The sequence below is a fragment of the Triturus cristatus genome, chromosome 2_1 (assembly GCF_964204655.1).
Source record: "Triturus cristatus chromosome 2_1, aTriCri1.1, whole genome shotgun sequence".
In the NCBI taxonomy this organism is placed as follows: domain Eukaryota; kingdom Metazoa; phylum Chordata; class Amphibia; order Caudata; family Salamandridae; genus Triturus; species Triturus cristatus.
Window position 1 is genome coordinate 1,159,759,251 of NC_140581.1, and position 288,358 is coordinate 1,160,047,608.

A 288,358-nucleotide genomic window follows, 5' to 3' on the forward strand; every position below is an offset into this window, starting at 1 on the left:
TGTACAGTGCAGCGCACATGCACAAACTGAAAGGTTTGAAGCATTTCTTCAAGTTAACTCTACTGTCAAAAAGGCATTATTTGTTGGTGCAAAACTATGTTACTATTGTTAGTAGATGGGGCTTTATGTAAAGATTGCATGGGAGCACCATGTACCATCCATGGAACACCACCTTAATGCAAAGTAATATAAAGCAGCACATTATGTTGACTTAACTTAAAAACTTGAAAGTAAAATTCGAATGTAAAAGTAAATTAAAAATCAACCTTTTGTGCTGTTTTCCGTCATTTTTGTGAAACAATCCTTGTGCAAAATGTTAGTAAATCTGCCCCCAAGTGTGAGATCTATTGATGTGGGAAATAGATAACAGCAAAACAGATCACAATACTTGGGTGAAGAGGGGGGCTAGGGGGCTGATGACTGGAAGGGTACAGGGAATGAGGGAAAACGTTAGAAAGAGACATCACAGCATTCAGCAACTCCATGAGCGTGACACATCTGTCATTGAGGGAAAATGATAGTTAAGCTAACCTTTTCAAACAACCTTTAGCAGTCAACAGACTACCAAGTTAGTTACAATTATCTAGTATAGAATCAAAAATGGCAAGGAGCACATTCACAATTGAAAAATATTTATAATAAAAAAGAAAAATTATACTGTATACAAAGGGTGCAACTGCATTCTTTTGACATTGTTCAGGAGCAAAGATGAACCACAGAGTAGGACTGCCATGGACATTCTTTGGAGAAGAGAAGGTCTGAGGAAAGACTGGATGTGGTGTTGGTAAAGGCAATGGAGATTGTGGTAATGATAGGGGTAAATGATGATGATGGCATTAGTGATAATAGGGGGATTGGTGGTAAGGGTGATGGTTGTTGGTGGAGGTAGTAAAAGAGCTGGTCCTGATAAACATGGTGGTATAAAAGATGGTGGTTGTAGTAACGGTAGTGGTGCTGAAGGTAATGTTAGTGATAGTGTTGGTGGTAATGGTGGAGGTGGTGATAGTAATGGTAAAGGTGCTGTTTGTGGAACATGGTCACATGTTAATGGTGGTGGTTTTGTAACTGGTTGTGGTTAGGGTGGAAAGGCTGATAGTAAGGTCAATTGTGGTGGTAAGGGTGGTTGTGGTAATGAAGGTATTAGTAATGCTGGTGGCCATGGTAATGGGCAGGGATGAAAGTGGTGGAAATCATGGTGGTCAATGTTGGAGGTAATCATGGTGCCAATAATGGCTCTCCCCAGTGGTTTACGATCCCATCAAGTAACTGTTTTTAACAATTAGCTTGATGTTCACAAACAATTAAGATAAATGTACCATGTTGACTGGTGAGGTGATTTTAAAACACCCCCCCAATCTCCACACTCAGTTTATATTAATCTCTCTCTATGGCAGGTGTCGCCGGCACAGGTAACAGCGGTGGGGCGGTGAGATGGGGCGGGATGGGCGGTGGGGGGGAAAGTGGACAGACAACATGATAGGATTGCAAAATAAAAAAATTTAAAAAAACACTTATCTTGGACTCACTGTATCGCTGACTCGGCGATATGGCGAGCACAAGGTAAGTGTTTTTTTAATTTATTTGACTTTCCCTATCCCATCGTCTGTCCACTTCTCCTCCACCGCCCCACCCCGCCCCACCTCATCACCCCACTACTGTTACCTGTGCCAGCTGAGCCTGCCCTATGCTCGCCTACATGGGTGGGAGACCTGAAAATGCTATAATTTAATTTGTGGGTTTTTACATTAACCTTCGGGGGCGGGCATTACAGTCCACAAACCCTTCCCCATGGCGGGGGGTATAAATGAACTACTTTGCCTTGCCTTGTGCTTTCCCTGCCCTTGCAACATTTAGGACCCTCCTGGAGCTGCTTGGCTGATGAGTCTTGGGATGCTCATGCGTGCTTGATGTGGTACTTTACCTGAGAACATATGTGTAGCATTTCAATGTCTAATAAACAATGGGGCAGATTTATGAGCCCCTTGCGCCACTTTTGCGTCACTTTTAACATGGGGAAAAGTGACGCAAAAGTGGCGCAAGGGGCTCATAAATCTGCCCCAATGTGTCTAGACAAGCAATCACTGACTGCCCTAACACTGATGGCAAAGACTCTCTACATGTGAGCATTTGAACTTCTATAAAAAACGTCAACAACCAAAATGCATGCTTTGTTCTGCCTCCAATTGTTCTGACCCGGCAGACGTTTCTTCAATCCAAGCAATCAAAACGGCCGCATCGGTGTGGGTTCGTTAAACTGTCACAGCATGGCATGGCCAGCTTCAGAGAAGCCTCATGCCTCGCGCTGCTGCGTCAGCCCGCGCTGGCATCTCCCGAGCGGAGCGTGCAGTTCAGTGATGACATTCCGTAGCCGAACTGTTATGACAAGGAGCCCACTTGAGTCAACACTTCTCTGCTTAAAGGCTCTGCAGAGCTCAGCCTGTCAGACTGGAGCAGTGAAGTGCAACGCTGGCTGCCCATGGACAATACCATCTCAAAGAGTTAATGCACTGTGTTGATGCCAAGTGGGCCAGTCTGCCTCAGTGTTTTCACAGAGGAGGGTTTGAAAGGGTATCTGCAGACGAAATGAAATAAGTCCATTAGTCACAAGTTTAAGGGATAACATATTCGGACTAAGTCAGACATGCATTCGTAAGAATCTGAAAATGAATTTAAATGTAATTATTTTTAAATATGACATCTATTACCGACACTTCATATGTAATAAGAATCATCATAAAACATCAGTTGGTCTAAAACATGATGGTTTTGAAAAGGAATATACTTAAAAAAATAGTTTTGGATTTTACAGCCTTTTCTGTGTTTTTGAACCGCAAAAAATAATGGTACTTGAAGATTTGCAATCTCACAGATCACCTCAGCCCGAGAGAGCCATCAGTACAGCCAACTTACTTGAATAGACCTTAATCGTTTTTCAGGTTTTCAGGTGAATTTTGGCTTTAGGCTAGGGTCATGAAATGTCACAATTGTTTTCCTTCTCTCTAGTAACAGTAATTGAGAAGCATGAGGTGAATGTCTAAGAGACCGTAGCATACAATTTAATGACCTACATAACTAAGCATTAAACTGGGTGTGGAGAAAAGTTTACCCTAATAGCATATTCAGTGCTTCCCAAACTGTGGTCACGATCCCATTTTTGGTGAGTCGCGAACGTCCAAGCGATATATAAAGATGCCTTGCAATCCAGCATTTAACTTGTCACTTTTGTTGGGCTTCAGAGACATAAGTCAAATGTTAGGTCATAACTTCTGTGAAAGTGCTATTTTTTTAACATGGGAATTAGTGTTTATAAACTCCTCTCACTTTGCATTCAGAGAAAGAAAAGTAACGTTTGATTATGTGACAATCTTGCTGGGGTGCATGTAGGCTGATGGTGAAAGGAAAGGCTATAGGATGTTTTTGTAGCACACAACAAAATGTAAATACGTGTAAATGAAGTGTACACAGTCAGTAGTTAGGAAAGCAAAAATGAAGCACATTGTTTTGTAATTCTGAAGTGTGATGGAAACAAAGATTGTAATAGGATCAAAACAAATCAATACACTTCACTTGGTAATGCACACATGATAAATATTCACCTATACCCGATTTCCACTCATTATTATTTGGGCCCAATATGGTTTTATCAGTAAAACTGTAGGCCTGTGCAAATTTAGAGTGCATTTCAATGGAAAATTTACATTGTAAATGACAGTATGCTATTATATGATGCTTAAGTTACATTGGAAAAAAAATAGCCTGCCTCATGTCCATCAAAGGTAGGTGGGTCACAGTTCTATAAGCTGAGTCGTGTTTCTTAAAAGTTTGGGAAGTACTGGTTTATATGTATATGAAGACCCGGAGGGCGCTTAGGTGTCAGCCATGCCTTCTAAGAGGTATACCTACATTATCATGTGTGCGCGGAAAACATTTCATGTTATTTTTATCCGGGATCCCATAGACTTCTTCTTACCTTTTGCAGCAAGAAGAGTCTACTCCAGTAGCATAGCAATGTCACAATGGACCCTGGTGCAAGTAAGGAAGATGCCACTTTTAAATGCTGTTATCTGGGATCAGTGTGGCCCTCAGGACTCTGGCCCACGGGCCACTGCACCTTCTGTACCAATGGTAGCTATATCTCTGGTCTGCTCCTCTTCTAAACTTTGTGTTCCTTATATTTTCCTCATTTGTGGGAGGCAACAGGGGGCATACTCACCATTCCTCTTTTTTCTCTCTTATATTTGCCCCATTTCATATGATCCAGTCAGGTTCTCCCCCTTCTTCCTGAACTACATTTTCCCTTACCTCTGTCCTCCACCCCTAGCTAGACCATGCCACGACACTCTACACCACTCCACTGTACACTATTCCACTCTACACCACTCCACTCAACATCACTCCACTGTGCGTTATGAACAATATGCCACTACACTGTACCTCAATTCACTGTACACCACTCCACTCTACATCACTGCACTCCACGCCACTCCACTCTATGCTATTATACTCTATACCACTCCACTGTATGCCACTTCAGTATACAACACCACACTGTATGTCACTTCATTCTATGCCACTACACTTTACGACACTCCACTCTCGCTAAATTACTCTACCCTACTACACTCTATGCTATTCCACTGCACAACACTCTATTCAACCCCACTCTATGCTATTCCATTATATGCCACTCCATTCTACGTCACTACACTGTATGCCAGTGACACTCATCTTTATTCCCTTCTACATCACTCCACTGTATGCAACTCAAGCAGTAATTCACCCCATTTTCCTCCTCATTGTGAAACTGCTTATCAGCGCTGGGACACCTCTATTGGAGGTAGCCGTGCACTCCATAAATCTCACTTATGCAAATCCACAATATTAGACTCCACTCTATGGCACTTCACTGTACCCTACTGAAATCTATGCTATTCCCCTTTACTCCACTCCACTCTACAAAACTCTACTCTATGTCACTCCACAGTATGCTATTACCCTGTATTCCACTACAATCTACCCCACTACACTCTACCATGCTCCACTTACAATGTTCCACTTTAGGGTATTGCACTCTACAGCACTCCACTTTACGCCACTACACTGCACAACACTCCACTCTATGCCACTCCAGTCAATGCTATTCCATTATGTGCCACCACACTGTAGCTCAATCCACTCATTGCAACTCTACTGTATGGTACTCCGCTATACGCCTCTCCACTGTATGCTATTCCACTCTATGCCACTGCACTCTACCCCACTCCAGTGTACACTATTCTACTGTATGTCACTCGAGTGTACGTCGCCCCACTCTACACTGTTCCACTGTATCACCCATACTATCCCAGTAAATTCTACAACACTCCACTATGCATGATTCCACTCAAGCACACTCCGCTATTTGCCACTTGTGAGAAACTGGGTTCGTGTCGCAATATCCCCCCACCCTTTTTGCTTGGTTTTTGATGCAACTTTGACTGAGGTTTACTGGGTCCCTACTAACCAGTTTCCCAGTATCAGTGTTCTTTACCTAAAAATATACCACAATTGGCACAACTTTAACAACCCCTATAATTCCCCAGTAAATGGTACATATGGTACCTAGGCCATTGGGAATGAAGAGGGTCCACTGGTGCTGCAGCACCAATTGTGCCACCCCAGAGACCCCTCACCAAGGTCATCCAAACAGCCATTGCAGTCTGCGTGTTTTCATGTAGAGAAAACTGAAGAATCTGCATGGCATACAGCTCTGTGTGCCATGGCCCCATACACAACATGAGGTATAGGTAAGTCACCCTTACTGCAACCTTACAACCTTAAGACAGGATGCTCTATATACATTTTGTGGACATAGCTGCATGAGCAGATATGACCGTACAATATCAAGTCCATTCATAGATATTATAAGTGGACAGGAAGCCATAGGGATTACATGGGCTGGATACTTGTCATTACCAGTTTCCTAGCTCCATGATGTATTCAGGGTACCCTAAGATGTTTGGTAACCAACATCTTGTCTTAATAAATCCTCACTGATGCCAATGTTGGATTGATTAATAAAGGCCCATAGGAGACCCTTTGGAGTGTCCACTGAAAACCTACCAAGCACTCGTGTGGTCTCTGACTAGCCTTAGCTAGCCTGCCACCACCGGAAATGCTCTGGGCAGAGGTGCCTCACACCTCCCCCAGTAGAGGATGGTCTGCCAAAGTGGGAAGCTTCAAAGGCTTTGAAGTGTGACCCAGGGAGTTCTAGATAGTGGAGGATACCAACCCCCCTCTCCTGCCCCACATTTGGCGAGAGGACAGGCGGGAAAATTAGGTAAATTAGGAAGTGGGTCCCCATTTAGCCAGCACCACCCCTAAGGTAGGGGCAGGTGATGTTGGCCCCACTTTTCATTTCCCTCCATCTTGGTTTGAGGAAGAATTAGCCAATTAGGGACAGTGTAGTGCCCCTTTCCACAGGAAGTGGTCACTTAGAGGATGTAGACACCCTAAAGGTAGGTTCTCTATTGGCTACTTCCTGTCTCCTTCTTTTAACGCCCCTATATTTAGTATTTAGGTGGCATCGCTGGACCCTGAACTCAGATTTGATGGACACAGAGATGAGAAGAACAAAGAAGAGCTGGACTGAAGCTCTCCTGCAGAACATTGGCATCAAACCCTGACTGCTGCCTTAAGAACTCGGCAGTCATGGTGGGCTGTCTCATCCTGCAACTGCGAGGCCTCCAAGAACCCTGGAGCTCCTCCAGCCTTCTAAAACTCACCAAAGAACTTGCAGTGGCGGTACCGCTCCCCTGCAGCCTGCAGTCACTGAACTGCAGAATATGGTATTAACAACTTGCCACATTCCCAGTAACTCCAATGTAGCACCTAAACCAAAAGTGATACACTAGCTCCAGAGGGTCAGATTTGTCGCCCCACCAAGTTTGTAGACACCAGGATCTACCAGAGCAGTGCCACACCAATACCTGGGGTACAGGACCCTCTGTAGCATTCACTGAGACGATGTGTCCAATCTGGACTCCAACTACAGAAGAAGTAAGAAATTGACAAGGGACATCGAGGCCCCTGAGACCCACTTGATGAGTGGCCTGGCTGTCCAGAAATCGCCTCTCCAATCTACCTGCTCCTGAGCGTGTGTACATCTTGAAGAGCAGCTCCCGGCTGACCTATCTGCTCTGCACCCATCCCACCCGGCCTTGTTACCGATAAACCAGCTGTGCTCCCATGGTCCTAAAGCCCTGATGACATGCTCCCTCGAGTGGGACCCCTCTGACTTACCTTTAACTCCCCTTGTGCAGTGTGTTTTCAGGTGTCCCCCTTCTTCGTAGTTAACCAGCTACCAACGACATCAGCACCCTGCTCCTGGCCACATCCAGGACGCTCCTGGGAATGTGCTGGTGGAACATTTCATCTGGCCTTGCTACTTACATAAATCCTGAAAATCCAACTGTATGATTTTATAAGCATACTTTTGTTTCTTTCCCTTAATTGCTCAAAAAAGTAATGCATTTTGCAAACTTTGAAAATTCACATCCTAAAATGTACTTACTGTAGAACAAAGTTCTTGGTCTGAAAAATTACATAACAATTGGAGTTATTTCTATAAATTGATCTCTGATTTATTATTGAGTGTGTGTCTCATTTATTGCCTCTGTGAGTATGACAAAGGTTTAGCAATACACTCTGATAAGCCTAACTGCTTGCCCACACTACCACAAATAGAGCGTTAGTGTTATCTACTTTTGCTTCTCTATACCAATCTGGCTCACTGGACTCTCTGCACAGTGTACTTCATTTTAGTGCACTATATAGAGAGCCACTGTACTACATCACTGCACTGTACACCAGTCCACTGTAAGACACTCCACTGTATGCTGATTAACTGTACGACACTCCAGTGTACTCTACTCCACTGTATGCCACTACACTATATGACAAACCACTCTACAAGATTCCACTGTACACAACTCCACTGTACGACACTCCACTCTATGGTATTCCATTATATGCCACTCCACTCTACGCCACTCTACACTACCCCACTCCTTTCTACGTCACTTCACTCTAAGCCACTCCATTCTATGCCACTCCACTCTATGCCAGTCCACTCTATGCCAGTTCAATCTATGCCACTGAACTCTACGCTACTCCACTCTATGCTACACCACTCTACACAATACATCACTCCACTGAATGCCCCTCCACTCTATGCCACTTCAATGGCCACTTTTCTAAATCTACACCCCTCCACATAATGGCATTGCAGTATACACCACTCCACTGTATGCCACTCCATTCTATGCTATTTCACTGTACGCTATTTCAGTGTATGCTACTACACTATATTCTATTCCACTGACTGCCACTGCACTCTACCCCACTCCATTGTTTGCTATTCCCAATATACGCCACTTCACTCTATGCTTTACACTTTACGCCACTCTACTCTACCCCACTCCAGTGTACACCATTCTATTGTATTCCAGTCCAGTGTACGCGATCCCACTCTACACTATTCCACTGTATGACACTACACTGCACCTCACTCCCCTCTACGCCAGCTGACTCTCCAACACCCCAGTGTATGCCACTCCACTGTAACACACGCCACTGTATGGCACTGCACTGTACGCAACTCCAATGTATGACACTTCACTCTATACTGTTCCTCTCTATGCCATGTCACTGTCCGTCACTCTAATATAGGCTATTCCACTGTCTGCCACTTACCTTTACGCCACTCTACTTTACCCCACTCCTTTCTATGTCACTTCACTCTATGCCACTCCAGTCTATGCCAAACCAATCTATGCCAGTGCATCTATGATACTGAACTTTGCACTACTCCACTGTATGCTATTCCACTGTACACAACTCCACTCTCAGCTCACCACTGTATGCCACTTCACTGTACACTATTCCACGCCATTGTATGCTATTGTACTGTATGCCACTACACTGTACCTCGCTTCACTGTATGCCACTCCAGTGTATGCTGTTCCACTATATGCTTCCCCAATATACTCCACTTCATATGTCACTCCACTCTATGCTACTTCACTGTATTCTATTTTAAATCTACGCCAGTCCACATTATGGCACTGCAGTGTGCGCCACTCCATTGTACGTCACTCCACTCTATGCTATTCCATTGTACGCTATTTCAGTGTATGATACCACACTATATGCTATTCCACTGAACACCACTCCACTCTATTCCAAATATATGTCACTCCACTGTACACCATTCCACTATACACTATTCCAAATCTACGCTTCTCTACTGTACACCACTCCACTACATGCCACCCCACTGTACGCCACTTCACTCTATGGCAATCCAATCTATCCAACTGCACTCTACGCTACTCCACTCTATGCTATTTCAATGCACGCAGTCCACTCTTGCCATTCCACTCTATGCTTTTCAACTCTACATCACTCCATTCTACGCCACTCAACTGTATGCTATTCCACTCAATGCCACTCCACTGTACACCACTCCACTGTATAATACTCCAGTCTACAACAGTCCACTATATGCTTTTCCACTGTACACCACTCCACTCTACGCCACTCCTCTGTACCCCAAACCATTCTATGACACTCCACTTTATGCTATTCCACTGTATGCAACTACACTCTATGCCACTCAACTCTATGCTGCTCAACTCTATACCAATCCACTCTACTACACTCCACTGTATGCCACTCCACTCTACACCCCTTCACTGCATGCTATTCCAAATCTACGCCACTCCACTTTACCCCACTCTTGTGTATGCCACTAGACTGCACTTTATGCTACTCCACTGTATGCTATCACACTCTCCCACACTACACTCTACAACACTTCAATCTTCGCAACTCCACTGTATCCCATTCTAATGTATGCCACTCCACTCTACAATAATCCACTCTACACTATTCCACTTGACACCTCTCCACTGTACTCATTTCCAACCTAAGCCACTCCACGGTACCCCACTCCACTTTAAGCTACTCCACTATACGCTTTTCCACTGTATGCAACTACACTCTATGCTACTCAGTTCTACGCTATTCAACTCTATGCTAGTCCACTCCACCACATTCCACTGAACACCACTCCAATGAACGCTATTCCACTATTCTTTACTCCACTATACCCCAGTGCACTCTACACAACTCCACTGTACGCTATTCTCATCTATAGCACGCCATTCTGCGGTACTCCAGTGTTCGCCACTCCAGTCTACGCTACTCTACTGTTTGCAAATGCTAGTATACTGTGCACTATTTCACTGTATGCCACTAACTCAATGCCACTCCACTCTAAACCACTCCACTGTACGATATTCCTCTGTATTTCACTCCACTCTACCACACTCCACTCTACACCACTCCATCCTATGCCACTCTACTCTATACCACTCCACTCTATGCCCCTCCCCTGTACACCACTCTACTTTGACCCACTCCACTATCCACCACCTCACTCTACCCCACTTCACTCTATGCCACTTTTCTCTACTCTACACCACTCCATTCTATGCTATTCCACTTCATGCCACTCCCTTCTACGCTATGCCACTGCATGCCACTCCACACTACCCTACTCCACTCTATGCCACTCCACTCTATGCCACTCCACGCTATGCCACTCCCCTGTACGCCACTCTACTTTACCCTACTCCAGTACACGCCACCTCACTCTACCCAACTCTACTCTACAGCACTCCACTGTATGCTTTTCCACTGTATGCCACTCCACTCTATGCCACTGCAGTCACTGCCAATCCACTCTACGCTACTACACTCTACGACACTGTACATTACGCCATTCCACTGTATGTAACACCACTCGACCCCACTCCACTCTATGCTATTCCACTGTATGCCACTCCACTGTACAGTATTCCACTGAACGCCACTTCACTCTATCCCACTCCACCCAACTCTATGCTATTCCACTTAATGCCACTCCAGTCTATACCACTGCCCTGTACGCCACTCTAATTTATGCTATTCCACTATACATCACTCCACTCTACCCAACTCCACTGTATACCACTCCTCTCTACAGGACTCACAGTATATTATTCCACTGTACACTACTCCACTCTAAGCCACTTCAGTCAACGTCACTCCACTTTATGCCACTACTCTCTATGACACTTTATGCTATTCCACTGTAAGTCATTCCACTCTACCCCACTCCACTCCACTCTCTGCTTCTGCTCTCCTGTCTCCGACTCTAGGAACAGGAAGCAGGCAGCCAGGCTCCCTCTGCTAGACCAATCACAACACTGCAATGCAGCGTTGTGATTGGTCAGCGCTCAGCCAGGGGGCTGGAGGGGTGGGCATGTTCTCTGGAGAAGTGGAAAGATTGGTTTGGGCTGCCCAAGAGGGCTGACCAAACAGTCATTGGGCACTTAGGAGTTGGCAAACCACTCCTCCCCTGCTCCGTTAGCAGAGCAGCCCTGCCCACCCGCCCACACACAAAGGAATCATAAAATGGTAATAACTGAAAGTTATAATCATTTTATGTTTTTGCTTCTCCGACTGCGAGAAAACAGTCATGCGACGCTCCTCTGAGGAGTCACTAGTTACCACTCTGATGACTTATTAAGTATGTTGTCTAGGACCAGAACAAACACATTAACATAAACAAGAAAACAGAAAGACTTTGCTGTAGATAAATACCACACCTCAATAAAGCACATACGCCAACGAAGGCAGAGCACAAAACAAGAGTCCAGTGGATTTATATTCATAATATTCTAAAGATAACTTTGTAATCCAATTGCAAAATTCAGCCGAAGAAAGCATTAACAATGCCAATAGGTCTGGCTTTACATTAATGTTCTATGGTAATATGAAGCATCACCAGTAGATAGCATTGGAATGAAAATTTTCCTAGCTAACGTAACGGAAAGTTTCAATTCTATTAAGGACTCGGAGGCGAGGATTATGCCTTCTTCCTTCACTTTATTTCACAGCAGCCTGAAGGTAAACAAAAGACTACATTTCCCATGAACCATAGGGAAAGAGTAGTCAAAAAAGACAACATGGTAACAACCAATGAACACAGAGTATGAACGTCCAATCCACAATGAGAGCGTCCCACATAGTCCTTTGCTAGTGTCCTCTCTTCCTCTTTCGGAGCGCGACGACAGCTGACCCGAACTCCTCAAACATCTTGCTTTTGAGTGTCTGAACCTGCAAACAACAGAAACGTATTACTCCAGGAAACACAAAGGAACCCTGTTACGGAGTAAGACAGGTTACAAACACCAGAAAACTGTCCATCAACATTGAAAACATCTACTTACTGTCATACGGGGAGGGATCTCCTCCAGGAGTGACAGGCGGGATAATCCTCGCCTCCAAGTCCTTTATAGAATTGAAACTTTCCGTTACGTTAGCTATGAAAATTTTCATTCTATGTCAGGACTGGAGGCGAGGATTATGCTTGTTCAAAGCTTGCCCACAACCAGCTGAGCCATATTCAGAACTGGTTTGAAATAGAACCTCTTAAACGTAGAGTCCGAAGACCAATCAGCAGCATTGAGGATATCCTCAAGGTGAGCACCCAGGCCAAACGCCTTCGACGCCATTGCACCGCGAGCAGAGTATGCTCCAAAGTCCCGAAGGCTTATCCCAGCCTCCTGCATCACCCACCGGACCCACCTGGCAATGGTGGGTGAGGAAACCGCCTTAAAGGGTTTCCGGAGTGCGATGAGCAACTGGCGTTCTCCCGGGGGACGGAATTCTTCCGTCATCTCCTCATATGCTTTTAGGCACCGAACCACGCATAACTTCGGCGAGTCCGGGAAGGCCGGGTACGAGATTACCCTAGTATGGCACTTCGTACGCCGTAAAAGGGTGAAGGTTACCCCGTTAGGGTAAACATTCTTCCAGAGATATCCAGGGCTCGCACATCTGAAACTCTCCTGCAAGAGATCAAGCAAAGGAGCATTGCCAATTTTGCTGAAAGCTCCTTCCGAGAAAGAAACCGGTTAGGCTGCCAAGAGAGAAAGAGATTAAGGACTAGATTCACGTCCCACAAAGCGGAGTAACGAGGCTCTGGGGGTAACGAGAGCCTCACTCCACGAAGCAACCTGCACACCAAGGGGTGTTCTCCTATAGGTTTACCATTAATCGGGGGGTGACCCGACGAAATAGCTGACCGAAAGGTATTAATGGATCGGTAGGCCAAACCCTCAGAGGCCAGGTGGGCCAAGAAATTCACCACCTGAACCACGTCTGCGCCCAAGGGATCGTAACCCCGTCGCACACACCAACTGACCCATCTGTTCCATGCGGACTTGTATCGTTTAACTGTGCCGTCCGCCCAGGCCTTTGAGATGAGACTCTCAGCTGCGCGCGAAAGTCCTGGGGCCTCCCATCTACCCCGGAAATCCGCCACACCATGAGAAACAGCGACCCTGCTGACACTAGCGGGTGGAGACCCCCGTCGGGATTCGTGAGAAGAGTGGGAAAGTGGGGGAGTAGGATTGGAAAATCCCAGGAAAGTTCCAGTAGAACCGGAAACCATACTTGCGACCTCCACAGGGGACTGACCATCACCAGGTCTGCTTTCTGCCTGCGAACCTGCGCCGAAGAGCGCGTGATCATTGCAAAGGGAGGAAACGCGTACCCCCGCTCTAAGCTCCAATCCTGCAGGAATGCGTCCGTGGCCGCCGCCAGCGGGTCCGGTCTCCAACTGAAGAACCGAGGTATCTGGTGGTCCAGCCTGGACGCAAACAGATCCGCCGAAAAAGGACCCCACCGTTCGTTCAGGGCCACAAAAATGCTCGCGTCCAACCTCCACATGCTGGAGTCTCGGAAATGACGAGATTGGAAATCCGCCTCTACATTGTCCCGACCGGGAAGGTACTCCGCTGTGACGGAGATCTGGCTGTCCAGACAATACTGCCAAAAGCTGGCCGCTAGGTCCGAGAGAGCCTTGGATCTGGTGCCGCCCAGATGGTTCACGTAGCGGACCGCTGAAATGTTGTCCATTTTCAGCAGAACACACGACCGCACCAAGTCTTTCGTCCAGCACCGTACGGCAAACGAACCTGCCAAAAGTTCCAGACAATTTATGTGTAATTTCTGTTCGTCTGGAGACCACAAGCCCCCTGTGGATAGCTCCCCGCAGCGCGCACCCCAGCCCAACCGGCTGGCGTCTGACTCGATCACCAAATCCGGGGCGGACCCAAAAATCGCTCGGCCGTTCCAGGCCTCCATATGATCCAGCCACCACTGGATCTCGGCATTCACCTCTGGGGTGAGAGTCACCGTGTGCGAATAAGGGAAACCCTTCCGTAGGAAGTAAGCCTTGAGGCGCTGCAAAGCCCGATAATGAAGCGGGCCCGGAAATATGGCCTGAATGGAGGCTGACAGGAGGCCGACCACACGGGCGAGCTGACGGAGGGAGATCCTCTGTCTGGTCAGGACACGACGCAACTCGTGTCTGATCTTGGCGATCTTTTTGGCCGGGAGGCTGAGAGTGGAAGAGGGAGAGTCGATCATGAACCCCAGAAAGGTAAGCGATTGGGTCGGATGTAAGAGAGACTTGCTCTGGTTGATAACAAACCCGAGATCTTGAAGGAGGTTCACCGTCATCTGAAGTTGACCTTCCAGCTGACGCGGGCAAGACGCCATCAAAAGGAGGTCGTCCAAGTATACGATCATTCTGACCCCTCTTGCCCTCAAAAACTCCACCACCGGTTTGAGAACCTTGGTGAAGCACCACGGCGCCGACGAGAGGCCAAACGGGAGGGCAGCAAACTCGTAAATCCAGTCGCGCCAGGAGAACTGAAGAAACCGCCTGTGCGGAGGAAAGATCGGGATCACCAGGTAGGCGTCCTTGAGATCTAGGCGAACCATATAGTCGTAGGGTCGTAAAACATCTCTCAGGAGGTGAATCCCCTCCATTTTGAAATGGCGATAAACCAGCCATTCGTTGAACTCGCTTAGATTGATGACTGGCCTCTTGCCACCGTCTGTTTTGTCCACTAAGAAGATATTGCTCAAAAAACCTCTGGAATGGCGGGTGGCGGGAAGGACGGCGCCCTTGTGAAGGAGGGATGCGATCTCCTCGTCCACGAGGGCGGCGTCTGGAGTCGAAAACTGAATGGGGCGGGGACTTGACCGCTGAAACGGGGACCCTGTGAATTCTATATGGAACCCCCTCACTGTTTGGAGAACCCAAGCATCGTGTGTTAGGGACAACCAAGCCTGAAAACAACCTTGTAACCGTCCCCCTATCTGCGATGGGGAAAAAATTAGAAGACTCACCGGAGTTGGAGGCGGTGGAGCCACCGCGGAATCCTCATCCTTTGCCTCTGCGGCCTCTGGTGGGGTAGAAGTTCCCAAATCGCGACTGGTCCTGCGACTGACCGGAGCCTTTCTGGTTACCCTGCTGGTGACCTCGACCGGCCGAGCGGCCCCTGCCTTGACCGGCCCCGTGAAAAACACGGGGAAAACTTTCTTGATGGTGGATTGTGCCCTGTCGAGAGATGTGAAGGTATTCACGAACTTGCCCAGTTCTTTCACAAAAGGCTCGCCAAACAGGCCACCCTGAGCCACGGCGCCAGCCTCGGAATCCGCTAGGTCTCCCAATTTTGGATCTATCTTTATGAGCAGGGACCTGCGGCGCTCGGTTGAAAGAGCGCAATTGGCATTGCCCAGGAATATGATCACTCGTTGAGCCCAGTTGGAGAGGTTTTCCGGGGAAATAACAGAGCCTGACTCCTTGGCCTCTTCAGCCATATCCAAAATCTTGGTGGCCGGCCCTAAGGCGTCCAGAAGCTTGTCCTGGCAGGCCCTCCAGGACCGATCAATCCCTTTTTTGGGATCGCGAATAAATTTTTGTAAAAAGGTGAACATCCTGGAGTCAATCTCGGGGGTGAGAGCTACCTTACCCTCCAGCGAGGGCCGAGGGCACTCCGCCCGCAAGCAATTGCGGGCCTCCTTTTCTAAAGGACGACGGATGTGCTCCGCCACATAAGCCGCCACTTTGTCCCCTGGGACCCACTCCGAAGAGCGGGGGTGAACGATTTCATTCGGATCCAACATGTCTGAGGTAATCGAGGGGGGAACAGTAGGGCGAGAGGGAAGCCACGGCCTGGAAGGGCCGGGGTCGTAGTCCGGATCACCAGACGCGCCCTGATCCATATCCCTAGGGGTAGGAGGAGGTGGGGTGGGGGGAACGACCCTTGGCTGTACTGTCTGAGTGTCGAGAAAAGCTTGCCGCAACCGCTCAAAAAAGTCGCCATCCACTCCAGGCACCGGAGGGCGCTTACTCGGAGGGGAACCTGTGGGAAGGGGGGCTGGGGGAATAGGCAGGGCAGCATGGGAACCCATGCGGTGTTTCAGACGAGAAAATGCCTCATTAATCTGGCGCGACAGCCTGTCTTCCAGGGGGGAAATAACTTGACCCACGGCCTGGTAAATGGAGGAATCTACCGCCTCATAAAATGCATCCCCCCAGGGCATCTCCGCAAGAGGGTCCTCCTCTTCCGGGTATTGATCGTAGTACTCCATGAGCCAGGCTCTGGAGGACTGTGGGATATTTAAGGTTCTTTTAGTCATTATTGATCTATTTTTGTTTATTTTCTCCCTCAATATTTTGTTCGCAACTATTTTTCCTGTTTAAAAAACAAAAAGATTTCAGCACCAGAATTTTTTTTTTTGTTTTTTTTTACTGTTAACAATTAACTTTGTGCATCTTCTGCCCCACAAGCGGCACTATTCCCTGACACTGAGCTTCTAAGGTGTCAAGAGCTCTTCAGAGAGCCTTTGGCTCATCCAAGCTGACGGTATTGTGACAGCTGTAGTTAATAAAGTACACATGCCGTCTTTACTATTCCTAGGCCTGTCACAGCTTCTTATCTCCCTTCAGAAATACGTTAATTTCGGACCCAATTCTGTTTTTCGCAGTTTATATAAGTCCTTCAAACAGCATCGCCGCACCCGGAGTTAATTTTACATCCCATGCAATTAGATTCTGGGAGATGCTGGTACATGTGCTACACCTACGAATCTGTTGCATGTTTTTGTCTTGACATGTGCACAATTGACCTCTGATTCGGGAAAACAATATCGGATATCGTATCTGGAATTCGGTCACACATTAAGTCAAGGGGCTCAAGGGCGGTGACGCAACTCCCCAGTGGTTGCGTGGCGAATCAGTGATGGGGTGCTAATGAATTCAGGGTGCGTTCATTTGGTGTGGTTAAGATCATATTTTCAGAATGTATTCAAGGTTTTCATTAATAATAGAGTAATGCACTGTGACAAATGCGAGAAGATAATCCCTTAGCCCTGCAGACTAAACAAGCTTGCCAAGAACCAAGTTAAGTACAACTATGAAAAAGTAAGCTGAAAGTGAAGGTAGTCACACCACACTGTGGCACACGAAGATGTTACAACTTTACCATGTGAGAGAACAAGGTTCATGAGCAGTAGCAAAACAAGTATAGTTCACGAGTATCTTCTTTGCCAGCAACTTACTTGTTCATCAAAGAAACAGAAGTTGTGGGGCCAAGAGCAGGAAGCAGTTCTCTCTCTTGCATGGTGGTCAGAGCTCAAAGGAGCTCTGGAGGTTATTCAGAGAAGGGAAGCCGGCTGACCAGCACGCCACTTTGGTAGAGGCCGCAGAGGTCCCCTCCACCCCTTCCCAGCTGAGGACCCACCACCCCCACGTTTACATATTCCCGCCAGGATGGCAGGGATCTCTTTTTTTTAATCTAAAGTGTTTCTGCCGCAATGGTGGCAGTCCTGAAAGGCCAACAAGTTGCCCTGTCTTGGGCTGATAGTATGTTTTGGATTGCAGAAACAAACTCTGAAAATCAATGGCCTTGAAGTGCTGGACGTGTTCACGCTGCACAAGTGGACCAATGAGGATTTTCCCTGCTCAGGTGTGTTGGATCCAGGCTAGGAAACTCAGCATCAGTAGACCATTATGGCAGGCCTTCTGACGCGGCTAAGGTGGCGCTAGCAATGATGTTACCCTAGCAAAACCAGCTGAGGATCCACCTGTGACAATCAGTGGCTCCCTCGGCTACAAATGTGGTAGGGGAACTGCAATGTTTGACAGAGCAAGTTGATGGTGGGTCTCTAACTTCACCAAACTCTCAATGATCCCATATCTATTTATCTGCTAAAGGCTGCAAGCCTCACTAGTTTTCTTACCTACCAACCTTTTTTCTCAGCTTTTCCCAATTTATTTCATTGTTTCTTTCATTCTCCTTCTCTGCAAGTGTCTGTTTCTTCATCGCTGTCCCACTTCTGGTTTCCTTACAAGATCTACAGCCCAAAGAGGCCATTCACACATCTTTGAAGTCTTTACTCACCTCACATCATAGAAGCCTTACAACTAAGGCTTGAGAGGAAAGTCTGCAGAGCCCCTTATGCCGTTTATCACAGCACAACTTTGCAGATGGGTAGCACTGAAAATAACAAGCATAAGTCAGGTGAATTTATAAGTAACCCAGGGCGTAGTTCGCGAAGTAGCACTACGCGAAGCTATACAAAGTGCACTTCGCACTACGCGAGCTACGCGTAGCACTTTGCGAACTGCGTAGTACCCTGTTCGCACTGTGCAAGATGTCGTTTTCAATGATTGCACAGTGCGGACAAGCAACCGGCACTGTGCAATCATTGAAAACGGCATCTTGCACAGAGCGAGCTGTAGTTTTTTGCCGCTCGAGTAGATTTTTACTCGAGCGGCAGCTTTCTCAACGCGGACTGGTAGTTTTCTCATCGCGAGCGGTCGCGAGCATACGCAACCACTCGTAATGAGAAACCTGACCTCCTCGCGTTGAGAATCTCGCCGGGAGGTTTATTGTCCACGCTCGCGATCGCCAACTTGATGTTGCTGATCACGTGATGTTGCTGTGCTACGTGCAATTCGCGTAGTGCGAAGTAGCGCAAACTTCGCAAACTACGCGAGCGTAGCGTAGTGCTTTGCCCAGGCTTATTTATAAGGGAAATTTCTTCTTCATTAACTGGCAAGTTTGTAGATGCCGAGTGAGTGAGAGAGTATGTCAATGGATGGAAGGATGAATGAACAAGTCACTGATGAGTGCATGGATATTAAAAGGGGGGGTTGAATAAATGAATGGACAGTTGAATGAGTGTGTACAAGCATGAGTATGTGAGTTTATGGGTGGGGGCTCGAGGAACTGGCGAGTATATGAATTAATGGTTAGATGCAGACATGTTACACCATCCTACAAGCTGAAACATCAGTTAGCAAAAATGATGTCACACAAATGACAACAAATAACAATATTATGCGAGGCTAAGCATCATCAGTACAGCAATGCTCAAAACATATGTTACCAACATTATGCCAGAGCAAACAGTATGCAAAAGTCTGCAACATCTTGCCAAGAATGCTAAGAACAATGTAAAGAATTTGCACCATCGAGCATGTTCAGATTTTGAAGCGCATAGACTGCCACTGGGAGAACAGCAAAGATAATCAGTAGCAGGTGAGAGCAAAGGAAGGAGCAAAGATGGCATAGTGCCAGATTTCTCAGGTCCATGCATGATCACTTAGGCCAGTCTCATTTTTATCAGAGAATTCTGGGATTTGTAGTCTTATTTAACCCAGTACAAAACCAGTATTCAAATTCCGACAATTTTAAGAAAACAAATGGACTGATCCACACTTGGTCCTGGGAAGATGGCAGGTTGCAGGAGAGTGAAGGAGCAGACAGCAAGTGGGAGGGGCGTAAAGTGGAAGGCAAGGTAAAGGAGCAGAGACAGCAGTCAGAAAAAGAAGCATTACAGAGCGTATGGGCGGAGGAAGAAGCAGCCAGACAGTTGAAGCCGCACAAACAGTGGGAGGAGAGTGAAGGAGCATCAAGAAGCATGTGTTTGGGAACAGAGTTATGGTGAGATAACAAGGGCTGCACTCTACTGAGAATTCTGTAAGGATGCATAGGGTCTGCAGGTTGTACTGCCCTGTCGCCAGGTGACAGAACACACTTGATGAAGGCGCAACTAAAATTTACTGGCATAGTGGGTGTAGAGGTGGGCTATATCCTCTTTAGGCCTCACTTGTCAAGTGCAGAGGACACACATGTACCGGAGACACTGCACTGGTTACATGCTGGATCCAGAGCGATCTATGCACCTTTATTTATCCCCTCGGTACCGTGCCCGGCCCTGGGTGTGTGTGCTTATACAATGTATTGTAGTGGCCGGCTGGTTCACTACTGTGAGGATAAGACTCCCATGCCAAGGTGAGCTTGCTACTGCGCATTGCAGCTGTCACCGTAACCTGCCCACTGATGCCGCTGTGCCACTCAGGAAATGGGTGTCCTTCACCCCACCTCTGCACTCAGCAGTAATTTCACCTCATACACAGTCTTCCTCCCTGGGTCATGCACATGCCAGTATGAAGTTGATGACATTGTGGGCAGAAGTGAGTCAACTGTTATGTCAGCTCTAGGGCATTGACTGCTTGTGTCACTGCTCCTTAATGTGGCAGTCAACTTGAAGTGGTTTACCACAGCGTGATTCAAAAGCTACAATAATACAAGCCCAAAAATGAGTACATTTAATAGCAGAAAGCCTAGATACAGAAGGCGAATAACAAAATACTGAAATAAGCCCCCAGAGGGGAATACACCAAAGAAAGGCAAATGGTGTCATAAAATAAAATTAAACATAATTATAATGAGCCCTAAGGGGAAAACAGAAAAAATCATAACAGTAATGAGCTAGGAAGAACTGATCATAACGTAGTAATGATGGTGATTAAGCAAAATAAACATTTCTTCAGGAACATACTAGTGAAGGCAAAAACAGATAGATAACATTCCATCATCAGCAAAAGGATTGCCCATAATCATACTAAAGACACTGTTCGAAGAGCTCGAGTCAATTAATCAATGAGAATTAATGGAAGCAGCTTTTAGGATGGAAATGAGATAAAAAACCTTAGGATCAGACACGAAGCATATCTCAAGACAGGGTGATAACATTGAACACTGAAGAAACACTGTACCGTAACAAAGACAAATAGTGGGCTTCACCCAAAAAAAAACTAGAGCTAACATTATCAATTAGAGAATTTAAATACATAAGCATCTGTAAAGCGCAGTATATTTCGGAATACTGCAAAACACGGAGAAGAGAGGCCAGGCAGTATTAGAAAAGGAAATCTGAACCTCACAAAAAACTTTAAAATCTCCACTAGATTTTAAAAGCGAAACAGAGACGACACAAAACTCCACAATGTGTACTTCCTCAACCCTTAAAGACAGGAATCTAAAACATTAAAATATTTGTGGCAAGATATCACAACATATGCATGTCTATAGGTTTCTCAATAAGATAAAGCAAATTCTAGACACAAACCTGGTGTTTGGAAAGTTAAATGAAAGATAAGAAATGGGTCAATCCAGAATCAAAGAGGACGTTGGAAACAATGCCACGTAAAACGAAGGGCTTTCTCGAGTCTCTCTAGCTTTTTAGATTATATTAATACTTTTAAATCGAATTGAAAGAAACTGTTAATAGTGTTAGTCATTATTTTCTGTCTAAGACCTGGCTGCTTCCAAAGCCTAACCTGTCTTCTCGCTTCTAGAAATCGAAGTTATCCCTCTATATGAATTGTACTTTATAGTATCTAGAGGCCATATTGGTGGAAAGTTAGTCTAACATTATTTGTAATGAATGCAAAAATGTTACAGAGATTCAGAATAAGAAATCTATCTTTCTGTCCCTCTGTCTGTCCGTCCATCCATCCGCTCATCCGACTGACCGTCCATCCATCCATCCGTTATCTATCTATCTATCTATCTATCTATCTATCTATCTATCTATCTATCTATCTATCTATCTATCTATCTATCTATCTATCTATCTATCTATCTATATCTATCTATCTATCTATCTATCTATCTATCTATCATCTATCTATCTATCTATCTATCTATCTATCTATCTATCTATCTATCTATCTATCTATCTATCTATCTATCTATCTATCTATCTATCTATCTATCTATCTAGCCATCTATCTATATTCACTGAAAAAGCCAAAGGTTAAATGGCAGTAAAAAATTAGGTTTTTAAACTTACAAAGTCATTGAAATTCAGCAGTTATAGTCCTCTCAAGTAACTATAACTTATGCCCTAAGGTAACAATAACTAACGACCCTGCCATGCACAGTTTGTCTTAAATATTAAATTGTAAATGTTGCAGTGATAATATCAATAATGTCTTAGAAGATGTCACAAATGATGTAATGTGTGGGGTAATTAGCAGTGCATGGCGAGGATGTGACAGTACCATACAGTGCAGTAGTATGGATGGCAGTGGTGCAGAGTTGAGTATAGTGATGGAGAGTGAAGCAGTGCAGAGTAGAGTGGAGTGGCGTAAATTGGAGTAGCGTAGAATCGACTGGTGTGGCGTAGAGTAAAGTTGTGTACAGTAGAGTGGCTTACAGTAGACTGCAATACGATAGAGTGCAGTGGAGTAGCGTTCAGTGCCATGATTTGCAGTGCAACGGCATAGAATGCAGCGCCATGGCGTGAAGTGGCATAGAGTGATGCTAAGTAGAGTGGCGCAGAGTGCAGGAGCATAGAGTGCAGTGGCGTAGAGGACAGTGGTGCAGAGTGGAGTGGGGCAGACTCCAGTAGTGTAGAATGCAGTGGCGTACACTCCAGTGGTGTTGACTTTATTATAGTAGTGTAGAGTGCATATGTGTAGTAGAATGCAGTGGTATACAGTGGAGTGGTGTGGAATAGAGTGGCATGACATAGAGTAGATTGGTGTAAAGTAGAGCAATGGAGAGTAGAGTAGAGTGGCATAGAGCACAGTGACATACAGTGCAGTTGTGTGCAGTGGTGCAGAGTGCAGATGCATAGAGTACAGTGGTGAAGAGTAGAATGGCATAGAGTGAAATAGTTTACAGTGCAGTGGCGTACAATGGAGTGTATGGAATTAAGTGGCATGGCATAGAGTAGAGAGATGGAGAGTAGAGTAGAGTATCATAGAGTAGTGTAGAATGCAGTGGCACATAGTGCAGTGACATACAATGTAGTGACGTACAGTTCAGTGGTGTACAGTTCAGTGGCATACAGTGCAGATATGTAGAGTGCAGTGGTGTTGAGTACAGTGGTACAGAGTAGAGTTGTGCAGAGTGCAGGAGCGTAGCGTGCAGTGGTGTAGAGTGCAGTGGGATAGAATGCAGTGGCATGGAGTACAGTGGTGCAGAGTGGAGTGGCTCTGACTACAGTAACATACAGTGCAGTGGCGTAGACTGCAGTGGTGCTGAGTTGAGTATAGTGGCATAGGGTGCAGTGGTACAGAGTAGAATGCAGTGAGGTTCAGTAGAGTGTCATGGAATAGAGTGGTATGGCGTAGAGAAGAGTAAATCTGCGTACAGTAGACTGTTGAAGAGTACAGTGGCATATTGTTCAGCGTGTAGAGTGCAGTGGCGTACAGTGCAGTGACAAACAATGCAGTGGCGTAGACTGCACTGGCATAGCGTAGAGTGGTGTATAGTAGACTGGTGCAGAGTGCATTCGCATACAGTACAGTGCCGTAGAGTATGGTGGTGCACAGTAGAGTGGCGCAGACTTCAGTAGCATAGATTGCCGGGGCATACGATGGAGTGGTGCAGAGTGGAGGGATGTAGGCTTCAATAGCGTAGAGTGCAGTGGAGAGGATGTGGCCGTATGGCTAGAGCGATCGACCTCAAGTCTGGGAAACCAGGTTCGACACTCGAAAGGGACGCTCAACGTCCTGTGATTCTGGGCAAATCACTTAATCTCCACGTGCCTCACAAAAAAATTAATGTGTCCATCTGTAGCATAACTGGTGCTTATATAAAGTGCTCCAGTACCTACAGGTCAAGTTTGCACTATATAAAACTCTGGGGGGAAAAAGTGGTGTAACGTGCAGTGGGGTAGAGTGCAGTGACATATAGTGTAGTGCCATAGCATGAACTGGAGTGTTGAAGAGGGGATTGCCATGCCACAGAGTAGAGTGAAGTGGTGTATCACTAAGTGTCTGTTATAATTTTTTTTAAATACATAGGTATTGCAGGACCTCCTAGGTAGTACCGCGGTACTCCATAAACATGTTTTATTTCTAAATATAAACAACATAAAAAAATAGGTATATCCCTACCTGTACAAAGTTTAATACAGTGCCTCATGTCTTTCTATACATTTAAAACACACTACTAATGTAGATATTACATTCAACCCTAGAACAAATAAAAAGTATGGTTTAAACTAAATGGCTGCCTTTAATCTTTAAAAAGGCTAGCAGTAGCCAATTCTGCTGTGGCCGGTCCAAAACCCAGTTGTAAAAGATGGTGGGTTATGCTTGAGGCTACTTACCCCACCATGTAAAAAATCCTAGCTATAGAAATGTCAACCAAAAGACATCCTGGCCTTGGTGAGAGAGGAATCTCCTTCAAGGAGAGCTATGACACCATGTGGTGAAAGCCAGAGATCACTGGAAGCCACAAAGCAGATCAACTTGCCTTCGACCAAGACCATCACCATCGAGACATGAAAAGTGAGAACCATGCAATAGACAGGCAAGGCTGCCCAAGTGGCAGTGGAGATGAAAAATAAAACCTTGCCCTGCTTGGCATCAGCGAGACCAGATGGACACAGTCCGGATAGAAAAGACTAGCTTCAGGAGGAATTCTCATGTATTCTGGACGTGAGGAAGAAAACACCCCACATGCTCTGGGAGTAGCACTGATGCTCACACCAGCAGCCAACAGTTCTGATTAGAGGGAAAGCCCACAGTTCCAGAATCATCTCAGCGCCCTTCTGCTCAAAGAAAAAGAATATCAATATGAATGTTTTCCAGTGGTATGAGGCTACAAATGACAGCAAAGATGAGGAAAAAGAACAGTTGGTTGCCACAATATTGGGTGCGAATAAGTCATGGGCAATCATGGCTTTGGTGACATCAACGAGAATGGTGAAAGGCTCACAGATCTCTGTGTCCTCAACAGTCTGGTGCTAGGCGGTAGTGTATTCCCACACGGATGTATGACGTTACAACGCATGCTGTTACAACGCATGCTGTTACAACGAAAGTTTTACAACGCGAGTGCATTGACAACGCAGGACATTACAACGCAAGTCTTTACATCGAGTTGCACTAGATGGCGTGCTAACATTAAAAAAGTGTAATTTACTATTCCAACTCCAGTCCACGTAACAGTAGGGAAGGTGTTGGGATAGTAAACAACACTATTTTTAATGTTAGCACGCCATCTAGTGCAAGTCGATGTAAAGACTTGCGTTGTAATGTCCTGCGTTGTCAATGCACTCGCGTTGTAACAGTTTCGTTGTAATGGTAGTGCGTTGTAAAAGTTGCGTTGAAAAGGTTGTTCCCCTTCCCACACAAAAGAATATACACAAGGCAACATGGGTGTCACCAGACCATTTAACCGAGAATCAGAATGTCCATGTATGCATTGGCAAGAAGTTCCGGAGGTCCCTGCAGGATGTGAGAGTGATCGGAGGAGTGGACGTGGCATCAGACCATCACCTTATCATGACCAGGCTAAAGCTGAAGAAAGCATGGATGGAACCGACAAATCAATGCCAGGGATATAACACCACCCTCCTCCAAGATGCACAGAAATGGAGTGAATACTCAGTTGCCCTCTGTAAAAAGTTTAAAGTCCTGCAAGAACTAGAGGACGTCAGAGACCCTTTCTAGGTTTACTAGCTAGTGCCGTGGCCTCCACCAGACATACAGCCAGCTGACAAGGATTTCCCAATCGACTGCAGCAGATTAACTAAACAATAAATATGGCAAGCCATCAAACATCTGATCAATGGGAAGGCACCAGGACCTGACAACATTCCTGTGGAGGCACTGAAGGCAGACATTGAAACATCAGTAGATATGCTCTACCCCATGTTTGGGAGGATTTGAGAATTAGAAAAGGCGCCATCTGACTTGAAGGAGGAATATCTCATTAAAATACCCACTAAAGGTGATCTGAGTAACTTCACAAACTACAGAGGGATAACTCTTTTATCAACCCCAGGCAAAGTTTTCAACAAAGTCATCCTGAACAGAATGAAGGAACAAGTTGAAACTCAGTTATGATTTGAACAAGCTAGCTTCCACAAAGAGAGACCCTGCGCAGACTACTTTCAACACTAGCCATCGTCATTGATCAGTCGATGGAATGGAACTCTCCCCTGTCTGTCAACTTCATTGCCTATGAAGAAGGCATTCAAAAATGTGCACAGAGAGACCCTTTGGAAACTTCTCCAATGTTACGGTGTAAAAGATAAACTCGTAAAAATCATTAGGAACTCTTATGAGTGAATGACCTACATTATAGATCATGGAGGACAACTCATGGAAGCCTTCCAAGCGAGGACCGGAGTCTGCCAGGGATGTTTGCTCTAGCCTTTTATCTTCCTACTGGCCATGGACTGGATCATGGACACATCCACAGCATGGAGATGAAATGGTAGCCACTGGACACCCTGGATGCAGCTCGACAACCTAAACATTTCTGACAACTTTGCCCTACTCTCCCATAACCATCTGCAAATGCAAGAGAATGCTGACAATGTGGCAGCCACATCAACATAACTTGGCCTCAACAACCACAAGGCAAAAACTAAGATCCTGAAGGCTAACACGGCCAACACGATTTTAGTCACGCTCGCAGGCAAAGCACTGGAAGAGGTTGAGGCCTTCACCTATCTGGGCAGTGTCATAGGCAAGCAGGATGGCACAGATGCTGACACAAGGCAAGAATCAGCAAAGCAAGGGCCACATTAATTCTGCAAAGAAGATCAGGAGCTCCAAGGACCTAATGCTGCAAACCAAAATCAGGGTTTTTAACACCACCTAAAATCGGTCTTTCTGTATGGAGCAGAAACTTGGAGACAACAGTGACTGCCCCCAACAAAGTCCAGACCTTCATCAACACCTGTCTGAGGAAAATCCTCCGAAACCGTTGGCAAAACACCAACAGCAACAACGACCTACAGCAGCAGACTTTCCAACTCCCTGCTCATGAAAAAAACATGAAAAGATGCTGGGGATGGATAGGTCACACCCTCCACAAGCCTGCATCAAACATCACAAGGCAAGCCCTCACCAGGAACTCCAAGGGAAAAGAAACACCTGCCGCTGAGGCCTCAAGGTTGATTGCAGGGATATGGGTTACACCTGGAGTCAGATTGAAAGAAAAACCCAGGGCAGAGATGGTTTGAGATTCCTGATTGATGGCCTGCACCCAGGAGAGGTAGTAAGCACAAGTAAATAAGCTGCAGTATCCAAATAATATGTGGTTTTGTAATTTTTGTCGTTGCTATGTACCGAGATATTCAGCGAAATTACCATGATATACCGCAAACCAATACATCACTATGGTTTTATACCATAGATCTTTAAAAATACTGAACCAATTTTCCTTGAATAACTGAAAGGACCATTTGCACACCATCGTCTACATGCCAAATTTCATATAAATCCATTTAGCCATTTTTGCAGCTACGTTCCCTGCAAAAGTCTATAAATAATGCATTGATGAAGAAGATATTTTGAGATTCCCACTTTTTTATTTGCACCCCCTTAACAAGTTCACGAACCTTGCATTGTCAGCAAATGTAGAAAAAGCAAAAGGATTTAAAAGATTTGTGGCGATTCATCAAACAGTGGCAAAGTTATTAACAAACAAATATTTCAGGAACTATAACTACAGAGTATCTACTGCACTTGGTATTCCAACTATACATATTACATAACTTATAGCATGTGAAATCATACCATTTAAAACAATACTTATGACATTTGAAACTAGTGAGGTGAAAAGACTGTGTGCCCAGGCCCACAACTTATAGTACATTAAAGGTAGTGAATTAAAGATAAATTTAGGTATAATTATAACTTTAGATTTTCTAATGTTTGTGTAGTTTAAGTTTGATTTGTATAGACATAATAAATAAAGTTTTCCTAACTATAAATAAGTTTTAACCATTGATTTTTTTATTGAATTTCAGTGTTTTTTATCTTTTGAATAAAAAGGTGCTTCATATAGAAGAGTTGAGTATCGTTGAGTGGAGTGTCATTAAGTGGAGGGTCGTGATGTATAGTTGAAGAGTGTTGTGGACTGTAGTGTTGTACAGTGGAGTGCCATAGAGAGGCATAGAGTGGAGTGGCATAGAGTGGAATAGTGTAGAGTGGCATACAGTCGAATGGCGTAACAGAAGTTACCAGCAATCCCATGGTTACATGCCAATGGAATTGTAGTGGTTCCTTTAGGCTTATTTTATGGGCCTAATTGTGGGGGTGAAATGGGGCATTCGGCATTGCAGTTTGTTGAGGGAATGGCTAATGGTAATTTGCAGTGCCCATCCATAACTGGTTTACCCCTCTGAATACCCTGAGGGTTCAGAATTGGCAGATAACACTGATTAAGGAGGCTCAAGAAGTAAATAGAAAGGCAAACACTAATAAAGATGGTAGTGGGGATGAAAGTATGGAAGATGGCATAATATTTTGTAATAGTGAGCCTTTAGGGGAGGATGACAGCATTTAATACTAGGTTGAACGTGGCAGGAGTAAGGAACAAATTAGGTAATCCTGAAAGGGTTAAATTTATAAAATAGTATTCTCTTATATGTCTTCAAGTACCCTGGGTGACTGACCTGTTTTACATTGATGGTTTTTCTTTACTTTGCTCCCTGGCCATTAGACTAATGTATGGAGAGCTAGGGGAGGCCTGGCAATTTTTATTTCTATAACTCTTTCAGGGAAGGTTTGAAAGAATGTATTGGATTCTCCATATTATCATCTCCTTAGGTATGATCTTAAGGAGAAGCCAAGGCTCTTGTGATCATTCATTATATTAATGACAGTTTTACTTCTGCTAGTATTAGTGTTGTACTGGTGCATGAGAAGTATTTTAAAGAATTCCTGGAGATTCAGGATGAGGAGATTTATATAATAAGGCTTGGAGATTTTAACATTTGTTCTTGTGTACTTGATGCTAAGGGGATTTGTGGTATGACCAACAATGGAGGTAAGGGGTTGAAACACTTTTTTTCATAGTACTTATGGGGAAGCTCTGAAAAGACTCCTTATGAAGGAAAACCTACTTTTTGTAAGGGTTGCTTATCCCCTGCCGCTATCGACACCCCCGATGTTTATACGGAATGGACATAGCAGTACTAGAGATTTTATATTAATATCTGAGAACCTTATCACTTGCATACTTTCATCCTTCATGAGTGACCATAACCCCTTGGCTGTGACTCTGAACCAGCTATATGTAGAGAAGAAATCTGTAAGGCATTGTCAGGAGATAAGTGTGGAGAGGAGAAATGGGATTACTTTAAAATGGGAAGCTGTGGAAGCTAACAGGCTGTTTATGGACATAGTTAAGACCCATTGCCACAGCAGAGGGTGAAGCAGCATAGACAGGCTTTGGGGAGCTAACGGATTATATTAAAATGCTTTGACAAGACAACCAAGTGTATCTCAAATCAAAGAGTAAAAGTTGGTTTGACACATCATGTAGTAAGGCCAGCACAGCTCTAAAGAGGGCAACTAGTTGCTTGTCAAGGCGTAGAGAGCTGATTAGGAATGTAGACGGGAATTGCATCAATACAGGAGTAATATCTGTGTTGGCCATGTTCTGGTGTGAACCTGGGCTTCTATTGGAATTCTCAAGGGCATATTATCAAGCCCATTATCGCCGCTTTAGGGGGAGATTCCTGCAGCTAAAGTGGCAATAATTTTAACGCCGTTCTTGATAATATGCCCCCACATATCTTTGCTTTGACTGGTAAATTAGGACACCTGTGCTTGCCTTAGGAGATTGATACATAAAGTCAATGAAACTTACCATGAATGTCTTTGTAAGCAGTCCAAGGTAGTTCTGCAATGCTCAGTGCCACTTCCTGTACTCTGAACCCAATGTTTGTGGATCGGGCATGTGACGTGGCAGAAGGTATGAACACCTCAGGATCCAGGAACAGATGACCACTTTGCCAGACATCAATGTGTGTGTGTTCGGTGAAGGGGCATGGAGCCTGTCGCACTGAACATTGATGCACCACTGTTAAGATGACAAGGTCCAGTAAAAGGTAAATCCAAATGTTTATTTAGTATACATATGGAGAGAGACACAGCACGTCTTAATGCAAGGAAATCCAAAAGCAACTGCCCGCCTGGAACATGGAACCACAGTTGTACAACGCAGGTACAGCGTTCCATGTTCCAGTGAGGAAAACAACATGAAAAAAAACAAAAAATAGAATGTAACACACCCCACCCCTATAAAAATAAATATAATTAAGTCAAATACCTTACAGGTATTTTCTTTTGACAAATATTACTCTTAACTCTAGATGCTATCGAGCGTGTAGAATGAGAAACATCACCAGAAATAACAGTAGGTTTCTGTGACATAAAAGAATTATCGTCATGTAAGGTTTTACACTTTGCAACTCTTCTAACATTCCAAACCCTGCCATCCTGGGTGATGACACTGTTCTTGCAAACTTTCACAATCTTAATAGGATGGTAAAACTTGGAATAACCTTTAGCCAAAAAACCAGGTTTCTTGATCCTGACCCACTCTCCCACCATAAAGTCAGGAATTTTGACATTCATTTTAGTGTTAAACATCTTTTCCATTTTGTTTTGTTTATCTTCGACCTGTTTGGCCACCAGCTTGATATCAACCATGTCATTGGTTTTATAGATTTTTTTAATCCACCACGGACAAATTTCCGATGAAGGTTCCCTTCCCTTCAATAATCTAAAGGGACTTACACCGAATGTGGAGTAATACGATACATCCACAGCTTCTTTCTTACAACATCCATCCAAGGTTCATTGGACATGCACGCTGACTGAACACCATCCTTAAGAACACGATTAAAGCGTTCTTCTTGGCCATTCTCTCTTGGCTCATATAAAGAAGTAGTCAAATGTTTGATATTGCACATGCAAAAGAAATCTTCCATTTCATGTGATGTGAGCTGTATTCCATTATCAGTTACGATTACTTCAGGGGAACCCTCACGTGCAAAAATCTCCTTAAAAAAAGTGGTAATCACTTGGGATGAGGCATTAGCCACAAACTTGACTTCTGGCCATTTGGAGTGGTAGTCTATAATAACTAGAGCAAAACGTGCATTCAAAGGAAGATTTTTAAAGGGGCCAGAAACATCAAAAGCCACCTTTTGCCAAGGAAAATCTGGCCAAGGCACCGGTTTAAGGGGGGCAGATGAAACATGAAGCATCTTGTCACTGTTTATACACTCTGGACACTCTCTGACCGTCTTATCTATCATCTTGTCAAGACCTGGCCACCAAAAATTGGCCCTGATAAAACGCTTCATAGAGGACATACCTAAATGTCCTTGATGAGAGAGCAATAACATTTTGTTCTATATAGAGATAGGAGGAATAACCTTACCCCCTTTGAAAAGCAAACCATTACTTTCTTCTATGTCATCAGATATGTGACAGAAAGGAGCAAGGTCAGCAGAAGCATGTTTCTCTTTAGGCCATCCATTTTTCACACATTCATAAATCTGCTGACACATAGGGTCACTACTCATTTCAGTTGTCCAGTCACTTTCAGATAAATTCAAAAATTCATGAGACACAAGTGCGGTGATATCTTCGTCCGGACCTGCCTTCGGTGGACCTGCCTTCACTCCTTCAATTCCAGAAACGGTGACGGCGACCTCCGTGTTGCGGACTTCAAGCTGTCGATTTCTGAGAAAATCCGGATGATCTTCATTCTTTCCGTCACAGGTTATCTATTTTAACCTTTTTCGTACTTAGCGTACTGCGATCCGGACGTGCCATGTAAAATCTATAATTTACCACTGATTGCACATGCATAAAATTAAGGCGGGTGCTTCGTTGCGTCAGATGTGACCGTTACTTTCCAACATACTATTAAACTGTCATACTTAAGCAGTCTCAGGCGACTAGGCCTATCTCTTAAATGCCAACCAATAATTTCAGATATCTTTGGCTTGAACCTGGAGACCAAAACTAAAAATACTAGACACCTAAATCAATAGATCGTCTCTTCTTGTTCTGTGTTGGGTCTGCTGCAAAAATGCAAGCTGTAATATGTTGTAGTATTGCATCTGACCTAAACATCTCAAGCTTGAACCTGAAGGGAGTGTGCTGAAATTACCCCTTGTCATTTGCTTGATATAGCCTGGGACAGCAAGTGCACATGCCACAATTTACTGCTGAGTACAGCAGCCAAGAACCAACCATTCCAAACCGCTAATTACATTACCTGCAATGTTTCAGGTATCCGGTTTACTTTCTGTGCAGACTTGTTACAGCAAATATTAATTTCCTTTCATCAAACCTTTGTTACAAAAGGGTGTTTTTGAAAAAAAAGGACTTCTCAGAAGTAAACAATCTCAGCACTTCAGTCCAAAATATTGTTACATTCCATTAACACCCATATTTTACTATCGTAGTCCAGAAATGTGTGGTGGTCTCATGTACATGTCTGCGTGCAACCATGGTTCATAACATGAAAAATACTGTGGCCCTCATTTGTTCTGACCTGGTAATTCTACTATAGGCGCGAGCAGGGTTTTGTGCACTCTTAGGCGTTACAAGCAGGAAAGCTCAGAACTGGGAGGTACAAGCACTGTGGCAAAATAATGCAAAAATGCTCAGCATCCATATCGGTATGCTCAGATTAAAAACCTATTGATTTTAAGTATGCATCTTTTGTCACTTTATTGATAAAAACACATCAGGGATGTTTGTAAGATGAACATTTACGATAAACAAGAAATATCAGAAAGTGGAGAAGAAAGCTAGAGAAAAAATCATAACAGAGTGAGACAGAGAGCAGCTTTCAAGACTGCAAGAAGACTATTTTGCTGATTTAGTGGTGTACCTCTGCATGTGATCAGTACCCTGCCTCACTGCCCCACAACTTCATAGGCTGGCTCCCTCAGTAGATGGACAATACAATAATGCATTAATGCTTTACCCGGATGACTTAATACAGAGGTCAGTGCTTAATTTGAACTGGTGGTTTCTGGTGCTTACCACCGTCACTTAATTGTGGTTGTATGATGGAACTTCGCATGCGTGTATCACGCAGGCAGAAAAACGAAATTCTTAACCACAAATATACCTTTACCGCACATGCCTTTACAACAAATCATGGGTTGTTAAGGCATATATGGTAAACACATATCTGAGGTTAAGACTTCATAGGTAAGTCTTAACCCCCCGACCCCTGCCCCTGACCTGAGTTCCTAAATTTCTCCACTCCCCCCCAGCCCTAGTAACTTTTTCACCCCGCCCCCCCCATATCCCTAAAAACTACCACTAAGCCCTAAAAACTACCCTGCCCCCAAAGTCCTAAGAAGTATTACGATCCCTTTCCCCCGCCCTGAGCCCTAAAACCACCCCAAGCCCTGAAAACTACCCCAAACTCTCCCAGCCCTGAATACTACGCTGCAGCCCCTCAGCCCTGAAAACTATCCCAAACCCCCAGCCCTAAAAATTACACGAACTCCTCCCAAGCCCTGAAAACGTCCTCGACTTGCCCCAGCCCAGAAAACTACTCCCGACTCACCCCCAGCCCATAAAATCACCCCAACCCACCCCTAGCCCTCAAAACATTCCCGACACACCCGCAAGCCCACAAAACAACCCCTGACTCCCCAACTTTAAATAATCCTGACACACCCTCCAGCCCAACTTAAACAACCTGGCCCACCCCCAACCCACAAAAGTACCCCAACCCAGCCCAACTTTAAATAACCCAACCCACCTCCCCTCCCCACTTAAAACAACCCCGACTCACCCTCAGCCCCAGTTAAAATAACCATGACCCCACTTACCTCACCGAGATCTCTTCCTGCTTACATCCGTCTGCAAGCCTTACCGCGCATATGCCTTAACCATGCATATGTGCAGTAGCGCTTGGGTAGTTCAGCCTTCATTGTAAAGGCTGTTCGTTGTTCAGCCTTCGTGGTTATGGAGCAGGATTTAGCAAAAAGAAACCTGCTCGAATTACCCCCCCCCGTAATACATACGAACAGTGTGCAGTGAAAAATTAACATGCAAAATCACAAGAAACATGGGGAAACTGCTTTGCGCATGTGTGCACTAATGTGAACTAATGCATGAAAGAACTATGCCACATTTTTACATTTGTGTTTCGAAAGAACCAAAATTAGTGCATGTCTATGCCGCATTTTGCATCTTGAAAATTACTTTACAAATAATAATGAATAATGCCGCTTTTGATCTAAGCTTATGCTAGGAAATATCTTAACAGGGGATAGTGCAAAGGTGGGAGGTAAACAGTGAAAAGTATATCAAGAAAATTCAGATGAGGTGACTCCAAGTGCACAACAAATAGGAACTCCATTTAACTCCACAGATTACTGAAATAGCTAGAGCTAGAGTAGTACGAGAAAAGGAAATAAGGCAAGAGTAGAGCAGATCCAGAAAATAAATCAGTTAAGTCTAAATGCAGAAGCATTGACGGTACCGGTAACAATTGGTCCCGTTGTCCCATTGTATGGAGAAAAACAGAATATATCAAAAGTACATATGTTGGCAGTCCCAAGGACTAGCGTCAGGAGTGGAATGGTGACAGTAGTAGATGAGGATGGACAGGCTGACATGAATACTATATTGTTAGATCTTCCAGTTTGTGAGATGATAACAGAAACCCCTAGAAGGAGTATACAAATAGATCCAAGGAGAATAGGGCTGAACGTCATTCCAATGATAGGGAGTTCAGCAGGTCCTTCACCAGAGGAATTAAATGATTGGATAAAGGGAAAGGAAAAGCGAAAACCGTAATCACAGAGTATAAATGTGAGCCAATTTCAAATAGATTTGGAGGAGATGATTATTGGTACAATAAGTCCAGGCAGAATAGGGACTTACCGAGATGAAGAGCTGTTGTTTTTGTGTAAAAGTATTACTTGGAGAGTGAGGAATCTTCATGAGAAAATAGCAGAGGCTGCTAATGAATATGGAATAGACATAGAGAAGTCAAAGGTGTTGCAGAAATCATACAGATTGGCTTTTACTGAAAAGGATTTGGAGAGTTTGAATTCATCTGGAAAAAGATTACAAATAAAGGAGTTGATGAATATTTTGAAAAAATGGGGAGACGTAGAATGGTGGAAAGGTAGATGGACGAAAAAGAAAGAAGAGACAACTGGAAGAGGAGCATCGATTTTTCGTTGAGAGAGACAGAACAAGTTGAAAGGGCATGCCCGATGTGAGAAGTTCTAGGTGGTGGATATGTTCACGTTCCCTGGACAAGACAGGATATATTATCCTTTACGAAGGATTTTCCCAGGTTAAGAGAAAAACTAGTTGAGTGGTATAAACAGGTAGAGAGGTTTGTGAAAGTTTCAAAGGTTTTGTTAAAGGATTTAGATGGTTTGTTTGAGATTGTCGTCCCAGCTGATTTATGGACAGAGTGTAAGATTACCGTTGATTGGCCAAAAGAGGAATATCCTAGAGATTCTAACCATCTGACGAGGTAATGAAAAAGGATAATCAGGTAATCACCTTTTTGAAAGGGAAAATTTCCCCCAAGGAAACAGATTGGGTTAAAATAGACAGGACCACCCAAGAACCAAAAGAGTCAGTACATGCTTACTATGAAAGATTGCTGCAGGTATTTAAACAGTACAGCGGGTTTGAGAATATTGGAGACAAAGATAAGGGACATTTTTTGTATCGTTTTGTGTTTGGTTTAAAACCCGAAATTAGTAATATGATTCAGCAGCATTTGATTTGTTGGTAGAGCAAAACAATCAATGAGATTTTGAGGTATGCAATGTATAGTAGTGACAATATTGAATCGAGACATAAAAAGTTAAAAGAGAAAACGATGTGGGCAAAAGTGAAGGTAGCAGAACAGCAGGAAGTAAACAGTGGTTCTCAAACAAGTTGTCAGATGAATGGGCAGAATCAAAATGAACAGGTACTCAGTGGAGGTAGAGGTAAAATGAGTAAAGAGGAGGCTAAGAAGAAATTTCCTTGTCATGCGTGCAGAAAGTATGGACATTAGAAGAACAAGTGTAGATCTGCTCAAAAGAATAATGGGGTAAATCAAAATTTAAATCCACAGATGCAGAATGAGGTGGTTGTGAATCAACAGCAGCAGCAGCAGCAGGTAGTTGCTCCACAGTTACAGGTGCCACAAGCTCCTATGCCAAATAATGTGAATGTTCAAGTGCAGAGGTACAGTGCGAAAACTGGATTTCACGGAGGTGATCAAGTTGGTAAGAATCAAAATGTGCAAATGATTCTGCAATACTGGTTGCACTGCAATGAAAGTGATTCAGACTCATCTCAATGACGGTGCCTGAGGGGGGAGGAAGAGTGTGTACTTGGCGGATCTTTAGCGGTAGATCATTCAGGTACATTTGTTGACGGAAAAGTCGAAGGTAATGATATTATATTCCTAGTGGACACTGGTGCTACCCGTTCTACTGTGAGAGCAGCAGAAATTCTGAACCAACCCCTCTCATGAGAAACTCTCCAAGTTTGTAGGAGTCTCAAATAAGCATATTAGAACACCAGTCACAAATCCAATAGAAGTTCCTATTGGGAGTTTCAGAGACATGCATCGTTTTGTGGTATGTGACTCGAGTCCAGTAAATCTCTTGGGAAGAGATTTAGTGTGCAAAATGAATTGTATCATCTATTGTACACCAGATGGTATTGCGTTACTGACACCTGATGAGGATGTCGCATTTAAAATGATGTAAGCAAAGCAAGGGACAGAAGTGGATGAGTTGTTTTCATTTCTCACAGAAGAGATTTAGCCTGAAGAATTAAAAAGTACAGTATGGTCAGATTTATGGGATTTTACAGGAAAGAAAATTAAATTGGCCTAATGACAAATGTAGATCAGAGGGTGCCATATATCCAAACACACCTCAGTACAAAATGAGTCCAGAATTAATTGCAGGAGTCACTCCTGTGATTGACCAAATGATTAAACAAGGAATCCTGAAAGAAATCTTGAGTAGTCCTTGTAATTCGCCTATGATAGGTATTAAGAAGCCGAGTAGAAAATACCGAACAGTGCAGGATTTGAGGCAAATAAATAAAATTGTCGTACCCTGTTGTCCAGTAGTGCCATATCCAGCAGTGAACCTGTACCAGATTCCCTGTGATGCTGAATGGTACACAGTGATTGATTTGTGCCAAGCATTTTTCTCGATTCCTTTACATCCAGAAAGCCAGTATCGTTTTGCTTTCCGGTTCGTAGACCGTGTTTTGGTATGGTTCCTCAGGGGTCCACAGAGAGTCCCTTAATTTTTAATCAGATTCTGAAAAGGTGTCTGGAGACTTTAGTCATGCCAGAAAATTCAGTTTTGGTTTAGTACATTGATGACCTTTTAGTGGCATCAAAAACATGGGAGGCATGTGTAACAGAGACCATTGCCTTTCTGAACCATTTGGCAGAAGGAGGACACAAAGTGTCACCAACAAAATTGCAATTTTGTAAACAGGAAGTCCAGTACCTAGGACACAAAATAGAAAAAGGAGCCAGAAAGGTGACACCAGAAATAATTAGTGTAATTAAACAAATATGGCCACCTACCACTCAGAAAGAAGTCCAAATGGTTTTCGGAATGGTTGGATACTGTAGGCAGTGGATCAGTGGTTTCTCACTGATTGCAAAACCTCTAGAGAGGTTGACACAAAAATATGTGAAAGATCCGATTGTGTTGGATGATGAAAGTATGGAAGCTTTTACAAAACTGTGAAACAGTCTTTTTCGAGCACCTGCGTTGGGAATGCCAGATTATGCAAAGGATTTTGCATTATACTGCTGTGAAAAAGATGGGTGTGCTCTTCCAGTTTTAACTCAAAAACATGGAATGGCATGACATCCAGTAGCATATTTTTCTGCTACTTTGGATTTCATAGCCACAGCATTGCCAGGCTGTTTGAAAGCAGTAGCTGCTACTTGCCTGAGTCTGGAACAGAGTGAAGCGATTGTGATGGGACATCCAGTCAAGGTATATGTGCAACATTCAGTTGAGATCCTTTTGACCCGCACCAGGACACAGTATATGACGTATAGTCGGCAGACTAGGTACGAAAGAGTAATTTTGGGTGCTGAAAATGTGACCGTGGTGAGGTGCACAACAGCAAATCCGGCAACCCTATTGTGATATTATGAGGAAGTAAGAGGGTAAGCGGATCATGAATGTTTGAACTATAGGCCCGAGCAGGGTTTTGCGCACTCTTAGGCATTACAAGCAGGAAAGCTCAGAACTGGGAGGTACAAGCACTGTGGCAAAATAATGCAAAAATGCTCAGCATCCATATCGGTATGCTCAGATTAAAAACCTATTGATTTTAAGTATGCATCTTTTGTCACTTTATTGATAAAAACACATCAGGGATGTTTGTAAGATGAACATTTACGATAAACAAGAAATATCAGAAAGTGGAGAAGAAAGCTAGAGAAAAAATCATAACAGAGTGAGACAGAGAGCAGCTTTCAAGACTGCAAGAAGACTATTCTGCTGATTTAGTGATGTACCCCTGCATGTGATCAGTACCCTGCCTCACTGCCCCACAACTGCATAGGCTGGCTCCCTCAGTAGATGAACAATACAATAATGCATTAATGCTTTACCCGGATGACTTAATACAGAGGTCAGTGCTTAATTTGAACTGGTGGTTTCTGGTGCTCACCACCGTCACTTAATTGTGGTTGTATGATGGAACTTCGCATGCGTGTACCACGCAGGCAGAACAACGATATTCTTAACCACGAATATACCTTTACCGCACATGCCTTTACAACAAATCATGGGTTGTTAAGGCATATATGGTAAACACATATCTGAGGTTAAGACTTCATAGGTAAGTCTTAACCCCCCGACCCCTGCCCCTGACCTGAGTTCCTAAACTTCACCACTCCCCCCCAGCCCTAGTAACTTTTTCACCCCGCCCTCCCCATATCCCTAAAAACTACCACTAAGCCCTAAAAACGACCCTGCCCCCAAAGTCCTAAGAAGTATTACGATCCCTTTCCCCCGCCCTGAGCCCTAAAACCACCCCAAGCCCTGAAAACTACCCCAAACTCTCCCAGCCCTGAATACTACGCTGCAGCCCCTCAGCCCTGAAAACTATCCCAAACCCCCAGCCCTAAAAACTGCACCGAACTCCTCCCAAGCCCTGAAAACGTCCTCGACTGGCCCCAGCCCAGAAAACTACTCCCGACTCACCCCCAGCCCATAAAATCACCCCAACCCACCCCTAGCCCTCAAAACATTCCCGACACACCCCCAAGCCCACAAAACAACCCCTGACTCCCCAACTTTAAATAATCCTGACACACCCTCCAGCCCAACTTAAACAACCTGGCCCACCCCCCAACCCACAAAAGTACCCCAACCCAGCCCAACTTTAAATAACCCAACCCACCTCCCCTCCCCACTTAAAACAACCCCGACTCACCCTCAGCCCCAGTTAAAATAACCATGACCCCACTTACCTCACCAAGATCTCTTCCTGCTTACATCCGTCTGCAAGCCTTACCGCGCATATGCCTGAACCAAGCATATGTGCAGTAGCGCTTGGGTAGTTCAGCCTTCATTGTAAAGGCTGTTCGTTGTTCAGCCTTCGTGGTAATGGAGCAGGATTTAGCAAAAAGAAACCTGCTCAAATTACCCCCCCCCCCGTAATACATACGAACAGTGTGCAGTGAAAAATTAACATGCAAAATCACAAGAAACATTGGGAAACTGCTTTGCGCATGTGTGCACTAATGTGAACTAATGCATGAAAGAACTATGCCACATTTTTACATTTGTGTTGCGAAAGAACCAAAATTAGTGCATGTCTATGCCGCATTTTGCATCTTGAAAATTACTTTACAAATAATAATGAATAATGCCGCTTTTGATCTAAGCTTATGCTAGGAAATATCTTAACAGGGGATAGTGCAAAGGTGGGAGGTAAACAGTGAAAAGTATATCAAGAAAATTCAGATGAGGTGACTCCAAGTGCACAACAAATAGGAACTCCATTTAACTCCACAGATTACTGAAATAGCTAGAGCTAGAGTAGTACGAGAAAAGGAAATAAGGCAAGAGTAGAGCAGATCCAGAAAATAAATCAGTTAAGTCTAAATGCAGAAGCATTGACGGTACCGGTAACAATTGGTCCCGTTGTCCCATTGTATGGAGAAAAACAGAATATATCAAAAGTACATATGTTGGCAGTCCCAAGGACTAGCGTCAGGAGTGGAATGGTGACAGTAGTAGATGAGGATGGACAGGCTGACATGAATACTATATTGTTAGATCTTCCAGTTTGTGAGATGATAACAGAAACCCCTAGAAGGAGTATACAAATAGATCCAAGGAGAATAGGGCTGAACGTCATTCCAACTGTAGGGAGTTCAGCAGGTCCTTCACCAGAGGAATTAAATGATTGGATAAAGGGAAAGGAAAAGCGAAAACCGTAATCACAGAGTATAAATATGAGCCAATTTCAAATAGATTTGGAGGAGATGATTATTGGTACAATAAGTCCAGGCAGAATAGGGACTTACCGAGATGAAGAGCTGTTGTTTTTGTGTAAAAGTATTACTTGGAGAGTGAGGAATCTTCATGAGAAAATAGCAGAGGCTGCTAATGAATATGGAATAGACATAGAGAAGTCAAAGGTGTTGCAGAAATCATACAGATTGGCTTTTACTGAAAAGGATTTGGAGAGTTTGAATTCATCTGGAAAAAGATTACAAATAAAGGAGTTGATGAATATTTTGAAAAAATGGGGAGACGTAGAATGGTGGAAAGGTAGATGGACGAAAAAGAAAGAAGAGACAACTGGAAGAGGAGCATCGATTTTTCGTTGAGAGAGACAGAACAAGTTGAAAGGGCATGCCCGATGTGAGAAGTTCCAGGTGGTGGATATGTTCACGTTCCCTGGACAAGACAGGATATATTATCCTTTACGAAGGATTTTCCCAGGTTAAGAGAAAAACCAGTTGAGTGGTATAAACAGGTAGAGAGGTTTGTGAAAGTTTCAAAGGTTTTGTTAAAGGATTTAGATGGTTTGTTTGGGATTGTCGTCCCAGCTGATTTATGGACTGAGTGTAAGATTACCGTTGATTGGCCAAAAGAGGAATATCCTAGAGATTCTAAAACAGGTGCACCATCCGACGAGGTAATGAAAAAGGATAATCAGGTAATCACCTTTTTGAAAGGGAAAATTTCCCCTAAGGAAACAGATTGGGTTAAGATAGACAGGACCACCCAAGAACCAAAAGAGTCAGTACATGCTTACTTGGAAAGATTGCTGCAGGTATTTAAACATTACAGCGGGTTCGAGAATATTGGAGACAAAGATAAGGGACATTTTTTGTATCGTTTTGTGTTAGGTATAAAACCCGAAATTAGTAATATGATTCAGCAGCATTTGATTTGTTGGTAGAGCAAAACAATCAATGAGATTTTGAGGTATGCAATGTATTGTAGTGACAATATTGAATCGAGACATAAAAAGTTAAAAGAGAAAACGATGTGGGCAAAAGTGAAGGTAGCAGAACAGCAGGAAGTAAACAGTGGTTCTCAAACAAGTTGTCAGATGAATGGGCAGAATCAAAATTAACAGATACTCAGTGGAGGTAGAGGTAAAATGAGTAAAGAGGAGGCTAAGAAGAAATTTCTTTGTCATGCGTGCAGAAAGTATGGACATTAGAAGAACAAGTGTAGATCTGCTCAAAAGAATAATGGGGTAAATCAAAATTTAAATCCACAGATGCAGAATGAGGTGGTTGTGAATCAACAGCAGCAGCAGGTAGTTGCTCCACAGTAACAGGTGCCACAAGCTCCTATGCCAAATAATGTGAATGTTCAAGTGCAGAGGTACAGTGCGAACACTGGATTTCACGGAGGTGATCAAGTTGGTAAGAATCAAAATATGCAAATGATTCTGCAATACTGGTTGCATTGCAATGAAAGTGATTCAGACTCATCTCAATGACGGTGCCTGAGGGGGGGAGGAAGAGTGTGTACTTGGCGGATCTTTAGCGGTAGATCATTCAGGTACATTTGTTGACGGAAAAGTCGAAGGTAATGATATTACATTCCTAGTGGACACTGGTGCTACCCGTTCTACTGTGAGAGCAGCAGAAATTCTGAACCAACCCCTCTCGTGAGAAACTATCCAAGTTTGTAGGAGTCTCAAATAAGCATATTAGAACACCAGTCAAAAATCCAATAGAAGTTCATATTGGGAGTTTCAGAGACATGCATCGTTTTGTGGTATGTGACTCGAGTCCAGTAAATCTCCTGGGAAGAGATTTAGTGTGCAAAATGAATTGTATCATCTATTGTACACCAGATGGTATCGCGTTACTGACACCTGATGAGGATGTCGCATTTAAAATGATGTTAGCAAAGCAAGGGACAGAAGTGGATGAGTTGTTTTCATTTCTCACAGAAGAGATTTAGCCTGAAGAATTAAAAAGTACAGTATGGTCAGATTTATGGGATTTTACAGGAAAGAAAAGTAAATTGGCCTAATGACAAATGTAGATCAGAGGGTGCCATATATCCAAACACACCTCAGTACAAAATGAGTCCAGAAGTAATTGCAGGAGTCACTCCTGTGATTGACCAAATGATTAAACAAGGAATCCTGAAAGAAATCTTGAGTAGTCCTTGTAATTCGCCTATTATAGGTATTAAGAAGCCGAGTAGAAAATATAGAACAGTGCAGGATTTGAGAAAAATAAATAAAATTGTCGTACCCTGTTGTCCAGTAGTGCCATATCCAGCAGTGAACCTGTACCAGATTCCCTGTGATGCTGAATGGTACACAGTGATTGATTTGTGCCAAGCATTTTTCTCGATTCCTTTACATCCAGAAAGCCAGTATCGTTTTGCTTTCCGGTTCGGAAACCGTGTTTTGGTATGGTTCCTCAGGGGTCCACAGAGAGTCCCTTAATTTTTAATCAGATTCTGGAAAGGTGTCTGGAGACTTTAGTCATGCCAGAAAATTCAGTTTTGGTTTAGTACATTGATGACCTTTTAGTGGCATCAAAAACATGGGAGGCATGTGTAACAGAGACCATTGCCTTTCTGAACCATTTGGCAGAAGGAGGACACAAAGTGTCACCAGCAAAATTGCAAATTTGTAAACAGGAAATCCAGTACCTAGGACACAAAATAGACAAGCATTTGCAATGCAATAGGTCTCGCATTTACGTGCGTTTAAGCTATTGGCATTGTAAACGACAATGCCTTTTATTTATGTTTTAAAAACAAAAACAAAAATAAAAGGCATTGTTATTTGCAATGTGAAGAGCTCAAACTCGTGTAAATGCGAGACCTATTGCATTGCAAATGCTTGTTTTTTCCTCTTGCCTAACATTTGATTGGTTTCTGTTTACTTTTGAAGGAAGTTTTAAATGCTGCGTTTGCTAGTAAAGTATTTGTCTGTTTTCATTGTATGTCGAGAAATATACCATCTTTGCTGATGTCTCAGTAAAGTGCGTGATGATCAAGTGAAAAAATAAATGTGATAATGATGTGATGTGCGAAATATGGATCGTTGGATGTGAGATAATAGGAGCGTTTGTCGATTCTGTTATGCAAGAATACGTCGAGGTTGAGTTGAACGTAGGTCAGTAAGAATAACATTGAAAACGATGATGGAAACTTTTGGAATCTTAAAAGGATTAGCCAGTGTCTGATGCAGCGTTATGGAGTAAGGTGTAACAATCACGCATACTGGTGGCGTAGGGGTTGGTCGGCGCTGCTGACTTTGGTGCAGGAAACCAGGGATCGAGCCTCGGGGTCGCATCCACATCCTGTGATGGTGGGCAAATCACTGAATCTCCCCGTGCCTAAATATGTAATGTAAATACGGTGCTCATGTAAAGCGCTCCAATACCTTCGGGTTGAGTTTGCGCTATATAAAAGATGCATATGAAAAAAAAGTAGACCTGATCCTGGTGGATTTCTCTTCGTCAAGTGCAGAGTTCTGCGTTCCGTAATGACTTGCATGGGTTTATCTACGCCTAAAACACTAGACCGCGTGTTTGTTTTAGCCCCAGTGGCCATTTTAGATGTATATTATCGCGCTTAGTACAGTACAGCCTAGTGTTGGACGAGCTCATGCCATGGCAGGCTAGCCAGCTCGCGAACATTGACGACGTCTGGGCGGTCTCCAATCTGCGGTGCAGCCCAGTGTGGGAGGGGAAGCAGGTAAGGAATGGTGCGAGGGGTCTAAAACAATGTGCCTGATTTGGAGTTTTTTTTTGTTTGTTACTGAACAGCACTTTATGAGCTATTTACAGTATGGGGTTACTATTCGTAGTTCTCTCACCATGCCTGGCACTGCTTCCCTCTCTGGTCGAAATGCCAACTGAGGAAGTCAAGTGCTGTCACGGACGTCTAGGGCAAGCTGCACGAGTGTTGAGATGCACTGCAGAATCTGAAAATGGGTAAATGTTAAGAAGGTTCAGTAGGGAGTGTTGAAATTTGTTGAGAGTGGGTCGGAAGGTACGTGTGCTGAGCAAAGCCCGATTTGTATGGTTAAGTGACCTCATTACACAAATGACTTGGGGGCATCCGGTAAACTTTTGAGGGAATTTGGAACTATCAAGCCTGTGGAGAAAGTTCCGGGATAAAGGACACTGCTGCTCGGGAGGAAAACGTTCGGGATGGTCAGGGCCTGTGGGTGAGGTTGGGTTTGTGTGTGCGCGTGCGTCATCGCGATCGCTCTGAAAGCGAAAGGGATCGCGATGACGCACACGAGTTTTCAAAGTGCTGCTGGCGGACGGCTGCGTGCGTGCACGATCGCGTGAACGCAAGCGTTAGGCCAGCCAGCAGCACTTTAAAAATCCCACATACAAAATGTCTCTTCGCAAGCGCTGGGGCTCAGCGAGACCTAAAAAAGGAGCCAGAAAGGTGACACCAGAAAGAATTAGTGTAATTAAACAAATATGTCCACCTACCACTCAGAAAGAAGTCCAAATGGTTTTGGGAATGGTTGGATACTGTAGGCAGTGGATCAGTGGTTTCTCACTGATTGCAAAACCTCTACAGAGGTTGACACAAAAATATGTGAAAGATCTGATTGTGTTGAATGATGAAAGTATGGAAGCTTTTACAAAACTGTGAAACAGTCTTTTTCGAGCACCTGCATTGGGAATGCCAGATTATGCAAAGGATTTTGCATTATACTGCTGTGAAAAAGATGGGTGTGCTCTTCCAGTTTTAACTCAAAAACATGGAATGGCATGACATCTAGTAGCATATTTTTCTGCTACTTTGGATTTCATAGCCACAGCATTGCCAGGCTGTTTGAAAGCAGTAGCTGCTACTTGCCTGAGTCTGGAACGATTGTGATGGAACATCCGGTCAAGGTATATGTGCTACATTCAGTTGAGATCCTTTTGACCCGCACCAGGACACAGTATATGACGTATAGTCGGCAGACTAGGTACGAAAGAGTAATTTTGGGTGCTGAAAATGTGACCGTGGTGAGGTGCACAACAGTAAATCCGGCAACCCTATTGTCATATTATGAGGAAGTAAGAGAGTAAGCGGATCATGAATGTTTGAATGTGACAGAGCTGTGCACAAAACCTAGGTCTGATATTGAGGACATCACTTTAGATGAATCGGACTGTGTGATGTTTGTTGATGGATTATTTTTAAGGAATGAGAAAGGTGAACTGTGTACTGTCTATACTGTTTGCACCATAGCGGGAGTTTGAGAAGCGTCCTGTCTAAAAGGGGTAAACTCTGGCCAAATTGCTGAATTGATAGCTCTGATTAGAGTGTGCAAAATTGCCAAAAGCCTGGGGGTAACCATATTTACTGATAGCCAATATAGTTTCGGAGTTCTCCACAATTTTGGTCAGCTATGGATGCAAAGTGGTTTTCTGACTTCTTCAGGTTCCCCTATAAGGAACAGCAACACTGTAAAAGATTTACTGGATGCTTTACAATTGCCCAAAAAGATTGCAGAGGTAAAATGTTCCGCATATAAATCAGAAGATGATTATACGACAAAGGGCAACAAATATGCAGATCAAGTAGCGCGTTTCTGTGCACGAAATTTAATAGCCCTAAACGGAGGGATGGAAAGAGAAAATACCAATAGCCATCTTATGTTTTCTTCTTCATTTGAAACTTGGGGTGAAATTAGGTAGATACAGGAAGAAGCAAGTGATGAGGAAAAAGAGATCTGGAAATATTCAGGCTGCAGGAAGAGAGCAGAGGACGATGTGTGGGTCTATTTAGACGAAAGAGACTAGTCATGCCAGATAGTTTACTATCCCATAAGGCAAGGGAATACCATGGAATTGTACATGTTGGAAGAGATGCAATGATCAGGCTATTCAAGCAGTCATGGTATAACCCAAAGTTCAGGGTCATTGCAGAGAGTCTTTGCCAGAGGTGTGTCACCTGTCAGCAGCAGAATCCAGGCAGGAAGACAGTTGTTAGTTGGGGACGAACTGGGAAAGCAGCAGGACCATTCACCTGACTCCCGTTGGATTTCATAGAGCTCCCCCTGTGCAATGGGCTGAAATATGTCTTGGTTGTTGTCTGCTTATTCTCTCGCTGGGTGGAAGCCTATCCAACGAAAAGGAATGACAGTCTAACTGTCGCAAAGCTGCTTCTAAAAGAACTGATACCTAGATTCAGATTTTCAGTCACTTTAGAAACAGATACAGGAACCCATTTCAATAATGAGATAATTCAGATGATTTGTGCAGCATTGCAAATTGAACAGAAGCTGCATTGTGCCTATCAACCCGAAGCATCTGGAGTGGGTGAGCAGATCAATGGCACAATAGAACGGCGGGGCCAGCATCGGCCACGCCAAAGGTATGGCGGTCGAGCCAGCCCCCTCCGCTACAACAGGGGGCGTGCCTCTCGCGCACCTCTGTGATGCGGCAGGCGCGCCCCTACCCCCATAGGTCCCGGTCTTGATGCGCGACCAGGAAGTGATTCGAATCACTTCCGGGTCGCGCCGATTGTCAAACGTCCGGCCAGTAGCTCTGGCCGGGCCATCGAGGGTATAAAGGGCTGGGGAGCCCAGGAATCTGCCTCTTTGTTCCTGGCTCCCCAGCTTGCCCCCAAGCCTCGCTAGGAGGCGTTAACTTTTGCTTTTATTTTTTTTCTGCAGATCGCTGAACATTGGTGTCCGTGGTGCTACTTGAAGACTCGACGTCGGCGTCATCGCATCGTGGAAGTTGGCGTCCTGGTCCACGGATCACCGGTCGACCTACGCTCCGCCTGGGTTGCAACTGACGAGGATCTGCGCGATTGCCGGGTTTTCCGGGGCGAGACGGTGAAAGGGCAGTTTCAGGTATCGGGAGGCGGTGGCGCGTGAGGCTCGTGGGAGCGCGCACCCCTCCGGCGGCTAAATTCACGGTGTCTGCAATTGTATATACGCGCTCTGTAGCTGCATCTTGTCTTCGCCTTACGAAAGGCGCGAGGCACACGCGTTTGCCCTTGGGAAGCTAGCGGGGGTGGTCTGCAGCGCCATCGGTTAGAGCGTCGGGGCCTATTTGTTTAATCTGAAAAAATCACGGATTTTGAATTTGAAATGCGCGCATTGGGGCACACTCTTAGGAACGTGGTTGAGGAGGTTTTTTATATTGCAAGTTAAGAGTCAAGAGCTCCACTTGAGGCTGTGCCTGCCTTTTGGGGGGATTAATTTAATTGGGCTTCTCAAAGGGCGAAATGCTGAATATGAAATGTTAAGAAATGTGCAGGTCTGAGGTTTATGTCTTTTGAGCAAGGACAAAGTTTTAGTAGGGCTGTTTACTTCTTTTGTACTTAGCCTGTGTAAGGGCAACATTCTTGTTGTATGCCGAAATTTCTTTAACTCATACATAACATCTGAGGGCTGCAAATTCCCATTCCCTCCAGGCACACCATAACTACCGCTATAGGTCAACGTTTGTAGCAAGTCGAAACATTATCTGAATTGTAGTGTGTTTTGTGGGGTGTTTGACGTTCTACTATCTAATGGCGGGAAAAGCTAAGAGGGGGGAGCTAATGGAGGAAATGATGAGGAAAGTGACTGAGATGGGGCAGGATCTCGCTAACCTTAGGGAGAAGGTTGAGGGGCAGGGAGAGAAGCCTAGGCGCCCCAATGTGCCCCCTAAGGCTGCTTTTCCACCAATCTCTAAAAGGGTTAGAACGAAGAAACGCGTGGGGAAGGGACTAATTCCACCCATTCCCCAGGTTCCCAATGGTAACGACCCTGTGTCACCTACCCCAGTCCCGGTACCAGGTCCAGAGACCCCTGTGGCACCAGTCCCATCAACAGCACCCCCGGTAGCACCAGTGCTTGCACCACCTGTGGCACCACAGACCCCACCTCTGATTCCAGTGCCGCCAGCGATCCCAGTGCCAATACTGGCTCCCCTTACACTGCCAGCTCTCCCTGTGGTCCCAGTGCCCCAACCCGCCCCCCCGGGGGTGCCAGTCACGGGCATCCCGGTCGCATTTCCTGTGACAACGCCCACTGGTGAGACTCCGCTGGGGGGGGGTGTGCCCTCAAGAGATAGTGTCACATTTGGTGGCAATCTTGCCATGGTTGGGGAAGGCAGGCATTCTCGCTCCGGCGTGGGGGTAAAAGAGTTGGGTACCGATGCTTTAGCAGAAGCAACGTAAATTGTGTCTCAGTTTAATTCGGGGCCCAAGGAACAAATCAATGCTGGGCCAGTTGCATCGTTACCTATCATTTCAGGGGGTGGTACCGGCACTCTGGAGAACAAGGGGTTGTCAGTCCCCAGTGCGGCAGCCGGGATTCCGCAGGAGACACCTGGGACCACGACAACAGGTAAACTGCCAACATTACCAATGTTGGGCGTGGGCGAGTCCAGCTCTTAGCGGGAGTTTTTAGGCAGGCATGTGTCTCTGGAGTTAAAAAACAGAATATGGGCTGGTGAATATATTAACATGTTTTCATTACTGATCTGCGAAAGGGAGAGGGAGGAGGCAAGGAAGAAGTAAGATTATATGCTTCCCAGGGAATGGGCTAATGAGATGTTGAAGTACAGGGTGGAGGAAAACTTACTCAACTGGATCAGAGCCTTTTCCATATTCATGGCAGTCACAGCGGAGCATTTCCCAAATTTGCAGGCGCAGATGGCTTGCAACCAGAACAGGATAGTGCTGGCCCATGATAAATTTGCAGGCGGAGGGTGGTTAGAGTATGACAGGAATTTTAGGGTGGCGAAGGCATCCGACCCATCGCTGTCATGGGACCCAATTTACACGATATCTTGGTTGGATCTTTTTGGGGGCGAGGGGCATGGTAACACAAAAAGTCAGTCCCCGCAGTCAGCTCAGCCCTTTCAGCCCTTTTGGTCACAGGGTAATACAAGTTACACCAATAGTACAAACGGTAATGGCGGGAGGAAAGGGACATGCTGGGACTTCAACAGGCGGACTTGCACCAGACCACGTGGTCAGTGCAGATTCAAGCATGCGTGTTCCATTTACGCCAACCCATCCCACCCCGCATCCAAATGCCTCAAAAGATCAAACGATAAGGGTAGGAAAAAACAGGAGTGAGGTGGTGTCCCCGCTCAAAGCGCGGTCCCCCATTGATGTGACGGCTCTGACACCATGGCTCAACAAATACCCATGCCACCTTACGGCAAGAACTCTGTTGGAGGGTTTCATGGACGGTTTTAGGATACCAGCTCCAAACTATGTGGGGTCATCTGAGTGCCAGAACCAACTCTCTGCCCGGACCAATCCAGGTAAAGTCTCCACAAAGATTGCCAAGGAGTTGCGCCTGGGTAGGGTGGCGGGCCCATTCGAGTCTGTGCTGCTTGAGAATTTTGTCTGCTCCCCGTTGGGTGTGGTCCCCAAAAAGGTAGAAGGGGAATTCAGACTATACACAACTTGTCAGCTCCCAAAGGTAATTCTCTGAATGATGCAATTGATGATGAGTTCTGCAGTGTAAAATACGCGTCCTTTGACCAAGCGGTGGAGATCCTCAGGTGTTTGGGCCCTGGAGCATTGATGGCAACATCTGACATAGAATCAGCCTTTCAGTTACTCCCAGTACATCCGGACAATTATCATCTGCTTGGTTTTAAATTTCAAGGAAGTTTTTATATGGATATGTGTATGCCAATTGGCTGCTGTTTCATGCGCATATTTTGAAAAATTCAGTTCATTCTTGGAATGGGTTTTCAGACAGAAGACAGGGCACCAGTGGGTCATGCATTACCTGGATGACTTTCTTATCCTGGGGACACGGGGCTCCCCGGAATGTGGGTGGGCGCTGCAGGAATTTTGCGCGCTCATGCAAGCTTTGGGGGTTCATTTGGCTCTGGGAAAGACAGTTGGGCCCGCATCTAGGATAGAGTTCCTGGGCATTGAGTTGGATTCTATTCAGAGGTGTTTTAGGTTACCTATGGACAAAGTCAACAAATTTAGAGCTGCTTTACAGCTATGCTTGGGCAAACAGAAGGTCACACTACACCAGCTGCAGCAGACAGTAGGGCAACTGAACTTTGCTTTAAGGGTTATTCCAATGGCTAGACCTTTCTCCAGATCCATCTCCCAAGCCATGGCTGGGCTCAAGGAGAAACATCACCACACAAGGCTGTCAGCTGAGGTTCGGCAGGACATGCAGGTTTGGATGACATTCCTGCAGGATTTCAATGGCAGAATAGTGTGGCCCGGTCCGCCCACTGCTTCCGCGGAGTTGGGTTTAATGACTGACGCCACAGGCAGTAAGGGATTTGGTGCCATACTCGGTACCGAGTGGGTGGCACAATGGTGGCCCGCATGGTGGGTAGAGAACGGCCTAACAGGTAACTTTAGGTTCCTTGAGCTCTTCCCCATCTGGGTGGCATTGACTATATGGCCAGAACAATTGCGTAATCAGTCAGTAGTTTTCTGGTCAGACAACATGACCGTTGTTGAATGCATCAACCAGCAAGCAGCCCGGTGTGAGATGATTCTCCGCCTCTTGAAGGAGATTGTTCTCACATGCATGAAATTGAATGTACAATTTAGGGCTAAGCACGTGCCTCGTGTCCTTAATCATGCTGCTGATGCACTTTCTCGCTTTAAGATGCAGGTTTTCAGGGCTCACCTCCCAGCAGCGGCAGAGTATGCCACCCTCTTCCCAGAACGACTCTGGCAGATTGGTGCCCCCACCTACCGGACCTCGTGGCAGCTAGCCTAGCACCCAGGACCAGGAAAGCATACGAAGGGGCGTTCTGGCAATGTTGTTCATTCTTGGGTATGGGGTGGGCTGAGAGGTGGCACGACACTGGGGCACTCATTCAGTACCTGGGTTGTTTAAAGAGCAATTGGCGTTCGGCTGCAGCAGCTAAGCGGCATGTGGCAGCGATCTCCTTCTTCGCTCGGGTCAGCGACAAGGGGGATCCCACTAATAGTTTTACAGTGAGGAAGGCTCTAAAAGGTTGGCAACACCTCCAAGGGTTGGCCCCAGACACAAGGCAGCCAATTGGGGTTGAGCTCCTGACGTAATTACTAGCAGCCCTCCCCGCCATTTGTAGCACGTCAGGGAAAGTACGGTTATTCACGGCGGCATTTTCATTGGCCTTCTATGGCGCGTTTAGAATTGGGGAACTAGTGGCACAAAACAAACTGGTTATACAGGGCGGCCTACAAATTGAATGCATTAAGGTCAAGGCCGACACCTTACTAATATCAATCAAGAAGTCCAAGACCGATCAGGAGGCCCGGGGTAATGGCATACATACACCCACTAATTCTTCAATACACCTTTGCATATATATTTATAATACTTATTTAAACTTTACAGAAACACATTTACTGACTGATGTCATCAGTGATGTCATTTGAGATATCATCAGTGATGTCACTGACCATGTCATGAATGATGTAATATGTGACGTCATCAGCAGTGCTTTGCTGGGGCACAAATTATAGTTAGCTGAACTAACTATAACGGCCGAATTTCACTGGTTTTGTACAAGTGAAACGTCCAACTAACTATAATGTCCCTGAAACCTATGGTTTTTTCAGTGAATTTCAAAGGTTTTTTAAATGCTAATTTCTAACTATACTGTGCCTGAAACCTATGTTTTTTCAGTGAAAAAAAATACTAAAAAAGCAATAAAATATATCTATATATATATATATAAATATATATTATCTACTGGCGGTCGCCAGTAGATAGTTATAGTTACAACCTAGTTTCCATAGGAAATCTCAAAATTCTATTTTGAATAACTTTGGCGCCAGTTGACGAATCCTCGCGAAATTTTCAAAACTAATGGGGCGTTCCGTTCAGCTCCTACCCTGAAAGTCTCGGGGTGATTCGTCAAGCAGGGGCCGAGAAAAAAGGGGGGTCCCAAAATGCGTTTTCCCCATGCATTTTTCCAGAGGACCTTTAGACACAGCTACAGCCCGAACGGCTGAACAGAATTACTTGAAATTTGGCAGAGAGGTAGCCATAAGGTCAAGGAAGTGCCTTTTGCAGGTCTGGTGTAAATCTGTTCAGTATTTCCTGAGAAAATAGCATTTAAAAGCATATATATATGTGGGCGGAGCCTAACCACACATCTCATCCTGAGATCTGATTGGCTGTCAGCACTTCATCCAAGAAGTGTTGGCAGCCATCTTGGGACCAATATACATGATAGCACCTCATTAAAAAGCATTGCAGTTAATAGAAGGTTTTAAGACTTTAGTTACATTATAAATCATTTGTTGATGGTACCATACTCATTTTAGGAATTGTGGTATGTTCTAAGGTGATTTCACCATGTGAAAAAGCCTTCTGCTGGGATATCATGATTGAGAGAAAAATATTTTTTCATGCTTTTACCACAGAGGTTTGGAAGGTGATAAGCTAAACTGAGAGCTTATTTTCTGTAAATTCACATTATCTTTCTCAGTCATGTGAGAATGAAGTCTGACATTCTCAGTAAAACATGTACATCCAACAAGGGCAGAGACTGTCAGTTGATTCCTTTGTGTTCTACTGCAGCTTCCCAGAGTGTTCCAAAGAACTACTAGAGCGCTAACAGTCCTACTTATGATAAACGTATGGCACACCTGAAGCCATCTTGCTTGGATTAAAGTGGTAACTCTTAAAACATTTAATTTAAAAAGGAACAAAATGAGGGGGTTTATTTTTCCATAAAAAGTATGATTAGTGCTGCAGAAAGAAAAATTAGGGCACATTTTGAGTGACTTCTCAAATCCTCTTCTATTTCATTAAAAAATTCTGACATGCAGACTGAAACATGCACTTTCAATACCAGCAGCAGTTCTCCCTGGTGAGCAGTAGCTTTACTACAGTGATCTAATGAGCAAAAAGAGTGCTAACATTCTGAATTGATGGCAAATGTGTGACACATCTGAATGCCTTCTTGATGGAATCAAAGTAAAAAACTGAAAGTATTTCCTACTGAGGAGACTGCAGTAAATGAGGAAATTAGGAAACTTCATAACAAATAAGTCTCCCAAGATGGCCACCAGAGACAAAAGAGCCCAAATGTAGCCCAAATATCACCCAGATGTAGCCCAAGTATAGCCCAATGACAGAATGTCCCAGAATGTTCTTAAAAACAACTAGAGCGCTTACTGTCTTCATTACGACAAAAGTATGGCACACCTGAAGCCATCTTGATTGGAATAAACTGGTAACACTTAAAACATTTAATTTAAAAAGGAACACAATGAGGGGGTTCATTTTGCCATAGAAATTATGATTAATGCTGAAGAAAGAAAATGAGGGCACATTTTTAGTGACTTCTCAAATCCTCTTCTATTTCATTAAAAAATTCTGACATGCAGACTGAAACATGCACTTTTAATACCAGGAGCAGACTTCCATGGTGAACAGTAGTTTTACTACAGTGATCTAATGAGCAACTAGAGTGCTAACATTCAGAATTTATGGCAAATGTGTGACATATCTGAATACCTTCATGATGGAATCAAAGTAAAAAACTGAAAGCATTTCCTACTGAGGAGACTGCAGTACATGAGGAAATTAGGAAACTTCATAACAAATAAATCTCCCAAGATGGCCACCGGAGACAAAAGAGCCCAAATGTAGCCCAAAATCACCCAGATGTAGCCCAAATATAGCCCAATGACAGAAGTGTGCAAAACACTTATTATTTTGTGTTTTTGCAGTGTTATATAGTGCAGACTTGTCAGGTATTGGAGTGCTTTACATGAGCATTGGTTACATCTCACAAGAACAAATTCATTTTGGTTGTAGACATGGGGAGACTAAGTGATTTGACCAGAATCACAGAATGTCGAGCTGAAGCAGAAACTTCAACCTGGTTCCCCAGTTGCAAAGTCTGCAGTTCTGGAAGTAACACCACATCCTCTCCCCTAAGTGCAACATTTAATCAAGTGGTCAACTGGATAAAAAAACATAAAGATAACAAATAATTTAAAAGTGCTTTGTCGCTATTTGAAAACTCAGAAAATATGTCCTTATTTTAGTCTTTTAGAGCACTAACCATAATTTTGATGCCAATAAGACCCTCTCATATATGTAATTTCTAAAGGAAATGCTCTAGGTATTACAGTTTTGATTACATCAAGATGACGTCAGGCGTTCCACACTTTTGTAATAAATATAGAATGTTAGCAATCTAGATGTTCATTAGGATACTGTTGAGAGGCAGAGGCCAGGGGCACGGACTCTGAAAATTGAAGGCAGGTAGGAGGGTGCAAAGGCAACAATTTAACCACACTGAGCAGGCAGGAAGGGCCGTGGAAGCACAACAGACTATGGAGGGCAGTGGAAAGGGGGGCAGGGGCAACAAACCAACAATACAGGACTTGCAAGAGAGGCTGTGGCAATGTAATAGACCATTGTGGGCAGAAGGAAGAAGCAATGGTAGTACAACCATACATGCCAACAGACCCGATTCAGCCAGGAAACGTCCAATGTTTTTAAGCTCAAATGGGCTTTATTTGATCTGTCTCCTGTCTACAATCTCCTCTTTTTCAATGTAACTCAAAGGGGAAAATCAATACCCCAGTTTTTTTTCAAAATCTCCCTCTTACCAAGTTCAAAATGTTCGCAAGTATGGTACATTGGATCATGGAAGGAAATGGGATAGGGACATGGACTTGGATAACAGAGGACAGGAGGGACATGGAGAGGTGCACCAAACTGACCCTGCAGGGCAGGCATCAGGGTTTGCAGCAGCACAATACACCACACAGGGCATGCAGGACGGGAGTGCAGCACAACAATCCATAGAAAGCAAGAGGGAGAAGACAGGACCATGCACATGGACAACAGAGAACAGAGGGGCAAGAGGCAATGCTAGATAGCTGACCATAATGGACAGACATGAGAGAAAGCTGCAGCATAACAGACCATAAAGGGCAGGAGGGACGGATCAGGGGCATTACAATGGAACAGACAAGCCAGAAGGGAGGGAGTAGGGGTCTGCACATGTAAACAGAGGGCTGGGGGCAAGGGGGCAGGGCAGGAGCAGCAAGATAGCCATGGAGGTCAGGCAGGATGGGCACTAGAAGCAAGACACACCATGAAGAGCAACAGTGAGACTGTGATGGCATACACACAGGCCATGGAGGGAAGGTGGGAGGGGGTCAGGGGCAGCTAACTGACCACACAGGGAAGGTGGGAGGGGCCATGGCAGCACAGAAGACCATGCATGGCAAGTGGGAGGGTTAGTGGCAGCACAATGGCTATGATGGGCAAGAAGGAGGGTGCAGGGGCATGCACAAAGGACGATGGAGGATAGAAGGGAGGGTCAGGACCTGTGCACAGACAAGAAAGTTCAGGGGAAGGGGCCTCACAACAGACCACACGGGGCAGGCAGGAGGAGCAGTTGCAGCACAACAGACCAGGGAGGGCAGAAGGGTGTGGCAGTACAATGGACCATGTAGGGCAGGAGGAAGAGGATAGGGGCATGGCATGTGGACAGGCAGGGTGGAGGTGGCAGGGACAGCTTACAGTCATCTGACAATGCTAGGCAGGTGGGAGGGGAGTGGCAGCTCAACAGAACACTCAGAGTAGATAGGAGTGGCAGGTCCATGGGACATGGTGGGCAAAAAGGATGGAGCAGGGGCATGCACAAAGACAACGGAGGGCAGAGGGAAGGAGAATAGGGGCAGCAAGCTAAGCACAGAGTTTAAACAGGAGGTCAATGATGGGGCATAGAATTGGGCAATGGAGGGCAGGAGGAGTGGACTGGTACATCATACTAAATTGAGGGCAGTGGCAGCACATCAGACCATGCATGGCAGGAGGGAGGAGGCTAGTCCATGGATTCACACAACAGAGGATAGGGAGGAGGGGGATGGGGCAGCAAGCTAACTGTTCAGAGAAGGCGGGTATTTGGAACTTTATTGTTTTTAAAACATTGTGTCTGTGCGAACTACTTAAAATATGAACTAGTATGCAGCATAATCTCACTTTTATTCAGGAAGAAGAGAACGTTTGTGACTGTGACTCCGGGCTCACTTGGCAGAAACACCCCCTGACCCTCCACCCCCTATCGCAAAATGTAATGCCCGTGAAAAGGGTAGGTGAACACAGTGTTATATAGAACATAGTCCTGCGAGCACGATTGAAAATGAAATCTAGATATAGTGTATGGTATAAACTATACACCAAAAAGTGTGATATAAGATGAACCGGGCGTGAAATATAATATGCAATACATTGTGCGCAATGACAGATTCATTGGAGAGCACGAGATAGCACAGGCACTAGCACGTGCTATGCGATATGCGCCTTGGAGTGTAATATGCACAGGGCAGTGTTGTGTAACCTAACTAGTCTCTAAAGTTGTAATATAAAATATGTGCTGGGGAGTGTAACGTTGCATATGCACTGTGACAAAGATATGGATCCCAGATTGTAATATGTATGGCATAGCACTGTGCGTTATAACATAGGCATCGAGGAAGGCACGTTAGATGGGGCAATATAACCCGTGCGAAGACAAGTGTGGCATGACATATTCACGGGGTGGTGTTACAGTGCACATGGGCTAGAGAGTGTCATAGCATATGCACTAGCTAGTGGAATACAACACAGAGGTGTGTGGCACTCGGCAGGCAATGGTGGGTGTAACACAGCATTGGGCTCTGTCAGGAGTGCGCTGTGACTCTCAAGTGATGTTCGTCCCCTTTCCAGAGAGTAAAATAAAAAGTATTACACATCCGGCAGTGGATGTGTGTTTTATTAACCGTGAGGGGGGTTTCTTGCATAGTTTTGGTCGAATTTTTGTCGAATCCCCTTTGAATGGCTTGGTGTGCATGTGTATTAAATGTGCCCGTCAATAGCTACCCATGTTTGTATAAATAAACGACAAGGGTGTCTACCGGGATTAGGCACGGTAGGGCATCAGACATGTCAGAGCTTCACTAGTGGTGTAAATACATTCCACGTGGATTCATTGCATGCATAGTCGACTTTTAATGAATATCACGCAAATCGTCATGGTGATAGGTACGTACGGTTTGTCCAGCATGTCCTAGGTGTGTCTATAAATATATATTTTTTAAAAATAATAAAAAACAGTGGCCGGCCCTGGGGATTGGGGTCAAAAAAATATAATTAGGAGACAGGCCCTGGGGGATGGGGTCATCAGGGCCAATAAATTAGAATAAGAAGGGGAACCACACAGCCCCCCTTCCTAAAAAATTAAAATAAATAAAAGACTGGCATCGTGCCGGAGGCCATGCCCCCTCCGTGCAGCACTCTGCAAACGCGCCCCCAACAGGCATCTCCAGTATGCGCCAGGGAGCTGCGCTGCAGACAGGTGTTCTGAGGCCAAGCCCCTTTTTACACCTCTCTGCAACGCAGCTCTGTGGCGCTTACTGGAGGTACCTAGTGGTCTAGTTTGACCCTAGGGACCCTTAGGATTCAAGGGGACTTAATCTCTCAACTTAGAACAGCCACAGGGCGCGTTTACACAGTGGTGAAGGGAGGGGACGGGGCCTGAGGTGACGTGTGCAAACACGCACTATGGCACGTTTTAAATTGGGGATATAATTTCCCTTCAATACTGAGGGCCCCTGGGGGCTAACTAGCCCACCAAGTGCTTTCAGTAAGCACCACTGAGCTGCATTGCAGAGAGGTGGTCCGGGCCATGCCACTTTTTACACCTCTCTGCAACGCAGCTCTGTGGCACTTACTGGAGGTACCTAGTGGGCTAGTTGGACCCTAGGGACCCTCAGGATTCAAATGAACTTAATCTCCCAACTAAAAACGGACACAGGGCGTATTTACACAGTGGTGAAGGGAGGGGACGGGGCCTGAGTTAACGTGTGCAAAAACGCCCTGTGGCCTGTTTTAAGAGGTAGTTTTAATCCCCATGCCCTATTATATACTAGGGGCTTACAGAGGAGGTCATGCTAATCAAAGGGGGACCCCAACGCATAATGTTCCCTAGTGTATGTAGGTGTTTTCACTGTATTCTAAGTGTCTTTTAACATAGCACTGGCTCTAGGACTGGTTAGTCAGACTCAGTTACCACCAGTATCCGTCTGAAAAAGGTGAGGGTACAGGATGATTTTGCAACAAGGCTTCTTTCTGCTCTTCTTTTTGTTCTTTCTGCACGTTATCCTTCTTCCTGCACTTATCTTCGTATTTGAGGACTTCTCTTGCTTCTTTCTGCACTTCTTTTGTTTCTTTCTGTGCAGTTTTTCTTCTTTCTTCACATGTCCTATCTCTGTAGGCATAGTTAGAAATTAGCATTTAAAACTTTGAAATTCACAGAAAAAACCATAGGTTTCAGGCACGTTATAGTTAGGAATTAGCATTTAAAAAACCTCAGAAATTCACTGAAAAAACCATAGGTTTCAGGGGTGTTATAGTTAGCTGGACTTTTCACTTGTACAAAACCATTGAAATTCCCCCGTTATAGTTAGTTCAGCTAACTATAACTCGCGCGCCCGCAATGCACTGCTGATGACGTCACATATTACATCACTCATGACATGGTCAGTGACATCACTGATGACATCACTGATGCCATCTCAAATGACATCAGTGATGACATCACTGATGACATCATCCTTGTGATAGAGTGGCAGACCTCCTCTCACCCTAATATAACCTTTGATACACACATTCAAAAATAGAGACTAAAATTTTCAAAACAATGGACATACCAATACCAGTTACAACAACCTCTTCAGTAATTCTAAGATCCACATACACATCCACTCATTCACCAACAGTCCTATACAGTCACTCATACATGTACTCACTCATCATATGTACTCATACACCTATACATCCTGTTACACAATGCCACTCATCCATAGAGTTACTCACACACATAGTCACTCATGCTAATAAAGAATCAAACATACATTTACTTGCGTATACAGTTATACACACACCACCACACTTACTTCTATGGAAACTTACACATACTTAGTCTTTTAAACAATCACTTATAGAATCACATACTTATTCATACATGAACTCTTTCAATCTCTCACTCTCACATATACTCACATATATACACCAATAGTCACATATACTAGTTTAAAACATATGTAGTTACTCATAAAGACACTATTGAGACAGTCATTCACTCACTAACACACCCATACACACACTCATCCACCCATACAGTCCTGCACACATGCTGTCTTCAACACATACAAACAGTGAGTCACTCATTCATGCACCTATGCACTACGTAATACCCCCCACCGAACCATGCAGACACTCAGACTGATACTCAAAAAACCAACTAATAACCTATATAGACACCCATGTAGCTACTCACCAACCCATGCAGCCACTTATACACAAAGTGAGAGACTGATACAGATATTTACATATTTAAACATTACTCACTAAGCCATGTATTCACTATGATACACTTAATCAGTCAGTTACACAATCAATTTTTCAAAAACAAATCATCCATTTAGGCACTTATATACCCATTTATTCTTCCATCGACCTTGAGATATACATATATAAAACATATTTAATTTTCAGAAAAACACATATTCACTGGATGATGTCATCAGTGATGTCATTTGAGATGTCATCAGTGATGTCATGAGTGATGTCACTGACCATGTCATGAGTGATGTAATATGTGACGTCATCAGCAGTGCATTGCGGGCGCGCGAGTTATAGTTAGCTGAACTAACTATAACGGGGGAATTTCAATGGTTTTGTACAAGTGAAAAGTCCAGCTAACTATAAAACCCCTGAAACCTATGGTTTTTTCAGTGAATATATATATATATATATATATATATATATATTCAATGAAAAAACCAAAGGTTTCACACATGTTATAGTTAGCTGGACATTTCACTCGTAAAAAACCAATGAAATTCCCCCGTTATAGTTAGTTCAGCTAACTATAACTCGCGCGCCCGCAATGCACTACTGATGACGTCACATATTACATCACTCATGACATGGTCACTGACATCACTCATGACATCACTGATGACATCTCAAATGACATCAAATGTTTTCTCATACCGACTGTGGTGATAATTTGTATTTATTTCCTTGTATTGACGTAATGTGCTAGCGTTTGGAAGTATATAAGCATTTACCTGTATACATGGCATAACACGCAGTCCTATGTTTATGTTAACTCGTAAACTGTGTAGGCAATTATCTAAGCGGCAAATTTATTGGTTACCTTATATAAAGTGAATCATTGGTCCTGCGCGTCATGTGATCAAGACTGCCGTGGGCAGTCGAAACGCGTCAGGCTGAGCACTTGCGTGAGACTTTTATGCACTTTGCACTTTAATCTGCTGAAATAAAAGGAATTATTCTCCACATCGTGGTCCGTACCTGTTTGTTGGATCTTATTATGGATTGTTCCAGGATTTTGGCTCTCATATATATATATATATATATTCAATGAAAAAACCAAAGGTTTCACACATGTTATAGTTAGCTGGACATTTCACTCGTAAAAAACCAATGAAATTCCCCCGTTATAGTTAGTTCAGCTAACTATAACTCGCGCGCCCGCAATGCACTACTGATGACGTCACATATTACATCACTCATGACATGGTCACTGACATCACTCATGACATCACTCATGACATCTCAAATGACATCACTGATGACATCACTGATGACATCATCCAGTGAATGTGTGTTTTTCTGAAAATTAAATATGTTTTATATATGTATATCTCAAGGTCAATGGAAGAATAAATGGGTATATAAGTGTCTAAATGGATGCTTTGTTTTTGAAAAATTTATTGTGTAACTGACTGATTAAGCATAGTGAATACATGGCTTACTGAGTAATGTTTAAATATGAAAATATCTGTATCAGTCTCTCACTTTGTGTATAAGTGGCTGCATGGGTTGGTGATTAGCTTCATGGGTGTCTATATAGGTTATTAGTTGTTTTTTTGAGTATCAGTCTGAGTGTCTGTATGGTTCGGTGGGGGGTATTACGTAGTGCATAGGTGCATGAATGAGTGATTCACTCTTTGTATGTGTTGAAGACAGCATGTGTGCAGGACTGTATGGGTGGATGAGTGTGTGTATGGGTGTGTTAGTGAGTGAATGACTGTCTCAATAGTGTCTTTATGAGTAACTACATATCTATTAAACTAGTATATGTGACTATTGGTGTATATAAGTGAGTATATGTGAGAGTGAGAGATTGAAAGAGTTCCTGTATGAATAAGTATGTGTTTCTATAAGTGATTGTTTTAAAGACTAAGTATGTGTAAGTTTCTGTAGAAGTAAGTGTGGTGGTGTGTGTATAACTGTATATGCAAGTAAATGTATGTTTGATTCTTTATTAGCATGAGTGACTATGTGTGTGAGTAACTCTATGGATGAGTGGCATTGTGTAACAGGATATATAGGTGTATGAGTACATATGATGAGTGAGTACATGTATGAGTGACTGTATAGGACTGTTGGTGAATGAGTGGATGTGTATGTGGATCTTAGAATTACTGAAGAGGTTGTTGTAACTGGTATTGGTATGTCCATTGTTTTGAAAATTTTAGTCTCTATTTTTGAATGTGTGTATCAAAGGTTATATTAGGGGAAGAGGAGGTCTGCCACTCTGTCACAAGGATGATGTCATCAGTGATGTCATCAGTGATGTCATTTGAGATGTCATCAGTGATGTCATGAGTGATGTCAGTGACCATGTCATGAGTGATGTAATATGTGACGTCATCAGTAGTGCATTGCGGGCGCGCGAGTTATAGTTAGCTGAACTAACTATAACGGGGGAATTTCATTGGTTTTTTATGAGTGAAATGTCCAGCTAACTATAACATGTGTGAAACCTTTGGTTTTTTCATTGAATTTCTAAGGTTTTTTAAATGCTAATTCCTAACTATAACGTGTGTGAAACCCATGGTTTTTCCAGTGAATATATATATATATATTCACTTAAAAAACCATAGGTTTCACACACGTTATAGTTAGGAATTAGAATTTAAAAAACCTTGCAAATTCACTTAAAAAACCATAGGTTTCACACATGTTATAGTTAGCTGGACATTTCCCTCGTAAAAAACCATTGAAATTCCCCCCTTATAGTTAGCGCAGGCAACTATAACTCACGCGACCGCAATCCTCTGCTGATGACGTCAGATATTACATCACTGTATTTAGACACCTATTTACCCATTTCTTCTTCCATTAGTCTTTAGCTATACATATATCACAAATATTTATTTTTCAGAAAGACACATATGTAATCAGTGATGTAATATCTGACGTCATCAGCAGAGGATTGCGGTCGCGTGAGTTATAGTTACCTGTGCTAACTATAAGGGGGGAATTTCAATGGTTTTTTACGAGGGAAATGTCCAGCTAACTATAACATGTGTGAAACCTATGGTTTTTTAAGTGAATTTGCAAGGTTTTTTAAATGCTAATTCCTAACTATAACGTGTGTGAAACCTATGGTTCTTTAAGTGAATTTGTACGGTTTTTTAAATGCTAAGTTATGTATTTATTAATATTTTTATTTTTTCAGGTTTTTCACCGTGCGTGCACCGTACGCGCACGGTGCACTTCGCGCACCGTGCGCACGCTGTGGGCACTTGGTGCGCTTCGCGCACCAAGCGCCCACGATGCGTTGTACGTGCCGTGCGTGTACGGTGCGCGCACCCCGCGATTTTTCGCAAAAAAAATTATTTCTTTTTTTACCCTTGGGGGTCATTCAGTGACCCCCTGAGAAAGGCTAGGGGGTCAGGACCTGTCCATACTGCCCCCTTCTTACGTTTTCCCCCTTTGTTTTTCATTGCCTCAGACTGCGAGAGACAAAATGGCGGCCGACACTTCCTGATTTCGACCGATTCGAATGTTTACTGACATCTAACAACCAATCAGAATTGCGCTCGTGCACGTCACCGTGCGCGTACGGTATGCTTACCGTACGCGCACGGTGCGCGCTTATAGATATATATATGCTTTTAACTGCAATTTTCTCAGGAACTAATGAACAGATTTACACCAGACCTGCAAAAGGCACATCCCTGAACTGAGGACTACCTCTAGGCCAAATTTCAAGTAATTCTGTACAGCCGTTCGGGCTGTACCTTGGACTAAAGGTCCTATGGAAAATTGTTTTGGGACCCCCCTTTTTTCTCAGCCCCCGCTTCACGAATCCCCCTGAGACTTTCTGGATAGGAGCTGAGAGGAGCGCCCCACCTATTTTGAAAAATTTGCGAGGATTCGTCAACCGGCGCCAAAGTTATTCAAAATAGAATTTTCAGATTTCCTATGGGAACACGGTCCTAACTATAACTATCTACTGGCGACTGCCAGTAGATAATATATATATATATATATATATATATATTGGGCTGATACTAACCAAATTATTTTGGAGGTGCAATACGGATTCCGCTGTGGAAAATCAATGACAGAACAGTGTCTAAACCTTTATCTTTTAATTTCCAAATATATGGTCGCCCAACCTGGAGCCCTTCTCTTGGGCTTCATGGATCTTACCTCTCCCTGGTGGTTGAGCCAGATATTGTAAATTTATTAATGACCCTCCATGCCCATTACCCAGCTGCAGTCAGATACTCTCATGGAGCGGGTCCTACAGACCACTTTAATTGCATTAGGGAGGTTCGCCGAGGGTGTATTTTAGCCCCTTTTTTATTCACGATATACATCAATGGCCTAGAATCTGCCCTGACAACACCACAGACTGACAGCCCAGAGTGGGTAGGAAAGAAGTACAGTCCTATAATATGAATGACGCAGTACTGATGGCACGCACACTGATTGGCTTGGCCCTACAGGCTTTGATTGATGGTTTTGTTTCTTTAATGAATGAGTTGGACTTGTCGGCCAACTTCAAAAAATCATATGTTATGGAAGTTAGCACTTGGGTGACTCGATCTAAGACTTTTAAGGCAGAAGCCCACACTCTAGCTAAAGTCCCCATCTTTTCTTATTTGTGAATGTTATTCGATGCAAAACTAAACTGGAAACATCTGATGGAGGGGAAGCTATGAGACATGAATAAATCAATGGGAGCTATTCCTAACTATACTCGTAGATTAGGCACTTGGTCTCCGGGGGTGATTTTAAAGCTTTACAAGTCCTTCTGTACCTCCAAGGTTTTTACAGAAGCGAGGTCTGGGGATACATGGCGGTAAACTACAGACCACACAAAATAAGTATTTGAGACGAATCCTGGAAGTCCCCCAGGGGACCCCATCATTTTCCGTACATGAAGAACTAGGAGTTAAGTATATAATTGACTTGGTGGCAGTAAAGCCTTTGTTGTGTTGAGTGAAGATTTGCTTGAATGATGACACAGAATGTATTCTTTGGTCATCTCTGACCATCTATCACTTGATCATGCACTCAAAATCCCCTGGTTATGGTACATTAAAGAGTCCCTCACGGCCCTAAGAAGAGCAGATATTTTTCTTAAATATGACACCATGAAGTCCTGGGATCTAACATTAGTAAAAGAGCTGGTTTTTAAATATGCCACGGCTCTCCACAAAGACAATGAGCTTAGGAAACCAGCGGTGAGAGGGCACGCTCTTTTAAAACCAGTACAGGGTGTGGAGAAATATCTCTCTATATTAACAAGTGCCTCTGACAGATTTTTAATTACTTGATTTAGATTTAATCAGCTTTATCTTATTTTGGCTTCTCCGGCTGGCTTTGTTTTACATGTAGAGGAGAAAGGTCCCTGTGGCTGCGACAATAGGTCTCCACAGGATACCCTACATTCTGTCCTTTTATGTAAATATTTTAGTCACGCAAGGAGATTGTTTCTTAAGCCCCGTTTAAAAGATATGAGTTTTAGACAAGCCAGTGTTGCTCTAATGTAAGTGCAGCTTCTGCCTAATGATTACATGCTTTTTGCAGTAATGAATTTCTTGAGAGTGTCACTCAGATCCAGAAATTGCAGGTGAGTCCAATGGTTGCCGGTAATTTTAATTGTATTGCTGCTGTGTTTTATATTTGGTTTTATCTTTTATGGTTGTGATCACTTCCGAATAAAGATTAGTCAAGATTATTCAAGATATGACCGCTAAGAACAAATAATATTTGCACTTGCACTTTAAAAAAATTCTCTGAAGTTTATAGAAATATATGGACATATTCGACCATAATTGACTATTAAGAATATATGCAAGGAAAGGTTTTCCTACTGTATATAGAATAGTTTAAAGTATAGGGTCGCTGAAAAATATCCCTTCTCTCTTCTCTTCCTCTTTTTTTAAATATATAGAGAAGTAATACACTCTAACATGATTTTGGAGAAAATATCAAGGGAGGAGAGAAGAATATATACAATGTCCAATAAAAAAACATGTGAAAGAAATGAGAACTAACATGTTAAGAAATGGCGGCCAAAATGCAAAAAGCAGAGCCTTTGATGTAATATGTTGAGTCCCTCTTTGATGTCGCTCACCAAGTGATGGGTATTTTATTGACAAAAAAATGGTGCACAAATATCGTGAACAAGGCAGCGTGAGTCTGCTGAAACGCGTAGATGTTACACCTTGTTCATCAAAATAAAGACCGAGTGCCCAGATTTGACCTTGGAGTGCTGGATGTTTATTTCATAGAAGAAATGTACCTATAATTGGATATTTGCAAGACGCGGCGAGAAAACGTCTTTGAACCAGCACCACCGGCGGTTAGGAAGCACGCCAGTACAAATCGCCACAGCAAGAGAGGAAAGGAGACAGGCGTGCCCCCCGTGCAAGCTGCAATCGAAAAAACTCCCGGAAGTTGTTTGGAGTGAAGGAGCCGCAAACTCGTAGCGGAAAGCCGGAGATCGGAGGATCAAGGAAACCGCGGTGAGTAAGTGCGACCGAACTCTTGAATAAAGGGAGGGAGCAGAGGCAGCAATGGGAGTCGGACTGGGGGAATAGAAAGACTATACACGTATGTCACGACTACCACTCACCTGTACTCCTGATTCTTCTCTTGAGAGATGAACGAACCCTAATCCCCTCAGGAACCGATCCAACAACCGAACTCAAATAATTCGGTTGAGTGAAAAACGGTTCCCAAAGGGAAAGGGGGAGTGGGATAACAAAGAGACAAGAAAATCTTGATTGCACGTTGCTGCCTTGTTCTTGTTTTCTTAACTGTTAATGGTGCTTCTTTGTCTGACAACATATATGCATGCGAATCTACAAAAACAATCAAATAGCATTGATTAGACTGTTATAATGACATCAACACACAATAGTTGTAACAACTACCCTAGTAGCAGTTTTACCTAGTGCAATATAAATCCGCAGCTCTATCACAGATATACTAGTATTCACTGTCTCTGCGCAAGTTCTTCTTGTCCTGCAAAGAATACACACAATAACCTTAAACACAGCTTCTTGATAGCTAGGGAAGATGTTTCTTCACTTTTAAAATGTGTCCCGACGATTACCTTTGTTTATGGTAATTGTTTTCTTACCACTAGTCTTTATTAACATGTAGTTCTGCAACACTTCGTTGCTATGTCTTTTTAAATTATACTCGTATGGCTCCAAATAGCTTAATAGTCGTTTTCACGATTTCCTAGGTTCTTTTGTAATTTTTAACCAACTTGAAATATTAATCCAAAACAATGTGACTCACCGGTGCGTCTTTAAAAGAATTCTGTGTTTGCTTTCACTTATCTGAATTTCTTCGTTTTCAATGTTTCAGGGTTCAAAGGCGTGGAGCGCGCTCATCCGGAAGTCTGCAAGCGTTGCTACGAGGGTTCAGAACTCAGAGGATGACGGAAGCCAAAACGGAAGCCAAAACCCGACGTGAAGATTTCCTGGAAGTCATCTGGGGGAAGACGCGATCAGCAGGAGTTCAGGTAAGGAGTTTTCCGACGAGACTAAGCATTGGAATGCTTGTGCGAACGCTTTAAATACACTTTGTGAGCCACGTGAGGAAGATTCCAGCTTGGGCACATGCAAAGTGTAAGTCAGGTTGAGTGTTCGCGTGAGCCGCGTGAGGACGATTTAAACGTGGGCAGGTGTAATGTTCTTGCTGCCGTTTTTCCTTTCCTGTGCATGTAAAGGGACTCGTGATTAATCAGTTACAAGAATCAACACCTGTTCTCCTGGGGGCAAATGTACAGTTCCTTTTTGGTGTAACTATGTGTATGCATACAGCGTGATACAAAACAATTTTACAAATAAGCAGAGCAAAAGCATTTATCATTAAACATTACCATAAAATCATAAACCCAAGAAACGGGGCACGGTTTGGCATGACTTTCTATCAGCATGACACTATAAACATGGCAGGATTTATTTTATGTTTCTGTGGCATGATTAAGAACATTTGGCATGATTATGTTTCTGTGCAACCGTGACAAAGTAAACCCGAAGCTGTGAATTCAGCCTCGGGGGGAGAAGTAAGGAAAACGCCCCAGCGGGAAAAATAGGCACCGGTAATCGAAATGAGTGACGAGGAATGTGCATTAAGGGAGCAAGAAGCTCTGAAAATCTTTGAGGAAAATGCTCTACCGACACAGAATGCGAGGGGAGCAACGGCACCCAAAGTGAGCAGCGATATAGCTAGACAATTACAGGAATATGAAAAACTGATGAAAAGGAAAATCTCACGGTGGTGGGAAGTGGCATCCCTGCGACAGTATCTACAAGTGGGACGGGTACCCCACGGACTGCGCATAATGATAATGATCACCCCGACGTATGAAAATCCTCAGGTAGAAATGCTCAGTGAATGGGCGGACAACAGTGCAGCCAGCTCGAGCAATATGATTCGTATTTTAGTGAAACATGCGGAAAAGGAGCGTCTGGAAGTGGTCACCACATTAAAGGAATTCAACGATATCTTGGAGAAAAACGATGATAAGGCCAAAGTGAGTAAGTTCAAAAGTGATTTAAAAAACAGGCTGGAAAAATATGAAAGGCGCATCAAAGAAAGGAAAGCCACGAAATTCTTGAGAGACCGTTTAGATTACGAATCAGGACGGATCTATACATTCGCCAGAAAATTCGACTTGGAGAGGCGACAGAAGATCCACAGTGGCCAAGTAGACCACCAGGATAATGTGCAAAGTGAAGTCAGCTCAGACACTGGCTCTGAACAAGAACCAGAGGAGCAGAGCAATAGAGGGGTGAGAGATGTGAGATTGGCTGTAACTGAGGAATTCCGTTTTATGCTTCTGGAACAACAGACAGACCATCGCATGGGAAGAGGACGCGGGAGAGGAAAAGGCCAAGGAAGAGGAAACAAAGAAGAGGAGGCGCGGGATATAGGAGGAGTACAAGATTGGCAAGCAAAAAGGTCGCTGCATTCCAATACGAGGAAACAAAACAAGAATTAATGGACACTACAACGGTTATCAATTTGATTAACATGAAGCTAACAGAAGACGAAGAATTGATTCTAAAACTAGGTATGTCCTTCTGTAGTAGTAATGAATACAATTACCCCAATAGCAGAATGGACTTATATCGCTTCATGAGAAAGCTCAAATTGTCTAAAATGCATCTGAACCAACGCAATGCCAATTGGGTACCACAGGAGAGAGAGCACTAGAACCCTCTAATGATGAAGCCTCCCTGAATATAAATGACATACCCACCTTGACGGATATAATCTCATTGGCAAGTGAGGATAACCCACCAGGGAATGAGGAACAATCAATGCTGTTTACTGGAGGGATGAATAAAGAGGATCATACCCCATTTCGACCACCATCCAGGTTTTTGCCCCAATCTATAAGAGACAACCTCGATATTTTGGGGGAAAATGTAACCAAGGACATGAAACAAATATATGTTGCGGTAAACCAAAAGAAAAAGAAAATGTGATATACAATGGGATGCAGAAACCATGTTGTTATTAACACTTGACATTGCAACATTGTACACCAGTATAAGACACACAGATGGTTTGAAGGCAACTGAATATTTTTTAAATAGAAGACCAATTTGACTCTTGGAACATAACAAAATGATTTTAGAATTAATGGAATGGTGTTTAACAAAGAATATTTTTTTGTTTAATGAGGAACTCTTTCAGCAGGAACAAGGAACTGCGATGGGCACCTGTTTCGCCCCCAGTTATGCGAATTTACATCTTGGCTGGTGGGAGGAACAGGTGCTCAGAGGCAGTCCACTGGAACACTGGTCGGAACACATACTACTGTGGGTTAGATTTATCGATGACGTCTTCGTGCTGTGGCAGGGCACGGAGACAGATATAGAATTATTCATCAAAGACCTGAACCAAAATTCAATCAATTTAGAGTTTGTAGGTCACCACAGCAAAGTTTTTACAGACTTTTTGGATATGCCGGTCAAACCGGTAGGAGGTAAGGTGGAGACCTCAGTGTTCCGCAAGGCTACTGCCAGAAATACAGTGCTCCATGCGGGAAGCGCCCATCCATCTGCATTAATTAGGAGCATCCCCTTTGGGGAGTTCTTTAGAACAAGGAGAGCATGCAGTAATCAGGAGGAGTATGACAAAATTGAAAATGAGATGACCTGCAGGTTCATCCAAAGAGGATACTCCCCGGCTGTAATAAAGGGGGCCTCACTCAAGGCAAGGAACCTAGACAGACGGAAAATTTAGTTTGGACCATCGAGAACTAAACAAAGGAAAAGACTTAGAGAGGAGAATAAAAATCAAGTCAATTCTAGATTCATAACAACGTTTAATGAAAAACATAAAGAAATAAGATCTATTTTAAATAAACATTGGCATCTAGTGAGAAATGATTCTGTGTTAGGTCCCAAAATGAAGAAACATCCTGACATTACCTATAAAAGATCCAAATCATTGAAAGACTTAGTTGTAAGGAGCGAATACCAGGAAATGAAAGGGAGAGCTCCTACCTGGTTACATCAGAAACCAGGTTTTAAAAAATGCCCAAAATGCAAGGCGTGCCAGCATGGCGTAAATTGCACTGAGTTGAAAACATTTTTTAATAAAACCATAGTTATTAAGAGTTTTTTGACCTGTAAATCTAGCTTTGTTGTTTACTTGTTACGATGCCCCTGTCCGAAAATGTATATAGGGAGTACAACCCTTCCTGTGTATAAACAAATTTTACAGCATAGGAGGGCAATTGTAAACCAAGACAGGACATATCCCATAGCACGACACTTTGAGACCCATCATCAGAGTAACCCGGTTTCTTATAATATTCCTGTATAGCTGAAGTCCCGAAGAAAAAGAGGGGATTGGACAGGGAAAAGGAATTAAGGAAATTGGAAACATATTTTATCCTAGAATTTAATTGTAAAGAACCACAGGGGTTAAATGTGGATGAGGATCTCTACACATGTCTGTCTTGAAATACCCAAAGAGGAATAGAGAGTAGGAAACTGCACACATGGTAAACCATTGATGATATGGTTCTTCTTGCCCTTTTTGTTTTTAATGGTGAATATGTATCAATGTAGAGGTGAATTCGACACAATCAATCGCTCTGCTGAAAAATAGTACCTAATCTTTTGGTCTTAGTATTTGTAAATATGTATGTGCATGTGGTAATAGTCCATATTTTGTTTTATTTAATTGTGCCGGGTTGAAGGAAGTAAATAGGCATTTTATCTAATAACTGCCTAAGTTTACATAAGCACTTGCACTTTAAATCTGTTATGATATTTATCAATAGGAGAAATTGTTTTGTTTATTTAATTTTTCTACGGAATGCATTAAAACAAATTTTTTTGTTTTGTCTTAATAGTAGAAAACCATAATATGCTATATATATCAATTATTTGTACATAGTAGAATGGGGATCTCTTGCTTAATTTGCACAATAAGCACTAGCACTTTAAACTGCCAATTTCTATACCGAAATGAAAAAGGCACTTGCCGAATATGACCGCTAGGAACAAATAACATTTGCACTTGCACTTTAAAAAAATTCTCTGAAGTTTATAGAAATATATGGACATATTCGACCAGAATTGACTATTAAGAATATATGCAAGGAAAGGTATTCCTACTGTATATAGAATAGTTTAAAGTATAGGGTCGCTGAAAAATATCCCTTCTCTCTTCTCTTCCTCTTTTTTTAAATATATAGAGAAGTAATACACTCTAACATGATTTTGGAGAAAATATCAAGGGAGGAGAGAAGAATATATACAATGTCCAATAAAAAAACATGTGAAAGAAATGAGAACTAACATGTTAAGAAATGGCGGCCAAAATGCAAAAAGCAGAGCCTGTGATGTAATATGTTGAGTCCCTCTTTGATGTCATTCACCAAGTGATGTGTATTTTATTGACAAAAAAATGGTGCACAAATATCGTGAACAAGGCAGCGTGAGTCTGCTGAAACGCGTAGATGTTATACCTCGTTCATCAAAATAAAGACCGAGTGCCCAGATTTGACCTTGGAGTGCTGGATGTTTATTTCATAGAAGAAATGTACCTATAATTGGATATTTCACACATGTTATAGTTAGCTGGACATTTCCCTCGTAAAAAACCAATGAAATTCCCCCGTTATAGTTAGTGCAGGCAACTATAACTCACACGACCGCAATCCTCTGCTGATGACGTCAGATATTACATCACTGTATTTAGACACCAATTTACCCATGTCTTTTTCCATTAACTTTTAGCTATACATATATTACAAATATTTATTTTTCAGAAAGACACATATGTAATCAGTGATGTAATATTTGACGTCATCAGCAGAGGATTACGGTCGCGTGAGTTATAGTTGCCTGCACTAACTATAACGGGGGAATTTCATTGGTTTTTTACGAGGGAAATGTCCAGCTAACTATAACATGTGTGAAACCTATGGTTCTTTAAGTGAATTTGCAAGGTTTTTTAAATGCTAATTCCTAACTATAAGGTGTGTGAAACCTATGGTTTTTTAAGTGAATTTGTACGTTTTTTTAAATGCTAAGTTATGTATTTATTAATATTATTTTTTTTCAGGTTTTTCACCGTTCGCGCTCGGTGCGCTTCGTGCACCGAGCGCCCACGAGGCATTGTGCGTGCCGTGCGCGCACGGTGCGCGCATGGTGCGCGCACCCCGCGCTTTTTCGAAAAAAAAATAAAATGTTTTTTTCACCCTTGGGGGTCCTTCAATGACCCCCTGACAAAGGCTAGGGGGTCAGGAACTGTCCACCCTGCCCCCTTTTCACGTTCTCCACCTTTGTTTTTCACTGCCTCAGACTGCGAGAGACAAAATGGCAGCCAACACTTCCTGATTTCGACCGATTGGAATGTTTACTGACATCTAACAACCAATCAGAATTGCGTTCACGCACAGTGCGAGGCTATAGATATGTATATGCTTTTAACTGCAATTTTCTCAGGAACTAATGAACAGATTGACTCCAGATATGCAAAAGGCACATCCCTGACCTGAGGACTACCTCTTTGCCAAATTTAAAGTAATTCTGTTCAGCCATTTGGGCTGTACCTTGGACTAAAGGTCCCTATGGAAAATTGCATGGGAAAAACGCGTTTTGGGACCCCCCTTTTTTCTCAGCCCCTGCTTGACGAATCCCCCCGAGACTTTCAGGGTAGGAGCGGAGCGCCCCACCTATTTTGAAAATTTCGCGAGGATTCGTCAATCGGCGCCAAAGTTATTCCAAATAGAATGTTGCGGATTTCCTATGGAAACACGGTCCTAACTATAACTATCTACTGGCGACCGACAGTAGATATATATATATATATATATATATATATATAGGGTCCTCACCCACAGGTACCACCTGTGGCTTGCTTCATCATCGAACATTCGCCCAGACACTGAACGTGAATGAGTGGGCTTGACGTGTTTGTAAGTGGTACTCTTTGGATGGTAGAAGTAAGTGAAGGCAGGGATGAATGAGTGTGTTGAAATAGCCTCTAAATCCTAAGTGGTAAATTTATTATTCAAGAATTTAGGGCTAAGTTAAAAAAAGAAGATTTGTGTGATGCTTTTTAGGAATAAATGTTCCCAGGCATCTTATAGGTCAAGATGTTTCAGCCTTTGTGTAGCTCGTGAATGGTCAATCGGCTTTCTTCAGGATCTCATTGTCACCCTGATTTTGGCGATTGTTTTATCTATTTGTTGTGCAATTACATTTTAATAAACATGCGCAGATCTATACAGACAATATTTGTAGGACCTTTTCCCTGTAGGATCATAACTGATAAGAGAAAAAAGGGGGGGGGGTTAGGTATCAGTAGGTGCTCACATTTTTTAGGAGCACCCCCAGTTGTGTGATCATACAGTGCAAGAATCTACATGCATAAAGGCAAACACTGTCTGTTTCCTTAGTGTTGTTGTCACCACAAATAGAGGCTCAACAAGACGATTACTGGTAAATTTTCAATTCAAATCAAAGTAAATTTAAAGAAAAATAAGATTAAAACCAAGGCAGACTTGACAGGCTACATACATGACTTGTTTTTTCAACATACATCATAGGAGCCAGGGGAGGACGGACTCTGTAGTCAAACACTAAGAGGAAAGATAGATTTTTAGTCATCTTGTTGTGTGAGCTACTTACTGTATGTTCAAAATGCTTCATTAAATAAGCTTGGGATAAAAGCAGAGAAAAGACCTTACTTCATCAAGAGTACGTGTCCACTCGCGCTCAAAGTGTCTTCCTGTGTCCCTGAATCTAAGAGGTCTGTTTGTTCTCCTGTTTATGATTGGAGAGTGGCTGTCCTAGTCATGTGATTGACTATCACGTGACTGGGACGGTTGTGCTTCCTCTATTGAGAGGAAATCTTTTGATGTATCTCTGTGTTTGCGATTACAAACGTCGGCACGCAGCATAAACTGCTGTGTTACTGGTGGCTGAATGCAGGTATGATGAATCCGAATAATAGCCGAAAACATGCAGCTCTCGTGTGGGCATGGCTCCTCACTTTGGACGCATCAGGAGTGAAGGGGTTATGCTGCATTGAGTGTTAATACAAGGTTACCAAGTAGCGTGCCTTGTTTGTGAATAGACATAGAGAGGCAATTGTCTTCATTTTGATATTTCTTAGATAGACAAATAAGTTTACATTTTAATCCTATTTAGTTTCTGTAAATGTAATGGTTCTTGGTCATTTTCTTCTGAGCAATCTAAATTGTACGATTATCGAAGGTAGCATCTAGATGGCTTGAGCCCTATGTATGCCTGTGTGTATTACACAGGAGGGATAAGCTATTAGTTCTTTAGTAGAGCTGGAGGGTAAAGGGTGTTGGGCTATAGGTGACATGATGCCCTTTCTTCTTATTGAATTGTCATACCAAAAAGGAAAGAACCTGCAGAGGGGTGCCTTGGATGTCATCATGGGCCGGTTCAGGATTGCCATTTCTACTCATTTTAGATGATTTACAGAATATTGCCCCATGGAATATTGTCATTTAGTCCCCTGGTAAGTGTCGACAATTTGTAAATCCATCTTTGTTCCTTTTAAAGAGGATTTTTTCAAGATTTCTAGTTTCAGCGATGACTTGTTCTAAAACTGTCCGTCTCATATCATGGTGGTGTTACGTCCACATTGTATTCTATTTCTATGTTCTATGATACGTGTGTTTACTTTTATTGTTGTCCTTCCCATGTATTTAAGGTTGCATGGGAATACAATGAGGTAAACCACTTGCTTTGTGTTGCTGTATTTATGTTTTCTCACCTCCCACGGGATGTTTAATACTAGATATATTGTTTTTGTGGCTGATGTCAGATGACATAACGCTACACTGTCCACAGCTGTAGTGTCATGTGACTGGTGGGAGCCCCAGTATTGTGTGCATTGTCTGTGCAGGTGTTTGATGTTGTTTAGATGTTGTGTGTATTAGACTTTCACATATGATTAGTGCTCTCTTATGAGAAAATAGGGGCTTGTCCCATTGTCTGCCTCCTATGTTCAGTGTTCTCCAGTTGCGCTAAATTATCTTTTTGTCCTGGTTGGACGCTATGTTGTATGTGGTTACACATATAAGGGGAGGATCATTCTTGTTGCATGTCAGGCTTTCAAGAAGCGCCTCTCTGTTTTGATTTCCAACTCTTTTTCTGTATTAGTTGTTCTGGATAGTTCCTGGTTTTTAACTTGTTTGTCAGTATCTCTGTCTGTTTTTTTAAATCCTTTGTTTGGTTACAGTTGCGTCGAAAATGGAGAAACTGGCCATAAGGCATATTGTCTAGCAAGGGACAAGGACGAAAACTGTAGAATCTTAAGAGGTTATATTTTGCTGTAGGTTTGTGGTAGGTGTTTGTATGCAACGTGCCTGCTTCATAAAAGATGGTAACATCTAAGAATGTAAGACTGTTTTGGGCTATGGTATTAGTGAATTTGAGGTTTCTGTCTTGTTCATTTAGCCAGTCAACAAAGGCCATGGCTGAGCTCCTGTCTCTTTTCCATAGTACGAAGGTTTCGTCTATGTACCTCTTCCACATGGAGATATGTTTTTGATAAGGATTTTGAAGTAAGTGGCTGACAAATAACTCTTTAATAATTCTGACAGCAGTACCCCCGACCGCTTCAGGCAAACAGACTGAAGCAAACCGCCGTTCTCTGGAACACAAGATCTCTGTGTTCTAAGCGAGAATGAACACATTTAAAGCGATACAAACATAAGCCATGAACACAGGAGTAAGACATTACTACATTGAGTTTTCCCTTTTTAGAAAGAACCTTGTCTTAATACATCCAAAGAAAAAACAAAGAAAACAAGTGAGAAAAATAACCTTAGTGTGCAATAACATAAATCAATAAAACCCAGCATAACCTAAACAAGACATACTCTAAAAATACATTATATAAATAATACTTATTCTTTTATGCTTTTTTCTTCAAAAGAAGCATGCTTTTCCCCAGTAGAAGCGGGAAAAAACAGACAATAAAAAAACATGAGAACAATGAAGATAAATGATTAAAGATAATAACTGTACCTGCTAGGAATCTTTCAAATTGTAAAGCTCCTCTGTGGAGATTCAACAGGAGTCAAAGCACATTCATTGTGTCCTGGACAAACACCACAAGACGTGTTTGGAATCGTCAGGGGTTGCCTCAAACTCGTACGTGAATTGGCAGATTTTTCATGACCACCCTCAACAGACTGAGAAGCCAAATCATAACTTTTTGGTACTTTAACAATTCTAGTAGAGTTCCACCAATTTCGACCTTGGACCCTTACAGCATTCCCACACACTTTGTCAATCATCAAAGGGTCAGAACATTTGGGCTCACCTTTCTTCACGAAACTAGGAGTTTTAGTCTGCACCTACACTAAATGGGCAGACTTTGACATGCTTCCTAACATCATAATATAATTCCTGTTAATGCTGAGCACATTCCACATTGCGTAGAAGCTGATCATTACGACAATGATAAGATAAACTTGTTTTTAAAAACCTACTCATCCAAGCTGGTCTAAATTGAAAAGCAGGTTTCCTTCCTTTGAGAGCCTCAAATGGAGAGAAACCAGTTATGGAATGCGGAGTGGTTCTATAAAACCTTATTTGCAAAAGCCCACCTTACACATTCACCAAGCACTCTATTAAAACGTTCCACAAGGCCATTTGTTTGCGGGTTGTAAAGAGAACTCTTAAGATGACGAATGGAACTTTCACATAAAAATTTCTCAACCTCACCAGAGACAAGTTGCACACCATTGTCTGAGATGATCTCTTCAGGTACACCTTCACTCATAAAAACATCTTTGAGAATTAGAATCAGTGCTTTGGAATCCGGCTCTCCAACAAATTTCATAACGGCCATTTGAAATAGTAGTCCATGAGGACCAAAGCAAAGCGAGAATTATGCGAAAGAATGTTGAAAGGCCCCACTAAATCAATACCTAATTTTTTCCAAGGCCCGAAGCACAATCAATGGGTGTCAACGGTGGAGTAGAAATTTGGAAAGATTTATCGGAAGCTGAACACACACAACAACTTTTGACCAACTCATCAATTTCACCATCCATTTGTGGCCACCAGAATGACTCATTTCTCTCCTGCAGAATGCATTCTGTTTCCAGGTTGAAGACAAAGCCCTGCTATGCTTGGAGCAAAAGTGCTCCCCATCGATGTTCCGTGTGGGATGAAACACAACTGATCTGAGTCTATAAGGTATGGCAAGTGTGGCATGAATCTACTTGCCAAGACTTTTGTGAACGTTTTTGTGCTGAAGTTCAGCAATGCAATAGGACGGTAGGCTCCACACAGATTTGAGGGTTTACCCAGTTTCTGCATTAGCGAGATGTTCGCTCAAGCCACTGAAGGGGAAAGAGTGTACGAGGACAAGAAGGAATTTAACACGGAGATCAGAGTGTGGATTTAACATGCCTGCAGAATCAATCCATGAGTCTGTCTGGCTCCAGGGATTTGTCTGGGTGGAGGTCCAGAATTGCTTTAGACATTTATTTCTCCGTAATGTTCTTCATTTTGTCACTATTGACTTTGGAGAGTCTGGGAAGGTGTACTGCCTCTATAACGGCTGCTGACTCTTCATGGGTGGTAAGATCCTCCCTATACAGGCAGGCATCGAAATCCTGGAAGGCCCTAACTTTGTCCTCATTTCTATCAAGAGTAATACCCCCTATTTCAAGCAGGGCCTGGAGCCTCCTGGAGATTCTCTGGGTCCTCAGTCCCCAGTTTTGTTAGCCCATTCATAGAACGTTTGCCAGAGACACAGTAGCGCCTTGTCAGTTTTTACATTGGTAGGATATTGCTCTTCCCTTTAAGGGAGATGACCTCTCATAAATCCTTTAAGAATCCTGTCTGCCTATGGCGTTCCGATGCTGGTATGAAATCTGCTTCCAAGTAGGCATTTTAGCCCTCGGTGTATTGGCGGTATTATGCCTGCTCAACTATGCATTTACTTAAAAAAAGCCTTTTAAGCATACCAGGCTACATTTGGGGCAGTATCCACAGTATTATTTTCTTCAAAGTACTGTGTTATCATATTACTCAGCTCTATCCCTAAGGATTTGTCAAATTTCCAGGAAGGAAGCCTACTTGGGGTCACATGTTGCGCGCCCTTCCAAATGGCCATGGTGTGATCCCAAACTATTACTGTGTTGTGGGAGACAGACAATATGGCCTCCAGAGTGTCCTTGGTTTCCCAGAACCGGTCAATCCCTGCGAAGGATCTATGGACATGTGAGAAAAAGGTAAATTTTTGAACATCTGGCTGCTTGTGTCTGCATATATCTATAGATCCCTCACACTCTGTGACAATACTTGCAACATCGCTACCTACCGAAATCTATCCTGCTGGTGTCTATCTAACAATGCATCATGCACCAGATTAAAGTCACCAACCCATATCAGGCTTACAGTGTACCATTCCACGATTTTTGGCTAGAGGTGAGCGAGGTACAGGTCCAAGCCTTGATTAGGGACCTATAGTTTAAGGTTATTATTAGGGAGTGCCTGGTGACGCCCCTCTAAGCATACGTAACTCCTCTCGACCTCATCAATAACTGCTTTTAAAACCTCGAGGAGAAACACTTTATGGATTCCAAGCATAGCTCCCCCTTTCATATTATCGGTGACAGAATTGATTGGGGAAATAGATGTTCTGGCTCTGAATTGACTTTATATGAACTGTTTGCTGATTGGTTGTTTTTCCTCATTCTTTATTGGTTCTTTTCTTGCCGTAGGCTTATGATAGTTGTAGTTTTTTTGATGCTGTCTGTTGAAGTAAAAAACGTTTAAGATACAATGGGTCCTCAACATTTGACAAAAAAAGTAGGCATTCATTTGAGATTTTTCCATGCCACAGCATGATAGGAGCATTGTTCTGTGGACACGTATATAGCAACACTGAGAAGTATATTGATGACGTCTACCAAAACATGTTGTTGCCAATGTTGGAATATAGCTTCTACCAAAACATGATCTTCTGGAAACAAAATAGTGATTTATGTTCCAATTCACAAGACTCCCTGTGTAAATAGTGTCACACTGTGATACTCCATGATACACAAAGCTACGCATGTGTTTGCCACAGGGTTGTCCACTCAATTTGTGTGGAACAATGCAAGCACTGTGCCTAAATCCTGGGTGTTGACACAGTGGCTCACTGTATACTTAATGGAAATGACCTTTGGCACCAAGCGTGTACTACATTTCTTTTTCAACAAACAAATTGTCGCCTACAGTATTTAGTGTGTCATAAACCAAAAAAAGCTTTAACAAACGAGTGAGACAGAAAATCCACCAGTGGCATTAACGCCGAGAGAATGTCAAGTAAGTCCCACTGGTATGTCACTTGTTTGGCTCTGTGCCTCTCCATGAGACAATGTCTCCTACAGGGGAAACCTGCTGCTCTCAGATGCGCTACCTAAGTAGTAAGACTGGAAAACCGAGACTCCTCAGACCTGCTGACAGTGTCACTTCCTACAGCTTCAGTATCTCAACAGCTTAATGTACAACTGATCGGTAAACCACACACAGTCCTGCAGACTTTAATTAGCAGTAGGGGATTATGCTGTCACCGTACCCGCACAAAAGAAACTCTAAGTTTAAGCGACTTTTACTTAAGAAAGGCGTTGGCAGCAAAAAAGATGTATTTTTGTTCATCTTGAGAATCTTCGTTGTGTCTCAGACCATTAAAACTGAGAACAACTTAGTAGCCCAGAGCAGGGACTGCTGCATATATGTTAAATACAGATGTGCAGAATGTAATAGCATATTATACTGTTTAGATTTTATGTCAAGGCATTTTTCATATGTATCTGTTTAACCGAAAGGTATTTAAACAAAAGCAGAATGTTAGGGGTTACATGTATGCAGTTAGGTAAAGCCACAGTGAAAAGGCCTGGGGAAAGGTGGCTGCTGCATTCTGCTCTTAATTGCTACTCTTCTGAACAGTTACAAGGAACCTCTGAAAAGAATACAGTTATCCCACAAACCCCTCAAAAATGGAAAACTGTAAGCCTTGAGTGTAGACTAAAATGAAGATATCACGCCAGGCTAACCTCAATTGTGGATTTTGGAGAAGAATAAGAAAGCCTTAAAATAATAAGTAGGCCTTAAACGCTGGTAAAAGGATTGCAGATTTGAACATGCCTTGCTCCTGGAGCCAGTGAGTGCAGTTCTTGTTTTTGCCAGTGTGGTGTAACCTTGAAGGTGCTCTTTGAAAAATATGTTTACAATAACCTAACTTATTTTATTTATTTATTTAAAGTATTTGTATAGTGTATTTCAGCCCCCAGTCAACAGGGTACTTTACCCAGTTCCAACCAGATAACCCTCAAGGGGCTATTTCATGATAGGAAATTAAATGAGAAAAAATCCCAGAACGTTCTTGAAGCTGTAGATAGCAAGAATCTTCTCTCTTTATTGCTGACGGTTTTACATGCTATGAAACAAATTCACAAATTGACTTCCGCCTGACTTAGAAGACTATGGCAAGCGAAAGAAGAAAGGGGAAATATTATTTGGCATGTGGGCTATAGCATGGAAAGCCAGAGAGCTATACATTTTCATTGCCTTGTGTGACATTACTAGTGATTACAAAACTCTTTTGAAGACTGTAGGTGTGATCTGTCACCTGAGCAGTCCATTTAAAGATATTGCAAGTCACAAATGATTTATGTGCCCCAATAGAGGAACAAGACAGAAGGGAAAGTTTATTTATGAGGTTATAAACTCCTAGGTGGCTTTCAATGTCATGTTAATGTACGGAAGAAGGTATTTTATTCTTTGTAATATATGGTCACACTATCGCCCTTCATACACATTTCTTAAATCCAAATATATGACGTTACTTTGCATGTGTTTACAACACATGCCTTTACAACGCGGTCAGTACAACAACCGCGTTTTTACCACGTGTACTATTACATTTTTTAAGGAACAATGGTCCCATTCACACAAGGTAGATAAAATACCACAATTGATACAATGAGAAATTGGGTTTATATATGTAGTCAATGCAAAGAATAATAATAAATGCAGATAATTTGTTTAACACAACCAAATAATAAGCAAACCGGTGAGTGAGCTAACTGTGACAGGTTAAAAAGGGGCAATCAGCCGATTTCCTAAACCCAGGCAGGTGACTTAAAAGGTGACTTTTTAGTGCACGAAAATAAGCTGTAACAAAAAAAGGTCAAATCGGCATCTCATACTCAAACATTTGGATAACAAATAATATAGAGTTTAGAGAGGGAAGTCGACGACGTTTCGATCCCCTTGGAAATAGTGGGATCTCTTCAGGACAAATTGATAACAGAAATGCCTGGGAAGTTAGCAGTCAGTCTAGCGGAAGCGACGCATGGTCGTGACCGGCAAGTACGTGAAGAAACGCTGACCAAATGGGGTCAGGAAGGAAACGTGCAGGGACTTATTATATTTGCGCTGTCCTTAAATACACTGGTATGTATGAGGGATGCATGTCGGATAAACTGCTCGGATGGTATGCGTTAACCCAAGGTGTACTAATGTTGGATAGTTCTTTGTTTCAGGTACGGTGCTTGGTCAGTGGGAAGTCCCAGGGTTTAATAAGGATCCGAGAAACGGCTGTATACTAAGCAAGATATAGCAAGAACCTATTGAGCCTATAAGAGAGTAGTTTGTACCTTACACTGTTTACAGTTTTGTTTTTTGTTGTTACAGGTTATTTTTTCCCCGGCTGTACCTTCCCTCTCCTTTCCCTCGCCTGATCACTCAAACACCCTGTGGTACATTGGGGTGTTGGTGATATCAGGAGGTGGACCCTTTCTTGCTACAACTGGATTCCGCGGAGCGGAACCTGACAACAATATTCCCACCCATCCCTCCCCTTCGTTCCTCCTGATATCCAATATAATATATATATCAGCATTTGTAAAGTGCACAGCTACCTCCGGTTAGGTGTCTCAGCGCTGGGGGCCATCAGGAAGATTCAGGAGTCAGCCACCCTGGCCACTGCACCACACCTCTTCCACTCTTGATAGTGTATACTAGGTGTGGTCTAATGTTCCTTATTCATCTTAATGGCCAACAAGGATTATTACATATACCTAGGAGTTAGCCCATGTGCCGAGTTCATGTACTTTGACGTGGAGAGGACATGTAGGCTCTATGATATGAGTACCTGCTATTGGGGGTTAGCAGCCGGGATGCCCGGAGGTGAGGGATCCAGGTTCTTCATGCTATTCACTAGCTTTGGTTTTTTATTAATTTTTTGAGAATTAATATTGTTTAAAAATGAGTGGGTCTGATGATCATTTTTTAATCATTTTAGATACCCCTGAGGAAGGTCAAAATCAGACCGAAATGCATTGGGTTATTCAAATGTATTGGAGGAATGAAGCTTGTTTACATGCCTGTGAATAGGCCCGGATGGGCAATTCCTGAGCAACTCATTATGTTGGAGGTGGTCGGAAAGTAAACCTGCCAGTCATTCCAGCTGGCTTCCGACAGGCTCGGAGAGCCCATCCGCCATTCGTAAGCCGGCAAGCAATCTCAAGGGCGGGTCTTTCCACCTGTTGGACTTGGCCCTTTTTGCAGGGTCATCCCAGAACTTTTTTGCCTTCCTCTAGGTATTTTTCTGACCTGGTGTTGGTGGTTTTAGCACTCTGGGCACATAATCAATGCTATTCAGTGTAAAAGTGTATGTGCTCTCTATGGTAAACTTGGTAAGATTGGTCTACACCTGTTTGACGTATTTAATTTACCTATCAGTCCCTTGGAAAGTGGTATCTCATATACTCAGGGCCAGTAAATTAAATGCTACTGATGATCTTGCTGCACTACTTGCGCCACCCACCAAAGTAGCCTTTCAAACCTGTCTCAGGTCTCTGCCATTGCAGGGCCTGCGCACACAGTTTACTGCCACTGTGACGAGGCACATAAAGTGGTTGCCACGTCTGTGACTTCCCTTTTACTACATATCAGTCACCCCTAAGGTAGGCCCTAGCTAGCCCTATGGGCAGGGTGTGGTGTAGGTAGAAGGTAGGACATGTGCCTTAACTGTGTGGCATGTCCTGGTAGTGATAAACTGCCTATTTGGTTTCTCAGTGCTGTGAGGCCGCCCTCTCATAGGAATGCATTGGGGATTCCCTGATATGTGCTTCAGTGGTAACTCATGACATGAGTGCGGTATCGTGATCATATTTGGTATGTTTGGAATAGTGGTGATAAATTCTGTGTACTGGTGTTCGCAGATCTATTATCACTATTTTAGAAATGCCACTTTTAGAAGCATTTCTGTGTGCTATGTTTGTTTGTGCCTGCCTGTTGTGTATTGCATGTCTGGCTCTGGATGACAGGGGCTGGGGAGGTGCAATGGCTCCAGAGGGCCTGGGTGAGTCAGTGCTAGGCTAAATAGGCCTGATAAGCATTTGAAGTAGTGGGAGGAGTAGACCCTGAACCTGAATAGGGTTGGGCCTGCCTTCCACAATGATGGCTACGCCCCCCTGTGGTGTGTCTGGGGCCAGGACCTACACTGACAATGGAGGTTGTGGTGCACTTGAAAATATGTGTGTAAGTGCCCCCTAGAACTGGTTAGGACTGGACACAGAACCCTGTGCCAGGGGGAAGAACAAAGACATTTCAATGGGGTCATCAGCTGTGACCCCATGAGCTGGGCTTGCTTGGAACTGAAAGATACTGCGTGGGACCAGGGGATTGCTGTACTGGCAGGGAACTGCCACTGTGACTGTGCCTTGTGGGCTGAGCTGCTGGAGGGACAGCATCTATGCCCAAGGACCCTGTGTGCTGGCCTGCCCTCTACCCTCCTGGAACTGTGTGCCCCCAGTACTCTTTTTTCAAAGAGTCCAGCACGAGGGGACTGTCCTGTGCTGGAGATGTCCGAGCGCTGGTGAAGCACTTAACATTCTCTGCCATTGTTCCTAAGTGCAGGCAGAGGGCTTGATACCTTACTCCTGTTGGGGGTGCCCAGTTGCCTGCACAGAGGGGCTGAGCCCCGACCAAACTGCAACTTGATCGAGCAGCTGTGCCACATGTCTGTAGGCAGCTGCCTTGTGCCTGTGGGGCATTTTGTTTTGGTAAGTCTACATTCCCTAACAGGGACACAGGGGTGAGATGCCCTAATGGCGATGAGTAGGTTGGGCAGTGAATATGCCTTCTAGGTGAAACATGACTCCTGCAGTTATGGACCTGATGTGCTGAGCCTTTGTACACACTAAAACTGTTTACTAAGGTACACTGCTGGGCATGATTTTGCTGCTGATGGTGTTCATGGCATACTGTACATGGATATTGTCTTGCTAATGTGGCTATAATAATATGGGGCATACTGTGCGGTTATGTGTATGCCTCAGAGGGGCATGATGGGTTATGGGTCTGATGCACTGCTGATGATATTTTATGCCTAAAGGTTCATGGTAAGTGCACTTGTACCAGTAGTTACTGGTTGTTTCACTAACTGTGAGTGGTGAGGTTATGAGAGTGGCCCAATTGGCCCTGTAGTGTATATAATCCCTGTAAAGATATGCTAAGTGCCAGGTGACACAGTGTATATATGTGAATTAAGTTCTAATGTGTTTTATGGATAATACAAAGGCTATTTTTACATAACCTTGTGTGGAGTTTCTTTTGTTGTGTGCCTAGTGTGTCGCTGCTGTGAGTGTGTGTTGCGCAAAGGCTTTACACATTGCCTAACTGCTCTGTCAAGCTACCAAGGGGGTGAGCAGGGGTTTTCTTCAGCGTGTAACTCCCTTGTCCTGACTAGAGTGGTGATTTCTGCCTGGTTTAGGTGCATGCCTTAGCCAACCAGAAATCCCATTTCTAACACTGCCCTTGAGATTACGATCACAATATCTGACATGGTTTCCATGCCGGTCTGTCCAACATGGAAACCATGTCGGAAAGTGTGTTTGGAGGCCTTCAGCAGGACCCTTTTGGTGCACGGCCCCGGTTGGAGGCTGAGGTGGCACCTATGGTGCCCCCCCCAATGATCCCTGCTCCTTGTGGCAGGCACCTTGAGGTGCCTGCCACGGGGTGCAGGAATGAACCGCACTTCCCATTTCACTATAGGAGAATGCATTACGGCTGGTTTACATCCGTAATCCATGCTCCCATAGTGAAATATAGGAACGGGGCCAAACAGTATTTGGTCGCATCCTAATGAGGCGGTCGGGACCGCCGACCGGGTGTCGGACGGGCCCATGACCGAGTCGGTGTCAGGCAGAAGTGATTCCACCCGACATCATAATAACCTTCATGGTGTCTGCAGGTAGAGGGAATCAGACGCCAAAATAAAAGTGAAGGAAATTGGTGGGTGGGTGTTGAGGGGTCCTTGCATGGGACTATGTAGTGGACATGTGACTGCTTTTCAAATTCACATGTTCTGGGACTAGGTATCACACCCTTCAACTCCGAGATTCTCCCGGTGTGTCATAGAGATTGTCTCAATTATCTCTTTAGCATGGAAAACAGGGGCACCCGTGCACCTCAGGTTATGTTACTTGTTCATGTTTTTATTTTTGCTAGTTTTTGGAGATTTAGATCGGGCTTAGGTGTACAATACACCAACATGCACCCAGGGGATGTACAATATTGAACACTAGAATACAACCTCACTTAAACTTGTAGTCCTTAATGTGAGGGGGCTCAACTCCTCTGTAAAATGGTATTTGGTATGGAGGTGAAGCTATATTATTTGGTTTCACTTATTGTACCCCCTACATATAAACATTTTACTCAGTTATTGTTATATTGGAGTAAAAATAGTAACTTTGCCCTCAACCAATGTATGCACTTTCCCCAATGTATGTGAGATTGGAGTTAGAATAGAAAATCTTAGCCTCCATTCCCAATGTTTGCACTATGTCCGTTGGTTAGACTGGAGCTAGAATAATAAATCTGACGCCCACATCCATGTATGCATTTTCCCTAATGTTTGTTAGATTGGAGACAGAAAAGTAAATCTGACTTCATCAATGTCTGTACTTCGCCCGATGTTTCTTAGATTGAAGTTAGATGGTAAAATGTGATACCCTTCTCCAATGTATGAACTTTCTCCAATGTATGTTAAAGTAGAGTTAAATATTTCTTATACAAGTTGAAGTTATAATTTATTTTATTTTTTAAACGTATTTTGCATTTTCATTTTCTTTCATGTATTTTAGTCAATGGTTCATTAGTTATATGCTATTGCTTTAGAATTAATAATAATCATTCATGTTTACATGTTTTTTGTTAAATAACAAAGTATTAACATTAACTTTTTAATTTAAACATTGCATTTATTTAATATGTGTATTATAAAATGTTATTTAATTTTAAATGTTATTTATATAATTTTTAAAGTTCTTTAAAAGTTACATGTATTTTTCTGTGATTTTAAATTGTTTAATGTGCATTTTTATATTATATATAATACATTGGATTTTGCAATCCCAGCATAAAAACCTGTCTCTAATTTCTAATATAATAGACGACTTGTGACACACAGAGTTGCCTATAATAAAGAAATGGTGTAGCCGCTCACCTGTAACAACTTATTACAGTTGAGTTCTAAAGTCATAATGCCTGCTGCCGGAGTCAGCAGCGAGTGGAAAGGCAGGCTAGGTCATGGATCACAATTAAAGCAGTTGTTTAATGAACGGAAACAAAATTTTGCTTTTCTTTTCTCTTTTTTTCTAGCTGTACAGTGACAAGCAGATATTTATGGCAGCATTGCACTCCTTAGGTAATTATAGAAAAGCTAGAATCTTTCCTCATGTTTCTACACATTCCAACCTACTGCGCCTTTTTTACAAAATGACTTGTATCAAACTGATTCCAATACCCTTTGGCAACAAATATCTAACAGCTGTTTTGATGTGTTTCATTTTGCATTACAGATTCTAGTTGCATTCTTGCTTACAAACATTCTCTCTCTCTTATAGGGAAGAGTTACACACCAAGGAATTAAGTGGTTTGTGGGAAAAGTGATTGTGTAACCATGTATTATTCGAAATAAAGGACCCCTGTTGTACTTGATAAGCATATTGCAAGTCATTTCAGTGTTCCATAAACTTAAAAAAGAAGTCAGCTTTTGGCATAGTTCCTCTATACGGTCCCACTTCCTGTATCTTAAGGAACCGGGAAGGCAGAGAGCAGCAACTCACCTGCCTTCACCCATCTTGAGCAGGTGAATAAAAAAATTAGCTGCCTCCCATCTGACTCTAAATTCCTGTGCTGTTGGAGATCTGGTAGAGACAAGCAGGATGTGCGCCTCCTACACTGTCCCCAACATGAAAAGCCATGGGTGTGCACTTGGGGCCGGGCACTGGATGAAATAAAATATAAGCCGGCTCCTACTCCTGTGAAAATGGTAGTGTCAGCTGGGAGGGGAGTCAGCTGGAGGCAAATGGGGTTGGGCTCCCGTGTGGCCCCATCTATGCCAAACACTCAGGTGCCTCACAATAGGGGCACACATAAATCCAAATTAAATAATCCAACTTGAAAAAAAACAATTTCTCACATCCTGGGCACATCGACGGCAGTGCAGCATGCTAAATCATCAGTAGATGCTCGCCCATAACGACCTTTCTGGCCCCAAAATGTATATTCTGTTTCTTGTTGGATGCCAGAGAGGAAAAGGGAACCACCAACAGGTTTAAAAGTGTTCTATGATCCGCCAGAGTGCCGGAAAGAGCCCGCCGATGGATTACTGCAGGCCTTCCGAATTGCGGACGGGGTCTCCGAGCCCGTCGCAGCCATTCGCAACTCCTGTTGGTAGTAATTTTTGACCGACTCCATCAAAATGGGACGGTCGGAAATTATTACAAGCAGGAGTTTACAATGCGGTAAGGATGGCTCTGACCGAGGGTCGTAATTGGGCTCAAAGTCAGCTGTGAAAATGCTCCTGCCTGCTGGGGGCAGACTTTTGAGCACCCACAAATTGCAGGGCCCGGTATGGGGTCCCTGGGCTGATATCAGCTCAGGGAGGGGGGTCAAGCGGTCCCACTCCCCTTAAATACCTACATGACCCTGGGGGATGGTGTCCCCGATGTCTTTTTATGGCTGAGTGAGGGAGGCCACACAGCCCCCTCCCCATAATTATTAGATATGGCACTTTTGGATGAGATTCTTAGGTCCTGACAAGGCTCTGGGTGGGGGGCTGCATGGCCTCCCTCACCTTTATTTAAATGAGTCGCCCTAGGGAATGGAGTCTCCAGGGACTAACAAGGCTCAGAAAGTGGGGCTGTGTGGCCCCATCTCCTTTAATTTTAGTCTTGGGCCTGGGGGATGGGTTCCCCAGGGCCTTCAAGGTTCCAGGTGTTTGGGTTGTGTAGCCCCCTCCCCCTTAATTAAAAAATTGGCTCTGGGGAATAGCTGATGGGATCCCCATGGCCTAATATGGCTTGGGGAGGCAGGCCACGCAGCCCAAACTTTAATTTTAAAAAAACAGCCTTTTGGGATGCGGTCCGCACTGCCTAATAAGGCTCGAGTAGGAAGGCCACATGGCCCCCTCCCCTTTCATAAAAAAAGGCCATGGGGTCCCCAGGGCCTAATAAGAATCAGGGAGGGGGTCTATGTGTCCCACCTCCCCTTTAAAAAACATAAGGCCCTGCGGCCAACCCCTCACCACAAACAGCCAAAGGCCATGCATGGCAGGGGGTTGACATTACGTATGGTACGAAAATATAACTTCACCTTAAAAAACACTGAAAAGTCACTGAAAAAACCATGGTTATTGTAACATTATAGTTAGGTGTGATAGAAAAGACCTGTTTTAATTGTTTTTAAATATTAGAAATTCACGAAAAAAACAAAGGATAAAGTAACGTTATAGTTAGGTGAATTTGGCAGTGGCAACATTAGCGTTTTGAACTAAAAAAACACAAATTTAGCAGATACCTTGTCATGGTGCGGGCAACCATGCGCTCCTTCTGACCGCACATATGACATATTTATGACATCACTGATGACATCTCAAATGATATCATTGATGACCTCACCGATGACATCATTCAAGATTCATTTGTAAACTTTGCTCTATAAACAGGTATACCATTAGAGCTACGAAAGTAAGTGTAAAATAGCTCAGAATAATATGAAACGTCATTACTTCTAGCATACATACAACCCCCATAGGTAAAGAAAGTTTGTTTTATTACCAACAGTGACCTTATAACATACACTTCATGGGTGGCTGATTTCATGTTGACTATGAACCACAGATGAAAGGGTAATCTATCCTGCACATGGTGTTCAATCTGTATACAACTGTTCAAGGATAACTAAGTTCCTCCAGATGCTGAAGCCCAGTTACAAAACTAATGCCCTACTACAGACAGTCTTTACCTGTGCTATTTTAGTTGGACTGCCTTTGCATCTTCTCCAAACGGGCCCATTTTGCATAAATTAATGGGAGATTGGCTGTTCATGATACAAACTGATTTGACAATGCTCTTAGGCTAACTTTTGGTGCTAAACATCTTTAACACAGGAAGGTTCATAGATGCTGCCAATTGCACTGCAAATATTCCCTTTGTATTGTGCAAGTGGCCACACAAAATGTTCGTACATTTGGGCATACGTAATTAGAAATAGTATCTGCAGCGGGGGGCTTAAAATATTTTAAATTGAATAAGATTCAAATATAGGTTGGTTCATGTGAGCCTGTGAAGTTGGAAAATACGGTGTCAGAGTGGGGGCATCCTAAAAGGCCAAGCACATTGATGTTTATGTATTTAAAATAGTACTTGAGTGTATACACCATGATCAAAGTGAAGTTCAGAGCTGTAAAAATCTAGAATGAACAAAGCAATAGTAGAATCTGAGGTATTTTAGTTTATTCTTCTTTTCTTGGTTTTGCACATTTTTAGTCACATTATCTCGAGAATTGAATTTACAAGTGCAGATGGTATTGGGAGTTCATATAACGTGTTTCAACCTCACCAGCCTGCGTGCATGGAGTTTTCCAAGGCTGAAAGAATTGTATTGTACTAATTAAAATGTAGAATACAACATGAGTTGAATGAGGGAGCAAGCAAGGTTGATATCAGGCTGCACATCCTTGACCCCCATTATCACTAGGTCTGTGGGACCTTGCGCAGGAAGCTATATAGGTTTTACAGAACTAAGCAGAGACTATATTTATTGTGCTGATGAATTTTTGGTTTGCCATTTATGTTATGTGTGGGTCAATGATTCATATATTTTTTTTACAAATTCGAAGATGGGTTGCTTTCCAGATTCTTCTTCTGTTGTAGAGAAAAGTAAACATTTAAATAGAAAAAAAGAATAAGAAAGTTGATGTTTGCTTTACTGTGTTGTAGTTTTTGTTCACGTTTATGTTTATGTTTTGATGTATAGGTTTGGTTATTTTGTATTGCTTGTTTTCTAAAATAGTTTGTTTTCCTATGTAAAATGCAGAAACACCACTGGCAAAATAACCTCATTCATAAAACCTACCTTTGCACTTGACACCCTGGACTTACAGCTTCATGTTGTGATACATATCAATGTTTTTACATATTTTGGTATGTAGTGGAGTCTTCTCTTTGCATACACCACAGGGATAATGCAAAATGATGGGGCCCTCCTGAATTGACTGAGAATATGATGAGGGGCCCCTACGTTTCCCATATCTCACAAATGTCCACTGATCTTGAGCTGAATGGGGCCTCTTGTGTGCGGAAGGGGATGAAGGGACCTGCTACACGCCCATGGCATAAACCCGGTTGTTTGCTGAAGGTATTTAAAATAAATTCTTAAGTAATCCTAATTCCTGTAGGAAAGAAAACACAGTCGACTGTTGTGACCAAAGCCCTCATATGCTAAAGTTTGTGTGGGCAAAGTGTAGTGCGAGCATGCACATATTTAAAATAGTAAGCGCTTGATTTAGAGATTGGCTGACTAGTTACTTGTCATAGACATGACGGATATCCTGTCTGTATTATTACTTGTGTATTATATCCCATTGCTCTTGTAATGCAGTGGGCTGGATTTCCATCACATCTTGAACAAGTAATCAGTCTGCCGACCTTTAAATCAGGCCCTCAGTCTTGTGCATTGCATTGCATTGCTTGTGCACCTTCTCAAAACAGTAGCAAATGATGGTCCACGAAGTATGTGATTGCATGGTACACTGTTCCACATGTTCACCATGGTCAATGAAGTGTATTGTATAGGTTTCAAACTTGTATTGTGCCTTTCCCAATTTCAGTGACCTTCGGTTCATATTACAATGCTAGTATAGCCTTGGTAGCTGTTGCCCATCATGGAATGTCTATTCAGGAGAGTGGTGTTGGCGACAAAGCCAACATATAGGCAATTTTTGCATTAGTAGGTCGCAGTTGGTTATATTTCTGTGTTTTCCTGAAATGTCTTTTTGCCACTAGACTGGATATGTGGATTAGTGTGTCATGAGTGGGCAATTGTTTCTGCTGGTACTGAAGAGTTGGATATTTACTATGTCCACCACAAAATCTTAAATTGACTATATTTGTTTGTTTGGGTATTAAAGACCAGTGTTAGCATGCTGGTGCTCAGCTACTGCTGGTTTTTGTGTGGCTGCTCCTATTCAGTCTATAGTGATGTCTTAAGCGTTTACAGATAGATGGGCATTGCACGAAAGCCTAGAGTCACCGAGGTACATATAGCTCAGCACCCAGTGATGGTGCCAAAATTTGTTTGGGCCACCTTTAATGCGGCTCCAAGGGTAGTAATCATAGGTTATGCTAATTCCAAAAAGAAGTCTGCACAGCAAAAATCTGCTTGTATTCTTGCACGAAGTCCCACGAACATAGTCATACTCATAAAAACAGAAAACTAGTTCTTGATGACTTGATTACACCAAAGTTCAAATTCAACAAATATACAGCCGAAGAAGATTGCGGCACACCTCTTAAAGTTAACTCCAAATATTACAATACAGGGCTGGTTCTCTCTTAGCTCAGGAAAAGACAATTATAAAATCCATTACTAACAACAATGGATTGAAAATTGTTCAGGGATGCAGATATCACAATATGCTATAAGGATTTCTATACTCCAGAACATACACCATCAAAAGAATCTCTCAATAGTTATTTTTCTAACCTTAAACCTAGAGCTTTGCCACTGGTTGATCTCTCACCATTAGAACAACTGCTTCAAATTGTAGAACTCTATACTCACAGTTGAATTTTATCTCCACTTTGCTAAACTTTTTCTTCTCCAAACTCTTCAAATTACTTAATTACTTCACAAATTCAAATTCTGCTTCTGGCTCTTTAGCAGAAGCTGTGATATCTTTAATTCCTAAAAAGGATTGTGACTTGATCCAGTGCAAAAACTACAGACCCTTTTACTTCATCAACACAGATTGCAAAATATTTGCCAAAGTCTTAGCTCTTCGCTTGCTCCCTTTAATAACTGATCTCATAGATGTACACCAGTCTGGCTTCATTAGCAATAGAAATGTTGCAGATAATTCTCGCCCTTTTTTGAACATCATTAATAAAGCTTATAAGATTAAGGATCCCTTAGTGGTATTATTTTAGATATAGAAAAGGACCCTGATAGGGTTAATTGATGTTTCTTAATGAAAGCTTTGGAATGGCCCTTTCTCGGTCCTAATTTTCAACACCTTATATCCTTGTTATATTCCTCACCACAGTCCTCAGTTATAGCAAATGATACTCAATCTCCCTTTTTTCCACGTAACATGAGAACTTGTCAGGGGTGACCCTTATCTCCCTTATTATTAGTTCTAGCTCTAGAACCTTTTCTTCTCCAACTAAGGACTTCAGATGGCTTTACAGGATTCAAAATTAAAAATATGCATATTAAGTTTACAGCATATGGAGACAATATACTTATATGTATGTCACTTCCAGATCGCTCCTGCTTTCTTTTGCAAACTCAATTTCTATTCTGCTATATCAGGCTATACACTTAATGTAGTTAAAACAGAGGTATTACCACTTTATAAACATAGTTCTAAAACTATCTTTGTTAAAGTTGGCCTTTCCTGGAATTCTTCCAAAATTAAATGCTTGGATAAATTGTACAGCAACACCCTTATGGACACACTTAAGATTCGTTTAGATGCCTTATTGGACAAACTCCTAACATTCTCTCAGGAATGGTCTTCGTAGCATCTCTCCTGTTAGGGTTCACCTAGACACTATCAAAATGATGCTCCTTGCTAATATCAACGTCTTTCTCATGATGCTTCCTATAAAAATACCCAAGTTTTTTTTGGCTTAACAGATAAGGCCCGTCCAAATTTCTATGGCAGGGTAAATCCTCTTGAATTTCTCTATCGAAATTTAAAAACTTCCCAAATCCCTAGGCGCAGCCACCTTTCCAGATTCTCTTAACTACCACAGGGCTTTTGGTATCAAGCAACTACAACTATACTTGTCTACCTTGACTGATGCTTCGCAGAAGCTGTGCCTTTCTCTGGAACAAGCTTTGCTTTTTCCCTTCTCTCGCAAACACATTCTCTTTATGTCCAATCCTCTAAACGTTTGGCTACCGATCACTGTCTCTCATGCTTGTACTGTATTGAAACCTTACCTTACTTTACACCTCACCCCCATTAATCAATTCTTCAGCGGCCCTATTTGGCATAATAATTTACTGAAGAGGCGGGGTAGGACTTTATGTTGGAAGGCACGGATGGACAAATGTATCCTTCTTATCTCACAACTATATCATTCAGATTCCCTTATTCCATTTTCTGAGCTATCATCCACATTGAACTTCCCACCTCAAATGCGCCTCCAGTATCATGAACACTGTACCCTGGTTCAAAATACTCTTACACAGCATTTCTTTACTGATACTTCACATCCCATCCCATCTCCTCACCCAATTGCAACATCCACTCACCCTAAAGCAACCTGCAGATACACATTTTTAAGAATGTCGGGACCAACTAGGGTCAAAACACTTACTGAAACACTGTAGGAATTGGATCTTGGTGTTGTCTGGCCAACCATTCTGTGGAATAGACTTTTGAGCAAAATGCATTCCACTGCTCGCACAGCCAGTCTCACTCAAACATTATATATTTTTTATAATAAACTTTATTACACTTGTTGTTTTAAACTAAAACGTACACATCAAGATACTTGTTGGCGCTGCCACACTCATTCGGGTATGGATTTTCACATGTTCTTTTCCTGTCCAGTTCTGTCCACCTTCTGGGCTTCGATATGGAATTGCATTGGAGCCATCACCCAGATTTATATACCTCTCTCACGTGATTTACTTTTTTAGTGGAGTTTAAATGAAATCTGGAGTCCACATAGAAGAATGATTGGGAAACTGGTTGATCTGCTGCTTTCTATAGCTATTTATGTCATTACCTCCAATTGGAAATCTACAGATAATATCACTCTTTTATGTTGGTGGAACTTAGTATGGTACCATCACAGACTGGACAGTTATAAAATTGACTAAATGCAATTATTTATCAAGCATATCCAGCTTTGGGTGCCACTCACTAGCTATCACGCACTGCAAAGGAAATGGACCCCTCCCCTCCCATCTAACTGTATAATTTATACTTTGGTACCTATTTTTACAATCTGTCTACCCTTATTATTGATTATGTTATACTTTGATATTACTTCTGTTGTATTTATTGTTATTCATTTTACACAGTCAAAAGTCTATAACTCGATTTGATTCTTTATAGCTCTTTCCTCTCTTCTTCCCTCTAATCCCCCTCTTTCTTTATTCTTTTTTTTTATTTTTATAAAAAAGTATATTATTTGATCTCACATTGCCTTCCTTGTTCAAACTTGTGTATTGCTTTTGTGATTTACATAAAATATATCTCATAGACTGTTGAAGTTCACAACTTACATATTTGCATTTGCAAGGTGTTCTTATGTATTATGCTATATGCTCAATAAAATATATATTTTAAAACAATTGAGTGTTGATGCACAGAGGGATTCAATGTTACTTTTCTTGTGTATCATGCATGTATAGGTATGAAAAGTGTATGGGAGTTCACTCTGATGAAAGCCACCCACTCCAATGACATCCACATCTACCCTCCAGAAGTTATCTCCAAAATTGAGCTATAGCAAGGGGCTCATCTGGGCCTCTGGCACAAAATCCAACTTTGCCCTCACTGGACTCCGATGTCTCTTATACTTAACTCCTCCTATGTACATGTGCTGCACCGAAATGGGAAAACCACATCCCAAGTGTGGCTGAAGCAAAACACGTGGTTGCCCCATGGCCTGGATACAACTTGTAACATTTGTAGGAAGTAGTGGCCTCTCTCATGGCCATTTCAACTTCCTGCTACATGGGTGTCAGGGGCTTCTTCAATATGGGAATCGGGGCATGGAAGATATGGTCCCTTTGACTGTCGTGGGGGCAGTAGATACAGCAATTATCAGGGTTCAATCGGCCACTCGGGGCTTTGGGCCTCGGTGCACTGCACCTGCTGCACCAATGGTAGCTGCACCACTGCCCATTCAGCCAAGACTGGTGTATATCTGGGACATGGTGGCATCTCAAGAGCCATTGCAGGGCCCGCCCTCGGCCATTTGTGTTACACAACAAACAGGAGAGCTTGTGTTAAAAATGTGCATGTCTTGTCGAACCTCTTTTACTAGGTTCCAACATCTTTTCGCTTATGCATAGAAATACATTGCAAGCAATAGGAATTTTACACATCGAAATTTGTATTTGTATTGTACACTGTACAAGTGTTATTTTATCCTATTGGCAGCTAGCGTTCACTACTTTTCATTTTAGCACACATTGCACTGGTTACACTATACGTGGTTAGTGTATTTAAATATTTCAAACAAGTTAACCCACCAAATGACACTAACTAATGCCACTCCATTATCTGAATAGATTCTAATCGAATCACAAAGAAGGGAAGAGGCTTGGCCCCCAGCGGAACGCAAGGAGTCCGCTCCCACAGGACAGCATGGCGCTAAATGGAATTCCAACGTTTTAGCTAATGTCGAAGCTGAAGTAAACCAGTTAGTTTAGACAGCTGGCGAGGTTAATAAAAATGTAAACACACTACATGAAGTATAAGGTAAGACGAAAGGGAGAAAGAAGTGAAAAAACTAAGGTATGAAAAAGTAAAAAGACTGGGAAAGAGTGAGCAAGAGAGGAAGACGTAGAAATAGAGAATTCGAGAAAGAGGAGACAAATAGATGCTGCGAGTATGTGGACATAAATATAGAGGTGAGAAAGACAGTAACAAAGACAAATGAAGATGCAAGGAAAAGAAAAAGAAAAAATGAGAAAGGAAGAAAGAAGAAAAAAGAAAGAAAGAAAGAAAGAAAGAAAGAAAGAAAGAAAGAAAGAAAGAAAGAAAGAAAGAAAGAAAGAAAGAAAGAAAGAAAATAAATGAAGGAAGGATAAAGGTGAAAGGAGAAAGGAAGGAGTAGGGAAAATAAAAAGGACGGCACATGAAAATGTATAGCTAAAGAAAGAAAGACGTGAGAATCAGTCCCTAGTGTCAGGAACACACAGGTTGACTATTCTTTCTTGGTTGCTGCCAGGATTTACCTCGCTTGACGTGTTAACAGACAAAAGGCAAACGCTGAATGAGGCACCCACTCTGCGCACTGTCCCTGTGACACACCGATGAAGCACTATGATTCATTAGGTTTTCAGATGTCTTTGTTGACAGGTCTTTTAAGAAAATGGCCAGATTAGGCAAGCGCTGGGCCAGATGCACTCACCGGCAGCGAGTGAGAATACAAAGAGGTCTCAGGCACGGCGTGCTGTGGCAGCCCCAACTTTTATACGTCCGATTCCTCATCACTGCAGTTGTATGAAAGGCTTGGCAGAAAGCTATTTGCAAACTCAAGTGGTATAATGAGAGCCTGTGCAGACAGAGAAGGAGGGAAAGGCTTTTATGATAGTTGCTAATCCTACCTCATTGTGGTTACAATAAAGGACTATAGGGTAAAAAGCGTGCATCAGACTGATATAAAACGTGAGAGTGGCTGGAAAGAGCACCAGCTGGTAAGGCAATTTGTACACAGCCCTTGGAAATTATGCTTTATCATCCAAATTAAAATAATCTCCACCTTATAGGTGAATAGTTAGACTCTGTACTGGCAGTAGTTGACTAAACGTACTATTGATTATATGGTTACGAGTAAATAACAGTAATGTGTTTCATTGAGGGGGTTTGAGCGACACTAAATAGACAACGAGAGCAAAGCTGGAGTTGTCTATGATGTCACTCAGAACCCTGACTTGAAAAATATCCGTTATTCGCGTTTTACGCATCTCTGGGCCAGATGTACGACCATTCAGTTTAGCGAGTCTCAAATTGAGCAGAATTGCGAAACGCAATTTGCGACTCGCTAAACTGAATGCACAACAGTGTCTCAGACACTGTTTGCGATTCCCAATGGGGTCGCAAATTGCATGCCTCTTCAATATTCATGAGACAAGCACAATTTGGGACCCCATTGGGAATGGCTAGCACACACAGGGATAGTGGCCTGCTCGGGACAGCATACCACCATGTCTGTGACTGTTTTCCTTAAAGGGAAATGGTATGCATTTAACAAAGAAAAATTTAACTTTTCAGTATCATTATTTAAGGGCAGGCAGTGGCCCCTGGGACCACTGCCTGCTCTTAAAAAAATATTTTCACACCTATTCAAAAAAGGGGAAGGGGTCCCCTGGGGACCCCTTCCTGTTTGCGATTGGCTTACCACCTACTTGAAGTAGGAGGTAAACTGTGATTGTTGCGGTCGCAAAACAATCATACATTGGTGTTAGACTCCCTATTAGGAAGGGACGCCCTTGGCCCGCCCCTTTCTAATAGCAAGTCGCAAACCATATTTTGCGAGTCGCTAATAGGTTAGCGACTCGCAAAATATGGTTTTCCATGGGGCAGACCAATTTTGCGGTCTGCCACCGCAAAAAGCAGTCGTACATCTGCCCCTATAATTTTTCGTTATGTATGGCCCCTAAATTAATTTGCCCTTGCTTTTAATTGCAACACAGGGGCAGAAGGGCAATGGGGGCGCCATACATAAAAGGTCTCTCCTCACTGTTCCAAATTCAAACTAGCATTTGCAGAGTTAATAGGTCTGGCCTTGGCATCCTGTTGCAATGGTTATTTTTATTTTTAAATAAAAAAATATTCACCTATGAGGCTATTTTACCAGTGATGTTTTTAAACAAGTATTTGAAATGTGCCATGCATTTTGAAGGTGGATATAATGGTACAATGTCACGTAAATACTTAAGAACACACACTTTAAAAATGAATTAAGGCACAATATGTAGCTGATATTTAAAGTTAAAATAAAATAAGAAAATCATGCTTTGAACCAGCATTTGTAACTAAAGAGAAAATAACTATTTTAGACGGCTGTGATCAAAGTGCATAGCCTTGTGCAGTCACTCAAAGTGAGGGGAGCCCTCTGGTAAAGTGGGCTGACCCATTCTCCTATGCTATATGCTGAGGCGAGCAGAAGCAAAAGGTGAGAGACAATTTAAAAGACCAGTGGGTGAATCCCTCTGACCAAAAGCTTCTCTTTGTATGTATATTATGTATGATTTTTGGGAAATACAATAGTCTGGTGAGACATCTAAAGATGTGTCAAAGGCCAGACTTGGAAATTTAGACCAATCAATGTCTTTTCTCCCTGCTTCCTCACAAATCTGTGTCTGCTCTCTATCTGAGATTCCTTTTATGGCATAGTGAAAATACTTTACGACCTGAAAAAACTTTGGTTTTCAACTATTGCTAGGTCATAGGAGCAAATGACCAAAGTTAGGGCCTGATTATGAGTCTGGCGGTCATGCGACCACCAGACTCGCAGTGGCACAGGGGTGGTGGTCCACTGTTTTGATGATTACAACTTTCAAAGTTGTATCGGCAATGGATCGCCAGCTGTGCCAGGGAACTGTTGCACCCTGGCGGTGGCACAGCTGCGCCACCACACAATATGCTGAGTGGGGACTAGCGCAGTCTCGCTCCGTATATTACGAGTTTGTCCACCGCCAGCATTTCATGGCGGGACCCCCGTCATAAAAAAGGCTGGGATTGGAAGAACAAAGGGGGCACTACAGGGCCTCCATGTGACCCCACCATGAGAATACATTCAGGGGGGCACAACATGTGCCCCCCTGTCTGTATCCTCACAAAGTTCCAGCAGCACATCATGTTGGCTCCCATCCATACCATGCTGGAACTTTTTTGCTGTTCCCAATGCGTAATATGGCCGGTGGTCCTTGCATGTGTTTGTCGCAGCTGAGGCGGCGTTGCGCCGGAGCTGCTGCACCACCTTCGTAATCAGGCCCTTAGAAACTAGCACTCATGACAGAGGTAATAAATGGTAGACATACATAACAGCAATATTATGCACAGCGTTAGGTCCAAGAAAAGCTTTCATTACATGGGTGGAATGATAAATGAATGAATTTTCCGATATATGGGTGATGAATTTTTCACCATTTCACATGTGAGCTATTTTGTGTGAATACACCGGTGAAAGACTGGCTCATGCTGAAAATGTCTCTTTTGAACTGTAAAACCGTAGCTGACAGACATTTTCCACTTAACCTAGTCACCCGCTGGTGTTTCACGTCACTTTTGAATGCCAAATATATCCTCTTGTTTAATTTTCAGGTGAGTTAAAACTCAGATACTTTTCAGGCATTCTTTTGCATACAATTTTAAGGATTTTGTTTCCCTGTGTGGCTTTCCCTGAGTAGAAATCTGCAATACTGACTTTGATCCAGTTATATATTAAGTAATTTTAACAGGGTGTCCTCAACTGACATTATTAGGTAAGATTCCATTGAGAGCTGCAAACCTTTGCAGTCCATTTAATAATGAGACTGTACCAAATAGGGATTTACTTTTTTTAACTGAACAAATACTTCAGAAATATGTTCTCTAACACTCTCTATATATTACCCAGCGGTGGTCACCACGGGGTAGTTATAGTCAGGTCTACATTTACACCAAAAATACCTTTGTTGGTTTGCTAATAACTTTGGTGCCATTTGATGAGTCTTCACAAAAGTTTGGAAAAAAGTACTCTTTTTGCAGAGTTTCTTCTTGGAAAGATTTGGAACGATCCGCCAAGTGGGGGCCGAGAAAAGAGAGTGGAGGTTTCTAAATGCAAAATTCCCATGCATTTCCATACACTTCTTTGAAAGGGTCTATAGCCAAAATGGCTGAATGGAATTACACCACATTTGGCATGTAACTAGAACTTGGTCCAGAAAGCATGCTTTCTGTGCCCTACTGATACCCTCCCCCCCTAAACCTTGGGGCAGCATCCTAAAGGGACACCTAGAGCCAAAGTAAAATAAAAAAGAACGTTTTTTTGCCACCATCCCAGGGGAATCCAGCGGGATTGCGGCAAATAACCCCCCCCCCCCCAAAAAAAAAAACAAATTGCAGGCAGGCATTGATTTCTATTTAAATATTTATTAACTCCAGGATGAATCATGGGCCCGGGGGTCATTATTTTAAATAATTGGGGCAGGGGGAGTGAGTGGGCTCCCCTTGAGCTACTCTTGGGCCCCAGGGACCCCATCACTGGGGCCAAATATTAAAGTAAGGGGAGGGGGACATGCGGCCCTCCTCCGTGAGCCATTGTTGGGACCTGGAAATGTTATCCTCTGGGGTCAAATCTTAAATCAAGGGAAGGGGCATGCAACCCCCCTTCCCTAGCCACTATTGGGCCCCTGAGACCCCATCCCAAGGAGAGGATTTCTAAAAAAAAAGGGGGCGCACAGCCCCCCACCCCTTTAGAGGCACTTTTGGCTAAGGGGACCCCATCCACTGGGAAGCATTTCTTAAGAATGGTGAGAGGCCTCGGGCCAAATACTGAATTGTGGGCCATGGAGCCCATCCCCGGGACACTGTGGTTTCCTGCCTGGGAGAGTGTGGGCATACCCTGCCCGCATTCTCCCAGGCAGCAAACTCAACATCGGGAGTAGTTACAAAATGCTGCTACCGCTTGGGTGGGAGCAAAGAAAAAATGCCACTCCTGTCAGCACCCATTATGGTACTAATTGAGGAGCTGGCTTTGGCTGCAAGGGCCTTGGGGCACCGCCAAAACCCCACTACACACAGCAGTGTTGTGCCCTGGGTGGGCACTGGGACCCCAATAAATTATTAAAAAAGAGAAAAAATGACAAAAAAAGTTAGCAGCAGCAGTTGCTCAGTTATTATTCCTTACTGCATGAAGGAGCACCCCATATTGCCCTGCGAGGGTTCTTTACATTTTGATTTTAGCTTGGTGGTGTATCTACCAGAGGCAGGGGCCACAAAATACATTTTTTTTATATTGTGATGGGCAGCATGGATTGAAGTAGCCCCTACTGCAACATTAAAAATAAAATCAGTCAATCTCCTGAGTCATCAAATCCATGGCCTGAGGAGAAATTATCATATTTTTGTAAATCACTCCTAGCTGGAACTCTATATTCTTCAGCTGGATTGCAGAGCCTCCTTGTGGTTGTTTTTATGATTGCATTTTTGGGGGCTGAAACTTTTTAAAAGAAAGACTCAGGGAATTTTAAAAAAAACCAACATGTCTCTGAAACTTGTTTTTACCATTTTTCAGGTCAAAAAATGCAATCTTAAAAGCTATGTTAAAACAAAGACTCACAAACATGTTTTTTCCATTAAACTTTATTACATTTTTTAAATACTAATCACTATTATTAAATATTGCACTCTATGAATTACTGAAATATACATTACATTTAAAAATATTGGTGTTGTTTGGAGCAAGATGATAGGTCTGCCTTTTGCCTTGCGTGGAGTGGGGTTGTTTGTCTGTAAGGGGCTGGATGCCAAGCCTGGCCAAAGGCTGTGCATGGTTGGCTTTACATGTGGTAATAAAATATTACTTTACGTTAAAAAAAATGGAAATTCACTGAAAAAAACAAAGGATAAACTGACGTTATAGTTAGGAATTGTAATTATATATTACTTTACATTACTTTACCTTAAAATAATCTTAGTAAATAACTGAGAAAAAACAATGGTTAAAGTAATATTATAGATAGTAGAAAATGTCAGTGACAATGTAACATTTTAAACAAAATAAAACACTGACATTCACCAGTTATAGCTATCTCTAGCAACTATAACTATAACTCTTACCCTAAAGTACTTTAACTCATGCCCTCAATGACATGATCTATAACAACATTGATAGCAATACTGATGACAACTGAACTGACATCATTGATGACAACACTGTGCATGGCAGGGGCGTGAGTTGTAGTTATTTTAGGGCACAAGTTAAAGTTACCAGAGCAATCATAACTGGTGAACTTTTTTTGAACAGTTTTTTTTGTTTTATTTGGAACACCACTGAGTTTTCCCCTAACTATAAATCACTGTAACCTTTGTTGTTTTCAGAGAATACTCACCCAAAACTATGTAATTCAGCAGTTATAGGTATGGTTATATCAAGTAACCATAACTCGTGCCCTAAGGAAAACTATAACTCACGCCCTCTCCATGCATAGAATTGTCCTCAATAATTTTGCTGCTAATGCTACATTGATATTATGTATGATGTTATCAAAGATGTCATAAATTATGTAATATGTGTGGTAATTAGCAGTGTATGTTGAGGGATCACGTTATAGTTCCCTTAGGGCACAAGTTATAGTTTCTTGAGTATGGTATACCCTATAAGCTTCAGACTTCTAAAGTAGAGACGATCATATGACATGGTATCTACCTTCAATGCTTATGATTTCCACTGCTAAACCCAGAGATACCTATTGTAAAAGGTTTACCACATGCATGACTGTATATGGATTGTGGATTGTTTGTTTTGCAAAATAAAAAATGCAAATAAAAAAGATATTTTAAAAAAAAGTTAGAGTTTCTTGAAATAACTATAAATACTGACTTTCTATGGTTTTGTGTGAATAAATTTAGAACCTAACACTAATGTCCCTGTAACCTTTTGTTTTTTAGTGAATTTGTATGGTTTTAATGTCCCTGTAACCTTTGTATTTCAGTGAATTTCTGTTGTTTTTTATATTCTATATTCTAACTATAACATCCCTATATTAGTTAACGGACTGCAGAGGTCTGAAAGTCTCTGAGTAGGTAAGTGGGTGCATGAGTGTCTTAGTGGGTTTGTGAGTGGGTGTATGGCTCTCTGAGTGGGTCTTTGGGTGGGGGTATGAGTGTCTGACTGGCTCTGTGAGTGGGTACGTGAGTGTTTGAGTCAGTCTTTGAGTGGGTGTGTAAGTCCCTGATTGGGTCAGTGAGCTAGTGCATGAGTGGGACTGTAAGTGAAGGTGTGGGTTTCTCACTAGATCTTTGAGTGAAAGCGCAAATCTGTGACTGAATCTCTGATTAGGTGCATGTGTCTCTGAGTGGATCTGTGAGTGAGTACATGAGTCTCTGAGTGATTATGTGTGTGAGTACATGAGTCTGTAACTGGATCTATGAGTGGTGCATGAGTGTGTGAGTGGGTCTGTAAATAAGTGTGTGTCTGAATGTGTCTCTGAGTGGGTGCATGAGTTTCTGAGTGAGTGCATTAGTGTCTGATTGGGTCTGTGAGTGGGTGTATGACTCTCTAAATGGATGCATGAGTGGATGCATGAGTATGTGACTGGATCTATAAGTGGCTCCATAAGTCTCTGAGTGGGTGCATAAATGTTTGAGTGGGACAGTAAGTGGGTGTCTCTCACTAGATATATGAGTGAGTGCACAATTCTGTGACTGGATCTCAGAGTGGGTGTGTGAGTCTCTGAGTGGATCTGTGAGCGGGTACATGAGTCTCTGAGTGGTTATGTGTGGGTGCATGAGTCTGTAACTGGAACTATGAGTGGGTGCATGAGTGTCTGAGTGGGTCTGTGAATAAGTGTGTGTCTGAATGTTTCTCTGGGATAGTGCATGTGTTTCTGAGTGGGTAATGTGAGTGGGTGCATTAGTGCCTGAGTGGGTCTGTGTGTGGGTGTATGGCACTCTGAATGGATGTATGAGTGGGTGCATGAGTGGCTGCATACGTTTCTGAGTGGGTGCATGAATGTTTGAGTAGGACTGTAAGTGGGTGTCTCTCACTAGATCTCTGACTGCGAGTGCAGTTCTGTGACTGGATCTCTGAGTAGGTGTGTGAGTCTCTGAGTGGGTCTATGAGTGGGTGCATAAGTCTCTGAGTGGATATATGAGTGGGTGCATAAGTGTCTCAGTGGGTCTGTGAGTGTATGCATTAGTGTCTCAGTGGCTCTGTCAGGTGGTGTGTGAGTGTTTGAGTGGGTCTGTGAGTGGGTGCATGAGTCTCTGAGTGGGCTGTAATCGGTGGATGATTGTCTCAGTGGATCTATGACTGGTGCAGGAGCCTGAGAGTGGTGGCATGAGTCTCTCAGTGGGTCTATGACTGGGTGTATGAGTGTCTTAGTGTGTCTCTGACTGACTGTGTAAAAATATGGATGGGTCTGTGAGTGAGTGTGTGAGGGTCTGAATAGGTCTGTGAGTGGGTGTGTGAGTCTCTCAGTGGCTCTGTGATTAGGTCCATGGGTGTTTTGTGGGTCTGTGAGTGGGTGCGTGAGTGTCTGAGTGGGTCTGTGAGTGGGTGCATGAGTGTCTTAGTGGGTCTCTGAGTGGGTGCATGAGTATCTGAGTGGGTCTCTGAGTAAGTGCATGAGTGCCTGAGTAGGTCTGTGAGTGGGTTTATGAGTAAGTGCACAAGTCTGTAACTGGCTCTGTGAGTGGGTGCATGAGTGTCTTAGTGAGTCACTGAGTGCATGAGTATCTGAGAGGGTATGTGAGTGTGTGTGTTAGTGTCTGAGTGGGTCTTATAATCTGCAGATGAGTGCATAGGAATATGAGTGGGTTTGTGAGTGAGTGCATGAGTGTCTGAGTGGGTTTTTCAGTGTCTGAGTGGGTCTATAAGTGGGTGTATAAGTCTTTGAGTGGATATGTAATCGGTAGATGAGTGTCTGAGTGGGTCTGTGCATGGGTGCATGATTCTGTGCACGGGTGCATGAGTCTCCCATTGGGTCTCTGAGTGAGTGTCTGAGTAGGTCTGTAAGTGAGGGCATCAGTGTCTGAGTGGGTCTGTGAGTGGGTATGTGAGTCTCTGAGTGGGTTTATGAGTTGGTGCATGACTCTGAGTAAGTATATGAGTGGATGCACGAGTGTCTGAGTGGGTATGTAAATAGATGCATGAGTATCTGAGTGGGTGTGTAAGTGGCTGACTGTGTCTGTGACTGTATGCATGAGTCTTAAAGTGGGTCTGAGAGTGAGTGGGTAAGAATATGATTGGCTCCATGAGTGAATGTATGAGTGGGTCTGTGAATGGGTAGATGAGTTTCTGAATGTATCTGTGAGTGGGAGTGTGAGTATCTGAGTGGGTCTGTGAATGCATGCATTAATGAGTGAGCGAGTGAGTGAATACATTTTTTTTTTAAACAAGATTTGCGACTCCACTACGAAGCTACAGGGGGTCCCCGCTGAGAATCAAGATGAGTCCACAACTCCAACCACATAAAAAAGCAGTTGGTGACATTTTAAAAACTCATAAGGGGTCCCTAAAACACCTCTATAATGCAACCATTGGTGAGGGTACCCCTACCCTGACCCCTTCTGCAGTTTTTAAGCAATATTTTCATCCCCCGGGACTGTTTCCATCTTTGAAAAATGGCAGCCACAACTTTCTACATGGGTTGCAGTCAGCCAATCACAGCACTGCACTGCTCCTGGCATATGTCTCCACATAGGCGTCACAAAGGATCAGCGTCCCTAGATATCTAAATTTGGATTTCTTTCAATAGGTCTAAAACTACTTAAAGGATTTATAACAAATGACCAAATAACAAAAAGAACAAAATCTACGTTTCTGCCAAATTTAGTGTAATTCCGTCTAGCAGTTTGGGCTGTAGTCGTGCTCAAAACTCCTATGGGAATTAACATGGGAAATGCACTTTTTTGACCGCCACTTTTTCTTGACCCACTTGACGGATCACCTCAAAACTTTCCATGCTCAACAAGACCCAACTTGACACTTTTTTGGAAAAAAAGTGATTTCTCCTTTTAGCTCCCATATTAAAGTTTGCTCATGCCTACAGCAAGAACCGCTCAATTGATTTGCTCTAAATTTGGGAAGATAGTAACTTTACTGGGTGTAATCCATTCAACCATTATTCAGGCATTCGTGTGTAAAAAAATGTTGCAAAGTGGGATTTAAAGGATTAACTTTTGTATATCTCTGCCTTTTTAACTTGAATATGATCAACCACTGTTGACAAATGACCCCTTTTTGGGTGGTCAAACCCAGTTTGCTATTTATTTGGGACTCACTGGCTGGAAATTTTGAACTCTAACAATAGGACACTGCTATCCAGTACCCTGTGTAAGTGCTCTGACACCTAAAACAAAGTTGAAATTGGCTTAAAACCGCATTTAACATATTTAACTTTACTGTAAGGCCATTATGTGATGTAAAATTCAATGTCACATGCACTTAAGCCCTATATTGTGCCATCCACTTTGTGAACCAGAAAACATGACACAGCCCTTCATTGAGTGCTGGTCCTCTGCATCTGGCAACCTCTCATGTTTGCAGACCGACGTGTAAAAAGAAACACTTTTACAAACATACATACCTCACTTCTAAGTGCTGAATAAGCCCCCTCAAAATTACTATATTGCACATAAGATAAGGCACCTGGTGTCTAGAAGTTGAATGTGACTAAGGTAATGTTAGTATGTACCTATAGTGAATAAATCACCAAAACTATATTTTACTGTATTGAGTTAGATGTTCCCGTAAGAAATACTGATAAAGCAGAATAAATCACTATGTATACATTATCCAGTATGAACCAGCTACAGAAAACATTCAATAACTTTTGTTAACTATTTAAAAAAATCCAATTCCATTTTTAGAAAAGTTAAATTTAGTATCCTGTCCTACTATATGCCAATTGACCTTAGTCTGCAGCTGCTGGCCATCACTTCCTTGGCTGTAATTAGGTGTAAAATTCCTTCCAGGACTGCACAATGGTCCATTCTAATTGGCAAGTCCACCTGCATGGGCAGTGTAGGGGCAGCTGTCCCTCCTGTATGCACCGCAGTGTCAAATCCTGCATGGCAGGTCTGTCTGAGACATGTGCAAATTGTTTGCACCCATGAAAGACATCAAACAGACCAGATCACAATTCTTGTGTTTGCCCCGTCTGGTTACTGAAGGACCCTGTTTTGTCGTACTCGATTTTTGTCTCATTTTGTGTTGTGACTCCGGGGCCTGCTTTGAACTGGATGCTAGTGCACTACACTTCCCAGCTGTCAGAGGCCAGGTTGAGTGTAGCTTTAAGACTTTGGCCATCGTGGATTTGCCCTGACACATTGCTTTTTGGGCCTGTATGTAGCAAGGCAACCATGAACTACTGAAAAGTAGGTAGCCCAGGGTTTGAAAACATTTATTCCATTGGTCAGAGAGGGACTAGGAGTATCTTAAGGTGTCCCTCACCCACAGGCTGGTGAAATCTACAAAGCTGTGCCATCACCCAGCCTTCTTCAGAGCACTGCTGGACTTCTGAAGGACCAGTTGGGCTGAACCTGCTGCACTTGGCATCTGTGCCCAGTGAAAAGGCCATAAGAATGTTGGACCCTCCTTCCACTTGAAATCCAAGCAAAGAAAAAGCTCCAAAGGATCATAAGCCTGGGACCACTCCTGGTGGCTGGCCTCGCTGGGAGCTGCGCCGACACCCACCGACCACACACGCAACCTGTGGTTCATCCTGGACTCATCACTGTCAATGACCCAGCAAGTCAACGCCGTCTCCTCCTCCTGCTTCAACACCCTCCGCATGCTTCCAAGGTCTACAGATGGATCCCCACCGAAATCAGGAGGACAGCCACCCAGGCCCTCGTCGCCAGCAGGCTGGACTACGGCAACGCCCTCTTCGCGGGAACCACGGCCAAACTCCAGAAAAGACACCAACGCATACAGAACGCCTCTGCACGCCTCATACTCGACATCCCCCACCACAGCCACATCACTGCCCACCTGAGAGACCTGCATTGGCTCCCCGTCAACAAGAGGATCACCTTCAAACTCCTCACCCATGCTCAAAAAGCACTCCACGATGCCAGACCAACACACCTCAACAAACGACTCACCTTCTACACCCCCAACCGCCAGCTTCGCTCCGCCGCCCTTGTCACCGTTCCACGGATTCACCAAAGGACCACCGGCGGCAGATCTTTCTCCCACCTCGCCGCCAAGACCTGGAACACCCTCACCATCCACCTGCGACAGACCCAGGACCTGCTGACCTTCAGGAAACTCCTCAAGACCTGGCTGTTCGACCAGTAGCAGCCTCCCCCCCCTTAGCGCCTTGAGACTCTCACGGGTGAATAGTGCGCTCTACAAATGCGTGATTGATTGATTGATTGATAAGGCTGATTCCATGGATGACTCCCAGAACATTAAAATCTGGGAAGGATACTACTTGGAAGAATCTCAATGGACCAGTGACAACTGGATTGGACCTGTCCTTTTCTGTTGGCCTTTGCCTGATACCCTAAGAGTCTCTAAGTGCCTTCCCCTGAGATCCTGCAGGGCCTTAGAAGTGTACTCCTGTGGTTGTATGAACACAAGAAGAAAGTTTGGAAACTTTAAAAACACTTTTGCAGCAGAGTTTCAGCGGAACCCCCTGGAAAAAAAATACAAACGGCGATTGATGGTATTTCAGCTTTGTCCCATGCGGAGATCTCTGCACCTCAGAAAAAACGACTATGTCCCATTGTGAGTTGGGCATTAGGAACTTTTCAGGGGGGAATCACAAAAGCTCCAGAATGTTATTGGGAGCAACCTGCTTCAGGTATCGGACATTCTGCAGCAGCTACAATTTTGTTAGAGTCCCATGTGGAGAGCATTTTCATTCTCAAAACATGACAAGGAACCATTCTGCATTGATACTTAGAAAAAAATTCAATATTTTTCTTTAAGAAAAAGTTACAAAGTCCCTTTTCTGAAATCAGACTTAGAAACTTTTTCAATTTTGTTGACTTCCAGACTTTTACTGGGGCCAATCTTCTTTGTGTGTGTGATCCAGCTTCTATTGTAGTGGTCTGAAATTGCACCTTGGTCCTAGTCAAATACGAATATTGACTTACATTTAGTGTTTTACATTTCTTGGCCCCTTTTCACTATAATTCTCTAAAAAATCATATCTCCTGTTCCCCATATTGGATGTTTGTCCTTTTTATTTTGAAGTGTGTTCTGGAGTTTTATTGTATTAAGGGTGACTTTTTTAACTGTTCATGCACTGCTTAAACATTTTACAGAGTGCATTTGATGTTAGCCTGACTGCTTTGTGCCACATTACCAGGGATTGAGCCACGGTTTATTTGATTTAATTTGTCTGCCATCCAGCCAGTGGAGGGCTTATCCTTTGAGGTGGACACATAATAATTCACTTTCCTAAAATCACATTTTGAATGGTCAAAGGAATATAATTGACTGAATAAGGGCTCTCAAAACCCTGTATGTATGTAGGTAAGCATGTATATATGTATATATATTAAAGCCAAACGTTATGACTTTCTGGATGCTCACTATTTTCTCTATGGTAGTCCAACTACCTGCCACTGCCCTCCTCAGTCACTACTACAGCATATATGACATCCTTACAGATTTTCCATGACAGTTAATTCTATCTGAATGTATAAGTAGTCATAGATTCCAGATTTGTTATTTGTAAATGGCAGATGAGCACGGTAGTGTTATTGTTCTCCTATGTTGTCCCAATGTTAGCAGTGTTGACAGTAATAAATATGTCTTTCGGATGTCTGAGGACATATCCCTTGTCTTTTCAAATGTACACATCAGCAAATTGAATTCCAGAAATTGACCAACAGGTATTTGAGGGAGTTGCCGAAGATTACTGAATTTGTGCAACCATTCAACATCCACCAGGTCACCCAACAGGAACACCTCCGTTCATGTTCATATTTTCACGTTGGCTGCATTGATTTTGTTTTTTAAAGGGGGCATAGCTGAGAGGGTTAGAGACGGCACATTGGGTGGTTTCGTACCTTTGCACAGCATCTGCCACACATAGAATCCCCCACGCTCGAGGGCACTACAGCAGTGCATAGAAGTTCTAACACATAGAATCCACCACGCTCGATGGCACTACAGCAACGCATAGAGGTTCTATCATGAACGTCGTAACAAGCATTGCTAAGCACAACATATTACCTCTTTTTTTTTTAAACACAAAAGAACTAACCTGGGCTAAAGAAAACAAATACCCCAACACCCAAATCAAAAACAGGCAAAAAGGGTGAAACCAACATGTTAGGTAACAAACCCAAAGACCAAGCCCCAATAGGGGGAGATGAAACACATGTGTACCATCAGGTGAACAACACAGAGGATACAAACGGTGAGGCGCACAGCTACTTACGCACAACAACACCTGGGGCACAGGCAACTTACACTGAAAAACACGTGAGGCGCAGGGCGACTAACACACACAACACTAACCAGTGATGCGCAGGGTGACTTACACACAAGACAGAAACACGTGAGGCACAGGACGACTTACACACAAGACTACAACATGTGAGACACGTGGAGACTTACACACACGACAACTAGTGAGGCACGGGGCGACTTACACACAAGACAGCATGATGAGACATGTAGTGCATGACGACTCACACACAATATGTAACATAGTGTAACAACAAAACAGAGAGGTGGTGGACTTCCCACCTAGAACACGACCACCCTTGTGTCAGGGAGTGCAGCTTGAGAAGGTACACAAAACCATAGACCTTCTTGCCACCATCACCGCTGTCACTGAGGGAGAAGCAGGAGCGGGACACGACTGCAAGTCCCAGGCTCCCTCTCGACTGACATCGCCAACGACGCCCGCATCACGCACCTGGAGGCGCTTTAAAATCCCAGCAGGGCTCCCGTAGCGCGGGAAGCCCTTCTTGCACCATCACTGCTGGCACTGAGGGGGAAGCAGGAGCGGGACAGGACTGCAGGTCCCAGGCTCCCTCACGGCTATCACCGCCAGCGTCCGCATCACGCGCCCGGAGGCACTTTAAAATCCCAGCAGGGCTCCCGCAGCGCGGGAAGCCCTTCTTGCCACCATCACCGCTGTCACTGAGGGGGAAGCAGGAGTGGGACAGGACTACAGCTCCCAGGCTCCCTCGCGGCTGACATCTCCGCCGACGCCCGCATCGCGCACCCGGAGGCGCTTTAAAATCCCAGCAGGGCTCCAGCAGCGCGGGACATGTGCAGGCATGCCAAGGCTGTGCCCGGGGGAAGCCCAGGCCAAGGGCGGGCCCGTCCGCGCTCATCAGCGACCGGAGGAGGCCGAGCTGGGCCAGACCACTTGGCTGTTATTACGAATTCCTCAAGTTGTACCTTGGATACTGAGACATTGGACGGAAATCAGCCAAAAATACAAGGTACTTTTTATCACCCCATTAACCCTGACCATCTAAGTTCTCCACAGAGACTTCACAGGCACAGGGGGGTTTAGAAATGGGCAAAAGGAAAACACCCGCATAATGGGGGGGCCTCGGGGGCATGCATGGCTGGTAAAATTCACTCTTTCTTGACCAAAGCTGCACATGCAATTACCCAGGAGATAGCTCTGACGGAGCGAAGGTTATCATTAGAGGCTGAAAAATGTCTCCAAACCCACGCCATGAGGGAGGAGGGGGAACAAGGAAAATTAGCAGTGGCCATGGGTCCTTCAGAATGCTAATCAGTAGAAATTGCCTCCGCGCCTACAAGTCAAATACTCATCCCTGATGAACTTAATATGTCATCTAATATTTTAGTCGATAAAATATTAGAGAGAAATGAAGTGGCCTCAGATTCACCACCGCCCAAGAGAAAACAAACTATTGGTAATAAATCTTCAAGGAAATCCCCATGGTCACAAACACGGACACAACCGCCCTTACAACCTGGTGTGAACCATGAGCAGTTATTGGAATCTTTATTCACAAAGCTTGAGTCAATGACAAAGGCTCTTTTAGCGCCAATAATGCGAAAAGTAGAAAAGGTTGAGAAACTAGTTCAAAATTTGATCACCAATTGTGATAAGGGTGCTTCGACACTCGCGTTAAAACCAATGGGGGTAGAGGCGGCAACTCTATCCCGGAATAGGAATCAAATTCAACCTGTCCCATGTTTAAATGCCCCAGGGATTGAGGGAATACCTAGTGGTCTAAGTAAGTCAAATACAAGCTAGGTGGTAGGTCCTGCTGTCCAGAATTCTGAGACAATCCAGGCGAGTAGACCATCTGATCCTGAGTGGGCCCTTGTTCCTACACGTATCCAACAAAATCAAGGCATACTTAAAGTAGTGAATAAGGGTGGGCGTAGTTCGCGAAGTAGCACTTCGCGAAGCTACGCAAAGTGAAGTTCGCACTACGCGAGCTACGCGTAGCACTTCGCGAACTGCGAAGTAACATGTTCGCACTGTGCAAGATGTTGTTTTCAATGATTGCACAGTGCGGACAAGCAACCGGCACTGTGCAATCATTGAAAATGGCATCTTGCACAGTGCGAGCTGTAGTTTTCTGCTGCTCGAGTAGATTTTTACTCGAGCTGCAGCTTTCTCAACGCGAACTGGTAGTTTCTCATCGCGAGCGGTCGCGAGCATACGCGACCCCTCGCAATGAGAAACCTGACCTTCTCGCATTGGGAATCTCGCCGGGAGGTTTATTTTCCATGCTCGCGATCGCGAACAAGGAAAAAGTCTCGCCAGGATGTCATTTTGCTTGCTCGCGGTCGCCAACTTGACGTTGAGGACCGCGAGCAAGCAAAAAATGACCGCAACACTACGCTACGCATGTTCGCACTGTGCTACGTGCAGTTCGCGTAGTGCGAAGTAGCGCGAACTTCGCAAACTACGCGAGCGTAGCGTAGTGCTTCGCCCAGGCCTAGTAGTGAACCAAAGCATCCTTGATTTGCCCCCTGCATCCGCCCCGTTAGTAGCAGTTCTACTGGAGGTTCCTTCTCTCTCAGAAGAAACGAAGGAATCCACCCAGGATTTAATACATAAAGTGACTCATTGGTGCATTAAAAATGTCATAAATGGCCAGAGCATATCATCCAACATTATTACGGCCAGAAGAGTGGGGTGGATAGGTCATCAATCAAAAAAGAATAGTGTGGGAGACTGCATAGTTGTCAACTTCCAGGACCCAGAGAAAGCCTAAATGTTAATAGGCAGCACATATCAGAGCAGTTCTAACTCCTTGATTAGAGTAGTTTCACTACAACATTTCTACCCCCCAAGCCAGTGCAGTCGCCCTACACAATGGCAATGGCAGATACCCCGGAAATCTGGCAGGTCTGTTTACAAAACTAGTACAGATAAAAATGCACCAATGGCCAACATGCTCAAACCCTTAGCTAGTCTCCAAAATCCAGATGAAAATGACTGACTAGAGTTAGAAGATAAAATACATCAGGGCACGCCTCCAGTCAACATAACCCAAAACACTCACATATCATCGGTCCTGGACCATGATAACATTCCCACCACAACCCCGGGAACGCTCCCTACTCCAATTCCCACCATGGCTACGCATGAAAAGGTCCTTTCCTGGAACATAGCGGGAATAAGGTCCAAAAGAGGCAACCTACTCTGTGAATATTTTCTTTCGATGCATCATATTATTGCCCTCCAGGAAACGTGGGATGCTAATGATTGTTTTTACTTAGATGGTTTTATTTCGTTTCATAAATGTGCTATCTCATCAAATATGGGTAGAGCTAGAGGGGGTTTACTCCTAATGTTTTCACTAAAGCTCCCCTGTAGGACACATCTGGTTGACTGTAAATCTCAAAATGTTTTGGCTGTCGAATTGTCTTTTAAGAAACGTACCTCTATGATACATTTTTATAATTCCTTTCCTAGAAGGCATGAGCTGGAACATCTGCAAGATCTAAAGGAGTTTTTGGAATGTTATGAGGAGACTAACCAATCTTATTATGATGAAATAATCCTAGGGGATTTTAATATTCACCAATGTCATTTAAATTGTTTTATAAAACCGGGACCAGGGGGAGTCTCTCTTTTCATCAAACCATTTTGAGCATGCTCCTTCAGGTATTTTGTTTGAAGGTATTCTTTCAAATCAAAATGTATGTTGCCTCCAACAAACAGACAATTTGGCGCTGGTACCCACTTATGTAGAGAATGGAAGATTTAGCATCATTGATTATATTTTAATGTCTGCTCCATTAGTTTTATTTACTGAGGATTTAATGGTTACCTGGTCAGGCCTTAGTGACCATAATCCACTCACTGTTGCAATACTACTCTCTGTTATTGAAATTGTAGAACCTTCCACCTGTTTGACAAACACAAATTTTAGAACCAAAGATCAGGCCCGCATGCTAAAGTGGGAAACTATAGACCCAGACAATTAAAAACAAAATCTATACACAGTCTGTACCCCTGAAATCGAGTCCTGTCTAGATCCCGATACGCAGGACAGCTCTATTCTAACAGCCTTCGGGAAATTAACAGAACAAATACAATCTGACCTCACAGATATCGGTCGGACCAGACGCCCGAAGGCCGCAAGATGGGTTAATGGAGCATGCTCAGCGACCCATACGGAGCTTGTACAGGCCATAAAAATCTATCCCTAGAGATAAAGCAGAAGTTAGGGATAAAAGAAAGGCCTATAAGATAGCAGTCCAGAAAAGAAAGAATGAGTTAAGGGAGCAGGCATGGGACGCTCTATAACAGGCTAGTGTATTGAAAAATAGCTTCAAATTTTGGTTGGTAGTTAATAGTTCCTTCCTCTCCGAAATTCCCAATTCTGACACTGATTGTTTAATCCCAGCAGATAAATGGGTATCACTTTTTGGAAACATTTTCAGTGATGTAAATCTGGGTGAAACAGAAGATTATAGTGAAGATGGACAAACTAGTACTCCACTCCACTTCAGCGTAGTGGAGGTCTACAAAGCCATTGTAAATACATCTGGTGGAAAGGCGCCAGGCCCCGACGGGGTTCCAGACGATTTATATAAAGCAAACCCAAATGTATGGGCTAATATTTTGACAAATGTTTTTAATGCCGCAAGTTTATATGGATACCCAGTATCCTGGGGGACGGCAGTCATCGTCCCGATTTTTAAAATGGGCGGAAGGGATGAGCCCACATGTTACAGGCTGATTTCACTCCTAGATTCTGCAGCCAAAATAATGGGTAAAGTTGTACATAACCGCCTAACGACATGGCTGGATGACTGAAATGTTATTTCCAACCTGCAATTTGGTTTTAGGCCAGGAAAAGGGACCTTGGACCAATGTTTAAATTTACATTTAGTGGTAGGGAAATACACCATTGCCAAAAAGGGCATAATACATCTGGCATTCATGGACTTGACACAAGTTTTTAACTGTGTTAATAGATCAAAATTGGGGTCAATCCTAAGTAATATGGGTCTCGAACCTGAGCTCGTAAATTTTTTTACATGCTGTTCATGAGAATAACACAGCAGCGGTTAGATACAACAGTAATGGGGATTTGACAGCCGCTTGGGATATGAAAAGAGGGGTACGCCAAGGTTGTATCCTGGCACCCCTCTTATTTACATTATATATAAATAAATTGGGAGATTTCTTAACAGCTAGTTGTAAAGACATTCCCAGGTTTGGTAACAAGATAATTCCCGCACTTTTATAGGCGGATGACACAGTCATACTAGCTAGAACGGCAGTGTGCCTCCAATCATTATTAGATGCTTTTATAGCTTTTATGGATTCCTTAGCTCTCTCAACAAATTTTAAGAAATTGCACACTATGTCCATTGGCATGGGTAAGTCCCCAAATAAATCAAATTTTATTGTAAAGGTGCAGAACTAACAAAGGTTCCAACTTTCCCTTACTTGGGGGTACCTTTTGATGATAGTGCATCATGGCACTCTCAAATTATGCACAAAAAGAATACTCTTGCTAGATCAACGGGGCCAACACTAAACTTTGCTAAGAGACTAGGGTCAAAACTTATCTTGGCATTGATGAAGATAAATAAGGAAAAATGTATCCCAATGGTAACCTACGGCATTGATATTTGGGGATATTAGGAAGGAAAAGACATTCAGTATGACAAAGATAAGTTCTTACGTAAAATTTTGGCAGTCCCGCATTCCACCCCTGCTTATATAATACATGAAGAATTAGGGGTGGGATATATATCAGACCAGATTGCAGTAGCCCCTTTAATGCACTGGCTAAGAGTCTGGGCAAGTCCTACAATAAATGTAAATCAAATAATAATTACTGACTGTCTAGCGCTAGACAGAGCTGAACACATTCCCTGGCTAAAGTACCTAGAGGATTTAACAAATTGGCTAGGTTGCCCTGACCTATTCTTAAGCTCCAAACATCTGGACAAACTCAAAATTAGAAACATCAAACAACAGTTTTGTTTAAGCGCCAGGGATTAAGGGAAGAAAAGGAGTTGCTAAAACCAACGGTGAGAGGCTATATTACATTATCTATACACCTCCAAGTTCAACCACACCTACAAATTGTCAGCAATCCCTTTCACCATTTTGTATTAACGAGAATTCGTCTGCTAATGGTTCCTTGGCTTTTATCGTCCCCCAAGGTTTTTCTAAACCTGGTACTTTAAAACCTTGTCTCTGTGACAATATCTCTGAACAGGATACCCTTCATTTTATCTTCTTTTGCGATTACTATGTTACTTTACGTAGGAAATTCATACTACCATTACTCAGAGACTGTCAAGTTTCAAGTTTCAAGTTAGCTTTATTCGACTTTTGTTGCAAAATCATAAAAGCACAAATTATAAAATACATTTGATAAATAAGTAAAAACATTAAGTATATATTATTTTTTTTGATAAAATGCAATCGCCACGTGTTTACACAGTTTAAAAAATAATCCAAATTTTCTCATCTGGCCCCGATGTTTAGAGTAAGGCAAATGGAGTGATACGCATCTCTATCCCTCTAAATTTCCTTAAGCTAAAAAGATTGAACCAAATTAATTAAATTTATTTACATGGTTTTAAAAAAAAGAATTTCCATAGTTTAATAAAAAAAGTGAAGAGGAATAAAACAAAATAAATACAATGTGTCTTAACCTGAGTTACCCCGTTCCCATAGTGTTCCTCATAACAATTAATGATCTCAGATAAGAGGAGACAGCTTTTACCACGAATACTGTTTCTAGCTGCTTCAATTTATAATAAGCTGCCCTGCAACTCCTGATTCCCCAATTTGCAAGGATCGGCTTCAAAAACCTTCTCCTGGGAATCACGTAATATTTGCAAAACAGAATAGAGTGAATATTAGATTGGTCCGATGAATCATCGCAAGGACACTTCGCTAAAGCTTTTAACCAATCATTACTATTCGGATAAGTTATCAGACGAAAAAAAGTGTCTGCCCGAAACCTGGTCAACAACATTCTCGCGTAGGAACTAACTTCCAGCAATAAATAGGGTTGTATGCCTAGGTGACAAATAGATGACTGGTATTCAGTAATTGTACGTTTGTTTTTTTCCACAAGCCACCTTTTATGGAATAAGAAATCCAAAATCAATTTTTTAAGTGCACGTTTTGAAACTGTTTCCATGCACGTTGGATTTTCAAAATATTCTATGTGCCCTATGTCTGATGCCAAAGTCTTAACATAATGTAACCAATATTTGCAACTCCATCTAGCGATAAGCAGTCTAAAACAACGTCTCTATTTAGAGCTGTTTCTGGGGTTACCCAGAATTTGTGCCATAAAAGCAATGGTGATGATTTAATCGTATCCTCTACAAACGATGTCCCCAATTCTCTGTGGCTAAAATAAATGGACATAGACTTGGGTACTGCCAGTAAATAACGAAAAAAAACGTTTTCAGCTCGTTGTATTTGATCCACATTGGAAATCCCCCAAATCCCCGCGCCGTAGGTGCCAGCAGGGATACATTTAGCTTTATAAATCTGGATAAGTTCCTTGACTGGACGCCCACCTAGTTTCCTGGAGAAATTAATCAACGCACCGTTGGCCCTACTAATGGCCAGTTTTCTAGCAAACACAGCCTTTTTCCATCTCCCCCTGCTGTCAAAAATCACTCCCAGATAGCAGAAACTTGCCATGTTTTCGATCTTATCTTTCGCCAGAAAAATTGCCTTGCTGTGTTTCTGTGAGTTACTGCATGACATGGAATATGTTTTAGAAACATTAATTGATAACCCGCGGGTCTTCATATAAACTGAGAATTCGACCACCGCCCTTTGTAGACCAATAATGGTGCGTGACATTATTGCTGCGTCATCCGCGTACAGAAGGATAGGGATGGGGGTTCCGCCGACAGCGGGGTAATCAAACTGGAAATCACTAAGATGTTGACCCATGCTGTAATATATAGGGTGAAAAGAAAGGGTGCTAATATACACCCTTGTCATACCCCTCTCTTAATATTAAATTTGTCAGAACAGGCCCCACCCATTCCATAACGCACCCTGGCCCCCGCTTCCCTATACAATTCTCTTATGAATAGGAGGATCTGCTGGTCCACGCCCATATCACTAAGCGTCGTCCATAACGTGGAGTGATCAACACAGTCGAAAGCTGAACTTAAATCCACAAATGTAATAAATAGGCTTTCTTTCTTTGCTTGGGTATACTTTGCCGTAAGCAGCGCTAAATTTAGGCCCTGTTCTATCGTGCCCTTACCACTACGAAATCCATATTGAAGGTTTGAGATGCTGTTTTTATCCTCTGCCCAGATCTGGAACCTGTTGAGAATAATCCTGCCCGCGACCTTCATTAAGGCATCCAGAAGGGATATTGGTCGATAACAGGCGGGGTTATTCCTATCCCCTTTTTTGAAGATAGGTACGACCACCGCTTCTGGCCATGTGGAGATGAAGCCAGACGCATTTGCACAATTGGCCACCCATCCCAGTCGCCTAACATGAAGGATTTCTCCGTCTATATTGGAGGGAAAGGTCTATTCGCTCGTAACCAGTGCACTACCTTGTTTTTAAGGTTCTGATTACCTTCAAATTTCCCCTCTATTATCTCTGGAACCCCTGTGAGTACAATGACATAAGGTACTGCCTCCGGTGGAAGATCTATGTGGTGAACTGGGCCTTTAAGATGTTTATCCGGATTAGGTCTCCTAGTGTTCTATCCTTGTTCAATCCCCTGCTGTTTATTACCTTGCCCTCTATCGCCTACTTCCCTAAATATTGTGGGCATCGAATTTAGGATCGTAGTAAACATAAATGTAGTTGGTTAATGGGAAAATACCCAAGAATCATTTTTTTTAAACTTCACAACTGCTTGTAACTAGTAATAATCTCACCGCAAATGTTCCACACCTTGTGCCGGTAAGCTGGGCTCTTTTCCCCAAGGCTCAATTGCATTAAAAGTAAATTGCGAGGGGAATGACCATGCACTAGACGGCTCACACAACAGACAGGCTTCATTGTAAGCAACGACGTGTGAAAATATTCCCAGCTGGGAGATGTTTCTTTTAAAAATATAACAGCATTAAGCATTAAGAATTAAAGACTCCTCACCCCAAAAGTTCTGCTTCATTTGCCGCCACAGCAGACACGTTACATGGAACATACCATGACAAATTAAACTGGTCACTACTAGAACATTCCTCATACCTAGCACCTGCGATTTTCAAGCGCTTCAAAAGCAATCAATGAACACAACCACACCGCTCCTGTGTGGCCCCTAGGACGTCCTCACGCTGGGTCTGATTCCAACTTGCCACAGATCAAAGCCACTCCTCGCAGATGGTAGTAACATTTCGATCCAGGGCAGTGGCAATGACAATGAAGGGGCACTTCCATAGTAAGCATAAAGACGACATTCAAAATATAAGCTCCTGTTTTCAACAAGCCATAGACTCAATCAAGACTTGTGCAGAACGATGTGTCTGGATCACACACACGTGGTAGTAGTGAGGCTTACACCACTTACCCACTTGGATCACCATCATTTTTAAAAGGCCAATGGAGCACGTCCAGGCTGGGGCTGTCCGTTGGAAAGAGCACTGGTGGCTGGGGCCGTCCACTGACAAGGACACTGGTGGGGCTGGCTTGCCTGTTGCTCCAAACAAGATGCCTTTAACTTTGTTACGCTTGGGTTCTGCTCTCTTGGTTTCTGAAGTTACTCCTAGTTCCTGTAGTTTAACCTTCTCCATTTGTAGACAGCTTTTAAATCCATAAAAACACTAGAGTCCAGGTCCAGTCGTCACCAAAATATGTTGTGCCTTAACACAGGTTAACACAGGTAGCCAGGAAGAGTTAAGAACATTTCTTTATTGTTTCCATGTAAATATGTACAGCAGTCCAAATTCCAGTTGCCAGTCCTTATACCAGTTGACAGCCTTCACTTCAGCCCCATCAGGAGCAGCCTCCCTGCTGCTCAGCCCATCTCCAACTGTCACCACTCATCCACACAGGCACCCAGGCATTCCAATCATCACAGTCACACCATCATTCCGAAACCATCTCTCACTCTGGCTGAGCAACTAGGAGAAAGCTAGGCTTGGTAACATGCATTACAATACAATGGTATAACAGACTCTCTTTCAGAACATGGAAGAGATGCTGTTGATTCATTGCTGTGTTCCTAAAGAGTATAAAACCAGACTGGGTTTAAGTTACTAGACTGGTTAGTAAAGAGAAGATTCTATTAGCCAGAATTCTACCTAATATTTTACAGCCCATATTAAGGATCAAAAATATCTTAAATCCAGGGAGGGTCTTGAGGTTTGGGTAGCAATACTACAATTGGTTTTTTTGTTGAAGTGGGAAGAATCCTACAGTTGAATGCTGCCCAGTACATAGACTGCAGTCTGTTGGTCGAAGCAACTCTTAAGGTTGCGTAGAATTCAGCTGAGAACCTATTGGTCTTGAGTACTTTCCCAAAAGGCTGGTCCTTGAATGTCTCTTGGAGCAAGTAGCATTTTAAATTGGCACCCTGCTCATCTACCTGAATTTTTGTAAGTTTGCTCAAACAAACAGAGCCTAAATATGTTCTTATGAGCTCCCCAGGATAATCTGGGGGTGGTACCATAGGGGTAGGATTTAGAACCAGTGGGTGAAAGAACTCTGTCAATGCACTAATAAGAATTAGAAATCTGGTTGGACTGCAAACCAAACACAATCTTCTGAGCAAAACAGTGCAGGAAGTGTTTCTGGCAATGATCCGTCCCACAAGATTACTTCAGAGACACAGTGGAACACCTAGGCCTCTTCCTTTAGTGAATAGCACACTGAAAAAAGCACTAGGAAACAGAAAAAGTGTTTTAAATTGTTTAGTTTAAAATCCTAGTCTACTGATAAAATATGAACGGTAGCCACACAGAATGCAAAAAGCAATGCTGCAATGCCTGTCATTTTCAGCCAAAACATGCTTTCCAACATAGTTAGCTAGTTCTTAACACCCTAACACCTTAAAGTCCTTCTTTGTGTTATGCTAAATTTGTAGCAGAAGCAGCAAATAGCGAACCTATGGTTCGAGTTTCTTAAGATGGAACAAACAGTATACCCGTTTTGTTTAGAAGAATAGTTACTCAGCTATTCTCTATCACAGCTTTGCCCAATAATGACAAACAGTGCTGGGATGAAGGCCACTTCTCCACACTGCTACTGGCTTGGCCCCCAAACTGGGGCTTGCTGGGGATGCAGACTGGCATGACCTCTGGCTTGATGGTGCTAGTGCGAAATCCCTGTAACTTAAGGTCAGATACCTGGGTTTTTATAGTATTTGATTGCTGATCTTATCTTTATATTCATAAAACAAAACTGCACTTGCAAATACTAAAGTATCGACAACATCAACCTAACTAGGTTGTAAATGTGTCATCTTGGTTCACATTTTAGTTATACGCTCCTATAACTAAAAACAATAGAAACAAGCCCATTTATACAGTGAATGCCCATGATGTAATGGCAGTATCCATAACTACCTGTGGACCAGTTTCACTTAAGAAAATAACCAGAGTAACGAACACCAGAAAAAACATAGGTCACACACCCCAAGACCAGTCATCCCTCATTTAATTTCATTTCTATAATAATATCACAATCAATTTTTACGACTATTTTTACAATCATCTTTGTCTTCACAAATCATCCTGATTTTTGTTCCCTTAAGTCATGGCCATGTCTAAAACGAATAAGAAGTTTCTCAATACATTTTCCAATAATTTTTGGCAACACACTATGCTGGATTATTATTATTATTCTTATCCAATAAGATTTCTCTTCCATCGAGAAATATCCGAAAGGAACCCGGCCTGTACCCCACCGAAGACGGCCATTTTTTAGACATAACGGTCAAGTTCTGTTTTACAACGGGAGGACTTAGCGTCGGCACGTCCTCACTCGTAACATATACCCCGGAAGAGCACACATCCCTGAGATGTGGTCCCTGGTGTACTCAACGAGGGTTCGCCTAGATGCGGTAAGTGAAAGTGTTGGATGCTTGACCTTTCCCGGGAACTAGTGTTCCCAATTATTGTTTTGATAGATACCATCATGACGCACGGCCGGTGTTGTGCATTAATTGGTATCCCCTTGGGATCGTGTATCCCCCTGGCCTTCGGCAGAATCCGGAGGTCCTGTCTATTGGACACCTCTGACGAGCCCACGGAAGCCCCGCCCACTGCTGGAGAGGCAAGCCTTGGCTTTAGCAGGCAGAAGCAGCAGCGCTCCGAGCAAAGCTGCTGTTGGAACTGCACCTTGCTGCTCTAAAGCCGAGGCGCCATCTCATTCATACAGGGTAAGGTTAAGAGTCGACACTGTATGTTGATTCCTTCATGGCAATTGTTAAAGGAAATCACCAGTTTACAAATGATGAGAAATCGTATGATTGGAAGTGACAGTCCGTAAACAGGATGATTAAAACAGTGCACATGACCTGAAAGGCTTGGTGGCATGTCTTCTATGTTCGTATTATTTTACTATGAGCCCTTGTTGTACGAGTTGTTTTCCCTCTAACTTGTATTTAGGACACCTTTCACTCATTTAAAAAGCAACAGAGGAAGTGCCACATTAGTACTTTGAAATGCGTGTACCTTGCTCCAATTTTGAAACTCTCTGGCAGACATTCGTTTTTTAATTAATTGAGGGGTTTACATCTGTGTAAGCACAACGCTATGTTTTAAATTGTCATATATACAATGATAATTTTTTAGTTTATTTTAATAATAAAAAGGGCTTTGGTAAAGCACTACTAGACACAAGATCCCTGCCCCACTGCGCTTTGGGTGTGGACATGTACCAGGGGCACAAGACCCGAACTTCAGAGGAGGGGGTGGGGAGGGGTGGCTAACACTCCCAGCCATGGCTGACCCTAGCACTGGTTGCACAGTTTTGCTAATTAACACGTAAATAAAAAGCATCTACATTTACAATGCCAATAGTTCAAACTCTTGTAAATGCGAGACCTATTCAAAGAAGCGGCCGCCATTATCCCTGGCTGCTCGGAAAGTGAAAACACCCATGGCGCACTGAATGTTGCAGGAAAGCATGGTGTGCCTGCAATAGGAGAAACTCATTAAAGAAAATAGTGCTTACAGACTAAAAAAGACGTACCGTGTAACAACTGAAGTAAAAGGGACAGTCCTATTGGGAGGTTACAAATGAAGACAAGGCGGTACTAAGGAGGGACTTACAAGCCTATTAACGAATCAGAAGTCAGCATTTACGAAGGAGCGACCCTTGACCCTGTGTTCAGGCAGGTCGCTCCCTCTGCCACCGCGCAGACCCCCCTGTGCGCCGCTGCTTCTCCTGACTGCCTCGTTGCTCCTTGTGTGCCCTTGGTTGCTCACTGTTATTTCGTTTGTGATTCATTTTTTTCCCTTTGTTTTTCGCTCCTTGTGTGCCCCTGTGTGCCCCTTCTCTGCCTGCCTGCACTGCTAATTCGTTTTTGTGACTCCTCAGTGTGTTTTTTGCCTTCTCCACTGTGCCCTCTCCCCCCCAGCCCCCTCTTGCCTTCTGTATCACCTGCTTCCCGCCGCTCGCGCTCCCCACGGCCCCGCCCCCCACTTCCCGTTAGCCGCCCCGCTCCCACCTCCCAGCTGCTCCACCCTCATTCTGTCCCTCTTATGGAGGCCGCGCGCAGCGGCCTCGCCGCCGGCGCGCCAAAGGCAAGCCCGTCTGCGCCCGTCCGCGCCTGGACCGCGCCCAGCGCCAGAACCCCTGGCCCCCGTCGAGGACAGCTCACCAGACTGATCTATGATGCCACCACCCTCCACGCACTCAACACTGGCTGGACCCCCGCCTGCCACTGAGCAACCCCGAAACGTACCCACGGACCCATCACCTGCCAAGCCTGCAAATTCACCTGCCTCCGCACCTCCACCCCACCCGCCGGACCAAGCATCAACAACAACCACCTCAAGTGCATCCTCCTCAACACCCGCTCCGTCCACAAACACGCCGTCGAACTCTGGAACCGCGTTGACACAACAGCACCGGACTCCGCCTTCCTCACAGAAACCTGGATGAACACCTCCTCAGCCCCCGACATCGCCATAGCCATTCCTGATGGCTACAAGATCACTCGGAAGGATCGCACCAACCAAACCGGAGGAGGCATCGCCATCGTCCACAAAAACACCATCCGCATCACGACCAACTCCGACGACACGCTCACCGCCGCCGAGCACCTTCACTTCCAGATACACACCGACCACAAGACCACCCTCAGAGGCACCCTCATCTACAGACCCCCGGGACCACGCACACAATTCAGCGAAGCTATCGCAGACTTCATCAGCCCACTTGCTCTCATCTCCTCAGCCTACATCCTCCTAGGGGACCTCCACTTCCACCTGGAAAACAACAATGACAACAACATCACCGCCCTACTGGACAACCTCGCCAACCTGGGACTCAAGCAACTGGTGGACACCCCCACCCACTATGCCGGCCACACACTTGACCCAGTTTTCTCCTCCAGCAACCATATCTCCTTCAGCCACACAACCAGACTACACTGGACAGACCACAACTGCGTCCACTTCAGCTTCAGGAAAACCATGACCCACCACCACCCGCATCAGGCCCCCCGAAGATGCTGGGGCAAGATCACCCCCGACCAGCTCACCACCTCCCTGAGCCAGAACCCCCCCAGCACCACAACAGACTCCAACGAAGCAGCCCACAACGTCACACAGTGGCTTACCAACTGCGCCGATGCCCTTGCACCAATGAAGAATGCCCCCAGCAGACCAGGCAGCAACAAAGCCTCGTGGTTCACCAACGACCTCAAAATTTCCAAGAAATCCTACCGTACCCTCGAGAAAGCCTGGCGCAACAACCAACCAGCAGAAAACATGACAGCCCTCAAGAACGCCACCCGCAAACACCACCAGCTGATCCGCACCACCAAAAAGACAGCATTCAAGGAACGGCTGGATAACAACACCCACAACAGCAAGGAACTCTTCAGCATCGTTAAAAAACTCTCCAACCCAAGAGCCAGCAACAATGACATCACGCCCTCGCAAGACCTCTGCGACTCACTCGCCTCATTCTTCCCGCGCAAGATCGCTGACATACACAACAGCTTCGGCACCCACACCACGCTCCCAACCACCGAACCAACACCCCCTACCACCACCCTCCGTACCTGGACCCCCGTCAGCACTGAAGACACCACCCACGTGATGAACACCATCCACTCTGGCTCCCCAGCCGACCCCTGTCCACACCACATCTACAACAAAGCTGACTCCATCATCGCACCCCAACTCCGGAACATCATTAACTCCTCCTTCGCATCTGCCACCTTCCCAGAAAGCTGGAAACATGTGGAGATCAGTGCCCTCCTGAAGAAGCCCACCGCGGACCCCACGGACCTCAAGAACTTCCACCCCATCTCGCTCCTCCCGTTCCCCGCCAAAGTCATCGAGAAGATCGTCAACAAACAACTAACTGCCTTCCTTGAGACAAACGACTCCCTTGACCCATCACAGTCAGGTTTCCGAGCAAACCACAGCACCAAGACCGCCCTCATCGCAGCTACCGACGACATCAGGTCCATGCTCGACAACGGGGAAACGGCTGCCCTCATCCTCCTCGACCTCTCGGCCGCATTTGACACTGTCTGCCACCGCATCCTAACTACACGCCTCCACCTCGCCGGTATCCAAGGAAAAGCCCTGGAATGGATCACCTCCTTCCTCTCCGACAGATCCCAGTGAGTCCGCCTTCCTCCCTTCCACTCAGCAGCCACCAAGATCATCTGCGGCGTTCCTCAAGGCTCCTCGCTCAGCCCCACCCTCTTCAACGTCTACATGAGCCCCCTCGCAGCCATCGCACGCCAACACAACCTCAACATCATCTCCTACGCTGAGGACACCCAGCTGATCCTCTACCTCACCAACGACCCCGCCACCGCCAGAGCCAGCCTCCAGGAAGGAATGAAAGACGTCGCGGAATGGATGAAGCTCAGCCGTCTGAAGCTGAACTCAGACAAGACGGAAGTCCTCATCTTCAGACCATCCCCCTCCGCCTGTGACGACTCCTGGTGGCCCCCTGCTCTGGGCACCGCCCCCAAGCCCACGGACCACGCATGCAACCTGGGCTTCATCCTCGACTCCTCCCTCACGATGACCAAGCAAGTCAACGCCGTCTCATCATCCTGCTTCAACACCCTGCGCATGCTCTGAAAAATCTTCCGGTGGATCCCCAACGAAACCAGAAAAACGGTCACCCAGGCCCTCGTCACCAGCCGACTGGACTACGGGAACGCCCTCTACGCAGGAACCACAGCCAAACTACAGAAAAGACTCCAGCGCATACAGAACGCCTCTGCACGACTCATCCTGGACATCCCCCGCCACAGCCACATCTCCGCCCACCTAAGAGACCTGCACTGGCTCCCCGTCAGCAAGAGGATCATGTTCAGGCTCCTCACCCACGCACACAAAGCCCTCCACGACATGGGCCTCAAATACCTCAACAACCGCCTCACGATGTACACACCCACCCGCCAGCTCCAATCCGCCAGCCTCGCCCTCGCCACTGTCCCACGGATTCCCAGAACTACCACCGGGGGAAGATCCTTCTCCTACCTAGCGGCCAAGACATGGAACTTCCTCCCCACCCACCTACGGCTGACCCAGGACCATCTCTCCTTCAGGAAGCAACTCAAGACCTGGCTCTTCGAGCAGTAGCAGCACCCCCCTCCCAGCGCCTTAAGACCCTAGCGGGTGAGCAGCGCGCTTTACAAATTGATTGATTGATTGATTGATGACAAAAGCCAATGGCAAATGTGGGAGGAGAGTGGGTGGGGCTTCTATTCCATGCCCCAATACATCATGCCACAGAGTAGCGCATGTGCTACCCAGGCTCAACTCAATTTTAATCTTTCGCTCATTTTGATATTATTTTTCCCCTTATTTGAACCCTGCCAATTGTTTCTATTCTCTTCCCCTCATGTTATTTCGTTACGATTCGATATGCTTCAGCAATAGTTTCTTTGCTTTCACAATGTTTATTAATTAATTGATATTTCCATTACGATTCATTCTCTCTATTTATTTCTGTCTATCTCGCTTCGTTCAAAAGTTTCAGGTGATTTATCGCCAGAGCAGAGTTTGGCATCCTGTTGAATCGTGTATACCCTAACTCAGCCCGAGCAGTGATCAGCTGCTTCTGTCTGAACCTGCCCGGACTGAGTCTCGTTTCCGAAAAGTGCCGAAGAGAAGGGGATACACGATACGGTGGGGATACTAGATATTACACAACACCTGTTCCATATTGCAATCATAATTTTTCATCTAACCTTAATCGGATCGCAAAATACTGATCTGTACGGCTTGAATATATTGTTTTAATAATACCAGCACGATGCACGACCAGTTCCACACTACGAACTTTCACGGATCTGAATTTGATCACAGAATATGTACTGACTCACACAGCCTGAATATTGTTTACTTCCTCCCCCTACAGAGTGTGACAAAAGGTCACCCTCTCACAGGAGGAACCGTGGTGCACTATTAATGCATCCTAAGTGTATGTGGATGTCATGTTTTTATTTGCTATTATCTTTCATCTCAATACTATGCATTTTTAAACGAGCATGGTTTTTACTACTGTCACAGCAATTATTCTTGTGCCAATAGTCAATTGGTTTTGGTTTCATTCATTTCAGGAGAACCACACTAGAAGTGCTCACGCAATGTTTTAATATTAATCCTTTACTTATATATTTGTTTGACACAATGGTGAAGAAAAGAATATACAAAAAAGATTATACGCTCCTGACTCTCCTTTTTATATCTCGACAGAGAGAAAAATAAAGAACACCAATTAGGTGGTATGCGTATGTACTTTTCACAGTGTGGCATGGCATGCAAATAGTGTGTTTTCTGTGAATCACATACAGTAGTGGTACCAAGGAACTAGTTTCCCATGGTCCTGAAGAAGAGCCAGTAGTAGGGGCGTAACTTGTTGACCCATAGGATCATAGCACTTTATATCCTTGGTTTCCTATTTACCCCCTAGTTTTCATCCATCCTGAGTAGAGGCACGAGTAAAATAGATATACCTACCAGCGAGGTATTTTTAAAACGACACCGTAACACAGTACTATCCTCCACTCCCCCCTTATAAACACCTTCTTTATCATTGAATAAAGACCAATAAGTGCTCCCACATAGATCGTAGGTTGTTGCATGCCCCGATCCGTTGTGGATCGGGTTGGACCCGATGATGAAGCATGCCACCAAGGGGTAACCCTGGGGGGTGAGGGTTTCAGAAGAAATCTTTGTTTTTCCGGACAAAGGAGAGCTTTCAGGTGTATGACTACTGGGTTCTCTGTTTTGCAATAATACAATTTGATTGAGGAGGGCGAACCCGGGATAATCCTCTTCCTCCCCCTTTGTTTTCTGAAAACAATAAAACATGTCAGCCCTACTAATATTCAGACATGATGCCAACATTTCTGCACATCTAAACACCTCAAAATTTCTAAAAAGTGATACAATACTGAAAGCAAGCACAGAATACAAATAGAACATATTTAAATGGGATTTATCACTTTCATGACAAGGGTAAGGTTCATACAATTACTCAAATACATCAACATCTCTGTCAGTGGTGGGCAGTAATTAGAGCATGGGGATGGCGGGGGCCGCATACGCAAACATGCACACTTGCTCACACCTATGCATTCACAAGCATACGCCATCCCATTCACATCACTTACTCATATAAACACATACATTCATACATGCATGCACGCACCAAATGTTAAATGAACACATAACACCTTCTGCATCATCTCTGCAGGGAAGCCTTGGAGGTTTCAGGAGGGTTGGAGCTGCCATCTCTTCTCATTGGCTAGCTCTAGGTCAGTGAAAATTGCTATCCTCTCCTACTCTGTGATGAGGAGTCAATGATAGACACTCAGACCGGGCACTTCAGTGATTTAAGCTAAAGTGCCCAGGTCCGAGGCTATCAAATGATGCTCCCCCTCATCTTGAGGACAATTTTTCAATGTAATAGTAAACATACTTTCAAAATGCTGGTACTTTACAATTGTATGCGTACCTCTCTAACAGCAAGTGTTTGTAAATATCATGTCCCTGACCCCGCCCTTTGATATGTCTTTATCAAATTAATCTGCCCATAAAAGTGGCAGATGGTGACTACACTAGAAAATAAACACTTTTTTAGAGCCAGTTGCTGGTCTGTGGCATCTGTTCATTACAATCATAAGGCTTCTAAAAAATCTTGAATTTGATACCAGTGACTTCACCAAATTTTAAAACCCCCTTCTGCAGCAGAGTATGGGTAAGGCCTTTGTGAGAAATTGGGTTGTTGGTTGACTGGGCTGTCAGCCCTGGGCAAGCAACAGCCACAATCCCTTGCAGGGTGAACCACAAAAAGTTGCTAAATTAACCTGTGCTTATCCTTGGGCTACTTGGCACAAAAAGCAGCCAGGTTTAACTTAGAGGCAATGTGTAAAGTATTTATACAGCACACAAAAAGTAATAAAGTGAAAACACAGCACAATACAAATTCCACAGCGATTTAGAAAACTAGAGTAAATTTTAATAAATAATTTGACACCAAACCAACAAAAATCCAATCAGTATAACCGGAGTTATGATTTTACAAAATTTTTAGTAAGTGATGCATCTGTAGAGATGCCTCACTTTCCCTGCGCCATCCTGAGAAACGCTTGCGCCCCCATGGATGCACTGTATTTACAATACAGCGCACCATGGTGCAAGGATTGACAGATGCGTCAGAAATTCTGACACATCTGCTGACGCAAAAGTCACGCATTGCTGGAGTCGCGTCTCAAGCACGATGCAACTCCAGCAATGCATGTTGAAGCCTATCCTCATTGTGCTGCATCACTCCTTACGCCTGCTTTAAGCAGGTGGAAGGTTTTGACGCAGTGGCGTCCTAGAAGTGGCACAGTGGAATCTTGTAGATTTCGCTGCGTCACTTTTACGAGGCTTTCCTGTGTAGGAATGCCTACCCTGCATACATTATACCTGAAACAGGTATAATGTGATGCAGGACTTTACAACGTGACTCATCTCTCTAGATGCGTCACTTTGTAAATGGGCCGTATTTTTACGCCACCGTTGCGTCACAAAGAGTGATGCAGCAGCAGCGCAAAAATGACACATGGGGCTTGTAAATCTGCCCCTTAGAGCTTTGGAATTCTGAGAAAAAGTATCTGAGAAGTAAAGTTCAGTGGGGCATAGATGCAGGAGGTGTCCGAGGAGGGAACGTCATCGTTGGATAGCCTTGAGTCAAAGCTGCGGTGAAGATTGCAAAGCCCGGGCTTAAGAGTTCATTTTCAAGCCCTGTGCCCTGCTGGAACATCGCTTTTTGTGATGTTCCAGTGGCACACAGGGCTTAGCCATATCTACAAGGCCACATAAAGCCACCCTGCGTGGCTTTTCATGGCATTGTAGATATGGAGTGAGCCAACGCAGCTTAAGTCGCTGCATTGCCTCACACTGCGACGGGGAAGCATGCCAAGTTGTAAACCTGGGAACGCGTCAAAATTCTATGCCCTCCCAGGGAGTGCAACAAGGAGAAATAACATTGTGTCTCCTCTATTTTTAACTATTTCTATGGGTGCTGCATTCAGCAGCACACATAGAAAGAGGAAATTGTCTCGATTGACTATTTTTGTACAGGAAGTTGTCCCTTCCTGCACAAAAACAATTATCCTTACAATGCAGACACCCTTGCACCATGCCTCTGTTGGCGCATGGCACCCAAATGAGTGCAAGCGCAGGGAAAGAGGACAGGAATTCACTGTATCTGATATATACGGTGCATTCCTTTTCTTTTACCATAGGGCAGTGCAGCAGGAAGTCTTGCGGCACTGATCTACGACAAAATATTGTCTATGAGGCCCTTAGTCTCTAAAATGTAAATTGAAAATATCCAGCGGGACGAAGCAGTGGACAGTAGCCGAAGACAATTCTACAAGGCCGAATACCCCTTTGGTAAAGGACAGCTGGAAAGAATTTGCTGCTGCAGAGAAGAACACAGCTGGTGAAACTGCAAAGTCAATTGCGAAGCACATCGAGCGGATAGGCAAGCAAGTTGGTCCTTGTCTCCTCCTGGTTCTCAAAGCAATTTTTGGCCAACTTTTTTCTAAGGTCTCAGTTTTGGGCTTTGGCAATCTGGGCACCTTTAACACCACAACCAAAAGTCTGGGACTGGCAGAACACCTTTTGGGGGTTCAGGACTTGCTCAGGCTGGGTCCAGGTATGGGTTCAAGATGCTGTGTGCCCTTTTGTTACCAGTGACTGTGAACAGGAGGCCAGCAAACTAGCCCTTGGAGTCTATTGGTCCTGGTTTCAGGTGAAGATTCAGGACTCAAGAGCAGGGCTGGGCTCTGAGGGTTCAAAGCAGGCTACAAGCAGAAAAGCAGTCCTACCAGGTAGAGCAAAGCAGTCTTGCGGAATGCACAGCAGGTCACAGCAACAGGCAGTCCTCTGAGAGTTCTTCCACATATGGTGACAATTGACACTACCTATATGAGAATGCTACCACTACCTTGCATATCCACTTGGAAAAATTTACCAAAATATATGTATCTACTTCGCACTGAGCTATATACCTTTTTAACAATGGTCTGGGTCACAACACATTTTATTTATGTCTGTTTTGTGAATTGTATGTATATATACAGCTCTGTATTCCAGACGGGGACTGATGACGGTTGAACTGAGTTTTCTATACACGCTCATGGTAAGAATTCGCCGACGCTCACACGTACAATATGAGGTTTTTGTCACAAGTGTTGGAATGTTGGTGACGGTCACTGGTGACAGTGTATTTTAAGTTGTCACACGGGTAATTGATATTTGTATGTTTTTCAGCATTCTCAGTGGATCCTACATCTGTGACGGGGCCACAAGAATAGCCACCAAGCTGGCGGTATGGCTAGTATTTAATGTTTTTTGATTACGTTAGCAGAGTGACATATTCATCCTGGTCATGACCAATGCCATTAACTTTCGCAAGTCTTATTTGGCAGAAAACATGTTGACCACATAGGATAGGGCAATTATAGCAATCCCTAGCCACTTGGTTTTTAACTCTATCCAACGGGAGCACCAGAATAAAGGACAATTTTTAGATTACACTTTTGTCACTCATTTTGCACTCTGCCCCTCTCTCCTATACGTCGACTAGCTCATCTCTATTACAAGACAGTTGTAACCCACACTGGGTTCCTTGCAGTCCCAGTGTGAGGAGGGAACCCAATGATGAAGCATGTCACCTGTGGGTGAGTGAGGGTTGTCATCCTAACAATGCAGTGCTACACTCATGCATTATCTGTGTTTCTTTCTAGACTTACCCACGTACATTGTGTGTCATAATTCAACTTGTAATAATACAGCATTCTTTAGGTGGTTCAATACTCCAAGTAGACACTTGTGTGAGTATATAGTCCTTCCACAGGCCCAGGAGTGAACAGAAGAGTGGTTCTGAATGTCCTAATTTTTATACCATGGTGCCCTTCTTTTGGAAGGTGGGAGAAGCTTCTAGGAATGTTCTTTGAAGTGAATAGAATGTCCCAGCTCCCTTGCACTGGCTCCAGGCTGCCTGGAGTGACAATGTGAGGTTGTTAGGCCCTTTGTGTGAAGGCAGAGCATACCCTATTCAGTTGCAATTGGGGCTGTACTCAGCTCTGCCCTCCACATCCTGCCAGCAAATGGCCCACTGAGACACACAAAATCTTTCTATTGTGTGACTGTCTGGGAGGAATTCACAAAGTCTACGTGTCGGCTACACCCAGCTATGTAACCCAAAACACACTACAGGCACAAAGGACTAAGGGAAGGAAAATTCCGAACTTTCTAAAGAGGCATTTTCAAAATTGTAATAAAAACTCTGACTGTACCAATAAAGAGGATTCGTCATTACAATTCCATAGATAGCAAACATAATTTATCTACCTGCTACCAATTGGAAATTACAGCTCATTAAATGTAATTAGGAATCCCCAATGTTATCCTTTGGGGGGTAGGCCTCAGAGTAGTGAAAAACAAATCTAGGAGTTTTTCACTACCAGAACATGTAAAGCTTAAAAGTATATTTCCAACCTTTTAATTACACAGTGCCCTGCCCTATGGACTACCTAGGGCCTACCTTAGGGATGACATATATTTAATGAAATAGGAGTTTATGGCTTGCCAAGAGCATTTAAGTGCCAAGCCCACATAGCAGTTTAAACCTGTATTCAGGCTGCAGTCACAGGCCTGGGACATGTTTTAAGGTGCTACTTGAGTGGGTGGCACAATAAGTGCAGCAGTCCAACTGGTAGCCTTTAATTTACAGGCCCTGGGCATAAGGTATATCACTTTACAAAGGACTTATAAATATAATAAATATGCCAATCAGGTGTAAGGCAATCAAACAATGTTTACGGGAGTGAACACAAGCAATGTAGTACTGGTCAGCAATGGTAAAGTGCACAAAGTCCTAAGGCAAACAAAAACGAGTTTCAGCAACAAAAATGGAGTTCAGTCGACAAAAGGTTTGAGGGAAGACCATTCTAAGGCTGACAGGTCTAACATATATATTTCAGTTTTATATAGCGCAAACATTACAGTTCTTTACATGAACACCTGATTACATTAACTAAGGTCAGATTCATTTTATTTTAAGCACAGGAGATTAAAAGATTAGTCTAGAGCCAATGCCAGGACTCAAGCCAGGTACCCAAGGTCAGCAGCTCTGGAAATTGTGCCACATTAATATTTCTTAAATTATGTGTGAAAGTTATACACAAGTAGGATGGCTGCGCATGATCTTGTATAATGAGCATGTTCTCTGCTGAAATGGCTTTATGAAGTAAGAAAATACCAGCAAAAATTACTGGTCTGAATACATGCAAGGGTTTGTTTTAAAACTGGGCTTAGGGACATAGTACCAGCGGTGCTGCAACAATTTTCAGAGTGCGGGTGCAGATATCAATGTTACATCACTGAAATGTTAGGAATTATAAAAACATCCTAGCTTCACACATAGTGTAGTAAATGGATTTAGCAGGAGAGTGGTAAAGGTGTAGTATGTAGCTGGTGGTGCATTTTGAAGCGCACAGCCACAAATATATTTCTAAAGCATCATGAGGTAGTGCACTGTCATTTAGAGACAGGACATTCTTTTTTGAAGTGGGCACTGAATTAGCACAGACATACAGTTTTACTGAAAAAACTTATACAGCACACAAACGATTATGTGGGGAAATTGGGTTTCAGTGAATATTTATCATTTGTGCATGACAGAGTAAAAGTGTCTTCATTTGTTTTGATCCTATCAAAATCTTTGTTTCCATCACTCCCCAGAATTACAAACTAATGTGCTTCATGTTTTATGTCCTCGCTGCTGATATGTTCTGAAATATGTTTACAGATCATTTACAGGTTTTAAAATGTTGTATGTTAGAAAAATTGCTATCCTGCAGCCTTTCTTTTCACACTCCCTCAGTGGTGGCCAACACAAATAGAAAGTTGTTGGGCAGGTGGAGGGATAATGGAGGGGCACGCTGGGGGGGGGGGGGGTGAATAATAAAGAAATAAAACGTACCTGATGCTGCTTCAGCTGCCCCGCACCTTGGTGCTCATCTGCTTCCTGGTCCTAGGAGTCCCTGGGACAGCATCAGAAGCTCCCTGTGCAATCCCCACGCTGCTATCATGTACCATTGAATCAGTGTGGGGACTGACCTGAGCGAACTTGTTTAGCAGAGAGTCTGTGCTGTTTCTCCAATGTAATGCAATACAGCTGGGTTGGAGAATCTAACTGTGCATGTCAGTTTGGCAGGTCAAAGACGGCAGGCCAAACAGACATGCACAGTTAGCAGTGCACATCACATCGCCCCATCTGCCATGTCTCGGCCCACCCCTCCCTACACACGCTGGCTTGGCCAGGAGTTGAAAAATAAAGTGCTAATAAAATGTCATTTCATTTTTCAGCTGCTGGCTCTAAGCTCGTAGGCCGACTCTCCTCTGCCATTGTGGTGGAGCTGCCGCATGCACTCCCAGTACCCCTGTGTAACTGTCACATAGTTCTCTTTAAAAACTTGTAACACTGCATTCAGAGAAAGAAAAGTAAAGACCTTTCCCCATGTCAAAGGAATAATCAGCAATTTGTCAGAAGACATAGCCTGACATTTCACCTCTGCCTTTGAAGCACAGCAAATGTCACAAGATAAGAACAAAATGTAAAGGCATCTTTATTTATTGTTCATTTGTGACCCACCAGGCATCGACTGGTGACCCATAGTGGGTTGTGACCTACAGTTTGGGAAATGCTGCACTATATTCTTTGTATCAGGTGCTTAACAAAGGTACAAAATCTGCAAACATTTAATTGTCTGTACCAGGTACATAGAATAGGATTACACTCTGTAAACATTGCACTGTTTGTATCATATACTTGGCATAAGTAGACAGTCTGTTAACACTAATCTGTTTGTATCAGGAGGCTCAGTTAGGCAGACAATATGTAAATACTGCACTGCTTGTACAGGGTGCATAACATAGGGATTCAATCTGTAAGGACAGTACTGTCTGTATTGGCAGCATTGCATAGGTCAGTGTTTCCCAAACATTTTGGAATCACGGCAGAAATTTTAGAACAACAAACTTTTGCTTCCCACCCAGCTTAAACGGATATGAGGTGGAGGGATTTTTTTAAATGTAATAGCAGACATGCTTTGAAAATGCTGTGAATTACCAAAATAGCATACTCTTTACAATTTTCTGTGCTCCTCTCTAACAGCAATTGTCAATGTCAAGACCTTGACCACGCCCATCGATATATCTTTTTGAGATTGTGGCCAAGATATTGATCTGCCCATAAAAGTGGCAGATGGTGAACTGCACTGGAAATTATAGTTTTCAGAGTGGGATGCTGGTCTATGGCATCTGTTCACTAAAGTCAGAAGGTTTCTGAAAAATCTTCGTTTTGATACCAGTGATTTTAGCAAATTTGAAAACCCCCTTCTGCAGCAGAGTATGGGAAAGGCCTCATATCCATTTTTGTGTTCAAATGAGGACCAGTGGTGCATTTTGGACGCTCTCTCTCTCTCTCTCTCTCCCTCTCTCTCTCTTTCTCTCTCTCTCTCTCTATATATATATATATATATATATATATTCACTGAAAAAACCATAGGTTTCACACACGTTATAGTTAGGAATTATCATTTACAAAACCTTGCAAATTCACTTAAAAAACCATAGGTTTCACACATGTTATAATTAGCTGTACATTTCACTCGTAAAAAACCAATGAAATTCCACGTTATAGTTAGATCAGGTAACTATAACTTGCGCGCCCACAATAAACTGCTGATGACGTCACATATTACATCACTCATGACATGGTCAGTGACATCACTCATGACATCAATGATGACATCTGAAATTACACATTGTGGATTGCGGTCGCGCAAGTTATAGTTACCTGATCTAACTATAACGTGGAATTTAATTGGTTTTTTACGAGTGAAATGTACAGCTAACTATAACATGTGTGAAACCTATGGTTTTTTAAGTGAATTTGCAAGGTTTTGTAAATGATAATTCCTAACTATAAAGTGTGTGAAACCTATGGTTTTTTCAGTGAATTTGTACGGTTTTTTAAATGCTAAGTTATGGTTTTTTTTTTTAATTTTTTTTTCTGGTTTTTCACTGTGCGCACACCCTGCGCGCACGGTGCGCTTCGCGCACCGTGTGCGCGCGGTGGGCACCCACGTTGCCCAGTCCTTGCCGTGCGCGCCTCCCCTTTTTTTACAGAGTAACATCTGTTCTTTTCTCCCTTGTGGGTCCTTAAATTTATTTAATAAATGTGATTTTTACTTCTTTATTTTATTTTTAATTTTTTTTCCCGTGCGTGTACGGTAAGCTTACCGTACGCGCACGCCGCAATTTTAAAAAAAAATTATTAAATGTATTTTTCGTACTTTTGGGTCCTTCTTGGACCCCCTGACAAACACTAGGGGGTCTGCAACTCTCTTTGTTGCCCCCTTTTCACGTTCCCCACCTTTGTTTGTCAGTGCGAGAGACAGAAAATGGCGGCCGACACTTCCTGATTTCGACCGATTCGAATGTTTACAGTCATGTAACCACCAATCAGAATTGAGCTCGCGCACGGCACCTTACGCGTACGGTAAGCTTACGGTAAGCGCACGGAGCGCGCTTACAGATATATATATTGATTTAAATGCTATTTTCTCAGGACCTAATGAACAGATTTACACCAGACCTACAAAAGGCACATCCTTGACCTGAGGACTACCTCTCTGCCAAATTTCAAGTAATTCTGTTCAGCCGTTCGGGCTGTAGCTCAGACTAAAGGTCCTATGGGAAAATGCATGGGGAAAACGCGTTTTGGGACCCCCCTTTTTTCTCAGCCCCCGCTTGACAAATCCCCCCGAGACTTTCAGGGTAGGAGCGGAGCGTAGCGCCCCATTAGTTTTGAAAATTTCGCGAGGATTCGTCGACCGGCGCCAAAGTTATTCCAAATAGAATGTTGCGGATTTCCTATGGAAAGACGGTCCTAACTATAACTATCTACTGGCGACCGCCAGTAGATAATATATATATGTATTATCTACTGGCGGTCGCCAGTAGATAGTTATAGTTATGACCGAGTTCCCATAGGAAATCTGAAAATTCTATTTTGAATAACTTTGGCGCCGGTTGACGAATCCTCGCGAAATTTTCAAAACTAATGGGGCGCTCCGCTCAGCTCCTACCCTGAAAGTCTCGGGGTGATTCGTCAAGCGGGGGCTGAGAAAAAAGGGGGGTCCCAAAACGCGTTTTCCCCATGCATTTTCCCATAGGACCTTTAGTCGAAGGTACAGCCCGAACGGCTGAACAGAATTACTTGAAATTTGGCAAAGAGGTAGTCCTCAGGTCAGGCATGTGCCTTTTGCATATATGGTGTCAATCTGTTCAGTAGTTCCTGAGAAAATTGCAGTTAAAAGTACATAAATATCTATAAGCGCGCACCGTGCGTGCACCGTGCGCGCACCGTGCCGTGCGCAAGCGTAATTCTGATTGGTGGATTCATGTCAGTCAACATTCGAATCGGTCGAAATCAGGAAGTGTTGGCCGCCATTTTGTGTGTTTTGTGTGTGACAGTGAAAAAGAAAGGTGGAGAACGTGAAAAGGGGGCAGGGTAGAGAGTTCTTGACCCCCTAGCCTTTGTCAGGGCCATTCCATATTACAGGATACAGTCAATCTATAGCTATATACATAGGTAGTTTATTGTAATATAAATATATAAAAAATATAATAATACATACATAACTTAGCATTTAAAAAACCTTACAAATTCATTTAAAAAACCATAGGTTTCACATACGTTATAGTTAGGAATTAGCATTTAAAAAACCTTGCAAATTCATTGAAAAAACCATAGGTTTCACACATGTTATTGTTAGCTGGACATTTCACTCGTAAAAAACCAATGAAATTCCCCCGTTATAGTTAGTTCAGATAACTATAACTCGCGCGACCGCCACTCTATCACAAGGATGATGTCATCAGTGATGTCATGAGTGATGCCACTGACCATGTCATGAGTGATGTAATATGTGACGTCATTAGCAGTGGATTGCGGGCGCGAGTTATAGTTATCTGAACTAACTATAACGGGGGAATTTCATTGGTTTTTTTACGAGTGAAATGTCCAGCTAACTATAACATGTGTGAAACCTATGGTTTTTTAAGTGAATTATATATATATATATCCACCAACAAGCTCGCCGATTCCTGCAAGCACAAGCCACACCGATCCAAGTTGGGCAAAAGGTATTTTATTCTTTTTAGAGCAAAAACAAGATGCTTATCGAGCTATCCAGCTCTTGGTCACATGTGTGTGTATGTGCAGAGATATACAACAAAGGACTGTACGGGGCAGTTGCGGGGTTTGAGCGGAATTTATTGTGAGCAGGTAGATGCATTTTGGCTTATGCCTTTTTCAATACTTGCTTTCACATCCATATCATGTGGGTAAACATTGGGTGTGTGATTGTTGAGGACATCCCAGATTTCTACTGCGGGTCTGTGCAGGGAGTGTACTTTGAGGAGAATGCAACTTAGTGGTTTTTGTGCAGTGGCATCTGGCGGGTTGGGGGCAGCTGCCTGGATCCGGAGATGGGTGAAGGTGTGGCAGCAGAGTCGACAGGAGATCAGGCCGTGGGTGTTGCTCGGTTTCGAGAGCTGGCAGTGGTTGTTGCGTCCTGGGTTGAGTGCGTGGAGAGTGCTGAGGTCGTTACAGCGTTATAGTTATCTGAACTAACTATAACGGGGGAATTTCATTGGTTTTTTACGAGTGAAATGTCCAGCTAACTATAACATGTGTGAAACCTATGGTTTTTTAAGTGAATTATATATATATATATCCACCAACAAGCTCGCCGATTCCTGCAAGCACAAGCCACACCGATCCAAGTTGGGCAAAAGGTATTTTATTCTTTTTAGAGCAAAAACAAGATGCTTTTCGAGCTATCCAGCTCTTGGTCACATGTGTGTGTATGTGCAGAGATATCCAACAAAGGACTGTACGGGGCAGTTGCGGGGTTTGAGCGGAATTTATTGTGAGCAGGTAGATGCATTTTGGCTTATGCCTTTTTCAATACTTGCTTTCACATCCATATCATGTGGGTAAAGTCGAGTCTTTCACAGTACATTGTATGCTCCTATTAAGAGAGGAAACACAGCAATTAGGCGGGGACTGTTATTGTCCCTATTCAAACGCATTTCATGCAGCAGCCATCTTTTAGTGGTAAATGTCCCTGATTTTAAATGGTTTTACACTCATTCTCTCATCAATTGCTATTAATTCAATATTTTTATCGATAATTCATTGATTCAAAATTCGGCAGAGGAACAGGTAGGTACAGTTTCAATATCCTCATATATATATGTACATATATGTGGCTAATGCCTACTGGCAGTCGCCTGTAGGTAGTTATAGTTAGGACCTAGTTTGCCCTCGAGCCCGAGCTCCTTCCAGGTAGGTGTTTCGAGGCCCTCTTCCACCCGCAGGCATCCCTGGTGGTCTAGTGGAAGAGCACCCTGCTCTTCCGCTATTCTGCTCTGTGTGCTCTGTTCTTTTCTGCCTATTTCCTCTGTCTCTTTTTCTTCTGCCCTCTCTCATGCCTCTTTTTGTGCCTATTTTCTCTTTGTTTGCCTTATTGCCTCTTTTTCTCCGTTTGCCTTATTGCCTCGTTTCTCTTTTGTTTGCCTTATTGCCTCTTTTCACTTTGTTTTCCTTCTTGCCTCTTTTCTCTCTGTTTGCCTTATTGCCTTGTTTCTCTTTGCTTGCCGTATTGCCTCTTTTCGCATTGTTTGCCTTATTTGCCTCTTTACTCTGCTTGCCTATATTGCCTCTTTCTCTTCTGATTTTCTCTCTTGATTTGCCTCTTTCTCTTCTTTTGCCGCTTTTCCTCTGCTTGCCCCTTCCCGCACTCCCTGTCGCTGTTGCCCCTGTGGCACCTCCCCCCCCCAGTGTGTCGCTCCTGTCGCCCCGTTGATCGCCCTCCTCCGATACCTACTTAATGCCGGCCGCTGTGCAGCCGCATCCCTGGCGTGCAGAACGTGCATCAAAGTAAGCCCGTCTGCGCCCATCCACAATCCGACCGTGACCAGTGCCAGGATCCCTGGTCCCCCGACCCTCTGCTGTAACGACCTCAGCACTCTCCACGCACTCAACCCAGGACGCAACAACCACTGCCAGCTCTCGAAACCGAGCAACACCCACGGCCTGATCTCCTGTCGACTCTGCTGCCACACCTTCACCCATCTCCGGACCCAGGCAGCTGCCCCCAACCCGCCAGATGCCACTGCACAAAAACCACTAAGTTGCATTCTCCTCAAAGTACACTCCCTGCACAGACACGCAGTAGAAATCTGGGATGTCCTCAACAATCACACACCCAATGTTGCCTTCCTCGCAGAGATGTGAACCAATGCCAGCTCCATACCCGACACTGCAACCGCCGTCCCAGATGGATACAAGATCTGAGAAAAGACCGCCCCAACCGCCCAGGAAGAGACCTCGCCATCATCCACAAAAGCTCCCTTCGACTGAAAACCACCAACTCCGATGACACCATGTACCCATGGAACACATCCACTTCCAGATCCAGTCAAACCCCAGAATGACTCTGCGGTACACTACAGACCTCCTGGACCCTGCAGCCCCTTCACCGTCATGGCCGATCACATCGCACCCCACACCCTAGCCTCTACAGACTACATACTACTAGGAGACCTGAATTTCCACCTGGACAACTACTGGCCCCAACACCACTACCCCCTTTGAGAATGTCACCAACATAGGACTGAAGCAACTTGTCTCCATCCCCACTCACACATCAGGGTACACACTCGACCCCATCTTTACCGGAGGAAACAACATTCGCTTCAGCCACACCACGGAACTGCCCTGGACAGACCACCACTGCATCCCTTTCTCCTTTACGAAACCCACAACACACAAGCACATGTGCCGCCTCCCAAGCAGAAACTGGAACAAAGTCTCTGAAGAACACCTCACATTTTCCCTCACCTGCACTCCTCCCTCAATTACGACAGACATCAACACAGTGGCAAGCAACTTCACCAATGGTTTGCCAACTGCACCAACACTCTCGCCCCCCTCCAGAACACCATGGAATGACACAACAAGAAAGCCAACTCATCGGGAGTTACGGCAATAGGTGATCTTTATGAGGATGGTAATCTTCTCCCTTTTAACGACCTCAGGGAGCACCATGATCTCCCGCGGGGGGACTTCCTCATACATGCTGCTCTGACTGCGGCTATCAGGAAACACTGGCGAAAGGGACTGTTGGAACCGGATACGTCTCTCGCTTGTCAATATGTAGTGATTGCGGCGGGTACTTTTTAAGCGCTCACCTGCCTTTACCGACGGATCACTTGCGATATGCGCCAACCCCTGACGGCGTTGCGACTCAAGTGGGAGGCGGATCTGGGAGAACCCATTGCAGAAAAACCTTCGGAGGCGATCGTAGAGCGGCCATGGAAATGTTCTTGAAACGCGCGCTTCCAGTTCATCCAATTCTATGTTTTCCATAGGGCATACCTCACGCCTAGTAAAATCGCTGAGTATTTTGGGGGGGTCGGCCACTTGCCCCTATTGTGACCAAGATTGGGCGAATTTTCTCCACATGTTCTGGGACTGCCCGCAGGTGGGAGGCTTCTGGCGGGAGGTAACGACTGCTCTGCTAACTGTGACGGAGAGGGAGCTAACGGTGACACCAGGGGTCTGCTTGTCGCATTGGTTCCCGCACACTGCCAAGACTAAGGTCAGCAGCTGGTTCATTGACTTGGGGTGGTCTTGGCTAAACGAGAAATTACTTCCCACTGGAAGGCGAGGCAGGGGCCTAGTCTAGTGTGCTGGAATAGGGAGATGGTGAAATGGGCAGAAAGCGAAGGGAACTATAGATTACGTTTGGCTCAGCGTAATGGAAGTGAGAAATCACAAGAAATGGCCCGGACATGGGTGGCACTCCTGGAGCTGTTCAAACATCCGACTGTAGAAGACGAAGAGGCTCTTGAGGAGAGGGACATGTCACGGGGCCCTTGAGAGACCCTTCCCGCCTTTGGGAGTCCAGGCCGAGGGGAGGACACCGGGACCATGATAGGCAGCTTCCCCCTGTGCTTTTGATCCACTCACTGCTGCGCCCTGCGGGATGGGGAGTCTGACAGGTGGTACGGGAGGCATCTTTGCCCTCTTGAACAACTTAGAGGCTGGCGACATGCTTGGGAGGGTGGTTGGGGTGGGTGGTTCTGTTGGGGGAGTTTCAAAAGGGAGAGGGGTGGGTGGGTGGAAGGTCTTCTTATTGCATCACACCATTGATCTGGATCAACCATGTGGACGGGCTGTGCTGTATCACGGACGCCTTGTGGGACGATGGGTGTGACTTTGTAATCAGATTGGCGTGTTGTCCGTTATACTTCATCCTGGTTTCCTCTGTTGACCAGTCAGTGGGCGGAGGGATTGAATGTGTAATTTCATGAAAATCAATAAAAGTCTGTTTAAAAAAAATATATATATATATATACTATATGTGATTATATAATTATACCAAATAAAAATGGTCTAACTTTGTTTGCACATGTAAAAAAAATAAGAAGAAGAAAGCCAACTGGCTCCCTATGGATCTCTGAGAGTCCAAGGGCTCCAGCCGACAACTGGAGTAGATGTGGAGAAACAACAAAACCCAAGCAGCACACTCTGCCTACAAAACAGCCATCACAGCACAATACCAACTCATCAAATCAACAAATAAAAAAGTAATCCAATACCAAATCCTCTCCAATGCCCACAGCTCGAAGGAACTCTTCGCATCATACAGGAATTTGCCCAACCCAACAGGAAACAACAGGCGTCCCTCCCTCCCAAGACCTCTGTTCCTTCTTCCACCTCAAGATCAAGACGCTCAACGACAACTTCGACGACCAAGAACATGGCCTCACCTCCCACCCCCAACGATGCCACACAACAGACCCTTCTCACCTGGATCCCTCTCCAGTGGCGGCTGGTGACATTTGACATTTGACGTGCTTTCCACCATGTGTGGTGGAAAGCACCGCGGCGAGAGTAGCGAGCGAGACCCATCGGCATAAGGAGGGTTCGGGGGGTTTCCCCCGAGAATATTTTTAAAAAGAGTGGGCAAATGGTGCATTTTCAAGCAAATTTGAGAAAGCAAGAAGGTTAAAAAAGCAATTGTGAAAGTACAGTTATTATATTAATAAAGGGATGTCAATGTCCTATAATAACATAGGTAGTTGCTTATTCAGTATAATCACAGAACTGCATAGCAGACTTCGAGATAACAATGCTGTGTACCATTTATACATAGCACATTTGCCGACAAAATGCTCTTTTTTTGAAGCATGAACCTTAACTGTTTGAGCTCATAAAATAAGTAAAGCAGTGGCAGCTGGTGATTTTTCAAAGTGTAAAAAACTTAGAACCAAGTGAGCCTAACCGATATAAGTCAAGATCAGGGGAGGGGGTTCTTCCTCTAAGAAGTTTTTGAAAGAAAAAAAAGGGCAAATAGTGCATTTTAAGCTAATTTAGACAAAAAAAATGAAAAGGCAATAAGAATCTAGACCATGGCATTATTGTAAGGAGGGAGGTTGAACACTTCTAGTAAAGTACACCTGCACCTCAGTAAGCAATCTAGGGACATAGTATTGGACTAAACCTGACTTGTATTTTTATTTGTCACAAATCTAACAAAAAATAAAAACATAAGTGGGCAGTGTAAGGCACAATACCCACCATGAAAGCTTTAATGTGAAAACCCACTTCCTTCTGTAATAACTAAGACATACACAGTGACAGTCCTATCTGCCTTGCATTGTGGCTTTTATTGAAAAAAGGACACTAGACGGAATACATAATCTCCCAAATACACTTCGTAACTATTTCTCACAGCGAAACATCGATCACATGCATCAGTGTACACTGTTGTTGTTCTATAAAATATAAAAGCCAACAGTTGGAAAACTGCTGAAAAAATCATAACAAAGCACAACAGTGCATCACTGCTGCATAATCGGTAGAATTGCCTGTAAATTGGACAGTCACCCGAGGTCAGCTCTGTACCCCCAGAAACATCAAAGTCCCAGATCATATAGGTGTTTTGCAAGGTATGGGAGATTGCATGCACTTTACTTGTTGCAGACAATGTTTGTGGTAGTACCAGAGACATAAACAGTAAAAGCAGCCTTCCAGACCATAAAACAGGAGCACAAACATAAAAAAAACTGCCTACTCTTTCCCATTATTAAACGTTACCTCACTGTGTTAGTGATGACTTCACTCAGCCTCAGGAGTCTGCTGAGAGAAGGGTTCCCACTTCACCTCTACTCTCGCCGTCTGTCAGCAGAATCTGTTGCACAAATTGCACTGCATTTTACACTACTAAGTTAAAGGCATAAAATGGCGTGCCAGCCACCTAGCTTAGGCGGCAAGGAGCCTTTGATGTGGTTTCTCTGCAAGCAGTGACGCAGCAACAAGTCCCAGACAACTGAAGTGGACACCTGCGCAATCTTCCCTCCACACCGCCATCGGGTCCAGGGGTCTGCTGCTGGCTGCCAGACAGTCCATCACTGTGTAGTGCTGTACACGTGTGATGCACCTACAATTCAGCACCGGAAACAGAAAACTCGAGTCTGCGCAGTGTGTCTTCAGGAATCCTGTGGACACACTGCGCAGATTCAATTTCTATGCTTCCCGCCTGCCTGTAGCCTCTACCCCACCCCTTGCCAACTCGTCACAGGGTGGTACCAACCCCCCCTTGATGAGTTGGAAATGGGTGGGGTAGCGATGCTCTTCACTCCCTGATTGACGTGAAGCCCCGGCACTACAGGGCTTAAGCCTGAAGCACCCGGGGCTAACTTTACCCCCACATCATCAGGGGAAGGAGACTGATCCTTTGGGCTATGTGTTTGCCGAGATGATGACCTTACAGACCTCAGGTCGGTGAGCTCTTCAGCCTGGCAAATAGTTTGCCCAGCGTCACTCAGCGTCAGTGAGTCAGGCTGGCATTGTGCATTACTTATGGCCCCATTCACAGAAAACAAGGATGGCATGTATACTATTTACCGACCAAATATAGGTGAGTGCAGCAGCCTGCATTTTTACTAACATAAACTGCAAACTCTGTTTTTATTGTGGAGATGGACGGTGATGATGGGGACAAAAGTAAAGGGGCGGAGCCCCACGCCCAGTACGAGAAACCACCACGGTCCTTCTCATCACAGAAGACACCTTAAAGACAATGAAGAGCATCCACTCAGGAGCACTCTCTGACCCCTGCCCGCCGCACATCTTCCACAGGATTGCCACGGCCATCGCACCCGAGCTATGGCAAACTATCAACTGCTCCCTCTTAGACTGCCACATTCCCCGACAACTGGAAGCACGCTGAAGTCAACCTCCGCCTAAGGAAATCTTCTGCAGACCCGACGGACCTCAAGAACTTCAGGCCCATCTCACTGCTTCCTTTTGCTGCCAAAGTCACCGAAAAGGCTGTTAATACCCAGCTAGCACATTTCATAGAAACCAACAGCATTCTAGACACCTCTCAATCTGGATTCTGCAGCAACCACAGCACTGAGACTGCCCTCTTCGCTGCAACAAACGACATCCGAGCACTCCTCGACCAAGGCCACACGGTAGCCCTCATCCTCCTGGACCTATCAGCAGCCATTGACACCGTCTCTCACCGCACACTAGCCACCAGACTCCACGATGCTGGCATCCAAGGAAAAGCCTTAGACTTGATACCATCTTTCCTCTCTTTCCCCAACGGAGCTACTCACACTCCCCCTCTCAGTGCCTTGCGACCCTCACGAGTGAGTAGTGCGCTGTACAAACCCTGATTGACTGAATGATAGGAAAAGCATTTTTTGACTTGCCTATACCTTTGGCTTCGTTTGACCGACCTTCATGAAATTTTCCAAAAGAAGTGTCAAATTAGGTTCAGTGTGTCATGGAAAGTTTGGGGTTGATCCGTGCTTGGGGACCAAGGTTTAGGGACATGAAAAAAGGGTGCGTTTGTAATGTTAATTCCCATAGGACACGTTGTCGAACCTACAGCCCGAACTGCTGGACTGAATTACACCAAATTTGGCATAAAGTTAAATGTTGTTACACAGATTGCGCTCTTTGTTATTTGGTGCAAATCCATCCAGTAGTTATTGAAAAATGTAAGCTGAAATTAAAGATATATCTCTGGCCATGAATATTTCACAGTGGTTTTAAGATGATTTGCGAATGCGCTTGCCAACGGGAATGCTCTGATTGGCTGGATGCAACCCGCACAGAAAGTTGCGGCCACCATTTTATCCTCCAAGAACGGTTACTGGAGCCGAAATTTTGTGTGAAAGCTAACATAAGGGGTTAGGGTGGAGATACTCTCACCCCATGTTTGAGAAATGGGTGTGTTAGTGACAAAAGTTGTGTCCAAAATTGATTTTTTTATATTGCGGGCAATATTTGCGACAACACTGTGACTGCCAGCATGGCCTCATTTACCATTGCTGGGACATCGCGAATATCGCAAAGTCATCACGAACATACATATCCACTCATACACTCTCTCATATACCCACTAACTCACTTATACATCCAGTCACATACCCACTCAGATACTTGAAGGGTCTGGTGGTTCAGTGGACTAATCTATCTACTGAAGGGTCTTGTGTTCGACCTCATGGTCACAGGTTCAAATCTCAGTGGGTCCACTCAGCCTTTCATCCATTTTAGGTCGATAAAATGAGTACCGTTGAGTTGGGTAACAATAGACATCTGTTATTCAGTGCCATGATACCTACGGGTGAACTTGTGCTTTACAAATACATGTCTTATGTTATACTCACATACACATTCAGGTACTTATGTACCCACTTACAGAAACTTGGAGAGTGACGCACCCATGTACAGACTCACTCAAGAGACTCATGCACCTACTTGGAACCTTAGTCATAGACTCATGCATACAGTCTTATACCCATTTAGATACTCTTACATCCACTCACAGACCCACCTAGGTACTCATGCACCAACTCACAGACCCATTCAGATACTCATGCACTCACTTACAGACTCACTTGGAGAGTCACGCACCCATGTATACACACAGAGACTGACACACCCACTTATAGACCCACTCACGTATATACTCAAAGACCCACTGAGACACTCATACACCCACTCACAGATCCACTGAGACACTCATACACCCACTCACACACCCATACAGTCACTCCCACACTTACTCACAGACCTCAGAGACTTATAGACTCAGTCAGTCACTCACATTCAGAAACTCACAGACCCACTCACAAACTCACTAAGATATACACTTACCCACTCACTCACCCAGTCAAGGCTCATACAACCACTCACAGACCCACCCAGACTCTCACCCTCCCACTCACAGATCCACCAGACACACATACATCCACTCATGGACCCACTCACACACCCATACAGTCATTCACATAGCCACTCACAGACGCACTCAGAGACTTATGCACCCAGTCAGTTATACACTCAGAGACTCATGTACCCACTCACAGTTGCACCCACTGACAGAACCACTCAGACACTCACACTGTCAGTCATAGACCCACTGAGAGACTCATGCACCCTCTCACAGATCCCCTCAGATACTCATGCACACACCCACTCACCCACTCAGACACCCACTTAGACACTCATGTATCCACTCACAGATCAAGTCAGACATGAAAGCCAAAGGTTACAAGGGCGTTATGGTTAGGCTGACATTTCACTCATACAAAATCAGAGAACTTCAGCAGTTATAGTTAGATGAGCTAACTATAACTCATGCCCCCACAATGCACTGCTTATAACCTCACATATTACATCACTCATGACATGGTCAGTGACATCACTCATGACATCTCAAATTACATCACTGATGACATCATCCAATGACTGTGAGTGTTAAATATATATCAAGGTGTATTTATGAAACAGTGAGTGCATGAGTGCTTGTATGGATGATTCAGTGGGTTCGTGACTGACTGTATAAGTGAGTGTTGAGGTGGCTCAGTGAATTTATGGGTGACTGACTAGGTTGTCTGAATGTCTGTATCAGTTTGTCAGATGCTGTCTAAGTGGCTGTATGGGTTGATGAGTTGGTATGCGAGTGGCAGTATGAATGATTGATTGGTTGTCTGAGTACCTGTATGGGTATATGAGTGTCTTTGTGGATGGGTGAGAGGGCATTTGACTGTCTGCATGGATGAGTGAGTAGGTGAGTCAGTGGCAGTATGGATTAGTGAGTGCATAAATGAGGGGCTGTATAGATGACTGAGTGGGTGTATGGCTGTGTCGGTGAGTGTATAAGTGAGTAACTGGTATGTGAAAGGCAGTATAGGTGAGTGTTGGAGTATATGAGTGATTGTATATGTGAGTGAGGGATTGTGATAGTGGCTGTATGGGAGAATGTGTGCTTGTGTGAGTGACTCTAGGTGAGTGAGTATGTATTAGTATCTATGAATAAGTGAGTGGGAATGTGTATAACTGCATGGGTGAGTAAATGGCTGTGTGATTGACTCTATAGGTCATTGAGAAGGTGAGTGAGTAGCTCTATGAGTGACTGACAGTATGTGAGTGGCTGTATGGGTGTATGCATGGATATACGAGTGGCTGTATAAGTGAGTGAGTTGGTGTATGAGTGGCTGTATAGGTTACTGAATGGATTTGTGTGTAGACCTATGAATCAGTGAGTGGGTGGGAAAGTACTGGTATGCATGTGTCAATGGTTTGAGAATGTTAGTGTGGTAGTTGGAGTGGGTGTATGAAAGGTTATAATGGGGTATGAGTGGGTGCGTCAGAGATTCTTTGGATGATGTCAACACTGATGTCAATAGTGATGTCCTTTGAGATGTCATGAGTGATGTCATGAGTGATGTCACTGACAATGTCATGAGTGATGTAATATGTGAGGTCATATGTAATGCATTGCAGGGATGTGAGTTATAGTTAGCTTAGCTAACTATAGCTGCTGAATTTCACTGGCTTTGTACAAGTGAAATGTCAGCCTAACTATAATATTCCTGTACCATTTGTTTTTGCCAGTGAATAGATATGTCTGAATGTCTGTATCAGTCGGTCAGATGTGTCTAAGTAGCTGTATGGGTTGGTAAATGGGTATGTGAGTGACTGTATGGGTGGTTGATTGATTGTATGAGTACCTGTATGGGTTTATGAGTGTCTGTGTTGGTGGGTGAGGGTGTGTGTGACTGCCTGCCTTGATGAGTGAGTGAGTCAGTCAGTGGATGTATGGGTTAGTGAGTGTGTAAGTAAAGGGCTGTATAAGTGACTGAGAGTGTGTATGGCTGTGTTTGTGAGTGAATGGATGTATCAGTGGTGTATGGGTGAGTAACTGGATATGTAAAAGGTAATATAGCTGAGTGCTGGAGTATATGAGCGACTGTGTGAGTGAGGGATTGTGATAGTGGTTGTATCGGTTAGTGAGTGCCTGTGTGAAGGGCGGTATGGGTGAGTGAGTATGTATTAGTATCTGTATGAATAAGTAAGTAGGTGTATGTATAACTGTATAGGTGAGTAAATTGCTGTGTGATTGACTTTATAGGTGAGTGAGTAGGTGTGCGAATAGCTCTGTGAGTGACGGGCAGTTTGTGAGTGACTGCATGGGTGTCTGAGTGGATGTATCACTGGCTGTATTAGTGAGTGAGTTGGTGTTTGAGTAGCCTATGGGTTACTGAGTAGATATGTATGTATCCCTATGAATCAGTAAGTGGTTGTGTAAGTACTGGTATGGGTGTGCCAATGGTTTTGAGAATGTTAGTGTAGAAGTCGGAATGGTGTATGGAAGGTTATAATGGGGTATGAGTGGGTACGTCAGAGATTCTGTGGATGATGTAATCAGTGAAGTTATCAGTGATGTCATTTGAGATGTCATTAGTAATGTCACCACTGATGTCGCTGACAATGCCATGAGTGATGTAATATGTGAGGTCATAAGCAGGGCATCGCGGGGGCAGAAGTTATAGTTAGCTCAGCTAACTATAACTGCTGAATATCTCTGGTTTTTTACGATTGATATGTCAGTCTAACTATAACATCCCTGTAACCTTTGTTTTTTTCAGTGAATTTCTAAGATTTTCTAAATGCTAATTCCTAAATATAACATCCCTATAACCTTTGGCTTTTTCAGTGAATTTCTATGGTTTTTAAAAAATCTATTTCTTAATTGTAACATTTTTTAAGTGAAACTCTAAGATTTTCATATTTTCTTTCTATAATGGGATATTGTATATTATATTTATATTATACCACTCATTTTTTGATTTGGTATGTGTTTATCAGAAAGAACATTAATAACTGGTCTTATTTGTAAGAATTTTTTGAGTCGCCACAACATTGTCGCATTTACTGTGGAGAATCTGTGATCAGCAAATGCATTTCACATAAGGAAAAATTCACTTAAAGACATATTTAAAATGAAGTTTATGTATAAATATTCAATAAGGGTAACTAGTCATAATATCAAATAAAAAATATCGAATGGACAAAATATCGAGTTTTTGATATTGAGTGGACAGGATATCGACTTGCAAAAATATAGTGTTAAGAAAATCAACATGCAGGTAAGAAATATCGATTTTAATAATATCGATTAGTAATATCGATTGTCAAAATATCATTGTTAATAATATCGATTTTTGGGGGGGTTTTGTTTCTTAGTATTTGTGTTAAAAGTATGTATATATTTTGTAGTGTGTTTGAATTTTTTTAAGGTAATGAATTTTATTTTAATTAATTTTTGCGTAATTTAATTCCGTAGAGGGTTGTGGCTTTATAGGGGAATAGGGTGGAAATTAATTTAATTATAATATATTTTTAAGAATTATTTAGAATTGATTAATTATATGTTAATTACTTTTTGTGTAATTTAATTCTGTAGCGGGATGTGGGTTTATAGGGGAATAGGATGGAAATTAATTTAATTGAAAGTAATTAATTAATTATTTTATTAATTAATAATTTAGTATTCAATACTTTATATTGTTAATTAAGTTAATTAAGTTATTATTAATTAATTATTAATTGACCAATAACAATTACTAATTAATTGGTAATTATGTTAATTGTGTTATTTTTTATTAATTAGATATTAATTATTAATAATTAATTTGTAAATACGTTAATTGTATACTTTTTTATGAGCGGGTTGAGGGTTGATAGGGGAGTAGGGTGGGAAGTAATTTAATTTTAATATAATTTTTATTTTTTATATATTTATTAAAAGTTATTTTATAGTGTTAATTGTGCGAGTTACTTTAGATTTGATGGTTATTCATTTTATTGTTAATTGTTATTAATTAATTAATTAATTAATTGTTAATTAAATATTTTAATTTATTAATATTTTACAATATTGTAGGTGACGTTTATAAGGGAAAATGGTGGGAGGTGATTAATTTTGAAAAATTCCCACCCGCTATCCAATACTTTCCCTACTGTTGCATTCGATGGAGTGGGAATAGTAATATTTACCCTCCTGCTATCCAACACTTTCCCTACTGTTGCACTCACTGGAGTGGGAATAGTAATTTTTACCCACCCGCTATCCATAACTTTCCCTATTGTTGCACTCGCTGGAGTGGTAATAGTAATTTTTACCCTCCCGCTATTCAACACTTTCCCTACTGTTGCACTCACTGGAGTGGGAAAAGTAATTTTTACCTTCCCGCTATCCAACACTTTCCCTACTGTTGCACTCCCTGGAGTGGGAATTGTAATTTTCACCCACTCGCTATCCAACACTTTCCCTACTGTTGCACTCGCTGGAGTGGGAATAGTAATTTTTACCCTCCCGCTATCCAACACTTTCCCTACTGTTGCACTCCCTGGAGTGGGAATAGTAATTTTTACCCACCCGCTATCCAACACTTACCCTGCCGTTGCACTCGCTGAAGTGGGAATAGTGATTTTTACCCTCCCTCTATCCAAAACTTTCCCTACTGTTGCACTTGCTGGAGTGGGAATATATATTTTTACCCACCCGCTATCCAACACTTTCCCTACTGTTGCACTCGTTGGAGTGGGAATATATATTTTTACCCACCCGCAATCCAACATTTTCCCTACTGTTCCACACGCTGGAGTGGGAATAGTAATTTTTATCCACCCGCTATCCAACACTTTCCCTACTGTACCACTCGCTGGAATGGAAATAGTAATTTTATCCCCTACGATATGCAACGTTTTCAGTATTGTTATATTTAATGTACTGTAAAATAGTATTTAAAAAAATATATTTATTTTAATGTTTTAACTTATAATATATAATTTTTTTAAATATTTATATTATAGGTTTATTTATATATATATGTAATTATATTTTAAATTATGTTTTTGATATTTTATAATTAAAAATATTGAGTATTCTTTAACATTATTAGGTTAATATATATAAAAAAATTAAATATGCATGTTTATTTTTTTTACATTACATTTATTATTTATTAATTTTAATCTTTTTACATTATTTTTAGGTATGTTTTACTTAATTATATTTATTATTTCATTAATTTTATATTACTTTTAAGAAATTTTAAAAAGTTGATATTTTAGCAAACTATATTATTAACAACGATATTTAGGAATCAATATTTTTGTACTTACCTGTTTGTAGATAGGAAGTCGATATTCTGTCACTATATTTTTACCTCGATATCGTGGTAGCTTGATATTCTTCCCCTCGATATTCTGTCAGTAATCCTCACTAAGATATTGTTTTTACTTTTCTTTCTATGATCAATTTAGGAGAAAACCACCTTTGCAAAAAACTTCTATATTCGAGACTACTGGAATCATCGCATTGCCGTCGGTAGTCAAGAAGAGGACGTGGTGTGTACAAAGTATAAAACATATAAATTAACAAATTCTACAATATATTTAACAGTGGATCTTTATTAGTGTACTTTTCAAACTCATATTTTGTAGTGAGTTTCCAGAAAAATCGTTTACAGAGACTATTTTCTGTTTTTGCGGTGACGCTGTGCATCGCGATGACATCAGTAGTTGCGGAAATCCCATGTTTTCAGAAACACTTATATACAGATATTTTAATTGATGTTTGACACTAGTCTTATATGTGACTGTCTTATACACACTCTTGTCGGAGCCACCCAAGAGGCCAAAATTGTGTTCATTTTCATGTGAAATAGTTTTTCGGGGGAATCTTTGAAATTCGCGGTGAAGTTGCGATGATCGCAATCACATTTCAAAATCACAAAAGCAGACATTCAATGACCACCACCACATTCAAAAACTTTAACTTCAAAAAATAATCCTAACTATTGTAATACACATATTAATAACCACATCACTGCTTTAAAAACATATTTGTACACATATTTTTCTAGTAGGTTTTATAAGAACCTGTTTAAACCCTACTTCACGTTTTTGTGTTTACATCAAGAGTCTCGATTACTCTAGTAACCGTGATGATTTCACCTTTTTTAGGGTGTGCAAAACACATATGCACACATTTTAAACACTAGGAGGTCTATTATGATGTCGGGCGGACTTTGTCCCCCAGCCATCGCCCCGGGAAATGGGACCACCCGCTATGTGCGCGGTGGTCCCACATGTGCAATTAGGATGCGCCCGCCGCAGAGGCGGACGCATCCCGCATTTTTTGCATTGTGGTGGGCGGTGCTGTCAGCAGTACCCGCCACAATACAAAAAAGGAATTTGTGCATTCGCATGCACAACGTGGCAGACACTGTGCGGTGCCTGCCACGTCGTCTATGCAAAGGTACCCCCTATGTGCCCCCCCATGCCACCAACATCATGGGGGCCCGCAACGGGCCCCCAACTGAGTAATCCGCATGCCTTTCCGTGCCAGAAAGGCTGCTTCCCTCTGACATCGTAATATGGATGGCGGTGTCTAGCAGATACTTCCACCATATTTAACCCTTTTCTGCCCGGTCGACTCATCGACCGGGCGGAAAAGCGGCGGACAGTCTTCCAGTCCGCCGCGGTACCCCCCACCGTCATGATATGGCGGGGAAAATAGGAGGCGGGTGGGGGTGATGTCGGGCGGATCGCCACCACCATGCGGGTGGTGGCGATCCGCCCGGCATCATAATAGACCCCTAGGGGTTTATTACTACACTGTTTAAACTCATATTTTTGTAGGGAGTTTATATAAAAGCAAGCATTTAAACCAATATTCAGTTTTAGCGGTGATGCCGGTGTCGCAATGTTATAGGCAGCCGCGATCCCCGTGAATACGTCGGGAAATGACAAAACAAGTGCAGACATTCAATAGCCACCACCACGTTGAAAACTTATAACTGCAAAATGGATTATTTGTAACCAACACACTAAACACATTACTATCTAAATGACTGTATAATAGCATGTACAACTCCCATAATATCTCTATAATACAGTGCATAACTTTTTCAGTGTAATCTATGACTTTATGCATATCTGTATCACTAAGGGGCCGATTCCGATGTCGGACGGACTCAGGTCCGTCTGACATCGGGCAGGAGCCGTAACCGACAGACCTGCTGTCGTTGGTTACGGCCCTGCTAGTATGATGCGACCGAACAGGGTTCGGTCTCACTCGTATACAACACAATGCAAGCATGCATTCCGAGCGGAATGCATGCCTGCATCGTGGCAAGCAGGGGTGCAGTTCATCCCTGCACCCTGTGGGCGGCACCCCAAGGTGCCTGCCACCGGGTGCAAAGATCCACAGAGGGGTACCATAGGTGCCGCCATAAAGCAGCCTCGCACCCATGGGGGCACTACTGGGGGCCCCCAAAGACAGTTTCCGACTGCCTTTGAATGCCGGAAAAACTGGCACGAAAAGGAAGTGAAAAACTGCCATCGTACTCCCTCGGTCGCAAAGAGGCGGCCGGGGGAGTACTGGGAGATTTCCGGACGGCGGATGGGCTCTCCGAGCCTGTCGTCCGCAATCCAGAAATCCGTGTCGGATTCCTTTCCGACCGAGCCCATCGGAATGGCTCGGTCGGAAAGGAATCCGGCCGACATGATCCGAATTGGTCGGATCTTCCGACCGAAATCGGATTCGGCCCCTTAGTCTCTCATTCACTGTAAAAGTATCTGAGAGGATCTGTGAGATGGTGCATCAGTCTATCAATACTTCTGTAGCAAAATCCATGACTGCCTCAGTACATCTATGAGTGGGTGCATCTGTATCACAATGGGTCTGTGATTGGTGTCATGTGCAACAGGCAGCATTAATAATAGATGAAGGGGAACTCCTTTAATATTATGTGCAGCTAAGCCTGTTGGTGCAGTAACTACACATGACAAATTGGAATCTGTTGTCTTCTTTGGATAACTTGTCTTTAACCTCTTCTGTGCCCATGACGAGATAGTCTCGTCATGGAGCACGGTTGCGCTGTGCCCATGACGAGACTATCTCGTCATGAACCCCGCCCGCTAATGTAACGCCCGGCACAGGAGGGGGAAAGGGCGGGGCACTGAAGGGGTTAATCAAGAAGCTTTTTCCAGTTCCAGCTTGACCACTTATATACAATAGAACTGGTTTATGTGTAGAACATAAACGCTGTTTTTTCTCATGCAGAAATTCCTGTTCTGTCTGACCTTTTACTTCATCACAATTTCTTTCTGATCTGTATTCAATTGCTCTATTAGTTAGATCCACAATTTCTTGTCTTGCTTGCTGCATTGCATTCCACCCATTCACAGCTATTGCAGCTTCTGAGGTTTTATGTGTTCTTTGGTGATTTCAATGTGAGAGTGTGCTTGACAGCAGACAATAAGCTGTTAACTCTTCCTTCTGAGATCATAGGTCATGGAAATCCAAAACGACATCCTGTATAAAATATTCCTTTCAATGTATATTTTTGACGACAGTATTTCCCACACCTATGAATTTGGAATTGTAGAACTTGTTGTCTTAACATTTTGTCAACAGTCTCCTTTGGGATAATGCAAGTCACATACTGCTTTATGAAAGACAACAGAGACCCATCAGTGTCTGTTCCAAACTTTGGAGCATCTTTTAGCCATAATAGCATGTGAATAATATGTGGATCACCTCTGGCTTGATATTCTTTGCACCAAAATAAATCAGTCACTTCACTGAGAGGTGGATTCGTTTTCTTGCAGATAAAAGCCATCATGGCTTGAAATCTGTGGTTAAAATATCTGCAAATGTTTGCAGGGCCCAATGAGCAGTGTTCTCCTGGTGTCTTTAGATCGATGTCTTTTATATTTGAATTTGCCTCTCGCAAGAATTGAAGCCGGCCATCCCATGCATACTCAGTACAACTGAGTGTTAGAAACCATGTAGGTTCTCCTAAATTTCTCAACATGCATTTTAGTTCACCGTGACGACGATACCAAAATAGTCATTGTCCCACGTTGACATGCCATGAGATTAATCAAGTTGTATTCCAGTTGTCTTTTCTGTCAATTTTCTTAACAAATTCTCTTGCAGATAGATTTTGCAGATTTATTCCTGTTTTCAAAATCTGATTTACTGCATAAGACAATGCAGACAAATAACTTTCAAATAATGGATGAAACATAGAAGGGATATATTGACGAAATCTAGGTTCCTCTGAATAAAGTCTAGTATATCTGTCCTCGGCCACAGGTATTTGTACAGACCGATCATCATACCTACCACCTACTCCAATAGTAAACTGGTGAGGGAAACAGCGAGCTTCTAAACTTTTTTCCCATACACTTAAGGGAGTTCCTTTTGCTTCTTTTAGTTGATATAGATCAATAGCTTAATCAACAATGTCTTTAGAATGTTGGGGATGGATGCTGTAATGTTCATAAATTTTTTCTACTCTGGATCAATCCGCTTTTTCTAGCTGACCTGTTGATGATGATATATTTTCCTCCAGATTTGTGATATCTTGAAGAATTCCTGTATTTTTATAATATATGTTAATTTGTACAAGATACGAAGTTGCCTTTTTAACGTTACTATCATCTACTAACTATTGCCATGTCTTTTTACTCATAGTCGGAACACCATTTACTAGAATTACAAGTCCCTCTTCCAATTTTATCTGCACCCCTATATTTTAAATATTTTCCCTAAAATCTACTGGCAAGTATACAACTCTACCTTTGAGACATTATGGAGCTCAGTTAGAGGTAATTTCCCTGTCTTTGACTCCATGCGAACTATAGCTTGAAATTTATATATAGACTGCATTAATATGGATTCATAAACATTCAAATCTTTAAGTACTTCTGGAACAGGTAGTATTTGTAAGTTCTTGTGTACTGCTCTGGCAGGCATTTTGTTTTCCTCTAACCTATTTTAGCAGTTCTTACATATAACTTGTCGGATGGAAAAGTCAAATTGTTCTTCTACAAATAAGTAAACAGCTAATTCACAGCACATATTATTCTCTTTTTCACTTTCAATGTACAAGTCAACATTGTGAGTTTCACTTTTGTAGTGAGTGCGTCAACAACATATACAAACACAGTTTGGTTGCTATGAACAAACTGTGTTAAAGTTTCTTATCTCTTCTTCAAAATTACCAACACTAATACCTCTGTTCTGCTCTGCAACTCCTGTTGTTACCAACTCTTCATTTTCCCTACACTCCTGTTCCAGCCCAAAGAAACAAAATTGTATCACAAACCTATTATACTTCTGCTATACTACCATGCAAAAGAGCTCTATTCATTCCTCCTAAACATACAGCAGGAGTTTTTACATAGTAACGCCTTCTAACAGAAGTTCTCATTTTTGAGTGGTGTACCCCTAATATTCTGAAATAATGAAAGCTACTTTGACACACTTTTTTGACAGACAAGCTAGTGAGCGTCCTTGTAAATTAGTATGCTTTCTATCTTTTCACAGATCGAATCCTTGCAAAGAGCGTATTTTCTGTTTTAAACTTCTGCAAGCGGACATACGGAGGACATTTCTCAATATATCAATTGATTGTTGTTGAATACTACAAACACTACTACAATTCCATTTCTACACAGGGGCCTGTCTACGCCTTCCTTGCACCTCTTCAGAAATAGCTTCCTTAACATTTCTTGGTACCATTACTTCTTTTGGAATAGGAGTTCCATTTTTAGGTCGAGGGACCATCCGGTCTGCCGAAGGCAGAACTGGAAGTCCGGAGATCTTATGTTTCTGAGAGTGGCTCTTTAGCCCGCCTCTCTTTTTGGCTCTCCTCCATTGGCTGGCTTCCTAAACGGAGGTCAGCCATTGGAGGAGAGAGCCGTCCCTCCAAATAGGCTCCGTCTTTTTCAGATTCGGGTGCGTGTTCCGTGCTCTTTTTTCCACTTTTTAGCCACGCCCTTTTTTAGGCGTGTTTTTCTCTCCTCCAGCCAATGGCAAGAGGAGAGAAAAAGAAACACGCCCCCGAATCTGAAACCGCCGCTGCGTTTCTCCGAGGCATTTCTGCTTTGCCTCGGAGAAAGGAAGTGGTGTGCTTAGGCAGTGGTGTGCTTGTTAATGCTTGTTATTTTTTCAGAAGGGGTTTTGAGTCTGAAAATTTTTTGGAGCTCTGCACAAAACAATGTAGAATCAGGTGCACACACTATTTGCACCCAGTTTTGCATATCACACTTATTACTGGGGGAAACAACTCGTAATATGGTACAAACGCCAACTGATAAAATGCTTTCATATTCTTAAGGCATTTCAGCACTGAGAATGTGGCCGTAGGCTTTTTAAAAATATATTTTTTTTTTACTTGAACAGTGCTTGTATCCCGCCCCTCTCCATGTATCTTCCTGTACAACGTTTGAAATGCTTTGAGATGTGCGACTAAGTTGTTTTACCTTCACTGGATGTCCATCTTGCCTCAACGGACGTGATGGGGCGGTTTCTGTTTTGCTGTGCACCCATGGGCCCCAGTCTTGAGTGGGTCCCTGTGAACGCCGCTACTCACCCGTCCCCTTCTTATGACTGTCGGTCAGTACCCTCAAGGCCGCCTTTATTTAGAGTGCAGGGTCGCCCGTACTAGCGGAGCCCCTGTCGACACCGGAAATGGTATTCTGCGATGTGGTGATGCTCGCGGACCTCTTCCGGGTCACCGGGTGCCCAATATCAACGCCCGGAGTACATGCCGAAAGCAAACAAACGTAGCCCTCCGTATGCCTTTCTTTTAAAAACCGTTTAAGACTTGAAAAACCAGAGCGAAAGAGCTTGCTTAGCAGAGGGGATTGATTTATCGACACAAAGCAGAAAGTCCTGTGCTATCTTCTGATCCTGCCTGCGGGCCAGATTAGATTTTACTTCGAGATTTCAGGTGCGCCTTTAATGAAGCCGGCGCAGACATACCTGCTGGCTACGTGGAGCAATTGCCTCCGTCTTCTGGATGACACTGTGAAATTACCCGCGGAAGGAATGCATTGTGTGCGGAGACAGCAGCTCCCGTTTTTAAGCGCCCCCCGCCAACCCCCAACAAATCACTTCGGTGCCTTTTCAGTAAATCGTCTGCAGTTTTAATTTCCTCTGAGACTGTCGGTGACTCACGCCTGCTACTTTAAAGCCCTACTGTTTGTAGGAAGCCAAAATGCTGGAGGCAGCCGGGGCTGGAACCTGTAGTTCAACTGGGGAGACTTTAGCAGCCTGTTGGTGTTGCTGCTTTCACGCCCTTGTGTGATGTCCATCTCTTCTTTGTGTTCCTAATCCTGTTATCGGTTTCTCGTTGGGTGGTAAGAGGCTAATGCAGATAACGTCCAAGAACCCCCGGATGCGTAAATTTGGCTGTTATAAAGCGACCCAAGCTACTTCATATCAAACGAATGTATTTTCACAAACCGTACTGGTGCAAGATGAGCGCTGAATAGAGGAGGCCGAGGTAAACACACAACAAAAGGCACAAACAATGCTACGGCGCCTCAGCAACATCGGAATCCAGGACAAGGCGCTGGACTGGATCATCTCCTTCCTCGACGGAAGAACACAGAGAGTCCGCCTACCACCGTACAAGTCAGAGGCCTCCGAAGTCACCTGCGGCGTCCCTCAAGGATCATCTCTGAGCCCCACCCTCTTCAACGTCTACATGAGCCCCCTCGCGGCCATCGTACGCAAACACAACCTCAGCATAATCTCCTACGCCGACGACACCCAACTGATCCTCTCCCTGACCAACGACCCCGCCGCCGCCAGATCCAACCTGCACGAAGGGATGAAAGAGGTAGCCGAGTGGATGACGACCAGCCGCCTAAAACTGAACTCGGACAAGACGGAGGTCCTCATCCTGGGCTCCTCACCCTCCGCCTGGGACGACTCCTGGTGGCCTCCCGCCCTGGGCACCGCACCCAAACCGACAGACCATGCACGCAACCTGGGCTTCCTCCTGGACTCCTCCCTCTCCATGACCAGGCAAGTCAACAACGTCTCCTCGGCGTGCTTCAACATCCTACGCATGCTACGGAAGATCTTCTGGTGGATCCCCACCGAGACCAGGAAGACCGTCACCCAGGCCCTCGTCACCAGCCGACTGGACTACGGCAACGCCCTCTACGCCGGTACCACCGCCAAGCTCCAGAAGAGACTCCAGCGGATCCAGAACGCCTCAGCCAGACTCATCCTCGACATCCCACGAACCAGCCACATCTCCGGACATCTGAGAGACCTTCACTGGCTCCCCGTCAACAAAAGAATCACCTTCCGCCTCCTCACCCACGCACACAAAGCCCTACACGACCAAGGCCCGAGCTACCTCAACAGCCGAGTCAACTTCCACGCTCCCAAACGCCACCTCCGATCAGCCAACCACGCCCTCGCCGCCGTCCCCCGCATCCGAAGAGCGACTACAGGAGGAAGGTCCTTCTCCTACCTGGTCGCCAAGACCTGGAACTCCCTCCCGACCGACCTGCGCCTGACCCAAGACCACCTCTCCTTCAGGAAGAAGCTGAAGACCTGGCTGTTCGAGCAGTAGCGGCACCCCCCCCTCCCCCCCCCCCCCCCAGCGCCTTGAGACCCTACGGGTATGTAGCGCGCTTTACAAGTGTCACTGATTGATTGATTGATGGTTTGCCAAGCGACGCAATTTGAAGGAAGCAAAGCTTTGCAAGAAAAGACAATGAGACCATTAATTATATATACAGAGACCAGCAGTCAGCAGACGTCATCAGTGTGTGTGTGTGTGTGTGTGTAGCTTTTTTTTGTAGGTGGCTCTATGTGGGTGGCTCTATTTGTGTGTGGGTTGCTCTATGTGAATAGCTCTGTGTAGGTGGCTCTGTGTGTGTGGGTGGCTTTGTGTGTGTGGCTGTGTGGGTGCAAATGCAATAGGTCTCGCATTTGAGAGAGATTAAGCTATTGACATTGTAAATAACAATGCCGTTTCTTTAAATGTTTTAAAAATAAAAACATAAACAAAAATGTCATGAGCAATGCCAATAGCTCTAACTTTAACAATGCCGATACCATTGCAACTTCACTCTCTCTCACTCACTACCTCAATCACTCTCTATCTCACTACCTCAATCTTTCTAGCTCACTAACTCACTTTCACTCTCTCTTTCACTACCTCTCTCTCCATCTCACTACATCACAACATCACTCTATGATTATATATCACTACCTCACAACATCCCTCTCCCTCACTACCTCACTCTTTCACTACCTCACTCTCTCTATCTCACTACCTCACTCTCTATCTACCTCACTCTCTATCTCACTACCTCACTCTCTATCTACCTCACTTTCTCTCACTACCTCACTCTCTCTCTGCTAATGCAATAGGTATCACATATGCAAAAGAAAAGCTAATGCCAATAGAAATGACAATGCCATTTATTTAGGGATACAAAAATAATAAAAAAATAATGAGCAATACCAATAGCTCTACCTATAATATTGCCGAGACCATTACTGGTATTTGATGGCTTTTCAGTTTAAAGGTATAAGAATATTATTATCTTACCCCGAACAAACATCCTGGGGGAGAGTATTCTCATAACATCGTCCAAATTCATTATTAGCATGCACTAATGTGTTGTCTTGCAAGTAGCCTTCTTCATTAAAGAAAGGCTCAGTACTCCAAGTATGTATCCATTCATCACTAAAACTTTGCAATCGTTACTTCTATTAACAAGTAACAAGTAACAACTCTTTTCTTTAGGCTCTGTCTCCTTATAGACAACACTGTTTTGTCCAGTGTCTTCATTCTATTTAAAACAAAGGTAAATAGTTTCCTCTTCAGAGCAAATTGCTTATATACTACACCTTCAACATATTCTTTTGTGGGATTGCTTGTGTTCTTTTTTAATACTTCTTGATAGATGCTAACAAGTTTTGAATTTCCCTAGTATGGATCATTCTACATCTGATTTTCTTGAACTGCCTCTGCCTTCTGCTTAACGTCTCTCTCTTTTTTTCAAAACCTTCTTACTTTTTATATCAGAGACTTTTTTTGCGTTGATACTCGGTGTTAAAGTTTTTTTTTTTCTTCACTACTTTTTGCACTTTTTCCAGTTGTTTACAAACAATTTCAAGAAATGACTTGGTCCTCTTACCAGCAACCCTTTTCTCTATGATCGTCTTTCTTGCATTTTGCCCCTTTTGTTTCTCAGTTCTAAGGAGATGCTTTATTTGTTGCTGCTTCTTTCTTCTCAGAGTTTTTGATGGCATGGAAATCCTCTATCGATAACTATATATATTTACGTCTGAAAACAAAAATAGAGAAGTACATTCACCACAAAATTATGTAGTATCACATTACATATTTGAACTATTTAAACATTCAGTTTACATGAGCATATATAGCTCAGGCAATCCTCAGACTACATGTGTTACCTTTTGAGTATGTAGCACCCTCCCTATTAACTACCCACAGCCTACCTTAGTACTCAGTTATATGTATGGGGGAGTGAGAGGGTGCTCATACAGCTACTCACACACACACACTCACTCACCAATAGAGTTACTCATACACCCTCTCACTCACCCATAAACCTTTTTACACAGACATTAACTCATAGGAGCATACCCTATTGCCTGTCTATCTCAATTACTGTGTGAGTCCTTATCAGGGTCTGACATTCCATGAGTATGTACGTTTGTTGGTAAATAACTACCTCTGTTTGTGACCTCTATAGTTCACCAAATATGTATGTAACGGGCTGCATGAATTGCCTCCTAGGTATGTTAGTGAGTATTGGATTATTTACGTGTGTGTGCAACTACCTGTTTTGGCACAATGTACATATTAGTTGTGCCAGTCTATATGAGTGAATATGTAGGTGCTTCTGTCATTATTTTAGTGGATGTGTTAGTGGCTCTCTGATTTTCTACTTAGGTGTGTAAGATTAAATTCTCTGTGGCACAGTGGATATATAATTGAGCACATGGGTTTCTATGAGTGCATATAGCTAACTGAATCTTCAGAGTACTTTTGTTAGCTTTCAAGCAAATATCAGCCTGCCCTATGGCCTACCTACTGCCTTCCTCAGTGGTGAGTTATGTATGGTACATTAATAGTTTAGGAGTTTTAAATGTGAAGGTTGACCTAGCAGTAAAATTGCATGCACAGCCTCGAGTGCAGCAGGCCTGAGACATGATGTAAGGGCTACTTCTCTGCATGTTAGACTTGAAAGTGTGGGGCTGTCAGTGCATGTCTATGTAAGTTTGCTCGTAAATGGCTGCCTCTTTTTGTGACATCTATGGTTCTCTAAATATGTCTGTAAAATGCTGCATAGATTGCCTCCTGGGTCTGTTAGTACGTTTTGTTTTCAGTGTGTGCAACTGCTTCCATTAGGGGTAGATACATATAAGTTGCCACTGTTTATGTGAATGAATGTTTAAGTGCTTCTGTCACTATTTCACTGGGTCTTTTAGCGTCTGTCAGCTTTTCAACTTAGGTGTGCTAGATTAAAGTCCTGGAAGGAGACTGGATGAATAATTACATGGGTCTGTAAGAGTGCATATAGCTCACTGAATTTTCAGAGTACATGTATTAACTTTTAAGCACATACCACCTTGCCCTATGGCCTAGCTGCAGCCTACCTCAGCACTGACTTATGCTTAGCTAAATAGAAGTGTATGTCTTGTCTATGATTATTAAAAGTGAAGGTTAGCCTACGAGTAAAATTGAATCCACAGATTCAATTGTAGCAGACCCGTGACATGAGCTACTTGTCTCATGCTAGAAAAGAAAGTGTCACCTGTTTAGCAGATATCTGAATGAGTATGTCAGTTCCTATCTGGGGCTTCCATTGCATTTATAATTAAGATTCTGACATCTGTGGTTCTCTAACTGTGTCTATAAGAGGCTAAATGGATTGCGTCCTGGATGTGTTAGTGAGTACTGGGTTATTTAAGTATGTGTTCAACTGCCTCCATTAGCGCGGCATACATATGAGCTCTGCCTTTCTCTGTGAGTGAATGTTTAGGTACTTCTCTTACTATCTCACTGGATTTTTAGTGTCTGTCTGCTTTAGTACTTAGGTATGTCAAATTGAAGTCTGGATGGCAAAGGGGATGTATAATTCGGCACATGGATCTCTAGGAGTCCCTATAGCTCACAGAAATGTCACAGAACATGTCTTACCTATTAAGCAGATAGCTCACTCCACTCTAGCTACAACCTATCTTAGTGCTCAGTTATATGTGATACAAGAGATGTTTACACAATGTGTAGTAGTTTTAAATGACAAGCAGTAAAACTGCATGCAATGGCTCTAGAGTAGCAGGCCCGAGACATGATACAAGGGCTACTTCTCTGCATGGTATACTTCAAAGTGTCAGTTCTTTAGCAGATATCTAAATGAGTGTCTCAGTTCCTATCTGGGGCTGTGATTGCATGTCTATGTAAGTTTGTTAGTAAATAACTGCCTGTCTTTGTGACATGTATGCTTCTCTAAACGTGTCCGTAAGGAGCTGCATGGATTGCCTCCTGGGTGTGTTAGTGACTATTGTGTTAAATAACTGTGTGTGTACAACTGCCTCCATTACTACTAGATACATATCAGTTCTGCCTGTCTGTGTGAGTGAACGCTTAGGTGCTTCTATAACTGTCTCACTTGGTGTTTTAGTGTCTGTCTGCTTTATTACTTACGTATGTTAGATTGAAGTCTAGGGCGCAAGGTGGATGTAAAATTGGTCACATGGGCCTCTAGGAGAGCATATAGCTCACTTAATCTTTGCAGTACATTTCATACATTGTAAGCACATACATAAGGCCTACCTGCAGCCCATCTCACTGGAGAGTTATACGTAGTAAAAGAGTACTTTATACGTTTTGTAGGTCTTTTCAATGTGAAAATTGACCTAGCAAGAAAAGAGCATGTACATGCTCAACCGTAGCAGGCCTAAAGCATGGAGCAAGCCCTACTTCTCTGCATGGTAGAGTTGAAAGTGTCAGTTCTTTATTAGATATTTGAATGAGTGTGTAGGTTCCTGTTTGGGGCTCTGCCTTTGTTTGTGACATGTGTGATTCTCTGAATGTGTTTTCTAGAGGCTGCATGGATTACCCCCTTGGGTTTGTTAGTGAGTGTTTAGTTTTTTTAATATATGTACAGCTGTCTTCATTACCACTAAATACATATTGGTTCAGCCTTTCTGGGTGAGTGAGCATTTAGGTGGTTCTCTAACTACCTCACTAGGTGTTTTAGTTTCTCTCTGCTTTTCTACTTAGGTATCTCAGATTGTAATAATAATAATAATAATAATAATAATATTTTTTATTGTTTGATTATTTAAAATTTTACAATAGATAAAAAATATAAAATGATCATTCATAATGTAACACTTACATTGCGAGTAAAAATCATTATTTGGATAAAAATATACTCATTATACTAATTGAGAACTTCCATATTTTAAAATATTGCTATTCTGAGTTGTCCAAAACTTATTGTACAGATTAACTATTAAACCCCTCCTATACATTCTGTTCGATCAAATCATCGGGGGTTAATTTCTTTTTTTATCATTAATATAAATTTTACAAAAGCAGAGTTCAAAACTATGATGTTTGATTTTAGACATCTTATGAGTGCTAGTTTGCAAGTCCGAATTCCAAGGGTATTTACATGCCACTTAAGTGTCATTTTTCTTTCTTCTTTCAGTTTTGGACATATGCAAAGCAGATGAATAATGTTCTCTTCTCCTGTTTTACATAATCTGCAGGGTATTCGTTCTGTTGTATGAAGCCATGTCATTGCGTGATATGATCCTGGGGAAAGGCCAAATCATGCTTTATATATTTTTTTCAACTTTAAAGACCAAGGTGTTTCTAGATATGATTGTGCCTTAATGGATTTGTACTCTTTCATTAGTGCTCATGCATGCGTTATTTTTGCAAGGGATTCTTTATCTTTATACAACAATAATTGTTTTGTTATTTATTGATTGTTTTTTTAAAAGATTCCATAGTTATAGGCATATCCCAAATTGCATGTGCTGAATATTCATCTAGGGCAAGTTGTAAATATTTAGAAGATTGAGATTTCCGATTTGTTTGTATATCCTCCCATAACAATTTGCACAATTGGTTAGAGTTATCTGTTTTAATTCTTTTCCACACTTTTATAAATTGGCCTTTTCTAGCAGTTAGCTGGTTTGATAGCCCAAATTCTAATCTAATCGGAGCAGATGATACATTATGCGGAAGGTGGAAAGGAGATTTGAAGATTTTAATCACTGCATTATTAATGGGTATAGCATCTTTATCAGACAGTGCTTCACTACCATATGTCAGACTTGGTAATAATTTTGTAGATATCACTTTTAGGAGAGGGAGATAAGTAGGTGCAAAGTTCGAAATGCTGTCATCAAGGTGTTAGTTCTTTGCATATCAACCTTTTGTGGGTGGAATGATCAATTGTCGTCGAAAAGTACTCCCAAATATTTATATAATCCCACATGCTCTAATTGGCAGCCTTAGAGATGCCATTTGTGCTTAGACTTTGTCACTGTGTTTTTGCTAACTTCCATTATTTTTATCTTAGACTCATTTATAACCATGCCATTTGCTAGGGAGTAATTTGATATCCTATTAATCATACGTTGTAACCCTACTTTTGTTTGACTTAATAAGAAAACATCATCTGCATAAAGTAGGTTTGATATGTGACTACTAGCTAATTTCGGTGAATAGGCATTTACCTCATCCATAGTTTGTGATAGATCTGATAAAAACAAGTTAAAAAGACACGGAGCAAGGGCATACTCTTTCTTGAGGCCCGTGGTCATCGGAATTTCTTTTGAGACACTTGAACCATTACCTAGTTATACTCTAACACCCTAGTATTTGAATATAGGAGCTGGTTCAGATTCTGAAGATAGAATGGTATTCCTTGCTTCCTCAGCTTTTTCCAAAGTAGCTGCGTATTTTATATATATGTACATATATATATATATATATATATATATATATATATATATATATATATATATATATATATATATATATATTACTTATTTATATTGCACTCTCTTTTTCCCACAGGCAAAGATTGACGACGCTGTGTTCTGGCCAAATGATTTATTAGGACAGCTAGAAAAGACGCGTTTCGCCTGCCCAGCAGGCTTGTTCACCAATAGTTTAACAGTTTGTAAATCGGCCATTTTAACCATGGTGTGTGAAAACCCTCTCACGTGATATGACTACAACGACAGTGTATTAGACGAAAGACTGGTAGTTCTTTCAAAACGAAATAGTCTGTTTTGTCTGTAATCGTCTTTTGAAATAATTCATATATTTTCTTTAAAGTAGATATTAATACAACAAACCCTTCATACAGAGTTTTTAGTTAACAGTTTACAAATACAAATATTCCAATTCATTCTTTTGCAATTTCAATAAAACTTTATCCAACCGCTAATGCGGACACAACCCTGTTTAGCCAAGGGATTGTGGACTTTCCTTTATAAATACTCACAATACAACCCAAGTGGGTATGGCAGCATCTACTCAACATATAAATATCATTTCTATCTTCAAATGACAATTGCCAACATTTGCTTTAAATAATTCAGCCCAAGTGGGCAAATTTAAATATCAGTCTGCTCAAGTCTATCTTAGCTCTGTGTCTAACCTGTGAAACAATAAATGAACAAAATAAAAATCGACAAAAACAGTTAAAACCAGATTTGTGAGAGGTGCATTATTTTCTCTCTCTTTCTTACAGTTAGCATTTTTCGTACCTATATAAGATTTTACAAATGTGTAATTAAATCTTCTTCCATAGTCAATCCCATAGGGGCTTTTGTATTTAATTCTACAATGTAGCATGATTCCAGTCTCCTAAGCTTTTTTTCACGATTGCCTCCCCGGATGTTAGGTGGAACGCAATCTATCACGAAATAGCTTAGCCCTCGTGAATTTTTGTCATGATGAGATTCAAAGTGGCGTGCCACTGGGTATGTCTTATCCCCATTCCGGATAGCTCTCAGATGTTGTAGTACCCTTTTGTGTGCTGGATGAATCGTGCTGCCAACGTACTGCAGGCCACATGGGCACTGCAGCACGTAGACAACAAATCCTGTCTTACAGGATAAAAATCCTCTGATCTTTTTCTCTCTTTTAGAGAGTCCAGGTGTATATGAATATGTGTTCTTACCATGGCCACAGGCTTTGCATTCTGTACACTTAATAAAACCTTCTTTCCTTTTTAACCAGGTTTTCGCCTGTGCACTTTGCTGCTGTGGAATCATATTACTGACTAACATTTGCTTGAAAGAACGAGCTCTCCTAAAAGTGATAGCTGGTCTTTTTTGTACTAGCTTCCCCAATAATGGATCGTTACGAATGAGGTGCCAGTGCTTGTTAAGTATATTCCTGACTTGACCATGCTGTCGATTAAAAGAAGTAATCATTCTTACTTGGTTGTTTTGTGTACTTTTTCTTTTGATTTTACTCTGACTTTGATTAAACAGGATATCTTCCCTAGTTCTCTTTTTTGCCTGTTTGATGGAAGCCTGAATATTTTCTTCCTTGTAACCCCGCGCTTGGAATCGTAATTCCAAATTCACAAGTTCTTTATCTAAGATTTCTAGGTCACTGCAATTGCGGATTGTTCTAAGGCATTCTCCGTATGGAATACTCTTGATTAAGTTTTGCGGGTGAAAACTAGGTGCATGCATCAACGTGTTCCCCACTGTTGGCTTTCTATAAAGTTTTGTGTGCACTTTGGAGTCCTTTACATAAATAGTTAAATCCCGGAAATTGACTGAACTACTACTGACTGAGCTGGTAAACTTTAGATTTAAGGAGTTCACTTGTATTTTCTTAATGAAACTTTTTACAGATTCCTCAGTCCCTCTCCATACAATAAACAGGTCGTCAATAAAACGACTCCAGTGTAGTATGTTTTCTTCCCATTCTTTCTGGAACTCGACCCTGACCACCTGCTCCTCCCACCAGCCCATATGCAAATTAGCATAGCTGGGGGCGAAGCAGGTGCCCATTGCGGTTCCACAGACTTGATGGTATAAGTCATTTTTAAAGAGGAAGTAGTTATTTTTCAAACAAACAGAGACCATCATGAGTAGCATTTGAGTATGCGACCAGAGTTTAATCGGTCGTCCAGCCAGGAAATGTTTTATTGCCTGTAGACCATCATCGTGCCTTATGCTTGTATATAAAGTGGTCACGTCAATAGTGACCAATAGCATATCGTTTTCCCAGGGCAAGTTGTATATCTTTTTCAAAAAATCCCCAGAATCTTGAATGTATGAGGGAAGTAATTTTACCAACGGACATAGAAAAGAATCAATGTATTTAGAAGTATTTTCCAGAGCTCTGCCAATTGCGGATATGATTGGACGCCCCGGCGGATAAATACTGGTGTTGTTGGATTTGAAACCCTTAAAACAGTATTTCTTCCCTTGTGATTAAACACTGGTTATACCATTCCTCAAGTTGCCCATTATATGCCTCGAAGCTACTCTGCATCGTGGCCTCCGTTACTTTGACGTAGTTGGTTCGGTTATTGAGTTGTTTATAGGCTTCACTCAAGTATTTTGATCTATCCCTAAGGACAACATTTCCACCCTTGTCTGCATTTCTTACAACACAATTTCCCTTAGCCTTAAGTTTAGTAATTGATGCAGAGTACTCTTTTTCATGATGGGTGAAATTTTTATGTTTAACACTGGTGCATTTTTCAAGATTTTTCAAGTCATTGATAACTAACTCATTAAATATATCAACTGAGTCTCTCGCAGTGATAGGCAAGAGCTTAGAATTTTGCCGAAAATTAGTTGGTGCAGTTCCTCCAATGTCCACTTCCTGTTCTCTTGCCAGTTCAACTGCTTGACTACTTGAAATAGATCGCGATTCTTCTTGACTGGAATATACTGATTCTTCTAAAGTTTCTATGTCGCTCCTGGGTCGTTGATCAATAGCTCTTAAATCAAACATTAAATCCATATCGGCTACTGATAAAGCGTCCGCTTGCGCAGAGGCATTAGACATCATCCTACTGTCAGCTCCTTTTTTATGTTGACTTTGTGCAAAGTATTTTCTCAGTTTTAATGATCTTACAAATTTGAAAATGTCCACCCTAGTCGCCACATAGTTGAAGTCCGCCGGAGGACAATCAGAAAGACCCAATTGCAAAATATTTTCTTCCTTTTTTGTTAAATTAACATCTGTCAGGTTAACTATAGAACCTTCATCATCTGTTACCTCAATACTTTCTATTTCTTCCCTTTGGCAGTGGGCGCGTTGGCGTTGTTTGGACCCTTTGCGCCTCTGTTGCCTCTGCCTCTTCCTCTTGGTTTTCCTTCGTAATTTATTTGGGGTCTTGGTCAGAGGTTGAACTTTCTCTCCTGTTCTAAAAAACCAAACTCTTCTAGGACGTTGGGTGCAATTTTAGTCGGTTGCCGATTTTGACCTTCCTCCAAGTCTGTATCCGTATCCGACTAAAATTGCACCCACCATCCTAGAAGAGTAGTAGAGTAGTAGAAAGTGAGTAGTAGAGAGTGAGTAGTAGAGAGTAGTAGCGAGTGAGTAGTAGAGAGTGAGTAGTAGAGAGAGAGTAGTAGAGAGTAGTAGAGTAGTAGAGAGTGAGTAGTAAAGAGTGAATAGTAGACAGTAGTGGAGTAGTAGAGAGTAAGTAGTAGAGAGTAGTAGAGAGTGAGTAGTAGAGTAAGTAGTAGAGAGTAGTAGAGAGTGAGTAGTAGAGTGAGTAGTAGAGAGTAGTAGAGAACGAGTAGTAGAGAGACAGTAGTAGAGAGTGTATAGTAGAGAATGAGTAGTAGAGAGTAGTAGAGAGTGAGTAGTAGAGAGAGTAGTAGAGAGTGAGAAGTTGAGAGAGTAGTAGAGTAGTAGAGAGTGAGTAATAGAGTGAGTAGTAGAAAGTAGTTGAGAGAGAGCAGTAGAGAGTGAGTAGTGGAGAGAGAGCAGTAGAGTATAGTAGAGAGTGAGTAGTAGAGAGTGAGTAGTAGAGAGAGAGAGTAGTAGAGAGTGAGTAGTAGAGAGTAGTAGAGTGAGTAGTAGAGAGTGAGTAGTAGAGAGTGAGTAGTAGAGAGTAGTAGAGTGAGTAGTAGAGAGTGAGTAGTAGAGACAGAGTAGTAGAGAGAGAGTAGTAGAGTAGTAGAGAGTGAGTGGTAGAGAGCAGTAGAGAGTAGTAGAGTGAGTAGTAGAGAGTGAGTAGTAGAGAGTAGTAGAGAGTAGTGGAGTAGTAGAGAGTGAGTAGTAGAGAGTGAGTAGAAGAGAGAGTAGTAGAGAGTAGGTAGTAGAGAGTGAGTAGTAGAGAGTGAGTAGTAGAGAGTAGTAGAGTAGTAGAAAGTGAGTAATAGAGTGAGTAGTAGAGAGTAGTTGGGAGCGAGTAGTAGAGAGTGAGTAGTAGAGAGTGAGTAGTATAGAGTGAATAGTAGAGAGTGAGTAGTAGAGTGAGTAGTAGAGAGTGAGTAGTAGAGAGAGAGTAGTAGAGAGCGAGTAGTAGAGAGTGAGTAGTAGAGAGTGAATAGTAGAGAGTGAGTAGTAGAGAGTGAGTAGTAGAGAGTAGTAGAGTGAGTAGTAGAGAGTGAGTAGTAGAGAGAGAGAAGTAGAGAGTAGTAGAGAGTGAGTAGTAGAGTAGTAGAGAGTGAGTAGTAGAGTAGTAGAGAGTAGCAGAGTGAATAGTAGAGAGTAGTAGTAGAGAGTAGTAGTGAGTAGTAGAGAGTAGTAGAGAGTGAGTAATAGAGAGTGAGTAGTAGAGAGTAGTAGCGAGTGAGTAGTAGAGAGTGAGTAGTAGAGAGAGTAATAGAGAGTAGTAGAGAGTGAGTAGTAGAGAGTGAATAGTAGTCAGTAGTAGAGAGTGAGTAGCAGAGAGTGAGTAGTAGAGAGTAGTAGAGTAGTAGAGAGTGAGTAATAGTGTAGTAGAGAGTAGTCAGTCAGTGTCAGTCAGTGTCAGTCAGTGTCAGTCAGTGTCAGTGTCAGTCAGTAAGAGTCAGTGTCAGTCAATCAGTGTCAGTGTCAGACAGTCAGTGTCAGTCAATCTGTGTCAGTCAGTGTCAGTCATTGTCAATCAGTCAGTGTCAGTCAGTCAGTGTCAGTCAGTCAGTGTCAGCTAGAGCAGCTCTGCTGACCTGGTTCTCTGGCTCTAAAGCAGCTCTGCTGACCTGGTTCTCTCCCTCTAAAGCAGCTCTGCTGACCTGGTTTCTCTGGCTCTACAGCAAGTCTGCTGACCTGGTTCTCTGGCTCTAGAGCAGCTCTGCTGACCTAGTTCTTAGGCTACAAAGCAGCTCTGCTGATCTGGTTCTGTGTCTCTACCACAGCTCTGCTGACCTGGTTCTCTGGCTCTAAAGCAGCTCTGCTGACCCGGTTCTATGGCTCTAAAGCAGTTCTGCTGACATGGTTCTCTGGCTCTAGAGCAGCTCTGCTGACCTGGTTCTCTCCCACTAAAGCAGCGCTACTGACCTGGTTTCTCTGGTTCTACAACAGCTCTGCTGACCTGGTTCTCTGCCTCTAGAGCAGCTCTGCTGACCTGGTTCTTAGGCTCTAGAGCACCTCTGCTGACCTGATTCTCTGGCTCTAAAGCAGCTCTGCTGGCCTGGTTCTCTGGCTCCAAAGCAGCTCTGCTGACCTGGTTCTCTTCCTCTTAAGCAGCTCTGCTGACCTGGTTTCTCTGGCTCTACAGCAGCTCTGCTGACCTGGTTCTCTGGCTCTAGAGCAGCTCTGCGGACCTAGTTCTTAGGCTCTAGAGCAGCTCTGCTGACCTGGTTCTCTGGCTCTACAACAGCTCTGCTGACCTGGTTCTCTGGCTCTAAAGCAGCTCTGCTGACCCGGTTCTATGGCTGTAAAGCAGCTCTACTGACCTGTTTTCCCTGGCTCTACAGCAGCTCTGCTGACCTGGTTCTCGGCCTCTAGAGCAGCTCTGCTGACCTGGGTCTCTGGCTCTAAAGCAGCTCTGCTGACCTGGTTCTCTGGCTCAAGAGCAGCTCTGCTGACCTGGTTCTCTGGCTCTAAAGCAGCTCTGCTAACCTGGTTCTCTGCCTCTAGAGCAGCTCTGCTGACCTGGTTCTATGATTCTAAAGCAGCTCTGCTGACCTGGTTCTCTGGCTCTAGAGCAGCTCTGCTGACCTGGTTCTCTGCCTCTAGAGCAGCTCTGCTGACCTGGTTCTATGGCTCTAAAGCAGCTCTGCTGACCTGGTTCTCTGGCTCTAGAGCAGCTCGGCTGACCTGGTTCTCTGGCTCTAAAGCAGTTCTGCTGACCTGGTTCTCTCCCTCTAAAGCAGCTATGCTGACCTGGTTTCTCTGGTTCTCGGCCTCCAGAGTAGTTCTAATATCAGTCAGTGTCAGTGTCAGTCAGTAAGAGTCAGTGTCAGTCAATCAGTGTCAGTGTCAGACAGTCAGTGTCAGTCAATCTGTGTCAGTCAGTGTCAGTGTCAGTCATTGTCAATCAGTCAGTGTCAGTCAGTCAGTGTCAGTCAGTCAGTGTCAGCTAGAGCAGCTCTGCTGACCTGGTTCTCTGGCTCTAAAGCAGCTCTGCTGACCTGGTTCTCTCCCTCTAAAGCAGCTCTGCTGACCTGGTTTCTCTGGCTCTACAGCAAGTCTGCTGACCTGGTTCTCTGGCTCTAGAGCAGCTCTGCTGACCTAGTTCTTAGGCTACAAAGCAGCTCTGCTGATCTGGTTCTGTGTCTCTACCACAGCTCTGCTGACCTGGTTCTCTGGCTCTAAAGCAGCTCTGCTGACCCGGTTCTATGGCTCTAAAGCAGTTCTGCTGACATGGTTCTCTGGCTCTAGAGCAGCTCTGCTGACCTGGTTCTCTCCCACTAAAGCAGCGCTACTGACCTGGTTTCTCTGGTTCTACAACAGCTCTGCTGACCTGGTTCTCTGCCTCTAGAGCAGCTCTGCTGACCTGGTTCTTAGGCTCTAGAGCACCTCTGCTGACCTGATTCTCTGGCTCTAAAGCAGCTCTGCTGGCCTGGTTCTCTGGCTCCAAAGCAGCTCTGCTGACCTGGTTCTCTCCCTCTAAAGCAGCTCTGCTGACCTGGTTTCTCTGGCTCTACAGCAGCTCTGCTGACCTGGTTCTCTGGCTCTAGAGCAGCTCTGCGGACCTAGTTCTTAGGCTCTAGAGCAGCTCTGCTGACCTGGTTCTCTGGCTCTACAACAGCTCTGCTGACCTGGTTCTCTGGCTCCAAAGCAGCTCTGCTGACCTGGTTCTCTCCCTCTAAAGCAGCTCTGCTGACCTGGTTTCTCTGGCTCTACAGCAGCTCTGCTGACCTGGTTCTCTGGCTCTAGAGCAGCTCTGCGGACCTAGTTCTTAGGCTCTAGAGCAGCTCTGCTGACCTGGTTCTCTGGCTCTACAACAGCTCTGCTGACCTGGTTCTCTGGCTCTAAAGCAGCTCTGCTGACCCGGTTCTATGGCTGTAAAGCAGCTCTACTGACCTGTTTTCCCTGGCTCTACAGCAGCTCTGCTGACCTGGTTCTCGGCCTCTAGAGCAGCTCTGCTGACCTGGGTCTCTGGCTCTAAAGCAGCTCTGCTGACCTGGTTCTCTGGCTCAAGAGCAGCTCTGCTGACCTGGTTCTCTGGCTCTAAAGCAGCTCTGCTGACCTGGTTCTCTGCCTCTAGAGCAGCTCTGCTGACCTGGTTCTATGATTCTAAAGCAGCTCTGCTGACCTGGTTCTCTGGCTCTAGAGCAGCTCTGCTGACCTGGTTCTCTGCCTCTAGAGCAGCTCTGCTGACCTGGTTCTATGGCTCTAAAGCAGCTCTGCTGACCTGGTTCTCTGGCTCTAGAGCAGCTCGGCTGACCTGGTTCTCTGGCTCTAAAGCAGTTCTGCTGACCTGGTTCTCTCCCTCTAAAGCAGCTATGCTGACCTGGTTTCTCTGGTTCTCGGCCTCCAGAGTAGTTCTGCTGACCTGGTACTATGGCTTTAAAGCAGCTCTGCTGACCTGGTTCTCTGGCTCTAAAGCAGTTCTGCTGACCTGGTTCTCGCCCTCTCAAGCAGCTCTGCTGACCTGGTTTCTCTGGCTCTACAGCAGCTCTGCTGACCTGGGTCTCTGGTTCTTGAGCAGCTCTGCTGACCTGCTTCTTAGGCTTTAGAGAAGCTCTGCTGACCTGGTTCTCTGGCTCTACAGCACCTCTGCTGACCTGGTTTCTCTGGCTCTACAGCACTTCTGCTGACCTGGTTCACTGCACTCACGATACACGCACCCGACTTGGCGAAAATATATTTTTAAATAGTATACGTTTATTATAAGTACAAATATGTTATTTTTATGACTATCTTAAATAATCTCTTGCCCTAATATGTATATTAAAGACACATACATATCATTTTGGACCAGCGCGCCCCAGCACGTATATGACATCACGCGGGACCCGCCACCGCGCAAGCATCTTGTACCATAATGCGCATGTGTCACGAATGAGCAGGAGCAGGAGTCGTGGACTGGTCGCATACCAATCGGGCACATCACGTAATATTAAATGTATATGATGTAACTGAAAAACACGCAGCCGTCACACACCGTACGTGGATCCTTCACGACTTTTCTAAAATAGTGGCTAGATTCTGCGCACCCACCGTGATGGGTACGCTTTGAGTGCACGACTCCGAAAAAATATTGGAATTGGTTTTTGTTAAAGAAAATAATATAAATATATTAAATAAATATGATCAATTAATCAATATTTCAGTTTGAATTTGTTTGTTGTTGCAATTTTCAGAAAAATATATAATGTTATTTAATGAATAAAATATTTATAAAGAAACAATTAAAAAACTGTAGCAAATCAGTACAAAAAAAAAGGTATAACTACTATTGCACTTAAAATGTAACATTTAAAAAACCTTTGAAATTCACTGGAAAAAAACATAGGTTTCAGAGACGTTATAGTTAGAAATTAGCATTTAAAAAAGCTTTGAAATTCACTGAAAAAACCATAGGTTTCAGAGAAGTTATAATTCGAAATTAGAATTTAAAAAACCTTAGAAATTCACAGAAAAAAACACAGGTTTCAGGGGTGTTATAGTTAGCTGGCCATTTCACTCGTACAAAACCATAGAAATTCCTCCGTTATAGCTAGTTCTGCTAACTATAACTCGCGCTCCCGTAATGCACTGCTGAAAATGTCACATATCGCATCATTCATGACATGGTCAGTGACATCACTGATGACATCACTGATGACATCTCAAATGACATCACTGATGACATCACTGATTACATCATCCACGTGACAATCTGATACACCTCATCATACACTAGTATAACCTTTCATCACTCACTGTAAAATACAGAGTACCAAATTTGAAACCATTGACACACCAATACCAGTTACTACATACCCACTCACTGATTCCTAAGTATACACACACAAGTACCCATTCAACAACAGAATCATTTATACATGCAGTCACTAATTAATTGTACACTATCAAATGCACTTATACACATATATAGAAATTGACACATTGGCAATCATCTTAGTCGGTTATGCAGTCATCCTACTCACTCATGAAAAAAATTAATCACACTTACATTTACTCACTTAGACAATTATCCAACAACACCTCATTTATTCAAACACATAGTAACTCATAGTTACTGTGTTAAAAAATCACCATTACAATTATACACTCATTCATATAGTTACTCTCAGAATCACTGACTCTTACACATACTTATTTATATAAACCAACTCTCACATACAATGCCTTTTATGTTTTTTACTTTGTTGAAGATGTAAAACTAAAACATTTATTCACTCACCAACACACAAATAAATACACTCAGTCACCCAAACTGTTTCCACATGCACTCTTAAACCTATACACCTAGTCAATCAACCATTCACACATCTATGCATAGAGTTACACACACCCCATCCAACCACACACAAACTCAGTGTCCCATACAAATACTCACCCAACTAATCAATAACTAATATACACACTCATGTAGTTAGTGACCAACTGATGCAGCATGTTATACAACAACAGAGATAGTGATGCACACATTCACATAGTTTAGTTACTAATCCATGTATTAAGTGAGACACTTTTAATTATTCACTTAAACAGACAGTCAGACAACTACTAAATCCTCCATCCAGACAGTTATATATCCACTCAATCTTCAATACAGATTGGTATATGTATAATACATATTTAAATTTCAAACTAAACTACATTCACTGGATTATGTCACCAGTGATGTCATCAGTGATATCATTTGAGATGTCATCAGTGATGTCATCAGTGATGTCACTGACCATGACATGAATGATGCAATATGTGACATCATCAGCAGTGAATTGCGGGCTCGCGAGTTATAGCTAGCAGAACTAACTATAACAGAGGAATGTCTATGGTCTTGTACGAGTGAAATGGCCAGCTAACTATAACACCCCTGAAACGTATGTTTTTTTCTGTGAATATATATATATATATATATATATATATATATATATATATATATTCACTGAAAAAACCATAGGTTTCAGGGGCGTTATAGTTAGCTGGACTTTTCACTCGTACAAAGCCATAGAAATTCCCCCGTTATAGTTAGTTCAGCTAACTATAACTCGCGCGCCCGCAATGCACTGCTGATGACGTCACATATTACATCACTCATGACATGGTCAGTGACATCACTCATGACATCACTGATGACATCTCAAATCACATCACTGATGACATCACTGATGACATCATCCAGTGAATGTGTGTTTTTCTGAAAATTACATATGTTTTATATATGTATATCTCAAGGTCGATGGAAGAATAAATGGGTATATAAGTGTCTAAATGGATGATTTGTTTTTGAAAAATTGATTGTATAACTGACTGATTAAGTGTATCTTAGTGAATACATGGCTTAGTGAGTAATGTTTAAATATGTAAATATCTGTATCAGTCTCTCACTTTGTGTATAAGTGGCTGCATGGGTTGGTGAGTAGCTACATGAGTGTCTATATAGGATATTAGTTGGTTTTTTGAGTATCAGTATAAGTGTCTGATGTCTGTATGGTTCGGTGGGGGGTATTACGTAGTGTATAGGTGCATGAATGAGTGACTCACTGTATGTGTTGAAGACAGCATGTGTGCAGGACTGTATGGGTGGATGAGTTTGTGCATGGGTGTGTTAGTGAGTGAATGACTGTCTCAATAGTGTCTCTATGAGTAACTACATATGTTTTAAACTAGTATATGTGACTATTGGTGTATATAAGTGAGTATATGTGAGAGTGAGAGATTGATAGAGTTCCTGTATGAATAAGTATGTGTTTCTATAAGTGATTGTTAAAAAGACTAAGTATGTGTAAGTTTCTGTAGAAGTAAGTGTGGTGGTGTGTGTATAACTGTATAACTGTATAGGCAGGTAAACGGATGTTTGATTCTTTATTAGCATGAGTGACTATGTGTGTGAGTAACTTTATGGATGAGTGGCATTGTGTAACAGGATGTATAGGTGTATGAGTACATATGATGAGTGAGTACATGTATGAGTGACTGTATAGGACTGTTGGTGAATGAGTGGATGTGGATCTTACAATTACTGAATAGGTTGTTGTAACTGGTATTGGTATGTCCATTGTTTTGAAAATTTTAATTTCTATTTTTGAATGTGTGTATCAAATGTTATATTAGGGGGAGAGGAGTTCTGCCACTCTATCACAAGGATGATGTCATCAGTGATGTCATCAGTGATGTCATGAGTGATGTCACTGACCATGTCATGAGTGATGTAATATGTGACGTCATCAGCAGTGCATTGCGGGCGCGCGAGTTATAGTTAGCTGAACTAACTATAGGAGTCACATGTCACCCATACTGGTAGGCAGTAGTTTAAGAGTGCTTGGTGTGGAGAAGCACAAACGCAGAGTCGAAAAAGAAACAGCAAAGTTGGGAGCTTCCTTTAATAATAAGAATCGTTTTTTCGCCAAATGTACCCTCTTTGCAACATTAATCAATTTTGTAATGTATATTTGTCGGTATGTTTATGCAGTTCTGGGCTGAAAGTTAATAGTTCACTATTCTATATTAGGACTTTAAGTTATAAATTGCAAGTCACCAATGGATGTCTCTTTTGAAAGCATTAATCTGCAGATCTGTTTCCATCTGCGGTATGAAGGCTCCGGACCCGTGATGTTAAACCCGCGTTGCGATGGCAGCGCGTGAATCTGAATTCGTTGTAATGGGTGTTTCCCCCATGAAGCGGTGGTAGCGCAGCGCGCATGCTTGAGATACGCTTTTTTGACGTCCTCATCTGAGGCGCCGAGGCGGGCCAGGCCTAGGCTTTTGTACTAATTAATCTACCCACGCACGGTTGCTAAAAATATAAATAAAAGAAAATCGCAGCACCTCCGTCACAATGTCACACAATTCAAGCGGGTAAAACTGCTTATTTTACCTGAATGCTTATTGCAAGCCTCGTGGCGGCCACGGACTACTGCTTGCAGAGGCTGAGTGACGTTTCACTCCCCCAGCCAATCACTGGCTAGAGCCCAGTCATGGGCTGCTAGCCAATCAGATGCCGCCAAAGGCTCTCTGCAAGCTTCGGATTGGCTGTGAGCCCCAGAGTGCCCACAGCCTGTTGTTTTAACGTGATTAAAACGTGATTAATGTCTACATGTCCGTCGGACATAAATAGACAATAAATCTTCTTGCCCGTCAATATAAACAACATGGTTCGGGCGTTGGGCGATATGATTCCCCCACCCCTGTTTCTCTCAAACATGGTTTGTGATATCACAGAAGAAGGCTTTTTCACATGGTAAAATCACCTTAGAACACACCACAATTCCTAAAATGAGTTTGGTACCATCAACAAATGATTTATAATGTAACTAAAGTCTTAAAACCTTCTATTAACTGCAATGCTTTTTAATGAGGTGCTATCATGTATATTGGTCCCAAGGTGGCTGCCAACACTTCTTGGATGAAGTACTGACAGCCAATCAGATCTCACGATGAGATGTGTGATTAGGCTCCGCCCAGATATGTATATGATTTTACTTTTGATTTTCTCAGGAACTACTGAACAGATTGACACCATATATGCAAAAGGCACATGCCTGACCTGAGGACTACCTCTTTGCCAAATTTCAAGTAATTCTGTTCAGCCGTTCGGGCTGTACCTTGGACTAAAGGTCCCTATGGAAAATTGCATGGGGAAAACGCGTTTTGGGACCCTCCTTTTTTCTCAGCCCCCGCTTGACGAATCCCCCCGAGACTTTCCGGGTAGGAGCGGAGCGCCCCACCTATTTTGAAAATTTCGCGAGGATTCGTCAACCGGCGCCAAAGTTATTCCAAATAGAATGTTGCAGATTTCCTATGGAAACACGGTCCTAACTATAACTATCTACTGGCGACCGCCAGTAGATAATATATATATTAATATATATATAGGCCTAGGTGTATTGAAGAATGAGTGGGTGCATGACTGTCTGAATAGATGATTTAGTAGGTGCATGACTGACTGTATAAGTGAGTGATTAAACGTGTCTTACTGAATGCATGGGCTAGTAACTAAACTGTGAATGTCTGTATCAGTCTGTCTGTTGGTGTGTAAGCGGCTGCATGGTTTGGTGAGTAGTTACATGAGTGTCTATATGGGTTATTGATTGGTTTTCTGAGTATCTGTATGGGTGCCCGAGTGTCTGGGTAGGTGGATGGGGTGTGTGTGACTCCCTGCATGGATGTGTGAGTGGGTCATTCACTGGGTGAAATGTAGTTTATAGCAAAGGAAAACTGGGTGTATGGGTTCAAGAGTGAATCTGTGAGGGGCTGTATGGGTGAATGAGTGTGTGTATGGCTGTCTTGGTGAGTGAATGGATGCCTCAATGGTAGATATATGAGTAACTACATATGTGAAAGGCAGTATATGTGAGTGTTGGAGTATAGAAATTATGACATGCCAGAGTGAGTGATTGTTAGAGTGGCTGTATGGATGAGTGTGTGCTTGTGTCAGTGATTGTATAAGAGAGTAAGAATGTGTTAGTATCTGTATAAATAAGTGAGATGGTGTGTGTATAACTTTGTAGGTGTCAGGATTCCCAGGAGGTTTCCTCCCCATCGTTCAATTGTTGGAAGCATTCTGCTTACCAAGCATCCTAGTAAAGGTAGGAGCTGAAGGACGAGTTTGCAGCAATGGAATTCTAAGATGTCTGCCAACTCGCCTTTCCTGGCTCCTGTCTAGTGTTTACACTGTCAGCCCCCTTTGGAATGTGGAGCACGCCCAAGCGTTCGAAGGCGCACTTCACCTTAAGAATTTCGGAAGTAAGATCTTGCCCCCTGAGCTCCGTCGTGAAAGATTAGTGAGGGTAGAGCAGCCAGTGTCGTTTTAGCCCTTCGGTCTCCTATAAGAGGAGTAGTTTCGCTGCAGGTTAGTGTACCATGCATGTTCAAGAATCTCATTCAGAATAACATCTATGTTCAGCGCATAACGAGTACCGCAGAGTTGCGTCCTGCGACCTGAGATACTATCCTAGTGAAGTAAGGCGTGTGAAGGAATCATAATTTCTCTTCGCCTTTTGAAGAAACAAACCTTATTCCAGTTTTGGGAAGACTTTAATGCAAGACGCCGTTGAGACTGTATCTCCACGTTTCTCATTAAAAATAATTTGCGAGCTGGAGCGTTCGAGAATCTACTGGCGCCGGCTCAAGTTACAGCAGTCTCCGTGTAAAAGTAAAGAAGACTAATCTGGCTTGTGTGCTGATTTGAGCATGGACTAAAAGGTTAAAGCTAAACTTAGGAAGAGCCTTCCTTACCCCTCAAGAAATAACTAGACTTTTGTATACGCCACTATAGTAGAGAAGACAGTTTAGTAGCACCATAGAGAAACAAGTATAGAACCTTGACTCAGTACCTTGGTTGAGTAAAAGATTAACCTAACTACTTACCTGAGTTTCCGCACTTGTGTCCTACAAAGGCTGATGAGGTAATCTTCTGGGCCACAATCACCTCCTGCAACAGAAGCATTAAGGTCAGTACTATTAAACCTACACTATGACACAGAATAGAGGCAATAGCCAACATAATTAATGGTAAGAATAGTTGGATAAGTAAAAGTGTTTTAAAATGTATAAGGTCAGAATATGTTAGTAAGCTTGATGTTATGTTACAGCAGAAAATAAGAAGAAAAGAAAAAGATGAAATAGAAGCTATCAGAAGAATGCAACAGTTGGCAGTCTCTTCTTATCCCCATCCCCTTTCCCCCATCGGCACATACTTGTTGAGGGGATCTAAGAACCTCACTGAGGTGTTCCGAGGGAGGCATTGGAAGATAGCGTTGTTCTGCTCCTATGCGCGTTGGCATAGAAAAGTATTGAATCTGACAGAAGATGAGTAAATGGGAGTGTGATTGATTTTTTGCATGACTGACTAACTGTGTGAGTAATTCAATGAGTAAGTGGCGGTGTGTGAGTGTCTGTATGGGTGTATGAGTGATTATGATAGTGGCTGTATTGATGAGTGACTGCATGTATGAGTGACTGTATGAATAAGGGAGTGAATGTGTGTGTAGACCTAGGAATCAGTGAATGGGTGTGTAGTAACTGGTATTAGTGTGTTTATGGTTTCTAGAATAACAGTCTGTATTTTAGAGTGGGTGTCTCAAAGGTCATATTAGGGTGTGAGGAGGTGCATCAGATTATCACGTAGATGGTGTCATCAGTGATATCATCAGTAATATCATTTGAGATGTCATCAGTGATGTTACTGACCATGTCATGAGTGATTTATTGTGTGATGTCATCAGCAGTGCATTGCGGGGGCGCAAGATGTAGTTAGCTCAACTAACTATAACGGCTGAATTTCTCGGGTTTTGTAAAAGTGAAATGTCCAACTAACTATAACGTCCCATAAACCTGTGGTTTTTTTCAGTGAATTTCTAAGGTTTTTTAAATGCTAATTACTAATTATAATGTCCCTCAAATCTATAGTTTTTTAATGAATTTCTAAGGTTTTTTAAATGCTAATTGCTAACTATAATGTCGCTGAAACCTATGTTTTTTTCAGTGAATTTCAAAGGTTTTTTAAATGCCAATTACTAACTATAACATCCCTGAAACCTATGTTTTTTCAGTGAATTTGAAATATTTTTAAATGTTAATTTCTATTTGTAATGTCCCAAAAATGCTTTTTCTAATTTTTTGAACTTTAATGAAAATATTGTGATGTTTTCTCTTTTTTAAAATATGAATGTACTTTTTCTTCTTAAAGTGGATTCGCGTACCGATCATGTACCAGTCACGGTGGGTGCGCGAATCCAATAATTTTTGCCACCATATTGGTTATGTCGTGTACGATGCGCGAAGGGTATGCAGAGGGTGCACAGTTCTCTATCCCATGCAACGTCACGTACGTATTTCTAGGGGTCGCACCAGGTGCGCGAATCCATCGCAAATTTGTACGTTTTAAAAGTATATGTATATAACTTTAATATGTATATTATACCAAGAGATTATTTAACATAATTGTAAATATCGTATATTTGTAACTGGAATAAATATATATTATTGTTAAATATATTTTTGGGGAATCGCGGCGAGTACGTGAATCCAATGTGACTTCAAAAGAAAGTATTTCATTGGTTAAGAAGCTTTCTATTCTAGTACTTGCAGGATCTCACACAATGTTTTCAATCTTCCAGCAGCATCTTCAGAAGACACAACTCTTGTGTTTTCTGCTCTTCTTTATTTCATGTGTTTGCTGTTTTTTTTAATTCACTAAGAAAATGGCGTTTGCTAATGCACCACAGAACATTCCTGCAGAAGAAGAGGAAGTGGAAGAACCTGTCAAGCGACGGAAGGAGAGTGTTATGTGGGCTTTCTTTTCTATACCACCTGGAGAGAAGAAGGTCAATGCACGGAAGGTGACCTGCACTATTTGTGTAAACATCCTATCTCAGGGATCCGAGAAACAGTATTCATGCAGAACTTCATCAATGATGAAGCGCCTACAGACCATACACCCGAATCGTCTTGCGTGAGAACAACATCGTCGCCAACTCCAACAAAGTCAGCAAGATGATCAGGTTGCAGGGCTTAGCACTTTGGCAGGTTCTTCCGCATCCACCCACACTGGACAAATTATTCCAGAGTTTGCTGGACTTGAGAAGCACTGCATAAAGTACAAAAAGGTACTTTGTGCTGGAGAGCAATCTGTTGAAGCTGTTGTGGTTGCTGCAAAGAACCACCGCTGTTATTTTATGTTTTTGGTTTTTGCAATGGCTTTATAATTGCAAAATGTTTGAAACTTTTTTCAGTTCACCCTGTTGATTTTTGGGTTAAAAAAACACCAAAAATATGAATAAAAGAAGAAAGAAAATGGTTCTGTTTAGAACTGCCTATTTGGTTAAAAATAGACAAACTTGTATGTGTTGTATGAATTGCTGCAAGTGTAATATGTGAATCATTGGATACGTGCATGAGTACTGCATGAGTGAATGAATGAGTACAACAGTAATGTGTGGGTCATTGGATGAATGCATGGATAGTGCCTGAGTGAATGGATAAATGCATGGGTAGTGCCTGACAGGTTGCATGAGTGCAAAAGTAGTGTCCGAGTGATTAAATGAGTGCATGGGTAGAGTCTGAGTGCATAATAGGGTGCATGGGTTTTGCTTGAGGGAATGGATGAGTACAAAAAGACTGCCTGAGTGATTGGATCATTGTAGGCATAGTACCTGGGTAATTGGAGGAGTGCATGGGCTGTGACTGGCTGAGTGCAAGACTGCAGGGGTAGTGTCTGGGTGATTGGAGGAGTGCATGGGTAGTACCTGACTGCATGCATGAGTGCATGGAAAGTACCTGCATGATTGGAGGAGTGCATGGGTATTGCCTGAGTGATTGGATGAGTGCATGGGTAGTGTTTGAGAGAATAGATGAGTACATGGCTAGTGTCTGAGGGTATGGATGAGTGCTATAGTAGTGCCTCAGTGATTGAAGGACTGCATGAGAAGAATTTGAGTGATTGCATGAGTGCATGGGTAGTGTTTACAAGAATAGATGTGTGCAATAGTAGTGCCTGCGTGATTGGAAGAGTGCATGTGTAGAGCCTGAGTGCATGGGTAGAGACTCAATGCGTGGATGAGTGCATGAGTAGTCTTTGGGTGATTGGCTGAGTGCATGGGTAGTATCTGAGTGATTGGATGAGTGCATGGGTAGAGCCAGACTGCATGGATGAGTGCATGAGTAGTGCCTGCGTGATTGGAGGAGTGCCTAGGTAGTGTCTAGGTGATTGCATGAGTACAGGGCTAATGTCTGGGTCATTGGAGGAGTGCATGGGTAATGCCTAATTGATTGCATGAGTGCAGGGGTAATGTGTAGGTGATTGGAGGAGTGCATGGGTACTGGCTAAGTGATTGAAAGAGTGCACTGGCAATACCTGGGTGATTGCATGATTGCATGGGTACTGACTAGGTGATTGGAGGAATACATTGATAGTGACTGGGTGAATGCAGGAGTGCAAGGGTAGTGTCTAGATGATTTGAGTAGTGCATACCTAATGCATTGCTAATTGCATGAGTGCAGGGGTAATGTCTGAGGGATTAGAGGAGTGCATAGGTAATGCCTGGGTAATTGCATGAGTGTAGAGGTAATGTTTAGCTTATTACATGAGTGTAGAGGTAGTGCCTGGTTGATTTTATGAGTGCATGGGTATTGCCTGGGTAATTGTACAAGTTCAGGGGTAGTGCCTGGGTTATTGGAGGAGTGCAAGGGTAGTGCCGGGGTGATTGAAGTAGTACATGGATAGTGCATGGCTGATTTGAGGAGTGCATGGGTAATGCCTAAGTGCATCGAGGAGTGCATCAGTCGTCCCTGGGTTAATGCATGAATGCATAGGTATTACCTGGATGATTTTATAAGTGCATGGGTTCTGCCTGAGTGATTGAAGGACTGCATGGGTAATACCTAGGTGATTGCATGAGTGCAGGGGTAATGTCTGGGCTATTGGAGGAGTGCATGGGTAATGCCTAAGTGATTGCATGAGTGCAGACATAATGTGTAGGTGATTGAAGAAGTGCATGGGTACTGACTGGGTGATTGGAGGAGCCGAACTTACCTGGTGCCTTGTTCTTGTTGCTGCCGCCACCGCCAAGAGAGTCATTGGGGCATTTCTAAATTCCAGGTCCTGTCCGTGAGTGAGGACGCTGGCCTGGGACTTCAAGCCCCAGCAGCCCCAGCACGCCGCCCATGCCAGTTTTGAGCACCGGGAGGCGCTTAAGAAGAGCGTAGGGCTCCCACGGTGCGGGAGACAAACTTACCTTGTGCCTTGTTCTTGTTGCTGCCGCCACCGCCACCGCCACCGCCAAGAAAGTCATTGGGGCATTTCTAAAGTCCAGGTCCCGGCCGTGAGTGAGGACGCCGGCAAGGGACTACAAGCCCCAGCAGCCCCAGCATGCCGCCCACACCGGTTTTGAGCACAGGGAGGTGCTTAAGAAGAGCGCAGGGCTCCCGCAGCGCAGGAGCCGAACTTACCTGGTGGCTTGTTCTTGTTGCTGCCGCGACCACCAAGAGTCATTGGGGCATTTCTAAAGTCCAGGTCCCTGCCGTGAGTGAGGACGCTGGCCAGGGACTACAAGCACCAGCAGCCCCAACACACCGCTCACGCCAGTTTTGAACGCCGGGAGGCGCTTAAGAAGAGCGCAGGGCTCCCGCAGCGCAGGCCGAACGCGGGGGTGCCTGGGCCAAGAGAAGGCCCGTCCACGCCTGTCAGAGCCCGGAGGAGGATGGGCTGGGCCACCTCTCTGTCATCTACTCTCCGGCATTTGACCTCCTTTTCAAGTCCCCAGGTAACGTGAAGCAACTGCCATTTCTGGCCTGCCACTTGTGTTGTATCTTACCTTTGTATCTAGGCCACTTGTGTTCATTATCACAACATGAATAAACGTAGAGGAGTAGCCGGAACCTTAGATGCATTCATTGTGAGGGCGGAATCCTTGTTGGCCCACGAAATCGAAATAACTGAGCGCCGCCTTTCCTTGGATCCTGCATCGCTACAGACTCGCTTATTATTAGGCGGTCCCAATTCAGACAGCACACCACATCCAACTCCATGAAAGTCCCTGTCCATTATGACTTGTTCTGCTTCCCGGAGCCCCTCTCTGCCAAATCAGGATGTACCTAATATGACTGCCCCTGTTGAGTCTTGCATTAATACTAGATCACAGGTTGCTAAGTCCCAAAGAAATGTTAAGACGAAAGCACCACCGAATAAACGGAAGCGGACCGTAGGTACTTCTAAAACAATAAGTACAAAATGCTTCTGATCTGTCAATCCCGCAACTGATCCTGGAGTCATTTCAACTAACTCTATGGGTATCCAGGCAGACACCGTTTTAAATCTATCAGGACATGACATGGGTGCAGATATTGTTGGGGGCGCCGCTCTTGTAAACTTTGTTGAGAAAGCTCTGGAAACTGCATTGGTCCATATTAAGGAGGTGATTGATAGGAATTTTGATCTCCTTTGGGGAAAGTTAAAAAGGATGGACTTTGTAATGGACAATTTAAGTGGCAGTAAGGTGAATTGTGTTTCCAATAATGCTGGGGGGGTATCGTCAATGCCGGTACTTAATAACCATGGGTCCGATTTACAATTGTTAAGTTCCACTCTGCATAAAGACATTCCATCTGCTAATTCTTGCCTAACATGTGGTAACCCAAATAAACTTCCTGTGTTAGATCCCAGTCTCGAGCAGAGGAATACACACAATATGACTCGAGTGCCCAATGCAAATATTCCAGACCCAGGTAGCAGTCATCACATGCATCCACACTTTGGCACTAATTTTGGCACTAATTTTGGAACTAATTTAAGTGATCCAAGTGTGGGTGCCCCGGTCATGGACTGCCCTAGGAGTAGCTGCCTGAGACCCAATGCCGATGTTTTGAGCCTACCCCAGCTTCTTGCCCTTATGTGTTGGTTTTGGCTGGTGTCCCAAATCTTACTGGGGATCAGAGGGAGTCTTGGGTAGACTTACGTAATAAGTCTGTGGACTGGTTAAGTAAACACAAAACATTCCACCCCTCTGATATGAATGAGATTCTCATGGCCAGACGAGTAGCGTGGGTTGGTCATTCTCCCAAGAACATAAACGGTGACTGCATTGTCATTCATTTTCATAGGCCCCACACGGTTCGCCGCCTATTAAGCACCTGTGAGCAAACATTCACACAAAACTCTAGTATTTGTGCGCTCCCCTTAGGTTATTTCCACAAACCACAATATATACCTGTTAGGAATGTTTATGCTCTGCCTTTGGTAACCAACAGGTTTCAGGCCCTTTCTAATCTGAATGCCCAAGATTGACAAACCACCTTCATTGGTAGACCAACTACATCATGTAGAAAATCCCTTAGGCACCGCACCAGTAGCCTATACTGACATGCCGGTTGATCAGCAACCTATAAATAAACAATTATCTTCATTGGTAGACCAACCACATCATGCATAAAATTTCTTAGGTACCGCACCTGCAACCCACACTGACATGCACGCTGTCCAGCATCCTATAAATAAGGCCAATGCTGACACTGATTTGAGTATCTTAAGCTGGAACGTAGCACATCTACAGTCAAGGCTTGGTGACCAGAATTGGCTGCATTTAATATCGGACCAAGACGTAGTTATGTTCCAAGAGACGACCTGGGCCACCCATGAATTACATATTGAGGGGTTTCATTGTTTTAGCATAGTAGCCCCCACCCCTAAATTTGGCCGACCGTCGGGAGGGACTATTTATTGGGATTAATGTTGCTGCTGGAGGGAGTTTTAAGGTTTTATCAACTAACAGCCCAAACTTCCAAATCTTGATTTGCAAAAGGAGAGTATCTTGTTATTTGATAAACTTTTATAATAATGACTTTCATTCTATTCCCAATAGGAACTTTTTTGAGCTTTTTGATTTTATTTCTAATTTAGACCGCAAGCAAGGCTTAGATGGGATTACCAGGATTCTCTTGGGTTGTGATTTTAATGCGAAACTTACAGATATGCCACAGGGTGTAGGTATAAACAACCCAGATTCCGCTTCTCGCAGGGGCGCCGAGCTGGCTACATTCCTGAGTTCGCATAATCTAGTTAATGTTAAGGATGCTGTGGGTGCATCACCCGCTATTAACCACCAAGCACCAACATTTAGAGGAATGGGTTGTTCTACAACCATAGATTTTATTTTTATTTCCCCTCTTCTTGTGGATCGCCTAATGGCTGCAAAAGTTATTGTTACGAGCCATGGGGACCACAATCCAATTAAAATAGTTTTGAGATTGGCGCCTCGGCCCGTGTTCTCTATTGAATGTGGGGCAAGGAATGTAATGTCCTCAACTGATAAATTAAGATTAATATGGAGGGGCGTTGATGGTGAATTGTTTCAGTCCCTAGTGAAGGACAATATGCACCTTATCAATTCATGCTTATCGACTCATGAACCGCATCCAGAGGCAGTCCAGGATTTTACAAAACTCTGCTTGGCAACTAAAACCCTTCTGTCAAAACCCATTCCTCTGGCAAAACATGGTCCGAGATAGTTCAACCATGAGTGTTCTGAGGCTAATAGGAATCTGCGTAGGGCTTTATTATCCAACCCAAGGTGCATCGCAGACGTGAAAATGGCTAGACGGAGGTACAACACAGCAATTGCCAATCGAAAAGGAGCACTCCTAATTGGTCTCTGTAAAGCTTTAGCTAAGGCTGCCATTATAAAAAAGGATAACATATTTTGATCAGCTGTGAGGGACCTGCTATCTATGGGCCAGCTATTAACCCCTGTCAGCTGCACCATTTCGAGTGAGTCGCGGGAGAACCACTTCTCAAAAATGTATGCTACTCCCCCACAAGAGTCAGACCAGTATGAACTTGGCCCACTGTCTACCATACAAATAACTTTGTCTGAGGTGGAAGAAGCCATCCATCAGAGCCTCTGGAACAAAGCCCCTGGCCCAGAAGGGTTACCTATAGACCTAATCAAATGGAAAACAGATTTTTGGGAACCGCTCCTTTTGAATGATTTTAATAATTTAACGCATGCTCCGATACCTAGCACCGGGGCCACGAGTATTATCGATCCAATTTTTAAAAAGGGGGATCAGTCTCAACCCATTAATTACAGGCCTATCTCCCTGATCGATAACACTTTAAAAATATTGGGCAGAGTTTTATATAATAAGATTTTAGAGTGGTTAGAGGAAAGTGGCATCTTAGAGCCTTGTCAGCTGGGTTTCCGCAGGAAGGTCGGCACCAATGAACAGTGTTTAAATCTTAATCTGGTCATTGAAAAATACACCATCGCGCGGTCCTCCCCAGTCTATTTGGCCTTCATGGATTTGTCCTCCGCTTTTGACCTTGTCAATAGGTCAAAGCTCTGGTCCATCCTTCTGGCCTATGGACTGGATGAGCCTTTGGTACATTTTTTAGCGCATCTTCATAAAGATCTCCAGGCCCAGGTGAGGATTGGTTGCAGGGGCGATGTCTCTGGAGCCACCAGGGTAGGAAGGGGGGTCAGACAGGGATGTGTTCTGGCCCCCCTCCTTTTTATTATCTACATTAATGGATTGAATAAATCGTTAAAATCCACGACCCAAGACGTCCCCAAAATTAATGGGAAAACACTTCCGGTACTATTATATGCAGATGATGCGGTTCTTACAGGCCGCACTCCGAACTCTCTGCGCATGTTAGTACAGACCTTTGTTAACTACATGGGTAGCCTAGACCTATGCGTCAATTTCCAAAAATCTTTCATGATGTCACATGGCCCTGGGAAACGCCAGCTCAGCTCTATTACTAAGGGCAGTCAAAAAATACGAGCACTAGTACCTTTCCCTACCTTGGGGTGGTCTTTGCTGCGAACGGCTCATGGACTGAGCATATGGCTCACTCCAGGAGCAAGTTCTCAAAGGCCATCAATTCCATCCTTAGACTCCCCCGCCCAAAGAGCACAGGTGCTATTTAACTATTTTAAAAAGTGTTAAATCACAATGTGTCCCTGTAGCCACGTATGGAGCTGAGATCTGGGGTAATGTCAACAGTTCCTGTATTCAGCAGGAAGAGAATAGGTTTTGCAGGAAGCTATTGGGTGTCCCAATCTCTACCTCACAATACTTTTGCCACAGGGAACTTTATTTAAATTATATCGATGATTTTATAAGTGCCCCCCCTGCTCTGTTTTGGTTATCGGTCTGGATCTTTAACTAGAGAGCTTATCAGTGACTGTGTTAAATGTGAGAAAGGAATGGATATCCCTTGGTTGTCTGGAGTGTTCCAAAGTCTATGTAGTGTTAATAAAGGTTGTTTTTATTTAAATCCCAGGACAGCCGAAACATTGCATAAAAATGAGCTCAAAAGTGCACTTTTTCTATTATACAATGCGGAAAGGATTGGTATGGAATCTAAAAAATATTTTGCCCTCAGCTATATGAGTATAGAACAGCAAAGGCATCCCTTACCTATCTATCTCACTTTACCTATGAGCCACTGGGAAAGGAGCCTTTTATTTCGCCTAAGAGCATGTACTGTTAAATTTGCGTTATGTTTTCCTCTTGGCTACCACTCCAATCTTGACTATGTACCCTGCCCATGTGATGGTGTGAGCGGACAATCGGTTTTACATTTTTTGTTTCTTTGTAAATATTATTTAAAATACACCAAGTGGTTTTTAATTACATTTATTTAAAAGCTGAGGTCTATTAGCTTGGATGATGCTTATTTGTGGTTACTCACTCCGATGAAGAGTTGGTCCTTCGTACTAGCACGTTTTTGAAAATTGCCACTCGAGCATGTAAGATGATGTCCAACTCCTGAGCTCCTATATTTATGTATAATTACCCTGTATAAACTGATGTATGAACTGGTATTTTATATTTACAGACTGTTTATTGCTAATGAATGTTATTATTACTCTCCATTTGTCAAATAATTTGTTATGCTGCTGTGCTTTTATGGGTACCAAGTTATCCGAATAAAGTTTTCCTAAACTGAACTGAACTGATTGGAGGAATACATTGATAGTGCCTGGGTGAATGGAGGAGTGCAAGGGTAGTGTCTTATGATTGGAGTAGTGCATACCTAATGCATTGCTGATTGCATGAGTGCAGGGGTAATGTCTAGGGGATTAGAGCAGTGAATAAGTAATGCCTTGGTAATTGCATAAGTGTAGGGGTAATGTCTAGCTGATTGCATGAGTGTAGAAATTGTGCCTGGGTGATTTTATAAGTGTATGGGTATTGCCTGGGTAATTGTACGAGTACAGGGGTAGTGCCTAGTTTATTGGAGGAGTGCAAAGGTAGTGCCGGGGTGATTAAAATAGTACATGGATAGTGCATGGCTGATTGGAGGAGTGCATGGGTAATGGCTAAGTGCTTCTAGGAGTGCATCAGTCATGCCTGGGTTAATGCATGAGTGCATAGGTACTGCATGGATGGTTTTATAAGTGCATGGGTACTACCTGAGTGATTGAAGGACTGCATGGGTAATATCTAGGTGATTGCATAAGTGCAAGGGTAATGTCTGGGCCATAGGAGGATTGCTTGGGTAATGCTTAAGTGATTGCATGAGTGCAGGGGTAATGTGTAGGTGATTGAAGGAGTGCATGGGTAATGCCTGGGTAATTAATTGCATCAGTGCATGGCTACTGACTGGGTGATTGGAGGAATACATTGATGGTGCCTGGGTGAATGGAGGAGTGCAAGGGTAATGTCTTGATGATTAGAGTAGTGCATACCTAATCCATTGCTGATTGCATGAGTGCAGGGCTAATGTCTAGGGGATTAGAGGAGTGAATAGATAATGCCTGGGTAATTGCAAGAGTGTAGGGGTAATGTCTACCTGATTACATGAGTGTAGGTTTAGTGCATGGGTGATTTTATAAGTGCATCAGTTGTGCCTTGGTTAATGCATGAGTGCATAGGTAGTGCCTGGATGATTTTATAAGTGCATGGGTACTGCCTGAGTGATTAAAGGACTGGATGGGTAATGTCTAAGTGATTGCATGCAACACGCTGTTTCTCTTTCAATTGCATCACTTTCTTTTTATATTTGCGGCATCCTTTTATTAAATTCTGAATTACTCTATTTCGAAAAAGTTTTTGAAGAATTTCTTCTTGAAATTGTTTTTGTCTACAGGTAACAAATACTCTTTCCTTATCATGATTTTTTTCCATGCAATTTGAAGTCTAAGTTTGCTTCTCCTTACTTGACAAATCCTTCTTTTTCCTATTTGTGATGTTATTTTCATGAATTGTTCGTAATACTTTTTTTTAAAATTGTCTAGTGTTTTTACCAGAAGAAACTCTTTTTGTAGTACTCTCATTTACTTGTAATCCACATTTTTCACTTTTCTTTAAGTAGATTGCCTTTTTTTTAATTCTTTTATTCTCAGCTCTTCTACGCATTTTTAATTTTGAATCCAATCAAAATAATTTTCTGTGAAAGAAAAAAAGTTTCAATTGTTTGTTATATCTGTTCAATATGTCAAAATAATCACATACAATTACATAAGTTCCACTGGCGGCTTGCAGAAGAAATGCTGCATGGTACTAGAGCAGAATAAGGGAACAGTAGGGTGGCAGGTAGTGTCACCGGACATACAGCACGTATTTATTGAATTATTTAGATTCACCTTCCCATTTTATATGGGACTCCACTAACTCCTACTTTTCCCCTCACCCTCCACCCCACCTGACCATCCCACATACCCCACCATCCCACAGCACTTCCTCTGCAACCCACTACAGATGTTTTGTAGATACTATTTTTGTAAAATTGTGATCAGTATCCTTAGAGTCATATCGTCAACTAAATGGCACATGTAAATGTTACCCTTATTAGTTTAAGACTTCTATCGGCAACTTAGCAAGCATAACACTGCACCATATTAGCAAGGATATTGTACAGACTTATATTTCATTGTGGATGTACATAAACAAATACAGTTCAACTGTTAGAGCGCAACAAAAACGACTGAAACGGAGATGGAGAGGGGGGAAACATTAAGTAAGGTGTTATTCCCATTTTGGTAATGTGCCAGCCCAGTCGTGTACAGAGCTGTAACACCAGCAGAAAACCTCGTAAGTACGTTACTTTGCATTTACGTGTGCTTTACCACTGCAACCAACACTTTGTACCCCTGAGACTACTGTCTTGAAAAATAAACAAACAGAGCTTTATCTAGTATAAAATTGGCACACAGTGGAGTGAGACGTCCTCTCCCCCCACACAACCTGGCTCGTAGAGGGAGAGCTGCTGGCCACTGGCTCCTAGAAGGACAGCTGCCTTCCCGCTTGCAGAAGGAGAGCTGAGGTCCGCCTCGCAGAGGGACAGCTACAAACCGAGTTGCATAGGGAGAGCTTCGGGCCGTCGGCTTGCAAAAGAATACCTGCGACCGCTAATGTGGGGTGAGAGAGGGTGAAGGGAGTATCTAGCAGAGGGAAAGCTGCAGTATATTTCCAGTATTGACTTGCATAGATAGACCTGCGGGCCCGATGGCTTTTAGAGGGAGAACTGGGAGCCGTTGGCTTGCAGAAGAACAGTTGCGTGCCAATTCACAGAGGGAGAGCTGCAGGCAGGCTCGCACAGCAGCAGCTGTGGGACGCTACAGGCCGGTGATGTGGGGCTAACGAGGGTGAAGGCGGTATCTGAAAAAAACAACTGAAAAAAATGTTTTTGCTTGGTCTGTGGACACAGTTTAATTTATGGACTTATTGCCTATACATATTGTACCAGTAGGGGGAATGTGTTCCTGTTCTTTGTACTGGTATCTGGCAGAGGTACAGCTGCAGTATATTTTCAGTGTTGGCTTGCAGAGTTACAGCTGCGGATCCGATGGCTCGCAGAGCAAGAGCTGCGAGCCGACGGGCTGTCTCGTAGAGGCAGAGCTGTGAGCTGACGGCCTGACTCGCAGAGGGAGAGCTGCGGGCCCGACCGCTTGCAGACGAACACCTGTGAGCCGACGGGCTAGCTGGCTGAGGGACAGTTATGGTATATTTTCAGTGTTGCCTCACAGAGGTAGAGCTTCGGGCCCGAGGACTCGCAGAGGAAGAACTCCGAGCCAACGGGCTGGCTCGCAAAGGGACAGCTACGGTATATTTTCAGTGTTGGCTTACAGAGATAGAGCTGCGGGCCTGAGGACTCGCAGAGGAAGAGCTCCGAGCTGACGGGCTGGCTCGCAGAGAGAGAGATGCGGGCTGGCTCGCATAGGGACAGCTGTGGGCCGACTCGCATATGAAAAGCTGAGATCTCTCGGCTTGCAAAAGGAATCCTACGAATATGCCAATAAATCTATAAGTTCTATTTTTATAATACCAAAAGCTATATTAGATTACTTTTATAAACAGTACTGCTGGGGGCACAAAATGGTGGTGGAAGGTGGACACAGTAAATGAAGATGTAATTCTAAACTTTTTATGTATCGTCGCTTTACTATACGTATATTAACAGCTTTAAGTGGGATGAAAAATGTGGCGGTTCTCTTATAGGGGTGGCGGAGCTCAGAACCGATAACACCTGCACCACTTAAAGGCATGCGTATATTCAGCAGAGAAACACACCCTGACAATTACTATCACTAATAATCACATTTCCTTTAGCACTGTGAACAAAATCGTACAGAAAATATACAAAGAACATTTTCATGCCTTTTTATCTCTCACATATTTAAAAAAAAATGTCTTCTGAAGAAACGCTCCCCAACAACTTAGATTTCTTAAGAACACCCAAATCCAAAGCCTCGCAGTACCACACCAGCCTTCACTAATATTGAAATCTACCTCTCAGTGTAAAAAATGAGACCACAAACTCTGCACATAACATTTCTGTTTTTTGTTCCACCTCTGTTAAGTTAATAACACATAATTTTCTACTCTCACCCCTTCCCCACTTTTTCCAGACTAAGCATACTTTGCAAACATACGACATTCTGTTTATCTCGCCGGACTAGATATACAAATCCAAATTAACGCTACAGCAAATTTTCAAAACCATACAGTCTTTTACAGATGACAACCTACACCTTTCCTTTGAGAAAAACTCCCAAACATATATAAAGTACTTGTTTAACAACTAGTCACACCTTTTACATATTTTAGAACCAATAAAACACCAGACTTTACTAACACTATGTTATTTAGAAATAAAAAATACTTTAAAAGTTAAAAATATCGCCTCAAATACTTAACCACTACTACAGAACACATAACACACCTTCTTAGTTTCTAACTGACCTTCATAGTTGGTACGCAGATTTCAAATGTCACAAACAGATGCAATTCTCTCTTTGTCAAACAGTACATGTACTTCACCGCTTTCATCAAGGATGGAACCAGTAATGGCACCATTTCCTTGTTGCTCCACACATAAATACATGTAAAGAACAAATCAGAATGGTTCCTTGATTTTTTTGCATTGCAAAACTTCTCTCTATTGGTTATTTTTGAACTTTCCATATAAACAGTTTTTTTAAGGAAACATACAGGGAAAAGTTAAACGTATTGTATCAACACTTTCTAGAACATTCTACGACACGTGCAGGTTAAGAGTTCATGATTTTTTTAAACCTAACGATATTTTTTTGCACCATTTTCTCCAACATTTAACGGCATGTGCAGGTCAAAAGTTCACCATTCTTTCAAATTCGAACTGCACCTTCCAAATACAATTAGCAGGTGTGGTTGAGCTGATATATAGCACATATAAACTGCTGTTTTATTAACCAATGACAAAGATGCTTTTCCTCAAAACTAATATGCACCCTTTTTTTTAGGAAACAAAGCATTTCATCTCCAAATCGGTTACCGTTTTGTATGTAAAAAAATAAGTAGTTCCCCATCTTTAAACATATCTCTCATTCAACGAACGGACTGCATGAGCTACAGACATCTATCCATATATTCCAGCCATACCTTCAAAATGCTAGTGTGGATTGTAGGACATAGCTATGTTTTCTGATGCAAGAGGTATGCAGAACAGAGACATATTGACTTAGACCTAGGTTTACAAAATGTGCACATTAAATGGTTTGCACCGAGAGGATTGAAGTGGCACCAATTGCTGCCTTTGGTTAAAACCTGTTTGCATCTCCAACACCCTGACCTCATGATTGTGCACTGTGGTGGTAACGACCTAGGCCCATTGACTGGGGTAGGTTTGGAAATGCTTATGAAGGACACCTTTGGACAATTGATGTTACTTTTGCCTTAAACTATCTTTGTATATTCCAATATATGCCAAAGACAGAAGTGGAAAAGGTCAAACCAATTTTGTCATAAGATTGAAAAATCTAGGAAGAATGTCAACAAAGCTGTGTCTGCATACCTCAGAGACCATAGAATGGGGTCGATCTACAACAACAACAACATATGTTTTGATATGGCTGATATCAACAGAAGTGATGGAGTACACTTCACTGATGAGGGAATTCGAGTTTTTCTGAATAACCTGAAGCTGTGCATCCGCACTTACATGTAGCTCCAACTAATAAACACAAGGGCCCTTTTTAGAGCCGCCTTATATTCCCAATATCGGCTTGCAGAGTGACAGCTGCAGTCCGGCTAGCAGAGAGAGACCTATGGCCCGTCGGGCAGGCTCGCAGAGCAACAGCTGCGGCCCGTGGGCTCAGCTCGCAGAGGGAGAGCTACGGGCCCTCGGCTCACAAAAGCACAGCAGCGTACTGGCTTGCAGAGGGAGACCTGTGGTCTCACTCGCACAGGGAGACCAACGGGCCAACAGGCCTGCTAGCAGAGACACAGCTACGAGCTAACGGGCTGGATCGAAGATGTACTGCTGCAAGCCAGAGCTGCGACCTGACAGGCTGACTCACAGAGGGAGAGTAACGGGCTGTCGGGCCTGCTAGCACACACACACCTACAAGCTAACGGGGTGGCTCGCAGAGGTAGAGCTGCTGGCCCGACGGCTCGCAGATGCAGGGCTGCGAGCCGGTGCACTGGCTTCTAAAGGCAAAGCCGTGAGCCGGTGATGTGGGGAGCAAGCCGCGAGCCTGTGATGTGGGGTGAGGGACCGTGAAAGGGGTATCTCACACAGACAGAGCTGCGGTATATTTTCAGTGTAGCCTCGCAGAAGTAGAACTACGGACCCGATGGCTTGTAGAGGGAGAGATGTGAGCTGGTGAACTGAGGTACAAAATGTCTGACAGCTCGCAGACCCAGACCTGCGAGCCGACGGACTGACTTTTAAAAGCATAACCGTGAGCTGGTAATGTGGCGAGAGGGACCATGAAAGGGGTATCTTGCGGAGACAGAGCTGCAGTATATTTTCAGTGTTGTCTCGCAGAGGTAGAACTATGGACCCGATGGCTTGTAGACGGAGAGATGCGAGCTGCCGGACTGAATCACAAAATGGCTGCCAAATCTTCTTAGTTTCAACCGTTCACAACCAATCAGTGCTCGTACCCCCTCAACCAATCAGATGTCAGAATTCCCAAATATCGATATCTGTAAACTTTGATATTTCTCAAAAACTACTGAACGGATTTACACCATTTCAACAAAAGCGTGCTTTCTGGACCAAGACCTTTATCCCTGCCAAATTTGGCGTAATTCCATTCAGCAGTTTGACCTGTAGCCTTGTCTAAATTTTCCTATGGAAAATGCATCGAGAAAACACGTTTTGGGACCCCCCTTTTTTCTCAGCCCCCCCCTTGACCAATCACCCCCAAACTTTCAAGATAGGCGCTGATCAAAAAAGAGAAAAGTTTTGGAAAATTTCGTAAAGATTTGTCAAACAACGCCAAAGTTATAAGCACATGAAAAAATGCTTTTCCTATGGAAACGTGGTCCTAACTATAACTATCTACTGGCGACTGCCAGTAGATTATATATATATATAGATACACACACACACACACATATATATTTTTTTTACCATCAAGAAGAATCAGTCGCACTCTAGGGATTTCGTTAAAGCAATTTTTTATGTACTTGCCACCATCACGTTTCAACACTCTCGGTCTTGATCACGGTTAGTGAGTCCATTTTTAGTTTTCAATTTATACTTGTCCACGTGGCTCATAAAGAGGCATTGTGAGACATGTGGTCCAAACTGTTAAAAACATGAGCACTTACACATTAGAGTTGTTATATGTCATTGCTTTTACAAGTATTCAAATGATAGCCTCTCAATATCTCGACAAATTAATTGTTTGCATCCATTACCAGGGAGATTTGTATTGGACGTTATAGTACATATATACCGGGATGTTTATACGGCCTTGTCTTACTCTGTTGACTATTATCAGGCTTGTGCCTAATAAATACTGGTAATCTCTCTCACCAGGAGAGAGCAAACACAAGTTTCCCTGCCCTAGTCGGTGCGTGCCACTCCAGTGTACGTAACTCCACTGTATGCTACTCCACTGTATGCTATTTCAGTGTATGCTACTTTACTGTATGCTATTCCACTGTACGCAAATCCACCCTACCCTACTCCACACCACTTCACTCTCTGCCACTCCACTTTACGTCACACCCCTGTACGCCACTCCACTTTATGCTATTCCACTGGATAGCACTCCAAGGTATGCTAATCCACTGTACACCACACCAGTATCTATGACACTCCACTGTATATTACTCCACTCTACCCCAAAGTACTCTATGCTATTCCACTTCATGCAGATCCACTCTTTGTCGCTACTCAACTGTTTGTTACTCTACTGTGGCTTATTTCACTCTGTGGCAGTCCATTGTATGCCACGCCACTAAACACTCTCCCTCTTTATGGCACTCTACTGTACACTATTCTGGTGTACCCCACTCCACTGTATACTATTCCATTCTACTCTAACTCCACTCTACGCCAATCCAGTCTCTCACACTCCTCTATACTCAACTTGACTGTACATTACTCCTCTCTACACCACTCCACTGTATACTGTTCCATTGAGCGCCACTCTACTCTATTACATTGCACTCTACACTATGCCACTGTATACCACTCAACTATAGGCTGCTCCACTCAATGACACTCTTTGCCACTGCACTGTTTTCACAATGTACCATATTCTAGTGTACTATACCTCACTTCACTGTAGAACACTGTACTCCACTCTATGCCACTACACTCTACTCCACTCTACAACAGTTGCACACACTCTAAAATATGTCACACACTCCACTGTATGCCATGACCCTCCTCTATAACACTTTACTATGTACGTCACTACAATGTACTACACTCTATGGCACTGTAATATAGGAGACACCACTCCACTCCACTATATGATAGTTTAATCCACTTGACTACACTGTACAATAGTTTAGCCCACTGTAGGCCACTGTACGACAATCTAAGGTACATCTCTCCACTCTATAACATTCCACTTTACTCTATAAAATAGCACTCTACTACATTCTACTACACTCTATGCCACTGTATGACACTGTACTGCCCCTTATGCCCCTACACAACAATGTAAAACACATACTCCACTCTATTCCATTCTAAGACACTCTACTCAACTCTATACCACTTGATGACACTATACTCCACCCCATGACACTCGACTCCGCGATACTGCAGTCAGCCATACTGCACTGTACGACACTCAACTGTACTTTATGAGAGGCCAGTCCACTGTACCACACTCCACCACACTCTTCAATACTCCCCTCCACTCTACAACACACCAGTCACTTCACTAGATAAAATGTTACCCTACTATAAGCATTGCCACTCCACTGTTTTCCACTCCACTGTATTCCAATCCACTGGACTCAATGACACTACACTGTATGACACTGTCATTTACTATACACTACAACACTACACTTAACAACACTCAACATTATAATTTGAAACACATGTTTCTTAATAATTAAAAACTATTTAGGTTTAATGAAACAACCAAAGGCTAATGCTAAGTTATAGTTACGCAAATGTTATTTATTCTTTATATGCAGACCCAACTTCAACTATACAAACAGGGGAAATTATAAAGTTATAGTTATAATTTAAATTTCTAATTTGCGTACAACTAGTTAGAAGCACCACCGTCAATGTCACATATCTCTCACATCTCCATACACATTCTTCTTGCACCAATCTTCAGACCACATTAACTATAACTTGCCACTCTACAATGCACTGTGGTCTCAGAAAATGTGCCATTTCAGATGTCATGAGTCTTTTTATATTTGCTATTATATCTCATGCTACAAGTTATAAAATATGCAAAGGTATAACCAGCACATGGAGGAAGGGCAAGTTATAGTTAATGTAGTGTGGCGATGTGAGAAGAATGTGTATGGAGGTGTGCGAGTGCGATGAATAGTAAATTGAAGGTGATGCTTCAATTTTAAATGTAACCTCTAACTAGTGGTGCATAGATTATATATATATATTGTTAGACCTGTCAGCCCTTTGGGTGGTCCCTCCTCATCATTATTTATTTTGTCCCACTTTTGCCTCAAACCCTGTTTGAATTTTTCCTTTTTGGGAACCACCAGACTTTTTAGTGTTGCCACAGATTCAGGGAGCCATTTTACCTACCCCTGAAACTTCTGTCTGAGGGCCCGGAGCACAAAATGGTGGCCACCTGTGACATCACCAGCATCCACTGGAACCTGCTAGCACCTTCCAGAACATTCCAGAACCCTGTGACAGTTGGAGGCGGTTTAGAATGTTGGGAAGCTAAGACAGAGAGTTGGCAGTTGGAGCTGGCAGTTGGCACCTGACTGGTGAGGAGTGAGCAGCAAACGGGAAGGAGGAAGGAGTGAAGCAGCAGGGGTGGAAACTTGTGCCTGGAGTGGGGTCCATAAACCCACCCTTGATACTAGTCCCTACTGACGGAGCCCAGCCTAGAGCCCTGTGTGGGAAGAAGTCAGAAAAACCATCCTGAGGACCTGGACAGCAGGAACAGGCCTTAGAAACAAGAGAACAGCAAGATCCTGACCTGGAAGCTGGTTTCCCTGAAGTCCGACGTCGAGTAGCCTAAGACCTGGAGCCCGAGGTGGAGAAGCGGCGCTGACTGGAAAAGCAGACGTCGTACCCGGAGCCGCCAGAGGTCGAGAGAGGGCGCCGTCAGAGGTCGTGAGGAATACCAGAGGTCGAGGAGGAAGTCACCCGAGGTCGAGTGAGCGGCATCATCGGAGGAGTGAAGTCCGCCCTCCGGAGTCGTCGGAGACCGAGGTGAAGTGCAACGGAGGTCGGGAGTGAGGATCGCACTCCGGAGTCGCCGGAACCTGTGAGAATCGTGTCGGAGGTCGGGAGTGGAGGTCGCACTCCGGAGTCGCCGGAAACCTAAGGAGAGGAGCACCGGAGGTCGGGAGTGAGGATCGCACTTCGGAGCCGCCGGAATTCGACATCGAGGCAAGGCCGGCCGACGTCATCGAATCCGAGGTCGCCATCGGACCGGAGCCGCCCGAAGTCGACATCGAGTAAGACTGCCCGACGCCGTCGAATCGGAGGCCGAGATCGAACCGAGGCCGCTGACGTCGAGACCGGAGCCGCCGCCGGCGTCGTCAAAGAACTGACATTGTGCCGAGGCCGCCGACATCGAGCTGGAACCGCCTCACGGCATCGACCCGACTCCAGCGGCGTCGGAGCATCAGAAAAAGGGCAGTAAGTGGAGTAGAGGGCGCCTAAGGCCCTGTGGAGACCTGAGAGACTGCTCTAAGGGGCTAGGGAGGTGCTGGAACCAACCTGACTGTGCCAGGGGTGAACTGGGACTAATCTAGAGAAGTTGTGTGGAGAGAGAGAGCCAGGTCTCTGGTATTTCCCCCCTTTATCTACCTCAGTTTAGGCCTCAGCCTTGACCAAGCCAGGGAGTAGACCCCCCCCAAGCCTTCCACATCCCCACAAGCTGTGCCTGGGCCAAATCAGCCCTTAGGAATTCAAAAGTGATCTGATTCCATGAGTGTCACTGTCAGCTTTTAAGTATTTATTAGGGGCATTGTATTTATTGTATTTAACCTATTTATTGTTCCACTGTATTTATTGGTCCACAGTATTTATTGATGCACAATATTTATTGGTTACAGTATTTATTGCCTCAGAATATTTAATTGCCTGTCTGTATTGCACTTTTATTTATGCCTTCAGTATTTATGATCACCCCTATTTATTGAATCATTAAGCCAGTATTTATTTGTCCTGCACTTTCTAAAAAGCTTGTATATTGTGATTGTTATTTATTTTCTCCAATCAGCAACTAAGAGAAAAAGCAGATAAAGAAAGTTATTTTCATAATTTTTACGGTGTAGAGTCGTTTTTGGAACGGATGCACGCATGGTTATTGTTTGGGTATGTTGTATGCTTAGCACGGAGCCTGATTCTTGACCACTCGAGCCAAGCTACCACAGTGTGTCCGGAAGACCACCACCACCCCTTAGTGTGGGAGTGGGTTTCCAACATAAATTGGTGTTCAGTGGTGGGATAGAGCTGTGCCTACGCATACTCAACAATTACTGTGGGTAGTCCATAGGCCTACACCGGGAGTTTTCTCAAAGCGGCCTTCCTAATTGTGGGTTTTTGTTTTTTCCAAATTTACTCTGGTGGTGGGAGGAGGTATTATTAAAGGTACCCCCCTGCATAGTTACTGCACAAAACCTGTCCTCTAACCTGAGTGGGCGAGATGGAATTTGTACTAGAAAATCTAGAAACGTACACTGTGGCCCAACTCAGGGAGTTTTGCCAGCGGGAGGGGGTGTACTGTCCCCCAGGAGCAAAGAAGGGTGCACTCCAAACCAGCTTAAGGGCTTGGGGGGAGGCACGCCGAGGAAGCAAGGCTGAGGAGGAGGACAGGGATAGAGAGCCTGACACCGAGGGGGCTGAGATGTACCAACCTGAGGTGGGGAACCTGTCAGCGGGGCCCAGAACCATTTCTAGGAAGGGCAGCAGTGCCTCTAGCGGTGGCTTGTCTGAAGTGGAGTTAACAGACCGGAGGGAGAAAAGACAGCTCACATGGGACTTAGCAAGGCTGGAAAAGGAGAAGGAGGAGCAGAGGATGGCCCATGAATTACGACTGAAAGAAATAGATCTTCAGATCTTGAGAATCAGGGCACAGCCTGTTCCTAATGGTGGCAGCCAAACCCAAGAGATCACCAGGGAACCTAAACCATACCTGCCAAAGGACATAGTAGCTAGCTATGGAGTGGGCGACGATATCGCCAAGTGGCTAGCAGCCTATGAGGTCTCGTTGAGGGCCCATGGGGTTCCAGAGAAGTACTGGGGAGGGGGATTGTACAAGTACATGCCTCCAGCTGGTAGGGATGCTTTATTGGCCCTCGAAGAGGATGAGCAGACCCACTACCCCACCATGAAACTGGCGCTCATCAGAAAGTTTGGACTAACTCCTGAAAAGTACAGACAGAAGTTCAGGGGTAGTCACAAACTGGGCACGCAGAATTGGGTGGACTTCCTGGACTATGCAAAGAAGGCACTGGAAGGTTGGATTCAGGGCAGTGAAGTGAGGAACTACGAGGGGTTGTTTGACCTAGTACTGAAGGAACACCTGCTCGAGAAATGTTTCCCTGAACTGCGGCAACACCTGGTGGATAGCAAGCTGACCAGTCCCCGGAAGCTTGCTGAGGAGGCGGACATTTGGGCTAGTACCCGGGTGTCCACAAGGGGGACTGGAGGGGATACTCAAAAGGCCGGACAGGGCGCCCCCCAGAAGAAAGAGGGAGGGGAAAAGAAAAAGGAGTTCTCCAAAGGCCCCCAAAATAACTTCCAAGGGAAGGGAACAGGATTCACCCCTAAGGCTAACCCGCCCAGAAACCCTAATCCTGGCCAGAGTCAGCAGCCAAGGGTTGTCCATTGCTACGAGTGCGGTGGCGTTGGACACTATAAAGGAGATCCGAAGTGTCTGAAGCGACCACCCCCTCCCATTGGAGGAAAGACCCCCGGAGTAGCTAGTGTAGTGCTCGGGGAGGAGATGCCCTTAACTAAGGGAAGGGAGTGGGCGGGTGTCACTTTAGTGTCCCTGGGAGAACGGGAGATGGTTCCCAAGATCCAGGTGCCCGCAAATACCGCAAAGTATGGGCAGTGGGTCACCATCAACGGCCAAAGAGGGGAGGCTCTGAGAGACACAGGAGCCAGTATGACTATGGTGCGTAGCCAACTGGTGTCTCCAGAGCAGGTAATTCCCGATGTACTCCACCCAGCCGCGATGGCTGACGGCAGAACCGGCCACTATCCAGTGGCCGAGGTTCCCTTTGAATGGGGGTGGGTTGCAGGTTCACTTCGAGTTGCCGTAAGCCCTGCCGTGCCAGTCGATTGTCTGCTGGGGAATGACATGGAGCACAACGCTTGGAAGGAGGTGGAATACCGGACTCACACCGAGATGCTGGGTACACCTGACTGGGCCTGTGTTAGCACAAGGTCCACGACTACCCGAAGAGGGAGTTCATTTCGGCTGGAGCCTGGAACAAAGGCCCAGCCAGCTGCCAGTCAAGGGAAGAACCGAGGACAGAAGGAGCCTGCCTCGGCGTCCCCACCCCGTAGGACGGATAGGCCACCGGAGGTGGTGGACCAGGAGTCTGCGGTGGGGGACGTTACCAACCTGGAGGACCTACCCATCCCGGCCGAGTGGCACGTGGAGGGAGGCCCGTCCAGGGAGGAATTCTGCCAGGGCCAGAGGGAGTGCCCTACCCTTGAGGGGCTAAGGCGACAGGCCGAAGCCCAGGCAGCAGGGAACGTTGAAGGGAACTACAGTGTTTACTGGGAGGATGGCCTCCTCTACAGTGAACCCAAGGCACCCCTACATGGATCGTCACGAGCCTTGGTAGTTCCTCAACGTTATCGAGCCTTCCTTCTGGAGTTGGCTCACGAGATACCATTGGCAGGACACCTGGGGCAAGACAAGACCTTCGCCCGTCTTGTCCCACACTTTTATTGGCCTCAGATGAAAGTGTCGTCCGATACCTACTGCCGGACATGTGTGTCTTGCCAAGCCAGTGGGAAAACAGGGGTGAAGCTGAAAGCTCCCCTGGAACCACTTCCTGTCGTTAGCACCCCCTTTGAAAGGGTGGGCATCGACATTGTGGGTCCATTAGATCCGCCGACTACAGCTGGTCACAGGTTTATCCTGGTTCTGGTGGATCATGCCACACGGTACCCAGAGGCAATACCTCTGAGGACCATAACAGCACCTGTTGTGGCTAGGGCCCTGATGGGAATCTTTACCCGAGTGGGTTTTCCCAAGGAAGTTGTGTCCGACAGGGGGACCAACTTCATGTCAGCGTATATGCGGGCGATGTGGAAGGAGTGTGGAGTGACATACCGGTTCACCACTCCTTACCACCCCCAGACCAATGGTCTGGTAGAGAGGTTTAACAAAACCTTGAAGGGCATGATCAGAAGTCTGCCTGAAAGCCTGCGGAGGAAATGGGACGTCCTCCTACCCTGTTTACTTTTTTCTTACAGGGAAGTGCCACAGAAGGGAGTGGGCTTCAGCCCCTTCGAGCTTCTGTATGGGCACCCTGTACGTGGACCTCTCAACCTGGTGAGAGACGGATGGGAAAGAACTCCCAGAAAGCTTCCCCAGGATGTGGTGAGCTACATGCTGGCCTTCCGGAGCCAAATGGCTAAGTTGTGGAAGCAAGCTTCTGACAACTTGGAAGCCAGCCAAGCAGTGATGAAGGCGTGGTATGACCACAATGCTCACCCGGTGGAGTTGGAGCCTGGCCAGAAGGTGTGGGTGATCGAACCAGGAGAGCTTAGTGCCCTCCAGGATCGCTGGTCAGGACCCTTTGAGGTGTTGGAGAAGAAGGGTAAGGCTACCTACTTGGTGGACCTGAAGACCCCTCGTCAGCCCCTGCGGGTGCTACATGCCAACCGCCTCAAACCCCACCACGAGAGGCCCGAAGTCATCTTGATGATGGTGACTGACGGAGGAGAGGACGTGGAAAGCGAGCCTCTCCCTGATCTGTTTGCGTCTCAAGAGAAGGATGGGTCGGTGGAGGGAGTGATTCTCTCCCCATCTCTAACTCCTGAACAGCAGGAGGACTGTCGCCAGGTCCTGGGGCAGTACTCCTCGTTGTTCTCCCTTGTCCCGGGTAGGACTCACCTGTGCGTCCATGACGTGGACACAGGAGACAGCCCACCTGTGAAGTCCAAGATCTACCGGATGTCAGACAAGGTGAAGGCCAGCATTCACAGTGAAGTCACTAAGATGCTGGAGCTAGGAGTGATCGAACCTTCTAGCAGCCCCTGGTCCAGTCCGGTGGTGTTAGTACCAAAAGCTGCACCACCGGGTGCCCAACCAGAACTGAGGTTCTGTGTGGACTATCGGGGACTGAATTCAGTGACCAAAACTGATGCTCATCCGATCCCTAGGGCGGATGAATTGATTGACCGGCTGGGAGCTGCCCAATATCTAAGTACCTTTGACCTTACTTCAGGGTACTGGCAGATCTCTTTGACTGATGGAGCAAGGGAAAGGTCAGCCTTCTCCACGCCCAATGGCCACTACCAGTTCTGTGTGATGCCCTTTGGGCTCAAGAACGCACCTGCCATGTTTCAGCGCCTGGTAAACCAGATCCTCACTGGAATGGAGAGTTTCTCTGCTGCTTATCTGGATGACATAGCCGTCTTCAGTAACAGCTGGGAGGATCACTTGCGTCACCTGCAAGCTGTTCTCCAGGCCCTGAGACAAGCTGGATTGACGATCAAGGCCAGCAAGTGCCAGATCGGGCAGGGGTCGGTAGTGTACCTTGGACACTTGGTGGGTAGGGGAGCGGTGCAACCCCTCCAGGCGAAGATCGAGGCCATCATGGCCTGGGAACCCCCCAAGACACAGACTGAGGTCCGAGCATTTTTGGGCCTCACGGGATACTACCGCCGCTTCGTGAAGGGGTACGGTACCATCGTAGCCCCCCTCACGGAGCTCACGTCCAAGAAACAACCTCGACGGGTAGTCTGGACGGAGGCTTGTCAGCAAGCCTTTGAGAGATTGAAGAAAGCCATGTGCGAGGCCCCGGTCTTAAGGGCCCCAGACTTTTCCAAGGAGTTCATTGTCCAGACAGATGCATCAGAACATGGCATTGGGGCAGTGTTATCGCAACTCAACGAAGAGGGTCTGGATCAACCCGTGGTCTTCCTATCCCGGAGACTACTTCCCAGGGAACAGAAGTGGAGTGCAATAGAGCGTGAAGCCTTTGCAGTGGTATGGGCTCTGAAGAAGTTGCGGCCATACCTGTTTGGCTCGCACTTCCTAGTTCAGACCGACCACAGACCCCTTCGTTGGCTGATGCAAATGAAGGGGGAGAATCCCAAGTTGTTGAGGTGGTCTATCTCCCTACAGGGAATGGACTTTCAGGTGGAACATCGGCCTGGAGTGGACCACGCCAATGCAGACGGTCTCTCAAGGTATTTCCGCCTTAGTGATGAGAACTCCCAAGGGGTTGGGTAGCTCTCCCCACTTTCAGCTGGGGGGGACGCGTGTTAGACCTGTCAGCCCTTTGGGTGGTCCCTCCTCATCATTATTTATTTTGTCCCACTTTTGCCTCAAACCCTGTTTGAATTTTTCCTTTTTGGGAACCACCAGACTTTTTAGTGTTGCCACAGATTCAGGGAGCCATTTTACCTACCCCTGAAACTTCTGTCTGAGGGCCCGGAGCACAAAATGGTGGCCACCTGTGACATCACCAGCATCCACTGGAACCTGCTAGCACCTTCCAGAACATTCCAGAACCCTGTGACAGTTGGAGGCGGTTTAGAATGTTGGGAAGCTAAGACAGAGAGTTGGCAGTTGGAGCTGGCAGTTGGCACCTGACTGGTGAGGAGTGAGCAGCAAACGGGAAGGAGGAAGGAGTGAAGCAGCAGGGGTGGAAACTTGTGCCTGGAGTGGGGTCCATAAACCCACCCTTGATACTAGTCCCTACTGACGGAGCCCAGCCTAGAGCCCTGTGTGGGAAGAAGTCAGAAAAACCATCCTGAGGATCTGGACAGCAGGAACAGGCCTTAGAAACAAGAGAACAGCAAGATCCTGACCTGGAAGCTGGTTTCCCTGAAGTCCGACGTCGAGTAGCCTAAGACCTGGAGCCCGAGGTGGAGAAGCGGCACTGACTGGAAAAGCAGACGTCGTACCCGGAGCCGCCAGAGGTCGAGAGAGGGCGCCGTCAGAGGTCGTGAGGAATACCAGAGGTCGAGGAGGAAGTCACCCGAGGTCGAGTGAGCGGCGTCATCGGAGGAGTGAAGTCCGCCCTCCGGAGTCGTCGGAGACCGAGGTGAAGTGCAACGGAGGTCGGGAGTGAGGATCGCACTCCGGAGTCGCCGGAACCTGTGAGAATCGTGCCGGAGGTCGGGAGTGGAGGTCGCACTCCGGAGTCGCCGGAAACCTAAGGAGAGGAGCACCGGAGGTCGGGAGTGAGGATCGCACTTCGGAGCCGCCGGAAGTCGACATCGAGGCAAGGCCGGCCGACGTCATCGAATCCGAGGTCGCCATCGGACCGGAGCCGCCCGAAGTCGACATCGAGTAAGACTGCCCGATGCCGTCGAATCGGAGGCCGAGATCGAACCGAGGCCGCTGACGTCGAGACCAGAGCCGCCGCCGGCGTCGTCAAAGAACTGACATTGTGCCGAGGCCGCCGACATCGAGCTGGAACCGCCTCACGGCATCGACCCGACTCCAGCGGCGTCGGAGCATCAGAAAAAGGGCAGTAAGTGGAGTAGAGGGCGCCTAAGGCCCTGTGGAGACCTGAGAGACTGCTCTAAGGGGCTAGGGAGGTGCTGGAACCAACCTGACTGTGCCAGGGGTGAACTGGGACTAATCTAGAGAAGTTGTGTGGAGAGAGAGAGCCAGGTCTCTGGTATTTCCCCCCTTTATCTACCTCAGTTTAGGCCTCAGCCTTGACCAAGCCAGGGAGTAGACCCCCCCCAAGCCTTCCACATCCCCACAAGCTGTGCCTGGGCCAAATCAGCCCTTAGGAATTCAAAAGTGATCTGATTCCATGAGTGTCACTGTCAGCTTTTAAGTATTTATTAGGGGCATTGTATTTATTGTATTTAACCTATTGATTGTTCCACTGTATTTATTGGTCCACAGTATTTATTGATGCACAATATTTATTGGTTACAGTATTTATTGCCTCAGAATATTTAATTGCCTGTCTGTATTGCACTTTTATTTATGCCTTCAGTATTTATGATCACCCCTATTTATTGAATCATTAAGCCAGTATTTATTTGTCCTGCACTTTCTAAAAAGCTTGTATATTGTGATTGTTATTTATTTTCTCCAATCAGCAACTAAGAGAAAAAGCAGATAAAGAAAGTTATTTTCATAATTTTTACGGTGTAGAGTCGTTTTTGGAACGGATGCACGCATGGTTATTGTTTGGGTATGTTGTATGCTTAGCACGGAGCCTGATTCTTGACCACTCGAGCCAAGCTACCACAGTGTGTCCGGAAGACCACCACCACCCCTTAGTGTGGGAGTGGGTTTCCAACATATATTATCTACTGGCGGTCGCCAGTAGATAGTTATATAGTTACAACCTAGTTTCCATAGGAAATCTCAAAATTCTATTTTGAATAACTTTGGCGCCGGTTGACGAATCCTCGCGAAATTTTCAAAACTAATGGGGCGCTCCGTTCAGCTCCTACCCTGAAAGTCTCGGGGTGATTCGTCAAGCGGGGGCCGAGAAAAAAGGGGGGTCCCAAAACGCGTTTTCCCCATGCATTTTTCCATAGGACCTTTAGACACAGCTACAGCCAGAACGGCTGAACAGAATTACTTGAAATTTGGCAAAGAGGTAGTCCTCAGGTCAGGCATGTGCCTTTTGCATATATGGTGTAAATCCGTTCAGTAGTTCCTGAGAAAATCAAAAGTAAAATCATATACATATCTGGGCGGAGCCTAACCACACATCTCATTGTGAGATCTGATTGGCTGTCAGCACTTCATCCAAGAAGTGTTGGCAGCCATCTTGGGATCAATATACATGATAGCACCTCATTAAAAAGCATTGCAGTTAATAGAAGGTTTTAAGACCTTAGTTACATTATAAATCATTTGTTGATGGTACCATACTCATTTTAGGAATTGTAGTATGTTCTAAGGTGATTTTACCATGTGAAAAAGCCTTCTGCTGGGATATCATGAATCATGTTTGAGAGAAAACTATTTTCACATGCTTTTCCCACAGAGGTTTGGAAGGTGATCTATAAGCTAAACTGAGAGCATATTTTCTGTAAATTCACATTATCTTTCTCAGTCATGTGAGAATGAAGTCTGACATTCTCAGTAAAACATGTACATCCAACAAGGGCAGAGACTGTCAGTTGATTCCTTTGTGTTCTACTGCAGCTTCCCAGAGTGTTCCAAAGAACAACTAGAGCGCTAACAGTCTTACTTATGACAAAGGTATGGCACACCTGAAGCCATCTTGATTGGAATAAAGTAGTAACATTTAAAGCATTTAATTTAAAAAGGAACAAAATGAGAGGGTTCATTTTGCCATAGAATGTATGATTAGTGCTGCAGAAAGAAAAATTAGGGCACATTTTGAGTGACTTCTCAAATCCTCTTCTATTTCATTAAAGAATTCTGACATGCAGACTGAAACATGCACTTTCAATAACAGCAGCAGACTTCCCTGGTGAGCAGTAGCTTTACTACAGTGATCTAATGAGCAACTAGAGTGCTAACATTCTGAATTCATGGCAAATGTGTGACACATCTGAATGCCTTCTTCATTGAATCAAAGTAAAAAACTGACAGTATGCCTAATGAGGAGACTGCAGTAAATGAGGAAATTAGGAAACTTCATAACAAGTCTCCCAAGATGGCCACCAGAGACAAAAGAGCCCAAATGTAGCACAAATATCACCGAGATGTAGCCCAAGTATAGCCCAATGACAGAAATCCCAGAGTGTTTTAAAGAACAACTAGAGCGCTAACAGTCTTACTTATGACAAAAGTATGGCACACCTGCAGCCATCTTGATTGGAATAAAGTGGTAACATTTAAAACATTTAATTTGCAAAGGAACAAAATGAGGGGGTTCATTTTGCCATAGAAATTATGACTAGTGCTGCAGAAAGAAAACTTAGGGCACATTTTGACTTCTCAAATCCTCTTCTATTTCATTAAAGAGTTCTGACATGCAGACTGAAACATGCACTTTGAATACCAGCAGCAGACTTCCCTGGTGAGCAGTAGCTTTACTACAGTGATGTAATGAGGAACTAGAGTGCTACCATTCATCTGGAGCTGACAAACCCACCAGAGGGACTATTACATAAGGCGACTACGTTCCCCATCATGCACCAAAAATACCATGAGGTGGCGCACCGGAAGCCATAAAATAGGAGGCATGTGAGTGGAGGAAGTTAAGCCTTTTTGAATTGCCAGCTGCTACGGCCTCTGACGAGAAGCGCTACAAGCTTCGAAACGCGTAAGGCTAAGGACATCATTCGGGGAGGGGAAGCCGCTTGCTTTACAATAAAGAAAGGTTGTTCCTTACCTGCTTGTGGAGTGCGGTCTCACATCTGAGGAACTTTGTGAAACATGTTAATCGCGGCGCCTTCAGGCCGCGGAGACAACGCACCGCCGAGAGAAAAAATATCGGTCCTGGAGAAGAGACAATTCACTTCTTCAATGGCACAGCAGGACAATAAATGAAGGCAAGTGAAATCTCTTTCTGCGGTCCAATGGAGGGCTGATTCAAAACACTGCCCGAAAATCAACTGGAGCTGACAAACCCACCAGAGGCACTATTACATAAGGCGACTACGTTCCCCATCATGCACCAAAAATACCATGAGGTGGCGCACCGGAAGCCATAAAATAGGAGGCATGTGAGGGGAGGAAGTTAAGCCTTTTTGAATTGCCAGCTGCTACGGCCTCTGACGAGAAGCGCTACAAGCTTCGAAACGCGTAAGGCTAAGGACATCATTCGGGGAGGGGAAGCCGCTTGCTTTACAATAAAGAAAGGTTGTTCCTTACCTGCTTGTGGAGTGCGGTCTCACATCTGAGGAACTTTGTGAAATATGTATATGTTTGCATGAATTTATATTTATATAGATATGCAGATTATATTTATATGTTTATATATTCACTGAAAAAACCATAGGTTTCACACACGTTATAATTACGAATTAGCATTTAAAAAACCTTGCAAATTCACTTAAAAAACCATAGGTTTCACACATGTTATAGTTAGCTGGACATTTCACTCGTAAAAAACCAATGAAATTCCCCCGTTATAGTTAGTGCAGGCAACTATAACTCACGCGACCGCAATCCTCTGCTGATGACGTCAGATATTACATCTGTATTTAGACACTTATTTACCCATGTCTTCTTCCATTAATGTTTAGCTATACATATATTACAAATATTTATTTTTCATAAAGACACATATGTCATCAGTGATGTAATATCTGACATCATCAGCAGAGGATTGCGGTCGCGTGAGTTATAGTTGCCTGCACTAACTATAACGGGGGAATTTCATTGGTTTTTTACGAGTGAAATGTCCAGCTAACTATAACATGTGTGAAACCTATGTTTTTTTAAGTGAATATATATAGATATATATATGAAATTAAACAGACTCAGTGCATCTGCACTGAAAACGCCATGACCTTGCCACTTACGGCGGTGGTCCGTGGTGAGGGGGTGAGCCTCCAAACAGCACAAAACTCACTGTAGTATTCCAAGGAGAAACAACAGCAACCACGGACTCCAATATGACTTCTTAAGCAGTGATTTATCGGCAAGAATTTGGAATCTCGACACGATTCGGGACCCTTTCCCTTGATCACATGTGCTGTTAGTGAAATCAAGTTTCTTTAAATAAACACGTAACTTAACAAAACAAATAACAGTGAAGACAGACTTCAAACACGAGTATACATTAATGCGAATTCAACAGAATTAAACAATTATTATTGCCGCTTCTGTCAGAGATAAATCATTCACATCGGGAAAACATCATGAGTTAATGTAAAATGAAAAAATCAATATTGCACTGCATTGACTACACCGCGATCTACGCTCGCATTGGCGGACCGGGGACCAACATTCGCAAGACCTGTGTGTTAGATCATTCTCATTGAACAATAAAGTTAGAAATTATTTCAAAGTAAGGGAGTACGCGCTTACATAAAAAAAGTTACTAGATGCAAAAAAAGCAAACCTGCTTCTAAATACAAAAATCATTGCCACAGTGGGCATTCGTGTTGCATACTTCGCAACATTAAATATTAACACTACCCCTTACGCAGTACTCATTGAAAATAGAACGGTCAAAAGGGAAGTCGTGCCCAAGTGGGCTGGCAACTTGACACAGATACTTTCGCTCTTTAGTATTTCATCTGACAGATCGCAGGCGGCATCTTCTGTGAACAAAAACAAAACAAAAACCATTATTTAAGTGAAAAATAAAAACCTAAATTATAACGTACACCATTGGTGAAAATAAAAACCAAGCTACTACCAGATGCAAGCGAACACACTTCTCTAAACATACGTTTAGTCAATTACAACAAACCAACTAGCAGTCTCATCAATGTCATTTGATAACTAAAATACAGCTTACTGAATTCAACCTAGATGTACAGACAGCTCTTCATCACAATTGTGCTCCATCGGGCCAGTGTCCTACACTGTATAATCATTTTCGACTCCAGACGTCGCAAATTCAATACTCTATTGCAACCCCTTTCATTTATTTTCACCATATCAAATACACAAAAGCTAAGAAGATTGGTATTCTGACTATGATGACTTTGAAAGTGTCGTGCTATCGGGTATTGTTTATCTCCGACAGCGAACTCAGTATTACATGAGGTATGTTTCACTATCTGAAAGGGCTTACAATCTTGCGATAATGTCACTTCATTCAAATTTTTACTGTTTTTGCAGGCTTTACATTTCCTGCATGTGAAAAACCCTTTGATTCCTATTGGCTTCATGCTTACCGGTTCTACTGCCCAGCATAAAGTGTCCTTCAGGGATTTTGCTCTCTTGAAAGTGATTTGTGGGGAGGCCTCAACGCTATTTGCTAAATCTGTGTCTGTCTGTAACACCGGCCAAAATTTACTGAGACTCTTCTGTAATTTATAGGCCTGCCTATTGTACGTTGTGATAAATCTGATTTTATCTGGAATTTCTTCTTTGTCATCTTTTTTCACTGCTAACAATGATGCTCTAGATCTCTCAGCCACTTTCGCTCTTGCCTAATTAATAACTGACAATGAGTATCCTCTTTTGAGGAATCTTTTAGTCATGATTTTTTCTTCTGCACTGAAACTTTCAGGCGTACTGCAGTTGCGTTTTGCCCGTAAGAGTTCACCCAATGGTATGCTGTTAATCAGTGAACTCGGATGGCAACTTCGTGCATGTAACAAACTGTTACCTGCAGTTGTTTTCCTGAACAGCGAACTCTCCAGTTTACCGTTCTGAACTGTGAGTCTCAGATCTAAAAACTCTAGTCTGTCTTTTGACCATTGACTGGTGAACTTTAGATTAAAACTGTTCACGTTGAGGGAGCTCACAAATTCTACTGCTTCATTCTCAGTGCCCTTCCAGACACAGAAGATATCATCTATGTAACGGACCCACATGGCCACCTTTTCTTGAAACATAGACGACTTTCTCACTACTTTCTCTTCCCAGTATCCCATGTAGAGTCCTGCAAAGCATGGAGTAAAACAGGTCCCCACAGATGGACCAAGGGGTTGTTTAAAGATCTTATTGTCGAAGAGAAAGTAGTTCTGTATATATATATTACATGTTGGCGGTCACCAGTAGGTAATTATAGTTAGGACCTATTATCCATAGGAAATCCGCAACATTCTATTTGGAATAACTTTTGCGCCGGTTGACGAATGTTCGCGAAACTTTAAAAACTGGTGGGGCGCTCCGGTCTGCTCCTATCCTGAAAGTCTCGGAGTGATTCATCAAGAGGGGGCCGAGAAAAAAGGGGGTCCCAAAACGCATTTTCCCCATGCAATTTTCCATTGGAATCATTAATCGCAGCTGCAGCCCGAACTGCTGAATGGAATTACACGAAATTTGGCAAAGAGGTAGCCCTTGGTTCACACTCGTGCCTTTTGGTTAAATGGTGTAAATCCGTTCAGTAGTTGCTGAGATAATCAAAAGTAAAATCATTGATATATCTGGGCAGAGCTTAACCAAACATCTCATCGTGAGATCTGATTGGCTCTCAGCACTTCATCCAAGAAGTGTTGGCAGCCATCTTGGGACCAATATACATGATAGCACCTCATTAAAAAGCATTGCAGTTAATAGAAGGTTTTAAGACTTTAGTTACATTATAAATCATTTGTTGATGGTACCATACTCATTTTAGGAATTGTGGTGTGTTCTAAGGTGATTTTACCATGTGAAATAGCCTTCTACTGGGATATCATGAATCATGTTTGAGAGAAACTATTTTCTCATGCTTTTCCCACAGAGGTTTAGAAGGTGATCTATAAGCTAAACTGAGAACATATATTCTGTAAATTCACATTGTCTTTCTCAGTCATGTGAGAATGAAGTCTGACATTCTCAGTAAAACATGTACATCCAACAAGGGCAGAGACTGTCAGTTGATTCCTTTGTGTTCTACTGCAGCTTCCAAGAGTTTCTAAAGAACAACTAGAGCGCTAACAGTCCTACTTATGACAAACGAATGGCACACCTGAAGCCATCTTGATTGGAATAAAGTGGTAACTCTTAAAACATTTAATTGAAAAAGGAACAAAATGAGGAGATTCATTTTGCCATAGAAAGTATGATTAGTGCTGCAGAAAGAAAAATTAGGGCACATTTTGAGTGACTTCTCAAATCCTCTTCTATTTCATTAAACAATTCTGACATGCAGACTGAAACATGCACTTTGAATACCAGCAGCAGACTTCCCTGGTGAGCAGTAGCTTTACTACAGTGATCTAATGAGCAACTAGAGTGCTAACATTCTGAATTTATGGCAAATGTGTGACACATCTGAATGCCTTCTTGATGGAATCAATGTAAAAAACTGAAAGTATTTCCTACTGAGGGGACTGTAGTAAATGAGGAAATTAGGAAACTTCATAGCAAATAAGTCTCCCAAGATGGCCACCAGAGACAAAAGAGCCCAAATGTAGCACAAATATCACCCAGATGTAGCCCAAGTATAGCCCAATGACAGAATGTCCCAGAGTGTTCTAAAGAACAACTAGAGCGCTAACAGTCTTACTTATGACAAAAGTATGGCACACCTGAAGCCATCTTGATTGGAATAAAGTGGTAACACTTAAAACATTTAATTTGCAAAGGAACAAAATGAAGGGGTTCATTTTGCCATAGAAATGGTGATTAGTGCTGCAGAAAGAAAAATTAGGGCACATTTTGACTTCTGAAATCCTCTTCTATTTCATAAAATAATTCTGACATGCAGACTGAAACATGCACTTTGAATACCAGCAGCAGACTTCCCTGGTGAGCAGTAGCTTTACTACAGTGATCTAATGAGCAACTAGAGTGCTAACATTCAGAATTTATGGCAAATGTGTGACACATCTGAATGCCTTCTTGATGGAACCAAAGTAAACAAGCATTGAAAATGCAATAGGTCTCGCCCTTGTTTAAGTTAAAGCAATTCTGTTTGTAATTAGGTGGCTTTTTAGCTATGCTTGTATTAGTGTTTTTCAAACTTTCATGTACATAACATGCATATGTATACAAGTCAAGTTTCAAAGCTTTATTCGACAGCATGTCATAAAAGCATGTAACATCCTAACATATACCATAAATACTACAATAAAATACAATATGCATATTTTCCCTTAAAAACTCATTAAATCATGATGCTGGCGAATTACAAAAGGTAAAAGAAAAGCTTCAGCAACAATGGTTAAAAACAATTCTAAAAGAGGAAAACTTGGTTTAAAAATAGATCATACGTTCTTAGGTGTCAGGAATTCATACATTTGTTCATCTTTATAGAGATTTTAAGGTACATAGACGAATAATCCAAGCCCACCCTAGGAATTTTGCCACAGCAATAGCCATGGGAGGGGAACAATCCGATTCTAGTATTCTTAGAGCCACTTTGTACCTGCGTGTCCCCAAATTTAGGCACACTGGTTTTAGCCATTTGTGGCGAGGTTTGGTGTACAAAGGACATACAAACAACAGGTGGCCAATATCCTCGATCAGGTCTTTACAATGGTGGCATTTGTTATCCTGGGTAGATGACCATCTATAGGTAAATGCTTTTACAGGCAGGGTCCCAATTCTAAACTGAAAATACAATTTCCTGTCAAAGGCCCTTTCTATGATGTCCCAAGAGGCCTCATAGAAGGGTATAGATTTAATGTCAAGAAAACGACCTGCTAACTTAGCCTTTTGGCCAGAACTAAGGACAGACGTCCAGGTCATATCCCAGTACATTTTTTTGAGGATTTGTTTAGATGGCAAGCTTAAGCCACTTGATTCGTCCCATAGGTGGCCTAATTCTAGTTTAGTTAGCAAGCCCCTAATTACCTTAAGCCACTGGATAGAGTGAAAGCTATCAGCCGCAATAATATCCTTCATGGCGATGGCGTAAAGGGTAAGTTCAGGAGTAGTCATAATCCGTCGCCAAAAAAGGAGAGGACGTGCCGTGCTATATACTCTATTTTTTTCCTGCCTAGGTCATATATGAGCGGTATTGTTGGGGTACTTTGGGGAACTCCAACCAAGCAGTGTAAGAACTTATTTTCTGCCAAACTTAATTGGTTCAAGTTAGCAAAGCCCCACAGTTCAGAACCGTACAAAGAAGCACTTATGACTTTCATATTGTAAATTTCTAGGGCAGGAGTAATGGGCTTGGTTAGGGAAAGTTTATGCTTGGAGGCTACTGCCCCCGCCAACTGGGAGAATTTTAGGGCAACCATATCAATGTGGTTTTTCCAACACATGTTACTCTGGAGGGATATTCCTAAGTACGTAAATGCATCGACCTGTTCCAACGGGGTATTATTAAAGTTAATTACACCTCTAAATCTTTTCCGCTGGTTTAGGGACATAAACTTGGTTTGGAGGTATTTATTTCAAGACCACGTGATTTACAAAAATCTCCAAACATATTTAGTGCATTTTGAAGCCCGCTCGGTGTCCGCGAAACTATCAACGTGTCGTCCGCGAACATGAGAATAGGCACGCGAGCCCCTGCTAATACTGGAGCATCCGTATGGGAGCGGCTAAGATGGTCCACAATGCCGTTGATATACAGGGAAAACAGTGTGGGTGCCAAAACACACCCCTGACGAACACCACGCTCGACAGGAAATTGATCAGTCACCTCACCCTGAGCCCCCCATCTGATTCTTGCGTGATTGTTTTCATGCAAACGGACAAGTAACGTTAACAGTTCCGGCGCCATCCCTGCATCAGCAAGAACCCTCCATAATTTAGAGCGGGGCACCAAATCAAAAGCTGACTTCAGGTCTATAAAGACCGCATAAAGAGTCCCATTGGTCAATTTCAGGTTCCTCCAATAAAGTGCTAGAAAGTAGAAGACCTGATCAACAGAACTAGTACAGGGTCGAAAACCAGCTTGATACGGGGTTAAAATATAATTTTCTTCTACCCAGGTTTGTAATTTATTTTGCACTAATCGACCTATGAGTTTTTGGGCAGAGTCAATAAGACTAATAGGCCTGTAGTTGCTGGGTAGTGATTTGTCTCCCTTCTTGAAAACTGGAATTATTTCCGCGCCTTTCCATGAGGTGGGAATAGGCGCACCCATGGCCACGGAATTGGCTAGCCATTGAAAATACTGACACCAAGATAGTCGATCACTTAAAAACACGTCGGCAGGTATCCCATCCATTCCTGGAGCTCTACCTCCTGTCACACAATCAAGTGCTAAATTTACATCCTTAAGCGAAAATAACTGCCTTTGATAGTAAATGGTAGGAGGGAGTGGACACTCATCTTCAGATAAATTGGAAGCATATTGGGGACTGAAGAAGTCAACCCACTGATTTTTTGCAACATTATTTTGAGGCGGAGGAGCAATCCCACCTCTGTCTCATTTGACTATAGCCCAAAATTGCTTTTGGTCTTTAGCTGCACAGGCGAGTCTCAAATCATGCCACCGTTCCCCGTCCCACTGTTTCTTTGCCTCTTTCTGTGTATGCCTATATATATTTCTAGCGTTTCTCACACCCTCGATATTTCTAGATCTGAGTTCGGCGTTGAGGTTCTGGCGGGCTAATTTACAAGCTTTGTTATACCATCCTGCCTCAGCTATTATTGTTTTATGTGCCTTTACTGACTTGATAGACTTCGAAAAAAATCCTTGAAGTTTAGTGAAAAAGAGAGTGTGGGCCTTAAGCATAACTTGGGGGAAATTTTGATTCTCACATTGAGTTTTTAAGTGGGCCACTTCATCGGTCACCACTTTTTTAAGGGTTTCCAATTTCTCTGGTTTCTCAATAAATCGGCCCCAATTAACGTGGCGCATGTTGTTCGATACTACAATATCCAAAGTAGTTTTCTCCCCACCCTTTTTAGATTCTCTAGCCCCATTCGGGATTTTTAATGTCATACAAAGGGGGTTGTGGTCACTTTCCACTCTTGGTATTATAATCATGTCGATCAGTCTATGCCAATCTCTGACATCTACCAGAAAGTAGTCTATACGACTAGAGGACCTACCGTTGTCAAATGTGTTTGCCCCTAAGTGATCAGACAAAGTGCGCCCATTAGTTGCTCTGAGCCCTCTTTCTAGACATAGAGCTTTAAGTTGGATGGCAACTGCTGACCATCTCTTGACTCCGGGAAGATCCAACGGAGGGACACCCCACTTGCTGTCTTCCTCTGATGCAAGAAATTGTTCCTCCGGACCAAGTGGCTCAAATGTCGTATTAACATCACCACCCACAATTATGGAAAACTGAGTTGGCAGTGTTGCAAGCTGTTGATCAAGTACAGAGACTACGTCAGATAGGGGATCCCCAACCATCCCTCTAGCATAAATGTTAAAAATTGCCGTTTTCTGACCAGAAGGCCATATGATATTTACTGACAAAATGTCGTCTAGAGGCGAGCTCTGTTGGTTAATTATACAGCATAATGATTGGCGGATCCAAATTATAAGACCCCCTGATGGTCGGCCTTTGGTTTTCTTGGTAGCAGGTATATGGAAGTTTAGAAACCCCAATCGATAGACCGGAACCAGTGACCAGGATTCCTGAAATAAAATAATATCAAACTGGTCAACAAAGCTACACCAATCAGGAGAATGTAGTTTGCTGCCAATTCCTGCAAGGTTCCAAGAGAGAAGGGTCAACCCTGTCTCAACTGCTAAAAAGCAGGGAGGGGCGTTTGTTAGTGGTACGTCTTGAGTCTCACCTTCCATCCCAATGTCATGATCGCCGTTGTTGCTTATATTACTCAGTAGCTCTATTTGTAAAACATTAGGACCTGAACCATTACATTCTAAAGGGCTGGAGGATATTAATTTGTCTGGATCAATTGACTCGGATTGACTCACTATGGGGTTGGGAGGTCCTCTCATATCAGATTCAGCATTTAGATTGCTAGTTGATACAATTGGGCACTGTGACATTGTGGCACTCATATAGCCAAACTTCTCTATATTCATGTTCCCTAATCTATCAAGCTGGTCATGTCAATCGCATTCATTTAAATCGGACAAAACCCCAAACATGTTTTCCAGCCTATTATTCCAATTGCAGTTTAGGTTGCTCCTACACCTATTTTTAGGGACAGGAGTCCACTTTATCCTTGGTCTCTCCAAATTGACTTTACTGCCACTCTTACTGTAAAAGTATTCTAACGTTAGTGGAACAATAGTAGTACGCCTTTGTTGTAGGGGAAATATATTAATCAGGACATTGGGGAGAACCCCTACGTTGGAAAAATTAAGCACTATACAATCTCCCCCAAATTTTTTCGGGTGATTCCCTAACCATGGTACTCGTCTTGCCATAATGATTTCCCCAGATAGTTGTTGTTTGCCCCAAAGGGACATCCTCATATTATTAGACAACCAATGCAACGATTTACTGATCAGGGAAGATGTAGATTCCACTTTATCAGACGACAGGGTGGGTACGTTGGCAAGAACTAATACAAGGGGAGAAGCCTCAATAATACATTCAAATTGGTCTCTCTCTTGAAGAAATGTGGTGGATCTGGATGGTCTGGATGGGGAACCATCATTCACTACAATCTGAAAATTCTTATCAACTATAGGTTGGGAAGGATGAGAGTTTACTATTGTTTTAGCTTCAGCCCCTGCTCCACAACTAAATGGAACCTCATTTGGCTCAGGTCTGCATAGCACCGGGGACGAAGTACTACCCACCTCCTCCACAGGTTTGTTAATAAGAGCACTCAGTCGTAATACCTCAGTCATAAGCAGATCGATTTTAGCTACCAAGGGGTTAATAATACATTTGATCTTTGCATCGATCATGCTAGCTATTTTTGTAGATAGTTCATTCTCAGTCTCTTTGTTAACATATGACCCATTTGCCTCATCCTTGTTCAGGCTTTTAGGAGCAGAGGTTACCTTTTTTCTACCTGGACGAGGCCCACTGCTTTTGGACTGAACTTTTCTACATGCTCTAACTGCTCTAGTCGAAAGGGGGGGGACTGGAGGCGGAGTTATAGCTACTTCAGTGTCTAGAACTGCGTCTGGGGTAAGATTAGAATGCTGGATAGTAACAGGGGACATACATTGATCAAACGTGTCGCTGACTAAAGCCTCTACGTCAGCAACAATACTAATATTAGGCTGTAACGAAGAATCCAACGAAAGTTCCGAAGGTTCCTAGGAAGTCCTCAACATAGGGGAGGTGGAAGAGGAATTCAAGCCTAATGACGCCCTCCTGTCATTGTTGATTTTGCTTACGATCTGCACCAGGTAATTGTCCATAGTATTAGTTGCAGAAGTAACCTTTTGTTTGGACATACCTCAGAAGTAATATACAAATACCTCGTTATGCTCTATATTAAGTCGCCTAAATCGAGAATAGCAGGTAATAATTGTACAATTACAAGATGCTACCTATACAATGTGTAGCTTCGAATCATATGCAAGAGAACTTAGGAGTCAACAGTACCTTGAAATGCAAGACCTTATCAGAACCAATGCCTTGGAGGTGATGTAAGGGGGGTGGCCCGTCCCGTCCTCTGCCAACCTCGGACGGCCACAGACGGCCCGCCCTTTGCCCGGGCTTAGCCCGCGCGCGGGCCCGCGACGCGGGGAGTAAGACCCGATTTAAAGCGTCTCCGGCCACAGGAGATGGTGACGCTGCTTCCGGGATGTTGTTGGGCAAGGATCCTGGGAAATGTAGTATCTTCCTCCCTCCACACTGCGGCCACGCGATGGTAAACGCGGCGGCTGGAGGGAGGGGGCATCAGGAGCGGCAACAACAGCAGTTATGCAAGGGGGGCCCAGAGGCAGCACGCCAGACTCAGCAGGAGCAGGTAGGAATTCAATAGGAACGACACCCGCTCCACCGGGAGTAAGACCCGATTTAAAGCGTCTCCGGCCACAGGAGATGGTGACGCCGCTTCCGGGATGTTGTTGGGCAAGGATCCTGGGAAATGTAGTATCTTCCTCCCTCCACACTGCGGCCACGCGATGGTAAATGCGGCGGCTGGAGGGAGGGGGCGTCAGGAGCGGCAACAACAGCAGTTATGCAAGGGGGGACCAGAGGCAGCACGCCAGACTCAGCAGGAGCAGGTAGGAATTCAATAGGAACGACCATATAATATATGTAGCAGAGAGAAGTAGAGAGTGGGCAGTAGAGAGTGAGTAGTAGAGAGTAGTAGAGAGTGAGTAGTAGAGAGTGAGTAGTAGAGAGTTGTAGAGAGTGAGTAATAGAGAGTGAGTAGTAGAGAGTGAGTAGTAGAGAGTAGTAGAGAGTGCGTAGTAGAGAGAGAATAGTAGAGAGTGAGTAGTAGAGAGCAGTAGAGAGTAAGTAGTAGAGAGTGGTAGAGAGTGAGTAGCAGAGAGTGAGTAGTAGAGAGAGAGTAGTAGGGAGTGAGTTGTAGAGAATAGTAGAGAGTTAGTAGTAGAGTCAGTAGTAGGGAGTAGTAGAGAGTGACTAGTAAAGTGAGTAATAGAGAGTAGTAGAGAGCGAGTAGTAGAGAGCAAGTAGTAGAGAGTGAGTAGTAGAGAGTGAGTAGTAGAGAGTAGTAGAGAGTGAGTAGTAGAGAGTGAGTAGTAGGGAGTAGTAGAGAGTGAGTAGTAGAGTGAGTAGTAGAGAGTAGTAGAGAGTGAGTAGTAGAGAGTAGTAGAGAGTGAGTAATAGAGAGTGAGCAGTAGAGAGTGAGTAGTAGAGAGTAGTAGAGAGTGAGTAGTAGAGAGTGAGTAGTAGAGAGTAGAAGAGAGTCAGTAGTAGCGTGAGTAGTAGAGAGTAGTAGAGAGAGAGTAGTAGAGAGTGAGTAGTAGAGTGAGTAGTAGAGTGAGTAGTAGAGAGTAGTAGAGAGAGAGTAGTAGAGAGTGGGTAGTAGAGAGTAATAGAGAGTGAGTAGTAGAGAGAGAATAGTAGAGAGTGAGTAGTAGCGAGCAGTAGAGAGTGAGTAGTAGAGAGTAGTAGAGAGTGAAAAGTAGAGAGTGAGTAGTAGAGAGAGAGTAGTAGGCAGTAGTAGAGAGTGAGTAGTAAAGAGTGAGTAGTACAGAGGGAGTAGTAGAGAGTAGTAGAGAGTGAGTAGTAGAGTGAGTAGTAGAGAGTAGTAGAGAGTGACTAGTAAAGTGAGTAGTAGAGAGCAAGTAGTAGAGAGTGTGTAGTAGAGAGTGAGTAGTAGAGAGTAGTAGAGAGTGAGTAGTAGAGAGAATAGTAGAGAGTGAGTAGTAGAGTGAGTAGTAGAGAGTGAGTAGTAGAGAGTGAGTAGTGGAGAGTGAGTAGTAGAGAGTAACAGAGAGTGAGTAGTAGAGAGTGAGTAGTAGAGAGTGAGTAGTAGAGAATGAGTAGTAGAGAGAAGTAGAGAGTGAGCAGTCGAGAGATTAGTAGAGAATGAGTAGTAGAGAGTAGTAGAGTGAGTAGTAGAGAGTGAGTAGTAGAGAGAGAGTAGCAGTGAGTAGTAGAGAGTGAGTAGTAGAGTAGTAGAGAGTGAGTGGTAGAGAGGAGTAGAGAGTGAGTAGAAGGGAGAGTAATAGAGAGTAGTAGAGTAGTAGAGAGTGAGAAGTAGAGAGTGAGTAGTAGAACGTGATTAGTAGAGAGTGAGTAGTAGAGAGAGTAGTAGAGTAGTAGAGAGTGAATAGTAGAGAGTGAGTAGTAGTGAGTAGTAGAGAGCAAGTAGTAGAGAGTAAGTAGTGGAGAGTGAGTAGTAGAGAGCAGTAGAGAGCGAGTAGTAGAGAGTGAGTAGTAGAGAGTGAGAAGTAGAGAGTGAATAGTAGAGAGTGAGTAATAGAGAGAGAGTAGTAGAGAGTGAGTAGTAGAGAGTGAGTAGAGTGAGTAGTAGAGAGGGAGTAGTAGAGAGAGAGTAGTAGAGAGAGAATAGTAGTAGAGTAGTAGAGAGTGAGCGGTAGAGAGTAGTAGAGAGTAGTAGAGTGAGTAGTAGAGAGTAGTAGAGAGTGAGTAGTAGAGAGTGAGTATTGGAGAGTATTAGTAGAGAGTAGTAGAGAGTAGTAGAGAGTAAGTAGTAGAGAGAAGTAGCGAGTGAGTAGTAGAGAGTGAGTAGTTTAATTTAAAAAGAACACAATGAGGGGTTGATTTTGCCATAGAAATTATGATTAGTGCTGAAAAAAGAATAATTAGGGCACATTTTGAGTGACTTCTCAAATCCTCTTCTATTTCAATAAAAACTTCTGACATGCAGACTGAAACATGCACTTTCAATACGAGCAGCAGACTTCCCTGGTGAGCAGTAGTTTTGCTACAGTGATCTAACTAGAGTGCTAACATTGAGAATTTATGGCAAATGTGTGACACATCTGAAGGCCTTCTTGATGGAACCAAAGCATTGAAAATGCAATAGGCCTCGCCCTCGTTTAAGTTAAAGCAATTCTGTTTGTAATTAGGTGGCTTTTTAGCTTTGCTTGTATTAGTGTTTTTCAAACTTTCATGTACATAACATGCATATGTATGCATATATGTATATGTATATGTATGCATGCATTTATATTTGTATTTATATAGATATGCAGATTATATATATGTTTATATATGTATGTATATATATATATACACATACATATATATAAATGCATATGCATATATATGCATGCATATGTGTGCGTTTAGAGAGAGGTAGAGAGGTAGAGGTAGAAGTGTAGAGGTAGAGAGGTAGAGGTAGAGAGGTAGAGGTGTGGAGAGGTAGAGGCGCAGAGAGTTAGAGAGTAGTAGAGAGAGAGGCAGAGAGAGGTAGAGAGGTAGAGAGTAGAGAGTGAGTAGTAGAGAGTAGTAGAGAGTAGTAGAGAGATTAGCAGAGAGTGAGTAGTAGAGTAGTAGAGTGAGTAGTAGAGAGTGAGTAGTAGAGAGTGAGTAGTAGAGACTAGTAGAGAGTAGTAGAGAGTGAGAAGTAGAGTGAGTAGCAGTGAGTAGTAGAGAGTGAGTAGTAGAGAGTAGTAGAGAGTGAGTAGTAGAGAGTAGTAGAGAGTGAGTAGTAGAGTGAGTAGTAGAGAGTAGTAGAGAGAGAGTAGTAGAGAGTAGTAGAGAGTGAGTAGTAGAGCGAGTAGGAGAGAGTGAGTAGTAGAGATTAGTAGAGAGCAGTAGAGGGAGAGTAGTAGAGAGTGAGTAGTAGAAAGTGGTAGAGAGTGAGTAGTAGAGAATGTAAAGAGTGAGTAGTAGAGAGTGAGTAGTAGAGAGAGTAGTAGAGAGTGAATAGTAGATAGTAGTAGAGAGAGTAGTAGATAGTAGAGAGTGAGTAGTAGAGAGTGAGTAGTAGAGAGAGAGTAGTAGAGAGTAGTACAGTAGTAGAGAGTGAGTAGTAGAGAGTGAGTAGTAGAGACTAGTGGAGTAGAGAGTGAGTAGTAGAGAGTGAGTAGTAAAGAGTAGTAGAGTAGTAGAGAGTGAGTAGCAGAGTGAGTAGCAGAGTGAGTAGTAGAGAGTAGTTGAGAGTGAGTAGTAGAGAGTGTGTAGTGGAGAGTGAGTATAATAGAGTAGTAGAGAGCGAGTAGTAGAGAGTGAGTAGTAGAGAGTGAGTAGTAGAGAGTAGTAGAGAGAGAGTAGTAGAGAGTGAGCAGTAGAGAGTAGTAGAGTGAGTAGTTGAGAGTGAGTAGTGTAGAGAGTAGTAGAGAGTAGTAGAGTAGTAGAGAGTGAGTAGTAGAGAGTGAGTAGTAGAGAGAGTAGTAGAGAGTCGTAGAGTAGTAGAGAGTGAGTAGTAGAGAGTAGTAGAGAGTGAGTAGTGGAGAGCGAGTAGTAGAGAGTAGTAGAGAGCGAGTAGTTGAGAGTGATTAGTAGAGAGCGAGTAGTAGAGAGTGAATAATAGAGAGTGAGTAGTAGAGAGAGAGTCGTAGAGAGTGGGTAGTAGAGAGTAGTAGAGTGAGTAGTAGAGAGTGAGTAGTAAAGAATGAGTAGTAGAGAGTAATAGAGAGTAGTAGAGAGTAGTAGAGAGTGAGTAGTAGAGAGTGAGTAGTAGAGAGTAGTATAGAGTGAGTAGTAGAGAGTGAGTAGTAGGGAGAGAATAGTAGAGAGTGAGTAGTAGAGAGCGAATAGTTGAGAGTAGTAAAGAGTGAGTAGTAGAGAGTAGTATAGAGTAGTAGAGAGTGAGTAGTAGAGAGTAGTAGAGAGTGAGTAGTAGAGAGTGAGTAGTAGAGAGTGAGTAGTAGAGTTGTAGAGAGTGAGTAGTAGAGAGTGAGTAGTAGAGAGTAGTAGAGAGTGAGTAGTAGAGTAGTAGAGAGTAGTCAGCCAGTGTCAGTCTGTGTCAGTCAGTGTCAGTCAGTCAGTCAGTGTCAGTCAGTGTCAGTGTCAGTCAGTCAGTGTCAGTCAATCAGTGTCAGTCAGTGTCAGTCAGTCAGTGTCAGTCAGTGTCAGTCAGTGTCAGTCAATCAATGTCAGTCAGTGTCAGTCAATCAGTGTCAGTCAATCAATGTCAGTCAGTGTCAGTCAATCAGTGTCAGTCAGTGTCAATCAGTCAGTGTCTGTCAGCCAGTCAGTGTCAGCTAGAGCAGCTCTGCTGACCTGGTTCTCTGGCTCTAAAGCAGCTCTACTGACCTGGTTCTCTCCCTCTAAAGCAGCTCTGCTGACCTGGTTTCTCTGGCTCTACAGCAGGTCTGCTGACCTGGTTCTCTGGCTCTATAGCTGCTCTGCTGACCTAGTTCTTAGGCTACAGAGCAGCTCTGCTGATCTGGTTCTCTGGCTCTACAACAGCTTTGCTGACCTGGTTCTCTGGCTCTAAAGCAGCTCTGCTGACCCGGTTCTATGGCTCTAAAGCAGTTCTGCTGACATGGTTCTCTGGCTCTAGAGCAGCTCTGCTGACCTGGTTCTCTCCCTCTAGAGCAACCCTGCTGACCTGGTTCTCTCCCTCTAAAGCAGCTCTACTGACCTGGTTTCTCTGGCTCTACAGCAGCTCTGCTGACCTGGTTCTCTGGCTCTAAAGCAGCTCTGCTGACCTGGTTCTATGGCTCTAAATCAGCTCTGCTGACTTGGTTCTCTGGCTCTAGAGCAGCTCTGCTGACCTCGTTCTCTGGCTCTAAAGCAGCTCTGCTTGCCTGGTTCTCTGGCTCTAAAGCAGCTCTGCTGACCTGGTTCTCTCCCTCTAAAGCAGCTCTGCTGACCTGGTTCTCTGGCTCTAGAGCAGCTCTGCTGACCTGGTTCTCTGGCTCTACAACAGCTCTGCTGACCTGGTTCTCTGGCTCTAAAGCAGCTCTGCTGACCCTGTTCTATGGCTCTAAAGCAGGTCTGCTGACCTGGTTCTCTCCCTCTAAAGCAGCTCTGCTGACCCGGTTCTCTCGCTCTAAAGCAGCTCTACTGACCTGGTTTCTCTGGCTCTACAGCAGCTCTGCTGACCTGGTTCTCTGGCTCTAGAGCAGCTCTGCTGACCTGGTTCTTAGGCTCTAGAGCAGCTCTGCTGACCTGGTTCTCTGGCACTAAAGCAGCTCTGCTGACCTGGTTCTATGGCTTTAAAGCAGCTCTGCTGACCTGTTTTTCTGGCTCTAGAGAAGCTCTGCTGACCTGGTTCTCTCCCTCTAAATCAGCTCTGCTGACCTGGTTCTCTGCCTCTAGAGCAGCTCTGCTGACTGGTTCTATGGCTCTACAGCAGCTCTGCTGACCTGGTTCTCTGGCTCTAGAGCAGCTCTGCTGACCTGGTTCTCTGGCTCTAAAGGAGCTCTGCTGGCCTGGTTCTTTCCCTCTAAAGCAGCTCTGCTGACCTGGTTTCTCTGGCTCTAGAGCAGCTCTGCTGACCTGGTTCTCTGGCTCTAAAGCAGCTCTGCTGACCTGGTTCTCTCTCTCTAAAGCAACTCTGCTGATCTGGTTCTCTGCCTCTAGAGCAGCTCTGCTGACCTGGTTCTATGGCTCTAAAGCAGCTCTGCTGACCTGGTTCTCTGGCTCTAGAGCAGCTCTGCTGACCTGGTTCTCTCCCTCTAAAGAGCTCTGCTGACCTGGTTCTCTGGCGCTAAAGCAGTTCTCCTGACCTGGTTCTCTGCCTCTAGAGCAGCTCGGCTGACCTGGTTCTCTGCCTCTAGAGCAGCTCTGCTGACCTGATTCTATGGCTCTAAAGCAGCTCTGCTGACCTGGTTATCTGGTTCTAGAGCAGCTCTGCTGACCTGGTTCTCTGGCTCTAAAGCAGTTCTGCTGACCTGGTTCTCTCCCTCTAAAGCAGCTCTGCTGACCTGGTTTTTCTGGCTCTACAGCAGCTCTGCTGACCTGGTTTTCGGCCTCTAGAGCAGCTCTGCTGACCTGGGTCTCTGGCTCTAGAACAGATCTGCTGATCTTGGTCTCTGGTTCTAGAGCAGCTCTGCTGACCTGCTTCTTAGGCTCTAGAGCAGCTCTGCTGACCTGGTTCTCTGGCTCTACAATGGCTCTGCTGACCTGGTTTCTCTGGCTCTACAGCAGCTCTGCTGACCTAGTTCTCTGCGCTCACGATGCACGCACCTGACTTCGTGAAAATATATTTAAAAATAATATACGTTTATTATAAGTACAAATATATTAGTTTTATGAATATCTTAGATATTCTCTTGCCCTAATATGTATATTAAAGACACATACATATCATTTTGGAACATACATTTCTTTTGCGGGAGTCGCGCACCCAGCGCACCCCAGCATGTATATGACGTCACGCGGAACGCCACCGCGCAAGCATCTCATACCGTAATGCGCATGTGTCGCGAATGCGCGGGAGCAGGAGTCGCGAACTGGTCGCATACCAATCACGCATATCACGTAATATTAAATCTATATGATGTAACTGAAAAACACGCAGCCATCGCACACCGTATGTGGATTTCACAACTTTTCTAAAATGGCGGTTAGCATCCGTGCACCCACCGTGATGTGTATGCTTTGAGTGCACGGTTCCGAATGTTTTTTTTTTTTTTTTATAGAAAATAATAAAAATATATTAAAATAAAAAATGAAAACAAAAAAATTAATCAATATATCAGTTTGAATGCTTTTAAAAAAAATTTTGGGGTAATTTTCAGAAAAATATACGTTATTTAATGAATAAAATATTTATAAATAAACAGTTAAAAAACTGTAGAAAATCAGTACAAAAAAATAGGTATAACTACAATCACACTTAAATATTTTCATTTAAAAAAGCTTTGAAATTCACTGAAAAAACCATAGGTTTCAGAGACGTTATAGTTAGAAATTAGCATTTAAAAAACCTTAGAAATTCACAGAAAAAAACATAGGTTTCAGGGGTGTTATAGTTAGCTGGCCATTTCGCTCATACAAAACCATAGAAATTCCTCCGTTATAGTTAGTTCTGCTAACTATAAATCGCGCGCCCGCAATGCACTGCTGATGATGTCGCATATTGCATCATTCATGACATGGTCAGTGACATCACTGATGACATCACTGATGACATCTCAAATGACATCACTGATGACATCATCCATGTGACAATCTGATACACCTCATCTTACACTAGTATAACCTGTCATCACTCACTGTAAAATACAGAATACCATATTTTAAACCATTGACACACCAATACCTGGTACTACATACCCACTCACTGATTCCTAAGTCTACACACACAACTTCCCATTCAACAACAGAATCATTTATACATGCAGTCACTAATTAATAGAACACTATCAAATGCACCTATAGACATATATAGACATTGACACATCATCTTAGTCGATTATGCAGTCATCCTACTCACTCATGAAAAAAATTAATCACACTTACATTTACTCACTTACACAATTATCCAACAACACCTCATTTATTCAAACACATAGTAACTCATAGTTAATATGTTATAAAATCACCATTACAATTATACACTCATTGATATAGTTACTCTCACAATCACTGACTCTTACACATACTTATTTATATACACCAACTCTCACATATAATGCCTTTTATTTTTTTACTTTGTTGAAGATGTACAACTAAAACATATATTCGCTCACCAACACACAAATAAATACACTCAGTCACCCAAACAACTGTTTCCACATGCACTCTTAAACCTATACACCTAGTCAATCAACCATTCACACATCTATGCATAGAGTTACACACACCCCATCCAACCACACACAAACTTAGTGTCCTATACAAATACTCACCCAACTAATCAATAACTAATATACACACTCATGTAGTTAGTGACCAACTGATGCAGCAAGATATACAACAGAGACAGTGATGCACACATTCACATAGTTTAGTTACTAATCCATGTATTAAGTGAGACACTTTTAATTACTCACTTAAACAGACAGTCAGACAGCTATTAAATCCTCCATCCAGACAGTTATATATCCACTCAATCTTCAATACCGATTGGTATATATATAATACATATTTAAATTTCAAACTAAACCACATTCACTGGATGATGTCATCAGTGATGTCATCAGTGATGTCATTTGAGATGTCATCAGTAATGTTATCAGTGATGTCACTGCCCATGTCATGAATGATGCAATATGTGACATCAGCAGTGCATTGCGGGCGCGCGAGGTATAGTTAGCAGAACTAACTATAACGGAGGAATTTCTATGGTTTTGTACGAGTGAAATGGCCAGCTAACTATAACACCCCTAAAAACCTATTGTTTTTTCTGTAAATTTCAAAGCTTTTTTAAATGCTAATTTCTAACTATAACGTCTCTGAAACCTATGTTTTTTTTGTGAATATATATATATATATATATATATATATATATATATATATATATATATATATATATATATGTATCCAGAACTAATCCTGCCTCTACCAAAGAAACGGGTCTGACACATGCTCGGGACCTCTCCAGGTAAGTTTTATTCACCACTCGGATACTGGTACAAAGTCACAAATAAAAAACATATATATATATATATATATATATATATATATATATATATATATATTACCTACTGGCGGTCGCCAGTAGGTAGTTATAGTTAGGACCACGTTTCCATAGGAAAACCTCAACATTCTATTTTGAATAACTTTGGCGCCGGTCGACGAATCCTCGCGAATTTCTCAAAATAGGTGGGGCGCTACGCTCCGCTCCTACCCTGAAAGTCTCGGGGGGATCCGTCAAGCGGGGGCTGAGATAAAAGGGGGGTCCCAAAACGCGTTTTTCCCATGCATTTTTCCATAGGACCTTTAGAACGAGCTACAGCCCGAACGGCTGAACAGAATTACTCAAAATTTGGCAGAGAGGTAGTCCCTAGGTCAAGGAAGTGCCTTTTGTAGGTTTGGTGTAAATCTGTTCAGTAGATTCTGAGAAAATAGCCTTTAAATCAATATATATATCTGAGCCCGCTTACGGTACGCTTACCGTACGCTTACGGTAAGCGTACGGCGGCGTGCGCGAGCGCGATTCTGATTGGCTGTTAGATCTTAGTAAACATTCGAATCGGCCGAAACCAGGAAGCGGCGGCCGCCATTTTGTGTATTTCACTCTGAAAAAAAAGAGTGAAAACAAGGAAAGGGGGCAATGTGGAGAGTTGCAGACCCCCTAACATTTGTAAGGGGGTCAAAGAAGGACAGAAAAGTACAAAAAAAACATTTATTGATTTTAAAAAAAATCACGGGGTACGCGTACGGTAAGCTTACGGTAAGCGTACGGTAAAAAAATAAAAATAGATAAATGAAAAGCAGATTTAAGAGTTTAGAAATTAGGGAGCTCTAAAAAGAGCTGTTGTGTTTATGAAGTCATTTTTTTAGTGGTACCTACAAGTAAGTACCGATGCAGAGTCTAAGGTTCAAGAGGAAGACTCTGTTCCCTTCATCATTGAAGTGCACACCATCTCCTCTATAAATGTCTTGCATGTCATAACGCAAGTTGTTGTGGTAAATGGCACCCATACCATAGTCACGGAGGAAAGCAGAAACAGATTTGTTGACGTGCTTTCTTGCTTTGTCAATCTGTGGACAGAAATGATTGGACCAGTTCCATTTTTGCCTTTGGCATATGTTGGAAAACACAAAGGCAGTTTTAGGGAAAAGTGTAAACAGTTGTGCAAAGGTGTCCTTCATAAGCATTTCCAGACCTACCCCAGTCAAAGTGCCTAGGTCATTGCCACCACAGTGCACTATTATGAGGTCAGGGTGTTGGATTTGAATGAAGGATTTCACCAATGGCATCAATTGGTGCCACTTTAACCCTCTCTGACCAATCCATTTAATGTCTACATTTGGCAAAGCAAGGTCTCTCACCATATCTGTTTTCTCTGCAAACTTTTCACTCCAGAAGACATAGCTGTGCCCTACAATCCACACTGTGAACATCTTCAAAGGAGAACTGGATGCACTCAGGAGGTGTCTTTCAGTAGAATGGCAATATGAAAAGAAAGACAGTTTGGAAATGGAGGCATACATATTTTTTTAAAACAAAAAGAACTGATTGGCTGTTTCATACCATTCTAGAATAAAAACTAGGTTGTATGTGAAAATTAATAGAAGCATGTTTTGTATTGGTACAAAAAAATGTGTAACCAAAGAACAGTACTATGGATTTGCTGTTAGGTTTGAAAAGTCAAGCACTCTTGCTCTGTGGAATTGAAACATTGTGTGTCGAACTTCTGACCTAACTGCACACAGCAGTGTTCCATGAGCTGTTGCTATGGTAGCAGGCAGAAGTCAAGTTGGGGGAAGGGTACTAGGCAGAAGTCAAGTTGGGGGAAGGGTACTTTTGGAAAAGGGTTCGTTTTCAACCAATAGAAATGTGTGATTACATGTGAAAAAAAGGGGGAAGCACTGAGATTTGAAACTTACATGTATATGTGTGGAAAAATAGAGGGAAAGTTTGCCATTATCTGGTTCTGCTGAGAGGAGAGAGGTGAACACAACAGAGATCCTGGCTCTGATAATCTGCTGTTTGAGTGTCACATTTCTTTCACAACTAACTAATTTTAAAGGTGAGTTTACAGTTTGAGAGGGTATGTATGTGGTAACTTAAGAAATGAATAATAGAAATGGGAATTGTTTTTGTTGTAGTTACACATGGTGGTTTCATAATGTGTCAGTGTGTAAAAGTGATTTACACTTGCCCCGAAAAAAAAAAGAGCAGTAAGTGTGCTTTCAAATTGGCAAAGAAATTTCGTTTTGGGACTAATGTGATAACATGACGCTGTGTGCATAGAAGAATTATAGGCAGAGATTTATTGCGTCTTGCTCTGGTGATTTCACAGTTGCATTAGATGGAAAGGGGGAGCGAATTTTTTGGGGAAGAAGCAGAGGCTTAGCACACACCCATGTGCTTGCCGTGTATAGTCATGCACAGTATTTAGAAGCCAGTGGGGTTTTCAGGTTTAAGTCTGTAATGCAAATACATTCAGCATCACTAAGGCTGGTTGCCCTTGCTGGAGTGTAGGCAGACACAGAGAATACACATGGTGTTGGTCTGAAAAAAAAACAGCTTGGACACGTGCAATTAAATAAATCAAAAATAGTGGTTTCATAATGTGTCAGTCTGTAAAAGTGATTTCAAATTGTAAAAAGAGATTTTCACTTGGCCCGAAAAAAAAAGAGCAGTAAGTGTGCTTTCAAATTGGCAAAGAAATTTCGTTTTGGGACTAATGTGAAAACATGACTCTGTGTGCATAGAAGAATTATAGGCAGAGATTTATTGCGTCTTGCTCTGGTGATTTCACAGTTGCATTAGATGGAAAGGGGGAGCGAATTTTTGGGGGAAGAAGCAGAGGCTTAGCACACACCCATGTGCTTGCCATGTATAGTCATGCACAGTATTTAGAAGCCAGTGGGGTTTTCAGGTTTAAGTCTGTAATGCAAATACATTCAGCATCACTAAGGCTGGTTGCCCTTGGTGGAGTGTAGGCAGTCACAGAGAATGCACATGGTGGTGGTCTGAAAAAAAAACAGCTTGGACACGTGCAATTAAATAAATCAAAAATAGTGGTTTCATAATGTGTCAGTCTGTAAAAGTGATTTCAAATTGTAAAAAGAGATTTTCACTTGGCCCGAAAAAAAAAGAGCAGTAAGTGTGCTTTCAAATTGGCAAAGAAATTTCGTTTTAGGACTAATGTGAAAACATGACTCTGTGTGCATAGAGGAATTATAGGCAGAGATTTATTGCGTCTTGCTCTGGTGATTTCACAGTTGCATTAGATGGAAAGGGGGAGCGAATTTTTGGGGGAAGAAGCAGAGGCTTAGCACACACCCATGTGCTTGCCATGTATAGTCATGCACAGTATTTAGAAGCCAGTGGGGTTTTCAGGTTTAAGTCTGTAATGCAAATACATTCAGCATCACTAAGGCTGGTTGCCCTTGGTGGAGTGTAGGCAGTCACAGAGAATGCACATGGTGGTGGTCTGAAAAAAAAACAGTTTGTACATGTGCAATTAAATAAATCAAAAAAAGTGGTTTCATAATGTGTCAGTCTGTAAAAGTGATTTCAAATTGTAAAAAGAGATTTTCACTTGGCCCGAAAAAAAAAGAGCAGTAAGTGTGCTTTCAAATTGGCAAAGAAATTTCGTTTTGGGACTAATGTGAAAACATGACTCTGTGTGCATAGAGGAATTATAGGCAGAGATTTATTGCGTCTTGCTCTGGTGATTTCACAGTTGCATTAGATGGAAAGGGGGAGCGAATTTTTGGGGGAAGAAGCAGAGGCTTAGCACACACCCATGTGCTTGCCGTGTATAGTCATGCACAGTATTTAGAAGCCAGTGGGGTTTTCAGGTTTAAGTCTGTAATGCAAATACATTCAGCATCACTAAGGCTGGTTGCCCTTGCTGGAGTGTAGGCAGACACAGAGAATACACATGGTGGTGGTCTGAAAAAAAAACAGTTTGTACATGTGCAATTAAATAAATCAAAAATAGTGGTTTCATAATGTGTCAGTCTGTAAAAGTGATTTCAAATTGTAAAAAGAGATTTTCACTTGGCCCTAAAAAAAAAGAGCAGTAAGTGTGGTTTCAAATTGGCAAAGAAATTTCGTTTTGGGACTAATGTGAAAACATGACTCTGTGTGCATAGAGGAATTATAGGCAGAGATTTATTGCGTCTTGCTCTGGTGATTTCACAGTTGCATTAGATGGAAAGGGGGAGCGAATTTTTGGGGGAAGAAGCAGAGGCTTAGCACACACCCATGTGCTTGCCGTGTATAGTCATGCACAGTATTTAGAAGCCAGTGGGGTTTTCAGGTTTAAGTCTGTAATGCAAATACATTCAGCATCACTAAGGCTGGTTGCCCTTGCTGGAGTGTAGGCAGACACAGAGAATACACATGGTGGTGGTCTGAAAAAAAAACAGCTTGGACATGTGCAATTAAATAAATTTTTAAAAAAGGTTTCATAATGTGTCAGTCTGTAAAAGTGATTTTCACTCGGCCCGAAAAAAAAAGAGCAGTAAGTGTGCTTTCAAAATGGCAAAGAAATTTCGTTTTGGGACTAATGTGAAAACATGACTCTGTGTGCATAGAGGAATTATAGGCAGAGATTTATTGCGTCTTGCTCTGGTGATTTCACAGTTGCATTAGATGGAAAGGGGGAGCGAATTTTTGGGGGAAGAAGCAGAGGCTTAGCACACACCCATGTGCTTGCCGTGTATAGTCATGCACAGTATTTAGAAGCCAGTGAGGTTTTCAGGTTTAAGTCTGTAATGCAAATACATTCAGCATCACTAAGGCTGGTTGCCCTTGCTGGAGTGTAGGCAGACACAGAGAATACACATGGTGGTGGTCTGAAAAAAAAACAGCTTGGACATGTGCAATTAAATAAATTTTAAAAAAAGGTTTCATAATGTGTCAGTCTGTAAAAGTGATTTTCACTCGGCCCGAAAAAAAAAGAGCAGTAAGTGTGCTTTCAAAATGGCAAAGAAATTTCGTTTTGGGACTAATGTGAAAACATGACTCTGTGTGCATAGAGGAATTATAGGCAGAGATTTATTGCGTCTTGCTCTGGTGATTTCACAGTTGCATTAGATGGAAAGGGGGAGCGAATTTTTGGGGGAAGAAGCAGAGTCTTAGCACACACCCATGTGCTTGCCGTGTATAGTCATGCAAAGTATTTACAAGCGAGTGGGGTTTTCAGGTTTCAGTCTGTAATGCAAATACATTGAGCTTCACTAAGGCTGGTTGCCCTTGCTGGAGTGTAGCACTGTGGACATGGGCTTTTTAAAAAATCTGAAAAGTGGTTTCATAATGTGACAGTTTGTAAAAGAGATTTTCACTTGCCCAAAAAAAAGAGCAGTTTGTGTGCATTCAAATTGGCAAAGAAATTTTGTTTTGTGACTATTGTGAAAACAAATGTAGTAATATATTTAAATACAATAAAGGATTTTTTTTTTAGTTTTTTTCAGGTATTGCTGAAGAACAGTGAACAAAATTTAAGATGCCTACAAAATCTCGAGTTCAAAAAACGCTAAAAAAAAAAACTATATTTGAAGACAACTGGAGGACCAAAGTTACTAGAAGATGCTCATGTTGGGAAAAAGAAAAAATCTTCTGGTAAGCAGAAAAAACAATTTCTTAACAAAATATTCAAAACAAAGAAAAATGTACAAAATGTCTGTCCTCGGAAAAATGTAACAAAACATAGAGAACAGCAAAAAATTGAGAATTTAGTTAATGCAAATATACCTTCTGCAATTGAAAAGTTTAACATAAACAGAAAAACAGCGTTTAAAGAGATACGTAGAAAAATGTTTCAGAGAAGAGTTATGTCCAATTTGATAAAGGATGTAAAGAAATATAAGCAAAAGGCAAAATATTACAAGAGAAAAAAAGAAATTGAAGCCATTGCAGCAAAAGCATTAGAATTAAAAAGGAAACTATTCATATTAATTTTGAATAGGATGCGTACATTAGATAAAATGGTTAATGTACTGAAATCACAAAGCAAAAGCAAAAGAGTAGTGAACAGAACAAACTTTTGTAAAGTGTTTTTAGGAAAGTGGATGCATAGTTCAAGTAGTGAACCTTTTTTTAATGAAGAGAGCTATTTTCAAAGTAATAGTTTGCTGCATGCAGTTGACACCAGAGGTCGTTCATACGAAGTAAAAAATGGTTGCATAATGGAGAAGGAGATAATGGTTCCAAGAGATGAGGTACAAGTGATGGCAGATGAGGCAATGGGGAGACGTCCTAAAGCCCCAGTGTACACTTGGAATTGTAGTAGTATTTGCACTGTGCGTCAGGAATCTATTGACAGATTTCGAGAGTTTCTAAGAGAATATAGTAAAAAAAGTGTAAAACAAAAGATTAAGGTGCTTCAAAGTCTGGATCCATGCAGAGTGAGAGAGAATACTGGTTTGCAGGGTCATTCTCTTGCTTGTCTATCTAGAAAAGTGTGCAATAGTGTTTTCCATCATTTTAGGATGCTGGCTGTTCATCATACTGAAATGAGAAAGTTTGTGAGACGGTTGTATTTTGCCAAAAGTCCAGCAATAAAGTTAAATGAATTGAATAGGGCTCTGTTCCGAGGAACGGTATCAGATGTAGAGAAGGTTGTTGATGAAATTCAGTTTTGTTACTTTGGTCCTGAACAAAACAGTGCAGAGAAGGACACAGTAAATGAGGCAGAAGTGGAAGAGAATGTAGAACCCTCTGTAAGTAACACATTTAATGATCACATAACAAAATTTGCAATAGTCTCTAATGAAAGACCAAATGTTACTTGTATTTGTTGCCGCAGAACTCATTATAGAAAACAAACTAGGAATGTTGATCTCTACAGAAAGAGTGAAAATGAAGATAATTATAAGTGGATGGATTTTGCCACATATATATTTCTTGAAAATTGTTTTGAATTGGGTGAAGATCAGCGTATTTGTAAATACTGTTACAACAAGTTAGAGGAAAATAGAATGCCGACCAGAGCTGTACATAATAATTTAGAATTGGATGCTATTCCTGCTGAACTTTCTGAATTAAATACATATGAGTCTATACTCATTCAATGTGTTCATCCGTTCCAGACCATAGTACGTATGGAGCCCAAAACTGGTAAATTACCTCCTTCAGATTTACTGAGAGGTTTAAAAGGTAGAGTGGTGTATTTGCCCTTGGATTTGAAAAAAAATATGGAAACTATTGATGCGGATACTTTGGAAACTGAACCATTAATTATTCTGGTTAATGGTGTACCTACAAAGAATAAGAAGATTTGGCAGGAGCTGGTAGATGTGCGGAAAGTACAAAGAGCAAATTTGTATTTGAAAAAAAATAACAAATGGTATGAATCAATTTATATAGAAGAAGAAGAAGAAGAAGAAGAAGAAGAAGATTTTCAAGAACACACAGAAACACCAACTGGACAAATTGAAAAAGTGGACAAGTCAAAGGAAGAAGAAATTTATGAACATTTTAGCATACATCCTCTCCATTCGAAAGAAGTTATGGGAGACAATATTGATCTCTTTCAGATGAAGAAAGCAAAAGGAAATCTCGTGAGTGTATGGGAGGAGAGCTTGGAAGCTCGATGTTTTCCCCAGCTGTTTCCTAAAGGAAAAGGAGGACGATACGATGAACGTCCAGAACAGATTCCAGCTTCTGAGTATCGGACTACAAGACTATATGCTGAAGATCCCAGATTTCGACAAAGTATTCCTTATTTGTTCCATCTTTTATTTGAAAGCGACTTGTCTGCACTGTCTTATGCAGTAAATCACATTTTAAAAAGTGGAGTACATTTACAAAATGTGTCTGCTAAGGATTTTATGGAGAAAGTGCAGCACCGAGATGATCATTTGGAAACACAACTGATCAATCTGATGGCTTGTCAGCGTGGGACAAATGAATATTGGTACCGACGCCATGGTGAACTAAAATGCATGTTACGCAATTTAGGAACACCAACATGGTTCCTTACCCTAAGCTGTGCCGAGTACGCTTGGGATGATTTACTGGATTTTCTACGAGAGGCCAATTCAAACATTAAAAACATTGAATACAAGACAGCAGGAGAACTGTGCTCATTGGATCCGGTTAATGTTTGCAGATATTTCAATCATAGATTTGAGGCTATGATGTCCTTCATCTGCAATAAAAAAAATCCACCCCTTGGAGAAGTAGTGGATTTCTTTTGGAGAAAAGAGTACCAGGCAAGAGGTGCTCCTCATATTCATATGCTGCTGTGGATCAAGGATGCCCCAAAGTTTGGAACAGATACTGATGAAGCAGTGTTATCTTACATTGAAGAATATGCAACATGTGGTATTCCAAAAAGCACAGAAGAGAACAAGTTAAAGGAGCAAGTTCTACGTTTCCAAAGTCATCGGTGTGGAAAATACTGTCGACGGAAATACAAGAGCAAAGAAAAATACTACACTAAATGTCGATTTGGATTTCCTAGACCTGTTCTTTCAAATGGAAGAGTCAACAGTTTTATGTCAGCTGTGAGACATACTATCACAAGAAAATCACCTAAGAATACCTACAACCTTAAAAGAAAAGAAGAATCAAAAAATATAAATGACTACAACCCAGTCATTTTATCCATGTGGAACGCTAACATGGATATACAGTATGTAGCTGACAATTCCATTGCTGTTGCACGATATGTAACGTCTTACATTACGAAATCAGAAAAAACAGAATTGAAGGAAATGTGGGAAGAGATTTCTCACGAGAAGACTGTCAGTAAGAAGCTGTACAGTTTCAGTTTGAAGATGTTATCGCATCGAGAAATTGGATCCTACGAATGTTCAGATAGGTTATCTTCTGCAAGTCTCTACTCGAAGTCAAGAAGAATAATTTGGGCAAGTTTAGGCCTTGCAGCAATGAGAAATCGGGTACTGAAATCTGTTGGAGAAATTGAATATTTGGCTGAGAATGACCCAGAAAGTACAGATATATTGAAAACAAACATGTTGGACACATATTATCCCAAGAGAAGTCATCATCTGGAGAACATGTGTCTCTATGAAGTGTTGCAGAACTACATTTATTCACGGAAAGCTGCAGAAGACATCAACAGTGGAAAATATAAAGTTGTTGGTGAAGAAGGATGTTTGGTGAAGCAAACCAAAGGAAGTTTGATAAATCACCGGAAGCTGAGTTGCGACACTACCGACAAGAAAGAATTTTACTACTTGGCTCTTTTACAGTTGTTTAAACCATGGCGTACAGAGGATGAACTACTGGGAGAATTCCAGAGCTATGAAGATTCTTTTAATGCTTGCAAAGACAGCATACAATGCAGTACATTCTCAACTTATCTGCAAATGTTAAATGAAGAAATTGAACAGGAAACTACAATTGCAGCAGAAATAGCTAGAGACAGTTCTCAGGACAGCCAAAGTTCAGGAACATACAGTCAAGATCCCCTAGGACAACCAATCGTTGAAAATGAAGCATCAATAGCCATGAATGAAGTGGAAACGGCTATGAATCAAGCTCAAGAAGAATTTATAGACTTACAAAATTTGGAAAGACAACTGAATCAAGAGCAGCAACACATTTATGAAGAGATCAAAAACAAAATTGATCACGGATTTCTACATATAAAAAAAGAGTGCTCATGCACATCATTTCATCCAATCAGGATGTATGTAAGCGGACAAGCTGGCACTGGAAAAAGTTTCCTAATTAAAGTCATCAGAAGCTACCTAAAGCAAAAAACGGATTCTACTTTGTCTTGTGTGGTTACTGCTCCAACTGGGTTAGCAGCATATAACATAAAAGGAATCACCTTACATCGTTTGCTAATGTTACCAGTGGAGCATGAGAACAAAATACAATTCAACAAGCTAACTGGAGAAGCATCCTTGGAAGTTTCAAGAGTATTGAAGAAGATGCAAGTTCTCATTATTGATGAGGTGAGCATGGTATCAAACTTAATGCTTGCCTTTGTGCATTTAAGAATGCAGCAAATTTTGAAGACAGACTATGACGTGTTATTTGGTGGAAAACACGTCATAGTTTTTGGGGATCTTTTGCAACTTACTCCAGTTAAAGGACAACCAGTGTTTAATACTGTGACACATGAAGACACGAAGAAGTCATTGGGAAGCATTGGAAATACAAATATTTGGTCCTTCTTTGAGTACAAGGAACTTACAACTAATATGAGGCAAGCAAACGATGAAGAATATGGAAGTATTCTGAAAGATATCAGAATTGGACTACTCACAGAAGTTGGGAAAAAAGCATTACAGAGTCGGCTGCTACATAATTTATTTCCAAAGGAAGAAATAGTTGCAGAGAAAATATACAAGAATATTGCAGAAAACAAAAGTGTCATCTGCTTAATGCCAACTCTACGTGAATGCTCAATATTTAATGAGGAGCTTTTGAAATTGGAAAAGGAAGAGATCAGGAAATTGGAAGCAGTGGACAAAATTGAGGATGGAAGAATTACTGTCACAGTAACAGGCAAACTGAAAAATAAATTGGACTCACTAGAGAAGAACATCTCCAAAACAGCAGGATTAGAAAAAAATCTATATGTTTGCATGAACTGTAGAGTATTTTTAAGGAGAAATTTGGATGTTGAGAAAGGCTTAGTGAATGGAGCGATGGGAAGAGTTGTGGGTTTTATTAATTATCAGAAAAAAGAAGGAATTTAATGTTTACAGATAAAATTTGATCAGATAGATGAAGTTAAAGATATTTGTCGTTGTACAGTTCGTTTTATGCTTGTGAAAGACTTATATGTACGTAGGAAGCAGTTTCCGTTTTCTCTAGCATATGCTGTAACTATCCACAAGTCTCAAGGATTGACTGTAGATTGTGCATTTGTGAACATTGGTTCAACTGTGTTCAAAGAAGGTATGGCATATGTAGCTTTGTCACGAGTCAAAACATTATCAGGTTTATTCATGATAGACTTTGATGACTCAAAAGTTAATGCTGATACAAACTGTGTAAAGGAGTATAATAGATTAAGAAGAAGCTATGCTCCTCATTTAGGTCAGTATCCTGTGTTGGAGAAACGTGTAGTTTCTCGTAAAAGGAGAAATGAGAATATCTGTAATGAAGATATAGAGAAGAGGAAAAAAAAGAGGAGTGATGTAATTGCAAGCAAAAAGAAAAAGGACAATGAAGAACAGGTTGTAGGATGTCATTTTGAAAATAGCTCTGGTGTCAACTGCTACGCTAATGTAGTGCTGAATGTTGCATTTTATCTGGAAAGTTTGCAAGAGCAGATAATAGTAAATCAGGGAAAAAGATTCTGTTCAGAGCTGAGTCTCCTTTTTCAAAAGCTGAGTAAAGATAAAACTCAAATAGAAAGTGCTACTGACATTAGAAAACTTTTAGATGTATGTTCAGGACGAACACAGTTTTCTCAAAATGAACAGCAAGATGCACACGAATTTTTGATGTATTTTCTTCAGGTAGTGGAAGAAGAAGGAGTTCCCATTGACATTTTTTTTGGTCTCTCTTATAAATGGGAACATAGTTGTGATAATTGTTATAATATATGTGGCTCTATTGTTGATAATGAAAGGTTTATTTATTTGACATTGCCAGAGAGTAAAACAGTCACTTTTGCAAAATTAGTTAAAGATGCTAATCATAGCATGAAATGTGGTGAGTGTAATTCTGACATGTTTTCAACATTAATTTTAAGGGAATACGGACAGTATGTAATTTTAATGATGCAACGATGTAGAGCTGATGGTTCAAAAATGGATACTTTAATAAAGAAGTTTACAGGACAGCAATTATCAATTTCAGGAAAAACTTTTGTAACTGTTGCAATAATTTTCCATGAAGGACCTACTGTTACTTCTGGACATTACACAGTTTATCTAAAATGTGAAAAAGGCTGGACACTGTGTAATGATTCCCAATTGATTTTCAAACAACGTTTGCCTTTTGATTTAGCAAATTCCTATCTAATCTTCCTGAAACCTAAATTTTAGAGAGACTTGGCAAGATCTGGACAAAATAATTTTACCATTTTACTGGATTACCATTGCAATTTTGTAGAAAAAATATTTTTAAAATTATCATTTGGCCTAAAGGAAAGATAACCAATTGTAATGTGGACTTTTTTAATTTTTAATGCAATTTTGAAAAACCAATAATTTAGAGATAATCGGTAACTTCTGCACATTTTAAATTTTGGAATGCTATTGGACTGCCATTGGAAATTTTTTCAAAAATGATTTAAAAAATTACTATTTGGCCATGTGGAAAAGTAAGCAATTCTATTGTGGACTAAATAAATTATTCAAAAAATTTTCGTGAACCAAAATGTTACAGAGAATCGGTGAGATCTAGACAGATTAAACTTTAGAATTTTAATGGATTTCCCTTGGAAATTTATTCCAAAAAAAAAAAAAAAAATACTATTTGGCCTAAAGGAAATGAAATCAGATGTATTTTGGAGTTATTTGAGATATAATATTGTGATTATACTTCTGAAACAAACATATCAGACGGTATTTTAAAGAAATAAGTATTGTTTTTAGATGATATTTTTTAAGAATAATATGCATTTCTGTAATGATAAGTTTAAGTGAGAAGAGATTCTGGGCTTTTTTAATACAATCTTTGAGATTGTTATTTTTTTTTGCCCGCTGTAAAATGATGAATGCAATTGCTTTCACAATTTATAGTGAAATGCAATATATTCTGAAAACAGCAAAAATAAGGCAAAAATATTTTTGGGAAAAAAATGTAAATATGTATACTGTATTATAAATTGTTAAAAAAATATTAATACTTTTTTCTTTTTTTTCAGATCGATATAGAAAATTTTCGAAAACTACAACCATTTTTAAAACTATTTTTTAAAAAAACAAATGAATAAATATTTTTTTGAGTGAGTATGGTAAGTCAATAATAATAATTGTAGTCTCTCAAGGACCTTGTAATGTGATAATTGATTTTTAGTGTTTTTTTAAAAAAATGAAAAAAGGTACGCGCACCGTACGCGTACGGTAAAAAAAAAAAAAAAAAAGGTTTTTAAAAACATATGTAAAAAAAAGATGAAAGATAAGGTTGGCTCTTAAAAGAACCGTTGTGTTCATGCAGGGACAGAGGAAAGGAAGCATGGGAAAATCATTCAAAGCTACAAATGTGCTGATCTATTTTGTTGTTCACTAGGGAAACACTGGTCTCCCTATGGCAAATTAGACCTTTACAAAATGTGCAATGAATATCAACCTTCCGAAATCGAAGGTTCATTTCCAGAGGGCCAGCAAAAGGAGATTCTCCCCCCACAGATGAAGGGCTCACCTGACCTGCAGAAGAAGGAGTAAGCCCTGCAGATGATGGTCCAGGCTGAGCTGCTGTGGATGTACTGGCTCGTCAGAGTTACCTCCAAAAAGATGACCATGTGTCCTTCCGTGTACATCCTGGAGGTGCCTCTTCATGGTGTGATTCCCAAAGGAATACTTCCTGTTAGGATTACCTCTAGAAAGTACACGCTTACACAGACAGCAAGTAACTAAGGGTGCATTCACCTTTTGCTGGCCTTCTGGAAAAGTAAAATAATCCCAAACATAAGAAGGCTTTTGTTTCCTCGATCTCTGCCTCAAGACAGTGCTGCTGGTGCTAGGCTCACTCTCAGAAGAGCTCTGCTGTTCTGCCATCGTATCCCAAAGACAAACCAGCTCCTTCTCCCAAGGGATCACAAGCAGAAATGAGGGGAATGGGTGTGGTGTAGGAGAGTTCTAGAACTGAAAGTAGTTTCAACCAATCAAAAGTTGTGTTTCATGATCACATGACCTACCGTATGCTTACGGTACGCTTACGGTACGCTTACGGCAAAAAGTACGCGTGCGCGTAAAAAAGACACGCGCTTCCGCGCATGCGCATAACAGTCACTCCCCGGCACTTCCGCGTAACGTGCGCGTGTGGCGTAAGCGCGCACGCGTCCCACGCGCAGTTCGCGCGGCTACGCAAAGTGCGTAACTATACGCAAGCAGCGTAGATAGATGACGGACGTTGCGTAAACCGTACGCTTACCGTGAGCTTACGGTACGCGTACTAAAAAAAAAATAAAAAAAAAAAAAAAAAACTGGAAATAAATTTTACATGTTTATTTTAAAAAATATATTAAAAAAAAAATATTTAAGGATTTTTAAAATTTAAGCATAGTCTTTATAAAAGGTAAGAAAAATAAATTAAAAATATGTTTGAAAAAAATGAAGAATACAAAAAAAATTAGCATTTAAAAAACCTTGCAAATTCACTGAAAAAACCATGGGTTTCACACACGTTATAGTTAGGAATTAGCATTTAAAAAACCATAGAAATTCAGTGAAAAAACCATAGGTTTCACACATGTTATAGTTAGCTGGACATTTTACTCGTAAAAAACCAATGAAATTGCCCCGTTATAGTTAGTTCAGCTAACTATAACTCGCGCGCCCGCAATGCACTGCTGATGACGTCACATATTACATCACTCATGACATGGTCAGTGACATCACTCATGACATCACTGATGACATCTCAAATGACATCACTGATGACATCACTGATGACATCATCCTTGTGATAGAGTGGCAGACCTCCTCTCACCTTAATATAAGCTTTGATACACACATTCAAAAATAGAGACTAAAATTTTCAAAACAATGGACATACCAATACCAGTTACAACAACCTCTTCAGTAATTCTAAGATCCACATACACATCCACTCATTCACCAACAGTCCTATACAGTCACTCATACATGTACTCACTCATCATATGTACTCATACACCTATACATCCTGTTACACAACGCCACTCATCCATAGAGTTACTCACACACATAGTCACTCATGCTAATAAAGAATCAAACATACATTCACCTGCATATACAGTTATACACACACCACCACACTTACTTCTACGGAAACTTACACATACTTAGTCTTTTAAACAATCACTTATAGAAACACATACTTATTCATACAGGAACTCTTTCAATCTCTCCCTCTCACATATACTCACATATATACACCAATAGTCACATATACTAGTTTAAAACATATGTAGTTACTCCTGAAGACACTATTGAGACAGTCATTCACTCACTAACACACCCATACACACACTCATCCACCCATACAGTCCTGCACACATGCTGTCTTCAACACATACAAACAGTGAGTCACTCATTCATGCACCTATGCACTACGTAATACCCCCCACCGAACCATACAGACACTCAGACTGATACTCAAAAAAACAACTAATAACCTATATAGACACCCATGTAGCTACTCACCAACCCATGCAGCCACTTATACACAAACTGAGAGACTGATACAGATATTTACATATTTAAACATTACTCACTAAGCCATGTATTCACTATGATACACTTAATCAGTCAGTTACACAATCAATTTTTCAAAAACAAATCATCCATTTAGACACTTATATACCCATTTATTCTTCCATCGACCTTGAGATATACATATATAAAACATATTTAATTTTCAGAAAAACACACATTCACTGGATGATGTCATCAGTGATGTCATCAGTGATGTCATTTGAGATGTCATCAGTGATGTCATGAGTGATGTCACTGACCATGTCATGAGTGATGTAATATGTGACGTCATCAGCAGTGCATTGCGGGCGCGCGAGTTATAGTTAGCTGAACTAACTATAACGGGGCAATTTCATTGGTTTTTTACGAGTAAAATGTCCAGCTAACTATAACATGTGTGAAACCTATGGTTTTTTCACTGAATTTCTATGGTTTTTTAAATGCTAATTCCTAACTATAACGTGTGTGAAACCCATGGTTTTTTCAGTGAATATATATATATATATATGTCCAAAGGTTGCCCCTGAGCTTAAAGACGCCACTCCACAGGGGAAAAGGTAACACCTTTATTAATTCAAACCGGCTCACTTTCCCAATTGGATTCATCTCCCCTTACGCGTTTCAATGCTCCTGCATCTTAGTCATAGGGATGGGGGACGACAGAAAAACACGGAACAGACTGCAATGTCATTTTCCCTCTTAAATACAACCATGCTCCAGTGCGTGGTATGTTGGGTATTGTAGTCCAAAATCACCCCCCTCGATGGGGTCCGTGTAATTGTCAATATTCAAAACTCCCCAAATATTTTCAACAATGTTTGCAGCCCTCCAGTGGGCCTCAGGAAAGAGCTCCGGTTTCGTTCGATGATTCCTCTGTGCTGAAACCTGGCTGCCGTTTTTCAAGCAACCAGACAGACCTGATTTCCAGTTTGCCAGGCGGTGCAATCTTCCACGGCCGAGGCCGCCGTGTAACAACATGTCCAAAGGTTGCCCCTGAGCTTAAAGACGCCACTCCACAGGGGAAAAGGTAACACCTTTATTAATTCAAACCGGCTCACTTTCCCAATTGGATTCATCTCCCCTTACGCGTTTCAATGCTCCTGCATCTTAGTCATAGGGATGGGGGACGACAGAAAAACACGGAACAGACTGCAATGTCATTTTCCCTCTTAAATACAACCATGCTCCAGTGCGTGGTATGTTGGGTATTGTAGTCCAAAATCACCCCCCTCGATGGGGTCCGTGTAATTGTCAATATTCAAAACTCCCCAAATATTTTCAACAATGTTTGCAGCCCTCCAGTGGGCCTCAGGAAAGAGCTCCGGTTTCGTTCGATGATTCCTCTGTGCTGAAACCTGGCTGCCGTTTTTCAAGCAACCAGACAGACCAGCTCAGGGGCAACCTTTGGACATATATATATATATATATAATCTACTGGCGGTCGCCAGTAGATAGTTATAGTTAGGATCGTGTTTCCATAGGAAATCCGCAACATTCTATTTGGAATAACTTTGGCGCCGATTGACGAATCCTTGCGAAATTTTCAAAATAGCTGGGGCGCTCCGCTCCGCTCCTTCCCTGAAAGTCTCTGGGGGATTCGTCAAGCGGGGGCTGAGAAAAAGGGGGGGTCCCAAAACGTGTTTTCTCCATGCATTTTTCCATAGGACCTTTAGTCCAAGCTACAGCCCGAACGGCTGAACAGAATTACTTGAAATTTGGCAGAGAGGTAGTCCTCAGGTCAGGGATGTGCCTTTAGCAGGTCTGGTGTAAATCTGTTCAGTAGTTCCTGAGAAAATAGCATTTAAATCAATATATATATCTGTAAGCGCGCACCGTGCGCGTACGGTAAAACTTACTGTACGCGCACGCTGCCGTGCGCGAGCGCGATTCTGATTGGTTGTTAGATCTTAGTAAACATTCGAATCGGTCAAAACAAGGAAGTGTCGGCCGCCATTTTGTCTCTCCAGCAGTCTGAGGGGGTGAAAAACAAAGGTGGAGAACGTGAAAAGGGGGCAGGGTGGACAGTTCCTGACCCCCTAGCCTTTGTCAGGGGGTCCCAGAAGGACCCCCAAGGGCCAAAATTTCCTTTAATTTTTTTGCAAAAAATCGCGGAGTACGAGTAGCGTGCGCGTACGGTAGAAACGGAAAAATTCCGCGAACTGCATAATGTGGGCGCGCGGTGCGCGAAGCGCACCGTGCGCCCAAAGTGCGCGTACGGTACGCGCACGGTGAAAAACCTTACAAAAAAAAAATACATAACTTAGCATTTAAAAAATCGTACAAATTCACTGAAAAAACCATAGGTTTCACACACGTTATAGTTAGGAATTAGCATTTAAAAAACCTTGCAAATTCACTTAAAAAACCATAGGTTTCACACATGTTATAGTTAGCTGGACATTTCACTCGTGAAAAACCATTGAAATTCCCCCGTTATAGTTAGTGCAGGCAACTATAACTCACGCGACCGCAATCCTCTGCTGATGACGTCAGATATTACATCACTGATGACATATGTGTCTTTCTGAAAAAAAAATATTTTTAATATATGTATAGCTAAAAATTAATGGAAGAAGACATGGGTAAATAAGTGTCTAAATACAGTGATGTAATATCTGACGTCATCAGCAGAGGATTGCGGTCGCGTGAGTTATAGTTGCCTGCACTAACTATAACGGGGGAATTTCAATGGTTTTTCACGAGTGAAATGTCCAGCTAACTATAACATGTGTGAAACCTATGGTTTTTTAAGTGAATATATATATTCACTGAAAAAACCATAGGTTTCACACACGTTATAGTTAGGAATTAGCATTTAAAAAACCTTGCAAATTCACTGAAAAAACCATAGGTTTCACACACGTTATAGTTAGCTGGACATTTCTCTTGTAAAAAAACATTGAAATTTCCCCGTTATAGTTAGTTCAGCTAACTATAACTCGCGCACCCGCAATCCACTGCTGATGACGTCACATATTACATCACTCATGACATGGTCAGTGACATCACTCATGACATCACTGATGACATCTCAAATGACATCACTGATGACATCACTGATGACGTCATCAATGTGATAAATTACCACATCTTCTCACACCCTTATAAAACCTTTGATGTACCAACTCAAAATTACAGAGTTCCATTCTCAAATCCATAAATAATGCAATACCAATAACTGCATACCCACATATTAACTTTTAGGTCTTCATACACCTCCACACACTCACCTGTACAGTCACTCATAGTTACAGTCACTCCATAAAAAAGTATCATATGAATTTATACACAAACCTATATAGACACTCACACACTACCAATCATCCATAGAGGTACTCTCACACTTAGTCATTCATACAAATAATCACACTGCCATTTACTCACCTATGCAGTTATACACACTCAAGTTCCCTTGCTCACAAAAATAGTATCACATTCTTATGCTCTATTAGAATCATTGACACAAGCACACACTCATCCATACAATCACTGTCACAATCACACACTCTCACATCTAGCCACTTATATACTCTTACACACATATATACTACCTTTCACTTATGTAGTTAGTCACAAATGTACCACTGAGATATACATTCAATCCATAACACAGCCATACATACACTCACTCAACCATACAGTCCATCACAGATGCACTTTTAAAAACATCCACTCATAGAATCACCCACTCACTCATCTATGCACAGAGTCACACACACCTTACCCACACAAACACTCAGGAACTCATACAGATACTGAGACAAGCAATCAATAACTCATAGAGACACTTATATAGCTATTCACAAAACCATGCCGCCACTTATACACCAACACACAGACACATACAAACATTTATACAGTTTAGTCACTAGTCTGAAGTAAGATGCAGTTAAACGACTCACTTTTCGAGTCAGTTACGAAACACAGAAAATCATCCCTTTACACACTTGTACACCAACTCATTCTTTAACAGGCCTTTCCCTATATATATAAAAGACATTGAAAATTTTAAGAAAATCACACATTCACTGGATGACGTAATGAGTGATGTCATCAGTGATGTCATTTGAGATGTCATCAGTGATGTCATGAGTGATGTCACTGACCATGTCATGAGTGATGTAATATGTGACATCATCAGCAGTGGATTGCGGGTGCGCGAGTTATAGTTAGCTGAACTAACTATAACGGGGGAATTTCAATGTTTTTTTACGAGAGAAATGTCCAGCTAACTATAACGTTTGTGAAACCTATGGTTTTTTCAGTGAATATATATATATATATATATTCACTGAAAAAACCATAGGTTTCACACACGTTATAGTTAGGAATTAGCATTTAAAAAACCTTGCAAATTCACTTAAAAAACCATAGGTTTCACACATGTTATAGTTAGCTGGACATTTCACTCGTGAAAAACCATTGAAAATCCCCCGTTATAGTTAGTGCAGGCAACTATAACTCACGCGACCGCAATCCTCTGCTGATGACGTCAGATATTACATCACTGTATTTAGACACTTATTTACCCATGTCTTCTTCCATTAATTTTTAGCTATACATATATTACAAATATTTTTTTTTCAGAAAGACACATATGTCATCAGTGATGTAATATCTGATGTCATCAGCAGAGGATTGCGGTCGCGTGAGTTATAGTTGCCTGCACTAACTATAACGGGGGAATTTCAATGGTTTTTCACGAGTGAAATGTCCAGCTAACTATAACATGTGTGAAACCTATGGTTTTTTAAGTGAATTTGCAAGGTTTTTTAAATGCTAATTCCTAACTATAACGTGTGTGAAACCTATGGTTTTTTCAGTGAATTTGTACGGTTTTTTAAATGCTAAGTTATGTATTTTTTAAATTTTTTTTTTAAGGTTTTTCACCGTGCGCGTACCGTACGCGCACGGTGCACTTTGCGCACCGTGCACGCGCTTTGGGCGCGCGGTGCGCTTCACGCACCGCGCGCCCACATTACGCAGTTCGGAGAATTTTTACGTTTCTACCGTACGCGCACGCTACGAGTACTCCGCGATTTTTTGCAAAAAAATTAAAGGAAATTTTGGCCCTTGGGGGTCCTTCTGGGACCCCCTGACAAAGGCTAAGGGGTCAGGAAATGTCCATCCTGCCCCCTTTTCACGTTCTCCACCTTTGTTTTTCACCCCCTCAGACTGCGAGAGACAAAATGGCGGCCGACACTTCCTGGTTTTGACCGATTCGAATGTTTACTAAGATCTAACAATCAATCAGAATCGCGCTCGCACACGGCAGCGTGCGCGTACGGTAAGTTTTACCGTACGCGCACGGTGCGCGCTTACAGATATATATATTGATTTAAATGCTATTTTCTCAGAAACTACTGAACAGATTTACACCAGACCTGCTAAAGGCACATCCCTGACCTGAGGACTACCTCTCTGCCAAATTTCACGTAATTCTGTTCAGCCGTTCGGGCTGTAGCTGCGACTAAAGGTCTTATGGAAAAATGCATGGGGAAAACGCGTTTTGGGACCCCCCTTTTTCTCGGCCCCCGCTTGACGAATCACTTCGAGACTTTCAGGGTAGGAGCTGAGCGGAGCGCCCCATTAGTTTTGAAAATTTCGCGAGGATTGGTCAACCGGCGCCAAAGTTATTCAAAATAGAATTTTGAGATTTCCTATGGAAACTAGGTTGTAACTATAACTATCTACTGGCGACCGCCAGTAGATAATATGTATATATATATATATATATATATCTATATATATATATATTCCACACAAAAGTCTCTCGTTCTGGAGCCCCAGACCCTACAGGGCGGCCTCAAAAATGGGCACGGAGCAGCCCATCAATTACACTTGCCATGCAGAAACGAACATGAGGCCCACTGCTGCAGCTGAAATTGCTTACATGGTTGAGCAGCGCCAGCTTCCATTTCCCAACGTTTCGGCTTCAATAGCCTTGCTCACAGGTGGAAGAAGACGCAGACGTGAGCTCGGGCGTTGTTAAAAAGTTTTATTCACGTGACTGGATTTACAATACTTCAACTCCCATAGTGCAATGTGCATTCCGCAAATATACGAACTGGAAGTCCTCACATTTCATGCCATTTGGAAAGTTCTTTTGGCACATGCACTGATGTTAGACATGTAATGCTGTGTGATAACAGTCAGGTGAGTAGATGAAATGCCGTAGTTTTGTTTTTAATACTACGTGCGACCAGAAGGAATCACAAACTGCAGCACGATTGTAGCAGGACATCAGCCTGCAACAAATCCCTTCCTCACGCATCCCTTAATTTCGCTGATTAGCATATCCTTCGTAGGTCAGGTGCGCGAGTGGGTCAGGCTCCTCCATTAATATTCCACACAAAAGTCTCTCGTTCTGGAGCCCCAGACCCTACAGGGCGGCCTCAAAAATGGGCACGGAGCAGCCCATCAATTACACTTGTCATGCAGAAACGAACATGAGGCCCACTGCTGCAGCTGAAATTGCTTACATGGTTGAGCAGTGCCAGCTTCCATTTCCCAACGTTTTGGCTTCAATAGCCTTGCTCACAGGTGGAAGAAGACGCAGACGTGAGCTCGGGCGTTGTTAAAAAGTTTTATTCACGTGACTGGATTTACAATACTTCAACTCCCATAGTGCAATGTGCATTCCGCAAATATACGAACTGGAAGTCCTCACATTTCATGCCATTTGGAAAGTTCTTTTGGCACATGCACTGATGTTAGACATGGAATGCTATATATATATATATATGAGCCAAAGGTATGGAGCACTCTCGAGGTTATGTTCTGTTGTATATCTTTATTCTAGACAAACGCGTTTCGGCGAAATGCCTTCCTCAATGCCATGTCAGAATAATGTGGTACACAGTTCTTTGGGCTCATTAACAAAAGGGTGTTTCACATTCATCGGTCGAATTTTCACAGGTGATCAAAGCATAAGGACTGTCATCTTTTCATGTCATTTTACCACAATGTTTGCTATTCTTTCATGTTAAATGTCCAATTTAGATAGTACAGGTGCCAAACATGATTTCTCCTATAATGTTGATGATAGAATACTTTCACAGTCCATCTTTATATATTCTATGATTTTTTAACAAACTGTATTGCCATATATCCATACCTCTCGCCTGCCGCTGTAAAACAAACGTGAAGTTCCAGCTGGTGTCAGACAAATGACTTGACATCCATAAATGTGACTAATTCACGACCTGTTACAGTAATAGCCATTGCCTGCAACCCTGAGGTACCCGCCGCCAGTCCCAGTTGACACAGGTCATTAGTAAAATATATTTAATTCATTGTTTTGATAGCTGTGGAATAAGTGGGACTTTTTCTTCATGACTGGACTGGGCTTGAAAGAATTGGCAACTATAAATGGCACGCAAGTTCAGGCTGATGGGCCTTCTATTAAGCATCAGGTCACTTTACCGTACAATTACCAGGGTTGCGTATCAGGCATATTGAAGGGCATGCGCTACACATTATGATTTAGGAAATGTATACGAAATTGGCCCTGCAATGAGTTACTTCTCTACTGCTATCCTCGGCATATATTTATGTTTGTACAGGGATGTGGACATTTCAAGATAGCCGGAATTATACTAGGATATCAATCGTATTTTTGGAGTCACTTTGTAACCGGACGCTATAAATGTCCTTTAAGAATACCATGTACATTTTTGTTGCATTTAACTTGCATATCCTTTCATGAATTCAACAGCAGGAATTCTATTTCTTTGAATCTGTGTTCCGTAACTTGATGATTATGTATTGCATGTATTTTACACCTTACAAGATGGCCGACATGTATGATCTGTATCATAAATTCAGAACTACGGATGTCCATTAACTCTATAAAGGATTGCATATTTTAAATCCACCCAATCTGTAAATCTGTCAATGCACTCTAATGTTGCTGTGATTGCTTTAAATTCTCATGCTGTTTACATTTTTATTGAAATCCGCCCGTTTTCTACAGTTAAAAAGGTCATTTTCAGCTTTGCCTTATTTGTGCATTATGTTATTGTAGAGCACAGTAAACTGTACACACACACAATGCCTAAAGGATGGCATAGCAGTTTGCAAAAAGAAATTTCCTGAATATTATTAACTAGTAAATGTATTGGTAAATCGCTCAGGTGATGGAGTATCAGAACAATATAAACGTATTACAATCAGCGAAGGCAACAGCTGATTGTTCTTAGAGACCCCCTTCACCTAACTGGTGAGGGCTCTCATTTTTTATTTTAAATCAAGTGTTCACACATTATGTTTTCGCAAGAACTCGTGGCAGCTTCTTTGGCTAAGGCATCAATTTTTTTTTCTTCAACTTTGTAAATCAGTTAAAATGTCATGAGACAAACCATATGTTATTCTCATTATTGTCTTTGTTTTACACCGTTTGAACTCACCGTGACGGGGAAAAAGTGCCTTCTCATCTGCGCAGAGGTGCATGAGTCATTCTGGCGGGATTATCTCTATTTCTTAAAACCTCACTGCTGCCCGGACTGGTTACAGAAAAATGACACCGAGAACAAAGGGAAGGGTATACCTTACATCTGATTAGAACGATACTCAGGCAAGTACATGGCTATTTATGCTGAACTGACTGGGACCACCCTGACTCTTCCAAGCGATCCAGTACCTCAGTTGCTTTGTGCCTGGCACATTAACTTGGCAGACTTTAAAACACTGCTGTTGACAGTTCTTGCTTTACATGGCTGATTTAACTTTGTACAATAATTACAGAATTATTCATACAGTGTACTAATGCAAACAAAAGTTCATTGTGGTTTTCCGCATTCTGCCAGAATGCCAGTCTTCAGCATCTGACGCTTCTAATATTGTGCTACTGCTGCCTTCTACCACGAGGGCACGTGGTGCTTTTATGTTGCTTTGCAATTTCTCTGCTGGTGTATTAGAGACTTTATTAACACACGGTTGATAACTGTGAGTAAAGTGACATGTTATGCTATTTGTGAGGTTATTTTATGCTATGCTATGTTTTGTTATGTTATGTTCTTAAAAGGTTTCATATGGTGAAGATCATTGACTTTAAGTACCAACTTTTTAGAGTTGCTAGGAGAAGTCCAGTTAGTGAAAGTCAAGAGTGTCAGGACCACAGGAACAGCATGTGGGGGCCAAGACCCACTCCAGCAGAGCCCACCAGTCCATCTCCAGTTGCTACTGGTCAGCTGGGGCCTTCAGGGAAAAAGCCTCTTGCAGCGCTGGGTCTGTGGGTAGACCTAGAAGGTCTACCCACTGACCCTTTTAGTCCACTACTTTATTCAGGATACAAAGGGGAGCACATCCAGCCCTTCAGGTTTCATCTGGTGCACATTCATGGTTGGCACTAACTTATTGGCGGGCTGACTCTAGGATCCTCTCTAACCAATGGATTAAAGGCTACCTGGAGCAACCCTTCCCCCTTTTGCACAAGTGCCTATTTTCCCTACTGCAGACAATCCCACAATCCACCCTAGATCTAACATCGAAGATGGGGAAACCCTTCTCCTCTTTGCAGGATCTGTGTACCACCCAGTGGTGTGCACAGGCTAGTGAGGAGTCCATTCTTCTGTGGTAATAAACCAACTGGTTCTATGGTGGCTCTTTTACCACTGGGTTTTGTGTCAGCCTGGGGAATTTTAAACAGGGGAAATGCAACTTTCTAAAAGTTACTTTTCCTAACTTTTTATTACAAATCTGACCTCCATTGAATTGGGCTTTTAATAAATACTAAACAGAATGGCTTGATTATTTTTTTAGCTGGTCCCAAACATGAAATAGCAAAATTAATATTTTAATCTGTACTCAAGTTTTCTCATAGCACTGTTAGGGTCTTCTCCAGTGAAAATAGCTTTTGGGGACCTGTTTCTACAGGGACATGGCAACATAAAAGGTCTATATTTCCCATGTTTAAATGCTCTGTACCCTGTTGTTTGGAATTTAAGGCCTTCATTGAAGTGACTTATTAATATTTAAAAGCTATTCCCCCGTCAAAAGGGTATTTTGACAGGTCAGGCTACAGGTTTAAATTGCAACAGTCAGGCTACAATAAAAGGCTTGACACCCTGCTTTCATTGGCACACTACTGGATGGCAAATACATGCTGCATTCCACAAGTGACATTGAACTTTCTATGCAGCAACTGTATTTTCTGCACCATATGCTTTGGCCTTATGAGAAAGTTAAATTAAGGAAACCAGAGTTTTGTATTTTTAAAGTTTAAGATTAAAAGAGTTAAGTGCCAACTGCTATCATCTGGTTGTGCTTGAAACGTACTTAGCAAAAAATTAAGGCTGACCATGAATGAGAGTGGGTTCGATGCAGAAACCCTGTTTGATCCAGTCGGAAGCTTTACTTCGGACTTAATCTCTGAAATGGAATTCAAAACTCCTCAGCGGGTCAAGGCAGCTGGATGAGATCTAGGTGAACTTGGTGAAGCCATTGAATTTTGACAGGAAAACTTAGAGTGGGAGAAACTTGAATTTCACGCCCAGAGAAAGTTCTTTGCTGGATGGATTTTTTTGCACCTTTGCCTCGTGAACATTTCTACCTTCAAGCTTACTCACTTTTTAGGAGCTCAGAATCTTCCAGCATGGCAAGGCTGCAGGCTGTAGCCGAAGAAGTTTCTACTAGGCCAGCTCGCTTCTCCTGAGGGTCTCGCTGAATCAGGTTTGTTGCTGCTGAAAAGGTCAGCGCAGGATCTGAATCTTTCGCTTAGTTGCAATGCACCTTGTTGGCTTGGCTTGACATATTGGTCTCAATCCTCCAGAATTCTTTGGTGCAAAAAGGTTTCCAAGACCCGGGTTTCAGGAAGTGTTAGAATGAGTACATTTATGACACAGCCCAGAGGTCAAGGACCCCTGAAACAGCACTTAGGGGTCAAGAGCCACTCCAGTAGAAGCCACCAGCAGTGTCCAGGGCTGGTCTAGTTGGATCTGGTCAGCTGGGTAGTTGTGATCCAGCGCGGAGTGCAAAATCCCTCCCTACCGTCACGGACCAAAAGATCTCACACACGCACACTATCCATACATTCGCTGGTGGGGCCCATAACACCAACACACACTCACCATCAGTCCGTGCGAGAGGCGATTATCCTTCCAAGCGCTGAATAATGAGGGAGGAAAGATACCACTTTACCCTAATGAGCAACAAATCTACACATCTTTCTTATACTCATTAGGCCCTAGATTTCACATTTGGTATTCCCCTCATAAACGGGACGGATCTGTTAGTTGTAGGCTTATGTGAATTTCTAATACTCTAATTAACCTTTTCATTAACACATTTCAATGAATAAACAACCCAACTCATTTCTGTAGATGTTCAAATCCAAATTTATATTAATATTGCAGATTAAATCATTCATTTGATCAAGTTGCCATTCATATTTACCTATTCTGGCTAAAGTCGTCCTCTATGTCAAATCTGGCAATCTCGCAAATCTATGCCCATCAATTTTAGCAGGTTAAGTTCATCAGGATTTTGGGCATTAATTCAGTCTGTCAAAGATTCAGGCTAACAGGCTGTCCTGCAGTGTCACCGTCCTCTCCGTCAGCATATCATCAGGAAATCGAAGGAGCGACTCTCGACCTCTCTATTCTATGGGTTTTTATAATAAATTCAATAACAAAATGTAACAAAATTGAGTTTTAAACTGTTCTGATTGGCTGATCAGGGGTCAACCTCTCTGTTCCCATAAGGTTTAGTCCATGGTGTCAGCATACTTGCTGGTTCCGGTTCTTTAATAAAGTCTTTTGTCTGTAGCGTTGGCACTATTCCCAGTGTCCTTGATAAGTTCAGCTTGCTGGGGTCACGACGGGGCCATTGTTGCTCATCTTAGCGCAGGCACACTTCACCCAAGCCTTGTTCAGCATTGGCAGTCGGGTTAGGCACCAAAGGCAGCCATCATTCGATAGGCCAAAATGGACAACTTAAGCAAAGAAACACAAAAACGTAATTTATACATACAAATGACTAATTAGATGTTATTTCCTCGCTAATACCCATATGTGTATGTATTTATCTAGCCAAAAGCAACACACAATGCGGTTTATACTTACTAAATAAAGCACGAATCACAATTACATCACAAAAGCGACATATTTCATGCAATGTTCTATTTATCTATCATTAATATGCATACGAAATTTAGTTCACGTCATTAATTAGGCCATGCAGATGCAAATCCCACGTGTATTTCAGTCATTAATAAGGTTGATTAGTTATTTCCACATCACTCCAATCCATTAGTACGATTATAATTAATTAATTAATCTAATTAATAGAACGAGATGCAAATTGGGGTGGGTATACAAAATTTTGCATAATCCGCTCCAGCAGTTGCAGAAAGACCTCTTGTAGCTTGTTGTGTCCCTGTAGCTTGAACAGGAGATCAGTCTTATGACCATTGGAGTCCACTTCTTTGTCCTGGGTACAGGAGGGTGAGCAGATTGGGCTTCTATGCTCTTCTTAGGTCTGAGGCAGCAGGTTCAGTCTTATTCTGATTTTGACCAGGATCAACAGTGTTCTTAGGAGGGTACTAAGGGTACCACATTTATGTCTGGTATCAGCCAGGGATGACTCCTGGCCACACCCTAATCAATAAGGTAGATGTTCTCTGGGGCAACTCTACCCACTTTTTACCCAATTTTGCAGTACTTTCTGTGTGCTCTACAGCAAACAATCCCACAGTGCCCCTCTCTGCTCAAGTCCAAAATGGTGAAACCCTTCACCTCTTGTGCTGAGCCTGTGTGCCCACCCCAGAGGCATGGCCAGGTCAAATGAACAACTCCTCCTCTATTGTCATTCTATACCAGTACTGGGGGCAGGTCCTCTCCTACAGGGGTTGGTACCTACCTACCTGAGGGGGACAAGGGAAGGCCTGTCCAAGTCAATAAGTATCTGGGCACAGCCTAAAGGATCATCTTGCCAGAGGATCAGAATCCCCTCCCCACACCCACCCAAGGCCGTTCTCCTGCTCTGTGAGCACTTTTCACTCCTCAACAAGGGGGCTATTCAGCTGCAGGTGACAGTTGGAGCTCATTTAAATAGACCTGCAGAGCTTTTAGCCAGGGGAAAGGTTCCTTTTTTAAACTACCTTTTTTTTAATAGTTATTAACAATTCAATGTTACAATTCAATGTTACCGTTACCATTCATTATTTGAATAATATCAATCAATATAAGTTTAATTTCGACAGCTCATGTCATAAAAGCTAGAAAAAACACAGCCTAAAATACAATAAAAAAAGTATTATTTCTATCTGGTTCCTCATCTCAATTAGCATTCTTAAATGTAATAACATAACCCAGTGTTTTCTTATGGAACAGCCAGCCTTGCTACAGTGAAAATAGCATTTGGGACTTTTCAATGCAAGGGCATGTTTAACTTTAAACGTTTACTTGTTTTACTTTTAAATGTCATGCTCCCTGCCTTTTGGACACTAATGCCTAATTAGTGGGGACTAGTAAATATTTGAAAGGAAGGTTTTGAACAGTCAAAAGGGATTGTTTCGACAGGTCGAATTTGCAGTTTAAAACTATAACTACCAGGCTACAAATGGTAGACCTGCAGTCATATTTTCACTTTCACTGTAGTGGGTGGCACAACGGGTGCTGTAGCCCATTTGTGACATCTACCGTCTTCGATACACCTTGAGCCATATACTAAGGACGTATAGGTAAGTTAAATATGCCAATTAGGGGTATGCTAATTTCATCATGCTGAAAGGAGGAGCACAGGTTCTTTATACCTGGTTAACAGGAGAAAAGTGTGCATAGTTCTACGGCCACCAAACACAATCAAGGCAACAATTGAGGGGTGCACCACGCAAAAAATATAGTCATTTCCTTCATCCTTTTTAGATTTAGCTTTTTAATGGATTTTTTCATATCTCTGACTATGAGCCAGGTTTTGTTGTGGAGGAAATTGGAACAACACTGACACTTTAATCTCCTTTTGCATAAAGTGAAAATTTCCAACTGCTTTGTCTTCAATATTGACAATGTAAAGTAAGCAATACAGGTCATATGGATATTTAGCAACAAATGTAAAATGATAACATAAATACAAAGAGTAGCTAATGCTATCTACAGAGGCAAGTGTTTTCTTGATTTCTACTTAACTATAATATATATATCTAATAAAATATATCCATTAAAATCATGGGCAATTCACTTTCTGGCTATTTTGAGTACGTACCCAGTGCTTCCTAAATCAAAACTTGGTTTGAGCTGGGGCTGAACATAAGTGGCAAGAAAATCAAGATATTGCTGTTGCACCAATCCTGTACTTGGTCTACATTAGTAATGTAGATATGGCATACGCAGAAATAAAAATTGGTTAATCAAATCTGGAGGAGCAACTGAAAAGACTTTGGCATATGTGATTGGGCTAGAGTAGAACTTTTGTGTCATCTATTTGCATTTCATTTATGTGCTCAGCAGAACAATCTTGCCATCAATCTTATAAAAACATTCATTCTAATTTTTCGTAAAGCTAAACAGAGACCTTTTTTGTCATCTGGGTGGGCAGCAGTTACAAATTGCCACAAGCTGTCTATTATTGAGACTTGTGCCATCAGTCAAGGTGGCCTTAAAGAGGTATTAGGAGCAGTAGGATTACAAATACAGTTTTAGCACTCTGACAATTTTTTCACAAGCTTGAGGGTTTCCAGGTTTGGGCTGTGAAGAAGACATGCCAAACTAAAATTATCATGGCAGTTCACTATGGTTTACTAGTACGGTTGCGAAAAGAAGAAATTATGAAATGGTAGAAGCAATAGCTCCTTGACTGAGGATCTTCTTTTCCATCTGAAACTAGTCATCTTGAATTCAATGATAAATCTATGGCCTCGTTATGAGTGATGAGGAGCTGTATACCCCTAGGGTATTCCCTTCCTGGTCATTCCAACTTCCCAGTATCCCCAGTCCCAAAATTACCATGTTCACAAATACCAAACCTGGTAATGCTGGGCAAATGGACACAAGATTCAGCTTTTGCACCCGTGCCATACTGTCCCTGCTTCTGCATAATGGAAGAGTTGGAAATGCTGCCCCAAATCTTCCCTCACCATCTCTCCCCTTCCTCCACACACCGGACACTCTTAACATCCCTTGCCCACATTCACCTCAACAAAGCTCTCCTTCCCATTTACCACCTATTCAGAACAGGGTAAAATATGTGGATTTGGACCTTCTTCTCCCAGGTGCTAGCTGTGGCTCCTCCATTAAGGCAGAGGAGCATTACCCCAGTAATTAAAATGCTCAGAAGTTGGAAAGAAAATTGGGATAAAGTTAATTCATTATCATTTTATTTTTCACTAGTCCCAAGCTGAGCATAGGGCGGGGCAGGGCCATTGCTGCTGAGTGGCGGCAGCAGGAAGTAATGGTGGACACTTTAGTTTAAAGTGCGCAAGTCACTTTGGCTGGCTGTCTTGCACACTTTAAGTTCAAGTTCATTTATTTATGATTACGGAACTCCAAATAGGTCCACATAAAATCACAAAATGACATACATGTGATTAAGATAACATTCTAATTTACAATTAATTACACATAATAAAATATAATGAAATATTTCACCCCATCATGAGATTCATAAACAATCCAAGGTTAAAAAAAACTTTCATTTGACAGGATTCTAACAAACAGCAGCATGACATGCAGAGCAAAATATAAAGTGACTTTCATGCAATCAGTGCAAGAGTGTAAAGAATATAGATAGAGATAAATAATTTATATACCACAAAAATGCAATCAACCAATACAAATGGTTAATACATAGAAGATAAAAATCGCTTACATAAAAATGTTAGCCTCTACACCCTACAGACTGATGCACCTTAACATGATTTTAAAATGCACTTCAAAAAAGAAAATGTATATGACAACATTTTTCATTAAGACGATCATAAAGTGATTGTAGTACTGCTGAAGCTGAGAGGATAGATAATTGTAAACACATTGGCCTCAGCCATTTCACCGACATAATAACAAAGCAGGACAGATAAATTATACATGGTTAATATCTTGAGGACCATTTTTGCACAGGTTACAAATCGCTGATAAACCATGCCATTTAGCCAGGAGGGGATTTAAAGGAAGCATGCCCTGCCTCAACAGTAACCAAAATTGGCACACTCCATGCAGCAGATTTCATGACATAGTAGCCTGTACTTTATTTATCAAACAGGAATCAATAGCCTGATGGTTACCCTTCTTTAAAGTGTAGGGTTCACTGTCCATATAGAAACTTAAGGACTACATGGCTTGTTCCAACAAAGATTTTAATTGGTACAGCGGTAAAGTAAAAATAAAAACTGGTCTAATTGCAACAAATCTATCACAATCATAAATTTTCTATTAATTAATGAATTTTCTTTTAGAGCACCTAAAATTTATTTTCGCAACCAGAACCTGGTACAACGTGCTACCTCTGCGAAGACCTGTTCCAGGTGCTTCTCAATCCAAATTCTAGCCTATGGGTGGCCACAGAGAATTCTGGATGAACTGAGGCTAAGCTTCGAAGTATTCGACCTTCCACTGCGTTTAGAAAGCACAATTTTTGATACCTCAAACAGTTCTTTAACATACAACAAGGAGGCAGGAACCTTTGTGCAAAAGACCTCCAATAAAACTGTAAAATGTCTTCTCCTAGTGGTCCTATAAAGAGATCAAAGACATTTAGCCTGAGAGGTAGCTTTAGATGTATAATTTGCTATATGGGCTTTATCGCTTAAATTTCCGCACAATAGCTTCCCCCAAAAAGTATACAATTTTACAATTTCCAGTTTTTGACCACCTTGAGGCCATGCAAGGTTTCCATATTTTGGCTTTTTCATTCCATGTATACACATAATTTTACTTTTCAAAACATTAATCTTTAGGTAATGAGCCTCAGCAAATTTTTGGAGAGCCTTCAGACGACTATTTAAACCTTAGGAGGTTAGATAAAAAATGATGTCGTCTGTATAGAGTAGGCACACAATCGGCTTTCCCACAATTGTCAGGGCAATGCCCTCACTTAGGGCTAAATTATAAGGGACGTCTGAAATATTTAGGGAGTGGAGCAGGGAGGCAAGTAAGCATCGTTGTTTTAATCCATTTGCAGTGGGGATAGCTTGCGATAAACCTCTGTACCCACCCAATAAAACTCTACACCAAGTATCAGTATGGAGGGCATGAACTAACTCCAAAAGGGTGCATGGTTTAGCCCAATTGAAAAGCTTACTCCACAGCAAAGGACAATCTACTTTATCAAATGCTGTGGACAAGTCGATAAAAGCAGTGTAAACTTTCCCCCTCTAACTTTAACATATTTTTCGTTTAATACCTGAAGGGCAGTCATATTATCAATCATTCGTTTCTTCGCCCTTAAACCAGTTTGCTCCATAGGTATGTTTTCAAGTACTTCTGTCCATTCACTAATCTGGGTTAGTAGGCATTTAGAGTTTACCCACTGCATCAAGAAGTGTGATCTAATGATAGTTTTCTGGTAGGTCATGGTCTCCTTTCCAAAATAGTAGAGCTATGGTACTCCCTTTCCAAGAGGGGGGGGGGGGGGGCATTTTTTTTCATAATAACATTTAAAAACCAGGCAAATAATTTTACTCCAAAGAGGATCATTTTGTTTTATAACAGTAATTGGTATTTCATCGGGCCCATCGCTGCTGAAGTGCACATTCCCCTGATTGTAAGTTCTATTTTTTTTTCAGGGGTGGTCCATACAGTGCAGAGTCTTCCTTTAATGTAAAATACTTGGTAGCACTCTCATTTGCTGCATAGAGGCCCTGGATAAAACTGACCCATTTGAGTTCTTCAAAGCGACAGAGATGAATCTAACACTTTCTTCACAACCATCCTCAATGAGAGTCCAAACAATCCTTGTCTGGCCTTTTAAAACTGCTTCCCTAAGTTTTATCCAGAAACTATCTTTCTCCTCCTTTCTTAACTGTGCCTTCACCTGGTCCCTCCTCCTTTTTAATAACAACACTCTGGAATTTTTTCCAGGGGTAAAATTCAAATATTGTTCCCAGACTAGAGTGTTTATCTCACAATTTAACTGGAGAAGGGGACGGGGAACCCCTTTCAAACTTTCCTTTGGGCTCACTTATTTAACAGTTTCTGCTAGTTACTGCATAACAGTATTAAAAGTTCTATTTCTTTTCCTAACCAACCAGACAACTTGTCTAAAGTAGCCTCTAGAGTATCTCTAAGGCCTAAAATTGCAAATGACTTCTCCCTGTTTTCTTATCAAAACTAGCGGACTGACCATCCAACACCAAGGAACTAATGGGAAATGTATTAAAATTTAAAAAAAGAGATCGAAGCTTACGATCACTAAGAAAAGAATCAGAGACTTTAAGCCATCCGATAAAAAGAAGGAAGCACATTCCACCACCACATAGCCCAAAATAGACTCTCACCCTAGAGTTTTATGTGTAAAAGCTGCGGGAGAGTTGGTTGGTAACCTTCCATTCGCTATGACACCATCAACCTTTCGTCCAGCCACTAAGACTTTGCCTCTTCTATTAGTTCTTATTCTGGGGGGGAAAGAGCTTGTGGTATCCACATTGCTTCTTCTTTTTCTTTCTCCCGTAACCGATCTAAAGTAAAATTAAGCATCTTACAATTGAGATCCCCTACTAAAATTATGTGTGGAGGAAAATCCTTGTCATACACTTTTTTTTAATATAGGAAAATACCTCACTTAAAAGAACATCATAAGAGGCCTCTGGTAGAATATAAGCATTTATCAACATTAGCAGATGTTCTCAGATTTCCATCAAAATTAAATACAGTTACTGCCAAAAGTAAATTACTCAGATAACATTCCCACAACATTCATATCGCCATTGGATCTTATTAGACAGTAGACAAGCCACCCCTTGCATGTCCTCTCCTTGAAGGTGTTGCTTTGCAATCTAAAATGAAAAAATCATCACAAATCAATTCGCCCTCACACCAGGTCTTCTGGAGACACACCATGTATGCATCTAAAGAACTCAGGTAATGCAACTTCTCCCTGCTGGTCTTTATTCCTGCTACATTCTAGGAAATAACTTTTAGCTCATTGCTAATATGAGGGACATTGCAGGTGGTTACCATGAGAAACACTAGGCAATGCACAGGTAACCAATACCATTTGAGGTTCTCATCTTTAGACTTTCCCAGTGAGGAAAGGAAGGGGGATTTTCTGCTTGACATTTGTCTATCGTATTTATCTAAATGGATTTTTATTCCCTTTGCATCAATCAGTGACCCCCCCCCACTGATAGACAGACTACTGATAGACAGAAATTGGGACAGTGAAGACCCTTTATTCGTAGCACAGTATCCATCCTTTTCTAAAATTGGGATGACATCAATCACCCTAATTTCTAAACCTTCAAACAATCTTAATATCAAATTTACAGTAATTTTAGAATTAAAAGTTACCCTTGATTTAAAACCAGCTTCAAAGGGGAAACTAAATTTATATCACTACCTTGGATAAGCTTTAGATTCTCAATCTCTGAAAAACATTTAAGTAGCGAGGCTCTGTTTAATATTAGATCTCCATCAAACAAGGGAATAAAATCCAACCTATGTGTCCACATTGCGCCTGGAAGGGCGCCCTTAGATCTACCATTGGTGTTATGTTATGTTAATCTATATTTGTATAGCGCACGGCTACTCCCAGGAGTGTCCCGCACTAAAGAGAAAAGCGAAGACCACATAACATCAAACCATGCACAACCACAACTCTGAGATTCACAGCTGAAAGAGCCACGTCTTCAGACATTTTCTGAAAATGAAAAGGTCGGGGCTCTGTCTGATAGCGAAAGGTAGGCTACTCCACAGCCTAGAGGACACGGCATGAAAAGCTCTACCCCCTACCCGGGAGAGTTGAACCTTTGGGACGGTAATCAGCAGTTGGGAAGAAGATCTCAAAGTGCGCTGAGGGAGGTAGGGTTGTGAAATCTGTCCCTAAGGTAGGGTGCTCCAATCTTGTGGAAGGCTTTAAAAACCAGGACCAGGGCCTTGAAATGTATTATTTTCCGCACCGGGAGCCAGCGCATTGAGGACAGAAGCTGAGAGGTATGGGTTCTGGGCCCAGTCAAGAAGATGGGCCTAGCCGCTGCATTCTGGATCACTTGTAGTCCGCCCAAGAGATAGTCCGGGAGGCCGAGATACATGGAATTCACATAATCCAGTCTGGAGACTACCAAGGCCTGGACAACAGTTTTCCTATAGGAAATGGAGAGCAAGGGAAGGAAATTACGCAGCATTCTCAGTAGTCCAAAACAAACCCCAGCCACAGTCTGAACTTGGACTTTCATAGAGAGGGTTGCATCCAACTTGACTCCTAGGTTTTTCACGGTGGAGACAGATGACACAGGGGAGGACATGTCTTGTGGCCACCATGTATGCCAGGCTTCAGAGGGACGTGGCTTGAAAAAAATAATCTCTGATTTCACGGAGTTGCATTTTAAATGATTGTGACTAAACAAGGAGAAGACTTTTGAAAGACAGGAATTAATTAGAGTACCATTAAAATCAGCGCCCTTCTCACAAGTAAACAGCAGCTGGGTGTCGTCAGCATAAGACACTATTTTATCCCCTGCTTCCTCGGCTAGAGGAGCAAGCGGGGCCATGTATATATTAAATAGTGTTGGGCTCAATATAGAGCCCTGGGGGACACCCACGTTCATAGGCGGGATCTCTGCAGCAAAAGGAGGAGACCAGATGGTTTGGGAGCGGTTGGCCAGAAAAGATGTAAACCATCTCAATACCGTGCCACCGATACCGCTCTCCCTGAGTCTTCGCAGTAATATATTATGGGGCACGGTATCGAAAGCTGAAGAGAGATCCAGTAAGACCAAGACTGCATTACCGCCTCTATCCACCGTAGCTTTGATTGTTTCAGCCACCTCTAGCAAAGCTGTTTCAGTGCTAAAATTAGCTCTGAAACCTGACTGGCTAGGGTGCAGCAAATGATTGGTTTCCAGAAAGTTCGTTAAAACTCCATTAGCATATTTCTCTATGACCTTAGAGAAAAAAGGCAGGAGTGAGATAGACCGATATTTGCTGGCTACCTCAGGGTCTGCCGTAGATTTCTTTAGTAGCGGAAGGATTTTGGCATGTTTCCACGCTAGTGGCATGGAGCCTTCCCGCAAAGCAGTGTTCAGAATTGGGTTCACTATAGGATTCCGCTAGGGCAGACAGGACTTTGGCTGGGCAAGGGTCGTAGGGGGAGCCAGATTTCAGAGATTTCAGAAGCACTTGGGATTGCTTCAAGGAAACCACAGGGAACTCGATAAGGGAGGTGGTATGGCGAGGATGCACCTCCAAGAAAGGTTCTCCGACATCCTCCAGGTTAGGCAGCGGGACAGAGACCTCTTGCTGACCCTTAGGGTTTCCGTGAACCAAGGCGCAGAATCACGGGTGGGTTTAGCAGTCCTGAGGGAAGGGGGGGCCAGTTGCGATGCCTGGCATCGAAGCCAACCTTCTAAGGCCTGAACATCATGTTCCAAATTGCCACTTAAGGAAATCGGATGGTGACTCAAGGCACACAGAATCACCTCAGGTGTCATCAGATGGAATGGCCTAGAACTGTGGTTCGATCTGGCATTGTCTAAAAATTGGGATCTGACATTATCTCGAGGAATATTAAAAACAAGTGGTGCCACTACAAGCCCCTCAACTAGAGCATTAGCATAACCGGTTTTAAGAGTTGTTGGGTTCATTGGAGGTAATATAGAGAGGAGAGATACCTCATACACCCCCAATGACTCCACTGTTGATTTTTCATCTGGAAAATCTGCATAACCGCTTTTCGGGTCAATATGTTGAAGATGTACTTGTGAGAATTGGATTAAAGCCTCCACACTAGATGTGGCTTCAATGACCTCTATATTTTCTCTAAAATGTAGTCTCCTTTGTCTCTGTTTGGCGCATCTACACATATGTCTTTTCTTTGTTTACTCTTTATTTTTCTTTCCTCTCAGTCTCTTTTGATAGTGGATCACCTAAATCACCAAAATTGTTTCCACTACTAGGCTGGGTTTTAAAAATAGGAAACCCTTCCTGTTCTACCCTTCTAGATGTACACTGGATATTCTTCATATTAGTAATAGTGTTTGAAATAGATTGTACAGATTCAAATGCAGGGTCAAGAAAACTCTCTGACATAGATGCATCTTTAACCAGCTTCTTACATTGTATGTTGCCAGCCTGAGTATTAAAATCGATTTGACAACCAACAGCTTCATGAGCAGACCCTTAACAGTCCTTCTCAGAAAACCCCTTCTATTTGTACTTGTTCTATGGGAGGATCTATTTCCTTTCCCTTTTTAATTCATATCAGCTCCTTCAGTATTTGAGTTACCATTTCCAAAACAAAGTCAGAGCCACAAACAATTTTTTTAATGGCTTTAGAATAGAAGATAATAACCTTTCTAGACACACTAAAGAATCAGATATTTTACCTCTTCATTTGGAGGTTGTCTGGTTTGGATGCCACTTATAACAAAATCAGGAGGCATGGAAAGATGGGATATCAAAGAAGAAGAATTTGAAGGAGTACTACTAAATATTATCAATCCCACATGGGCTATCACAGCTGGCATATCAACAATCTCTACAGTCGTACTGATATCATGTGAGACATATCTCCTATAAAGGTCTATTTCCAAATCTGGTGAGGTAAAATCCTCACCCTGATGTCTTCTACTAACAAAGGGCAGGGAGCCTCTGGAATAATTATATTCCCATAATTTACACTGGTGGAGGAGGACCTGAAGAAGTCAGAGGGAGAGCTATTTATACCCCCAGAGCACCGTAAAAGATCCTTCTAAGATACTGGCAGTTCCCCCGTGACATCAGGTTTCACAAAATGAAAGTTAACAACAACATCATCATCAGTATCAGCATAACGCCAATATTAGTTATAACATTAGACTCACCATTCGATTCAGACAGTACATTTGTTTCTGCTTGGGGATGTTTCTCCTTTTCCTTTTTCCTTTCCCTTTCCCATAAGCTGAATATCAGTGTTTTTCCCTTTCAGCAGTGTAACAGGAGAATCTTTGTACCGGAGAGGGTTTGACTTAGTCTTTGTGCAGGTTCTGCCCAAGAGCAAACAACCCGATCTCAACTTTTTTGCTGTCATTATTGACTTTTACTCTCACAAACTTTGTAACTTCACGATTAAGGAACTTTAATTTTCTCCCGCGTGATTTTGAGATATCCACGATTTCCAAAATTATGCTTAGACAGCAACAATATTGATATAGTGTATAAAGGGCCAATCTCTCTGGCCCAATCTAGCCTTCGCAACCTCAGGAGCTTCACATCCACTCCTTTCCTCCCACCTCTGTAGAGCTCAACCAGGAGAGGAGTAGACAAAAGGAGGATCACGGCATGTGGACCCTCCCAGAGGAGCAAGCCTCACCCGCCTAATTGTTATACATTACGTATTGGTTTATACTAGTCCCCCCTCCTGCCCTATCCCTTTGGAATGTGCCACTTAGACCTGTCATCTGAATGTTCTACAGCTGCCTCTAGCTGACTGGAACCTGTGGTGGTGTTCAAACGTGAATAAAGAACCTTCAACTTCTATACCATCAATCAATCTGGGGGGGGCTGCTAGTCGGACTGGGTGGAGGATCACTCCAAGACTATACAGTGTCATGTTTTATAACACTGGCAACGATCCGCTGTGTAATTGCGGGATTTTTTGGACTACAGTTGCTGAAATTCACGGTGTACCAGCCCATCGCTTTTCCGGCTTACCTCTTTAATCTTGTGGAGGTGTGTTGTGGCTGCAGCGTAGATTTATGGTATAGTCCTAGCGGTTCTGATGAGCCAAAGTTTTTACTGAAGCGTTGCCTCTAATTTGCCAAGGACTAGCATTGCCATCAAGTGGAAGAATGCCAGTGTAACCCTGGGGTTTCCGTGTAGTGCCTAGATTACTTGGGTGTCTCTTGTGCGCTGTCCGGGTTACCACTTCCAACAGAGGCTCATCCGGATATTCCTGTCAGCAGGGGTGGGTACGTTGGGGTATTTCCGCCGCTGACAGGCTCAGCCATCCTGTGCTTCTCTTCCATATCGGGAGGAAGGTTTATGGGAGTGGGCCATGTGGGTCTCCAGCCCACTTGGTCGCACTGACAGGCACATCTGTCCTGGTAAGATTTCTGTCCGGATTGTTTTCGAGCCACAGCATCATGAGGATGATTCAGGGACGTGTACCTCTGCAGTAATCTGCCCTCTTCATCATGCTGACAGGCACAGCCGTCCTGTCAGAATTTTCAAGAGCCGAAGAGGGCAGTCCTTACGCACTTCTATTTTCTCTTGGCATGGTGTTTGCTGAAGGGTTTCAATCTTTTTTTTGCAATATAATAATTATATTCTTCAGCCGCGCTGACAGGCACAGCTTTTCCTGTCATCTCATGGCAAGTGAGAACGTGTTCGCTCATACATCCTCTGTTGCATTCAAGTGGTCAATGAATTTCGCTGACAGGCACAGCCCCAGTATCTGCCTGTCAGTTATAAATTACAAGGAAAAACTATCACTTTAGACATCTCCTTTCTTAGCAGCCTGGTAAAAATACATTTTGCTGACAGGTACAGCCTCCTTTATCTGCCTGACAAGTATAAATATATTTGCACTTTCATATTGCATGGCACAGCTGAAATCAGCTAAGTAATTACTGTTGTCTGAAATCTTCACACTGTCTTACACAACATATATAAAAGAATTGCATTGTCGGATACCTATTTGCATTATACTGTTAGGGGTGTTCCTTTGTCTATATTTGTGAACAATATACCTCCACGTACAGTTTTGTGTTTTGCGTTCAGTTCCAGTAATCATTACATTTAGGAGGAATCAAAAGTCTCTTACCATGGCTGTAGCTAATGTGCCACAACCACCTCCATTTTTAAAAGATGTGGGGGAACCTAACATCCCTTGGAAACAGTGGAAGGGTTTATTCAAATCATATCTCATAGCTATTGGTGGAAAAAGGTTCACCTCCCTTCGTAAACAGCATATTTTACTTCACAATCCTGGGGTAGAAGGAAGCAAAACATATGATAACATTACAGGGTCGCCCCAGGATGGTGAAGATGGTGATGAAGAAGAAAATGTATATCAAGTCACCATAAACAGAATAGAGAAGCATTTTGGACAAATGACAAATGTGGTATTAGAAAGACATAAGTTCTTCACCAGAGCTCAAGGGAAAAGTGAAAAAGTCAAAATGTATATTGCTGTTGTGAAGGGTTTCATCCGACACATGTGAATTCGAACAATAAATTGATTCGCTGATTAGAGCTCAATTAGTAAGATGTACCAATAATACTAAAATCCAAGAAAAGGTATTGGCTCTGAATCCTGATTTGAAAAAAGCTATTGAAATTGTGCTGAGTGTAGAACACACAGCAGATTGAATTTAAGAGAATTAAATCAAGTACTGACACTACACCAGAGGTAAATGTAATCAACAAACAAGGCACTACCAAAGAGACCAACAAACAAGATTAAGAAGGGAAACACAAATCCCAGGTACCAAGCTGTAGTAAACTTAAGTGTTATAGATGTGGCAGTCCAGCGCATCTTGCAAATAGTCTATCTTGTCAAGCTAGAACAGTAGTATGCCACAAGTGTGGGAAGAAAGGACATTTGACTAGATTATACTGAGAATTACGTTCCAAACCAATGTTAGTTGTTGAACCGACCAACCTACCGGAGACTAAATTGGTGTTTAATTAAAAAGTAATGATGATGTAGTGTTTTCTTTCATGCAGAATTACTCTTGAAAATAAACCAGTAATGGTTTTCACAGATTCATGTTCACCTTACACACTGCTTGATAATACATTGTTTACAGAATTGTTCCCTGACAAAATGAGTAAACTAGAAGTACCTAATATCAAGCCGGGGGGATACAATGGAGATCTCATACCGTTAGTGGGTATGACCACAATGCAGATTAGTTTCAAAGGAAGGAACACAGTTGGAAGAATTTATATCACTAAAAAAGAGCCTAGTCCAGTGGTTCCCAAACTTTTTCAGCCCACGGCTCCCTTGACCTATTGGCCATAAGCCCCGGCTTCCCATTATGTTACTTTTTTTAGTAGGTGGGGGGATGTAAGCCCTGTCTCGGGAGAACTTCCATTTTTCTCAGTGAACATAACTGCCATGAGCTGATGAAGGTATTATAATCATAGATGCAACTAAAAAAATATATAACAGTTGTTTAATAAAATACTTTTATTGGTTTAGTCACAGTGCATTCAGTTAACCTTACAGGCCAGTGTAGGCAATGTATTATGATGAATGTCCCAACAGGTGGCTCAATAATAGACAGTGTACGACCCTGACTGTTTATGGGTAGCAGGCAATTAACGTGAACTATTTGTTATTTAATCATATTAAATATTTGTATTTAACTGATAAAGTTCAAGACTGAGGATATCTAAATAGAAAAGATGTTGAGGAAAGTCATGTCAATGACCTCTTAAAATTGTACTGCATTCTAGTATCAAAGACTACATTATCCGCTATACATGCCATTCCTCAAAATTGCCAAAACATTGACGGTAAAAAAGAGAAAAAGATCTGAAAATCTTCCACACTACTTCTGGACCCCACTTGCAACTCTTAGATTTAATTTTCCACCACTTGGAACAGTTGGAGCCCCCATTTTGAATTGGTTTACTAGAAATATTTAATTTTTGGAAAAAACAAAATTTTTTGTTCAACTCAAAATTTCCTACAGATTTCTGTTAAGAATGGGATATCTTACATTCAGCACAAATTTTGTTGATCTTCTCTCAACATTGCTCTAGAGAGGGAAAAAAGCGCAGTCATCTCTTGCATGCTCCGAATATGGTAGGACTGGTTTCCAGTTATGTTAAGATATTCACATTTCAGCAATTATTTAGAAATATGTTCAGTATTGGAGTCTTGAGTTTTTTTATCCTAATCAGCTCAGATCGCTCACATAAATCACCTCAGATTTCTGTCATCTTTTTATGTTGTAAAAATGCAGACCTCCTGTTCAGAGTGACCATGATTTCTGTGTTTAAGAGCTATGTTCAAATATGTGCAGGATTGTAATTGAAAATACAGGGCTTCCCTACGTGCCTCCAGGAATCGGAAGGTGCCATGGAAAGCTTCTCTCTGCACCATTTTGGAATGGGATAGGTCTGATGAAAACTGTGCAGAGAAGTATCCCCCGCAAGCACTTTTACCACACCACTTTTACATCAGATTTGGGCGCTGGGGAGTTTACGCCTGAATCAGAATTTGCACGAAAATAGGAATCATTGCCTAATTATCAGAATTGTGATTGTTTTCAAACAAATTCATATCTTGCCATTATAAGTGCAATAGCATCACTGCTTCCTTTGATATCCTATCTTCAAACCGCTCCATGTAAATGTGTTTAATTGAGATGGTTTAGAATGATTTTAAGTTATAATAAAGTAGTTTTTTAGGCCGACATGGAACATTTCCGGATTGGCCTGCAAGGTCGGGATTTTAACTCGCTTAATTGCTTGGCTGCAGCAGCAACTTGATATACCTGGTCTTCAGGGCTGTGACGGAAAGCGAGGGCTCTGCAAAAAACATATCTACAAACTGGTATTGTTTTTGTTTTTTTTACGTGTTTATGACAGGCCTTTACTGTGAGGGGAAAACAAAGTACCTTTTGGGACTAGATAGTGCAAATATTGGTTCAAAACAATTGTTGCAGCCAAGAAGTTATTAAAAGAATTGGGGGGGGGGGGAGTCTGCATCGTAAGACTTTTTTTGCTGCAAGATGCTCGACTCAGGCAGTCGGAGCTATTCAGCCTCTTGTTCGTGGAGAGAGAAAAAGAATGCAGAAAGATGAACAGAGGATTTCCAAATATTCCTGCATGCTCTGTTCTGATACAGGGGTGAAGGTGGCAGGGTTAGGACACACCATTGGCTGCTCTGTGCGCAGCTTCGTTTGTTTCCCCCTTTTAGCAATAACGCTTTGCAGCCCGTGGTGTGCCTTTTGGCAGTGCATGAAGTTATTTATTGGGTGTTTCTGATGTTTCTCTCAAAGTCATTGTCTCGCAGCTTTGGTAGCAGAGCTGTGCAGTTCTGAAGAAGAGGTCAAAGGCCTTGACAGTGGTTCCCAAACTGTGTTCATGGTGCCCCTGGCTAGTTTTGATGGCGCACCATGGTGCCACGGGGCACAGATTGGGAACCACTGGTCTAGACAATTGGGTTGGAGGCACCAAAAAGAGCTGAGTATCACGTCAGATCCCAACAGTCCGAATCAAGTACTCCTGATGGACCCTTCTGACTGTGGACATAACATCTGCAGTGATTTCTCTGATGTATTTACTGATAAGTTGGGCTTGTTGAAGAATTATCAACATAGTATAAAGTTAAAATTCAAGGCCAAATTAGTAGCACATACAGTTAGACCTGTTCCTCGCCTTATGTATGCCCCTTTGAGGAAAGAACTTGATAGACTATTAGAGCTCGGAGTTATTGAACCTGCAGAGAGTTCACAATGGTTAGCTTCAGTAATTATTGTGATTAAATGTTCCTACAAAGATGTAAGGTTATGCATAGATCTCAGGGACCTAAATAATATTTTATGGGTGGATAGACATGCACTTCATCGGATTCATGAAATTCTCACATTGATCAATGACGCTAGCTGTTTCAGCATTCCTGAATTGTACTCTGCTTATCACCAAGTGGAACTTCATCTTGAATCACGCCCCCTCACCTCATTCGTAGCTCCCCTGGGTGCTTTCCAATACTTAGGCATGCCATTTGGACTAGTGTCTGCTGTGGCCTCTTTTCAAAGGATCATGCAGCATGTTTTAAAGGATATGCCTGGTACATTATGTTTTCAGATTACATCCTCATCCATGACAAGGACACAAAGGAACACAATGAAATGCTTAGGAAAGTATTAATCAGACTATGTAAAGCAGGGCTTACCTTAAAGAAAGAAAAAAGCCAAATTGGTGTGGGGTCCGTAGAGTACTTAGAACACACAATTTCCCATTAAACCAAAACTGAATCTTGTAGAAGTCATCCTAAATACCACTTCTCTCACCAATGTTGAAGACCTTAAATCCTTTTCAAGACTTTCAGAATACTACTCAAAATTCATACAGAATTATGCCAGTATAGAAGAGCCTTTGTGTATTTACTAAAGATGAAAGTCCCTTTCATGTGGAGCAAAGACTGACAAACTGCATTTACTTCAGTAAAAACCAGCATACCATAAGCCCCCTCTCCGGGCAGATTTGACCCCACCAAACCCACTATTCTTTCCTCAAATGCCAGCAATAAGGGTTTAGGAGCTAGTCTCACACAATGGTGGATGGCAAAGAGTAAGTAGTCTCCTTTGTCTCAAGAGCATTGAAAGGAGCTGAGAAACAATATTCTGTTGTGGAAAAAGAGGCCCTTGTATGTTTCCGGCCAATAAGACTTTTTTATTTTTTTATGTGCCTTGCCTTTTACAAACCTTTAATGTATGCATTCACCACTAAAGTATATGCCAGAACCACAACCAAGATTTCCAGATGGATTTTAGTATGAGAAGGCTATATTTTCAAAGTACAGTATGTCCCAGGTGCCCAAAATGTGGTTGTGGATTTTCTCTCTCACACACCTGTAGGGGAAGAGAGAGACACCAACAGGGAAGAAGACATGAAAATAGTATTAAAAGTGACAAGTATGAGCAAGGAAGAGCTGGAATAGTGCATGTTGATGGATAACAACATTATTTCAATAAAACAACACATACAGGGAGGCTGGCCTAATAATAAACATGGATTTCCTACCAGGTTATCCAAATATTGGGAGGTTAGATTCAAATTAAGTACACAGGGTGAGACAGTGTACAGGGGCGAAAAGATAGTGTCCCCTAGAGAAAATGAGAGATAAGATATTTGACCTTGCACATGTAAGACATTTAGGTCACAGTCTCACCAAACTGGAATATTGGTGGCCTAGCATGGATACTATGGTGGAGGTAAAAGGGAAAGACTTCATGGAATTCATGAGGAGTGACAAGACGCCCCAAGCCATAAAGCCTCCCCTTTCTCCTTTTCAGGTCCCAGACACTCTATGGTCTAAATTAGCTCTAGACATAATAGGCTCACTGAAACTGAAAAGGTTAAATGAATGTTTTATCTTGATACTTATGGACTACCACACCTGTCAACAATCAACACAAATTCCCTTATACAATCTCTTAAGGAGGTCTTCTATGAGAAAGGTGCACCTGATATTCTAGTCACAGATAATGGAGAACAATTTACATCCGATCTAATGAAGGAGTTCCTTAAAGACCTTCAACTTCAACATCACAAAAATGCTCTATTTTGCCCATGTGTGAATAGGCTTGTTGAAAGGATTAATCGAGTGATAACGGAATGTTTTCAGAGAGCAGAAGTGATGGGAATACCTGCCAAGACTGCCCTTCAAGACTCAGTGCAGGCATATTGCACTGCACCGAATAGTGTTATGGGGATTGCTCCTTTTGCTTCTTTGAGAGGAAAAACTTCCAAAACCAATTTGACTGCTCTGTGTTTGAGGAAGAAGAATGTGTGTATGGTGGACAAAAATGAAATATCAAGGAGAATACCTCAGCACCAAGACATGTACAAACACAGAAATGACATCTCCAAATATGTTAAAACCCCTTTATTTAGAGGAGGAAAATGGGTTAGTGTAGATCTTCCTAAACCACAGAGAAAAACTGAAAATGTGCCTCTTTCTGAGCTTGCTGATATTCTGGCTTGGTGGCCTTTACATTCACCTACGGAATTTAAATATGCATTCAGCCTACAACAATACTGGGACTACATAATCTAGAGTTATACTTGACATGTAGATACATAATTGATTAGGCATTTGGCCTTCCTCTCAAATAACCATTAGCACATTTTCTCCTCAAGCACAAGTGCATCATTCTTTTGAGAAGGGAAAGGTTTCACTAACATTTGAGCTTCTTATCGCCCTGTTATGTTTCCTTTATGTAAATCAGATTCATTCATTGTAGACAGTCCTGTTTAATGCAAAACATCCTCATATAACGTAGAAGGTGAGATGGGCTATTTTAGATTACAACAGAGGATCCAGGTCTACCGCCATGTCAATGTATGCATTAATGTGGATTTGAAAGTATGTAAAGAAATTTGAATAGAGCAAACTATCTGGGAAGCAACAGAGTGCTAAGCAAGGTAAGGCTCAGGGTTACAATTCAAGGTTGTTCACAGAGAGCCCATGACAGGCCATGTAGTGTGCAAGATATTGATTGATCATTAAAGTGGTATGTCTTCAGCTTCTTTCTGAAATATTGGATGGATGGAATATTTCTGATGTGGTTAGGGATGCTGTTTCACATCCCGGGAACATATATGGAGAAGGCCTGCTTTCTGTTTTTTTTTTGTTTGTACATATTTTTATCTCCTGTCTCATAATGTCAAGGCTCTTGGTCTGGAGTGCCACCTGAGATGGTTGGCTTCTTGGTCAGGCACATTGGAGTATTGTTTCTAATTGTGTGGTCTTGATGATGTCAACCTGAAAGGGGACCAGCTTAATTTCCCCCGTGTTTGAGAGATGTGGTGAGATTTCTTCAAGCCTTTGCCGAGCTGTGATGTGGCAAGTAGCCTGCCTTTGGTGGGTTCCAAACTGAAGTCTGGTAGGTTGTTGAGAAGTGCATGTTGCTTTAATCCTCCATGCCTCAACTATTATTATAAAATGGGATTCTGTAAAAACAGGATTCACTTTTTTCAAAAGAGAGAGCTGGTAACAATATGTTTATGTTTTCTTGCTGATGTGTAATTTTCGTGTGAGGTCTGTGATAAGGATGATATCAAGTACGTTTTTACTGTATCAACTGTGGTATGGAGTGGCTTAGATTCATGTTGGATAGCCAAGCTTGAAGCTGGGCTTGTTTGCAGCTATTTGTGCGGAGCTATTTTGTTGGGTCTGTCTTCAGGTACAATAGTATTTACACACAAAATTTCTGCACTCACTATGCATGATGATGTGTTTTTAGTAACTCCCAAAAACTGAATTTTCTATTGCAATCCAGGATAATACTTCATGCTCCATAATTGTGCACCATAAAATGTAGTGAGTACTATGTGATTGTGTATTGATGCCTGTAAGGCTCAAGCAGTTGATAAAATCCACTGTAAAAGACGGATGCCTCTTAGCTCGATAGCATTGGTCTTGTGACAGCATTCTAACAGCCGGCAAAATAATTATTTTCTAACCTCTCATTAGAGACTTACTAGAGTAGATTTAAAAAGCATTTGCACAATACAACTAAAAAGTGAAAAATGCTTCTCTGTATTTAGGCACTATGGAGCTTGCTGAATATGCAAATACAGAAAGGTAATGTACACTACTTATAAGCACTTTGAGGTATCACATAAAATTCCTGTTTATTCTTCCCTGTAACTCATCTTCCTATGGGGGACTCTGGCAGCGCAAATCACAGCTGACCCTTATCCAGGCAAGAAACAACCTATCGAATGACTTTCCCATGCAACGACAAAATCAATCTCCCTTCCTCACTTTTCCACATTGTGTTGAATGGGTGTTGCACTCTTGAACTATTGATTTAGAATGTAGAGCAGTAAATGTGGAACAATTGACTATAAAGTGAGTGAATGAATGAATAATGAATGAATATGAGACTTAAAAAGTGTGACAGCCACCCAAGTAGGGCATCCAATGTATTCAATGGACACAATGCATAATCAAATATCTGGGAGCTAGTCCTGTTTAAAAAAAACACGTTTTCAACTTCTAAAGGAAAATAGACATTGAAGGAGCTAGACGCTTATCAACGTAAAGAAAGTTCAAATGTTTGGCAGCGTGGAAGGTGAAAATGCGCCAACCAATTCTGACTCAGCAAACCCTCGGAATAGTTAGCAGCCTAGTGCTGGTAGACCTTAAGGCTGTACCCGGGGAATACTGCTGTATTAACTATCGATAGGTATGGCCTTCTTTCAATAATTCTCTGTAAGTTAAGACCATTGCTTTGAACAGAACCCTTTTCTGTATGGAGAGCAAATTCAGGTCTTGTAAATGGGAGGAGATGGAATGCTGTCCAGTTACATTCAGTATGAGAAGAGTGGCTGCATTGTGTACAATCAGCTGCTGCTGGGTGGAATGTTTGGGCAGGCCCAGGTACAGTGAATTGCCATGGTTGCTTCTGGGCGTAATTGCATCATGAATCACACTTTTCCAACTTGAAGAGAGTGAGAAGTCCCTGATCTTTCTAGGTGACTTCAGCAAAATAAAACAAGAGATTGGAACTGTTGAGATCTGGAATTTGTAAATACAAATCAGGGTCAAATTGAATCCCAAGATTTCTAGCTTTCATGGAGAGAGCAGGAATCTGATTCAGTTCAGGGGCCACCAAGTGGGAGACCAGATGAGATTAGAGGAGCCGTAGACCAAAATCTTTGGGCCATATTATCAAGGAATGGCGATAACATTATCGCCGCTTTAGCGGCAGGAAACTGCCGCTAAAGCGGCGATAATGGGCTTGATAACATGCCCTTGTGAATTCCCATAGAAGCCCAGGTTCTGGTGTGAGGAGGAGCCAGAGAAGCTAAAAATACATTGAAAACCATACGGCTTAAAGACCATCACTGAGGTACTCCTTGTGTGGAAATTTAGCTTGCAAACTGAACATTATCTGCGCCATCTTGCCTCTCCCCAGCGCCACGCACAGCGAATGCACGGCCGCCATTTTAGGCACCCCACTCTCTCCCCGCTCATTGTCAATCGCCAACGCGTTCCCCTTGGCGCTGCAAGCATCCCCCGCGCGCTGGCCACCCCCGCTCTCTCATACAGGCCATAAACCCTCTCTTTCTGCGCGACCCTGCTACGGAACCACATCCGACCGACATCCCATACATGGTCATGCCTCTCCTTTGATAACCCCCTTCCTCTGCGCCCCATTGTCTGAACTGGTCCCAGGCCATCACCTAGCCCTGCGGATGCAGTTTATTGCCCCTACTGTAAGGGAAACACCCCACATCAAAGGGATTACAGTAGATCAAAGCCCCTACCCCCTGAGACCCGACCGGTCACACACACCCCCAGGAATTGGCGGAATACCCTGCTGCGCAATAGCCATCTCCTACTGTGGGTGGGGTGGGAACTTCTATTGTATCTATGTGTGGGATCGGATCTGAACCGGGGCTCCAGGGGATATTCTCCCATACATCAAGGGAACCTCAAGAATGTACTATGTGTAATAAAGCAATAAACCAGTGTATAAGAGACCAGGTCTCAGAGATGCAGTTAGAGCACCTCGTGACGATACCTTGCTGTCTGATCTGATGTGTTCTGCTCCGACGGAATAAAACTTTGTTTCCTGCCTTCCAGTCTCCGGCGCCTGCCTCTTTCATTGGTAAATTATCGAGTGGTATGAGAGGCGATTACCGCCGGGCAAATACTTGAAAGGTTATCGACTGAAACTGCCGCTACCATTTAACAATTGGCGTCCCAAACGTGGGGCCCATCAGCGACACGTGGATCCAGTGGGAGAGGTCCCGACGACAGAGTGAACGACTGCAACGATCGGGAGAGCTCCTGCCCAATAGACCCTCGCCTGGCAGCCGATCATCCGAACTTCACTGGTTCCGAGCAGACCTCTCTCGAGTGATCTACGGTCCTGACTGGGAACCATCAGGAGTGCCGCGGCAATAACGGAGAGTAGAGGACGATCGGGCGCTGGAGGCGGAAGACGAGAAACTGTCCACGCGGTCCGGGTAAGGTCGTGATACACGACAAATTGCGAAATAATTGATTGATTGTTTAAAGCTTTGGAAATACTAGTATTGCTCATTGATTGTTCTTTTTGAGATATTCGCTGTCTACAAACGGGGAGGAGTAGAAATACTCTCTCTCTCTCCCTTTGCAGATAGTGAAGGGTAGGTAATGCAGACTTTTGTCCCCGTTGAAACCCGTCGTGCCTATCTTTATCTCCCCATTGATTGATTGTCCGAACATTGATTGTTTTGGAGAATAGTGCTTTTTGAGATATTCTCTGTTTGCAAATAACGTAGAATAGGAATATTCTGTCTAGTCTTTGCAAATAGTGAAGGGTAGGTAATGCAGACTTTTGTCCCCGTTGAAACCCGTCGTGCCTATCTTTATCTCCCATTGATTGATTGATTGATTGATTGTCCGAACACTAGTTGTTCAATATTGGTTCTTTGGAGGTATTCTCTGCTTACAAATAACGAAGAATAGAGATATTCTATCTAGTCTTTGCAAGCAGTGAAAAGATAGGTAGTGCTGACTTTTGTCCCCGTTGAAACCCGTCATGCCTATCTTCTCCCCACTGATTGGTAGTTGGTTCTGCCCGGACCGCTTATTAGAGGTGAACCATCCGGCTCCACTGGAGGGCACCCCTAATAAGGACATGTTCACTAAATATGGACTAGTCGCCGTAGCTTATACCAAGCTATGGCATAAATATACAAAGAAGGACCCCGAGAGTCAGTGGCCACTGATGGGATCCTTCGACGACCATAAGACAGAAGCGCTAGAAATAGCTCTGCGTAGCAATAAGACGACGCCTACTATGCTTGACAGTATCGGCATGTGGCGCAAAGAAGCAACGCAACGGAAAAAGAGGGAAGAAGTAAAAGCAGAAAAGGAATTACGAAAGGCAGCTCACCTTGCCGCTAGTAGGTTAGAAGAAGACATAAAGGAGAGAAGGGAAACTAAACTAAGACAGGAGCCCGAAACCTCAGGCCAGTACGCTGTTAGGACCCCTTCTTTGCTCTACCCTGAGTTGTCCTCCAAGCAGCGAACGAATGACGAATTACTGTTAGGTCCCCCGATCATTTACATGCCCCCTCCGTATGCACCCTCCCAATCAGTAGTGCAACACCCACAACCGCCGAACACGAGCGAAAGCAGTACAGGGGCCTCGGCCCTCACGGCCTCCGCGCCGGCTGAGCCTCTTGTGCCGAACCCAACGTCGGATATAACGCTAGATGACCATGAGATGAGAAAGAAAGATTCCACCAGAATGAATCGATTAACTAAGGATGAACGAGCAGGAATTGATAAGATAGTAGGGACGCTGGTGGAGCGAAAAGAAAGTGAGGAGTATATAACAGACGTGTATAACTCGTATGCCGACAGCCGCAGACGACACTTCGTCGTACGGCTCTGTTATCACGCCCTGAATGCATATGAGGACAGATACCACGATAAAGGTCCCGAGGGCTTAGCGGCCCTATATAGGAAGGTAGACATTGGGGAAGAAAGAGAGGGCGATGTAACGAACCTCTTCACTCGTACACTCGAGGTCTACCGACACCTTAAAGAACATGGACAGACCACCAAAACAGAAACCCCCATAGCAACTAAACCCCAGGGAGGAAGGGCTGATGCCATGATGCCCATTAAAGAAGCTGCCCCCTACTGGGTCCCCCCACGGGGTCAGGGAACACACGACGACATCAACCACCAAGATGCGAAGGGAAGGGTTGTATATAACTGGGTCTATCAGCCATGGGACCGGCAAGATATTTTGACTTTTAGAAAGACTCTTCCCGACTTGAGAAAGAACCCGACTGCCTTCTACACAGAATTGGGTACAGCCTTAGGCTCAACGATAATGACGTTAGCAGATATCGACTTGTTCTTTGGGCTATGCCTGCCGGCTGATGTGTGGAAACAAATCCGGAAAGTTGACCACGCTGAGCCGTTCGGATATACCTGGGTACAACTCGATACCATAGATAAACAGCGAGAACCAGGACAGAAACCCCCGAAAGCCATCTTAGAGCTCCCAGACAAGATTGTACAAAAGCTGAAGACTCTAATCCCAGAAAGAAAGGTAGACTGGTCGATAGTGACGGCTTGCCGCCAGAAACCCCAGGAAGATGTGTCTGAATACTTCTCCCGATTCGAGACTGTGTTTTCCGATTACAGTGGCCAAGACATGACCACCGCAACCGGACACCACCTCTTTGTCCAGAATCTCCTTCCTCGGCGGTAGAACACAGAGAGTCCGCCTACCACCATACAAGTCAGAGGCCTCCGAAGTCATCTGCGGCGTCCCCCAAGGATCTTCTCTGAGCCCCACCCTCTTCAACGTCTACATGAGCCCCCTCGCGGCCATCGTACGCAAACACAACCTCAGCATAATCTCCTACGCCGACGACACCCAGCTGATCCTCTCCCTGACCAACGACCCCGCCGCCGCCAAAGCCAACCTACAAGAAGGGATGAAAGAGGTAGCCGAGTGGATGACGACCAGCCGCCTGAAGCTGAACTCAGACAAGACGGAGGTCCTCATCCTGGGCTCCTCACCCTCCGCCTGGGACGACTCCTGGTGGCCTCCCGCCCTGGGCACCGCACCCAAACCGACAGACCATGCACGCAACCTGGGCTTCATCCTGGACTCCTCCCTCTCCATGACCAGGCAAGTCAACGCCGTCTCCTCGTCATGCTTCAACATCCTACGCATGCTACGGAAGATCTTCTGGTGGATCCCCACAGAGACCAGGAAGACCGTCACCCAGGCCCTCGTCACCAGCCGACTAGACTACGGCAACGCCCTCTACGCCGGCACCACCGCCAAGCTCCAGAAGAGACTCCAGCGGATCCAAAACGCCTCAGCCAGACTCATCCTCGACATCCCACGAACCAGCCACATCTCCGGACATCTGAGAGACCTCCACTGGCTCCCCGTCAGCAAGAGAGTCACCTTCCGCCTCCTCACCCACGCACACAAAGCCCTACACGACCAAGGCCCGAGCTACCTCAACAGCCGAGTCAACTTCTACGCTCCCAAACGCCACCTCCGATCTGCCAGCCACGCCCTCGCCGCCGTCCCCCGCATCCGAAGAGCGACTACAGGAGGAAGGTCCTTCTCCTACCTGGCCGCCAAGACCTGGAACTCCCTCCCGACCGACCTGCGCCTGACCCAAGACCACCTCTCCTTCAGGAAGAAGCTGAAGACCTGGCTGTTCGAGCAGTAGCGGCACCCCCCCCCCCCAGCGCCTTGAGACCCTACGGGTATGTAGCGCGCTCTAGAAATGTCTTTGATTGATTGATTGATGTAAAGGGTCTGTCACAAGAAGTTTCCCAGAAGCTACAGACCAGCGAGAGTAGTTGGGCCGCCTCCAAACCCGCAGCAATTCTCCAGATGGCCCAATACTACGAAAACCAGAAGAACGAAAACGATAGGGCGTCAGAGAAGAAGAAAAAGGAATTAAAGGAGAGGGTGATGATAGCACAGTTGCAAGGGGTGACAATAGGAAGGGAACCCCCGAAAGAGAATTACCAACCAACCGCCCCTAGAAAGCTACCCCCTAGAGACCATACACCTACACCCTACAACGGACGGAGAGACTTAGATGGGAATCAATGTGCGTTCTGTAGAGGGTTCGGACACTGGAAATCCCAGTGCCCGGTCCTTCTGGAAATGAACAAAAATAGGGACCCCAGAGACACAGCATATGACCCCAGAAATAGAGGACGGGGACGAGGGCACACGAACGACGCCATCAACGACAGGCCAGGCAGACCAAACACCTTTGATCGCCCCCGACAAAACCAGTGTCAGCAGTCCGACTACGAAAGCACTCATGACTTCGCATAGGACCGCCAGGCGCAAGGGAGGGATCCAGTCGAACTCCGTGTTGACCAGCAAGGTCCTTACGTCACCGCTAAGGTCTTGGGCACAAAATCTCCATTCCTGGTAGATACTGGGGCGACACGTAGTGCGTTATCTAAACGACTGATTCCTAGGGCACCCTTGTCTGGCTCACACGTAACCTCAATAGGCTTTGACGTAACGCCCTCCACTAACCCCTTATCAGCACCTATCCCCTTTGACTTAGAAGAT